At 44.9% G+C, this 240858-nt stretch overlaps 1 protein-coding gene across 2 annotated transcripts; it reads left to right on the forward strand.

The window, feature by feature from the left end:
• The first annotated feature begins 6679 nt into the window (after positions 1-6679).
• STK32C (serine/threonine kinase 32C) lies at positions 6680-223226 on the forward strand. Of its 2 annotated transcripts, XM_036737255.1 has the most exons (12): positions 6680-7046; positions 111364-111419; positions 191962-192113; positions 195371-195544; positions 199402-199439; positions 201040-201129; positions 201595-201698; positions 205741-205857; positions 208247-208372; positions 208564-208695; positions 220186-220253; positions 222195-223226. In XM_036737255.1, exons 1-12 carry the CDS (start codon positions 6947-6949, stop codon positions 222343-222345), a joined length of 1308 nt encoding a protein of 435 aa, XP_036593150.1. In that variant the 5' UTR covers positions 6680-6946; the 3' UTR covers positions 222346-223226. The 2 variants fall into 2 exon arrangements, with proteins under 2 accessions (XP_036593150.1, XP_036593151.1); XM_036737256.1 differs by lacking the exons at positions 205741-205857; positions 208247-208372; positions 208564-208695; positions 220186-220253; positions 222195-223226 and adding an exon at positions 203927-204557 and having other exon boundaries at positions 6881-7046.
• Positions 223227-240858: the final 17632 nt, after the last annotated feature.

A 240858-nucleotide genomic window follows, 5' to 3' on the forward strand; every position in this document is an offset into this window, starting at 1 on the left:
AGAAACAGTAGGCAATCTGATTTAAGTTATACATGTGCAATCATGTAAAACATTTCCATATTAGGCATTTTGTGCAAGAAGACTTGAAAATAAAAAAAAAGAAAGGAAGGGAGGAAGAGAAATAAAGAAAGAAAGAAAAAGAAAGAAAGAGAAAGAAAGAAAAAGAAAAATAGTATGCTTTCATCTGTATTCAGATAACATCAGTTCTTTCTCTGGAGTGGATGGCATTTTTCATGATGAGTCCTTTGAGATTGTCTTGGATCATTGTATTGCTGAGAATAGCTAAGTTATTCACAATTCATCATACAATATTACTGTTACTGTGTACAATGTTGCCCTGGTTCTGCTCACTTCACTCTGCATCAGTTCATGTAAGTCTTTCCAGGTAAGAAATTGTTTTGCTAACAGCATTTCTGATACAATAGTTTTTCAAATTTTACAATATAAGAAAAATTTAGAAATAGAATAACAATATACAAAATATTGTGTATTTAAAATATGAAACAAAACTTGTACCAGTCAGATGGCATCAATTCATTAGAATGCATTACCAAATTATCCCATATAAAAATCGTTAATCTTACCTTTGGTATTATATACTAATCACATCTAAAATCCACTTTAGAGTTATCAAGTAAAAAGTAATTCCATTCAATTAAAGAAACAATACCAGTCAAAATTTATATAGTGCTTACTATACTTTACTACTACGTATTACTATGCATACTATAATACTTAATCAAGTGTTAAGCACTTTATGATTGTTATATTATTTGATCCTCACAACAACCTGGGAGGTGGGTACCACTATTATTTTCCTCTTTATAGATCAGAAAGCTGATGCAAACAGAGATAAGATAACTTTCATAAGATCATACAGCTAATAAATTTCTGTGACCAGAATGTAACTCAGGTTTCCCTGCATTTTCCCCCAACACCTTTATTTGGGAACCTTATCTGACGTGAGAGGGGTTAACAGGGTCAGAGGGGGACAGTCTCTGAGCTGGGGTGAGAGTCAGAGAGGTTTCAGATTTAAACAATCTTTTCTTTTTTCATGGTCAAGGAAGGGTTAACAAGACATGGCTATTTAAATTTCAGATAAATTTTAAAAAACAAACTGTATACCTTTTTTCCCCTTCACTCTGGTATTGTTTTCAAACTAGCTATATTTCTTCATTACACTAAAACAATAGAGATATCAATCCTCAAGGGAAAATGATTTAAGTTCTGTTTACCCCAGAAACTTTCATAGAATTTCATTCTTATTTTTCCTTAAAACCAATTCTACAGAATGATACCCCAAAACTCATTAAGATATTTCAACATATGTTTTTAAGTGAAAATGATTACTATCCAAACCTCCAAAACCTACTAGGATGTTTTTCTTAGTTTTTGTTTTTTGTAAACTGTGATTATCTGATTTTATTTCTGTGATTCCACCAAAGCCAATGCTGAAATCACAGGAAAAAGAAAATATCTTGCAAGGTTTTTTTTTTCTTTTTAACCTGGTTGGTTGCTCGTTGTCATCTGTTCTCCAAGTGGGCCAAAATGACATCACCATGTTGGAGTCAAGGTACAGTCTGTGATTGATCAGACCAATACAAGATCAGAAGGCTTTACCACAGGTCAGGCACAAATAGTCCATATGAACTCTCATGGATTGGCCATGTTGTTCGAATACCAAAAGTATGTTTGCTAAAAAGACTATCTTTTTAACCCAATCTCCCACTGAAAGCCTAAAGTGTGAGTTAGTTCTGCTTACTGGGATAACTGCTTCACGTATGAAACTTTATTAATATTCCTCATCATTCTAGACTCTTTGGCTGTAGCCTTTTGACAGTTTTTTTCTGGTTGGTTTTCTTTTCCTTGAGGCTCAGGACAAAGGTAGTGAGAGGGAGAGAGAGAAGCAAGCAGGCTGACTACTTCGCCCCAGCAGTTTGCTGGATGAAAACCAGTTATGTGGCAGCTTCGGTTCTCTGGAATACAACCAAGGAACCAGAAGAAAGCCCAAAAGGCCACCCAACAACCTTAATGGGTGTCACAAAGCTCAGGCAGTAAAAATCAGGGTACTTTACGCAAGTTCACATTCAGAGTCTATTAACTTTTAATTTGCACAGAACTGTAACAACCTGAGGTATCTGATTTTCCTGTTCTGCAATTTGTTAAGATAGGAAAGATTGGGGCAATGGTGAGCCTTGCATGAAATAAGTTGAGTTGAAAAATGGAAATGAGAAGGGACAAGGGGTGGGGGTGGCATTGCTAGAGGCAGCACACAAATAGCAGGAATCCATCATCATGACTTCTGGGGAAAAATATCAAAAAACCCAAAACTCAACTCTAAACCACCTACTCCCTGAGGTGAACCAAAGCTAAACTTCCCAATCCCTGGGGTAATTCCAAATGTTCCCAGTCTCTGGGGCAAACTTAAAACTTCCTTGGAAAAGACCAATGCTGAATTCCCCTCTCTTGGGGAGACCCTCTCCTGGGGGCATCAAAATCCAAACCTAAATTTCCCCGATGCCTGGGGCAAACCTGAACTCTAAACCCCTCAATCCTTGGGGCAAACCAAAACTGGATGTAAATCTAAACTCCTCAATCCTTGGGGTGGGCCCCCAAATAACCCAAGCCTAAAGTTCCCCAATCCCCTAGGCCCTCTAGGTCCTCAAGTGCAGCCCTTTGACTGAATTCAAGCTTCACAGAACAAATCCCCTTAATAAAAGGTTTTGTTCTGTAAAACTTGGACTTAGTCAAAAGGCCACACCTGAGGATCTAGAAGGCCACATGTTGCCTCCCCCTGCCCTAGGGCAATTGCCAAGCCTTAAAGTAAAAAAAAAAATCAAAACAATACCCTAAACCTTACCCAAGTTCAGAAGACAATGTGTTCAAGAGTGGGAGTCCTAGCTCTGGGAGAATGTCTTCTGTGAAAAGTCCCTCGGTGAACAATTAATGAGAGATCTCCAGGGATTTTTTATGGAAGGCTGGGGTTCTAGTCCTGACTTCACCTAGTATGGCTCCCCCAAAACTGTGGCAGGTGAAAGGAAAACCAAGGTTTGAGATTTTGAGCATACGGATTTATTAAGCAATGCATGCCAATTACCCAACAGATCAGGACCAGACCTCCTCAGCCTAGGGACCTTGAATACAGAGGGAGACAGACTTTTATACATCAAAAACAATCAAATAAGGCCAAGTAATTAAAAAGAAACAATACAACATCAGGTAATCTGATTCCTAATCGGAGGAAAGATTGGGGACTTTCCGAGTTGGGAGGGGGAGAACAAACAAGTGAAATTCCTTGAAATCAGAAAAAGAGTTATCCTTCTCCCCACAAGTGTCTATAAACAATCAAAGGGACACGGGAACAATAATTGATTGATCAGTATGGGGTCAGTTTTCAGATGAGGCATATGGGCTGCTGGAGATGCACGACAGTGAGAAACTCCTTGCGTTAACCTTTGGATGTGAACATATTTTTGGTCAGCATAGCCTAGGTCCTTGGTTAAGGGTCTCTAAGCAGCACGGAGAGGGGGTCAAATTTCTCAGCCATGCAGGGCCAGGTTCAAACAATGCAAGAAGGTTTTCTCCCAATTCCCACGACTGAATAAAGTTGTCTTACAAGACAGAAATTGAACTAGACCCACAATTGAATAGAAAGGGAAATGAGCTAGCTCCAGAATTGAGTCGCAAGATGGAGTCAGTGTGGTTCACTCAATTCCTACAGTTAACCACTTGCTGTCCTAAACCTGTCAATTCCCTCAATTTCCTCCCTGCTTATAAGATTCTCTCTTTGATAATGAAGGTGCTGCATCTAGCAATTGAGTTTCTGAATGAGTCAAACTTTGCGTTCCTTTATGAAAGTGTCCTTTGAGTTCTATCAGGCTTCATTTTGCCCTCTGTTTCCTATCTTTGAGTTTGGGGAGAAATGTCTTTTTCTACTTTTAGTGACATGAATGTAACTGCTATAATGATGTTTTGAATTCTCAGTTCTCTCTATGGATAATGGGCTATGGGGGAGGAGTCATCCCATTAGAGTAGCTATTCCTAAAACACATTTACTTACATTCCACTGGGGAAAAATTGGGGGGAAGATACACAACAATCTGTTTTCAAATTTCTGAAACAACTTTGCCTAAGGAACCAAGGAAAATGAAACCAATTAGTTTTAAGCTGTATCCTTAGTAATTCTGCAATAGAGGGTAAAAATTGAAACTTAATTAAACTTCAGAGTGATGACACATTAGGCATCTTGTCAGACTCACTCCTGATTTGCCTAGCACTTACTCATTGCTGAAGGGAATTAGTGGTGGGGGAGGGTGAGTGGGAGACATTTTGCAACAAGCTCAAGGGAAGGAGAATTTTTATCTGAACTTATTGAGCCATTCATTCTGCTATTTATCCTTGGTTTCAGCCTTAGTATCTACACATACAATGTGCCTTTGAAAGATTTGCTGAGAAGGATCACCTACTGACTGATAAAGACACTTGGGCAGGTGAACAAGGACTAGTGACTTGTAGGTTCTGAGTCAAAACCAGCCTAATTGCTTTTTACGTGATTTTGCTTCTAAGGAAACATTCATCCACCACACATTTAACTAGTACTTACACAGTGTCAGGCCCTGCCCTAGGTACTAAGGATACAAAGGCAAAAATTAAACAATCCTTGCCCTCGAAGAGCTAATGAACAAGCAAGAAGAGACTTTCCAGAAGTGGTCCCTTCAAACTCTAATATTGTGTTCCTTCTTCTACTTTACCTTGGAGTGTCTAGATTGGAGTTCATAGGATTTTGAGCAGGAAGGGAAGGGCCTTAGGCACCGTCCAAATGCAACCCCCTAATTTTGCAGAGGAAGGAGTGAAGGTACAGGGAGGGATGGGGACTTGCAGAAAGTCACAAAGGCAGAGCACTTTTCTTTCTGAATGGACCGCTCTTTCTTGATTGCCTCTGCAGACTAATCTGGGTAGTCACTTTTGATTTCTGTCCAAATTCTATGCCCAAGACTTGGTCTTGGTGTGGCCCAGGTTCCACAACTCTGGTCTGTAAACAGTACAGATCACTAAAGGAATTTTGGCACTACTCCCCTCCCCACTTCCCCCCCCCCCCAGTCACCTTTCCTCCTAGCTACAGCTCTTCCCTGAGATGCTGATCTCCTCTGGGAATAACAGTGCAGTTCAGGCCCCCACGACTTCAGGAACAAATCATGGTAGAATGTCAGCTTGGACAAGGCAGGCAAGGCCTATTTGTTTTTGTCTTTGTCTCACCGTTGGGCCACTTAGTCCAAGTTGGCTGAATTGAGTGCCCTCCCTGCACACAGAAGTAACCTTTGACCAGCAAGGGTGCCTGGAATCATACAGGCACTGGGGTCAAACGTGAACCTTCTGGTAGAATGGGGGGCTAGGCAGGGCCTTGTGGCACTTGGGGAGGAGATCAGGAGCTAGGTCTTCCCCATGGGACCTAGCTGGCAGACTTGAAGGCCAGATCTTCATGCATTGGAAAATGCCTTTTCCTGACAAATGGGAGTACAGACTCCCCAACCAGGGAAAGACTTTAGTTTGTGAACTACTGAGCTCAGGATAGCATGATACCGGGCCTGAGCAGGGAGCTAAGGACTGGACCCGAATATCTGCGGAGGAGCCAGGACCACGTGTTCACAGTTCAGTCCTGGCTGGCCCAGCGGGGGCAGACCGATCTCTACCCTCCCCGCCCCTGACCACCTGCAAGGGCCAGTTGTCTATGTCCCCAGCCAGGGACCTCAGGGTTGGGATTCCTGTGTCCTCTGCACCTGGCCTCGGAGGGGCTCCAGGGTGAACGAGGCAAAGACATTGAGGACGGGCTGGGGTTTCAAGTTGCTCCCCTAAGGCCCAAGGAGCGGAGGGCCAACATTTCTTCCCACTTTCTAGTTCTATCCTCACCCTACCCCTCAAGTCTGGGCCGACCTGCGGCGTGCCCATTTAGACCCAGCTGTGTTTGGGGAACGTTCCGGGTGCAGGCGGTGTCTTTGGGCAGGTAGGCAGGAGCTGGGCTCAGATGCTTCGGTAGGAGTGGGAGGGGCCATTGCCTTGGGCTTTAAAAGTGAGGGTAAACTCTGCCACTTTCTTGTGTGACGTGGCATAATTCTCTGAATCTCACGTGGCTGCCTCAATTTCTCCCGATGTCAAATGGGGGAGGGGTTGAACCAGAAACTCTGCAAGAGCCTTTCCAGGCAAAACATTTCCAGATTGGGGAAGAATTTGTCCTGAGGAGGGGGAGAAAAGGGTGACCCTTGTTGGGGGGCGGGGTGCTTCCGCTGACTCTGCTTTCTCACACGGTCTCGTTGTGATTTTTTCCTTCCCAGCCCCTGGCCGAACTCTGTCGCTGGGGAAGGATGGCTAGGAGAAGAGAAGAGGGGGAGGGAGAAGAAAAAGGGGGAAGGGGGAGATAGAAAGAGGAGGGAAGGGGAGGAGATGGGGGCTGGGAGGAAGGGGAGAGGAGAGGAGGCGGACGGGGGTGGGGAGGGGAGAGGAGAAAGTGAGGAAGGGGCGGGGAGAGGGGAGGGGGCCAGGGCTGCACCCGCTCTCCCTAATGTCCCCTCCCTTCCAGAGCTAACAGATCAGGGTGCTGGGCGGGGCCACTCATCCTTCCCCTCCCTCCGCCCTGCCCCTACGCTCCGCCTGCCCGGGGCTCAGTCGGCTTGGCCCTGAGTGTGCCCGGCCGGAGCTGGGGCTGGCCAGGAGCATTGGAGCAGCCCCGAGCCCCTGTCCTGCTCCTGCTCGCCCCCGCGCTCACAATCACACACATTCGCGCGCGCGCGCGCGCACACACACACACACACACACACCACGCACGCTCATCTCCAGACTCGCTCAGGGGCAGCTCCCTCCGGGAGGGGCCAGGCGGCCGACTGTGCCCGCATCAGCCACAGGAGGGGAGGGCAGGCGGGCGGGCGGGGATGCCAGCTCGCCTTGGCCGCCAATGTTTCACTGGAGCAAGTGGAAAAAAAGGATGGGAGCGTCCGTCTCGTCCTCTGCGGGCGCCGCGGCCAAGAGGCCGGTGTTCGACGAGCGAGAGGATGGTGAGTGATCCCGGGCATCGGGCACCGGGGTAGCGGGCACTGGGCGGCGGCCGGCTGGCAGCGAGGCTCCCCGACACGTCTCCGGTATGGCTGGCCGGCTGACTGTCCCCGGCCGGGGCTGTCTGAGGCAGGGGCTTCAGCAGCGGCAGCGGAAGTGGCAGCTCTAACTTTCTTGGGCTGGGCATGTGAGAGGTCCGCTGGGGACAGAGGAAGGTATATACATTCAGCTCTTTTGTCCCCCTTCGAGTCCCAGGACCTGGGAGCACTTGGCGAAGTCTCTCTCTGTCTCTGTCTCTGTCTCTGTCTTTGTCTCTCTCTCTCTCTCTCTCTCTCTCTCTCTCTCTCTCTCTCTCTCACATATCTGTCTTTCTGTCTCTCTTTTCTCAGGCTACATCTCTCTAGCTCTCTTTTCCTCCCTCTTCTTTCTTCATCCTGCCCCCTCTGACACTCAAACCTCCTCTGCTTGAGGTAAACGGCACACAGGATGGGCCATCCTAGGTTATTTGGTAGGAGCTGACTTGCCTTGGAACTGCTGCCCTCCTCTGTCCTAGGCACACAGTCCCCACCCCCCACCCCCACCCTATTTGAGGAATTTGCTAGTGGACGCTTAGCCTTACAGACTAGTCTGTGTGGGCCAGTCCTTGAGATGTGTGGGTTCATTTAGCCCGGAGCTCTCAGAGGGGAATGAAAGCCAGGCAGTCAGCCATGGTCTGGTCTGGGTAGAAGGTCAGTTCTACTTCTCTGCCTTCACTCCATGCCTCCTGGGTCTGTATTTAGGACTGTGTATACTGCTGGCAGCATGCCTGTCATTTGTAGGCAGGGTGTCACTTTTGACGGATTGTCTGTGGAGGCAAAGCCCATTTCCAGAGCTGACTGGACTCCCTTGTCTGGGAATTCAAGGGGAGAAATCCTGTTGAGCTAGCAGTTGGGCTTTGTAAAGACAAATCTTCTTTCTCCCCATATGTGTGGAAGGAGCCTCACCACTCACCCCAGCCCTCCAGGCCAGTTTGAGCACTCTTTGGCAGATGCCTGTTGCCAAGTGAATGGACTTGGGCTCAGTTCTCATGTGTGCTTTCTCTCCCTCTTGAGTGTGAGGAGCATAAGTCAGCCTTGCCACCAGCCTGTGGAATGGCCTTGGCTTTCCCTTCCCAGATCTTTCCAACATGGTCAGGTTCCCAGGCTCATGAGCAGAGCTGAGAAGCTGGCTGTGTGTTCCACAGTGGGGCCAGGACCTGGCTCTAGTCTCTGTATCTGCATCTGCAGTGAGAGCCTGGGTACCACACGGCTGATCTGCCTCCATTTTCTGTCTTTGCCATTTAGATAAATAAATGAACTTTCATCACTGGCAGGCGAAGTGAATTCAGCATCATAGCAAGTCACATTGGCTGCATCTGCTTTTGCCAACCCATCCTCAACCTTTCCTGAAACTTCCCTGGGTCTGAATTGTATCCAATGCTAATAGTCAGCAACCATTTACTAAGTGCCTACTATGTGCCAGGCACTTTCCTAAGATTTGAGGTTAAGGCAAAAGACATCCCATGCTCACAAAGAGCTCACATTTGAATGGGGCATTCATCATGCAAACAACTAGGTACAAAGGAGAGATACACTGGATAAATCGGGGATACTCAGCAGAAGGGGGACCCTGGCATTAAAGAGTCTCTGAAAAGGCCTCTTTGAAGGTACTATTTTAGTGGGGAGTTGAAGGAAGCCAGGAAGCCCAAGGCTGGGAAGAATAGGTGCCTGAGGAGACTGGGTTGGATGCCAGGGCCAGGGGAGCCATGGTGCCTTCTGTTTCCCATCTAGGAATGTTCAAGTCCCACATTCCAAGCAGGGAGAGGAATCTAGCCCCTTCAGGCTCCCAGACTAGCACCTCAAACAGGACAATAGAAATTGCAGTTTAAATGAAAAGGGGTCGCATCATGCTTTTTTTTGGACATTTCTCAAAATAGTTAACATCCATAGTGTTCATGTGCAGGCGTCTGGAGGAGCTGGGCTGGGCTGTCCTCCTTCATCAGAGCCTCCTGTCAGTGGGAAAGAAGGCCAGCTCTTTGATTCTGATAAATAAGAAATTAAAGGAAATAAATCAAGGGCCAGCGCTACTTTTGGTAAAGTCCGGAATACACAGTGGGGTTTATTCCAAGCAAAAACATGAAGGTGACGTGCGGTTTGTGTTAGAGCCAAGGGGTCACACAGGAGGGGTGACTGCCCAATGTCCTAGTCAGGCAATCAGTCAGTTAATGAGCACATACTACATGCCAGGCACTGATTGAAGCTGGAAAGCATGTTAAGGATCACCTGTTGGAGGGCCCACCAAGAGGTCTTTATCCTAAAGGCCAGAAGTCTCTGATATGTCATCTCATACAGGCAGATTTTTGCTATAGGACCAACGATATCTGGTGTGTTTCCAAAGGATGACGGACAAGAAAGTGGGGTAGAGAAAGGGAGACCCATGGCAGGTTCTCTTGAAGGAGAATGAGATTAGGGTAAGAAGAGCTGGATGGGAATCCTGGCTCTGCCCGTCACTCAGGATGGGTGCACTTTGGGCAAACCATTCCTCTTGGGGCTGTCAGTCTCCAGAGATCCATGATGCCCGGAGGGCCAGTCACTGCACCCTTCCCCCCAGGAAGAAGAGGACAGAGACAAATGATTGATCTCTACTGAACAGGCAGGAAGCAGAGCTCGAGTTGGTTAGGGAAAGAGCTCCCAGAAACTCTTCCAAGTCCAGAACAGCAAAGCAGGTCTAGGCATTGATGGTGGTGAGAAGTGTTTACCTTTGCATATTAACCTCAGAGGCAGTTAACAGCCAGAATTAATTGACTTAACACAGAGACTATTTTCCACCGTTTATGAGCCAGAATTTTTCTCCCTATGCAGCAGTGTGTTATGTTCCAGAACATAGGAATTCATTAAGAAAACAAAAAGATGATGGAGCCATAGAGTAATGTTTGCTGCCGAATTTGTGAATTAACTTTTCGTTGCACTTTTCATCTTTGTTCAGTCATGTCTGACTCTTTGTGACCCTATTTGGGGTTTTCTTGGCAGAGATACTGGAATGTTTGCTATTGCCTTCTCCAGTTCATTTTACAGTTGAGGAAACTGAGAGGAGCAGATTCACACAGCTAATGAGTGTCTGAGGCTGGATTGGAACTTGGGAAGATGTGTCTTCCTGACTCCCGGTCCAGCCCTCTCTCCGCTGAGCCACTTAGCTGTCCACTTTTGTTCCCATTAGGCTGCAGATTTTCCAGCTCTCTGAATTCTGTATTAGGCCTGGGCTAGTGGGTGCTGAAATCACCAGGAAAAGTTAGGAACACTGCACATTGCAGGCCCTGCCTGCGCTCTGCCCTCCACAATCCAAACTCCACACTGCGCTCCTGGGCCTGGCAGCTGAGCGCAGGATGTTGGGGCTGAAATTCTCACAGCCACATGGTAACTAGAGAGCTTGGCCTGTATTATATAATGGGCTTGGAAAAAGGATAAGAAACAGAAATTGGTGATTGGTGAAACAGCTCCAGGCAGTCAAGCCTGGTAGCAGCGGCAATATTGGTCAGTCACCCACAGGTGCTTGTACAAAGTGCAGTCTTGACAAGTGGATTAAAGGCCATGGAGGGACAGAGATGCTGTAATGTGTGAGATCAATCAAACGAGCCTCCTTTGGAAACCTGTTAGAGAAGGGAGGGAAGGGTCTGTATATTCAATGAAGGACCCACCGGCCAGAGCTATTCTCCTCTATTTTCCATTAATAACGTTTAACTTGGTGTTGTGAATTCACCAGCTCTCCCTTATGACTATTTTCTTTTTCAATATTGCTTCTGAGGATATTTCAAGCAGTCCTACTGTTGTGCGGCTGTACTTGCCTTTACCGGTTCCAACTGGTTGCCATGGAGACCTCTGAGACCTTGTGACGATTTTCTTAAATAAAAAAGCCAATTAATGTTTCAAATTGAGTACATGAGATTTATAAAAAATGAGGAGGAAGGTAATTTAACCAAGCGCCAGGTGAATTTAGCTTGAAAAAAACTGAGTGTGAGCATTCACGGCTCTTGGTGTCCTTGGTGACCACAGCAGCCAAGTATGAGGGGACTGCCTTCCTTTGACCAACCGTGAGGCATGTTCCTCCAGGTCCAGCCTGGGTGCAGAGTCACCATGTGCTTCTTCAGTGGGGGCCCCAACAAACACCTCCTTCCCCTGAGATTCAAGGTCCCTGCCTCCTGTAAGCCAGCAGAGCTGCTGCTGTAATAAACTTTTGCATGAATATCCAGACAAATGCTGGTGGGATGTCAGATCTGGGCCATTGAGCGCCACCCCCTCCCACAGCTCTAGGGGTCTCTGGTCCTGAATCTTTGGTGTTCCCTGAGACCCAAGCGCAGAATGAGAAGAATTCAGCTCCTCAAGCATGGTTTTATTGATGGATTTTGATGTTATTGTCTAACTATTCCCCAATGTGCCCTCCTCTCTTCCCCCCTAATATCTTCATATTTTAAAAAGTGAAACAATTAAGTAAAATTATTGAATGGACCTGTTGCAAGTGACGAGGAGTTCCATGCCCACAGTTTGCTGCATCAGCCCTGTGGAGCCAGCCGGCCGTGGCCACTGGATGTGAACTCTGTTGTCTCAGGGTTGTTTCTTTTTTTAAAAGTTATTTCAGCTGCTGTGTGTCTTGTTCTTGGGGCTCTGCGTTCTTTACTCTGCACCTGCATATCCAAGTCTTCTTGAGTTTCTCCGAGTTTTTTTTGGAGTGGGGAAGGCAGGGCAATTGGGGTTAAGTGCCCAAGGTCACACAGCTAGTAAGTGTGTCAAGTGTTTGAGGCCAGATTTGAACTCAGGTCCTCCTGACTCCAGGGCCAGTGCTCTACCCACTGCACCACCTCGCTGCCCCTCTTTGAGTTTTTCAAAGTCATTATGTCTTGTGGCAGAATGATATTCCATTGTACTCCTATGCCATGCTTTGTTTAGCTGGTCTATGCTCATTTTCTTATACAATTCAAAATTTTTTTCCACACTATTGGGTTGGACCAATTAATTGTCCTGTGGACAGTGTATCACTATGCCCATCTTCTTGCAGACCCTCCAGCATCTGCTCTTTCTGTCTTTTTCAGTTTGCTGGATGTGAGGTAATGCTTCCGAGTAGATTGAGTTTATATTTCTCTTCTAATTAGTAGAAAAGCAGAGATACTCAACACATTCCTTGTATGCTATAACTCCTCACTGAAATGTTCAATACAGGAAACATGAGCAAAGGGTAAAAATCCATCTGGAGACCAAGAATATCAAAGAACAATCATAGAAATAATAAAATTTTGAAGAGAGTGAAAAGAATGAGACATGTAGGTATATCATTGTTTGGAGGAAAATTATCTACAGGTACATATTAATAAAACAGAGATTAATGAATTAAGCATGAAGTTTTTGAAAGTAGCCCCACGTTAGCCCCACACCATGCAGAAAAGAAGAAATTTTGAAAATCTAAGGAGAAATTGATAAACCTGAAAATAAATGCATTAAAGGATAAAACTAAGTTTTTTAAAGTAACTAACAAGTGATGATAAATGATTGTGAGTGTACCTAAAAAAGAAAAAGTAAACCCAAATTACCAAACTATCAGGAAAGTGAATTCACAATGAAAAAGAAGACAATGATCCAAAACCATCATATACAATTGTTAGCAAAACTGAGAATTTAAAGGCAATAGGTGGCTACCTGGAAAAATATAAAATGCATTAACAAAACAGAAAATAGAGAGAGCACAACTCAACCTCAGTGGCAGCCCAGAAAGTTCTGATTTCCTGGGCCTAGATTTTTGGGCGAGGCTTTCTTTGCTGTTGAGTTGTGCCCCACAGCTTCCTGGGACCCTCAAGTCTCTTCTAGAATTCCCATATTTGGAACCATCCATATTGGAAACCTTACCTCATGTAACATCATCACTGTGATATCAGAGGTAAGAAGAGAATCAGATGAATCTGAAAGAGACACCTCCTTGGCCCTGTTGTGCATCATGGGGCAAGCCAGTTCTGTGGGACAGCCTGGGTGTCTGACGCTGAAGGTCAGAGCAGCGACCAAGAACCGAGCATGTCTAGAGGGCCAGGGTTGGAAGGAATCTCTTATCAGGATTCCCCCTTCCCCCTTCTTCCAGCCCCAAAGATCATCTCATGAGGTTGTCATGCCCCCTTCCAGTGCTGAAATCTCTTCTGTGATCCCTGACAAAACTTCACCATTCAAATCACATTCAGAATTGATACCAGCACATTAGTAAGACCAAGTCATTCTTTAATAGTAAATTGGTTAGAGGATAAGAGTAGTTATCAAAAAAAGAAATGAAAACTGTCAACAAAAATATGCAAAAAAGATAAAATCACTAAGAATTACTTTATTGAGCCTCTGTGTGCCAGGCGCCGTGTCGGGTGCTGTGGATGTCAGACAAAAAGTGAAAAACAGCCCCTGTGCTCAAGGACTTTACATTTTGGGAGGGTACAACTTATGCACAGATGAATGAATATCAGATGAGAGAAAACTGGGGGAAGGGGGAGGATCAAGGACTCAGGATCATTGTTTTCTAGCTGGAAGGGACCATTGTGACCATGTAAGTCTCTCATTTTACCAACCCAGTCTGAGAGAAGTTAAGTGAATTAGTCAAGGCAGGCACCCGCACTGGTGGAATTTGAACTCAGGTCCAAGAACTCACCTAGCCAGACTTTCCACTGTCTCGCACTGCCTTCTGAAGGATGTAGCACCTGAGATGAGATGAGATAAAGGGAAGTGGAGACCTGAAAGGGGGCCGTGGGAGGGTGGGATGTGAGCTTCTGGTTGGGCTGGACTATGGAGCAGAACAAAGCATGATAAACCTGGAGAGAAAGTTGGGTGGGAGGCACGTTCAGGAAGGGCTCCAAGCACAAAGTGGAGCAGTTTGTATTTGACCTTGGGGGCCCCAAAGATTCTGGAGGGAGAGAGTGGCCTGGGCAGAACTGTGCTGCCCGAGCACCAGCAGAGCAGCCTCTGGCTGGGGAGCGGCCTCTGGCTGGGGAGCGGCCTCTGGGTGGGGAACAGCCAAGGTGACCACGGCAGTCCAGGGAAGAGCTTCTTTGGGCTGGGTGGGGCACATTTGGGCACACTCAATTTGAGTGGATATCCAGGCACCTCTTTGAAAAGGGATGTCAACAACATCTGGCTGAAAAAAGAGGATCACTATAGGTGTACCCGCTTCCTCCCCAGGGTGGTGGTGAGAGGGGCCAGGACCTATTTAAATGTGAAATGTTCGTTCCGTCAGATGAGCCAGTGTCTGCTTTTCTTTCCAAGCCCTGTGTATAGATAGACACAGTGTCTTTGGAAAATGTCACTGCATTTTCCTTGGTGCCCCTGTTAGGCAACAATCTGTGTCCTCTGAAGCCCTGGACATCACCTCCCCAGCTGTGCGGTGGAGGTCAGAAACTGTCTCCCAGCCCCTAGCGGTCTGAGGTGGAGGAGGGCCCCCTTCCCACCCGTATTCCTGAAAACGCATGGGAAAGAATGAACTTACTGACAGTCCACTTTTTTAGCATAGCACATTTCAGCTCCATCTTAGAGCTGTCCATCTGGATGTGCATTTTAGAATGCTAAAAATAAGCCTCTTTTTCTTAAAAAAAATTAGCCAACTATTTCAGAAATAATGTCAGAATTTGGCAGTAGCTTTGTCTCAGGTCTGAAGAAGAGAGTGGGGCATGTGGGGTATTGGCTAGAGTGCAGGACTTGGAGACCTGGGTTAAAATCCTTCCTGTCGCATTTACTGCTCTATTACCCTGTGCTGGTCAATCGATGTCTCTCAGCTTGTTTCTTCTTCTGTAATATGGGGATACCAATGTTGATAGTACCTTCCTTAGGACTTCTGAAATGTCCATCATTATTAATGAGTGATGCTTTGGGAGACCAGATTTTATCACAGCTCAGAGCCTGCAGAACAGGTGTGAGATCACACTTCCTGTTTTTCATACAACTTGGGCCAGAGAGGCCCACGGGTGGTGAAGGTTGTGAAGGAGCCCAGGCTGGTTAGAGCCCGGGTCATGTGACTCCCAAACCAGTGCTGATAAAAAGTTGGGAGAGTGATCAAAAACACAACAATGCTCTCCTGGTTGCCCTAAGTGCGCACAGCCACAGGGCTTCCCGGACGCTCTCCTCTGAACCTTGGCTCCTACCAGCCTCTCTGGGATCATCTTTGAGGTTTTCTGGAGTCTCCATGTCATCTCCCCACTGGACCTGCCCTTGAGGAGGCCCCAGGGACCATGTTCTTGCCTTTCTTTGTACCTTTTCATAAATGGTGTTTAATTTGACTCCATGTACATCTTCTTCGTGGCCCAGAGATGACCAAAGGATCTTGAAAATGTCCCCAGAAGAGCCCAGGCCCAGGAGTATCCTGAACCTGGGTGGACTGGCCAGCCCAGGTGAAGGAGGCAGGCTTGTTCCCAGAAGCTGACCTCAGATAAAGGATTCTGTCCCACAAAGATGCTCCTGAAAGCCATCTGCTCTGTCTGAAAGGGGGTTCAATCTTTACTGGTGGAGGCACTACCTGGCCTGATGACATCAACATCAGAGGTTTTCTCTGGGTCCCTGCCCCCTCCCTGCCGTCTCCCTGTGCCTCAGTTCCTCATTGCCCAAGGGAAACTTTTGGCCAGGATAGCCTAAGTTTCCTTCCAGCTTGAGAGCTTGCATCCCTCATGGTTTCATGACTGTTCCACAAGGGCTATTCTTTCTTCATGCCTGTTCCTACACTTCTTCCCTTTTGTCTGTCTTGTCTGACCATTCCTCCTCTCTCATTCTCATCTTCCCAGAGAGATCATTCACTCCCTGACAACAGAGATGGTCTGCTTACATCCCCAGAGACAGAAAAGCCCCGTAACCCAATCCATCGTATCAGGGGAGTTTCCCAAAAGTTAAGGCAACTTTGGGCATCTGACTGCTTGCCAGAAATTTTGGCTTCATCTCAGATCAGAACTGTCAGAGTGACCCCCAAGCTCCAACTCTCCTGATCTGCACAGATATGGTAGGGACTTTTTAAAGGCCTTTTGCTGCAGAATCCTCTTGGTGGGGGTGTGCTCTCTCCAAGGCAGGATGTTTTGGAGATCACATCCCACTCCCTTCTCAGGATTGCTATTTATTTACCTGTACCTAGGGAAAGAAAGGACAGAAAAGCCTTCCAGGGGCTCATGTCCCAGCTGCCAGGCACTCATGGCTCTCATCATTTTGGGGGAGAAGCAGGGGAGAGTGTGAGGGGAGAAGAATCCCCTGCCCTTCTTGTAGGAAGGAAGGAGAAGTGATGAAAAGTGCTGGGCACATCCCCAAAGAGGCAGAGCCAGTTTTCCACAGTTCTCCATCTTTTAAAAATTAATTTTTATTTTGCAAATGAAGATTTGCCTTCTCTCCTTCTCCATCCCTCCTTCCCCCAATTAAGAAAGCAAGAAAAATAAAACCTCTTTTATAAATGTGAGGTCAAGCAAACCATGCATTGGCTGTGTCCCAAAATAAAATGTCTCCAACTGCCCCAACTCCATCCGGCCTCTGTCAGGGGTTGGACAGCCTGTGTCGTCATGAGTTCTCTGGACTTCTGGTTCGTCGTTGTGTTGATCAAAATTCCTAAATCCCTGCTTGTGGCCCACAAAGCCAGTGAAGCTTCCTGGTGGGGTTGTTCTTCCTCTTACGCAGTCAGCCGGGGTCCCAGGGGCATGAGGGGTCACTGCATCACCCCCAGGTTCATTCATCTTCAGTCCCGAGGCTGGGCACGTGTCCAGGCCCATGGGCAGTGCCCCTTTGGGGCAGAGGTCTTGCCCCATAATATCATCAAGTGTATTGGGTGACTCACCTCTTTCTGCATGGCACTTGTGTTCATTAATGAAATGCTGATGCTATAATGGCATTTATATTTAGTATTTTATGGTTCATTATACACGTTATTTCTTTGGTTTGGAAAGGATATCAGGCCACCAAAAACTCTGAAAACCCGAGAAACTCCCCTCCACCACTGTCCTTACAAGCAGCTGTCCATCCTTTGCTTGGATCCCTCCAGCGACAGGGCTCCAACTACCTGTGGAGGCAGCCCAGGCTACTTCGGGTACGAAGTGTTTCCTCTCATCAAACTGAAATTTGCTTTCTTCCCCGTGTTCCTCCTGTGCCCCGGGGGTCCCTACACCCCTCCTAAATTGTCTCGTCTCCTTTGATTTTCCTCCATCTTTGCCGGATGCCCTCCAGCTTGTCAAGTTCTCCCCTAAAGGTAGTTTGCAGAGTGGCCACAGTCTTGCCCACATGTGCTGACCGGGGCAGAGTGCGGGGGAAGCCTTGGCTTTCTTAGTGCAGCCTAAGCTCTCATTCCCCTTCTTGCCTGCCACATCGCATTGTTGTTTCTTATTGAGCTTCTAGTCCACTCAGACCCCCGGATCTGTTTCCCCTGCCCTGCCCTCTTTGACTTGGGCAGTTGATTTCTTGAATGCAGCAGAAGACTTACATTTATCTCGTGTCATCTTGTTCTGTCTTCATCCACTGTTCTAACCTGCCAAGATTGTTATGATCTAAACATCTTCTGATGTGCTAGTGACCTCTGCTTGCTTCGGGTCACACACTCGTGATGCGCGTGCCATTTCTGCCTCTGTCTACATCACTGATTAAAATGTTCCAAGTGAAGGTTCCCAGAGCAGTCCGCTGGGGGCCTCCTGCTATGTTGGTGTGGCGATGTTGATGACTCTTTGAAGGCAGCCACCTTAACTGTTCTGAAAACACTTGAAGGAATTAGGTGCTGTACTCAATCAAGCAGTCAAAAAATCAGCATGTGTTTATTAAGCACCTGCTGGGTGCTCTGCCCTCCAGGAGCCTGCATTCTATCAGAAACATGGTCTGAACTCAGGAGACAACGCAAGAAGCACTTACACTTTCTGCCTGCTGGGGTCTGGCCACTCTGCTCCACACGTCTGTCTTGAAAGCTTGCTCTGTCTGCATGAGCCTTGCCAGGGATTGTGGTCAAGTTCACTGGCCTCTTGTTTGTAGACTCTCTCCCCTTTTACTGTTTTATTTTGGCTCTCCAGGATGGTCTTTGCCCGTGGCTTCTCTCTCACTTGCCACATTCTTCTACATGTCCCTGGCAGTGACTGCAATCATATCTTTCCCCCCAGACCCTGAAGACATCTGCCGGGAGACTTGAATCCACCCAGGGCATTCAGGTGCTCCTTAGTTGAGGGCTTAGCTCCTCTTAGCCAATTTTGTTCTGCTCTTTGGCTCACAGACGATTCTTGGCAGGGAAAACAGAAGTGACTGGAGCAGTTTTGCCTTTTCTCTGGCGTCTTTTATTAGCTTCTCCTGAACCCTTCTTCAGAACCCCTCTGTCCTCCATTGAGCTGAAGGAGCTTCCTCCTGTTGGAGATCCTCTGAGGTCCTCTACAGCCCGAGTTCCTTCTGAGCTCTCACAGGACCTAGCTGCGCCTTTGGGTGCTCCTGTTGCCTTCCCTTGTGCTTTCATCTCCGACAAGTTTCTGGACCCTCCGAGAGAGGTAAGGAGAGCATTTTTATTGCCATTTTGCTGATGAGTTAGCTAAAGCTAAAAGGATCCTTGTCTTGCCCCAGGCCAAATGGTTTTATGACCATGAATCCACCTTCGAGAAGTTTGGGGGGATTTCCTTTCTGTGGCCATACTTTGGAAGGATGCTTCTCGTAGAGGCACTTGGTGGTCCTCATTGCTCCGTGTATAAAGGGCTGCATTGTACAGAAGGGGGAAAATGCTGGGGTTGGAGTCAGGACTTTGTGGTCCAGGGCAAGGCTTCCTTGCTGGGAGCCTCGAAGTCTCCTTATGTGCCCCATGAGGGACAAGGACCTAGCGACCTCTAAATGCTTTTGTTACTATCCTAGGATTTGTCGAGCTCTGACTACTGCTATTGGGGGCTTCAGTTTCTCTTCTCCATTCCCACCCATCATCCCCATCGCTACCAAAAGAATCTTCCTGGAGCCCAAGGCTGATCACACCAGTCCCTCCTCAAAGACTTAGTGGCTCCCACTGTCCCCAGGATCAGTTATAACCTTCTAGCTTTCACTCATCTTTCCAGCCTCATTTCACTCTCCTCTTCATGAACCCCACCTTCCCACCAGAACAGTCTGCCTGATTTTGACATTCCATTGGCCACCTTCATACTTTTTTCCCTAGCCAACCTCTATACTCAGGATGCTCTCTATCATGTCTCCCTCTCATTTTCTCCTTTCTGGGGTCATACACTGCACCCATGCAGTCAGATGTCATACTCTTGTTATCTGGTCACCTCCTCTATGAAGGCTTCCTTGACCCCCCCAGGCATTAGTGCTCCCTGCCTACTTATCTATGCCTGTGTGGTAGAGTGTGAGCCCCTCAGAGCAAAGATTGTTTCATGTTTGCATTATGTCCCCAGCATATAGCACAGGGCCTGGCACAGAGGGGGCACCTAATACAATTTATTGATTTCATTGAATATGAATCCTGTGGTACTGAGGGGAGCTGCCATACTGATGAAATTATGGCTCTTTTGTTTTGTTTTTTCGTTTTTTGGCAAGGCAATTGGGGTTAAGTGACTTGCCCAAGGTCACACAGCTAGTAAGTGTGTCAAGTGTCTGAGGCTGGATTTGAACTCAGACCCTCCTGATTCCAGGGCCAGTGCTCTACTCACTGTGCCACCTCACTGCCCCAATCATGGCTCTTTTGAAACAAATTTAGAGGCAATGAGATGCGGCCGTGAGTAGAGGGCTGGACTTAGTCAAGAAGGCCAGAGTTCAAATCCTGCCTCAGACAACTGCTAGTTGTGTGACCCTGAATGAGTCACTTAACCTTCTTCAGCCTCAGTTTCCTTATTTGTAAAATTGAGATATTGGTCCCTTCCAGCTCCAAATCTATGATTTTAGCATCGAAATTCATTTCAGAGACACAAGTCTTTCTTTACACTGACATTTCTCCTCACCTTCCCACTCTGTGGCATCTTTACTACTGTCCCTTGCAAATGAAGTCATTTGCCTGCTGTGGTGTTTTCAATTGAAGCTGCCTGAGGAGAGTGGGAGGGGTAAATGCTGGACTTGGGCTGGGAAGGGAAGTGGCTAAAGATTTTGGCATTAAAGATACACATTTGAAAAAAGGTCGTACAAAAATGTACACCTTGGATACGCCCCCTGCCCCAGCTTCCCCCGCCCCCAACACATTGTACTGGTAGAAATAAAGAAAGAAGTTACTTCTGAAGTGACCAACAGGGCTACTGACCAGTGAGCTTTCCACTTTATTATCGTTGTTTCGGTCATGTCTGACTCCTCCTGACCCCATTTGGGGTTTTCTTGGCAGAGATACTGGAGTGGTTGGCCATTTCCTTCTCCAGCTCATTTTACGGATGAAGAAACTGAGGCAAACAGGGTGAAGTGACCTGCCCAGGGTCTCACAGTAAGTGTCTGAGGCCAGATTGGAGCTCACAAAGATAGGTTTCCCTGACTTCAGGCTTGGCGCTCTATCCGCTGCTTCGCCACCTAGCTGCTTTTCACAGACAAGCTCGAAGATTTTCCTGGAGCTGTCCAGCTGTGGATCGGCTGCCTTGGAGGAGATTGTGAGCTTTTTCTCCCTTGAGGTCTTCCAGCTATGGCCAGTTGGGCAGTTTGAGGGCCCAGAGTCTTGTTCAGATGTAGTTTGAACTGGATGGATGAAGGAATAAACAAGTGTTTGTTAAACTCTGTGTGCCTGCCAGGCACGAGGGGCTCAGCCCTGGGGGCACACGTAGGAGAGCAGACGGTCTCTGCCCTCCAGGAAAGCATCCTGTTGGGGGGGTGGGGAGGGAGCCTTGTGGGCTGGTGGCCCAAGAGAGGAGTTTTGGCTGGGAAGTGCCAGTGATGGTGAGAGGAGCCACAGGGCAGTTGATTTGATGTCATTGGTAGTGGCGATTTGATTATTGTTCTCAAATTAGGAGGTGGAAAGTGTGTGTGGGGGGTGGGGGTGGGGGCGGTGGGGGCAGGCTTCTGGATGGCTTCTGAGGTCCCTTCCAGTTCTGAGATCCTCGGAGTCTGTGATACTTTCTCCTTTCTCTCTCTCTCCAGTTTCTTTCTTTTCCTCTCCCTGCCCAACTTCACTGTCACCTAATCTCTGATAATGTGTTAACTGCTAATAGAGTATAGTGAGAATGGCTTCCCAGGGAATTCATGGTTGCATTTTACGTCTTCATTTGCATGGATTTCTCCTACTCTGTGTTCTCATCAAACAGACTGGTTTTCATCCTTACCCAGACTGCCATAAAATGCTACAGCAATGTCAACCAGAGAAACCCTGCACCCCCACCAGGAGAATGTAGGCCCCCTGGGGCAGGGCCTTCTGCATTATTGCGTTTTACCCCCATTGCCTAACACAGTGCTTGGCACACAGGAGGTGTTCAGTCAATATTCATTGGATTGAATTTACAACTGTCTGTCGTTTAGGTTTAGCCCCAAGGGATCCTGCTTCATAGGGTGATTGTTGCCACATTTTAAAAACGAGTTTCTTGGTCTTGGCAAAATTATCAAGGAACAAACAAATCACAGGAACTGAAGGGAAAACAATGACTACTCCCTTTTGTTTTTATACCACCCATATTTTACAATACGTCCCTTCCCCTTCCAGATAAAGTAGCAAAAGTGACCCAGAGGTCACTGACTTCCACCCTCCTGGACAAGGTTCCACACCTGTGGCCCTGAATTCTGCAAGGAAAGAGGTAGGAGGAGGCACCTTCTTATCCCTCTACCCTGGGCTTAACCCAGGCAAGCAGAAGAACTACTGTTATTTCCAAGATCGTGTCAGCGTTAGCGTTTGAGTTGGTTTCCCAGCCTTTTCTTCACTCAGCATCAGCTTCTCCAAGTCTCCCTGTGATTCTCCATGTCCTTCATGCTCATTACCTCTTACGGGGCAGTCATATTCTGTTACACTCAGGTGCCGCCACTTATTTAGCCATTCCTCAGCTGATTGGAATTGATTTGTTCCCCATGATTCTCTGCTATAAATGTTTTCACATCTATGTAACACTAGAAGCCAAAAGGAGGGGAGTAGGTTTGGCTTTCTTTTCGCCTTTGGATCCTTTGGGGAAGATGCCTAAGAGAAAGCCCAGGAAATTTCAAGACACAACTCTTGAATTTTTGAAGCAAAATGGGAATAAGCTGAGCTGATACATCAAGATATAGATTTTGGTGCATGAGGGAGAGAGCAGGTTTGTTGGGGATCCAGGAATGCCCACACGAGAAATGCTCACTTGCAACACAGTTGAGTTCTCACTGAGTGTGTACTTCATTAAATGGTTGGGTTCAACATAAACAGGTCTCGATCAAGGCAAGTGAAAAAGCATTTACCAAGTACCGACTATGTGGGAGGCACCGTACTGGGGACACAAAGGCAAAAAGCCGTGCCTGCTCCCAAGGTGCTCATGGTGTAATGATTGGATGGTATAAGGGCTTTGAGATTACTTTAACATCAGTCCTTTCCTGACAATGCCATATAGTTATGGATCATGGAATACTCAGCCCTCCAGGTATCACATTTTCAGGAGACCCAAAGTGGGATGGAGAGGGGCTTGGTGGGTGCAGCAGAATACTAAAGGTGGCTATCATGGAGAAGTGTTTTGGAAGGACTGGCAAACTCGAGACCACTCAGAGAAAGCAGCCAGGATCCCAGGAGAGCTTTGGGGGCCTGTGGTCACTCCACATGAAGATGACCACAACGATGATGATGTCCATTCTCCCTGCTTCAAGGCTTGCCCTCACCTTACGAATGGGGAACTTGTATAAAGGTTGCCCCTTTCTGCTTCTCCCCCTTCCCCCAGCCATTGGGCCCATATGCTTTATGTTTTATTAGTTGAAGAACGTAAGGGGAGGGAAAGAGAAGCTCAAGGAGAGAAACTGATGGTGCTGCACCTTAGACACAGTAGGTTCTAATGGTTTTAGTCTCTGATGTCTTGATTTTGCCTCCTAAGGCTACACTAATTAGCCGCAGGGCAAGCTGTGCCAGATCCCTGAGCCAAGAAGAGACTTGGACCAGGGGATATCCAAGTTCTCTCCACCCTTTGATCCCGTGACCTATCTGAGCTGCAGTGTCTTCAGCTGTAAAAAGGGGAGAGGAGTGTTTGCTTGACCACCTGTCAGACCCCTAAGAGAACTAAGGGATCAAATAAGAAGTGCTCTCCCCTTTTAAAGGTTGATGCATTAATCTCTATGCCTTCTTCACTTCCAAAAATCGCCGTCCCCATCCTGTACCCAGCGTGGCAGCCTGATAATGAAGCATTTAAAAAAAAAGGGAGTCAAGCTAACCAATCCATCACTGACTGAGAGCATGTGCAGTACTTCACACCCACAGACCCCGCCTTCCTTTGGGGCCAGCTTTGGTCATTGCACTGAGCAGTGTCGAGCTGGCTTTCTGTTCTTGTTGCTGTTTGTTTGCTCCTCTTTCCAGTTTTCATTCTAGTCCTAGTGTGCACTTCTTGAGGGAGGTGTCTGTTTCATTTTTGTCTCTGTACCTGTACCTGGCACATGGTAAGCACTTATGAATATTTGTCGATTGATTGATATTTTCGTCACTTTACCCTCTTAGCTTTTGTTTACACTTTTATATTTTCAGGGGTCTCACAGCTTGCATTCTGCATCTCCAGGGTTACTATGAGTGGATGCTTTGTAAACCTTCAGCTCAGGAGAATCTGCATGAATCATTGGGCTCGCCTTTAGGAGCCAGTGAGACGTTGTACGCAGAGGGCTCTGTAACCACAAGGACTCCAAGGAAGGGGATCTTCACTGGTGTCATTGTTCATAAAATGACTTAGTTTCAGACTTCTGCTCCCCCCTGGTCCAGGGAAGCCTGGGCTCCAGCCGAGAAGCCTCCTGTCAGGGACGGCACATTGGCGGGTGTAGACCGAGACTGAAGCCCAGGGATTCTCCTTCCTTTCACCCAGTTTTCAGCACCAGCTGGTGCCATGGCTGGGTGTGTGAAGATAAACCCCCAATCTTCCCAGACCTCTGGGAAACTATCGTCTACTTGGGATGGGATCTATAATGTAGATAAACATAAGTAAATGCAAGGTAGTATGGGGAGGGAGAGAGAGCACTAAGGCGTGGGGGAATCGAGCAATTGTTTGCAAAGAAGCTTGTACCTCAGCTATTCTAAGAGGTAGAAATGAAGGAGTGCATACTAGGCATAAGGGAGAGTCATGCAAAGGCGTGATGACTGGAGATTCTGAGTTTGGGGAACAGCTAGTATGGCTGGCTGGAAGGTGGAGCATGGGAAGAGTAATATGAAGGAAGACTGAAAAGGTTGGCAGGTGACAGGTTGAGAAAGGCTTTGAAAACCAAATAGAGTCTGAATGAATGACTGAAGAAACATCTATTAAATGCTTGCTAGAGCCTAGCATCTTACCAAGTGCTAAGGATATAAACATAAACGCAATACGATCCCTGTCCTCAAGGAGTGGACATTCTAATGGGGGAAGATCATGCAGAGGGAAGTGATGGGCAGGGCGCAACGTTAGCTAATCAATGGACCCTTTCCAAGAACGGTCATATTGATTTAATTCCTGTTCTCAGTTGGAAAGTATTGGAGGTGGGTGGGGATGGGATAGGGTGTCATGGTGTGGAGAGGATGGGGAATAGACTTCACCAGCTTGGATCTGGGGGAGATCTGGCCAAAGCTCCCCAGCCCTGGCGGTCAGAGCCTAGTCTTGGTGGACAAGGAAGCGGTTGTAGCATGAGCCACATGGAATCCCGTGGTAACAGGGAGCAGTCCAACGTTTCTGAGCAGAGGAATGATGTGATCCTACCTAGATGTTAGCAGGATGATGTTGGCAGCCATATGAAGAGTGGACTGGAGGCAAATGAGGAGACTCCTGCAATCCTCCAGAAGAATAATGATGAGGGGAGGAATGAGGGTGGTTATCATAAGACTAGAAAGAAAGGGATGGTTATGAGAAATGTTGTAAAGGCAGAGGCAGCAAGACTTGGCCTCTGATTGGATAAAGGAGGTGTTGGAGAGTGAAAAGCCAGGGAGGATGCTGAGGTTTTGAAAGGGGGTGACCAGAATGAGGGTTGTGCCTGACAGGAACAGAGATATTTGGAGGAGAGGTGTCCTTTGGGGGTGTGGCTAATAAGGTCTTTCGGGACATGTTGGATTCGAGAGACCAGTGGGACATCTGCTGGGGCAGGGGGCAGAATTTCCAAGAAGCGGTGGGTAGTACAGGGCTGGGGCTCAGGAGAGAGGCTAGGGCTGGAGGTATCATCTCCCCAGAGTTGATGATTCCACCCATGGGAGCTGATGAGGTCATCAAAGAGAGAGCCAAGAGAGAGAAAAGGGCTCAGGACAGAGCCTTGGGGGATCCTCAGGCCTGGGGGACAGGAGAATATGAAGGATGAGCTGGGCAGGCCAGTCTGCCAGGGAAGGGGAAAGGTGAACAAAGTCCCAGGACCCAGAGGAGGTGGCCAACATCATGAACAATCCCCATGAGGTCCAGTTGAATAAGGGCTTGTGAAAGATGTTGCAACATTCCATTCTGGGTGGGGCTCTGCCTTCCCCTGCATGCAGTGGGAGGGCACCAGTCAGTGGTCAGCTGGAATTCCAGTCAGGTGGTGTTGCCACCTGACCCATGATTAGTGTGTCAGCTATGATAAGGCAGAAACTAGACCTCTTTCCCTTTTCTTCCAAGTACACAAAGGTCACATAAAATAGAGTATTTCAAAGCTCCCAAATGGAAGATTCTTTCCCTCCACCTCTACCCCACCCCCACTTAATCATTAGCTTTCTGCCAAACAGGATTTTAGGAGGAAATCTTTCTTCTTCTGGTAGTTTTGAAGCTAGCCAATGTCACCCCCCAACCCCAGCTTCCTGGATCTTGTGGCCACAATGATGTCAGGCTGCCTATTGCCAAAGCTTGTCTCCCCGCACCCCCTTTTCATCCTTTTGATTATTTTTTCTAATAGAGACCTTTTCTTTTTTCTCTTCTAAGATCTCAGGTACAGAAAACATGATCTTTTCTCCCCTTCTCTCAGTAAAATACCCACAAAGCTCCTGAGCCTTTCATTAGCAGAGGCTGGGAATGTTCTCGAAGACCCAGAATATCCTGGGTACTCTGGAAATGGGGATCACAAAAATGGCCCCAAAATTGCTGGGGGTTTTTGTCAAGTAAATGTATTGAATTCCTTGAGGAGTGATTTAAATGATCAAGATTGGAATCAATTGAAATTCAATTAAATCCACCCTGAAGACTAGTGAGTGAGTCAAGGCAGATAATTATACTATAAGAGATAGCTAATTTTCATCCAATGCAAAAACAAAGAGCCCAGACTTTGTTCTCTCTCCTTCCACTAGCCCCCTTGCACTATACCTGCTGCCACACTCAGAGACCCCCAAGCCACCTCCCTCACATCACTCGCTGTCATGTTCTAGACCTGGATGTCACACTGTGGGGGGCCCTGGTGAAACTGGCTTTCTGCCTGGGCTTCAGTTTCAGGAACATTGAGCACATTCTCTCTCGCCAACCCAGCTGGACCTGAATTAAACCGCTTTTGGTGACATGCTTTCTGGCAATGTCAGGACTGTGGTCTTTGTTAGAAACATACATTGTCTAGGAATAAGCAAGACTCGGGAAGTCAGGAACGTTTTAGTCATAATTTACATTTATTCCCCCTGAATAAATGGGTACCTGAACAGAGTACAGGAGAAAGTACAAAGGACTCAGATGGACACCAGTCCTTTAATGGACCCTCACCTTGAATCTCCCACCAGCCTCTTCATTGGCCAGATACAACCCCCTGACTGGGTACCTCATGCCCTCCTCGAATGGCTCATTTAAGCATGCATACAAGCCTCTGACCTTTCACCTAACCAAACTGAGGCCTGGTTTCTGCTAAAGCTGGGGCGGGGGAGCGGGGTGGGGGAAGTACACCTTCAGTTCTGTGGAAACAAAACTCCTCCTCCCATTTCTCATATCATCAACCAACAACCATTTACTAAGGACCAGAAAAGAGCTGGCATTACATCCTGCACTCGAGACGCAGACAGTGAATGGAACTGTAAGAAACTATTGTCTCACCAAGAACTCCATGAACTCATTTGTGAAGCCAGGAAAAGATTTTATTTATAATCTTGCAAGAAAGAGTGGCTAACAAGTAGGCACACACTTGCAGTGCAAAAACATAGTCTTTTATTTTCCTGTCCCCAACACAAATCCCTCCCCTGGTTCCCCGTTGGTTGGGTACTGCAGAGTTTACAACCTATCTGAAGTGCCTAGACTGCTCCCCCCCATGTGGGTCTCTGCCCCTGTTTGCATTTCCCATTCCTCATATTTCAGTTCACTCTGCCATGTTTTTCTTTGGTAAAAGAGTGATAAATCTTAAATACTTTGTAGAACAATCCCAACTCAGGGTGTCTGCATCACTTAGATTTATGATCTCTATGTGTTTAACCATAGCATGAGGAAGGAATTTTTCTCAATTAATAAGAAAGTTGACAATGTGTTAATTGAAAATACAACCCAGGATATCTATATTTCCTTTACCATTTACACAAGAAGAGTCCCATTGTTCAAGGTTACCTTGGGTTAATGTGCCTCATCCTTGATGGAACTTCACCTGGCCTCGTAGTTGTTGACACAGGAAAAGGCATTCTTTGGGTTTACTCAGAGAACAAAGAAGGGGATGCTTGCTCTCAAGTGAGCTGTTAAGTAAGCGTCCATATCCCGATGAGTGAAATGCCTAATCAACATCCCCAACTGCTTTCTCTACAACCAATATATTTCCTGCGCTAGCCGTAAGTAATTAATAAGTGAGAGACTTTCTGACGTGTATAACTCCTTAGGTCTCACAAATCATGTATCACATGATTTCTGGGGAAACAAAAGTTCAATCATTCCTTACAAAAGATCCCTATTTGGGAGGGTCTTACAATAGAATGAGAGAGTTGGGGACATATAGAATTACATATAGAATAAATACAAGTATGCAAAGTCTTAAAATAGAAGGCAGCTTGGGAGGGAGGCTGTATGTAGAAGGTGGTATCTGATCTTCATCTGGATGTGAGAGGGATTCTGTGAGGTTGTGCTGGGGAGGGAAGGCATTCCAGGCATGGCGAACAGCAGTGCAAAGGTGTGGAGGTGAGAAATGGGAGCCTTGGATGTGAGGGCCATTCTCTGATGACATGCCATTCTATCAGTGAGGTGGCTCGGACCTCCGAGGAGCTAAATGAAGGGAGTTCAGAAGAGCAGATTGACCTAAAGCTTAGACAAGTGAAAGTATGTTAGTGAGGGGCATGTTCCACCTGAAAACTTTGGGATGCAAATTCAGCTCAATCCGACCAACTTTGACCAGTGGTAGCTGTGTGCTCAGCACTGAGCTCTGCTCTGTGGAAGCTGGGAAAGATGTCCTTGGGAAGACTCTGCGCATTGGCCATTTTAGCAAGGGCATCGCTAGAGAGGGTCCCAAAAAGGGTAGTTGGGAAGGGGAGGGGCCATAAGGAGAAATGGAAAGAACTGGGCTCATTTAGACTGGAGGAGAGAAGACTCAATAGCCACTTGTCAGCCATTGTTCAGAGTGCAGCGCCGAGGGTAGTATAGACTCGATATCCCCTCGTGGCAAAGACTGCCTTGGGAGCTGGTGGGCTCTCTCTCAGGAGAGGTCTTCAGAGACTCGCTGACTCGTAGTGGGTGTAGTGGAGAGCTGGCCAGAGAGAGACCTTGGAAGCCACCTCGTCTACCCCTTCATTCTATGCGGGAGGAGACTGAGGCCCAGATACAACAATCAGCAGAAAAGAGATACGACGGAGACACCAAGTATTTCAGAGGGGCAGCTGAGGAGGGCAGGGATCCAGTTAGAGAGACATAGTGTGTGCAAAAGGGTGGAGATGAGCTATGGAAAATCCCATCTAAGCTGGGTTGGCTGCTGTTGTTGAACACACGAGGGGAGCAATTATAATAAGGCTGGAAAAAGAGCCTGAAACCAGACTGTTTTGTTTCTTTTAAGTTAAATTAAATTTTATTTTCAGTTCCGAATTTTTTCCCTCCTACCTCCCCCACCACCCCCATTGAGAAATGAAGAAAAACAAAACCCTTTATTATAAACACATATAGTCAAGTAAAACAAATTACTCCATTAGCCATGTCCAACAAGAAAATACCCCAAACACATCATGTCTCAGTTTGCTTCCTGGGCAGATCAGCTTTCTACCTGGAGACAGGCAGCGTGTCTCTCTGCAATTGTCTTGGTCATTGCACTGATTCCCTAAGTTTTTCAGATCTGTTTGTCCTTATAGTATTGTTGTCATGGCATAAGTTGTTCTCCTGGTTCCTCTGCCTCAGTTCACACAAGTCTTCCAGATTTCTCTGATACCTTCCTCATAGCATACAGCACAATAGTATTCCATCACACTCGTATGCCATGACTTATGTATCCATTACCAGGTAATGGTCACCTTTAGTTCCAATTCTTTGCCACCATGGAAAGAGCTACTATGAATATTTTTGTATGTACATATCCTTTTCCTCATTCCTTCATCTCTTTGGGGATATGACTGAGTAGCAGGGCTTTGGGGTCAAAGGCTATGCATAGATGAATATTTGGAGGTAGAGCTTCAAATGTGTAGTGTCCAGACCAATTCCCAGCTCCACCACGGTGCATTCCTATAAGTGTTTTCTCACAACCATCCAGCATTTGCCATTTCCCCTTTTTGTCCAGTTTGCCCATTGGGTGAGTATGAAGCGGCACTTTGGGGGTCGCAATACTCACTTCTCTAATTATTGGAGATTCAGAGCATTTTGTCATATGGCTATGATCAGCTTGCATTTCTTCCTCTAAAAACTGCCACTTTGCCAAGATGGCGGCCAGAAAGCAGCGACCAGCATGAGCTCCCTGCCGAGTCCCTCCAAAAACCTATAAAAAATGGCTCTGAACCAATTCTGGAACTGCAGAACCCACAAAACAGCAGAGGGAAGCAGGGCTCCAGCTCAGGACAGCCTGGATGGTCTCTGGGTGAGGTCTATCCCACACGGAGCTGGGAGCTGGGAGCAGAGCGGAGCAAAGCCCAGCGTGAGCAGCGCGTTACCACCCTGAATCAGTGAGCTGCGGCAGTTACCAGACTTCTCAACCCACAAATACAAAAGACAACAGAGAAGGTTAGTGGGAAAAGCTGCGGGAGTGGAAGGAGTTCTCGGTTCGGCTTCCAGCCCCGGGGGCAGTGCTGGTGGGGCAGCTACAGCTGCTGTTGCTTCTGGCCCCTGGCCCACCTGGTAGGAGGAATTAAGTGGCAGATCAGAGCAGGAGTGCACAGGCTGCTGAAGATTTAAGCCCAGTCCAGGTTGGGGGTTCTTGGGGAAGGAGGAGTGCTGGTGTGGCAGAGCTGGCGCATCCCCCCCAAACGTGGAACATAGAACTCTTTAGTCTACAAGCAGTCATACCCCACTGAAAAATTCAAGGGTCAAGTTGGTTGGGAATATGGCCAGGCAGTGAAAACACACCCACATTCAGACTTTGCATTCTTTCTTTGGTGACAAAGAAGACCAAAACATACAGACAGAAGAAGTTAACAAAGTCAACAAGCCTACAACAGAAACCTCCAAGAAAAACATGAACTGGACCCAGGCCATGGAAGAGCTCAAAAAGGATTTGGAAAAGCAAGTTAGAGAAGTAGAGGAAAAATTGGGAAGAGAAATGAGAAGGATGTGAGAAAACCATGAAAAACAAGTCAATGACTTACTAAAGGAGACCCAAAAATATACTGAAAAATATACTGAGGAAAACAACGCCTTAAAAAATAGACTAACTCAAATGGCAAAACAGCTCCAAAAGCCAATGAGGGGAAGAATGCCTTGAAAGGCAGAATTAGCCAAATGGAAAAGGAGGTCCAATGCACCACTGAAGAAAATACTACTCTAAAAATTAGATTGGAGCAAGTGGAAGCTAGTGACTTGATGAGAAATCAAGATATTATAAAACAGAACCAAAGGAATGAAAAAATGGAAGATAATGTGAAATATCTCATTGGAAAAACCACTGACCTGGAAAATAGATCCAGGAGAGATAATTTTAAAATTATTGGACTACCTGAAAGCCATGATCAAAAAAAGAGCCTAGATATCATCTTTCAAGAAATTATCAAGGAGAACTGCCCTGATATTCTAGAGCCACAGGGCAAAATAGAAATTGAAAGAATCCATCAATCGCCTCCTCAAATAGATCCCAAAAAGAAATCTCCTAGGAATATTGTCACCAAATTCCAGTGCTCCCAGATCAAGGAGAAAATACTGCAAGCAGCCAGAAAGAAACAATTTGAGTATTGTGGAAACACAATCAGAATAACCCAAGATCTGGCAGCTTCTACCTTAAGAGATTGAAGGGCTTGGAACACGATATTCCGGAGGTCAATGGAGCTAGGATTAAAACCTAGAATCACCTACCCAGCAAAACTGAGTATCATGTTCCAAGGCAATATATGGATTTTCAATAAAATAGAGGACTTTCAAGCTTTCTCAGTGAAAAGACCAGAGCTGAATAGAAAATTTGACTTTCAAACACAAGAATCAAGAGAAGCATGAAAAGGTAATCAAGAAACAGAAATTACAAGGGACTTACTAAATTTGAACTGTTTTGTTTACATTCCTACATGGAAAGATGATGAGTATGATTCATGAGACCTCAGTATTAGGGTAGCTGAAGGGAATATGCATATATATATATGTGTATGTATATATATGTATATGTCTGTATCTATGTATGTATATATGTATGTGTATATATATAGAGAGAGCAGGCATAGGGTGAGTTGAAGATGAAGGGAAGATATCTAAAAGAAATAAAATAAAATTAAGGGATGAGAGAGGATTATATTGAGAGAGGGAGAAACGGAGAGATAGAATGGGGTAAATTATCTCGCATAAAAGTGGCAAGAAAAAGCAGTTCTGTAGGAAGAGAAGAGAAGGCAGGTGAGGGGGAGTGACTGAATCTTGCTCTCATCACATTTGACCTGAGGAGGGAATACCATACACACTCAATTGAGTATCTTACCCAACAAGAAAGAAGGAGTTAGAAGATAAAAAGGGGGGATGATCGAAGGGAGGGCAGATGGGGGAGGAGGTAATAAAAAACAAACACTTTTGAAAAATGACAGGGTCAAGGGAGAAAATTGGATAAAGGGGGATAGGTTAGGAAGGAGTAAAATATAGTGAGTCTTTCACAACATGAGTATTGTGGAAGGGTTTTACATAATGATGATGCATGTGGCCTATGTTGAATTGCTTGACTTCTTAGGGAGGGTGGGTGGGAAGGGAAGAGGGGAGAGAATTTGGAACTCAAAGTTTTAAAAACAGATGCTCAAAAACAAAAAAAAAAGTTTTTGCATGCAACTAGAAAATAAGATACAAAGGCAATGGGGTGTAGAAATTTATCTTGCCCTACAAGAAAGGAAGGGAAAAGGGGATGGGAGGGGAATGGGGTGACAGAAGGGAGGGCTGACTGGGGAACAGGGCAACCAGAATATATGCCATCTTGGAGTGGGGGGGAGGGTAGAAATGGGGAGAAAATTTGTAATTCAAAGTCTGGTGAAAATCAATGCTGAAAACTAAATATTTTAAATAAATTAAATTTTAAAAAAAAGGAAGAAAGGTCCCATTGTGCAAAAGCTTTCATAGCAAACAAAATCAGTGTAGCCAGAGTAAGAGAATCTGTTGAATGAGGGGAGGACAAGGAGGAATAATTTTTCTTTTTTTTTAATATTTTTTTTTATTTTTAGTTTACCACACACGGTTCTACATAATTTTGAGTTCCAGATTTTCTCCCCTCCCTCCCCCCTCCCTCCCCAAGACGGCATGGAAGCTCATATAACTATCATGTCTAACTTTGCATTGAATTAATTTATACACTAGTCAAGTTGTGGAGAATAATTATGACCAATGGAATGAGTCATGAGAAAGAAGAGATAGAACCAAAAAAAAAAAAAAAAACCCAAGAACAAAAACAAAAGGGAAGAAAAAAAGCGAGCGTGTAGTGTGCCTCAATCTGCATTCAAACTTCACAGTTCTTTCTCTGGATGAAGATAGCATTCTCCATCGTGAGTCCCCTGGAGTTGTCCTTGCACCCTGCGTTGCTGAGAAGAGCGAAGTCTGTTAGGGTTGGTCCTCACGGAATCCATATATCTGTGGTTGTGTACAATGTTCTCCTGTCTCTGCTCCACTCACTCAGCATTATGTCGTGTAGGTTTTTCCAGGTTGTTACGAAGTCCGTATCATCCCCATTTCTTATGGCACAATAGTGTTCCATTACCTTCATATACCACAGCTTGTTCAGCCATTCCCCAATTGATGAGCATCCCTTTGATTTCCAATTCTTGGCTACCACAAAGAGAGCCGCTATAAATATCCTTGTACATATGGGTCCCTTTCCCTCTTGTGTGATTTCTTTGGGATACAACCCTAGAAGTGGTATTGCTGGGTCAAAGGGTATGAACATTCCTATGGTCCTTTGGGCATAGTTCCAAATTACTCTCCAAAATGGCTGGATCATCTCACAACTCCACCAGCGATGTAACAGTGTTGCAATTTTCCCACATCTTTTCCAGCATTTATCATTTTCCTGTTTTGTTATTTTAGCCAATATTACAGGAGAGATGTGGTATCTGAGAGTTGTTTTGATTTGCATTTCTCTAATCAGTAGTGATCCAGAGCATTTTTTCATATGCCTATAGATAGCTTTAATTTCTTCCTCTGAAACTGCCTGTTCATATCATTTGACGATTTCTCAATTGGGGAATGGCTTGTATTCCTATATATTTGGCTCAGTTCCCTGTATATTTTAGAAATGAGGCCTTTATCAGAGATACTAGTTGCAAAGATTTTCTCCCAATTTTCTGCTTCCCTCCTAATTTTTGTTGCATTGGCTTTTTTTTTGTACAAAAACCTTTCAATTTAACGTAATCAAAATTATCTATTTTGCATTTTGCAATGCTCTCTATCTCTTTTTGGGTCATGAATTCTTTTCTTTTCCATAAATCTGATAAGTAAACTATTCCTTGCTCTCCCAAATTACTTATAGTATCAGCCTTTACTCCTAGATCATGAACCCATTTTGACTTTATTCTGGTATATGGTGTAAGATATTGGTCCATGCCCAGTTTCTGCCCTACCCTTTTCCAATTTTCCCAGCAGTTTTGTGAAATAGTGAATTCTTGGCCCAGAAGCTGGCCTCTTTGGGTTTATCAAAGAGTAGGTTGCTGTAGTTGTTGACTTCTCCATCTTGTGTCCCTATCCTATTCCACTGATCCACACCCCTGTTTCTTAGCCAGTACCAGGTAGTTTTAATGACTGCTGCTTTGTAGTACAGTTTAATATCTGGTATGGCTAGGCCACTTTCTCTAGCATTTCTTTTCATTAATCCCCTAGATATTTTAGACCTCTTGTTTTTCCAGATGAATTTTATTATTATTTTGTCCAGCTCAGTAAAATAGTTTTTTGGTAGTTCGATTGGTATGGCACTGAATAGATAGATTAATTTAGGTAAAATTGTCATTTTTTATTATATTAGCTTGGCCTAACTATGAGCAACTGATATTTTTCCATTTATTTAGATCTGACTTTATTCACGTGAAAAGTGTGTCATAGTTATGTTCATATAGGCCCTGGGTTTGTCTTGGCAAATAGACTCCCCAATATTTTATAGTGTCTACAGTAACTTTGAATGGAATTTCTCTTTATATCTCTTGCTGTTGGGTTTTGTCAGTAATGTACAGTAATGCTGAGGATTTATGTGGGTTTATTTTATATCCTGCAACTTTGCTAAAGTTGTTTATTATTTCAAGTAGTTTTTTACTTGATTCACTAGGATTCTCTAAATAAATCATCATATCATCTGCAAAAAGTGATAATTTAGTTTCTTCTTTTCCTATTCTAATTCCTTCAATTTCTTTTTCTTCTCTTATTGCTACAGCTAATGTTTCTAGTACCAAATTGAATAATAGGGGTGATAATGGACATCCTTGTTTCACCCCTGATCTTATTGGGAATGCATCTAGTTTATCCCCATTACAAATAATGCTTGTCGATAGTTTTAGGTAGATGCTATTTATAATTTTAAGGAAGGTTCCATTTATTCCTATGCTTTGTAGTATTTTTAATAGGAATGGGTGTTGTACTTTGTCAAAGGCTTTTTCTGCATCTATTGAGATGATCATATGGTTTCTGCTAGTTTTGTTGTTGATATGGTCAGTTATGCTAATAGTTTTCCTAATATTGAACCAGCCTGGCATTCCTGGAATAAATCCTACCTGATCATGTTGTATTATTCTCGTGATGAGTTGCTGCAGTCTTTTTGCTAATATTTTATTTAAAATTTTAGCATCAATATTCATTAGGGAAATTGGTCTATAATTTTCTTTCTCTGTTTTGACTCTACCTGGTTTGGGTATTAGTACCATATTTGTATCATAAAAAGAATTTGGTAGGACTCCTTCTTCACCTATTTTCCCAAATAGTCTACAAAGTATTGGAATTAGTTGTTCTTTAAATGTTTGATAGAATTCACATGTAAAACCATCTGGCCCTGGAGATTTTTTCCTAGGGAGTTCATTGATGGCATGCTCAATTTCTTTTTCTGAGATGGGGTTATTTAGAAATTTTACTTCTTTTTCTGTTAACCTGGGCAGTTTATGTTTTTGTAGATATTCATTCATATCTCTAAAGTTGTCAAATTTATGGGCACACAGTTGGGCAAAATAATTCCTAATTATTGTTTTGATTTCCTCTTCATTAGAGGTGAACTCACCCTTTTCATTTTTGATACTGGTAATTTGATTTTCTTTCTTTTTTTTTAATCAAATTGGCCAAAGGTTTATCAATTTTATTGGTTTTTTCATAAAACCAGCTCTTTGTTTTATTTATTAATTCAATAGTTTTCTTGGTTTGAATTTTATTAATCTCTCCTTTGATTTTCAGTATTTCTAATTTGGTATTTAATTGGGGGTTTTCAATTTGCTCTTTTTCTAGCTTTTTCAGCTGTATGCCCAGATCATTGATCTCCTTTTTCCCTATTTTATTCATGTAAGCATTTAGGGATATGAAACTTCCCCTAAGAACTGCTTTTGCTGCATCCCATAAGTTTTGGTATGTTGTTTCATTATTGTCATTCTCTTGAATGAAGTTATTAATTGTTTCTCTGATTTGTTCTTTGGCCCACTCATTCTTGAGAATTAGATTATTTAGTTTCCAATTAGTTTTTAGCTTATTTTTCCATGGTTCTTTATTAAAAATGATTCTTATTGCATCATGATCTGAAAAGGATGCTTTGACTACTTCTGCTTTTCTGCACTGGATTGTGAGGTTTTTATGCCCTAGTATATGGACAATTTTTGAGTATGTGCCATGTACCACTGAGAAGAAAGTGTATTCCTTTTTATCCCCATTCAGTTTTCTCCAGAGGTCTATCATATCTGCCTTTTCTAAAATTCTGTTTACCTCCTTAACTTTTTTCTTATTTATTTTGAGGTTAGATTTATCAAGTTCAGAAAGGGGGAGGTTGAGGTCTCCCAATATTATAGTTTTGCTGTCTATTTCTTCCTGTAACTGCCTTAACCTCTCCTCTAAGAATTTGCATGCCTTACCACTTGGTGCATATATGTTAAGCAATGATATTGCTTCATTGTTTATGGTGCCTTTTAGCAGGATATAATGTCCTTCCTTATCTCTTTTAATTAAATCTATCTTTACTTTTGCTTTGTCTGAGATTAGGATTGCTACACCTGCTTTTTTTACTTTAGCTGAGGCACAATATATTTTACTCCAGCCTTTTACCTTTACCCTACATGTATCCCTCTGTTTCAAATGCGTTTCTTGTAAACAGCATATTGTAGGATTATGGTTTGTAATCCATTCTGCTATCCGCTTCTGTTTTGTGAGAGCGTTCATCCCCTTCACGTTCAAAGTTATGATTTCTATCTGTGTCTTTTTCTCCATCCCAGTTCCCCCTGTTTATGCTTTTATTTATCCCTTTCCCCTTCTCCTCCTCAACACAATTTTGCTTTTGACTGCCGCCTTCCTCAGTTTGCCCTCCCTCTTTATTCCCCTCCCTTATCTTACCGTTTCCCACTTGCTACTTCTCCCCTCCCTTCTGACCACACACCTCTCTTTTTTTCCCCCCTTCCCCTCCTACTTCCCGTAGGACAAGTTAGATTTCTAAACTTATCGGGCTATGTTATTCCCTTCTTGAACTAGATCAGATGACAGTAAAGCTCAAATACTGCTCTTCTCCCTCCCTTCTTTCCCTCTACTATAATATGTTTTTGTGCCACTTCATTCGGTGTAATTTACCCTTTTCTACTACCTCCTTACCGCCTCTCTCATAGCCCTCCCTTATATCTCTTACTTATATTTTTTATCTTTACATCAGTTAATTTATACAGGCATTCACAACCTATGTATATCCCTTTCAATTGTCATAATAGCTGTACCATTCTCAAGACTGACATATATACGTATATATATAAAACATACATAAGATGATATAATCCCACATAAAGATGCAAAAAGATGCAAACCACCTGCCCTTATTGGTAAATAAGGTTTGTGGGGTTTTTCCCCTGGTTACCTTTTTATGTCTCTCTTGAGTTTTGTATTTGGAGATCAAATTTTCCATTGAGTTCTGGCCTTTTCACCAGGAAGGTCTGGAATTCCCTTATTTCATTGAATGTCCATCTCCTTGCCTGAAAAATTATGCTTAGTTTTGCTGGGTAGTTGATCCTTGGTTGTAGTCCCAGCTCCTTTGCCCTTCGGGATATCATATTCCAATTTCTCCTGTCTTTTAATGTGGAAGCTGAGAGATTCTGTGTGATCCTGACTGTAGTTCCACGATATGTGAATTTCTTCTTTTTGGCTGCTTGCAGTATTTTCTCCTTGAGTTTATAGTTCTGAAATTTGGCTATAATATTTCTTGGTGTTTTCAGTTTGGGATCTCTTTCAGGGGGTGATCGGTGAATTCTTTCAATGAGTATTTTGCCCTCAGGTTCTAGGACCTCTGGGCAGTTGTCTGTGATAATTTCTTCGAAGATACTGTCAAGGCTCCTTTTTTCATCGTGGATTTCTGGTAGACCAATAACTCTTAAATTGTCTCTCCTGGATCTATTTTTCAGGTCAGTTGTTTTCCCAATCAGGTATTTCACATTTTTTTCTATTTTTTCATTCTTAACTTTTTGCTTTACTACTTCTTGGTGCCTCATAGATTCATTAGCTTCCACTTGCTCAACTCTAATTTTTAATGAGTTGGTGTTTTCATTTTGCTTTTGAGTCTCCTTTTCCAATTGGTTACCTCTCAGGGTGTCATTTTCTCTCTCTAGATTCTGAATCTCCATAGCCATTTTGCCAATCTTACTCTTTAGGGACTTTTCCATTTTTCCATGTTTTCTTTTACCTCCCTAATTTGGTTTTTAAAATCCTCCTTTAGCTCTTCCAGAAATGCTTTTTGGGCTGGAGACCAGTTCACATTACCTTTTGAGGTATCAGGCGCGTCTATAGTGTCATTACTGTCCTCTTCCATATTGGTATTTTGATCCTGCCCATCTCCATAAAAAGAATCTATTGTCCTCGGTTTTTTGTGTTCTTCTTCATGTTTGTTGTTTTGCCTTTTCCTGGCTTTTCAACAAGTTTCTGTCTATGGGGCTCAGGACCTTCTGTCTCAGCTTTCTTATTCTGGGGATTGTGAGTCTAGAATTATAGCCTTCAGTTTCCTGAGGTGTGGGGGAGGGGTCTGGCTTCCTGGCTTCTCACTCCCTATGGGTGCTCTTCAGCAGTGTTGCTTTTCAGCAATGGTCTCAGCTGTTTGTTGTTTGAGCTGATGTCTGGCACTTCCCCTGGGGGAACAAGATTACATCTGGGTTCCTGGTGTTGACCCCTGCCGACTCTGCTCCTCTGGGACTAATGCACTTGTACTATTTGACCACTGAAGCCCCACTTCTTTCTCCTCTGTTCCAGAGTTCTTTTTTTTTTAATTTTTCCCGAGGAATTCTCTGGGTGAGGGGGGGAGGGATTAGAGCCATTTACCTGGCCATTATGTCTCCTGGAAGTTCGAGAATCCGAGTTTCTGGGCTGCAAGCATCAGGAGTTGGTGTTTCATGGCTGGTGGCATTGCGCTGCCTCTCCTCGATTCCACAGACTGCTGTCCTGTGTTGGGAGTCCTGGGGATCTCCGCCAGTTTCGGGCACCCAGCTTTCTCCCAGAATAATTTTTCAATATGAGTTTTCTCTCCAGAACATAGAAAGAATCAACACAGTGAATTAGATTAGACCAAGAGCCATCACAATCATCATGGTCAAGGGCAAGGGTTCAAAGTCAGTCTTTAAATGAAGAATCACAACTGTGAAGACCCCAGAACAGCAACTCACTAAGAGTATCTTGAGGAATTCAGGTTACTGTTTTCGGTCCTAAATTCATTGCCAGCTATTTAATGCCCTTCATGTCCAATTTAATGCCCTCTTCCCCAGATCCTAATGAGGTCATCTGTGCTAGGGAGAGCTGCCTGGGGGCATTTCCTGGGTCACACAGCCAGGACTTGAACCCCTGAATCCAAGACTGGCTATCTGCCCTGCCATGCTGCTTCTCAGTTGCAGCAGTAGCTGACACCTCTATGCCTCCTTGGAGCTGAAAAGCATGGAAAGAATCCTTTCATGGACTGTGGGTTTCCTCAGTTTAGAAGCTCCCTCCAGTGAGGCAGATTTCACCCCATTCCTGGCTGTTCATACCATGTAGCTCTTGTCCGTGGCCTTCCATACACTTGCTGCAGGCTCTTGGAGATGTGGAAAGACCACTTGAGCAAGAGGTAGCAGAACTGATTGTGAAGCTTTCCATGTGGCCATGGGCAAGCCAGGCCACCTCTCCAAGCCTCAGCTTCCTCATCTGTCACACAGGCATGATGATACCTATAAACTTAGGAAGTGAATTGACCAACACATTTACCAGTTACTGACAGAAACATGTTCAGTTCTATGCCATTGAATTCATTGTGTGTAATGAAGCCTGTCCTTTGAACTGGAGAAATCTTCAGATAAATAAGACATTGTCTTTATCCTCAAAGATCTTACAACTTAGTAGGAAAGATCTGATAAATAAGCATTACTTCTCCTTGCTCTAGTTCAGCCCAAACCAGGGACCTTGCTGGTCTTGAGCATGAGAAAGCTTCCCAACATTCTGCTATCAGAGCTGAGTTCTAGAAGACTTTCTCCATCCACTGAGAAGAGGCTGGAGTTCTCAGGACCAGTGGAGGGATGGACCTCACCTTGCCCAGGGCTGCACACTGGCTTTGTACTGCACAGGGTGGATTTGGGCAGTGGGGATGAGGGCACACCTGCCAAGAGACAGCCACTGAGAGAAGGGCTGCCTTTGGTGCTTGGCATCCTCCCTCCAGAGCTATTCCTGGAGCAGCCCCAGCTCTTTCGAAGCACTAGGGGACCGGCTGGGGTGTTACACAATCCTCACACTCCCCTCTGGCACCTGCTGCCTGCGCCCACAGAGCACCCCACCCCCCACCACCACTGCCACGGGGGCAGGCACAGAATGTGTCGAAGCAGCTGCTTTCCTGGCTGTGTTCTATGGGAAGGTCAGTGGGCAAGAGCAGCAAATGCCATTCCTTCAGGAGTCACACAGATAAAGTTCTCAGGAAGATTATTAATAGAAAAGTATTTTGGGGGAAGTTACAAAGAGGCAGATTTAGGCTTGATGTCAGGAAGAGAAAAAGGGCAGGTCCTATGACAAGGCTGAGGGATGGCAGATGAGCCGCTCCAAGCGAGGACTGCTTTCAGTGCTCTGGGTGGACTTCCCTGGGGCAAACCTATGGGAAGCCTCTGATGCAATCACACAGGTTGGGAAGCCAGGGGTGTGTGTGGGGGGGTGGTCCAATTTGCAGAACCTGGGAAGAGCAACAACAAAAACGACCAACACCAATCCCAAATCAATGGGATTATAGATTCCTTGGACTGTATGAGTCAGAAAACACTTCCTCACCATGAGAGCTCTCCCTGGGTGACTTGGGCAGGTAGTGACCTCCCCTTCACCAGAGGGCTCCAGGCAGAGGCTGGGTGGGGGTAGGGACCACTTGCCAGGAAGGTTGTAAAAGGTTTTTGGCCTCTGCTGCCCCTCCCAGCTCTGAGATTCTGTGATGCTGTGAAATAGAAATGTTGGCTTTTCTGGGCAGGGCTTAATAATTGAAAATATTGTAACAGATCATCTCCATGTTGTCAGTGCTCTGCCTCCTCCTACCTTTTCTCCCATGATTAGAATAGTAAGGAACCTCTGAACTTAGCTGGTTTTCTTTTACGAGGTTAAGAAAGTAAGTGCCCAATGCTGTTGAGGGCTACAGATCTGGGGGGAAGGGGGGCAAATATTTATTATGCGCTTCCTACATCTTTCCAGATATTCTCTCCTTTGCTCCTCATTTGGCCAGTTGGCAGATGCCAGGGCTCTGAGCTCAGATTCACCTCCTGGTGGGGGCTTCTTTGTTCTATTCAGTGCTGCCTCTAGCAACCCCACCCCTTGTCCCTTCTCAGTTCCATTTTTTGTTATTAAATGCTCATTGCATGCAAGGCTCACTGTCGCTGCAATCCTTCCTTCCCTAACAATTTGCAGTGCAGGAAATCAGGTACCTCAGGTCATCACAGTTCTGTGCAAATTAAAAGTTAATAGGTTCTGAATGTGAGCCTGAATAAAGTACCCCTGATTTTTACTGCCTGAGCTTTGTGACATCCATTAAGATTGTTGGGCAGCCTTTTGGGCTTTCCTCTGCTTCTTTGGTTGGATTCCAGAGAACCGAAGTTGCTGCATAACTGGTTTTCCGGCAGCAAAGTGCTGGTGAAGGAGTTGGCCTCCTTGCTTCTCTCTCTCCCTCTCACTACCGTTGTCCTGAGCTTCAAGGAGGAGGAGCCAGAGAATATCTCAATGTATGTGACCTCAGGGTTTGTGACTGTGAGACCCTGTGAGCTGGGGCCCTGGACAGAGAGCTGAGCCTGGAGTCGGGAAGATGGACTTCAAATCCGGCCTCTGGCCCTTCCTAGCTACGAGACCCTGCATAGGTCACTTCCCCTCTGTTTGCCTCAGCTTTCTTGACTGCAAAATGGGAATAAGAGGCCCTTCTTCCCAGGGCTGTTGAGGATCAAGTGAGATGTTTGCAAAGTGACATGTATATGTATATATAAATGCTAGGTGTTATTGCGGTTATTTATTGTTTTGTGTGGATCCAGGGGAGCTCCCTAGAGATCTCAGTTAGAACGAGCTCACAGAAATTCTAAGACAAGCGGTCTCAGAGGAGAGAAGTGGAGGGCAGGCAGGGTAATCAGTGTCCTCTGGGTTTGGAGGGGGAAGCACATATTTTAGGTTTCTACAGTGGAAGAGAATCATTTGAGGGAATTCATGGAGATGCAGAAAAACGTCCAATGATGACTGAGTGAGAGGAGAGAGGGAGCAGGAACATCTGAGGACAGGTTGCTCCCGTCCTATTTAATTTCTCCTCATTCTAGCTGGGGATAACAGTTAATTGATTAGGGCATGGACCACACAGTAGCTTGACTTGCATGAAATGACATTAACAAAGGAACAATGACTAAGAAAGACTGAGTCAGAGATAATGGATTGGAACTTCAAGTGATGAGACATTCGTTTGCAGTAAAATCATCTTTGTGGCCCTGAATTTTCAAACCTTTGCCTTGAAAGGGCTAAGCCTGGTTTAGCTGGATACAAAACCAATCACACTTTGTTCTGTGCATGGTTGGGAGCATTTCTGCTTAAACGTCATGCCCTACTCACTGCTGACTTCTCAGCATGACTGAGGGGGTGACACTCTTCTGAAAGGAAGATTTAAGGTTCGCTTTGGGGAGCTTAGACTGCTCTCCCTCCCCACCGCCACCCCAGCCTTTCTTTCCCCTTACTGAGAGTTGCCAAACAGCATGATCAGGCCAGAGGATTTTATGGTCAGCTCTCCAGAAAGTCTGAAACAATGTCACAGGATCTCTTTAATGTGGTGCTCTTGGATATTCCCAGGTACTCACTGGCCTATAGTGTGAGAACTTTCTTCTTTTTCTTTTTTTGAAAATCAGGACATTTGCCTTCCTCTGGCTCTATACCGCCTCTCCTTCCTCATAGTCTTTCAGAGGTTTCAATGGTGGCTCATAAATCATTTCCATGAGCTTTTTCAGCATCTGAGAATTTAGTTCACCTGGGGAAGAAGGTTTTGAATCCATTGCAGCCCTGGAGCTCCTGGATGAACACCAGGGGCACCAGCCTCTTTGCCTTCTCCCCTTACTATCTGCCAGAAGCTGGATGGGTGGCTTCATTACTCCCGTGGCTTGGAGGAGATGGGAGTCATCAACTTTGTTTCTTCCCATGAGATGGAGGACCACCAGGCCTTCCCTTCAGATCTGCCTCTGCACCTTGCAGACACCAGGGCTGTTGTCCAGGCTGCTGCTTAAGCTGAGGACCATCCCCTGCACCGTGGTGCCCTTCCACCAGCCCTGTGGCTACAGTGTCTCTTATGGGTTGTCTTCCTCAATAGGCAGGACCTACTGAAGAGCCAGAGATGCTTCAATTGTTCTGTTTTTATCTCCAGTGCTTACTTAGTGCAGTGCTGAAGACATAGTAAGATCTCAATAAATGCTTTTAGTTTAGTCATCCATTCTCTGGTGCTATTGAATTGTTGGTGCGTCTCTTTATAGCCACAGCTCAAGGGCTCCTGATGCTTTTTTTCTAAGTCAAACTCGATGACAAATCAACATGCATCCAATTCATCAGGAATGTATGAAGTACATTCTATGTGTCAGATACTGTGCTGGGCACTGGATATAGGACAGAAATGAAATTTTCCCTGTCCTCAAGGGGCTTGACTCTAATGGGAGAAAAAAAGAATGCACAAAGGAAAGCAAAAACAAGATTTATAGAAGTCAATATAAAATGGTTTTGGTTGTAACAGAGGGAGAGTGGACCAAGAAAGCCCTCATGGAAGAGTTGGTATTTGGGCAGGGAGAGGCAGGGAGGGAGGGAGGGAGAGAGAGAGAGAGAGAGAGAGAGAGAGAGAGAGAGAGAGAGAGAGAGAGAGAGAGAGAGAGAGAGAGAGAGAGAGGGAGGGAGGGAGGGAGGGAGGAAGGGAGAGAGAGGAGGGGGGGAGGGGGAGGGGGGAGGGAGAGGGCACACATGCATGTACATAATTCTGGTATTATGGTGAACAGCCTGTATGGAGGAGGATGGAAATGGAATGTTGTTGATGGGGGCCAGTGGGGGACCTGGCTGGTTGGTTGGGTGCATAAGAGGGCATAATGAGCATTTGTTCTAAAATAGTAGATTGGAGCTACACCATAAAAGGCTTTAAATGCCCAAAGAAGAGTCTGTGTTTGATCTGAGAGGCAGTAGGGAGCCACTGAAGCTTCTTGAGCCAGTGAGGGATATGGTCAGCTCTGTGCTTTTGCAATGTCAATGTAGAGACTGTATTGAGGATAGATTTGAAGGTGTGAGGCTTGAGGTAGGGAGAAGGATGGTGGCTGTTTGAGTGGAGGGATGTAGGTGAGTGTGAGAGATGTCATGGAGGTCAGATCCCTAAGGTTTGGTCACTGGTGGGATAGAGTTGGGTAGGGGAAGGAGAAGGGAGATCAGAGGATGCATCACTCTGAGGTTCAGACACTGAGGGATTGGAAGGATGATGGCAGTGTCTGAGGCAGAAATTAGAAATTAGGTAAATTAGAAAGGAGGTGAGTTTGGGGCAGACAATGAGAAATGTTTCAGGCATGCAGATTTTGGAAACTGTTTAATGGGCAGCGAAGGTGAGGGTGAAGCTTGGGAGAGAGAGGAGGGCTTGATATACACACCTGAGCGTCATCTACCCAAACATGGCAGTTGGACACTTGGGGACTTGTGAGACCACCATGGGAGAGAGGTCATAGAGAGAAGAAATGATGCCCAGGAGAGCCTTGGCATATACCCTGGCCAGGGGACCAAGTGTGGCAGTCTCAGGGACAGGGAGGAAGCATGAGGTAGCACCAGCAGTCCTGGGCAGGTTTCCCCAGCTGGGAGATAGAAATAAGAAAGTAAAGTCCATTCTGCCTGGACAGAGACCAGCCCCTTGTGCTTGGTGAAAGTCAGCAATAGGCGTTGTGGGCCCTGATGGAGAAAAGTCACCTCCCGAGACCTCCCTGATTCATCCAGTTGGTCAGTCATTCCCCAGTAACCAAGAAGCTGTCGTGAGTTGTGACAGAAGTCAACAGGGCAGGAGGATCTGGTTAACTGAGTGAAGCGATAACGTTAGCAACCAGAATCTACACAGCATGTCACATCTGATCCTCACAACAACCCTGGCTATTATTACCCCACGTTACAGATAAGGAAGGTGAGACCGAGAGACGCTGAGCATCCTGTTCAGGGTCACAGAGCCAGCAAACATCTGAAGCTGGATTCAAACTGAGGTGTTCCTGTCATCAGGTCTAGCTCTCAATCCGCTGCACTGCCCAGCTGACTTAATCTAAGCATAGGCTGTCTGCTAACTCGAGAAGTCTGCCTCATCACTGCGAGGGTCTATGTTGGTGATGGTATGGGAAGTCCCTCCACCAAAGCAGATTGCGAGTACTCTGTAACTGGTAAATTGCTGTGGGGTTCCTCCTCCCACTTCTGTGCCATTGCATACTCAGCTCCCCATATCTGACATTCCCTTCCTCTTCACTCCTGCCCCTTGCAATGGCTCATGGGCCATCTCCAGTCCTTTCCTGATCTGCTGTTGTTCGGGTTCTCTTACCTTGGATTTTCCTGTGTGTGTGTGTGTGTCCATGTGCGTGTACACACATGTGCACATAGGCTTATAAAAGATTTATACACACATATATGTGTGTCTATAGATAGAAAGATAGATGGATGGATGATAGCTAGATAGACAGACAGATAGATGTATAGTATGTTGGTGTGTTGTATGCCTCCAGGCGATTAGAAACTTCTTGAGGGCAGGGCTGTTTTTCAGTGTTCTCTATGCATCTCCAGGGCCTCACATAGTTCTCAGTACCCAGGGAGTGTTTACAAAATGCTTGTTGGATTGTTTGACTGGAAGGTGTTGGTAAGTGGGAGGAGAGGGGGGTTGCTCAGCATGAGTTTTGGGTGAAGGTTTTGGGTGAAGTGTCAGACACTACACATGAGTCAGGAAGACTGAAGTGTGAGAAAAGCTCATTGGACTTTACAACTAAGATTGTAAAGAGAGATTGTAGAATGGATTTGTTTTGTCATGAGGTGGGAAGCCAGGTGACGAGGAGTTGAAAACAGAGTTTGAGGTAAGGAATTGGAAGGTTTTTAGATTTTCTAGTTTGGATGTGAAAGTGAGGAGAGAGGGGGATATTAGCTTGAGGGGATGACAGGGTCAAGAAAAGGTTTTTGAAGGATGAGGAGATTGGGGCACATTTGTAGGCAGCAGGGAAGGAGCCAATGGTTAAAGAGAGTGAAGATAAGTGAAAGGGGCTGATTGAAGGGGCAACCTTCAGGAGATAAGTCAGTCAGTCAATAACCATTTATTAGGTGCCTTTATTAAAAACCATTAATTAATTATCCAATTATCAACACAATTATTTTATATAATTTGTTATATAATTATATTGAATTTATTATATAATTAATTTCATTGAGTCTATTAGTCAATTTCCTAATAACCATTTATTATTTGCCAAACACTGTGCTAAACACTAGAGATACAAGAGAAGGCACAAAACTCACAAGAGCTCTAAAGGAGCTCAAAATCTGATGAGAGAGACAAGGTGCAAATAACTACATAGAAACAAGACATATCCAATATACATGGGAAATAACTGGAGGAAGCCAAAGGGATCAAGTGGGCCAGGAAAGACTTCTTTTAGGAGGTATATTTTTATCTGAGACTTGAAGGAAGCCACACAGAAAGATGAGGAGGAGACGTGGGAGATACTAGTTTGAGAAAGAGTTGGGAGGCCAAGTCACTGGACCAAAGACTATGTGGGGGGTGTCAGGTGTAAGAAGATTGGAAAGGTGGAGGCCTGGGTTGCGAAGTTATTGAAACACTCACCAGAGATTTTGTATTTGATCACTGAGGTGTTAAGGAACCACTGGGATGTGTGTGTGTGTGTGTGTGTGTGCGCGCGCGCGCATGCACGTGACATGGTCAGGCAGCTGGGTGGAGAATGGACCGGAGTAGGGCAGGACCTGAGGCAGGCAGACTCTGCTCCGCATAGCCATTGTAATAGCAAGGTATGAGGTGATGAGGGTCTGCACCAGGATGGGGGCAGAGGAGAGAAGGGGGCATATTGGAGAGATGTTGAGAAAGGTAAAATTGACAGTTTGTGTATGGGGTATAAGAGAGTGAGGATGACCCCAGGTGACTGGGAAGTTAAGAAGAGGGGAGGATTTTTGGGAAAGATAATGAGTTCAATTTTGGGTATGTTGAGTTTAAGATGTCCATGGGCCATCGAATTTGAGATGTCCAATAGACAGAGATGTGAGACTAGAGGTCCAGGACTGGAGGTGAGAGGGAATGAGACAAAAGAGGAGAGAAGAGATAAGAGGTGAGGATTCAGGCTTGGTAAGGAGAGGGGTCACTAACATTACTAACCAGGCCTGAGGACTACAGAGAAGTGATTTGTCCAAGGTCACAGAAGTCACTTAGTTGAAGGGTTGGGATTTGGACCCAGGCCAAGTGACTTCTAGTCCCAATGGTCTTTCCATCTGTTCTCTGTCAATCTGACCAGATGGAGAAGGGAACAAATCCAGAAATCCTATGAGAGAACATCATTTGTAGGTCACCATTGATGAATGCTGGAATCTTGGAGCTGTCCTCTGTCCTGACTGAGCAGTGCATCCTGGGGACGCCACATTCAGGTCCTGGGTGACCCACCAGGGCTAGCCTCTGTTAACAGGGGACCAATAGGGAGATCCAGACCCTGAGCCATCCCTTGGGAGACTTACAATGGGAGTGGGGGCCGGGCTCTTCCAACATGTGGCTGAAGAGCCGTGGGCTACAAAGCCCAAGAATACCCAGAATGGTTCCAGAATTTGTCAAACATGAATATTTCTTGCAAAACAAACAACTCTGTGACTTATTAAAGTTTAAACATTGGATTTTTCAACAAAAAGTATATGCAAATTTCTTTCGCAAAAAGCACTGAAATAAAGCCATCCTCTTGCTGTGAACGAGGGTTTAAAATAGCACTTTGCCTCTCCTGTGATAAATGGCTTCTATTTATCCCACTTGAGAGTGTGAGCCACTTCTGCTAGAACAATGTTCCCCTTCCCCCCCAGCAGAGGAGGCTGGGCTGAGAGCTCATTCCCAGGCAGGAGGCTGATGGCCACTCGCCACCCACTTTGTTTTTGTCTGCAAGCAATAGCTGTGAAAGCCCCTGTCCTGCACCCCTACCCCTTCCATGTGGCATGTGAGGGGGCCAGGAGTCATCTGCTGTGGGGTAAGAGACCAAAGGCTGGCCAGATCTAGAAGCCTGAGGACTTCAAGGAGTCCTGGTTCAAACATTTCCCAGACTCCCCAGATGGGAAGGTGACTCAGAAGCAGCCTGGCCAACCAAAGACCCTCTTTACCAAACACCTGGTGAGTGGCTGAGTCCCTTTGGGTCCCTCCAATGATGGGGACCTTACTCATTCCCTTTGTCAATGGGAAAGTTTTCCCTACATTGGTTTGAAATCATGCTCTCTGAAGCTTCCCCCATGGCTCCCACTTTGGCCATGTGAAATAGTGCCAGCCCTTCAACCACTCCCCACGTGGAATGAGTGACTGATTTCATTCTTCTGGATGCCCTTCAGCTTATCAATGTCCTTCTTAAACCTTGGTGCCTAAAAATGAATGAGCACCCTAGGGGAGGTCAGACCAGTGCAGGAGACAGAGGGACCCTTGCCTGCCTTTTCTGGGATACTGTGCTTCTCCTACTGAAGCCTAAGATGCCATTAGTCTGCATTTACTAGCTTGAATCGTTTGATACTGTCTCTCTCTCTCCCCACCCAGTTTCCTCCTCTGTGAAATGGGGATGATTATGCTTCTGGCACTTGTCTTACTAGTTGTGGGGCTCACACTACAAAACACAAAATTCTTGCTTTGTTGGGTAACTGAGACCTTTGGCTGATCTTAAAGGGGCCGTTCAAGAAAAGTGCCAAGCTCCCACAGGCCAGAGCCCGGTCTGCCATCTGCTTGCTGTGAGACTACCCTAGCCTAGTGCAGTGGGAATGTTCCAACTGTTGTTTGGAGGCAAGAGATCTGGGCATGTGCTTGGCCTCTGCCACTGGCTGACTCTGCAGCCACAGGCAAGTCCCTTCTTTTCCATGGCCTTGATTTGCTCATCCACAAGGTCCCTTATCTAAGGTCCCTTAGTCCAGGCCTCTCACGACCTCTTTTTAAAAATCTTATTTATATTGAGGCTTTAAAAAAATGTCACATGCATTTCCAAATCTATCTTTTCCCTTCTCATCTACCTAGTAGTTCATCCCTAGTGATAAATATAAGAGAAAAAAATTGCAGCTTCATCTTCCGAATTCTTTCTCTTCCTTCAAGGCTCTGTCAGGGACCTCCTCCTCAATGAAGCCTTCCTTTGTACCAGGGGTGGGCAACCTGCAGCTCGGAGGCCACATGTGGCCTTCTAGGTCCTTGGGTACAGCCTTTTGACTGAGTTCAAGTTTTATAGAACAAATCCTTTTATTGAGCGGACTTGTTCTGTGAAGTTTGGATTCAGTCAAAGGGCTGCACTTGAGGGCCTAGAGGGCCATATGTGACCTTGATGCCACAGATTCCCCATCCCTGCCTTATACCCTCCACTCTCCCCCTACTCCTGCCTCCACCTGCAGATTTTCCTTGACCCTGGCATCTGAATCTCTGTTTTCTCCACACCCCTTCTCCCATTACCTTGTGCCTTACATCAGATATATTCATGCTGAGGTCATTCCTCTAGTAGACTGTATGCTCCTTGAGGGCAGGGCCTATGCCATACTTCATGACTACCCCCAGTATGTAAGGACGCCATCTTGCCCAAAGGAGTGCTCCACTGATCTCCGTCTGAGGAAGAAGGCCCCACCCCCTTCCCAAAGATGGCTTCTCAGTGTCAGGATTTGGTTCATTCTTCCTCTTTGCATCCCCAGTGCTCAACAACTCCTGGCACAGTGGGTGCTCCAGATGCTTTTAATTGATTCATTGCTTGATGTCTGGCTCTTGGGCCTAATGAAGAAGGAATGGAGCTGCTGCCCCTGACCACTATATCAAGGGACAATCCATAAAAATTACTGAACATTTATTAAGTGCTGATTATGTGCCAGGCAAGGGATCAGTAAAGTGGCCCCTTTAATCTTGGCAACATCTTTAATCCTTGTCATTTTCAACCTTATGACTTTCTTGTAAGATGACAAGAAATTAAGTTGGCTTGTGCACGGGAGCCAGGGTCCTTGTGAGCATATTGGTCTTCTAGAAATGAATCCACCTGGCCATGTGCATCTGGAGGTGTTGTTCTGCATGGGGACAGCCTAAAAATATCATTGCATTCTATCCCTGCTTCTGCTGTCCACCCTGCCTTGCTCCATTACCTGAGCCTGAGGGGCTTTGAGCAATGGTGCTTTGGAAGCAAATTGCCTCAGTGGGGGAGTGTACCCATTAATTCGGAGGCTGATTTCTGATGGAGGTCAATCAATGATATTTAAAGGAATGACAAACCTTCCCCTGGAGTTGAGTTAGAGTTCATGCACTGATGTGTGCAGTTAAGAAGACTGTGATGGCTATTGAGTGTGGGGCTCCTTTCAGAGGCAAAGAAGGGACTGATAACAATGTTTAGAATAGAAGTTAGTGAAAGCATATGCTTTGTAAAGCCTATGGTGCCATGGAGAGGTGGCATGTTTTTTATTGTTGGTATGTTGGGTAAAGCATTGGGACCTGAGGTTACAGAGGGCAGGAGGGAAGGAGGAGGTAGGCCTAGCAGGGGTGGAGAACCTCCTATGAAGTTTGGACTCAGTCAAAGAGCTGCACTTGAGGACCTAGAGGGCCACATGTGGCCTCGAGACTGCAGGTACCCCTCCCTTAGTCTAAAACCAGCTCTGGTAGGGTCACCATATTAGTGTTTCTGCTGTCCTGCCTAATAGCCATGGATGCACAGAATGAAGAGAAAGGATTGACTTAGAGGAATGGCTGGGAAGGGTGAATCCAGATGTGGGACATTGATACACTTTCAGGTGACGTCACTGAACTTACTTAAATGTTTTACTTTAAGTTACCAAGACCTCTCATGGAATGGTGTCATCTGTAAACATCAGTGATGTAAAAACAAACCACATCAGTAAAGCTCGTTGCACTATGGAGTCCTGTTTATTCACAGAATCGGCTTGACTCACCTATCTCACACACTCAGATCACAGTCATGATCCCACTAGGGAATGTCCAAGGGAAGCTCACAAATCTCCTGACTCATAGAAAGGTTCCGTCAAAAGGGTAGGCACATTCTTCTTCCTTCTTGCTATGAAGACTCTACCAGGAGCAAAGGAGAAGCTTTAGAACCTCTGCTCTAAACCAAGGCCTCTCCTGATTCCTCTGCACCCCCTCCCCCCAGCTGTGGCTGCTAGCGTAGGGTCCCCATCTCCCTCCCCAAATTAGCTGGTACCTACTGTGCATAGCTGTCTCTGCACATGCTTTTCCCCTAGCTAGATGATAAGCTCCTCGTGGACAGGGCCTTTACATCTTGTCTTGGCATCCTGAGCACCTGGCATACAGCCTGGTACATCATAGGCCACCCATGATTAATGTTTGCCTATTGACTGATTGTGAAGTCGTGGGCAAAAAGCTGAAGCCCTTAGGAGAACAGGGGGCACATTCCTCCTGAATGCTGGTTAAAGGCAGGTAGTTCTTTAGAGAAGGTCAAGTTTGAGGAGTGAAGGGTACCTGGGAACGGGGTTGGGGTTTCTGTATCACTCCTTCAGTGGCAGAACTCGAGACTCTTTACCACCTGCTTGATCAAACTGGACAGCACTTTCCTCCTGTGGTGCAGAACTGACCCCCTCCCCCTGCTTCACCTCCTAAGTTCTCTGTTTCTTTGAGGGCCCCACCGCTGTTCCCTCAGAGATGGAAAACGAATCCAGGGTCTCTTGGCTTTGCGGCCAGCTGTCTATCCACTAGACCGCACTGCCTCTTGTGCCTTCCACATGGTCGGTGTTTAATGTTGGTTGAACAGAACTTTGTGGTTTCTATTATCTTTACCGTATTGGCCAATCTGCTTTGGACACTTGTCCACAGCCTTGCTGGTGCCAAATGCAATCCTCCAGACACAGTCTAGCTAGGATGGAATAACATGGGACTGTCACCAGTCTATTCTGGCTAATCCACCTCTTTTTTCCAGACTAAGAACCCATCAGTTTTTCTTTCTCTTTTTTTTTTTTTGGTTGCCTTGGGATATTATTGACTCATCGACCTCACCTACCCAAAGCCCAGGTCCTTCTTCTCTTTCTCCCATAGTCTGGCCACACCATCTCCATCCAGTATCCTTAAAGTTGTTGGTTTTTTTTAACCCAAATTTAAGACTCTACATTTCTCTGTACTAAATTACATGGTATTAAACCCGATTCACTCTTTCAGCCTGCCGAGATCTTTCTTTACTATCCAAAGTGTTAGCGCTCCCCTCCCTTATGTCTTTCAGAAACATGATAAGTGGGACATCAACACTTTTAGCAAGTCATTCAAAGTATCTATGTGGAGCCAAGCAGAGATGCCTAGGGCTCTCCAGAGAAGGCTCCAGATGACGGAGAGCCTTTACTGGTCATTATCACCACAACTGGCATTTAAAAAATGCTTTAAGTTTACAAAGCAATGTCCACATCTTATCTCATTTAATCCTCACACAACCTCATGAGGTAGGTGTGGTTATTATCTTTGTTTTACAGTTGAGGAAACTGAGGCAGAGAGAAGTTAAGGGCCTTGCCCAGGGTCACACAACTAGTAAATATCTGAGGCTGGATTTGAATTCAGGTCTTCCTGACTCTTGGTCCCATGCTCCGTGCCCTGTGGCTCCTCCTGGCTGTCTCTTAATGACCACTCCTTGTGTCCAGCCATTTGGACAGTTGCAAATGCATCTGACTGTATCAGCTTCTAGCCCACGCTCTCTGGCTGGTCCATGTGGCAGAAGTGTTTTCATTGGTCCTGGAGGCAGTGTCCCTGAGTCTGAGCTGGGAGAAGGTGGGGCAGAAGCCGGGCAGAGTGTGGCTGGCTATTCCATGCACTGGAGGTCAGCAAGCTTTTTTGGAAACGCCTCCCCTGAGGCCCTAATGGCAAGGTTGATTGAGCAGCTCTCCAGCGTCACCGAGGTGGCCAGTGGGGCCAATTGTATGTTAGAGTTCTGAGAATAGACAAAAGTCAGGAAGCATCTATTAAGTGCTTACTGTATCTCAGGCTTTGTCAAATTGGCCCGATCGATCACCCTGCTTGTGAATAATGATGATTCGCTTGAGAGCAGCCTTTGGAGGCTCCTTGGCCATGTGCTGGAGCTGTCCAGTGCCTTCCAGGAGCCAGTTTTGAAAGGCCAGGATTGTGGGGACCTTCTCTGAGCACCTTGTGTTCAGTCCCAGACTAGGCAGGAAGGGCCCATCCATCAGTGCTAGTGACTTATCTCTGGGAGCAGATCTAGCTGGGAAAGGTGGGCTGCATGTGCATGTTTTGGGGAGGGTGGCAAGGAGGAGGAGGTGGAGCTATTTTTATTTCCTGTAGACAATGACTAATCTATCTGCTCCTGAAGCAAGGCAGAGAATCAGTGAGGAGATGGGCCACTTGGGGTAACACGGCAGAGGTCCCATTTACTCAACATGGACTAGACCCTGAAGAGATGTTTGTTGGACTGCATTGACTCTAGACTGTGGTCAAGTGGACCTTTGTGGAGGACATGGGGTGCATTGGAAAGAACACTGCTCCTAGAAGCAGAGGACCTGGGTTCCGATACCATTTCAGACATTTATTAGTCTTTCCCCATTAGATTGGGAGCTCATTGAAGGCAGGGACTCTATTTGCCTTTCTTTGTGTCCCCATTGCTTAGCCTTGTACACAGTAGGTGCTCAATAAATGCCTATTGACTAAAATTTGTATGTATACAACCTTGGGCAAGTCACTTCTTTCTGAACCTCAGTTTTCTCATTTGAGAAATGGGCATAATGATATACGAGGGACCTCCCCTCTCCCAGCATGGTTGTAAGTCAGAGGGGGGTGACGTGTAGGGGTACTTTGGCAGCGTTACAGCTCTATCCAGACACTACCTGGTATCTTCACCTGCGTGGCTGTGGGTGAGCCGATTCCCTTTGTGGGGCCTCAGTAAGTGAGATGGTTGGATGACAGGACTGATTTTCATGGTCTCATGATCCCAGTTCTCTGAGCCAAGTTCCCTGATCAGAACAGTGATACCAAGATTCAGTCATCCTTTCATCTCCATGCCTAGAATTGTTCCAGGCAACAAAAATCGAGTCTTTTTGCTGGTGAGAAGGGGAACTTACAAATGAATGGACCTGGGAGGTTCACCCAAGTCCCCGCCCAGGCCCCTGCCCAGAGAGGGACTCTGCTGGATGCAGGCAGTCCTACTTCAGCCCAGAGCCCAATTCGCCTTTATCTAGCTCCCGGCCCCTGCCAGACCTCCTCCACTTTCAGGTGGTCCAGAGACACCATCAGCAGGTAGGGTTTGGTGGTGACACTCCATGCCCAGGAGATGCTCTTGCCCAGCCCAGCCAGACCACTTTGAAATGAGCAGGCTGCCAGGCCTGAAGGAGGTGCCCGAACAGATCCCTGCTTCTGGCACCGACTGATACCTGCCCAATGACGAGCCTGAGGCCCCGGCCTATGCAGACGCCCCCGGCGCCCGGACAGGCTATCTTTAGACACACGTGTCTGCGGTTGCCTGTGGAGATGAATGAAGGCCGACTTCTAATTTTTCCTTGTCAGGCGCGTCAGAAGCTGATTTCAAAGGCATCGGGGCAGGGTGGTGAGAAGCTCGTTTTCAAGACATGGGGTTTATTTTATGTTTTCCCTCTGGGATCTCATTTCCCTGGCGCCTGAATCGCTTCCCAGTGGCAGAGCAGGGAGAGGGAAAGATGCTTTTGACAAGCCAGCCAGGAAAACTGGAGGCTGCGGGTCCTCCATGCCCAGCTGCCCTCCCTTGCAGTGTGAGACCCCGTGCATCCTTCAGGTGCCTGACTCAGTGTGGTCGACAAGCCCACCTATCCCTGCCCCCAACTGGCCGGGGCTCAGGCAGCACTCGCTGCTCTGCACTCTTGGGGACTTTGTCTCCGTCCCATCATCAAAATGGCACACTCATATAGTCATTCACAAAGACACAAAGACATGAAGCCCCTCCCCCTTTTAGAGAAATGTTCCTCAAGAGTTACTGCGCTTCCTCAGGGCATCTTCTGCTTCTAGGGGAGCTTCAGAGCTCCTGAGGCCAGCCTTCCCTGTCCGGTCTACGGGATTCGTTAGGGTTCGAGCCGGTGCTTGAGATATCAGACACCTCCATTTCCCAAGTCTCAGCCCTCCTTTGGGACGTCAGTAGGAAACCTGCTGGTCATCTCTGCTTCCCAAAGTTGTCAGGAAGGTCAGACTGCAGGATGGCGGACAAAGGCAGTTTGTCACCGTGGAATGACACCTGAGCACAGCCGTGATCATCACCCCCGCCCCGCCATCCGAGATCCTTCTTCCACCATTCTCTCTTCCCCACCTCCTCCTGCCCCACTTCGGCCTGGGTCTCAGAATGAAAACAGAAGGACTTTGGAGTTAGAGGCTTGAGGTCCTCCTCTGTGCCCTTGCACTGGCTCAGAAGCCACTTCCTCCCTCTGGGCCTCAGTTTCCTCCCCCGTAAAATGTGGGAGCGGGACTAGAAGACCTCCAAGTGGTGATCTGTCCCTGCTCTAAAGGCAGGATGCTTCTTGTCCTGAATTTAAAGGCATGCACTGGCATTTTCTATATCCAGGCTCTGCCCTGGATGTCACATAAAAGTCACAGTTGGGGTGCAGGCTTACCGTGGTCCAGCCTTTGCAAATGGCAGGGAGGAGATTCAGATTTAGGAAGCTGAGGCTTTTCAGGACTTTGTCAATGTATTTATAAATAGATCCTGGCTGGCTTCCCTGCCTGGGGCTGAAAACTTAGGCTCTCCTTTGTGATTGCAACTGGGGAACCACAGACAGAACCTCGTCCAGAGTAGGTGAGAGGACAGAGCAGGGGTTGAGGGAAGCAAACAAAGCTGAGTGCTGAACACAGTGGCTGTTGGGGGTGGGGTGGGGCTTCCCCTTCCCTCCCCAGGCTTCCCTCTTTTCAAATCGCTGAAAAGGACTATGGTGTCCTGGAAATGCCCCCACTCCATTTCTTGGACCCCAACTCAGGCAAGGAAAGATGTAAGGAGAGACAGTTTTTCTGGCCTTTCTTAGGGTAGTGGGAGGTGGGCATGCATTCAGGCCTTTCAGATGGCTGGAGCCTGGATGCTATGGGTTGGTGCCTCTTGTGGGAGAGGTTAGCACAGTAAGTGCTCCAAGGGGTGAGCAACATGACTACTGGCTATGGTGACCAGGGACAACCTCCTGGAGGAGGTGTTTCCAGGAAAATGATGTCCAAGGGGAAGATGTGGGGAAGGTGTGCCATGTGGACATACAAGTCAGTTACTTTATTTGTCAGAAAGTGATGGGAACAAAATCCCTCCACCATCAGACCCCTGGACCAAGGAGGGCATGCCACGGTCACTGAAAACCCCAACTCCTTCATTCCAGTTCTTGATGTTTGTAGTGATCTAGATCCTGGGCAGACAGCTCTGGCTTTCCGCAGGGTCTGGGAGCTTAGCATCAGGGCCCATGATCCCACAGGCCTGGAGATGAACTCATCTGCTCTGGGGACTCAAGCTTGCTGTCCTTTCCATGACCCCACTGGCCTTTCATTCTCTCTATCTATTTTTTCTTTTGTCTTTGGTCTTCATTTTCATCATTTCTTGGTGTCTCATGGAGTTGTCAGCCTCCATTTGGCCAATTCTAGTTTTTAAGCATCATTTTCTTCAGCAAGTTGTTAAGTCTCTTTTCCTATCTTTCTTCCCTAGCACTTGCCTCTTTACCCATTCTTTCCTCTGCTGCTCTCTATTGGTTTTAAAAATCACTTCCTAGTGCCTTTAATTCTCAGAATTCTGGTTGGGCTTGTGTCTGAGTGGCATTTTTCTTTGAGGCTTTACTTGCGGCTGTTTTCAAGTCATTCTCTCTGTGCTTATGTCTTGAACTTTCCTGTTACCAATGGTAGTAGATCTTAATAGACAAACTCATTTTCCTTCATGATCCTGGACTCTGTGCTGGGCTCTGTGCAGTCTGGGGAGGGGGTGATGTCTGGCCTGAGCTGTTGTCCTCTTATGTCCTTTTGCTGTGGTTACAGCTCTAGGTGGGGGCCTGCAAGCTTTCAGGGCTCTCAGACTAGCATGAGTTGGAGCAAGGTCTGTTTGCCATGCTGAGCCCTGCAAGTTCCAGACTATGGGCTTGGGTCTATTGACTTGTTACTGGTTGGGTGTTTCAGCGGCCCGCTACTGTACTGGACACAATCACTGTTGGCCTGCTGGAGGCTCTGGGGGTTCAGAGTGATGAATGAATAGTCAGCTCCCCCCTCCCCTTTGGTCTGGGAACAAAAGCCACTCTTTTCTTCCCAGAATTTGTGTTCCTAGGGTCGGTGCTCTTGACCAATTCTTTCTACCCTGGATGGGTGATCCAGCATGGGGGCATGGGTGCCAGAGTTGCTGGAGGGTACCCGATGCTGCATCCAGGGATCGCTTCAGGCTCCCCTGGGATCCCTTGGTCCCTGGGTGCTGCAATGTTCCTTGCCCACCAGGGCCACATGCTACAGTCAGACCTCTCTGTCTGTCTCCCTAAGGCACCCTGGGCTGGCTTGCTGTGACTCAGGAATGAGTCAGTAATGATTCACTGTGACTTCTTGGCATTGCCAATCAGAATTCAGTCTGGTGCATTCTCTGGATCTTTGTTGAGGAGTTGTGTGTGTGTGTAGGGGGAGGGTGTGTGTGTGGGAGCTAGATTAATGCTTACTCTCATTCCGCCATAGCCCTACCCATTCTGGTCCATTCTCTCTGCCTTTTGCCAGTGTGAGTCCTCTCTGCACTGAGGCAGCTCGCATCTCCTCGTTACCCTGAGCCTCTCCCAGTGAAGCCTGGCTGGCCTCTCACAAAACACACCCAGAGGATATCCCCAAAGTCAGAGATTTTCCAGCAGGTCTTAGCCTTCCAGTGGTCTGGGTGATGCAGAAGGATGGGCGGTGGGGTGGGGCTTGAATGGGGATCTTTTCAATGTCCTTCCTGTCAGATGATGCCCCCAGCTAGACCCAGGCCTCCAGAGCTGAATACCTCACCCTTTCCTTTCCTGCAGAACCCTCCCCAGCCCTCTCTGCCTCCTCTTCCTCAAGACCCGGCAGAAAACTCACCTTAATGAAGCCCAGTCTGAAGTGGTTCCTCGCTCCTGTGGACCCCCCTCCTCCACAATATCTCTCTGTCAGACCCCCTTCCTCCACGCTCACCTTGTCCTTATAATCTGACTCCAGACTGCCTTTTCAGGCTGCCAGATAAACTGGCCTGTGTACACATTTCCACCTCCATGCGTTTTACAGATGGTCCCTCATGCCTGCCATCCCCGCTCTTTCTCCTTCACTTCTTAAAAACCTATATGAGGAATTTCTTCATCCAGCTGTTTTTAAATGTCTCTTTGTATTGACTCCTCTGTGCACACGGCCTCCCCTGCTCCAAGAATGGAAGCTTCCTGAGGGCAAACTGCTTAGCTTTTGCACAGAGCCTGGCCCGTAGGCCGTAGGTGCTTCAAGCCTGCATCAGGCAGCCTCAGGAAGGAGAGGCAGAGGCAGGCTTTCTGCTTGTCCTTTTTGCTTAGAGGACAGGAGGGAGCTCCACGTGTCTCCATACCCAGAGTGGCTAAGGAGCAGTCATCATCAGAAGCCCACCGATGTCCTAAGCACAAAACGCTTTCCTCAGGACAGTCCAGTAAGGTGACATCATTCTCCTTTACAGATCAGTAAACTGAGACTCTGAGAGGGGAAATGTCTTTCCAAGGGTCACTTAGTTTGATATGTTTGAGGTGAGAGTCAAACTCTAGTTTTATAATTCTAAGCACAGTGGATAGAGCTCTACGCCTGGAGTCAGGAAGACCTGAATTCAAATTTAGCCTTAGATGCTTACTCTCTGTGTGACCCTGGGCAAGTCACCTAATCTCAGTTTGCCTCAGTTTCCTTGTCCGTCAAATGGGGGCAATAATAGTACCCACCCGCCAGAGTTGTTACAAAGACCAAAGGAGTTGGATGTAAAGTGCCCGACACAGCACTTGGCACAAATGAGCGCTTTGTCTGCGTTCATCCCAACACACGCCTCAGATCGAGGTTCACTTGTGCTTCTATCAGCAATGCAAGTGGAAGGAAGATGAAGGATTCTTCCCTCCATCTCCCCTCCCCTCCTTCCTGCCCCCTCCCCATGCCTCCCCTCCCCCCTCTGCCCTCCCTCTCTCCTTCCTTCCCCTCCCCTCTCTGCCCTCCCTCTCTCCTTCCTTCCCCTCCCCTCTCTGCCTTCCCTCTCTCCTTCCTTCCCCTCCCCCCTCTGCCCTCCCTCTCTCCTTCCTTCCCCTCCCCTCTCTGCCCTCCCTCTCTCCTTCCTTCCCCTCCCCCCTCTGCCCTCCCTCTCTCCTTCCTTCCCCTCCCCCCTCTGCCCTCCCTCTCTCCTTCCTTCCCCTCCCCCCTCTGCCTTCCCTCTCTCCTTCCTTCTCCTCCCCCCTCTGCCTTCCCTCTCTCCTTCCTTCTCCTCCCCCCTCTGCCTTCCCTCTCTCCTTCCTTCCCCTCCCCTCTCTGCCCTCCCTCTCTCCTTCCTTCCCCTCCCCTCTCTGCCCTCCCTCTCTCCTTCCTTCCCCTCCCCCCTCTGCCTTCCCTCTCTCCTTCCCTCCTATCTTTTCTCCCCTTCCCTTTGTTCCCTACTTCCCCTCTCCCCTTCCTTGTATCAGTAAGGCAAGATTCATAACCTCAGGATGACCACAAACACGCCGTGGTTTGGAATCACAAAGTATGAAAACCTCTCTAGGTAGAAGGCAGAGGAAGTATAACATTTATTTAGACACCAGAGGTTCAGATCCTAAGACCAGTAAGTCCAATTCAATATATCAGTAATTATATTCTACCTCGATGTAGCAACAAGGAACTTCTAATAAAGAACCAAGTCATCCTGTAACCTTTCCCCCTGCTGGGGCCTCCCCATAAACACTGACACATCCTGTCTGCTTGCCTGCATTCTCTCCCCGAGCAGTTCTCTGGTCTCCACAGCTCCTTGGTTTTCACTCTCCACTCCCCACTCTTTCTGCAGCTCTGTCGTCTTGGAGTTCTTACTTCTCCTCTGTGGGCTGGATTCTGAATTCTTGATTCTGACTTCTGTATTCTCAGTTCTTAATGGCTACCTTCTGGGTGTATATACTCTTTTTAGGGCTCAGGGCTTCATGGCCAATCCACAAAAGGTTGTGGGCCTGAGGCTTAGTATCTACTTAGCAAAAGGGTATGGGAAAGATCTTTAATCGGTGATTGGTATCACAAAGGTGTAGGCCTGCCTCTAATCAGGTCTCTTGTAACTGGCCCCACCTGAGGACTATTGAATGGATGGGGAAAGATTTTTAATCACATTATCACCACATCCCCCATCTCTTTCATTCTCCTATTCTCCTCCTTATCTCAGAATTTAACCTTGCCACAAGTACCCGTTTACTTCCCTCACTGGCTTCATCTATTGTTTGTCTTTTCTGTGCTGATTCCTTGCCTTGTTGGGAATTCTCCTCATGCCCGTGGGTGTCTCTTGACTTTCTTCTTCCCCTTGTTGGCTGAGTAATGGGCATTACAAAGGGTGTTGGTGTTTACATATTTACAAGGTGACTGTCCTCATCTTAATGAGTCGGTTAAAGCTCCTCTAATGGCTTCCATTCGCTGGTCATCTCCAGCAGCATGGTGACCAGCAAAGACATGGCACGGAGGTAGCCCCACTACCCCCTCCCACCCAAATCACCTTCTCTTTTGTGTGTAACTATAGACATAAGTGATGCTGCCTCCAGGTGCATGGTAGCTCCTGGAGGGGCACAGTTAGTGTGCTGCTGGGTTTGTTGATTGATTCATTGACTGACTCCCACCAGTACCTGAACTGTTCCAGGGCAAAGACCCAAGTTCCACAGTTCCAGTGGTTGATGGCTTCTGTAGGAAATCAGCATTGCTGACAAACTCCAAAGATCTCCCTGGGAAGCATGTGCTAGTTAGGCTTTGGCAGGGAGCTGAGACCTAATTAATTAATTAATGTCTCAATCCATTTGATTCAGACATCTTGTGCCATGGTTTAATGAGAACCCAGATACCCAGAATCTTTCTTGCTCTCTATTCTCTTAATTCTAGCAATTAAGAGTTTTGGGCATACCAACCACAGCATGAGTCCTCAGCAATCCTGGACTTTGTTTTCTAAAAATAGTTTTTTTTTAATGTCTTCTGTTTCTTATGTTGTCATAGTTATCCCAAGTATCCCTTTCCCTCACCCTCCATCCCCCAGAGAACTACCCCATATGACGAATAATGTTTTTAGAGAGGAAAAAAAAGTTAGCACAACTGATGGATACATTGACAAAGTCAGAAAGCATGAACAGTGTGTAACACCTGTGGCCCTCCTGTCTCCAGGAGGGCTGGGTTGGGGGTGTCTGCTCCTGTCTTCTCATTCAAGTCTTGCTGGAGTTTGGTAATTTTGTAACCTTCACTTTGAATTTTGTGGTGTGTGATTCTTTCCACTTATGTTGTTGTTGTTACTGTGTATATCATGTTCTTGGTTCTGCTGGCTTAACTCTGCATCAGGCCATGTAGGTCTTCCCGTGCTTCTCTGCATTCACCTCGCACATCACTTCTTGTAGGACAGTGATATTTCATTACATTCATATACCACTACCTGTTTAGCCATTCCCCAATTGAGGGATATCTGATTTTATATGGTTATAAAATTCTTCCGCTTTCCCCCTCCCAGTTAGTTAAATAGTTTCACCTTTCCTCTCCTCCCCTTCAGCTACTCCTCTTCATTAGTTTTAAAAATTTTATTTTTTGCACCTCTTTTCAAAAAGGATTTCTCTCACTCTCTTCATTATCCTTCCTCTATTTTTGTCTTCTCTAGACCTCCATTCTCTGATTTATATCTTTTATCATTATCTTGTGCCTTTTTTCTTTATATTCCTTGTGTGAAAATGACATCCAAGGTATCTGTTCTAGGATCTCTTTTATGGGTGGTTTGTAAAGCCTGCCCTGTGGATTCTGTTTTTCCATTGAGTCTCAATCCCAGAACAATGCCAGTAATTGCCAGTGTGAGAGGACACTTTCCCTCCCAAACCAGGACACTGATTATGAAGCCCAAAATTACAGACACCTTTTCCTACTTCTGCTTTCCCCCCGTTTGCCTCAAGATCCCCTCCCTGGGTCCATGCTCTTCCATCCTCCTCCCCAGGTGCCAGTTACTCCCAGAAGTTCCAACTCTTCCCCTCCTAAAGTAGAACTTTTAAAGCATTGAATTCCCCAGGCCACACCAAATGCAAGGTCCTCATCTCCCCTCATAGATAAATCTCTTGTCACTTATAGGAACATTCATTAATAGAAGCCCCTCCCACCACCAAAGCAAGGTCTCCTTCCTTTCCTTTCTTTTTTTTTAACCCTTCTTTCCTCTTCCTTACCCACTCCCCTGTAGGCTCTTGTCTTTCTGAGACCAGAGGGATCACTTCCCCTCATCGATAGCCCTAGGTTTGGCCCTGGCACACCCTACATTACTCTCTATACCCCTGCTCCCCTCCTTCCTATGATGTGCCCTCCTATGCTGTAAAACAAAACATTAATTCACCTATAGGGAGGGATTCATTAGATTTGGGCCATAATGCCCCTAACTGTTGCCTCCACAAGCCTCCCATCCTCATCCCTGTCTCCATCTGTGCAGTTAGAAAGAAGTTCCTTACTGTTCTCTCTGCTGTCTCTCTGTTGTTGCTGTCTTTGGCTGCTACATGTATTTGCTCCTGCATTTCTATTGTTTGGAATAATCTCTTTAGTTCTTGTTTTCTATCTAACCATGTTTCGAGCTCCTCTTTATTTTGAGCACCCATCTTGTGTGTGGTTAAGATCATCTTTGTAGGACAAGTCCCTCTGGACTGTATCTTGAGCTCTAATGTTCTTGGGAATCCATCCTTCCATTTTCTTCTCCTTCTAGTGGGTGCAGAATAGTCTTGTGTTATTCAAATATCTTTTCCATTATATTTGATGGATTTTTCCCTGATGGCTTACAAAAATTTAACCACTATGTGTCTTCCTGTTTGTGGCCTTTTTTTTTCTTTCTGGAGGTGATCTGTGAATTCTTTCAATTGGCATTTCATTTTCCGTATTCAAAAGTTCTGGGTATTTTTCTTCTATTATTCCCTTCATTGTGGTGTTAAGATCTTTTGTCTTGTGATGTTCTTCTGGGAGACCCATGATCCTTAGGCTGTCTCTACACATCTTGTCTTCAAAATCAGTATGTGTTGTTTGGGTCATGAGCATCTTTTCTTTTGATGTTCTTGTTTCTTGCTTCTTTTCTTCTAGATTGTCATTCACTTCTGTGTATCTGTGTTCCCAATCTATTGTTCTCTCCTCTGTTTCTTTGGTGAGACTTGCCAGTGCAGATTCCAGTTTTTCTGTTCTTCCTATTATTTTTGCTGTGCAGGCCATAAGTTCTCTCGTAATGCTCCCTTCTTTTTTTGAACCACCCAGGAATAGCATGTCGTGGTTCCATGTTCTCCTCACATTCTACACAGTCCACTGCCTCATTGAGTGATCATTTCTCTTTGTTTGCATTATTTATTCATAGGTGCCTGCACTCATTTACTGGATCTAGAGGCCATATTGCCTTCTGTTAGTGATTTTTTCCTGTTGATTTTTCCTTGTTTAAGCTTTTTGAGTTTTCTTTTTTTCTTGAATCTTTGGTAATTTCAGTCTCCCATATTCCATTATTATTCGTTTTCTGACTCTCTTCCCTCTGATAGTGGTTTCCTTGGGTACTGGATCTCAGAATCTTTCACTCCCGCACTGGGCAATTCATGGTTCAGCAGCCTAAGTCTCTGTACCAAATGACTTTTGGGTGGCCAGAACTGGCCCCAGCTGGATTCTGTGCTCTTTCTCTCAGGCTTGGTGGACTAGCTGTATAGTCCCCCCCCCATCTCCCCTCCCCACACAGTGTCCTGTCTTGTATGTCACTGACAGAGCAGATAGCTGCTGCCCTGCTGCTATGGGATCTGCTTCAGCACTGGCAGGATTGCTATGCTGATGCCACAGAGTTGTCTGCCACACCAGTAGAACTGCCAGGCTGCTACTATGGGGTTATCCACCCTGGCACTGGCTATTCAGAGACTTACAGTGCTGGTCCCATGGGGATACCCCTGCTCAGCTCCTGAGGGGCTGCTGCCTGCTGCTCTGGCTGTCTGGTGCTGCCCAATCCAATTTCTGTAGCCTGGAACCAGGGTCCACATGGCATTGGAAAGAGGTGAGGAGCCCTGGGGTGTGAGGTTGGGGTGGACTCAATAGCCTCTGAGTTTCCTTGTAGCTCTCAATCTATTATTTTATGATTCCATTCATCTGAAAGATGGCCATGATATTTGCTTTTCTCTTATTCAGCTAGAATTGTCATATTCTTCAAGTGATTTCAAAGTCGTCAGTACTAGACCAGCAGTTACATTTCTTTCAATACCCTCAGATGTAGTTCATCCAGGGCTGGAATCCTGACCTCACTGAAGGGGAACCCCAGATGCTCACTGGAACCACATTCTGATCCCTTTCTAGATTACCATGTCTGAACATTGTTTTTGACTTCCTGTTAACATTTGTTTCTTCTATCCTTCCTAATCCTAACCCTAACTCTTAATCTAACCCCAATTCCTCCTCAAAAGATTTTTCTTCTTGCAAATGCAGGACTAAGCAAAGTAAAAGTCAAGCAGTTTATTCTTCTTGTCATTGTCCATTTGTCTCTAACCCACCCACTCCAGGAGGGAGCCCTATCCCTTCTCTGCTCTCCCTCTTGCCCCCAGCACACCCAGACACCCTTTCTCTGGTTAATAGGTTTGTTGCATTCTGGAATTTATGGCTCCCATTGCTTCCTTCAGACACGTGCTATTGTCCATATACATTTTCACTTTCCTGCCCTTGCTTTCCTCTTTTCCATATTCCTTTTAAAAATATGAGTTGGTTGATGAGTTCCCAGTGTAGCCATGTTCGTCTCTTTAGGCAGCTTCCCCTTTTCCACTTCCCCAGAATCATTTTTCCTTGTGTCTTCAGGACTTCATTCTTAAGAATTTCCCAGATTTCTCACATTCGACTTTTCCTTCGCTATATTGAAATATTGGCTCCCACCTATATTTTCTTCAAATCCCATGAAGCTTGCTTTTCCAAATACAGGATGCACACCGGATAATGCCCAGTTTTCCTCTCCTCTCTTATTCACTTTATCATGGAATGGTTGCTTGTCCTTTATTTCATTCAAGCATTCTTTTCCTTCTTGATCACTGGAATCAGGTTGAGAATAGGAATCCTCCTCACTTCTTCCACATTTGGAAGGATGCAACTATCATTAAAGCAAAACCACAAATGCATCATTGGCTGGCTTGGCTTCGGTTGAAGAACTCCAAGAGTTGTCCAAAGATTTGACTCTCTCCATCGCTGAGATATCGTGTTTCTCTGCCAGGTTACCTACTGTATGGACTCATCCAGTTCTTCCTTCTATCTAATTCTACTCTGCAGTCTATTCCCACAAAATTTCTTCTACTCGTCTCTCCATTGATCCTCACTCAAATGACATCTAGCATATTTCTCTCTTGACTATCCCTAGATTTCCCCACATCAGTATACAGTCTTACTATATACTACATTATGTTCCCTTTTCAATGCCTGGATCCTTTTAAATTAGGTGTAACATTCTGGAACCACATTCCCGTCACTTTCTATCTCATGAGGCTCAGAGACAGAAGGACATCAAACTGGCCTCCTTGTCTTGGTGTCCAGATTGCATCTTGTTCATCACCCACCCTTTGTGCCACTGTAGCTCAATGCTCAAAGCCATAAGTTTTATCACTGACTTTTTTCTTGGATCCTGTCAAGCTGACATTTCAAGCCCTCCACAATCTGTTCTGAGGCTTATTTTGGGTTTTATTTTATATGACTCCTTTTCACATACTTTCTGTTCCATTCACACTGGCCCACTAGCTCTTCCCCACACATGACATTTAGTCTCCTGCCCTTGTACCTTTCAAAGGACATAGAACATATAAAGTTCTTTGCAACCCTTATGACACACACGCTGTATATGTGAGCTCTTGTTATCTTGTTCCTACCATTTTGAATGCTGTTCAGATAGCAATGGTCCTGGGACATGTGGTTGTCCTGGTGCTACTAGCTCAGATGCATGCTTGGGGAATTGAGCTGTCTGCCATCAATTCCTGGGGCCCTCTGCTCTCCTCTCTCATCCCTGCTTCTCTTACTGGGGCCAGGTTCGTTGGGCTCTGGGGGATGGTCTCCATCTCTGGCCTTTGAGATCAGGAGGGTACATTGTCTTTGCATTCTTAACCTTCATTTCAGACTCTGTGAGCTGGGCTAGGTGGTGGTCATCTGGAAATCTCAGCAGAACTGTGTAAGTTTTGCACTTTTGCCTTTTAAGCCTGAAGAAAAGAAAGGTTTTGCTTAGAGGTCCGTGCTTATAAATCTTGGTCTGGAAGAACAGAATATGGCCCAAGGACGTACTTCAAAATCTCATGGCTCCTTTTAAATGGCTGCAGAGGAGGCATGCTTGGAAGGTCATGACCTTGTCTTTTGGGAAAGTTTTGTCACCAATTCAGAATCACCTGTTTTGTTTTCCTTCTTGAGACCAATCTTAATGAAGTTTGTATCTCAAGTGTACATGTTTTTGGGCTCTAGTGACGTACTTGTGCATGCCCTTTGGTCAGGAAGTAAACACATTAAAGCCTCCCTGGCTTCCAGTAACAAGAAAACTATAGCAACCTCCTTTCCCTGCCAGCAGAATAAGTGAAGCCAGGATTAATATTTTACAAGCTGCCATAGGAAGGCTGATGGGGCTATTGAGGCCAGTTTAAAATACACAATCCTTTCATTAAAGTTAACTGCCTATTAGGACCTGGTGTCCCAGGAAGTTTATAGATGGTTAGCATTTAACTGCAAAACATGAAGGACATTCAGCTTCACAGAAAAGCATTGAAATGTGTTGTGAGGTTTGGCAAAACAATCAGTTAGGATCTATAGATAATGGGGAAAAGCCATTCCTTCTCCTCCACCTCCCTCCCACTTCCCAATCTCTGCCTGGTGAAACTTCACCCATCCTTCGAGGGTGAGCTCAAATGACCCTTCCTCTATGAAACTTGCACTGGTCTCTCCGTCTCCTCTCCTTTCCTCTCCTTTCCTCCCCTCCCTCCCTTCCCTCCCTTCCCCACTCCTCTCTCTCTCTCTCTCTCTCTCTCTCTCTCTCTCTCTCTCTCTCTCTCTCTCTGTCCCCCCTTATATATCTCTCTCCCTCTATTTATTTCTGAATTCATATTCTAGTTATATGCTTACCCATCTCTCTTTTTAATGGATTGGAAACTCTTTGAAGGCAGGGACCATGGATTATTTCTCTCCTTTGTTTCCCAAATGCCTGGCATTGCTATTAGGAAGTGCTTAATTAAATGTTTAAGCTGGTCTATAATGGGTCTCCTTGTTCCTAGTTTCTCCCTTCTCTACCTCATCCACAAGTATCTTCCCATCTCTGTGGGATGCTCCATGGTCCACACAACTGTCAAAGTGACCTCCCTTAGGCACAGATCTCACCTGTTACATATCTTTTCAAGATCTCCAGTGGATCCCTTTCTCATCAGATGAAATCATATTTGTAGAAGGACGTAACACAGTGCCTGGCACACAGTAGGCCTATATAAATGCTTATTCCCTCTGCCCCTGTTGCCTCCAGAATAAAATATAAATTCCCATTTGGCTTTGAAAGCCCTTCACAAGGTCACCTCAGTCCAGATTTCCAGTGTCATGGCTCTCCTTTTCCCACTCTATGGCCCAGCCAAATTGACTTCCTCTCTTTATCTCCCATAGGATACAGATTTTCCATGTCCAAGACTCAAACTCCGTCAAATCCCCACCCACTGCAGTGCCTTCATTCAGTTTTTTCTTTTCATTTTTCACATGGGAAATGCTCTTAGTGTACTTGGGCCTTTGCAAATCCTCCCCTTTGTTTTGTTTGGTTTGTTTGATTTCACATTCCAGCAGAGTGTGTAAGTCCACAGGGTGAGGAGGCATGGAAGCCCTTTTGTTTCATCATCTCCCAATCACCCCCATAACCCATTTCGCCAAGGCAAGCATTAACTTGAATTAAGGCACTGCTGCTCCCGGGCCCAGCACACTTGGGGGGCTCCCCTCCTTTTCCTGAGCTGCTGCTTTGGCCTCCATGTTCTTCATCTTTGATGTGACCAGACTGGGTTACTCCTGGGGCTGTAGAAGGTAGCAGGTCCTGATAGAAGGAGAATTCTCTTCCCAGAAGAATAAAGATTCATGGCCTGAAGATGTGGGTTCAGATTCTGGTTCTGTGAGCTGGGGGACTTCTCTAGACTTCAGTTTCCCTCTCTACAGTGAGATGATTGGGCTATTGGACTTCAAGTCTTTTCCACTTTTCAGCGCTATGATCCTATGACATCCTTAGCCCATCCTATGAGCCCATCCATCCTTAGGCAAGGCCTCCAGGAAGGGTCCTTTCTGATGCCTGTGTGGAGTGTTCAGCTGACCCTGGGTTCTTGCACACCAGGGTTGAGAGTAAAAGGTCTGGCAGGTTCTAGAAAGCTGAGGAGGAAGGGGCTGATTATAGGGTCAGGGGTGGTTCTGTACTCTGAGCATCCACTTTGCTAAATATGTGTGTTGGCAACCAAAAATGGGCTCCGTAGCACTTAGTCAACAAGTGCCCTTGACTAGTTTGGCTTTTTCCCCTGAACTGAATGCTGTTTGTATGTTGGACTGGAGTAAGCTTGTCGGCCCCTTCACCTTGCTTCCCTTGCTTAAGCAGATTGAAAGAACCTGTGCTTTCCCCGGCGTACCTTACACCCCCACAGAAGCCGGATGGTTAAAAACAGCTTCCATTGGAGCCAGAGGCTGCTATAGCTACAGCCACAGCCGAAGCTGAAGCTGAAGCAGGAGCTGCCAGTAGCAGAGCTGACCTACGGGAGGAAGCTGAACAAGGACTTGAGGCCAGTGGGTAATCTTTTTACCATAGAGGGGGAAGCATGATTTTGTTTTACACCATCATGCTTCATCCACAAAAGGGTGGTGACCAGCAATGATTTTTTTTAAATCACAGAAACTCATGAAGACAGGTTATGTGTGTGTTGTGATCTGTGTCCATGGGAGCAACATCATAGAGAAGAGGTCACATGCATTTCACTAAACACACACATATTTCTGATATAGATGCAGATCTTTATAAGAAGGAAAATTCTATTCAGAGCCGATGGATCATGCTCCAACTGCCTTTGTGTAATCTATTGTACATCCCACAAAGAAGCAGCACAGATAGGATTAAAAGTCCCAGTTCCTGATGCTTCTGCTTTTACATCTAGTCATTCAGTATTTTCTAATTATCAATCCTTCATCATTTTCTAATTGTCAGTCCTTTGTCATTTTCTAACTGTCAGTTCTTTGTTATGTTCTAATTGTTAGTCACTTTAGTCACCGAGATCCTTTTTTAACAAGGAGAAGTTTATAGGCTTTGCATGTTATCAGTCTTTAGAGGATGCATCACAAGCACAATGGTACTATTTGTGTATTTATTTCCAGTTTGCTTGACAGCCTTCCCTTTGATCACTTCCTGGAATGGTTTCCCCCAGTTAGCCAGGAGGGAGGTGCATCCTTGCTTTGGCTCAGGTCTGTGGACAAGGTTGGTGTCTGTTGATGTTGCTGTGACCAACATCCGCTGTGCGTCCATGTGAACAGTGGTGCTCGCTTACATGCTCTTTGGTGACTATGATTTAAGGTGCACATTGTCTCACAGGGATTCAAATCTTAAAACCAAAAGAATTTTCCTCTTGGTTTAAGTACACAATGAAATGTTTTGGAACCATCCGTTAGACTTGTGGCATTTCCCAGGGACTATAACAAATGCTGAATTTGTTATGACAAGAAACTCTTTTAAATCAATGGTGATTTTGACTCCATGTCCAGCGCCAGCTTCAGAGACAAGGTCTTTATATCAGGAGCCTCCGACCTTGAGGGGCTCCCAGGGCAGTGTTAGCTGACCTTTAACTGTCTTATACAAATTGTCATCCAGTCCTTTCTTGATGACCTTCTCAGATGGGGAAATCATTGTCTTAAAATGTTACCCACTCTCTTTTTTTCTGGCATTGAGCTGAAATCTATGTATGTGTGTGGTGTCTATACACAGCAACCTCTGCCTAGCAAAGGAAGCACCTTTTGTTAGATGGGAGCCACTCTGGAAGCTGTTCTGGCCCTGGGCCCCATATCCAGCTGATCCCACTTTTCTCAACAGACCTGCTCCCTAGGCAGGGCAAAGCTGGCTCGTGACAGATGGAAGCAGAGACAATTGGGATTTCAAGGCTGGACAGAATCAGTGCCCTTCAGAGTCTAGTGCTCAGAGGAGGCCTTGCCAGTCTCCATGTGAATGGAGTTTTCCATGTCTCAGGAAGGCAGCTCTCTGTTCCCAGAGGGTGAGGAGCACTCCACACTCATAGCTTTCCAGAAAATGAGAGCAGGCTTCTTCCAAGTTGCTTTCCAGAGAAGTCCTTCTCAGCAAATGTTGTTGGGTCAGAGACTGGGATTCTGATTTCACTGGAGCCCAGGCCTTAGGAATTAGAGCCTGGTCCAGCTCCTACAGCTGCCTCCAAGGCCCAAGCTGGGTTTGATGAACAGGGAGTATGATTGCCTTGATGGCGGGCATCATCCTCCCAGTTGGCTGATGTGACACAGAGGGAATGGGCTGGGGAGACAGAACCTCCCTTACTCCCTGTATTCACTTCAGGTCCCTAAAGAGCTCTCCAGTTTGGGAAGGAAGACACTTTTCACAGAGGCCATCAGATCTCAAGCAAGTCTCCCTATGTCTCTGCTCCTCTGGAAAAGGAGGGCTTTGGTCCTTTTTAGCTCAGACGGTAGATGGGGAGCTCCCTGGAAGCAGGCCCAGGGTAGGACACATCTCTGCATCCCTGGGCTCTAACAGCATGGTGCACAGAGGGTCAGCGGTGCGAAGGGCCTTGGGAGCAGATTGAGGACCGGCCTTGCCCAGAGTTCCCTAGGCAGGACATAGAAGCCCAGGATTGTAGCCCAGGCTCTCCTCCACCAATGGAACATTCTCTCCTAAGCTACATGGATTCCCCAGGACACTGCAGATACATGCTTATTGGATGTTGACTCACTGTTTGTATCCTCCACATCCTTGGGGCTTGGATGGAATGGAGGGTCCATGATATTCCATCTCCCCCTCCCCACTCCCAAGTGCTTGGCCTCTGGGTGGCAGTGTTCCTGCATGGGGCTTCATAGACAAGATGGCACCAGGGTCTAGGCCGAATGGCAGGGATCCCCAGTAGGTAGGCAGCAGTCTCTCCTTCCTGATCGAGCTGGAGGCTCTCCTCCCTGGACTGAGGAACAGGTTCTCAGATATACCTGTAACTCGTTCCTCTGATTGTCTAGGTCCAGCAGTTAGGACTCCTAGGTCTCAGTGTCCTGATTTGTTAAATGGGCACCGTAATTGCCCTGGCCTCACAGAGTCGTTGTGAGGGTCAAATGATTTAATAATAATGCCTTCCAAATGCATTATTGGTCTTAAAGTGGCCAGCAGATGTGACGTTAGAGACAACCAAGATGGCGGCCTTGAAGGAACAAGTCATTACACAATCACAAAATCTGAAAGCTCCAGCGGGTTGTGAGAAGGGGAGTGGGCCTTGTTTGCAGCAGCACTGTACGCAATCAGACATTTCCTTCTCCTGTGGGTTATGGCAAATAGAAGTTAAGTGACTTGCCCAGGGTCACATTGCTAATTAGCATCTGAAGCCAGATTTGAACTCAGGTCTTTTTGATTCCAGGCCCAGCTCTCTATCCACTGGAGCCATCTAGGTCCAGAGGGGTGTATAGGGTGTTCAGAGAGGACTAGCCCGTCTGGTGTGAGGGCCAGCCAAGCCCTCTTCAGGGCTGCTCATCCCCCTTTGGTGTCTACCTGGCACTGAACTCTCACCTGTGGCTCCAAGAAGCTGTAGTATGTGCAGTGGCTACACCCTGGCAAACTGTTTCAAAAGACAGGCTAAAGCAGGTTGAAGGCAACCGACAGGCCTCACATCCTAGAGAATGGCAACTCTAGATAGGTGAAGACTTCCCTGGGTGGAATGGGTGGATGAGAACCGTTTGTTTCAATGGCCATGATGGTGGCTGAAGCTGGCACTGAGGAGCACTTAGGGTTGGTCATGCATCAAAGATGCCAAGGTCATCCACTACATCCCTAGCCATTGCCAGTCATCCTGACTTTTGTCCTGCCCCTGGACTGTGATAACCAGAAGAGAGAGTGAGGCTGATGAGCTGTGCATCTCTGCCTCATGATAATCCAAGTCACACATGAGTCAAGACAGTGCTCCATGATGTCACCGGTCCTCTTGGAAAACAAAAGACAAACTACACAGTCAGAAACCCACATGTGTACACATGTACCACAGACCACAAGCCTCATCCCAATTACAGTGGCTAATGGAGCCTAGCCTTCCACCATCCAATCCAATAAACATTTATTAAGTACCTACTATGTTCCAGGCAGTTAGGTGGTACAGGGGATAGACTGCTGAGCCTAGAATCAGGAAAACTCATCTTCCTGAGTTCAAATCCAGCCTCAGACACTTACTGGCTGGGAAACCTTGGGCAGGTCACTTATCTGTGTTTACCTCAGTTTACTCATCTGTAAAATGAACCGGAGAAGGAGACAGCAAAAAGCTCCAGTATCTCTGCCAAGGAAACCCCAGTCACAGAGAGTTGGGCACAACTGAAAAAATGAGTGAATAACATGTTCCAGGCCCTGCACTAAGCCCAGAAAGATTTTCCTTGTCCTCGAGGAGTTTACCGCTTAATGGTGGGGGTGCAGGAGACAACACATAAAAGGAGGCAGGAAGGGGGGGGGCAGGATGCTAAGTGGTATGTGTTGTGGGGCGTCTCCTTCCATGTAGCTGGAACCAGACAGAGCAGCGGATACAAAGTGGAGGTAGCTGAGTCAAGAGGCCAGTGTCTCCCCTCTATAGAGGGAAGTTTGGGAGGAATTTAGTGTGCCAGCCTCCAGCCATCCAGATAGAGGGGAGAGGATTCTGAGCAAGATGGTGTCAAGGGCTGAGTGAGCCATGCCACTTGGTGGGGGGCTGTTACCTAGTCACTGGGGTGGGCATGTGATTAGGTCTTCCTGGACTGTGAGTTCTTGTGTACCAGATAATCAAGTAAAAATGCTTTTCCTGAAGATAATAGGCAGCCCACTTGGGGTCACACAGACATATGTTGGGTGCCCATCTGAATGCCTCGTCATAAAGGAGATTTAAAATTACATGAAATTTTGAACACAAAGTTATTTTAAGAACAGTCTATTGCTACATTTTGTTTTGACTCAAAAGACGCATGCCAACAAATGAGCTCCCCGCAAAGTACATCCTCCAGAACATCCTGATTGATGGAGTCCTGATAGAGCTGCCCCCAGTCCCAATATTCTAACTTCATTATAGGCCCCACTGTATGTACCTAGGCTCCTCCTCCCCTCCCACTGCCATCAATGTCCTAACTTACGCTTCACTGCTCACTAGAACAACAGTACGTCCCTGGACTCTTAGTCCCCACAGAAACAGCAGGTGTGTGCATGTGATGGGAACCTAGCCACTGCCTCTACCCAGCTACTGCCCCCAGACCAACTCCCACATATTTGAACAGGTGTGTTCTTGTCTTCAGTCACAATTACATTGTCCATCTAGCCCAAGACAGGACCACGATAGCTGGCCAACTGAAGGGCAGCATGACCAGAATGTTTAACCACTGAACCACAGAAGGGACTTCATTACCTAATCCCTTAACACACTCCTCCTGCCTTTTTGATATTAATCATATTCCCATATTCTATGTAATTTCTGTTACGTAATTGTGTCTTTGCCTTATAAAAGTCCATCTTGATTTCTCTGAAGTTGCTGGTTCCTCTTGGAACTTAGCCCACTTCATGAGGGGCGTCAGTCTCAGTAAATGCCTGTACTTGTATTAGAAGTGGTCTGGTTCTGAATTCTTTGAGATGGTTCCACTAGAACACATCATGAAACTACCACATTTTTTGGCCTTAGGTGGGCAGGGACTAAACCTCAAGACCAACCGAATGTGGCCATGCCACATGGCCAGTGTCACGGTGGAGGGGCCACATCACTTGCCACGTGCCTAGGGGCTACAGCTGCGGTCTGCTGGGCCCAACAGCCCAATGGTTGGTCATCACCCTTGGCCTGAGTTTTGTTGCTACACATTGCTGTCTGTTGTCATCAGTGTGATTGTCGTCCTGTGGGATTCATGGTCTTCCTTCACTTTGCATCTATGTCCCATCATATGCCATCTCCCTGCATCCTTTATGGGCGCTGCCTCACTCACACTGAGAACCTGAAAAGACCTTAGCCTAAAGGGGCCAGAGTCTCCCATTTCATCCTGGTGAATATCAGGACCCTAGCTGGCTCTGGAGGAGAAAGTGAGGCTGGTGACCTTGCACAGCCCTCTCTCACTCAAATCCAAGTCAGCTGTAAGTCCTGTCATCATCTCCCTGATGTTATGGTCCTCTTGGACAACAAAGGACAAACTACACACAAATGTATCCTTTATATTCATTACTCAGAATTTCTCCTGAATATGCCATGGTTTGTTTACCCATTCCACAAGGGATGGGGCCCACATTTTTTTCTCTATTTTTCTTATAGGCAGTCAGGGTTAAGTGACTTACCCAGGGTCATATAGCTAGTACTATCAAGTGTGTGAGGCTGGATTTGAACTCAGATCCTCCTGACTCCAGGGCCAGTGCTCTACCCACTGCACCACCTAGCACCCCTCATTCCCTGCTTTTTGCTGTTTCATAGCAGAAGTAGTGCTTGAGGTATAAACCCAGAGGGTCAAAGGACATGAAAAATGTAATAATACCCACACCCGGCACCTAGTAGGCACTTAATAGATTGTAATTAGATTAAGAAGCCATATCAAATATGACTTTAGAAAGATATGTAACTGGAAAAGTGGGCAGGGGGATTATCTGCTGAGACCGAGGGTTAGTTGCTGGGCAGCTGGCTCATGTGCCACTAGTATCCAGGGAGCATGGATGTCCAGAGTCAAGAATTCTCCAGGAGGCTCTAAACGTGTTGGATGGACCCTCAGAGCAGTGTTTAATGGCACCTGTGGACAAGAGTTTTACAGGAGGAGTTAGGTGGGGATGGGCTGCAATCTGTGCCTTGGACAGGAGTTGCCTACTTTGTTGACATCACAAGTGTTAAAATGTGTGTATGTTTGTGGACGCACGTATACACATGCCCAAGAGGAAGAGAAGAAGGAAATAAGCATTCATTAAGTGCCTTCTATGTGCCAAGCGCTACTCTGCTAAATGCTATATAGATCTCTCATTTGATCCTCAAAACAACCCCAGGAGGTGCTATTATCATTCCTGTTCTATCGATGAGGCAAAGAGTGGTGAAGCGACTTGCCCAGGGTCACGCAGCTGGTAAGCTCCTGAGGCCGGATTTGAACTCGGATCCTCCTGACTCCAGGCCTAGCTGTCTGTGCACTGTGGCACCGCCTAGCTTCCTCTGGAAGTAGTGGTGTCCTCTAGATCCTCTCCCTTGTGAATGGAGTCATTACTGGGCCTCCTCAATGAAGTCCATGATCACTGAAAAGAGATCAGTCTAACAATCCACACAAAAAAGCTAAGTGGATGAAAAATGGCTGTTGTGCAGCATATGATATGCAGCAGAAGGGGCGGTGCATGGCTGAGCACACCTGTGTGCCCAGAGAGGACAGAGGCTTCAGAGAAGACCTCAAGTTAGGTCCAAAATTCACTAGGAGAAAGGGAGGGGGCTGGTTGCCATTAGGGAGTCACGAGGTGCTTTGGGCAGTCCTAGATCCTCTCTGGCACAACCTTCTCCTCCTGCTGTTGCTGCTGACCATGGAGCAATTCCGTCTCCCAAGGCCAAGGTTTCAGGAGACAGTAGAGAGATGTGTGTTGGCAGGAGGTTGAAGCCTGTGTCCAGTTAGGACCTATGGGATGTCATTAAGGAAGCCTGTAACTGGTACCACTGGTGGGCCAATCTTGAGTGCCAGTGTAGACTGGAAATCAGGAGATGCTGGCTTAGAGTTTGCCTCCAGCATTAAGTAGAAAGAGACCTCAGAAGTCACCGAGATCATCAACCTCTTCATTTTTTCAGGTGAGGAAACTGAGGCCCAGTGAATGGCAGAGTTCTTGGCACATGGTAGGTGCCTAATTAATGCTGTTGATTGAGTTACACAAGTACTTAATATGGGAAGTAAGATTTAAGTCAAGGATCCCTGACTCTAGCTTTAGTGACTTTTTCACCCTATTGTGGCAAGACAAGGCAACAAGCATTTATTAAGTGTTTTCTGTATACTAGGCACCATATTAAGTGCTGGGGGTAAAAATATGGAAAAAAAGAAGTTAGCCTCTGCTCTCAAGGGGCTTACATTCCAATGCGTTAAGACAATGCACCAAGAAGGAGCGGAAAGGGGACGGGCAGGTGAAGGTGGCCACGTGGAGCGTGATGCTGGAAAGCCAGAAGTGCAGCAGGAGGAGAACGAAGGTTGGCCAGCCTGTGTCCCTGGCAGGAGCTCCCCAGTGGGAGGAGGGGGCCAGCAGGATGGAGTGGAGGTTCCAGGGGGTGGGCTGTAGCTGAGTCACAGTGTCGAAATCTGGAAGTCAGAAGGATAGCTGGGAGGGGACTGTGCACCCTGGAAACTGGGGCAAACCCCTTAACCTCATCTGTAAAATGGAAGAAAGGATACTTGTACTGCCCACCTCACAGGGCTCTTGTGAGAAAAGCCCTTCAGCATTCTTCAAGCATCCAGCCCACGGGAGCAAGCAGCAGCTGTGGTTTGTGTGGCTGTTGTTATAATTATTAGGATTGTTCATTCAGTGGTGAGACACAAGAAGGGCAGATGTTCATCCCAGGTGCTGCCCTTGCACCCAGAGAGGCCAAAAGATTTCCAGCGAGACCCATCATGGTGGGTGGCTTTCATGGGGACAGCTGATGAGAGGTCATGGGCACAAATTGTTCAGGATGAGGAGTGGGCAGGGTGTCCATCAAAGCCCTGAAGGAAGCAGGCATTTGTATGTACAGGCATGTAGAGAGACATCCCCCATCGGGTCAGCTGGGATCCTCCAGAATGTGCCAGCTCTGGTTGCCATAGTAACTCCTCCTGCATTCAGAAGCTCCTCTTCCCTTTCAGGTAAGTTGGGAACTGCCCCTGTAGGCTTTTGCAAAGCTTTCTAGGGCGATTGATGGGGGCTGCCAAAAAGTTTGGATGGTGGTTAGTGAACTAGGCTGGGGCTTATGGTGTGAGTGTGTGTGAGTACAGATATATGTGTATAATTATGTGTTTGTGTACATTGGAGCATGTTTGTGTGTGTGATTGAATGTATGTGAATGTATGTGTGAATATGTGTGGGTATGTGGGTACGTTGTTAGTATGTGCATTTTAGTGTGTGTTAATGTGTATGATTGTGTGTCTGTGGGTGTAAGTGTATAAGTGTGAACAAGGGTCTTCGAATATGTGTATTCAAGTGTACGTGGGTGTGATTATGTGTGTGGTGCAAATGTGCATGAGTACATGTGTGAGTGCATGTCTATATGTAATCGTGTGTATCTTTTTGGACCAATGATGCTAAGGGCTGGGTGGGTGGTGACAGAGTCACGTGCTTGTAGAAGGAATAGAGGGGAGGGGGTGGATACTGAAGGAGAAGGATTGGCAGAGGTTGGCCGTGGATGAGATGTGGGAATGGGGGAAGATGAGCAGCCCGGAGCTTTTGAACATGGGGGGCCACTGACAGAAATAGTGAAGTCAGGAGGAGCAGGAGTCTGAGAGGCCAGAGGGACATGAAAGTGGAAAACATGAAGCCATGAGGGATGGCTCTTGGGTGCAGGAAGGAGGCAAGAACCAGACATAGAGATTTGTGATTGATCTACTTTGAGGTGCTAGTGGAAGTCACAGGAGGAAGGGAGAGCCCCAGAAAAGACAAGAGGGTCGGGGAGAGGGCTCAGGGTGACAGTCATGAGAGGGCCCCCTGGGGGTGTGAGGAATTCTTGTTGTGGAAATCCCTCTATCAAGGCAGATTACCAACTCATCTGTAACTTCTGGGCTTTGAGGATTTCCAGGGGTGCCAAGGTGGTGGTGTGTCTTTTATAGGTCAGTGCTATGGAAGGGTCAGACTCAGGACTTTAACCTGTGTCTTCCTGCTGCTGAGGCCAGCCCTGGAGACATAATGCAACAGAGACACTATCAGCATATATAGGGGAACTAGAGACATACCAGACATGGTCCACATCCTGTATGAGCTGAACTGATGGTAACATGGACCACTGGGGGAGCTATGAACTCAGTAAGGTCCACACACATTTAGTCTCCCTGACTCTGAACTCCTGAAAAGAGTTGATATGAAGACTGCAGAAGAGATGAGTCACACAAGCAGTTGTTTCTGTGAGGAGGACTACGATGTAATCAGGACCCATATTTGCTCCCAATCCAGCGGCATAAGCTTGGAAAAGGGACCACATGAGCTTTCCTGACCCTAGGAGGGGAAAGAGGCAGAAGGAGAGGGATAGGGAGAGTGGAAGAGAGAGGGAAGAGAGGAGAGGAAGAGAAGGAGAGGGAGAGAGAGGGAGAAAGAGAGGTGGAAAAAGAGAGGGGAAGAAGGAGAGAGAGAGGAAGAGGGAGAGGGAGAGGGAGAGGCCAGAAAGGGAGAGGCCGGAGAGGCCAGAAGGGGAGAGGGAGACTTCTGGGCACCCCTTTTACTCTCCCACGGCCTTTCTTCTTGCCTCAGCTGCCCTCTATTTTAACGAGCCAACGACTGTGAAGAAGGGTGTGTGTGTGTGTGTGTGTGTGTGTGTGTGTGTGTGTGTGTGTGTGTGTGTGAGTGACCGTGTGCGCGCTCAGGCGCACTCAGAATTGCTTGGCCCGTGCCGCTTCTTTGAGGCTGTATAGAAAGCCTAACCAGGCTTCAAAGCCCGCATTCTCTGAAGACGGCCTATGGGCTCTCTGGTAAGAGCACACAGCCAACAGCCATGGGTGAAATCAGCTTGACAAGTGCTCACCGATAGCCCGCATCCCGCCACCTAGTGTGCTCCTCACGCGTGCAGTTCATACTGTCAGCATGAGTCACCCCATGCCCCCAGCCCGGATACGTGGTGGAGAAGAACATCCTCACCGATAGACACTGCGACAGACACTCTCTTAGGTCCAGAGCGGGGAGCGGAGGCTCCCTAAGGTCTTTGGATCGTTTTCGCGGAGAGACCCCAGATGTGGCTTCCGAGGCTCCACCCCTGTCACTCTCTGTCTTCGTGATCTTGCCCAAGCCAAGCTCCGGGGTCCCTACCTGGAAAGCCACGTGGGTGGCTTAGAGAACCTCAGAGGCTCTTTTTAGCTCTCCATCTGCATCCTAGGATCTGGTCTGGGCCTCCGGGAGAACGGGGGCCGGGCGGGGTATCTGGGGGTTCGCTGCCTTCGAAGCCTAGACCCGAGCAATACTTGGGCCTTAATCTTCCTTCCTGGCTGTCCCTCCCTCCCTCCCTCCCTCCCCCAGTCTAAAGCCTTGAGGTTTTACCGCTGAGCCGCCTCCCCCGCAATCCAGTCAAAGAAAAAGCCGAGATTCCTGGTTTCCAGATGGCCTGGTTTCCCCCCTTGTTTGTGCTCATTACACTGATGAGATTGTCTCTAGAATCACACCCCCCCGCTCCCCCCTTTGTATTATGTTGGCTTCTCGTTGCCCAGGAATGTCAACTCTGGGGATCTCACTTTCGGAGGCAGAGCCTTTGGGCTCAGCCCGGATTTCGGTCTCTCCCGCCCTTGGGAGAACATAATGGTAGATAGTCCTATTCTCCAGAAACACAGGGCCCAAGAATATCTCCTTTTGTTGGAGTGAAGTGACTGACGAGAGGAGGGCACCAGCGGGCCTCCTCGTCCCCGCAGCTGTGGCATCTGGTGCTGCAGCCCCGAGAGCCCGACAGAAGCCCCCTGGGAGGCAGACAACCCGACCAGCGATAGCACGAACCTCTCGCCTCCACGGTCCTGCAGCTAGAGAGCTTGGCTCAGTCCTTGTCCCCATTTTTAGATAATACGCTGAAACCCGGAGAAGGGCGGGGACGTATGCATGACTGCAGACACCCCAGGAAGTGAGAGGGAAGACTCGAACCCTGACTAGGCTTGGGGTCGGTTTCAAGCTCCCTTTTCAGCCTGCCAGCAGGAGGGCCTCTCCAGTCACTCACAGCTGTGTCAGTAACCCCAAAGCTGTGTGACGAGTGTGCAGGGCACCAGAGTCCTTGGCACGGGAGTTTGGGCTGTGGAATGGAAGGGGCTCCGTCGGACCTGGTCTGGAGGATGAGGGGATGGGTCACGCCCGAGGTCATCCCGAAGGGTCTTCCGACCCCACCACGCCCGAGGTCATCCCGAACAGTCCTCTGACCTTGCCACACCTAGGGTCGTCCGGAGCGGTCCTCTGACCCTGGCATGGCCCGAAGTCATATTGAGTGGTCCTCTGATCCCGCCAGGTCCAAGGTCAACCCAGCAGTCCTCCGACTCCCTACGTCCGAGGTCTTCTTGAGCAGTCCTCTGATGCTGCCACGCCCAGGGTCATCCCAAGCAGTCTTCCGACCCCGCCACACCCAAAGTCATCACGAGCAGTCCTCTGACCCCACCCTCTAGGGGTTTTCTCGGCTGGCCGGCGTCTTCAGGCCTCTTCAGTGTAGCTGTCAGATGCCTTTCTTCTCTAAGCTGCGTGAATGTCTTCTGCATGTGCCTGGGGAGGCTTTCTTGGCTGTATGGAGCAAAGGGAGCTGGGGGAGACCCAAAGACCTGGGTTCGGGACTCCGTGCTGCTTGGAATAGTATCCCTTCCTTTCCCATTGGTGGGGGCCATGGGGAGTTGATGAGGCAGCAGAGGCCAAAACACAGGGAGGGGCTGTGAAGCTGGAGGGAGGGGTGCTGGGAGGATCTCGTAGGATTTGGCAGAAAGGGAAAACAGTTGCATCTATTATTTATTGGCCCCTTTCAGTCCTTTATGTGTTTTCTGTTGGGAGGAATAAAGACGGACCTGTTCATGATATGCATCTTTTGTGCTCACATGTGGCCTTGGGACCCCTCTCCCCCTTTTAACTAATATAGGAACTATACTCTGAGACTTCCCAGTGGGAATTTGGGGTGGGAGGGAAGTCACTAAGGGAATGATTTTGGAAGAATCGTCAAGGTTTAATCTTGACTAAATGAGTCGGGAGCTTGGGGTACTAGCCATGGGTTACATGGAAAATGAGTTTTATTTACAAACCATGAGGAGAACAGAAGGGAAACTCTTTCCTTGGGAGAGAGCACGCTGTTCTTGTATCAGTTCCAACATGAAACCATGGCTGCTGTGATACATCACTGATTGGGGGCTGAGATTGACATTTAGGTTCTTAGAACCCACCCCAATGTCTTTCAGATGGAACTGACTGAAATCCTTTGGGCTCTCCCTTCCCAAGTGGTCAGGCATCCAGCTTTGGGGCCCATGGCATTATTGTAGCTTATCTTGGCGCCTCCATTTTACCCAATTTGAGCAGCCCAGTACGACTGACACTCACTCGGTTTTCAATACTGGTTGGCATTGGGAAGCATCAAGGATACCCCTGCAGGAGCCCTCAGCTTTCATTGAGTGCTGATTGATAGATGTCTCTCCAAATATTGTGCTCAGACTTTCTGGCTAAGGGAAGGTGAGATCTTAGGGCTGAAATCACAGGGATCTTCTGTTCGAGAAATGCCAGGCCACTGTCCACCAAAAAAGGGCCATGTGCCTCTCCCTGCCTCCAGTTGTGTTCTCTCTCCACCATCCAGCTTGAATGGGCCTAGAGGCTCTGAAATCAAACTTTGTCTTGTTGTGAGGCAAATCAGTGAAACCTCTTCTGCTAGCCTCCCATGGAGTCTCCCTAGGTGCCTGGCAGCCATGTGTTGTATCCAAGCATTCACTAAGAAGGGAAGATTAGGAGAGACTGGAAGGGGCCAGTCAGGGCAGCTTGCCTGAATGATTCAGCTGGGCTTTGCAGCTTCTTTTGTTCCATGTTGCTTTCCCCCTAATTATCCAATAAAGGTATGTTTTAGAGATGAAAGGGGGCTCTGGAGCCTTCAGGGAGTCCTTGTGTTCCACACAGAGGGGCTGGTAGAAGTAAGGCTGAGGTGCAGGGTGAAGACTGTCTGAAGACTTTACAGATGACAGTAAAGTCTGAGTGACCACTAACCCAACTCACCTGCTTCAAGCTGGAATCTCCACCCTCATAATTTCCTTCACCACTTACTTTGGGTGGCAATAAACCTTGAGGTGTGTCACCCACGGTGGTGCTCAGGGCGCCACAGGGGCATTTCAAACAACAACATTCATAACAGCTGGCTGGGTGGAGGTCAGAGGGGATGCTTTGGGCTTCAGCCTCTTTTGAAAATCGTTCAGCAACTTTTTGCTCTCTGTCTTTTCCTCAGAAAATTGGGTATACTGAACAAGCCTTTCCAGCTCTCCCTCTGATGACTGAAGACCAGGTGATCAGGGCATTGCCATCCCCTTGTACACTGCTGACACCCAAAGGCTTACTGTGCCCCATTCTGTGCTCACATGCACAGAGGACCCTGCTTTCCTCTTTGGGTGTCCTTCATTCCTGGGTGAAGCCCAGGAAACTGAGAGAGAATTAGAAGACACCCGAGTTCTCAGACAGCTTTATTTTTTTTCTCTCCCTGAACTCAGAATTGGAGTTTTGGATGACTTCACCTTGACACACATTGAACACCCTCAACAGCCTCAGAGGTAGCTGGCTGTTACCTGGACGGTTAGGGTTAGGGTCAGAGAACTGGGCAGTTTCTCATAATTAGCCTCAGGATGAAATGATTCCATTAACTTTGGGAGAAGTAAATGTTATCTCAGGGTGGGCAGCTTGTCCAGTGCTAACAAGAAACTATCGTTATCTCAGAGTTGGGGACTGAAAGCCCTACTCATTCTGGCAAAGAAAAATGAACAAAGCAGCAGACAAATCTTGCTTAAGTTTTAGTAAGTTGTAGGTGGCTGTACTTCCAAAAGATTAGTTTTTAAACTTTCCATTTTTATTTTCAATTCCAAATTTTCTCTCTCCCTCTAGCCCCTCTTCCACCCATTGAGAAGGCAAGAAATATGATACCCATCATACATATGAAAGCATACAAAACATTTCCATGTTAGCTATGTTGCGGGGGGAAAAAGTGAGAACAACAAATACAGAAAAAGATATGTTTGCATCTGCACTCAGAATCCATCAGCTCTCTTTCTGGAGGTGATAGCATTTTTCATCAAGGGTCCTTTGGAATTGCCTTGGATCATTGTCGAGCAGAGCAGCTAAGTCTTTCACAGTTGATCATTGTTCCAGTATTGCTGTTATCATGTATAATGTTCACCTTGTTCTGCTCCCTTCATTTTGCATCAGCTTACATTAATCTTCCCAGGTTTGTATGAAACCATGCCATTCATCATTTCTTGTAGCACAACAGTATTCTATCACAATTATATATCACAGTTCATTTGGTCTTTCCCCAATTGACACGCATGGCTTCAATTTCCAGTTCTTTGCCATTATAAAAAGAGCTACTTAAACATTTTTGTACATATAGGTTTTTTTTCTCTTATCTCTTTGAGATACAGATCTAATAGTCATATTGATGGGTCAAAGGGACTGCACAGTTTTATAGATCTTTGGACATAGTTTCAAGTTATTCTCCAGAATGGTTGGAGCAGTTCACAACTCCATCAACCATGCATTAGTGTCCCTGCTTTTCTACATCCTCTTCAGCATTTGTCATTTTCTTTTTCTATTATGTTAGCCAATTTGATGGATGCCAGGTGGTACCTTGGAGTTGTTTTAATTTGCTTTTGTTTATTAGTGATTTAGAGCATTTTTTTTCCTTATGACTATTGATGTCTTTGATTTTTTCTTCTGAAAACTGCTTGTTCATATCCTTTGATCATTTATCAATTGGGGAATGACTTATTTTTTTTTTTTTATAAATTTAGCTCAGTTCCCTGTATATTTGAGAAATTAGACCTTTATTACAGACATTTACTGTAAACTTCCCTTCACGCCCCCCCCCCCCCAGTTTCCTTCTTTCCTTTTAGTTTTGGCTGCATTGTTTTGTTTGTACAAAAACATTTTCATTTAATGTAATCAGAGTTATCCATTTTACCTCCTATGATCCTCTCTATTTCTTGTTTGGTCATAAATTTTTCCATTATTTATAAATCTGAGAGGTAATTTTTTAATCTGTTCCTCTAATTTGCTTATAATATCACTCTTTATGTCTAAATCATGGACCCATTTTGACTGTATCTTGGTATGCAGTGTAAGTTGTTGGCTTGTGTCTAATTTCTGCCAGGCTGCTTTCTCATTTTCCTAGCAGTTTTGTTGAATGGTAAGGTTTTTTTTTTACAATCCTATTAAACATATTTTTACATTAGTCGTGTTGTAAAGAAGAATTAGAACCAAGGGGAGGAACCATGAGAAAGAAACAAAACAACAGCCATAAAAAAGAGAGCAAATAGTTCGCTTTGATCTGCATTCAGACTCCAAAGTTCTTTCTCTGGATGTGGATGGCATTTTCCATCATGAGTCTTTTGGAATTGACCTAGATCATTGCATTGCTGAGAGGTGCTAATTCTATCAAAGTCAGTCATTGCACACTGTGGCTGTTACTGTGTACAATGTTCTCTTGTTTCTGCTTATTTCACTCAGCACCCGTTCGTATAAGTCTTTCCAGGTTTTTCTGAAGTCCGCCTGCTCATCATTTCTTATGGCACAATAGTATTCCATTACATTTATATACCACAACTTGTTCAGCCATTCCCCAATTAATGGGCATCCCCTTAATTTCCAATTCTTTGCCACCACAAAAAGAGCTGCTATAAATATTTTTGTACATGTGGATTCTTTCCCCATTTTTATGATTTCTTTGGGATACAGACCTTGTAGTGGTATTGCTCAGTCAAAGGGTATGCAGTTTTATGGCCCTTTGGGCATATTTCCAAATTGGTCTCCAGAATGGCTGGACAAGCTATCTATAGTCACATAAAAAAATGAACATTTTTATGTGACTATAGATAGCTTGTTCATATCTTTTGACCATTTATCAATTGGGGAATGACTTGTATTCTTATAAATTTGACTTACTTCTGTTTTTTAGAAATGAGGTCTTTATCAGAGACACTGGCTGTAAAATTGTTGCCCAGCTTTCTGCTTCCCTTCTAATCTTGGTGGCATTGGCTTTGTTTGTGCAAAAACTTTTCAATTTAACGTAATCGAAATCATCCATTTTGCAATTCATTATGTTTTTTATCTTGTTTGGTCATAATTCTTCCCTTTTCCATAAATCTGATGGGTAAACTATTCCCTGCTCTCTTAGTTTGCTTATAGTATCAGCCTTTATATCTAAATTGTATACCGATTTTGACTTTATCTTGGTATGCAGTGTAAGATTTTGGTCTATGCCTAGTTTCTGGCATACTATTTTCCAGTTTTCCCAGAAGTTTTTGACAAATAGTGAGTTCTTATCCAAGAAGCTGAAGTCTTTGGGTTTGTCAAACAGTAGATTACTATAGTCATTGGCTACTGCATCTTGTGTATCTAACCTATTCCGCTGATCCACCACTCTATTTCTTAGCTGGTACCAAGTAGTTTTGATGATTGCTGCTTTATAATAAAATTTAAGATCTGGTATGGCTAGGCCACCTTCCCTTCCATTTCATTTCATTAATTCCCATAATTGAGTAATGAGTTCTTGCCCCAATAACTGATATCTTCAGGTTTATCAGACACTAGGTTTCTATGGTCATTTACCACCATATATTATGTATCTAATTTATTCCACTGATCCACCCCTCTATTTCTTAGCCAATCCCAAATTGTTTTGATGCTTTACCACTCTGTAGTATAGTTTAAAATCTGGTATTGCTACTCTGCTTTCCTTTGCTTTTTTTCATTGATCCCCTTAATATTCTTGACCTTTTGTTCTTTCAGATGAATTTTGTTATTATTTTTTCTAGCTCTATAGAGTAATTCTTTGGTAGTTCGATTGGCATGGAACTGGATAAATGAATTTAGGTAGAATTGTCATTTTTATTATATTGGCTCAGCCTTCCCATGAACAATTAAAATTTCTCCAATTGTTTATATCTGTCTTTATTTGTGTGAAGAGTAATTTCATTTTTATAGTTCCTCTGTGTGTCTTGGCAGGTAGGCTCCCAAATATTTTATACTACCTGGGGCTATTTTAAATGTATTTTCTCTTTTTCTTTCTTCCTACTGGGTTTTGTTGGTAATATGTAGAAATGTTGATGGTTTCTGTGGGTTTATTTTATATCCTGTAACTTTGCCAAAGATGTTAATTATTTCAATTAGTTTTTTAGTTGATTACATATAGGGTTCTCTATGTATAGCACCATCCTATCATCTGCAAAAAATGATAATTTTGTTTCCTCATTGCCTATTCTAATTTGTTCAATTTTTTCTTGTTTTATTGCTATAGCTAGCATTTCTAATACAATATTGAATAATAGTGGTGATAATGGACATTCTTGCTTCACCCTTGATCTTATTAAGAAGGCATCTAGTTTATGTCTCTTACACATAATGCTTGATCTTGGTTTTAGATAGATACTATTTATCATTTTAAGAAAAGCTCCATTTATTCCTCTGCTTTCTAGCATTTTTAATAGGAATGGGTTTTGTATTTTGTCAAAAGCTTTTTCTGCATCTATTAATTTAATCATGTGATTTTTGTTGTTTTTATTGTTGATATGGTTAAATATGCTTATAGTTTTCTTAATATTGAACCAGCCCTGCATTCCTGGTACAAATCCAGCCTGGTCCTACTGTGTAATCTTTGTGATATATTTCTGTAATCTACTTACCAGCATTTTGTTTAACAGTTTTGCATCAATATTCATTAGATAAATTGATCTATAATTTTTTTCCTCTGTTTTTGCTCTTCCTAGTATAAGTATCAAAACCACATTTGTGTCATAGAAGGAATTTTGTAGGAGTCCTTCTTTGTCTATTTTTTTTTCCAAATAATTTATAAAGTACTAGAATTAACTGTATTTTAAATGCTTGGTAGAATTCGCCTATAAATCCATCTGGGTTCTAGCGGTTTTTTCTTGTGTGGGGCTCAGTGATGGCTTGTTCATGTTCTCAAAAGACTCTTCAATCTCAACATGCAAACCAAACTGATGGCAACATGATATACTGAAAGTGCAGGTTTCTTCTCCTTAGGAAAGAAGCCTCCCACAAGGGGATGGAGTCACCTTAGTAATTTCCAGAAGGAGTGTGGGGGAGAAAGGACAGGGAATTAGGAGGATGGGGGTTAGAGGCCCTAGTGAACTCCAAGATCAGTTGTCACATGAGCACTTGACCAATGACAGCCATCTCTGCTGCTCCTCTAAATAATGAGTCTTTGGAGGGTTTTTAATTTTTTTTTTTCAGACATGGTCCATAGTATTACATTTAATCCAATTGTGATATTGGATTGATATCATCCTTCAGAAACTGTTCCCATTTCTATCTTGGTGTTAATTTGATTAATGAATTAATGAATAACAAGAATGAGACAATGAATTTAAATGAATGGCATTCATTCATTCAGCAAATGTTTTTTAGATGCTTGCAACATGCAAATCTAGAGATATAAGTATGGTAAGAAATAATGGCTTCCCTCAAGGTTCTCATGGTCCAGTAAGACATATGCACAAATAGAGCACCACCTGCATGCACTATCTGTCTCCAAGGGGACAGCAGAAGCAGCCAGGGCTCCTTCCTACAGTGGCTTCTTTCTTTTGGGATGCTTTAGTGGGAGGGACCTCGAAGGCAGAAGCCTGGCATGGAACTTCTGGCTGGCTCAACCATGAACTCTCCATGTGACTTGGGGAAGACACTCAGCCTCTCTTGGTCTTGGTTTGCTCATCTGTAAAATGGATCATCTCTAAGTCCCCTTCCAGCACTGACCTTTTAGACAGTCCCTCCCAGACCCTTCACTGCGGTGATGAGTGGGGGCCGGTCCTCATGCCTCCCTGGGAAACTTCCCGCTTGCCCCAGAATTGTCTTTGTTGTTCCTCTTAGTGGTGACTGGAGCAGAGAGGGTTCTATTTTTAACCTCAGGCTCCTTCTCTTCTGCTCATCCCCCTTCATCTTTGCTATTTCCACGTGGAGATGTGAGGCCATGGCCACTTCTCTTTAAACCAAAGCCTTAGTGGGATCCAGCAATTCTGAGGAATCGACTGATCCTTGGTCCCTGGAGGCACAGACTGGCTGATGAAAGGCTTCCTTTAGGGGTCACTGATGACAGAAGGGCTCTTGTGGTACATGTTCTGAGTGCTGGCCCCGGGGGGAGGAAGTACTGGGCACAGAGCTTAGCCACAGGAAGGCACCCCTACAGTGTGTGGTACCCCTAAAGCTGACCTGGTGGTCTTGGGGTGGGAAAGAGGAGGGATACCAGGCATTAGGAAGCAGCAGTGGGGTATGATGGAAGAGTCAGGACCTCAAGGCCAGGTTAGGACACTCCTGTTAGACACTGGACATGTCGCTTCTACCTCCTGGGCCTGTTTCCTCATCCGTGAAATGACATAATCATTCTTGCACTTATGGGGGTGATAAGAGGAAACAGACTTGTAAAGGTCATAGCGGGGTAGGACCAGGAGTTGTCCATGTGTGTGAACCTGAATGGGGATACATATATGCACGAGCATCAATAAACACAGGCAGAGAGAAAAACTGTCCTCTTTAATGTGCTTGGCTGATTTCTTGGGCAATGTAGTGGCAGAGAGTTGGGAGTCTGGAGAGGCCTGGGTACCTTCCATTCTCACGGCCCTTCACTGCTCCAGTGAGCCCGATTGGTGAGCTTCTCCTGAGTTTCGATTGGCTGAGATAGGTGACCTCATGCATGGCAGCTTATCTACACTGAAGCTGTTGCAAGGGCATGTCTATATCCAAACGGGATGATTGGACAGTTGTGCCAGAAACAAGCAATGTCAATAATACCAGTGAAAGTTGGCATTTGATGAATTGGAAGGAGTGGATGGCGGATCCTTAAAGAAAAACCATTTCTCAGCGGCTGCTCGGTGGCTAGTTTCTGAGATAGAGTGAGCTCTGTGTTTGTGAGAAACATTGGTGAGATACCAGTACTTGCGATGTAGGTGCCCAGAGTTGGAGAACAAGATGGACCCGGTGCTCTAAGGCAAAACAGGAATGGCTATTAATTGGGCTGTCAGGTCCAGCTTATTAATAAATGGATCAGGCCAAGGATACAGCCCTGACGTGCGCAATGGAATGCCATGAAAGATGCAGGGTGTTCTATTTCAGGCCCTTGGCCCACGTGAAAACAGAATTAAAAATACCAGTGGGGAAGTGGCCCTTCCCACTCATTGTTCATCCCTTGGATTAAGACGACCTAGTTTTATTACAGCAAACACATTTTTGGTTGCCAGTTCTGTGAAATGAAAATCTTTCTCTTGAAGGATAAATATTTTAATAACTTGACTTTTAAAATATTTACCAATGACAGGAAGGCACTGCTCCTTGCCGGTCATGGAGTATTTAACTTCAAAGTTGAATTGACTGGAAACGTTTGCTGGGTCAGCTGAATTCCCAGCCCTCGGCCTTGGGCCCTTGTGCTCAGTACTCTTTGCTGGCCAAAGGGTCTGTGAACCACCTTCTGTAGTCCAAAGCTCTATTTCCAATAGCATTCCTACCGAAAAGAGGGAAAGTGACCCCCAAGTCTACACTGAAAATAAGAGCGCTCAAAATACAGAAAACCTTTCAAAGTTATATCCTTAACCAAAATCCAGGGATTTTCTGAGAACTTTACCCGCAAAACCTAACTCAGCTGTAGAGTGCAGCCTTGTACCATTCTGGGGCGAAGTGCCCCAGAAATCACTCCTGGGGAGCAGCAGGGGGAGGGGGCATGGGTACAGGAGCTAGCAATAAAGGAAGGACAGAGAACACCAAAGATGGGTCCAGTGAGCATGCATGAACTGCCTCTCAGTCACAAGGAGGTCATGGCTGGGTGGGGGCTCTGAAGCCTCCCCTCTCTGGAGCAGAGCTCAGGGATTGTTGAGAAGCACAAAGAAGAGGGAGCCTGCCTGTGGCCATCAGAGGTGCCTCCTGATCACATGTCCTCGACTGGCCTGGCCACCTCCTAGTCTAGTCATACCCATCACATCCTTTGTATTGCTTCTCACCTGCCATGGGTCACCATTGGTGACCTTGGTCACGAGGCCAGTCCTGTTTCCACCTGCCTCTCCATCAAGCAATAAAAAGTATTTCTTAATAGACAGAACACAAGGAGTCCAACAACCATGACAATGGTCACCAGCCTTGATTTCTTTTTGTTCCTGGGCCTGTTATTTACCAGAGTAGAAAGCTCCCAGGTGAGGACAGCCCCTCTGCTGGTGCTGATCTGTACATACTGCACAGCTTAGAGCCTTAAACAGTTATCGAGGGCAAGTGACTTACCTAGGGTCTCTGAGGCTGATTCTCAATTCACTACACCTTGACCACTTCAGACATTTTTAGAACATTTTAGTTTTTCAGGCACTTCACAGACATCCCATTTGAGTCTCACAGCAGGATTTCTTAACCTGGGGGTCTGTTGACTTAGATGGAAAACAAAGTACACCTTTATTTCAGTATAATTCATTTCCTTTGTAAAGCCATGTGTTTTATTTTATATATTTAACCCCATAATTCTGAGAGGAGGCTGAAAGGCAACACCAGCCTGACTGCCAGAGGAAGCTTAAGGTACTCTGGATTAGAAATATCATGGTTCCCATTTTGCAGAGGAAACAGGTGCAAAGAAGGTCAGAGACTTGCTTGGCTGTGGTTACACAGCTAGTTAAGTGTCAGAGGCGAGATTCAAACTCAGGTCTCCTGTGCCTCCACATCCTCTCACTCTTGTCCTCCGTCTGGATGTTGTCATGTGGAAAGAGGCTCTGTCTGGAGTCTGCACGCCCAGGTTTGAGGAGGCTGCTTCTTAACCCTTGCTTTCTGTGTGGCCTTGGGCAGTAACTTCCCTCTGGGGGCTTCTGCTTCCTCCTGTGTAAAGTGACATGGTCAGATGTGCTCGTGTCTAAGGCTCTGAAACCCACGATTCTGTAGCTACCATTGGAGCCTCACACCGTGGGAATCTGCTCAGATTGTCCTTGCCGTGGCCACTCACCCATGGGTCTTGTGAAACCAGAAGCAGAGCCTGTGATAGAAAGGCTGGAGACTCATGAGTGCCCCATTGTACTCATCCCTGAGTTGTGATGGATTTGTTGTAGCTTGTCTTCATTGGTTATAATGCCAAGAGGACATTGAGGTCTCCCGTCCCAGTTCAGAGGGCTTTCAGTGAGCTGTCCTCTCTGCATGGTGAGTCCTCTGGGGGCTGATCTCTGTTGTTGAAGTCCTGGCTTTGCCTGCCTAGTGCTGAATCCCATTGTCACCCAAATAGGGATCAGAGCTGGGAGGAACCTTCTAGAGGCAGGCTCCAGCTCCCGGGATCCGGTGTCTACCCTGTAGAAGATGCTGTATGGGTGGGAGCTGGCTCAGGACTCACATCCTTTTCTTTCTGGAGAAATGCCTTTCTTTCAAGTCTCCTCGGAGCACTGTGCTCTGCATCAAGCAAAGGCTTCCTGGCTGCAGCCCCCCCTCTTCTTTAGCTTGGGCACCCTTGGGGGCCAGGGTTCCAGGAACCCTTCAGTTTGGGGGAGGCAGCCCATGCTCCAAAATTCTTTTCCACAGGACTGCAGAATGTGGGTTGTAAGCAGTTAGCGGCTGGGCTTCTTCTGGAGTGAGGAAAGTGAAGGAACCGGAATCTCAGACTCTAGTGAGGATCCGTCTTCTTTTAGATCGTTTGTCAATTGTTGTGTGAGACCCCAGAGAGACCTTAGAGATCCCCTCCTCTACACCCCACTTTACAGAGGAGGAAAGCGGAGACCAGCCTGGGGCAGGGACTGACCCAGGGTCACGCAGGAAGGAGAGAGCAAAGCTTGTATTAGAACACAGGACTCCCGAGTCATCAGGGCACTTGTTTCTAAGTCGCTCTAGTCGCGCTAGAGCCATCCCGACCCTGCCGCAGGGAGGGGATCATATGGTGGTCGTGGCGCCGGAGCCGGGGTGGTGTGGTGAAAAGATCCTGAGGGCGCGGGGTCCCACCCTTAATGACTGCTGAGAAGCCGCGTCTCTGGGCAGGCGTCTCCAGGGCAGGACTGAGGCTGGCGGATGCCTTGGCTGCTCTTCCTAGTGGGGGCGGAATCATACCCATTTCCTGTATAGTTGTGCCCAGGGAAGACACTCTGTGTGTGTGTGTGTGTGTGTGTGTGTGTGTGTGTGTATGCCTGAGTGTAAGTGTACGTCAGTGTGTGCGTGTGTGTGTGTATGTATGTGTTTGAGTGTCTGTGTGTGTGCGCGTGCACACGTGCGCGCTGGGGACGGTGACAAGGGTAAAATCTCATTGGAGTTGTCTCACTGCCTTGAGTGGATGGGATGGCCCCATCTTCCCCCGGGATGAAGTAGCTGGACCCATCTTTGGTGTTCTCTGTCCTTCCTTTATTGCTAGCTCCTGTGCCCATGCCCCCTCCCCCTGCTGCTCCCCAGGAGTGATTTCTGGGGCACTTCGCTTTCCTCAGGGAGGGCTAATTGAGTATTGCGGACAAACTCCAGGCATCCTGATCCGGTTCTTCTTTCCTGGATTCTGCTGCCCCCCAGCCTTGTTTGGGGACTGCACCAAGGAGAGCGTGCGTGAATGGGTCTGGAGGTGAACAAATGGCAGGCTTTATGCACTTCTGAAGAAAAGAAAAGCTTAGTTCTCATTTTACGATGCTGGAGAGGTTCGGAATCAAATTTTAGTGGCCAAAATGTAGTAGGAAATTTCCCTTCCACCCATTGGTATGATGACCCCTCATGGGCCAGGGTGCGATCTGTCTTAGCTTCCACAGAGCTTGGCCAAAAGTCGAACTGCTCATGGCCAGGGAAGGAGACTCGAACCTCAGGTGTTCACAATGCCTCAGCTCTTCAGGGATTTTCTGGGTGAACAGATGTCTGTGTGTGCATCAGATAAAGGGGCCGTTAGAAGTTCAAATCAGTATTTCCCTGGGCTTGGGAGTGGAGCTGCAGAGGACCTAGAAGCAGGAAGGGACAGTTAAGGCAAGTGTATGACCAAGTGAGCGTCGAGTGGGCCAGTTGGAATGGAGTCACTACAAGTGGAAAGCTTCGCACTTGGGTTCAAAAAAGCAACAGCCAAAGTCCAACATAGGGCTGGAGAGACAGGCTGCATGGGAGTCTGTCTGGAAGATCCCCAGTCTGTTCAGCGGCTGCCAGCTCAGCCTGGGTCCAGAACATCTGTGTGCTTTTCAGCTGAGATGAGAGGCCAGGGTCTGAGAGAGAGAAGAAGCTCCTGCTTTTCTCTGCTGTGCTCACACCATTTGGCACCAAGGTGGCTCAGTGGGTGGAGTGCTGAACCTGGAGTCAGGAAGACCTGAGTTCAAGTCTGGCCTCAGATATTTCTTAGCTGGATGACCTTGAATAAGTCACTTCAACACCGCCTGCCTTGGTTTACTCATCTGTAAAACAGGGATGATAATAGGACCTCCCTCCCAGGGTTGTGGTGAGGAGCAAAGGAGATCATAATTGTAAAATGCTTGGTCCAGGGCCTGGCCCAGAGTGAGCGCTATGGAAAAGTTAGCTACTATTATTAACTTTTCTTAAATTGCCGTATCCAGAGTCCTGTGTTCATTTCTGAGCAACTGAAACTCTGTCCCAGTTTACTGACGATCTCTCATTTGTGTTGCCAGCTCTTAGCACATTCCTGGCACACTGGAGGTGCTTCACAAGTGTTTACTGGGCACCATATTTTATTGGATTATTATTTGGATTCAAATGTCTCAGCTTTAAATGGCTTATGTTTATTGTTGTCTTGAGTTTTACATCCCTTCTGTTTCCCATCTTTCTCTCCTCAGAGGCCCTCCTTTGGAACCAGAGTTAAAAAAGAAAGAGAAAAAAACTTTCAGCAAAAAGGACCAATTTTTCAACCGTGTTTGTCAGTACATGCACTATCCCCCCACCCCTGTCCCTCCTCTCTGGAATGAGCATCGGAATCTTTCTTTCCCCAACTCTGTCCAGGCCAGACTGGCTCATTATGGTCCACCGGGATCAGTGGAGATGGTGGCCTTCTGGCCTCGCTGCTCTATTTCCTCTGTATTTGTCATTTTTTTCAGTCTTATACTTGTCCACACATCATTTTGCCATTCCCCAATCAATGCATGTCTGTTGTACAAATATGCATCTACGTTATTTGTATCAGTATATATGTATTATTCCAAGTTGTTTTTCAGAGTTGTTAGAAGCTGGGATAATTGTGATGACATGGCCACCGTGTTTTAGGAAAAATATCAATGAGCAAGAGAGTGTTGGTCCTCAGGATGCAAACTCCATCTTGGACACTCTCCTCTGGACCCCATGTCCTCACACATTTTGTGCAAGGAACTGGGAGCATTTTGCCCAGGAAAGAAAAGCTTTGGCGATCATAGGATCCCAATTACTTCAAAATCATTATCTTTGTTAAGTAAAAACACCTGGATTGAGTCAGTCACTCGGAAGTAGGTGTGAACAAGATCAAAGGCATTTCAACCAGATATAATGGGAAGTCTGCCCTGATTGGCCACAAGGAGCTGGGATAGAAGCAGGGGCGTGGCCCAAACTGGAGAGGAAGGAGGGGGGACATCCGAGGCTGAGCTGAATAGAGTGGGAAGCTTAGGGCAAACTGGTGAAAGGCTTGGAGGAGCACCACTGCTCCATACTCCATGGCTGAGGGATGGTCCAAGAGGTGGTTGGCTCCTCCTTCCCCACCTTCTGCTCCTGGTTGTTGTTCAGTCATTTCAACCATGTCCGACTCTTCACGACCTCTTTTGGGCTTTCCTTGGCAAAGATACTGGAGCAGTTTGCCATTTCCTTCTCCAGCTCATTTTACAGTTGAAGAAACTTGGGAAGACAGGCTGAAGTGACTTGCCCAGGGTCACACAGCTAGTGTCTGGGGTTGAATTTGAACTCAGCTTTTCCAGACTTCAGGTCCTGTGTTTCATGTACTGAGCCACCTGGCTGCCTGTGCTCCTGGTGCCTGTCTATCACTGCACCCTGTAGTTCTTTCTGCTGCTTTTTTTTAAAACCCAAAATACATCCAATAGCTTGAATTTTATCTGAGCCATAAGGAGGCCTGGAGTTAGTTAGAGATAGTTATGAATGCATATTAAAGCAGAAGGCCAAACTGCTGCAGAAATATCAGGGATGTTCCTACCAAGGGTCTTGGACTGATTAGGATTGTACCCTGACCTTTTATATGAACTCCCCAAAGCAGCTATGGTGGGAGCTCCCGGGGAGGAGGGAGCCCCTGGGAAAGAGGGATTCTCCAGGGGGAAGGGAGCCCCCAGGGAAGAGGAAGCCTAGAGAGGAGGGAGCCCTGGGGAGGAGGAATCCTGGGGATGGGTGGGAGGGAGCCCCTGGGGAGGAGGGAGCCCCAGGGGAAAGTAGGTGCCTTTGGGCCATCCTGAAGCTTAAGGTGAGCTGGTTACTATAACAAGTGCTTTAAAGGATCAGAGATTTGGAGCTGATGGAAACCTCAGCTGCCTCCAGTCCATGCCAGGGATGGAGAAACCGCCTCTGAGAGAGTGACCAGTCCACATTCACACAGATAGTGCCTGAAGCAGAATTTGAACTCAGGTGGTCCTAACTTTAGGGCTGGCTCTGGCTGCCTCTATGTCACAGTTAAAATTGTCTTGTAAGTATTTGAAGGACTGTTACATGAGAGAGATATTGGATTTGTGCTGCTTGGACCCACATGGCAGAGCTAGGAGTGCTGAATGGATGGTTTCAGATAGAGGAAAAACTTTCCCTGATTATCAGCTGAGCTGTCCCAGGGTAGCCTGGTCACCTCAAGAGGTGGTGGGCTCCCCAATCTTAGAGGTCTTCAAGCAAAACCTGGTGACTCCATGTTAGCCATGTTATGAGTGGGGGGAGTGTCAGACTGCATGGTGTCTGTGAGCTCCACCCAGCTCTCCATTTCTGTGCTGTCATGACTCCTACTGGCACTACAGCCTACTAGACCACAGGATCCTCTTCAGGTTAATTGGGGTCTAGTTATTCCACTGCCCTCCCCCACCTCCTTCTCCACATTGAACTTGTAAAGCTGATGTCTTGGACCGCATTGTAAGATTTCATCTCAATATCCTTATTACATTCTATTCCAATCAATTCAGCCCAGATCTCTAGCATGTCAGGATCCAACTTTGTCATTCAGGATGCTCACTCTGCCTTCCAGCTTTGCACCACCTGCATGCTTAATAAGCACGCCATCAATGTCTCTCTCCAGGGCATTGGTATTGAACAGTTAGGGCCAGGCTTGGATGCCCAGCATCCAGGGATGCTGCCAAGCATGACGTAGTGAATGTTTCAGCAATGGAGGAGAATGATCTCAGGGACCCCATGGAGCCTCAGACTGGCCGGGACTTGCCCAAGGTCACAGACTGAACAGTAGCGGCTAGACGGTTTGATCTCCAGGATGGGACTTCTGAGGCTTTGGGAAGTTGGAGCCGTCTTGAGGCTGATCCCAGGTGGTGTCTCTCTCACCCCACCATGCTTTTCTAGCCAGGACACTGCATGAAGGCTCCAGGGATAAGCCCCTGCTTCCTCATGGAATTGTAGGCATTCACAATCAGTTAGAAATGGAAAAAGCCCGGAGTCCACAAAACCAGGCTACTCAGTATCACTTTGGCATTAAGAATAATGTTTGTTAACAGCTGATTTTCCATAGGGCTTTAAGGGTTGCTACGAGTGTTTTGAAGCTCTTTAATCAGTCAGAAAAGAAGTGTTTCCCAAGCCCTGGGGCTACAAGCACCCAGCACAAACAGTCCCTGCCCAGGAGGAGTCTGCATTTTAGTGGGGGACAGCATCGATATTTGGGCACATACAAGGTACAGCAGAAGAGACCAAGGGAGTCTTAGGGGGAAGGCACCAGCAGCTGTGGAACTCTGGGAGGGGCCTCCCGCAAAAGGTGGTGATCAGGCTGAGTCCTGAAGGAAGCTGGGCATTCTAGGAGGCAGAGGTGGGGAGGAAGAGCCTTCTGCAGGGGAGAGGGCAGAGATGTCTCCTTTAACCCAGGGTCTCCTCTGGGATCATTCGGAGTTATCCCGAATAGATCCTGTCTGTACATCATTGTCTGTATGTTGTCCCCCCAGGAGCTCCTTGAGAACAGGGGCAGCTTAGCATGCTGCCTTGGGCACAGTAGGCTCTTAATGAATGCTTTCTGATTGAAGATCTGGTCCATGCTGGGAGCAGCAGCCATTATTTCTTGTGGCTTAAGGAGATGTGCTCTTCACCTCTGTGGGCCATTTGTCAGCTGGCACCAAGCTGTGACAGCGGCTACTTTGGTCCATGGACTCCCACTGAGCCACTGAGAAAAGGAGATGGCCCATTTCCTACCTGCCGTGCGTATACAGACACAGAAATTTCTGAGAATTTCATGAACTGCTGCGGAGTCCAGGCAGGAGCCATCAAAGGGGAGAAAATGAGGCAGGACTCAGGAGGGCCGGTGTTGGACAAAATAAATGTTCGCTGCTGACTAAAAAAAGGAGGGCCATTCAGGGCTCCCAGCATGTTCCTTAGCAGAGAACCACCCCTCAGCCCACATTGAGAAGTGGCCACAGAGAGCCTGGGAGGGAAATGGAGAATCCATTCCTGGGCTGAAAAGCAGGTCAGAGTAAAAGATGGTCACCAGCTGGCTAATGACAGGGCAGAGAGGGGAGGTACCAGAGAGATAAAGGAGAGGAAGGCAGAATGATGGGAAGGGAAAAGCTGGGCACTGGGCTGAGGGCTCTGGCTAGTCTGTGCTGTCCACTCCTCAGCAGATCCCTTCTTGTCTCTCCTCTCTGAGGGACTCAGGGCCAGAAGAGGCCCAAGGTCTTTGAGTTGAGTCACAAAAGTCTTGCTTTCTGCCTTTGAAACATAATGCAGCCCCCCTCCCTCAAGCCCCAAAGATAAGATTGGCCAGAGGAAAGATGTGCTAATCACAAGTGAAAGGAAACAGCAGCTGGGAAAGCCGAGGTGGCCCCTAAGACCTCCTTGAGCCACTGATTGTCCATCCCTGTGTTCCTGTGGTCCACAACCTGCCCCCCCAAACTCAGCTCTTCTGACTACATGACTCGGACCTGCTCCCGAGCCTGACTCCAGCACCAGGATCCCATTCTCAGGCCCTCCACTGAAGACAGAAGCATTCTCAGCATCACTCCCAATCTAGGCACCCCAGAGGGTGCCCTACTGGAACCTGGCTTCCCTGCACTGAGAGTCTGAGCTCTGGAAGAAACTGGGCTCTCCTCTTTCTAAAAAAAAAAAAAGCCTCCAGGCTCCAGAGAGAGAGGCTGTGTGCCAACTGCCTGTTGGAGTGTGAAATGCAGCGCTTCTCTCAAAGACAAATAACCTATTTCTTTCTCGCTGTGAAAATAAGGAGGCAAGAGGACAGGGCTCACCATGGATGTCTGAGAATGGGGGGAGAAGATGAGGGAAGGGACACGCCCCCAGACCACAGACTCCTGGCTTCTCAGAGGCATCTGACAAAGCCCTGCTGATGAGGACTTACTCAGACTTTGCTTAAAGACCCCAAGCGAGGGGGCAGCCCACCCCCCACGGGGCAGGGCAAGCTCCAGAGCTCACTGCTAGCACATTCTTCCAGGTCTCAGTTGGCCTCTCCACAATCTCCCCATCATTGTTATGATGAGAAATGCTTAATGGCCAATTTGGAGTCTGTGGCTGAGGCCCTGAGTTAGAAGCAGTGCCGTGTCATGGGAAGGGGGTGGCTGGGCAGGCAAGAGACCTAGATTTGAATCCTGCCCCTGGATCCTACTAACCAGGAGACCCCAGGGTTGGTCAGTTTTGCCCTCTGAATCTCAGTTTACCCATGTGTAAAATAGTGGGAAATCATTCCCTATAGCTCCCAAAGATCCAAGGAGCTCTTAGGCCAACCTCAGAGCTTTGCAGAATTCCTGACACTACCATAATGAATCCTCTGATGCATGAGCCACAAGGGTCAGCATGAGAAAGCTGGCAAATAAGGAGATCCAAGGACAGCACACTGTCATTTCTGTCTCTGAATGGTGAAGCTCTCCACCATGCCAGAAACTCATCCACAGCCAAGGTCTCTGAAGGAAGAGAGAGTTCCAGAATTGTTCTGGTGACAGTTGGGGCTGCCAGGTACAGGCCCACATGGGAGTGAAGCAAAAGGCTGTGAGAATGTGTGACTATGCACACACACACACCCGAGAGACAGGCAAGGAGCCAGGAGTGCTACATGTGCTGTGCCCCACATGCGGCAAGGAGGCCAGCTTGATACCAGGAAAGATCCTCTTCTCAGTTAGAATCATTGCCCCATGGTCAGAAGAGGTCTTCTAGCAAAGGCATGTGATGAAACAGATTCCTCTTCAGGTCTGAGTTGGAATGGATATCTCAGGTGTCCCAATGCTGGGATTTTGTGACTAGTCAAAGTTGGCTATCATTTCATTCTAAGATAATAATACCTCATGTCTTATAATTACACAGGGAAACAATTCTTCCTCCTCAGATCACTGGTCCTGGTCTAGATGTAAACCTAGCTCATGAAGACTGTGGTGCAGCAGACTCCATCTCTTATAGAAGTTTCATCAATCAAAGACAATCAGAGTAATCAGGAAAAAGCTGTCAGAGCTATCATCTGGCTTCACCAACCCCCACCCTATCTCCTTAGCAAGAGAGAGGATGTGATCACCAAGGTCAGCACCACAATGGAATAGGACATTGTCAGAAAGACCTTACAGAGGAGGGTGGTAGAAGATGATGAACAGTGGTGCCTCGTGAAGCAATGATACATTGTGGAAGGAAACCCATCTGGAAAAGAAGCCTTGATTCAATTAAGCCAAAACATTCCACAAACATTTGGAAGTAGAAGTGGAGAAAGAAGAACAAACATGAAAAATGGAAAAGATCTGCTGCATTCTCTATGACAGTTCCTCATAGTGATGGTGGAACTACCACCTCAGTACCTGGTATGGTGCATTCAGAAATAGAAGTGTCACTAAAGAAAACAGAGACAGAAGGAGCAATTCAATCTGGCCAATTGTTTATGAAGGACAGCCATCATGAGCCCCTTGCAACTGATCAGAAAGGGGAAGGAGGAAGATACCAAAAGAAGGGAAAAAAACAAAGTCGATTTTTCCCACAACCGAAATAAAGGCAATAGAATTACGTCACTAACTACCCAGTGAGGAGCTTACTTTCTCATCTCTAGAAAATCTCTGGGGAGGAGCAATGCCTGGGTCTAGGCTAGGATACCATTGACCAAAAGTGAGAATGGAACAGAGAGGCTTCCACAAAGGGTCCTTGTGGAATAAATGCCTGTTGACTAATTCGATAGAAGACACACCTTTGTAGTCACAGTTAGCTGAAAGGTGGAGAGATTTGGGAGCTTGTTGTGTGTGTTGGCAATAAAGAAGCTTTGAGTCAATTGAGCATGTGTCCTTAGCAGCTGTCCTTCAACCAGGTGTCTCCCATTCCCAGATGGTGGTAACAGTCGATGTGACTTTGTTGGTGACTTGCTCATCATCAAACACAAGGACAGCTTAAAACAGGTGGAAATATGCCTGCCAAAAGTGTCTTCCCCTCTCGTTAGAAAAGGCATAGCACTATGGTGTGATGGAAAGAGCTCTGGACTTGGGCTCATAGGACCTGGGTTCAAATCTCTGTTCTTCCACTTGCCCATATGACCTTGTGCAAATAATTTTACCCCTCTAGTCTCCATTTCTTCTTCCTCTCATGTGAAACAAGAGGTTGGAGTCGCTGACCCTTAAGATCCCTCCTAACTCTTAGTCTATGCCCTTTGTCCATGGTGGGATCCAAAGGAAAAAAAGTACTTGATTCAGTTGAGGATTTCCCCTGTAGATGGTGGGGTCCTCTGAATGCTTTTGTCTACATATGACTTTGTGCTGATGCCACCAAGCCTGGGAATACTACAATACCTCCTCAATGGTCCTCACAGCCACTCACAAGAGTTTGGCCTAACCACCCACATGGGGAAAACAAAGTGGATGACAAATGCTTTTTGTCCAGGCTATCTATAATATGCTGTTCAATGGATAGTCCCTAGAAATGGTTCTTCAGCGTGTGTGTGTGTGTGTGTGTGTGTGTGTGTGTGTGTATGTGTGTGTGTGTGTATACATAAATATATACTATGTATACCACATACACACACACACACACACACACTTACACTCACACACGTGGTCAAGTACTTCAGAAGTATTAATGAACTGGGCCCAGGAGTTAGTAGGAGGAAAAGAATGGCCTGAATTTTGGAAGGCAGCATTTTAGGTAACCTAAAGATGCTCCAGGGAACAAAAACTCATCTCTTTAAACCAGGGTCCTCTTGGTAACAACACTGAGGTTGCAAATCACAGAGGACTAGTCTCTGAAAAACCCAACTTGTAGGTGACCCAAGGACACCAGGTAGATGTGCCCAGCTGCAGCATGAGAAATGGTGTAAAATGGATCATCCAGAGGATGCTGAGCACTGGGAAAGGGATGGGTCCCATCGTCAAGGGAACACGGGCCAAAGAACTGCCCATAGCCAATGCTGGTGTTGGCTGGTCAGGGCAAGACTGGTAGGAGCCAAAGAGGAGGGTTAGGAGGAGGAGAAGCTATGCAGGAGTGGGGATCTGCACTGTCAAAGGGGTTGTCCATGTCCAAGAGATGCTGCATCCGTGGCAACAGTGGAACGATCGAATTGACGTTAAACCTCCCTGCCCTACGTTTTGAGTGGAGCGTCGTCAGCACGTGAGAGGATGGTGCTGTAGCCCCGCCAGACTTACTGAGCTGTGTGCACCCCCAACTCTAAGTCTCAGCTTCCTCATCCGTAAAATGGGATGATAAAACCACAGCACCTGCATTCCAGGATGATTATTGTGGGGACCGGGCGAGGTTTGTTATGTGACTAAAATGATGATGAAGACTCCCAGAGCTTTAACATTCTAAAAAAGCATATATGTGTTGTTGCTACAATCTGGCTGGCAGCTTCTGTGGGGGTATAAGATCCACCCACAGCCAGCACCCAGAAAGCTGCCAGGTTCTTTCGATCTGCTTAATTAAGGAAAGCAAGGTGAAGGGGTTGACAAGCTTACTTTTAATTCAGCATTCAAATATCATTCAGTTAGTTCAGGGGAAAAAACCAGCACGCTGAACTTCAAAACAAAATGCAAACAAATTACAAACACCAACAGACTTTGTCTGATTCCAGTCCCAACAGATAGTTACCAGAGTTCAACAAAGTTTCAACATCCGGGTTTACAAGCTGGAGGGCTCCTTAGCTACAGCTGCCTGGAGTCTCCTCATCAACACCATCTCCAGAACCCCACGCAAATGGCTCTGTCCTCCCTTCTTATAGGGCTTCAGACAAAATCAAACATCATCTGAATCACCAGAGCTCAGGCTCTGGTGATTGGTTCTTGAGTTGGCCCCTCCCCTTAGTACCCTGGGAGGTTCACATCCACATGGATTACGTTAACACCTAATGGGGTTTGGGCCTGGGGCTTAGCACCTAGTAAAGCTCACTGAGATAAATTAAGTCACTCAAAGAAAACAAAGGCCATTCTGGTTACATGTGTGTACATATGTACATATGTGTCTATATATGTATGCATGCATGTATGCACGTGCATGCATATGTGTATGTGTATATATGTGCATGCACGTGTGTAAGAGTATATGTGCATATATGTGCATGCATGCATATGTATCTGTGCGTGTGTGTATATGCATGTGTATGCATGCATGTGTATGTATGTACATATGTGTCTATATGTATGCATGCACGTATGTACATGCATGCATATGTGTGTATATGTGCATGCACGTGTGTAAGAGTATATGTGTGTGTATATGTGCATGCATGCATATGTATCTGTGCATGTGTATATGTGCATGTGCATGTACTTATGCATGTGTGTATGTGTGTGCATGTGTGTATGTCTATATATGTGGGTAAGAGTATGTATATGGGCATGTATGTATGTGTATCTGTGCATGTGTGTATAATGTGTATGTGTGTATGCATACATATATGTGTGTAAGAGTATGCATGGATATGTGTATGTATGTCTATGTGCATATATGTGTAGGTATCTGTATATATGTGTAAGTATGTATATGTATGTATGTATGTGTGTAAGAGTGTGTGTACATTGTGTATGTATGTACATGTGTGTATTTTTTTCTTTGAAAGTACTTTGTGTCAGTACAATGCCACCAGAACACACTCCCTTGTTGTTATTATTATTTTCAGCTAAAGCCTCGCAGAATTTTTGTATTTCTGCCTGGCTTCGCGTCCCAAATGTTGATGGTCACATTCTTATGTTCTCTCCACAAGCACACAGTCTCCTTAGGTCTTCCCAGGATGGGGTGATGTCACCAGAATCAGTTTGGGGAGAGAGTGCAAACTAATCCTTGGTATTTGGCTTCTGTTTGGCCTTGTGACAAAGGCAGAACATTTCTAGGAAAAAATGGCAAAATTCGGGTTTGGCTTCATGTATCCCTGGCCTGTATTCCTTATGTTCATTGACCTCATTCATCTTACATATTATTTTGTGACGTTCCCTTCCTTTATACAATTTTTGAAACATGATGGAATTTCAGAAATAGCTGCCACCAGTTTCTTAGCCTGCAAAAAAGATTTCCTGTCATAGTCAATTTTCAGCAAACTTTCTCATGAATCTTAGAGCTGGGAAGGCTGGGAAATGGGCACCAGTAGCTCAAAGTGTATTATTTGTCCCATGGAACATGTTGTCAGGGTCCCATGCCCTCTGGCTACCAGGCTTCTGGGCCTCTGGCGCCACCATACCTGAGAACAGAGGGAGGACTGAGGAGGCACCTGTCTCTGAACTGGTGCCATAGGCTGATCCATGTCAGCACTGAGGTGTATGCTGTGCCCAGGACTGCCAGCTGCAGAGTGATCCCACTGTGCCAGCACCAGGTCCCTCAGGTCACACAGGATACAGGGTAAGCCATCTATGTAAAAAGGTTTCCCAAGACTTGGCCTGCCTGGAAACCCAGAGGTCCTGCTGATTCTCTTTCCTGCCTTAACCCTTAGCTCATGTGCGATGCTAAAAAGCCAAGCTAATCTCCACCAAGAAATTGGGTTCTCCAGCTCTTCCGAAGAGCCTAAGACCACCTGGGAGGGAGAGAGGAACAGCAGCTGCTTCCTCCCGTCCCCAGGTCTCAGCTGCCGGGCCCCCATGATTACAGTCAACCCATTTCCACTCCTTATTGAAATTCACGGATAGGCAGGGTGGTGGGTGGGTAGAGATCCAGTCAAGGGTTCACATAGTCTTCTGCTCAGTCCTTTCAACAATCATATCAGGTTGTCATGATGGTCGCTGTTATTCCTATTTCATGGGTGAAGAAATGGAATCCAAGAGAATTAAGTGACTCAGGTCACTTAGTGACCTAGGTCACTACTAAGTGCTGGCATTGGGATCCAAACCCAGGGCTCTCCTGACCTCAGGTCCAGACCTCTACAATTGTCTCTCTTTTAGACTTTGGGCCTATATGGTGATGGGATTCTCAATCACAGAATCATGGAATTGGTGTGAGGTCCTTGAAATCACACAGCAGATGGGAAGAATGAGCCAGAAGACACCAATGGTGAATTGGGCGCAGCCCATCCCTCTTTGGGAGTGATTTGGGAGGCAGCAGAGAAAGTGATTCCTTATTTGGAAAACTTTGCCTCCCTTGGAGGGGGGGGGCGCCCCCATCCCTTCTCTCCTCCACAATCTACATGACTAAGGCGGAGGTGGGATGAGCTATTTATTAGACAATACAAATAAAAATCCCCACATCTCTCAGGGGAAGATGCTGCTGGCACAGGGAGCAGTCCCTCCTCCCAATCCAGAAAGGGCCAAGCGCCCTTTCTGGGGTTGGCCACATGAGGAACCTGGAGGTTTTTGACCTTGCCTTTAGTCAACCAACCAGTTTATCACCAAGCATTTATGGAGCATCTACTGTGTGCCAGTGGTTCTCCTAGGGCCCAAGGACACAGAGACAGAAGGGTGTCTTCCTCTGTCCTCAGAGAACTTATATTCTAATAGAATTCTTGTCAAGTGGATAGGCTGTGTTGTCCTCTCACTGGAGCAGGAATGCACAGAGAGCCTTCTCAGATGCAGAACATGGTCCTTCAGTGGCCAGTGATCAGAAGAAAGCCCTCAGGATGCTCTCAGTGGGTGTGCCTCCTCCCTTCTTGGGAGCCTCATGTCAGTCCAGCTTCTGCCACATCCCAGTCTCAGCTGGACACTGCCCGTCTGCCTCCTCTCCCCCTCCATTGCTGTGCCCAGAAGACCACTGGGGCTGGGAAGAGGGACAACCTTCACAACCTTTGATCTCCACTACAACTTCTGCATGCAGCTCCTTTGTGGAAGAGTTCTCTCCCTCCATATCCCGCCCCCCCCCCCCCCCCCCCCCCGGCCCAAACCCACCTTGGCCTGTAGCTGGCAAAGGGACTTGATCTGGTTGCAGTCTAACTTTTAAAAATGGTGATCCTTAAATATTCAGGTTGCATATTTATTTATAATTATACATTTTCTTTTAAAAATCATAAGCTTCCTCTTTTAAAGATGAATGTATATCAATTATCCAAGACAATTCTAAAGGACTTATGATAAAAAAAATGCTCTCCATCTCCAGAGGGGGAACCGGTGAACTCTGAATGCAAAGTGTCACTGAAGTAGAATTTTCTCACTTTATTTTTCTTGGTGTGTATATGTGTGTGTGTGTGTGTGTGTGTGTGTGTGTGTGTGTTTGTGATATAACTAATATGCAAATATGTCTTGCGTGATTTCGCAAGTAGAATTAATAGCATATAGTTTGCCTTCTTAGTGGATTGGAGAGGAATGGGAGGGAGGGAATTTAGAAGGATGACAAAAATGAATTCCCTATAATAGAATGAGTCTATATGACATTAAGCACAACAGCATCAGCAATGCCTGGCTGTCTGCGTTCCCTCCAGAGCCTCTTTCTGCTCTCTTCTGTGCATCTTAACTCTCTAGGAAGACGATGTTCTCTTCTTCCTTTTCTTGGCCTCATTAGCCAAGGTCTTCCTCGTTCATCAGTTTTGAGCTTCTTGTGGTGTGAGGAATGGCTTCCATCTCCTTTCCACCAAAGTCCCAGCCGGCCTTGCCATGCAGGCAAATGCTCCCCGAGTCTGTCCATCTTTTGGGTTTATAAAACACCACCTACTGGCTTCGTTGCCTGTAGCTGCACTTCATGCCCGGGGAGGCTGTGCCAATGAATTCCTCTTCTATTTGCTGACCACATTAATCAGTGGCATTAAGGATTACTGCTTTATAGTGCAAACTGATGACTAGGAATACAGTTCCTCCTTTTCCCCCCTACTTTGAGGTTCTAGGTCTTTTGTTCTTCCAAACCAATTCTAACCCCCTTTATTAATCATCTCTTTGGCAATTTGAATGCATATAGCACCAAATGTATAAATTAATTAAGAGAGTAGTGGTTTTTTAAAAATGTAAACTGGGTTTCAGCCAAGCCTGGAACACTTCCTGAGGCTCTCCCAGCTGGTGGGGAGAAGCTCTCCTTCACAGCTCCACCCAAAGCTTTCTCTCCACAAATTGGGAGTCTCACGAGAAGGGCTCCACGCTTGGCTGAAAGCTGAGGCCCAGCTGTGTGCAACAACTGTCTTCTTGTTTGAATCGTATCCATAGATGTCCTGAGTGTGCCTTGGTACATTGCTCTCCAGCTATTTTGTAGATATATTGAATTTTGTAGTTAGACTGGACATAGACTCCTGGGACACACTCAGTTGGAGCTGGAGAGAAGCTCATAGGAGAGAGGAAGGGCTTGCAATCTCTTCGAGGTCCTCTCTCTCAGGCCTCCAAAGTCTCCACATTCTCATGCATTGTGAATTTGACCTCTTACTTTTTCTCCTGGAGGGTGAAGGCCTGGGATCTCCTGGCATTTGTGGCCAGGCTTTCTGTGACCTCCCACCCCCTTCCCTAATATCCCAGTCAGGAGGGACTCCTCCATGGGTGAACTGACTAGAGAAAAGACATACAGAATATGTGGGCCAGATCAGAAAAGCTGTCTTCTCCTCAGGAGACGCTACCTCAGAAACAGAAGGATTCCTAAAGTAGACCATGGACATGGGTGGCCAGCATGGGCCAGAGATGGCCAAAATTGGCAGAAGAGCTAACCAGGAGGGGCTGGCCATCCAGAGGTCCAGGAAAGTCAGTGAGGAAGAAGCATGTTAACATCAACCACAGAGAGGCCAGAATCTTGAATGTCAGGCAAAGGGATGAGAGGATCAGAGTCTGAGGAACACAGGTGCAATAGCTCTGGGCTCAAGAGGTCAGATGTCCAGGGGAAGGGGGTCTGAATCATGGGCTTGGGGCATAGCCCCCTATATTGATCTTATAGGGCCCCCTCGACAGCCTCTGTGCAGGCTAGAGACCTCAGATGCATTGGACATAGGGAGTAAGGGGGCTTCTGAGAAATAAACTCTATAAATAAGATTATAGAAAAAAAAGGACATCAACATTCTGAAAACAACAAACAACTCTTTCTCTTTGTTCGTCCAGCTTAAGCTTGTCAGCTTAAAAATGCCTCTGCAACATGGGAGAGGCAAGCCATCTGCAAACCTCATGGAGAGCACCCTAAAAGAGTGACCTGGTTAGCTGCTTTATCACCAGAACTGTGACAGTTAGGGAAGCTGTCATTTCAAAGGATGTGTTGACATGGTTCTCTTGGAAAAAAATAAATCGAAATAATGAATTCCAGTTTTCATGCTGACCTGGTAAAATTTCCCTTAGAGGTTGTCCAAGGGCTGGGGAGGGTCAGAAGTGGAATTAGAGCCACCTGCTTTTCCACCCGGTAAAACAGTTCCATTGCTTTGTCCTGTTCCATGTCATTTATAATTGGTGTGATCTTTTCAGATCTTTTCTTGGCCCCACCCTGGCTCTTCTCCTGGAATTCCAAGACAATGTTGTAGTAGTAGTTGTAGTAGTTGGTGACCTGTTTGAGTGCTGGAACAGACGATTTGAGTGGTGGGTCAAACTAAGTGCTACGAACCAGCTAGTGTTGTCTCCTAACCCAATAACATCTAGCACTGGGTTAAGCATCCTCAGTAAACTGAGGCCATTCTCACTTGTTAGGAGGCCCCTTTATCAGTCTTGAAAAGGAGTCAATGTCTATGTTTGCTATTTTTTCTTTTTTACAATCTCATGCTTTGTTAAGGGGTCATTAAACTTTTTTTGTATAATGGATCCCTTTGGCCATCTCTGGTGAAAGTTGTGGACACCTCAGAATCATGTTTGTGAATACACAAACTAAAATACGTAGAATTACAAACAAAACCAATTAGATTGAAATCCATCCATCTATCCATCCGTCCATCCATCTGTCTCTCTCTATCTATCTAGTGCATGCGAATATGAATATATAAAAAAGTGTACTGACCCCAGATTAAGGACCCCCTGTATGTTGTTTAGGAAGCTGAGGCCTTTGACATCTCAACTCCATTATTTATTAATGCTCATCAATTAGTGAACATACATTTGAATTTTTTACCACTGTATATCTTGGGGTAAGGGCGTTATTTTCACACATCGGCCGCTATAAGAAAATGTGAAGTATGAATGACAGAGTTGATAAACAATTATCTTTCTGAAGATATCTAGAAACTGTGTGGCCTAAGGATTTGCAAATAGTTCTCCTTGCTATGAATATCTGCCATCTTTTTAAAAACACACAGCAGAACACAAAACAGAGGATATCATAGGAGACCAGGGGTCTTCATTTCATACCACTTGCTTTTTTTTTTTAAAGCCTATAATAAATTCCACACATAACTTTTACAACTGTCCCACTGGTTTGTGCTTCCTTTCAAACTTCTTTCTGTTCTCTTCTGTGCATTAAAAAAGTTTCAATAGCCCTCTTTTTTCCCCATAATTATTTCATTTCAAAGTTCCAACTCAGCTATGGTCTTTTCACCAGAAAAGCTTGAAAGTCCTCCATCCCACTAAAGTCCATTATTCCACTAAAGATCCATTTCCCCCATGTGGGGTTATTTTCGGGGGCAGTTGGTGGTGTAGTGAATAGAGTACTGGGCCTGGAGTCAGGAAAACTCACCTTCCTGAGGTGCCTGGCCTCAGGCACTTATTAGTTGTGAGACCCTGGGTAAATCTTGTCTCCCTGTTCACCTCAGTTTCCTCATCTGTAAAGGAACTGGAGAAGGAAATGGCGAACCACTCCATTAACCTTGCCAAGAAAATCCCAAATGAGGTCGTGAAGAGTCAGGCACCACAGCAGCAAAGGGTTCACAGATGGAATTGTCAGCTTTGCAAAGGAGATTATTTTTGGTTCTGAGCCCATATCTTTTGCCTTTTGTGATACTGTCTTTCCAAGCTCCCTTCTTCATAGTAGTCTTGAGTGATCTTGACTTTGTTTCCTTGGTACTTGAACTCCTTTATGGATAGATGGAGCAGTTTTTCGTAGAGTTTTTGCTACAACGTTCCTAAGACCTTTCCTTTTATTATTATAGTCCATACCAATAAGAACAGTTAGCATTTCTATATCACTTTAAGGTTTGCAAAGTGCTTTACATGTATCATCTGATTTGAGCTTTATATAACTCTATGAGATAGGTTGGGTTATTATTACCTGTTTGCAGATGGGTAAGCTGAGGCCAAAATTAAGTGACTTGCTAGTTAATGCCTGAGCTTGGTCACACAGCTAGTCAGTGCCTGAGGCAGGATTAGAATTTAGGTCTTCCTGACTCCAAGTCCCATCCTCTATCCATTGTACCACCCAGCTACCCCATTTAGGGCATCTTTCAGTATGTGATTGGTAGGTTCCTTTTATCTTGACTGCTATCTGGTTCTAATAAATCTGGGCAGTGTTCATTTATGGTTTTTTGACATACGGTGTCTAGATTTTTTAATAATGTTTTTTCGGGGAATCTAATCATTTTTAAATTATCTCTCCTTGACCTCTTTTCCAGATAGTTGTTTTCTTTATGGTACATATATTTTCTTCCATTTTTTCAGTCCTTTGATTTTGTTCTAATATCTGTTTCTGTTTCATGGAATCATTGATTTGCCTTGGGTCTAGTCTAATTTTCAGGGAGTCCATTACCTGGGTAAGGTTTAGCACTTTCTAAGCTAATTTTCTTTTCTCAAGTCTTTCCCTGTACCTTTTATTTCATTTATTATTTCTTGTTTCATTTCTTCTAAGTTTTCATGTAGCCCTTGTGGAAAATCCTTTTAATTTGTTTTTTTTAAAATTTGTTCTCCACTTTTAGCTTGGATTTTGGAGCATCTCTATATTCACCCTATTTGTTTTTTGTACTGGTTGATGTCTTCTCCAGTTTATTCATTGCTCCAGCCTTAGTGCCTGAACTCGGGCTTCACCAGGGTCAGTCTACTGTACTTTTGGATGGGAAGGTTAATTCTATTTGGTTTCTCCTTGGCTTATCTGGGTTCCTGTGTTGACTTCCACCTCCTGGGGTTAGGGAGCCTTGGATCTTAGAGTCTGAGCCCTTTGGGTCTTCTAGATCTTCTCTGGCATCTCTGGGAAGAGTGCTAGGCACCTGGACGTGGGGTGTTTTTGCTGGAGTAGGTATCTGGAAGCCAGGTTGTCTGTCTCCATTTAAGCCACTAACTTGTCTGGAAGTCTTCTAATTTAGTCTTGAATCGGTCTTCTGCCTAGACAAAAACAGACTGTCAGAATTTTGGCTGGACTCATGCATTGGGATAGAACATCTTTGAGTGTATCAGCCCTTTGTCAGCAAAAGTGCTTTGGGGCTTAGAGTTGTTGATGGGGAAAAAAAGAAGTAGATGGCTGGTTCAAGCATTTTGATTCTTTAGTAAGAAGATAGTCAATATTTGGAGGGTTCTTTAAATCTGACAAAATGCCTTTGCTTTTGTTTTTTAGTGAACTTTGACCACTTCCAGATCCTCCGAGCAATCGGCAAGGGGAGCTTTGGGAAGGTAAGACAGCTGGCTCCCTTGGAGTGGAGTCAGTGGGCTCCAGCGGTAATGAGAGTCTATCCTGGGGACCCCTTTTCTTTTTAACCAACCAAGATGTCCTGAATGATTTTTTCTCTGCCATAGCAAAGCCCATAAGATGGTCTTGTTAGAATGGATTTCTCATGACTGCCTTCTATCCATTTACTATATTTCTGTGTCCCCTAAAACATCATTCAAGGGTACATAATATTGGTACTGTGGATGGGAGAAGGACCTCTCATTACTACTGATGAATATTTCATGAATCCCACCCCCCACCCCCACCCCGCCCCGACTCCATTCAGGGCATCTAGACAAGAGTGCAAATCCTCTGGGCAGCAGAAGCCCATGATGGCTCCAGTAGACCTGGAGCAGGTTAGAACAGAGAAGAGTCCAGACCTGCCTGTGGCTGGTGGGAGAGCCAGCAGATTCATCTCAGGGTTCTGGTGAACAGGATTACCGATCCTCCCCGTCTGTCCAAACAGTGTATACGACCCTGCTAATTCTCGGAGCTAGGTTACATTGGGCAGAGCAGAGCTCTCTCTATAACAGACCAACATTGCCCTGCTCAGCAGCCACATTGAAATGAGGTCATCACTCCCCTGGTAACTGTATCAATGCTGGAAGTCTGGAGCTTCAGACCAGACCTCTGTGGGCCGTGGGGGAGAGGAGAGTTGTCTTCTGTGGTCAAGGGGCAGTGCTTGTAGGCTGGGGTGGGGGGAGGGGTGGTCAGAACTGTTGTGTTCACTGAGCCGATGGTTAAACAGCCCAGATTGGCTGCCCGAGGTCCCAGGGTGTGCTGCCTATGAAAGGCAGGGAAAAGCACACAGATGCTTACCGATTATCTGCTTCTTCACGCCTAAAGAATCCCCTCTGACGATTTGCTTGGTTTCCCTGTTAGAGTTTGGGATGGGAACTGCTTCTTGGGGTTTGTGGTTGTTCTCTGTTGGCCAAAGCCACTACCTTCTTGAGGCCTCAGTGTCTGCAGACTAGGGCTAATTATAGCTCAGAAAGGTCTTAATAAGCTCCCAGGAACATTAAGAATAGTTCTGGGTAAAGCATCTTGGCTGTTCCATTGTAAATTAATCACTTCCTCGTGGATGTGATTTCTTTCCAGTATGCTTTTAAAATGTTCCATCATCCATCATCTCCTTGAGGTCTCTGATCAGGTAGGTGGCTTTGACACAATCTTTCCTTAGGCAGCTAGGTGGTATGGTGGGTACAGCGTGTGACTTAGAGCCAGGAAGACATGAGTTTGAATCCTGCCTCAGACATTTACCAGATGTGTGACCCTGAGCAAATCACTTCACCTCTCCCTGCCTCAGTATCCCGATCTGTAAAATGGGGATAATAAAAGCACCTACTGACTTCCCGGGGTTGTGGTGAGGATCCAAAGAGTCAACACATGTAAAGGGCCTGGAGAACTTCAAAGTGCTGTGTATAAGCTCTCGCTGTTGTTAGTAAGAGATAATGATGATGAGATCTTGGACCAACATGCAAGTTGGCGTGATTGCTTCTTTGACATTGCCTGGACAGCAAAACTCAGAGAACGTGAGGCCCTTTTAGGAAAAGGAACTGGATCTGTGATTTCATTGGTCTAAAGAGCTCCCAGTGACAAAGTGCCTCTACCAAATGCCTCTCTTCACTGAGAGAATCAGAGATGCCTGAAGCAGAGACAGAAGGCATTTGCCCAGGGTCACATAGCCCGGATGGGTCTGGGGTAGGACAGGAGGGACTTGACCCTGGCCTTCCACACTGTAAGGGGGCCTCTCCATCCTTTTGACCAAGCTGTGTCTCAAGGCTCTTTTCTGCGGCACAATATCCAAAGCCCTTCAATGCTGTTAATTATTCTCATTTCATTGTATTGAAAATGATGCTGTGTTGCATCATTGAAAGATTGGGGGCAATTAGACCTCAGGAAGCCTTTCTGCAGGAATTCATTAGGAGGAAGAATCTATTTTTGTACCAAGTACTGTCAGGCTGGTATTTCCATCATCTCCCTGAACACGAAGCAACATAACTAGCTGGACTTGTATAGTTCCCATAATTCTGAGATGATGAGCAAAATGGAAAAGACGGCTTGGAGGGAAATGAGTATTTCTCAGAGCCAGTCAAGGCTAAGTCAGACTTGCTGGGGTCCTGCTCCCCATCCTGATGTTCCCCAACAGAGGAAATGACATCATGGTATCTCACCATTAGTTAGCGCAATGACTTAGGGAGGGAGGAAGGCCAGGTCAAGGCGATCTGGGGAGAAGCTAAGCCATGGAGGCTCATCTCATACAGAGAGATGGCAGGATATGGAGGACAGAGAGCTAGCCTTGGGTGCAAGAAAGACTTGGAGAAGAATCTGACTGATGACTCTTAGCTCTATGGGCAAGAGGAAGCTCCCCTTAACCTCTCTGTGCCTCAGTTTCTGCATCTAACCACCATCTAAATACTTGTAGCAGCTATCTCATGGTATCGTTGTTGGAACCAAATGAGATAAGGTAAGGACAGCAATTTGCCTAACTTAAAATGCTATTGAGATGTCAGCTGGGATTATTTCTGTTTAAAAACATCTGGCTGCCATTGCAGAAGCTCATCTGTAGCCTTACACTTCAAGCTCATTTCTTCCTAGTTAAAGCTGAGGGTGAAGGCTGTGGCCACACCTGTCACACCCCAACTAGGCTGAAGCTGTAGGCCCTGGTCCACAGAGAACCCGGAAGCCTCCATGTCATGGAGTACCACGGGTGCCACCAAGCCCAGACACCATTTTGCTCAATTCAGCTGAACTATTTAATGGTTATTACCTAGCACCTGGACTATTGGGGGCAATTTCTAACTTGGTAAAGTACTCACACATGTGAAGAGTGATTCTATATAATGAAAATAGAACCACAAAGAATCCTCGAAGGGTGGCACCAATTTATTGACTGGATGACCATGGATGCCTTTGTCAGGCTTGACGGCTCATCCTCAACCAACACGTTTCTCAACTTCTAGTAGATGAAGTAAGAAGAACGAAAATAAATGGAAAATCCTTATTTAGCACTGGCTAAGTGCCAAGCACTGTGCTGAGGACTTGGTGGGGTGGGCAGTGACCAGATCAAAGACAGTGTCAGTCCTCAAAGAGCTCAGATTTTTTTTTAATTGAATGTAAAATTTTTAATAGTCAAGTATCTATCCTTTCTCCCTCCCATGTCCCCTCCCCATACACTTGAAGAGCAAAAGGAAAACAAAGTCCCTGCAACAAACGTTCATGGTCATCAGGCATCTCTCTCTGCATATCCAACCCGTTGTGCCTGTCAGCAGGTGGGTGACACCACTGGTCTGCTAGAATCACGGCTGATCCTTGCCTTGACCCGGGTCCTTAAGGCTTCCAACCTGGTCATTTCTACAATGTTGTGGTTTGGTATGACTTGTTCTCCTGGCTCTGCCTCCTTTATGCTCTATCAGGTCAGCATAAGGTTCAAGCCCTGCCCCTTTCTCCTGTGTAGAGACTTCTGCTTCCACGCTTCCACCCTCCAATAAGTTCTGACCTCCTTACATTTCCTTCCCTAGTGTACCTTTCCTTTCCTTTCTTCGTCATTTGCTTAGAGGCAGCTTGCTGGGCCTGGAGTGGGGAGGACCCGAGGCAAAATCTGACCTCAGATACTTACTAGCTGTGTGACCTTGGGCAAGTTACTTAACCACTCCTAGCCTCAGTTTCTCCATCTGTAAAATAGCGATAATAATAGCACCCATATCACAGGGTTGCTGCAAGGATTAAATAAGTGACTTTTGCCACGTTAGATATGTTTTCCCATTTATTTGTATCGCTAACCTTAAAGTCCTATCTAAACGCTAGCAATTCTTATGTTCCTCTTTTAAGATCATTATGTCATAATCAAGTGACTCCCAGACCCTTATTTTATTTTACTCTCTCTATGATCCCCATTGACATTGAGTTTCTCAGGGGATGCCTGTATGATTCCCTCCTCCCCATTAGAAGGAAAGCATTTTTTCCCATGAAGTCTTTTCTAACTATTAGCATGTAGTTACCTTGTTTGTACCATGTTTGTATCTCAAAGTTTCTACTTAGTCCTGACATTTTATCAAGAACGCTTGGAAGTCCTCTATTTCATTAAAGTTTTCTATTCATCCCCTCAGCCTCTTACGTTCAATTTTACTGGACAAGTCATTCTTGGTGGTAAGCCTATAACTTTTGCCTTTGGGAGTATCATTCCAAACTCTCTGCTGTAGTAATCGAAGCTAAGTCTTGTATGATCCTGACTGGATCTCCTCAGGACTTGAACTCTTTTTTTCTGGCTGCTTGTAGTCTTTTCTCTTTGTCCTGAGAGCTGTGTGATGTGGCCAAATTCTTCATTTTGTTGTTTCTTTGGGGAGGTGATGGAAGATTCTTTCTGTTTTCACTTTGCCCTCTAGTTCTAAGAGATGCAGGCAAGCTTTTTTTTTTTGATGATTTTTTGAAATACTATATCCAGACTTTTTTTTTTTGCTCATGGCTTTCAGGTCATTTTGTTGTTGGTGTTCAATCGTTTCAGACTCTTCATGACTCCATTTGGGGTTTTCTTGGCAGAGATGCTGGAGTAGTGTGACATTTCCTTCTCAAGCTCATTTTATAGATCAGGAAATTGAGACAAATGACTTGCCCAGGGTCACACAGCTAATAAGAATCAGGTCTTCTTGACTCCAGGTCTGGCACTCTATTCACTGTCACCTAGATGCCTCCAATCACCTAGCAATTCTTACATTCTTTCATCTTGATCTTTAAAAAATATGAAATACCTTACATTTCCTTCTATTGTTCTCTGTCTTCTGACTTTATTTGAATATTCTTATTGTCTCATGAAGTCATTAGCTTGTTTCATCATTCCAATTTTCAGAGTCTATTACTTGGGTAGCTAGGTGGCTCCACAGGACACAGAGCACTGGGCCTGGAGTTAGTCAGACACTTACCAACTGTGTGACCCTGGCCAAGTCACTTCACCCTGTTTGCCACAGTTTCCTCATCTGTGAAATGAGCTAGAGAAGGAAATGGCAAACCGCTCCAGTATCTCTGCCCAGAAAACCCCAAATGGGGTCATGAAGAGTTGTATGCCACTGAAGTGACTGAACAACAGCCACAACAAATTACTTGGGTAAGGTTTTGTACCTCTTATGCTAAGCTGTAAATTACCTTTCCAAGTCTCCATGGCTTTGACATTCCCCTATTCTTTCTTCTCCTACTCCTTTAATTTATAATATTACTTTAATTCTTATATTCTTTCTTTTAGTAATTCTGATTGATATTAGAGTCTGACTTGTATTTTTCTTTGAGGCTTTGCTTGTTGGAGTTTTGGCATTATTCTTCTCTCCTGTGTTCCTATGCTTGGCCTCCTGAGAGTTTTCTCCCCTTTTTTGTTTAGTCATTCTTCTGATGGTATACTTTGGGCATCCTGGTGTTGCTGGCCTCAGCAGGGCCTCTAAAGGCTGAGTCTGCAATCCTGGGCAGGGGTCTGAGTCTGAGACTAGCTCTGGGCATCCTGTGCTGCTAGCCTTTCATGGGGCCCTGTGGGCTAACTATGTATTCTTGGCCCTTCTGGGAAACCTTTTGTGGCTGACCTGGACTGGGGGCTCAGTCCTTGGTCAGCTCAGGGTCTCCTTGTGCTTTGGGGACAACTCAGATCTCTAATTACTGAGTCTATGATGCTGACCCACTTCTTTTGCCCTGGTCGCATCGCAGACCATAGTGGGAATCGAAGGGTCCTGGCCTACAAATAAACACAAAGCTGCTCCTTCTGTCTCGTCAATCGGGGACATTAGTAAAAGCTCCATCCTGAATCTTATAGCCCTGGTTGGAGCCAAGAGAACAAGGGTTGTAATTCTGCCCCAATCCGTTACTCCTGGAAGACAGCTTTGTGTTTGTTGTTAATTAGGATATTGCCTGATGATGACTAAGCAGACATTTTACTGACAACACATAAGGAACATAACATAAATCCTTCTATGTGAAAAGGATGGGGGAGGGAGAAGCTGCTTGCCCCTGCATTTCCCCCCCACCCAAGTTGGGTAGCATAATCAGACAGAGAAGGAAGAAAAAACAGCTGGGATGCTCTAAGGTGCACAGAAAGGAGTCTGTAGTAAAACTTGGGACCTCCAGGATATCTACACAGATAACCCACATGTAAGCAGCAACCAAGACTGATCCGCAGCCCTAATGTAAGCAGGTAACATTTACTAAGAATTTTGATGGAGGAAATCCATGACTGGACTTTGGTTCTGGAAGGACAGACCATATACTAAAGAAACCCAATGGTATTAGGGGTGGGGGAAAGAGGAGTCCTAGTGGATATTAAGCTGGTACACTCATGAGGAAGTCTGAGAACTAGGGGGAGGGGAAGCATGAGGGAAAAATTTGGGTGAAGGTTAGCGGAGGGAGAAGCAGGAGTAATTTTGAGATTGGAGTAGATTGTAGGCCACCTGCATGGGAAGAGGAAATAGAGGGAGAGTTTGGGAAATATCACGTGCCTGGGCCAGAGGCACAAATAGCGTCTGGACATCTGTGGGATCTCTCTCTGTGCCAAGAACAGAGCAGCAAATAGCTTCCTGACTTGCCTTGGGGATAATTTCATCCTTCACAAGGTGGAGGGAACAAGGGAGATTCTATTCTGGATCTCAGCCTCACTAACAGGGACGGCCTGACAGCTGGGTTGGAAATAATTGGAGCCCAGGAGGAAATGACCCCGTATCCCTTTGAGATGAGAGTTGATGCCGGAGGAAAGGAGGTCTGGGCACAGTGTGACAGGCACCCTAGATTTGGGGGAAGAAGCTTTCAAATGGTGTGAAGGAAATACAAATGAGATCCCAGGGTTTACAATGAACATCTTCCCAGGAGGAATGAGAAATGCATAGAATAAATCCTGAGCACAAAAGCAAACAAGTCCCACAAAGAGGAAAAATGGGAATTCTCTGAAGAGACTCATGCCGATGCACAGAAGACTCATCAACCAACTTAGTTTTAAAAGAAACGTGTACAAGATGGACACAACCAGGGAACAGAGAATGAATTGAAGAGCATGGCGGTCCTATTAAAAATCACAGCTCGAGACTGAGAGCTGAGAGTGAGCCAAGGCTGTTCAGTGAAGCTGGGACCAAAAGAGGTCCGGATTTTTAAAAAATTAGATTGGGAGGGAAAGGAGGAGCAAAGAAGGGAGAGGCCTTCTGCCTGAGGTGGACAATGACAGCCGAGAGAAGGCAGAGCGGCTCAGCTGCAGTTTGGCTTCTATTTTCTCTGCCAAGGAGAGGGGGCTTTGCACTAGAAATGCCAGAACAGAACTGACTAACAGGGAAGTGGTGCCCGAGGTGAGTAAGGTAACAGGGAGCAAAGGAAGCACCCCGATGACCCTGAAGAATCCAAGTCACCTGGCTAGGATGAGCTGTCTTCACAGTAACCAAATGGCTGTGGAGATGTCATTGACAACCGCCACTCTGTGATACTTCAAAGAGCATGGAAAATGGGTGAGGGCTAATGTTCCAGTTTTACCGAAAGGAGGACAGAGTATTCAAACTGTGGGTCAAAGGGCAGCTAGGTGGTAAAGTGGATAATATGCCTGGCCTGAAGTCAGGGAGACCTGAGTTCAAATCCAGCCTCAGACACTTACTAACTGGGTGACCCTGGCTGAGTCACTTAACCACTGCCTGCCTCAGTTTCTTTATCTGTAAAATGAGAAGCGTCATAGCACCTACCTCCTATGGTTTGAGGGCCAAGTGAGATAATAATTGTTAAGTACTTGGCAAACAGTCAGTACCATTGAGTGTTAGTTCTTCTTCTTCTTCTTCCTAGAACAGATTAAAGAAATGGTTTATTTATATCTAGAGAGGGAAATGGAGACTACAAAGTATTCACAGAGGGGCTATGTTAGGAACAGGGCTCGCCATATTAACTTCATTTTCTTTTTTTAGAAAACAGCATTCTAAACTAGCAGATGGAGGGAATGCTGCGGACATATAGTTTATCTGGATTTTTAGCAAACTTTTTGATAAGTAATCGAACGCTCTTCATGTGAAGATGAAGAAAAGCTGTGGATTTGACAAGAAGATGTGTAACAAGGACCACCCTGGCCCTGGCTGCCTGAGAACCAAGTGTGTAACATTTTACCGTTTGACCTGATCTGTTCTCCAGGACCCTGAATGGGCTTGAGGGTGTTTAGTGTCTGACACTGGCTCAAATCCCCACAGATTATTTTCCTCCAACTTTAGGGGTCCAGACAACCTCATTTAACCATGTAACAGTGAGATTAGTTTATACAAACATTCCCCCTTTCCAACACCTGGAGGGTATAACACCCCCCCCATTCTCTTGTTCTCTGGGGACAGGAGGGGAATTAGGTTCACAGCTTAACTCAGTTTCTCAATAACATTAGTCTTACTAAACTCTGACCCAAAGCTCCATACTGACTTGGGTCCCAGGACCCTCTCTTCTTACAACTTCCCTCCAGAGTACATGGACTGGAATCTTGGGCTCCAAGGTCACTGTGGCACAAGCTCCCAGGTCAGGGACTCTGCTTCCTGCTCCTAGAACTCACGAGGACAAAGACTAAACCCTGAAATTCATTTCTCAAAGCCACAGGGCCTTAGGGGAAGAGGAAGGTGGCCCTTCTCTGTCCAGCTTCCAATGCTGACAGTAAACACAACCATAACTCCTGAATACTTCCGGAAGGACAGAGTGAGACTGTCCCATTCAGGTAGTTTTGAAGTCTCAGATGTTCTCTCTACATAGCCAAAGGAAGAATCGCTCTTACCTACATGGGGGCACACCAAGAATGCCTTCTTCCACATGCCAGGTTCCCAGTGTCTCTGATGTGGGCACCTCTGCAGTGATCTGAGCATGTGTCAAAGCCCTGTCAGGGATAATTAGATGGGTAAATCATGATTGGAAGACAGGCCTCAAAGAGTGGCTGTTAATGGTTCAATGTCAGTGAAGCAGGAGGAGTATAGTCAGTGAGGTAATGAGTAAGAAGTCAGTAATGTCAGGGAAGCAGTGCAGTACAGCACACAGAATTATGCTTTCCTCTGCTGCTGAGCTTTTTTTCAGCATGGGTAAAATATTCATCAAATTTGCTGGTGACCCCAACCTGGGAAGACAAGCCAACCCAGTGGAAGATCAAGGCAGGATTGCAAAGAATTTTGATAGGCTAGAAGACCGAACAAAATCAAATATGGTAAATTTCAATAGAGATTAATGTCTTTGCACTAGGTAAAAAAATCAACTTCACAAGTACCAGATGGAGAGAGTGGTTGGAGAGCAGTTGTTCTGAGAAGGATCTCGGGGTCTGGGGGGATGACAGGGTCAATATGCGGCAGCGACTTGATTGGCAGCCAAAAGAGCTGATAGGCTCCCAGGCTGTATCAAGAGGCAATAGTTTCCAGGAATAGGTGTAAGCCATTTCCACTGTACTCCACTCTCATCCAATGGGCATCTTGATGAACTTAAGTATACAGAGGAGAAAGCCCAAGATGATGAAGGGACTTGAGACTACACCATATGGAGGCTATTTGAAGAAATGGGGATTTTAACCAAGCCTCAAGGGTTACATGGGAGCTGCGTTCAGCCATGTAAAAGCTACTTACATGCAAGTGGCATTTGCCTTGTTCTGTGTGGCTACAGAGGAGCCACATAGCCAGAAGTCACCGGTGGGACTTAGCCAAGAGGCGAATGAGGCTGAACATAAGACGATATTGTCCGGCTTCAGGCAGAGGATGGATGACCACTTTGTGTTGCACTGGGTTTACTTTTGTGCATGTGGAAGCAGCTGGTGTCACAGTGGATGGAGCACTGAGCTAGAGTCAGGAAGATCTGAGTTCAAATTGAGCTTTAGACTCTAGCTGTGTGACCCTAGGCCTCACTTAACCTTGCTCGGCTTCAGGTTTCCTCTTCTTGACAATGAGCGTAATAACTGCAACTCCTCAGATTGTTGTGAAGAGCCAATGGGTCATATTCATAAAGCACTTAGCCCAGTGCCTGGTATATAGTAGGTGTTTAATAAATGCTCATGCACGTGTTGGGATAGATGGCCACTGAAGCTCCTTCTACCTCTAAACTTCTGTGACTCTGTGACTCCATGTTTATCCAAGGTGGCTGGGGGACGTATGACAACGATGACCGTAGTGAAGACTGCCATGATAACCGTGAAGAAAACTGTAATTTGGTGCAGGGCATTGGTTATAACCCAGACCTGAGGTGATTCATCAAGGTGTATCAGGGCTGGAAGTGAACAAGAGTGTTGTGTGAATTTAACCTGGACTATTTTTTCAAGTTCCAGACACCACATTTTTGGCGAGGCATGAAATAGCAGTTTCCAAAGAATGGAAGATGAATATCCCACAAAAGGCAACAGAGAGGTGCATTGTGGGTGTAAGCAGGCCATGACTTACAAGAAAGGAGGAACTTTAAAGAAGAATGAAGAATACCATCAGGCAATATATGATGGAAAGAGAACATGGGATGGCTGTGTGCCGATAAGGGGTGACACGTGGAGAGCTGGAGTATTCCACTGGTCGTCTTGTGATATTCAGAGAAAGTGAGTCTGGCCTCCAGTACATTTAGTAGACGCCCTTTCATGGGAGGACATGCGAGCTGTGCAGGATAGACAGGCTGCAACCTGTGGAGGAAACATCAGAATTGAGATCATGGTTCCTGTAACTCTGAATATCGCTAATCTGGAAAAGGTCCAGGGGAAGATGCCCAGGATTGTGAAAGGCCATGCGATCCGACCACACAAAGGTGTATGGAAGCAACGTTTCATCTGAGCGAAGAGTAGGCTTAGGTAGTCCAGAATGCTTGTCTTCAGGTATTTGAAGGGCCTTCAAGAGAAGAAGAGCCAGACTTGTCTTTGACCCAGAGTGTAGCAATGGCAGAAACAGGGAGCCATTTTAGAATCTGGAAGCACAAGGCTACGAGCAGCGAGAACTATCTCGAAATAGACTGGGTAGTGTCAGGTACTGAGTTCCCTGCCCCTTTCCCCAGAGTTCTTCAAGAAATGTGTAGAAGAGTGTTCATTGAAGTCATTATAAATGAGACTCTTATTAACGTATGTACTGCACAGGATGGCCTCTGAAGTTTCTCCTCCTTCTGAGTGATTTTGTGATTTCAAACACCCTTGAGTCTGATCCCTCAATTTGATAAAGGAGGTCACTGAAGCTTTCAAGATAGAAAGGTCTCTTCCAAGGTTACTCACTGGAATAGATGTGGAATAGAACTGGTGTTAGGAAATGGAGTGGAGGGTGCCTTGCCCATGTCCTCATTCCATACCTGGAGCCTTTCTGACTCTTCTTCTGACTGTTCTGACTCTTACTGAGTCTTTCTACCCAAGCTGACCTGGTCAACCAATGAGCTACTGTTGAGAAGCAGTTTGCTTTGCATGTCACTGCAGCCCCATTCTAGGTCCCCTTCTCTGCCTCTTGGCACACATACAATTTCTTGCTCCTTTCTCTCTGTCCCCACCACCTGAGCTACTCAAGGGCCTCACTGTGGTGTCTTCTCAAGCTTAGCCTCCCCAAAAGACCAGCATTCTCTGTACCATTCTCTCTTTCCCCTCCCATAATGTGACAATCTACATTTCTAGAATTTAAAAAGCATATGGAATGCTTTCCTTACAACCATTCCATGAGATAGTGAACATATAGGAATTAATACTGGCATTTGGTAGGTGAGTAAAAGGAGGATCAGGAAGGTCCATCCTCTTGCCCACCATCCCACCCACAGCAAATCATAGAGCTGGCTCTCAGTCCAAAATTACCTGTCCCCAAGTCCAGTGCTTTGTCTACTATACGGCAACTTTAACCAGCTCCTGGGTCTGTTCATTTGGGGTCTTACTGGGTTACAGACTGGCTAGCCAGACAAATAAACTCAAGATGAAATGGTGATGAAACTCTTTATCCTCAAAGGCAGGAACATCTGCTAACCAAATCTCAACTTCCCCAGGAACTGAGCCCTGGGAGAACCGTGTCCTGAGCAGCAGCAGGGGAGCTCGTTGCATCTCTGTAGCATCTGCTTTCCTGGGGAGGGGAAGTCAGGTCCCTATGCCCTGGTCCTTATCCTTCCAGAGCCAAACTAATATCAAAAGATGCATGCGTGATTCTCCCCCGATTTGGATATTTCGCTCTCCCTGTTTCAATCTATCCACATAGTCAAATAACATGTTTTATGCTTGCATCTGACAAGTATCATTTTTACTCAAAATGGGCCACCTTTCAACTGCCTAGAAAAGAGCCTATTTTTTTGCCCGGCACCCAAGTACCCCCCATCTAGTGTCACCCTATTTTTCCAAACTTATTTCATATCATTCCCTTCACTGCCCTTTATGCACCAGCCCAACTGGCCCCTGCTCTCTGATGACAACACATGTACCGATGTGTCTCTGCTCACAGTTTCCTATGCATGAAATGCCCTCCTTTCAACTCTTTGTGTGTTGAGTTCTTACCTAACTATTAAAAATAAACTCAAATGCCATCTCTTCCAGAAAGCCCCCTCCCCTCAATGTATGGAAAGTAAAATTATTTATCATAGGACTTCATCTTACCCTTCTGCCAGATGGGGCGCTCCCCGAGGTCAGGGACCAAGCTTTATCTGAACTCCCTGTGTCCAGCACAGGGTTCTATGTACTGTGGGTACTTAAGTATTTTGAAGGTTACTTTATTATTGTTTTTGGCAGGTGCCTCCTATTTTTTCATATAGGAGTGAGTGATCGAGGTAATTTCAGGCATCAGAGGAGGCAGCTGGGGTTGTGTGCAGTATTGTGGGTGATAACAAGTTTCAGAGACTGATCCACATAGAGGGAAGTTTTGTGCATGATGCCATCTCTCATGAGAGACATTTTCTTAATGTTAGCATAGCTCTTTGCAGATGCAAAAATGCTCTATACATGCTGTTGCTGCTGCTGCTGCTGTCCTTTCAAGGAGGACACTGAGGAGCTGGAGATTTCCAGAAGAGGGCGGCCAGGATGGCGAGAGGACTTCAAACTAGGTCATCTGATGATCCATTGAAGGAATTGGGATGTTCAGCATGAACAAGAAACAATAAGGTGAATGTGATCGCTTCACTGAAGAATTTGAAGGGTTGTCACATGGAAGAGGGCTTAACTTTACTCTCATGGACCCCAGAGTACAGACCTAGGAGGAATGGGAGAAAGCTGAAGGGTGGTGTGCTGAGGAGGCCAGGATAAAGAAGTCATGTCAATAGAAAGAAGACTTTTTTTTAAGAATTAGAAGTGTTCATCTATGTGTCCAGCTGCCTCTGAAGGTTGTGAGCTCCTAGTCACTTGGCCTTCAACAGAGGCTCTGTGACCACCTGTCAGAGATATCATGGAAGACTAGGTCTCTATTAAGGTAATTTCATATTAAGGTTCTACAAATCTAATTGAGGAAAGTGATGGACACTGAGCCGAAATGAAGGTGTTGTGCACAGGAGAGAGTGCCTTTAGAGAAGGACTTCTTTACCTTTTTGTATCCTGGACCCTTTGGCAGGCTGGAGTAATTTATAGACCTCTCCTAAGAATTTTTAAAAAATGTAATTGAAGAAAATGCTAAATTTCAGCTAGAGATGAGTGAGAATAAAGGTGAATTTTTCCCAAGTTCATGAAGCTTCTTAAGTCTATGCATGGACTACCTTAAGAAGCCCTGCTTTGGCTCCTTCTAGCCCCAGCCCCAGACATCTCAGCCTTGTTTCTACCTTAACCACATTGTTCAGCTGCAATCATTCTGTTCCACTCAAAATATCTCTTATTTCTTTGGTGTGCAGCCTCACCACCAACCTTCATCCTCCTTCTGACAGGAATGACTGAGAAGCTAGGCTGCATGGGTTATTTTGGCATTTTGTATTAATAGGCAAATTTCAGGTGATGGGAACCTTTGAACTTGGCCTGATCATGTCAGAAAAGAGACAGCAGTCCATCACTAGCTCAAATTCTAGATCTTTACAGGGCTCACAGCACACTGGCAGAGCCTCCAAGAATTTGGGTCAGCTATAGCCATGCTCTACATACTGGGGTAGCCAGAGGACCACTTGTCCACTTCAACTTTAACTACAATATAGATCCATATTGAAATTTAGGCTATCGAGAGGAGCCGTTTGAATACCTTTGAAACTTTTCCAGGAGAGTTTTATAGCTAGTTTTATAGTTTTTATAGCTGGCAAAGTCTGCTTGCTCTAATAGTCACTAACCTTTGAACAGCCTAAACTTTGGCTGGAAAAAGGAAGCCTGACTATGATATGGGAAGGGAAAGAGCCCAGGACCTCTCCACAGTTCTGACCTCCATCTTCTGTTATTGTTTATCCTTCATACTCAAAGAGGACCAATGACATCACGATGTTGGGGTCAAAGTATAGTGCGTCCAACTGTGGCTGATGGGTCCAATTCAAGTTTGGAAGGCTCTAACACAGGTCAGGTACAAATCGTCCTTTGCAACATTTGGGATGGAGATGTCTCTAGATTTGCACATTTCATTTTTCCTTTGTGCTACTGAGAATTTGCTTTCTTCATGCTTTCTCTGATATGGGCACACCATCCTGGGTGGTCCTGTGCCAGTGTCTCCCATGACTTATAATCAATGCTAAAGTTCTTCATAGAGACCTTGATTGTCCTTGCGCCTCTTCTTCTGACCTCCATGTGAATGCCTGCCTTATAATTCCAAGTCAAGTAATTCTAGGCTCTATCCTGATCTCTAATTAGGTGGCAGAAGTCTCATCTCACCCTTGTGCCGCACCCTCAGCATCCACTATAGTGCTTTAAAAATAGTAGGTAATTAATGAGTATTTCTTGTTGTATTACACTTAGTGTATGAAATCTATAGCAGCCTGAAAATTTTCCTGGCTAAGAACTTAGTCATAGTCTAGGGATAAGTTCTAAGAGATCACTCCCTGTGACCTTTCAGTGACTTTTCATGTGGAAACCATTGCATTCATTGTGATAATGAAAGCAATCTCTCATATTTCTCTCATTGCAAAAAATAAGGTTTTCTCCCTCTGATATCCTGTATAAATTTCCTTCATTGCAACTACACCCATCACTATTGGTTATGCCCTTTAGGGAACAGAGAACAAGTCTATTCTCTCTCCCAAACGGTCAATGCTAGAAGAATATCATGCATTCACTGATTTTTAATCTCTTTGAGCTAAACATCTCCAGTCTTTCTATGGTATGGACTTAAGGTTCAGAAATATATATCGAGGGAAAAAAGATGAATTCTGGAAAATGTGTTTGAGTGAAAGTCTGGGGTTGTGATACTGCCCGGAGTTTCTGGATTCTGTTTAGAGTTCAGTTGGACTTCCATTAGAGAATAAGGCTTGGACAAAAGGAGATCTCAAAGACCTTGTTTCCTCAGTGCCCTGAAAAGCTAAAAGAAAAATGAGCTAAGAGAGAGAGAGAATATATGATGGCATCAAGAGTTTGCCAGCGGGCTAACGTTGTTTATCACCAACAACGCAGTTAAACTGTGTTTCCAGCCAAATGGTGTTCCTGTTTAACTGATGGCTGTTGGTAGCAAATGCAAGTCATAATTTTGAACCTGATAAAGTGACAAATTGTAATCGGTTTCTATCTTTAATTCTCAAAAAATAATCATTAAAGTTTAAAAAGCTATTTTAATGTGATAAGTGACAGAATGGCATAGTATATAATATATTTTATATTTATATTTGTGAACCCTAAAACACCTTACAAATGAGCATTACAGATGAATGGTCCTGCTTTGAGAGCACGAAAGCAAAATTTTCTCTCTCAGTCTCTGTCTCTGTCTATCTCTCTGTCTCTCTTTGTCTCTGTCTCTCTATCTCTGTCTCTGTCTCTATCTTCTTCATCCTCTTGCTCCTCTTCCTCTTTGTCTCTGTCTTTGTTTCTCTCACTCTCTATGTCCATTTCTCACTCTCTATCTCTATCTCTCACTATCTCTTTGTTTATTTGCCTTCCGCCCCACCCCACCCCTCACCTCAACTCTCCCTCTTAGCTGAAGTTCAGAGATTTCATGATATCAGAATCTTAGGGAATGAATCATTGAATAGTTACAGGAATTGTCTCTGGGAAATTCCAAGATGAGCACATAGAGTGTCTGAGCTAGATGGGAGCTTTACCTTAATGGGTCCAACCCTCTCAGATTACAGAGGAGAAAATGTTAGCTTGAAAGGGGCTAAGAAACTACTATGGCTCAGTGAAAAATGGCTCCTTTGGAATGACTTTGCCCCCATCTTCATTCCCTGAGCATACAAACTGTTAACCCTGGCAGAGGATGAAATGTGAGCTTCTGACAAGGTCATCGATGGCCACAAAGCCTGCTGGGTAATGTGGGATCTGGCCTGTTTTTAATACAGGAAATTAAATTCTCCTCAAATGAACAAATGGTCAGTGTAATCAAAAGTGTCAGTGATGTTAACCCAGGCCACGAGCCTTTTCCTCAGCCGGCTCATTATAACTGGAGTGATGCCTGGGATGAATTTAACTCCTTCTTAGCTCGTGAGGCTGCCTGTGAACACCCACAGTCCACAGGGATATGTCACCATTCTGCACCGTGTCCCCTCTTCTGGGCCTGGGACTGTCTTTGAGAGCACTGACTGATGGAATGCAAAGGGCTTCCAAGTGAAAGTCAGCCAGGCACTGGTGGCCATCACTCCTCACCCCCAAATTGTTCATTTACTTCATAGCATGTTGGTTATTTTGCCCTAATTTCTGGTCATAGCTCTTTCATAAACAGCCGTGAGTTGAGCTTTGGGAATGGGAGAAAGTCAGGTATTTTAATTACTTGGATGCCAAAGGGTCTCTCCTAACCCAAGTGCTGTCCTTTCTTACTAATACAACAAAGACCATTACATTTTTGATGAATGATGAAACATATTGTCTCCTGGAAGAGGGGAGCTGGGTGATCACGTTTTCTGTCATCATGGAAAGGCCTTCTCCTGGTGACGACCTCTTGGTCCAGGTTTTGCTAAAGGTTCTTTGGTCTGGAACCCTAAAGTGAACCTATTTGTGCCCCAAACCTCATGCCAGCTCCCATTGTGCTCATGAGGTCTTTTGCTCCCTCAGTGTCTCTCACACGCTGTCTACAGACCTGCCCCACCCTCTGCTTCATGCTGGACTCTCGGATTAACTTTTTGTCCCAAAGGTGACTTTGGGAGCTGAGCCATACATAAATGTGACAGCTATGGAGCTTCCTGGGTCTGTGTTTTCTCTTCCCAAACTTGCCCCTCTTCTGGAATCCCCTTTACCTGACCCTGCCACTTCTACAAGTGTGACGATCTGTGGGTAAAAATGTACCCACCCAAGAGCCCCTCTGGAGGGGTGGGTTCAGTTCTGAAGGAAAGATAAATAAACTGGAGAGAATCTCCAGCAGGGTAAAGAGGATGCAGAAGGTCTTGAGAAATGGTTAAACGTGGCTTGAGAAATGGTTAAAGGAACTGGGGCTGATTACCTGGGAGAAAGTTTATGGGGAGGTGAGAACTTCATTTAAATATTTAAAAGGCCTCCTATAGGAGAAAGGAGGATCAAATTCGTTGTCTGCCTCGAGGACAGAGGCCAGAGCCTTCGGGATTAGCCTCGATTTCAGGACCTTCCAGCACTTAAGAGCTATTCAAAGGTGGGACCGGCTTCCTTGGAAAGTAGAGAGCTCTCTCTCCTTAGAAGGCTTTTCCCAGAGGCTGGATGACGCCCGTCAGGTATATCATAGCAAGGGTGCTTTGGTGCATAGGGGGTGGATGAGTTACCTCTCCTTCTCAATTGTAAAATCCAGTGATTCTGTGAAATCTCTTCCCTCTCCTGGACCTAATTTTCCTGCTCTCTAAAATGAGTGAACTCAGTGATCTCAGGGGATGAGGCCACCAGCACTGACCTTCCACCTTCAGGAGGCGTGAACGGGTTTCACTCTCAACGAAACCACTATGACTCATCCTCGGCCTCCTGAGGTAACTCATTTCTTATGAGACCGAGGCCTGACGTGGGAGACGGAAAGGGAGAGGAGGAGAATGACACCTCTGGCCTGAGAACTAGGTCTGACATGGTGCCTTCTCCTGGCTCTTTTTTGAGGACAATTCTGGTCACTATAATTTCCCAGCATTCAGTTTCACCTGTTTTGAATTGATCTTATTTTCATCATGGTTCGTACTGTTTGCCTGTCTCTCCTTATTTCATTTGACATTCATTCACACAAGTCTTCTCATGTTTCTCTTTATTCATCATCTTCACCATTTCCTACAGCACAATATTTCATTACTTTCATGTGATGCAATTTGTTGAACTGTATCTACTTCAATGGTGTCTGCACAAAAGATTTGAATCACCAAAAGAAGTCTTACTGGATCTCAAAAACTTCTCTAAGAAAAATTGACTGCTTTGGGGATGGGGGCAGGGAGCTTTGATAGGGACCATTCGCCTGATACCAATGAAGATTTGGGTATTTCCATTGCCTCAGTGGAAGTGCCACACGTGGGAAACTGTCACATGTGTCCTGTCATGGTAGATATTGGATCCTTACTCTCCCTTCCTATTTCTCTCTGCCCCTCCCTCTTCCTGACCCTTGGCCTCATTTCCCTCTTCTCCTTCCCCATACCCCTCCCCGCCAGAAGCTATGGCATCACCTCTGTTGCCCCTAGAAGCCTAGATGGTGGTTCTGGCATGTAGAGTTAAACGAGCTGCTTGATTTTAGGTTACTGAACTTCTAGATCATGGAATGTGAGAGTAGGAAGAGACCTTAGAAATCACTTAGCCTAATCCTTTGTTTCACAGAGGATGAAATAGGCCCATCTGCTCCCAATCCCTTGAAGCCTGTAGCTTTAGCTCACTGTTCCAGTACAAGTCTAATCCACAAACTAAATGCCCAATAAGATGCCTGGAATGGCAGATCAACCGTTTTTGTGAGAGGCAACTTTTCATGCCCTGAGGTCATGAGATTGTAGGTGTGAGTGTATGTAGGAGGAGTGAAGAGGAGCATAGGTAAAGTCTCTTCTTCTCTGCCGGGAGCCCCAGCAAACCAAGAAGAGGAGGGAGACTGGGAGACTGACCAGGGAGAGCTTCAAAATCAACTGGTCAGTTGGGACCTGCTAGTTGAGTGTCCATCCCCACATCCCCAAGGCTTAAGTGAGATTTGGTTCAGGTTTTTGCTGGGAAGAATTAAATCAAAAGTTTCTCAGTATGTGTCTCTATATTTCTTATGTTTTATTGTGTTTTTTTTTAAATGTCCTCCAGCAGATTCTTGCTCTTGAGGTAGACATCCGTGGGGTTGACCATGGCCAATCAGATTTGTTGTCCAACTCCTCCACTGAATTGGTGGCCAAATGGGATGGAGGAACTACTAGCCCTACCTTCAGTGCCTCAGCACTTGAGTGGGCCAACTCCCATCTTAGCAGTGAAGGCATGCCTTCTCCCAGGTCAGATTGCAGCTCATCCATGTCTTCTCATCTTGTGCTATTCTTGTCCATGTTGGTCCTACAGAAAGGATTCACTCACGGTGCTGAAAGATACCATTATATCATTCCAATAACACCATAGGCTGTTGGTCCATCCCTGTGTCTTTTTGGGAACCTTTCTTCTTGCTACCCTCCTCCCTCAGCTCCTCTCCATATGTGTCCCAGATCTCCTTTATGTACCGGTGACATCCTTCAACTGCTGCATGTCCTCCGTGCATCTGGAGCCAGCACTCTGAATTCTGATTCACAGGCACCCAGCATCACTGGGAGATCATTAGGGCCAGAAGTGTGAGTCTCATCTCTCCTCTCCTGGACATGAGCAGCTTCTGTCTCACAGTCTTTGTCCTGATTTTTCAGGGTGACCTTATCCAGCAAATCTTCTACTGTGTGTCCCAGGTCTGCACCCTAATACCTTTGCAGGGCTGGAAATGTCCCTACCATCAGCAGGGCGGGCTTCCTCCTTTAATGTCAGCTCTGTGGTGGGGCTGGCCATGGGCAGCTGCCCTGCTTTGAATCTAACAATGGGGTTTCACATCAAGGAGGTCAGAGTCTTGAGGGGGTTCCTAGGCTAGACAGTAGGGAGACCACAGGTCAAAGCTCTAAGGTGAGTAATTGAAAAGAGCATGGACTGGGAAGGTGTTGGGGAAATAGATGGAGGAGGTGGCAGAGAATTTGTGAGTGAATGAATCCTGAATGTTTGGGACCAGAAGGGAAAGCAGAGATCCATCCAGTTCAGCTCCATCATTCTGAAGCAGTGGAATGCAGGCCTCATAATTGTTTATGAAATGTCCACTGTGCACTGAGCACTGTGTGGGAATCTTCAGCTGTCACCTTTTCCAAAACTGCTGCTGCTGTCCTTAACTGCAGTGTGGGAAAGGCCATGAGTGGGCACAAGTCTGCTCTGTGCCCACAAGAATCTTCTCTATCACATGCCCAACAAGTGATCACCCAGTCTTCTCAAAGACCTTCACTGGGGGGAGATGCCAGCACCCCTGAAGCAGCCCCTTCTACTTTAGGAAGGAAGAAAGATGGAAGGAAGGAAGAATTCTGTATCACCTACTGTGTGCCGGACACCATGCTAAGCACTTCATAAATATTCTTATTTGACCCTCACAACAGTCCTGGGACGTAGGTACTGTTATCATACCATATCAATTTTACAACTGGGGAAACTGAGTCAGGCAGACGTTAAGTGACTTGCCCTGGGTCACCAATGTAGTAAGTGTCTGAGGCTGGATTTGGACTCAGAGCTTGTGGCTCCAGAGTCAGTGCTCTATCCATGGCCCACCTTGGGATCCATAGTCTATAACTTGGGGAGAATTCTCAGTGTCAGGATGATTGTCTCACATCAAGCCTCAAGATTCTACCCCCTCCCCCCACTTAGTTCTGTCTTTGGATGCCACAAAGAGTAAGTCGACTCCCTCTCCCACATGACAGGACCATCGACTAATTGAAGACATTCCTCATGTGTTCTTTGACGCTTCTCTTTTCCAGCCAAACATTTCCTGTCCCTCAAGCCAAATCCATGAAATGTAAACTCCAGACCCTTTCCCAGCCTGGTCTCCCACCTCAGGATCCTCTTCAAACTCATCAATGTCCTTCCATAACTGTGATACCAAAAGTAAAGAGAATACTGCACACAGAGTGTGACCGGGCCACGGGATGGTCGCACCTCCTTATTTCTGGAAGCCTTGCTCTCTAGAGAGGCAATGTGTTTACAGGCACAGAGACAACATTTTAGCAGGAAAGTCTGGGTGTCATTCATGTCTCTGACACTTGCTAGCTCTACCTAAGCGAGTCACTTAACTGGTCCATGCATTGGGTAACACTAAACCTCTAAGTCATAGATTGCCCATCTGCAAAGACAGAATGAGGCTCCCTACTAGGTGGTCCCCAAATGGATGAAAGCACAGGTTTGCCCACAGTACTAGGAACATAGTACTTGCTTAATAAACATTTTTTTTACCCCAATTACCCTGCCAAAAAACCCAAACAAATAATAAACATTTCTTGAATTAAATGGTGCTTGGCACTCATCCTCTCCTCACTATTCTCCAGGGGAGCACCTGCAACGGGCCCTCATTCTTGCCCACCAGACGATGACCATTTTCTTTTCAGAGGTCTCCCCACCCCTTCTCTGCTCCTAATCTATCCTTCGTGCCACTGCCAGAGCAGTCTTCCTTATACAGACATCTGCTTTTGCCCTCTTCAGTGGCTCTCTGCCACCTACAGAGTCAAGTTCATCCTGACATTCAAAGTCCCCTGGCATTTCCCCTTCTGATACTGAGCCTTTGGCCATTCCTAGATCTTCTACGCTGGCAGTTTTTGGCCCCTGGTATGTTTCCCCTTGCCAGGCTTTTGCTGATACCTTTCCCCATGCCTGGGATTCCTTTCCTTGACTGTATTTTTGCCCATCCTCCCAATCCTCTGTGCCCTTCCCTGCAGAGAGCCTTCCCCCAGGATCACAGATCCTCTTAGACACACACAGTAATAATCCCCAGTGTTTCTGGAATGCTGTGAGATGATTGATGCAACTTACAGACATTGTCCCATTTGGGACTTTCAAAAAGCCTCGGAAATACTGCTGGGATCATTATGCCCATTTTACATGTGAGGAAACTGAGGTTCAGAAGAGTTAAGTGAATTGGTCACATCTCAGAGGCAGGATTTGAACCCAGGTCTTCTGACTCCAGGCTCAGTGCTTCTCATTCTGCAGTATTGCTGATGTGATGGCCATGCCCTTGAGGCTCAGCAGGACTTTGCTTGTGCCAGGCTGATGCCCTGTCTCATTTTGTATGATACACATTTGCATACGTATCATATGTAGTCCTATACATACAGTCCCGCCCTGGGATGTTCCACTCCCAGCTATGTGGCAGGAGGTAACTGGATTTGCTGACCCCCTGAAGCCCCAGTGCCACTGGTCTCAGAGGCTCTGGTTGTAGGGACTGGCATCTGGAGCCAAAAAAGGAGGAATCATCAGCTTTTTGTTTTTAGAAGCACCTTTGGGAGTAAAAGGTCTGTTTGGGGGTAACAACTTACCCTTGGCCCGCAGATGGAAGATCCTGATCCTCCCTGCCCACCTCAGGGTCCTGAGCCTGGGGAGGTAGCCATCAGAAACCCCAGAGGCCCTACGTTGGAGAAACTTAACGATTTCGGGGGTAAGGCAGCATGCACCCAGAGAAGTCTGATGCAAGGCAGAGGAAGGAGGGAGAGGACTCTTTGATCCTCCACTTTTCAGCTTTACTTTTGGGTTATCTCCTGCAGTGGACTGCGAGCTGCTTGAAGGCAAGGATTGTCTCTTTGTATTCCTACTGCTTCTCAAAGTGACTGGAACACAGCAGGCACCTAATCATTGTTGACTGACATGCAGCAATAGGCTAATAGCGGTCCATCAGAGTTCTGGAGGGCTTACAGGCTTAATAGTCTAATCCCATAAGCATTTATTAAACACCTCGGGTGTTTTCTGCACTGTGCTAAATGCTGGGGCTACAAAGACAACCCCCAAGGCTGCTCCTGCTCTCGGTGAGGTCAGCTCAGTGCCCGGCACGTGTAGTTCGCTCTTAATAAATGTATTATCTACCTGGTGATCTCTTTGTCAGTTTATTTGTCAGCTGTCTGTCTTCTGCTGAGGGCACACATCATGTCCCTCCGGTATTTAAGGAGGGAGAGAAAGCTAAAGACTAGAAGAATTAACAAAGATTTCTTGTGGGAAGTGGCATCTGAGCTGAGCCTTGCAAGAAGTAAGAGAAAATGAGGAGGAAGGGCCCTTTAGACATGGAGGATGTCCCATGCAAAGGCGAGGAGGTGGGAGATGAAAGAGGAGAAGGAAATAAGCATTTCTATGGAGTCTACTGTGTGCCAGGCACCATTCTGAGTATCTTTTACAAATATTATCCTGTCTGATCCTCATGACAACCCTGAGAGGCAGCTGCAATTATTCCCTCCATTTCACAGTTGAGAAAGCTGAGGCAAACAGAAATTAAGTGACTTCCCCAGGAGCACACAGGTAGTAAGTGAGTGAGGCTGGATTTGAACTCAAGTCTTCCATACCCCAGGCCCAGTGCTCTAACCCCTGCACCACCAGCTGCTAAGATGGGAAAGCGGTAGGTAAATATGCAATAGCCTGAAAAGAACAAGAACTCTCTAGTATCTAAGTGACTCTGTCTTATTCTTCAAAGGCAGCAGCGCTCTTCTCTGCTAATGCCCAGCGGCTTGGAAAGTGCTGAGGAAGAGTGCAGCAGCCATTTGTGCCAGCTTATTGGGTGTCACTCAGCAGCAGCCGCTCAGGATCCGTGGAACTGCGGTCCCTGACAAACCCTGGCACCGTTTTTCTAAGATTACATTAATTTAATTCAGTTCACACTTATATAGTGCCTGCTATGTGCAGAGCCTGATTCTAGGCCCTGGGAGAGAAACAGAACTTAGATTAGGGGGCTCCCTGTCTTCATGCATGAAGTCAAGTTGGGAGACAACACCCGCCTGTCCTTACGCGCAAATAATAACTCACCAACTATCTTCGAGATACGTCGTGCTTTCCCTTCCTTTTCTCCATTTGGGAAAACTGAAACATGGAAGGATTAAATTAAATACCTGAAGAAATGTTAATTGTTCATGGGTAGGCCGAGCCAACATAATAAAAATGACAATTCTAACTGAGTTAATTTACTTATTCAGTGCCAGACCAATCAATCTACCAAAGAATCATTTTATAAAGCTAGAAAAAAATAACAAAATTCATCTGGAAGAACAAAAGGTTAAGAATATCAAGGGACCCAATGAAAAGAAATCTTTTAAGGAAGGCGACTTAGAAGTACCAGATTTCAAAGTATATGATAAAGTTGTAATCATGAAAATGAGGCAGCTCAGTGGCTCAGTAGATAGAGCTCTGGGCCTGGAGTCAGTCAGGAAGATTCATTTTCCCGCCTTCAAATCTGACCTCAGACACTTAGCTATGTGACACTAGGCAAATCACTAAACTTTGTTTGCCTCAGTTCCACATCTGTAAAATGAGCTGGAGAAGGAAAAGGCAAGCCACTCCAGGCACATGTAGTGAACCCTTAATAAATGTATTATCACCTATTGATCTCTTTATAAATCTGAATTGTGAAGAATCAGACACAACTGAAATGACTGAACAATAATCTAGTGTTTGATAAACTCAACGACCCAAACTTTTGGGATAAGAATTCACCATTTGACGAAAATTGAGGGTAAAACTGGACAGCATTTTGGGAGAAACTGGGGATAGACCAATATCTCGCACTATATTCAGAGATAAGGTCAAAATGGTACATAATTTAGACATAAAGGGCGATATCGTAAACAAATTAAGGGAGCATGGAAAGTTTTACCTGTCAGATTTATGAATAAGGGAAGAATTTATGGCCAAATAAGAGATAGAGAGCATTACAGGATATTAAATGGATAATTTTGGTTACATGAAATTTAAAAAATTTGCAGAAACAAAACAAATGCAGCCAACATTAGAAGAAAAGCAGTAAGCTGGGGAATTTTTTTCACAGTAAATTTCTCTGATACAGACTTTATTTCTCAAGTACATAAGAAATGGAGTCAAATTTACAAGAATGAAAGACATTTTTCAGTTTACAAATGGTCAAATTATATGAATAGGCAATTTTCAGGAGAAGAAATCAAAGCTATCTATAGTCACATAAAATGCTCTAAATCGTTACTGATTAGAGAAATAAAAATTAAAACAATTCTGAGATTCCACCTTACACCCATAGATTGACTAACATGATAGAAAAGGAAAATGACAAATGCTGGAGGGGATGTGGAAAAATGGGGGCATGAACACACTTTTGGCAGAGTTGGGCTAAGACCCAGTTCCATCCTGGTACGGCTGTATGATTTTGGGTAAGTCATCTTAGGAGGTCTGTGTGCCAAATGAAGGGATTAAACCCTGAGATTGCTTTGAGTTCTAGCTCTCAGGCTTCTTGGCCTGGTACCCTGAACACAGTAGGTATGTGATAAAGGTTTGTTGAGCTGGAAAAACTTCTAGCTCTGAACTCAGGGGATCCACGTTTGAATCCTAGCTCTACCACTTATCCTCAGTGTGGCTTTGGGCAGGGAAAGCCTTGTTCTGGGCCTCCTCTGTTAAAGCAAGGGACGGCCTCTGCGGTTACTTCTGTCTCTCAGGATGAGGATTTCTATGAATTTGATTCCATGTTGCTCAGATACATTTTCACTGATAAATGTGACACTGCGCTTCTGAGATGAGGGATTTGCCTGACTGGGTGGGGACAGGAGAGGCCAGTGACCAGGGAGGCCTTGTCAGAAACTGATACCTCCTCCTTTGTCCCTCAGTAGCTGGCTTTGGGTTCTGTCTTTGCAGCCACAAGAGAAACAAAAGGAGTTCATCTCTTCTTTCCCTTCTGAATGAACTTTTGAATCAAGGCAGGGTGAAGGTAGGAAAACAGGTGGAGAAAGGCTTCCCTGCAGACTGCAGATGTCGTCTTTCAACAGCTCCTTGGGAAGGCTTTTTTTTCCTTCCCTAATTATACAGATTGTAACAGTCTGTCCCAGGTGGGCAGGCAAGGCTGGCATCAGAGCTAACTCTGGCATCCCCTTTGGCAGAAGCTGTCTTACTCAGCTGAAGGAGCAGCATGATGATGAGAGCTGGCCATAGAACTGGCCCTTTGCTAGAGAACTCAGGCTAAGGGGAGTTCAGTTTCAGCATAAAAAATCCATTTCTTCATTGAGTTTCCTCAGCAAATAATCTCTATCAAGTGATGGGGAAACTAGTCAAGGGTGGGTAAGAGAGCCCTGGCCTGGAGTCTGGCCACCTGGATTCCAGGTCCAGGTCTTGGTGCTAAATTGTTTCTTGACCAGCTGATTCCAGCCCCTTTCTGAGCTTGGATTGAGGAGGTGAGATACAATGAGAACCAAGGGACCTCAGCAACACCTTAGTTTAATTCACCCAAGAAGAAGCATCCCCTCTCAGCATCCCTAACTTTAATTTTTTTTCATTTCCCCCCAAAGGACAAAATGTATTTTTCTTCCTCCACCCTCTCCCTTCCTGCCATAAGAAAAAAAAGGAAAAAGAAAACCATTGTAACCAATCTGCAGAGTCAGACAAAACACACTTCCCACTTTGGCTGGGCTCAAGAAGGTATTTCTGATTCTGCATCTTGGGTCCATGGCCTCTCTGGACAGAGGTGTGCAGCCAGCTTTGCCAGGGTCCTGGGCAATGATGGATAGGCTGCCCACAATGATGTGGCTCAGAGACCCTATAGCTCTCCAAGGTGGTTGGCTCAGAAATGTTAGCACAGCCTAAGCAGTTCTTCTGCTTCTCTTCCCTTCCCTCTGCATCAGTTCATACTTCTTCCTGGGTTTCCTTCTTATTATTTCTCTCAGCACAAGAGCATCTCATTACATAAGACAATTCCTTTTTGACTGCTTGTAGTGGTGCTGACTAAAATGTTTCCCATGTCATGGAAAAAAGCCTCTCGTGTAAGTACGCCTGTACCAATCATAGGTCTCAGGTGAATTAGGGTCCTTCCAGTGCCCGCTGTGCCCCTCTGGTTCTGCTTTGCTTTGGGAGAGGGTAGAAGTGCTGCTTCTTGGTGGATGCCTCATGCCTCCAACTATGACTCATTTCCTACCCCACCTTTTCCCCTGTTGGCTTTCTGGTACTGCTGTTGCATTCAGGGACCCTCCAGTGAAAGCTTTCCCTGGCTGGGCATTATGGCAAGCTCTGAGCCTTCCCCAACCCTTTCCCTGATTAAAATTCATCTGCCCACATTCTTCGCATCCTGTCTCACCTTATCAGTTCATTCTTGCTGAGGTGTCAGTGGTCCTTAATGGCCTACCCCATAACTCAGTTGCACTTTAATAGGGACTTCTAAGGCCTTCACCCAAAGAGTCATGGTGGGGGGTGAGAATCCCAGTAACTGTGTGCATTTGTATTTGAGAAGGGTGTGGCATGAGTAGTGATGATGGAGGGCCTTTTCTCCTCTAGCCTCCATCCATACAGGCTCATCTTGATGATACAAAAGAGAAGAGGAAGAGCCCTGGGGGCCCTAAGGCCAGGCAGCCTTCTCTAAGTGCACTATCCTAAGACAGTGACCATATGAAAGAGCCCCTTAGGCAGGTGTTAACTTCCATTGATGTTGAAACGGCAGCTCAGAGACCACATATGTCTTCTTGCCAGGCTTCCCCAAATCCATTCAACTCCCACCTTCTCAAGCAGAGAGCTCCCTGGAAAACACAGGACCTTGTGGACTTCCTAAGTTTTGGAAAGGGACACAAAATGCTACCAAAATGTGGAGTTTTGAGGGGGCCCCAAAGGCAATGCTAGGCTCAGCACTTGCTTGGCAGCCACTCCCACCTGGCCTATTTTTCCTTCTGTTACTGACCCAATTACACATTTTGTCATGCCCAAGGCAGACCCTCCAGCAGCACAGATCACTCCAAGTTGAGGCAGCTTTTATATATAGATAGAAATTTGGTTTTCACAGTTGGTTGTTGTCCTTCATTCTTGAAGAGGACAAAATGACATCACTATGCTAGAGTCAAGTTTCTGTGTGTCCAACTGTGTCTGATCAGACCAATATGAGCTCGGAATGCTCTACCACAGATAAATAGTCCCATGTGAGCATTTGGGGTGGGTTCTCTAAATTTGCACATCCTGTGTTTCCTTTGAGCAGTTTCAATTCTGCTTCTTCTCTGTACCTCCTCTGATGTGAGTATGCCATGCTGGGCAGTCCTATGCCAGGGTCTCCCATGTCTCACAATCAATTTCAAAGTTCTTCAGAGAGACCTCGAGAGTTTCCTTGTATCACTTCTTCTGACCTCTATGTGAGAGCTTGCCCTGTGTGAATTCTCCATAAAATGGTCTTTTTGGCATAGATTTTACATTCAAACAATGTGGCCAGCCCATCAGAGTTGTGCTCTCTGAAGCAGAGTTTGAATGCTTGCCAGTTTAGTTCGAGTAAGGACCTCAGTGTCTGGTACCTTATCCTGCCAGGTGACCTTCAGAATCTTCCTAAGACAATTCAAATGGAAGTGATTCAGTTTCCTGGCATGGTGCTTGTAGACTATCTAGGTTTCACAGGCATACAGCAATGCAGTCAGCACAATGGCTCTGTAGACCTTCAGTTGATTAGTCAGTCTAATATTTCTTCTCTCCCATACTTTCTTTTGGAGTCTCTCAAACACTGAGCTGGCTCTGGCAATGCATGCATCAACCTCACTGTCAATGTGCACATCCCTGGAAGGTACACTGCCAAAGTGATTGAGCTTATCCACAGCATTCAAAACTTGTCCACTCGCTGTAGCTGATGGTTCCACATATGGATGATGTGGTGGTGGCTGACGGAGCACCTGCATTTTCTTGGTGTTCATTGTTCGGCCAAACCTGAGTTTTACTTGTGGGCTGCTAGGAGTGAATATAGGCGACTTTCCTCTTTTGTTCTGTATGGTCATGGAGAGAGAACCTAGAAAAAAGCCTTTTTTTGTGACCCACCCTTTCCTGGAGGGTCCCTGGCCTGCATCATACCAAGCCCTCTCTGGCTCTTCCACATCCACCACAAAAAATGGCTGTTGGTGAGAGAGCGTCTGAGATTACCAGCTCAGACGGATGGAAAGAAATCCTGAATTCACCGTGTTTCAGACATTTCCCATCTTTCTCTCACCTTCCTGATGAGGTGAATTGGATGCCCAGAGTTAACTAAGAGCCTCAAGGGGTGCCATTAGTGGGAAATTTCCTTATCTTTTTAAACACGCCTTAGCTCTGACATCATCCAGACACACCTTCTTCAGCACAGAAATTCTTTGAGAGGAAGGAGGTTGGATTGGGTCATTGGGACAGAAGTACCAAATTACACTTTAGTTGCCTTCTTTGACACACCAACCTGATCATGATACAACCATACCATTGTTAGTCATCAGCCTACATGGGACTTCCTCAGTGAATAAGCCCCAGAGAACTCTTTGGAATGACAGCAAGGTTTATCTCCAACTTCTCAGCATCAGCAGGGTTTGGGCATTGGAAGCCCCTGGCACCAGCCCACTAAGGCATGTCCTCCTTGTTTTCAGGGCTGGAGCAGAGCATCACATAGTGCTAACAGGGCAGTGACTTCCTTTTCAATGCTGCTACTGGCTCAGGATTACTTAGCTGGTTGAGTCATGCTAGGCTTAAGGACCTCTTGGGAGGGGAGGTGTACAGTGGGATTCCATCTGGCTTAGAGAGTCTCACTTTAATCAGAAGATGTTCTGGAGATCTGGGCTGAAGAAACAATGACAAGCAGTTCTCACGGGGTATTCACTGGGGCTTTCCCAGTCCTGAATGTTGCTTGGGTCTCAGAGCTGCCAAGGAGCATTTTTTTTATGACTTAATTTGATTTAATTTGTCATACTTTCAGGAAAATCCCACCAGATAACACGTACATTTGCAGATGTGTAACTAAAGGAGACATGTGGACTCAGTCCAAAGGGAGCTACAAAGGTATATTTTTAATTCAGATGCCACTTTTCTCAGAGAAAGCTGGGCATTTGCTCGTTGCCAGTATGACTGAACTTCTCAAGCAGACTTGGGAATTACGACTTACTCAGTCTGGACTTGAAGTTACTCTGGTGCTTACCACCCATGTCACCTTAGCCAAGGCCTTTCCCCTCTTCAGGTCTCTGTTTTCACATCTATTAAATGGGGGAGTTGGTGATTTCTTCAGTCCTTTCCTTTATCATTTTCTAAATTCTAATATGAGGCAAATAGGCGATTCAAGGGATTGAGAGTTAGACTATTAATCAGGAAGACCTGAGTTCAAATGTGGCCTCTGACACCAGCAGTGTGGCCTTGGGCAAGTAATTTAGCATCTGTCTGCCTCAGTTGCTTCATCTGTATGATACGGATCATAACAGCACCTACTTGACTATAATGATAGTATTAGCACATAGTAGGTGCTATATAAATGCTTGTTCCTTTCTCTTCTCTTCTGCCTCACAGAGTTGTTGTGAGGATCAAGTCAACAAACATTTATTAAACATTTACTTTGTGCCAGACACTGTGCTAAGTGCTGGGGATACAAAGAAAGGCAAAAACAAACAAAAATTCCAGTCCAGTCAGAAGGTAGTCTAATGAAGTGGACAGCGTGAAAAAAAACCCTCTCCTACGTACAAGTATATTATATCCAGAATAAATTGAGAATAGTCAACTGAGGGAAGGCACTAGAATTAAGGGGAATCTGGAAAGGCTTCTTGTGGACAGTGGGATTTTAGCTGGGGCTCGAAGGAAGTCAGGGAAGCCAGAAGACAGAGATAAGGAAGGATAACATTCTAAACATGGTGACAGCCATGGAGTCAGGAATAGGGTGTCTTGTGCGAGGAACACAAGGAGGCCAGAGTCAGTGAATCACAAAGTACGAGCAGAGGTGGAGCGAAGTTAGAAGAGTGAAAAGGAAGGAAGGGGCCAGGTTGTCAGATGAGATAGGATGTGTCACGTAACATACAAACCTTAAAGTGCCAGTCATTAATATTGTTATCATCCTCATCATCGTCGTCAGTTGTCGTTGTCGGTGCTGTTGTGGCTATGATCCTAGGATCACATTTTTCCAGAGCAGGGAAAAGTGGAGAATTGATGGCTAGCAAAGCAACGGTTTCCCTTGCTCCACTGCTAGTGTTTCTGTGGTTGGGACACGTGAGCTCTCCAGTAATCATTGCTCACTCTCTTTATGCGACTGATTCCTCGTTTTTTCTTTCTTTCTGATAATCCATTTCTTTTTTTAAATTAATTTTTCAATCAACAAATATCTGCCCTCTCTCCTTCCCACATCCTGCCCCAATTTTACTATTGAAAAAGTAAGAAAAACAAGTAAGAAAAACTGCTGTCACAAACATGTGTATTCAAGCAAAACAAATTCCCACATTGTCTGTGTCCAAAATATGTGTCTCAATTTACTTTCTGAGTTCATCATGGAGTCCACCATGGATTCATCGCTGGCCCTTGTATTGGTCAGATTTACCAAGTCTTTTGAAACTGTCTTTATGCAATCGCTCAATTGCATAGAATGTATAAATTGCTTTGTTGATTCTGCTCACACCACTCTGCATCAGTTCATACAATTCTTCCCAGGTTTCTTTGACATCATATCCTTTATCATTTCTTATGGGACGCCATATACCACATCTTGTTCAGCCATTCCTTAGTTGATGGGTACTCACTGAATGCCCGATAAAAGAGCCATTCTATTTTTGTGCATGTGGGTCCGTTTCCTCTTTCTTTGATCTCTTTGTGGTACATACCTAATAGTGGCATTGCTGCGTCAATGGGCATGCACACTTTAATAGCTTTTGGGCATAGTTCTAAAGTGCTTTGTAGAATGCTTGGTCAGCTCAGGGAACTACAATAGTGCATTCAGAGACCTCTTTTCCCATAGCTCCTCTAACATTAATAATTTTTCATTTTTTGGTCAACTTTGCCCACCTGAGGGACGTGAGATGGAATTTCAGAGTTATTTTATGTGCATTTTCCTAATTATTAGTGATTTAAAGCATTTTATGTGACTATCAATAGCTTTCTTCATCTGAAAATTGCCTTTTCAATGGGTGACTGGCTCTTATTCTTATAAATTTGACTGTTTCCTACATATCTTAGAAGTGAGATCTTTACCAGAAAGATGTGCTGCGAAGATCATTTACTCCAGTTTCCTGCTTCTTTTCCAATTTTTGCTGCATTTGATTTGTTTGTGCAAAACCTTTTTAATTTCATGTAATCAGAATTATCCATTTTACCTTCTGTGATCTCTCTTCTTTCTTTCATCCCTTCCATCATCATGAACTCTTCCTTTATCCATCAATCTGACAGCTAATTTCTTTCTTGTTCTTCTAATTTGTTTATGGTATTACCAAGCAGTTGGTGGTACAGTGGATAGAGAGCGGGGCTGGGAGTCAGGAAGACATGAGTTCAAATCTAGCTTCTGAGGCTTACTAGCTGTGTGAACTTAGGCAAATCACTTATTCTCTGTTTGGCTCAGTTTCCTCACTCTAAAATGGGGAAAATATTTGCAACTACTTTTCAGTGTTGTTGTGAGGATCAAATGAGAAAATATTTATAAAAAGCAGAGCACAGTGCCCAGCACATGGCAGCAGCTTCCCTTCCACCTTTTTGTCTAAGTGTAAGTGGACCATTTGGTACTTAGCTTGGTATTTGGTATAAGGTGTTAGGCTAATCCTAATTTCCACAAGACTGCTTTTGAGGGTTCCCAACACTTTTTGTTGAACAGTGAGTTACTCCAATGACTGAAGCATTTGGCCACCATTTATTTGCTACCATATGTTGTGCGCCCAATCTGTTTCATTGATGGACCTCTCTATTTTTAAGAGGAATGAAATCATTTTAATTATTACTTCTTTGGGGTATAGTTGAGATTGGATACTCTTAGGCTTCCCTTCTTTCCACTTTTAAAAATGATTTCCCTTGAGATTTTTAAAATGAATTTATTTTAAACTTAAATACTGAAACTTAAATACACAATAAGAAAAGAAAAAGAAACATAAGCTTAAATACTAAAACTTAAATACAAAATAAGAAAAGAAAAAAAAGCATTGCCATGTCCACAGTAAAATGTAAGAGAGGATTCAAAATATGCAGCAATAAATTTCCATTTCAAGAAAGCCTATATAATAAACACTACACATTGTGTTCGGAGCTGTCCATCTTTTCTTTGCTTCCTTGTAAGTTTTCTTTTGTTCTCTCCTGTGCACTTTTTACTTTGTTCTTCCCTCCCTTCCCCCCACCCCCAAGAAGGCTACAATTAAGCACGGATACACACACATAGACCTACATAATACTTAGATATCTATAATCATATTCATATATAGACATATACAGTCACATGCATCTATGTAAGACCACACTATGCTTGTTTGTCCTCTTTTTTCTCGGGGTGGATAACGTCTTCTTTCATAGGTCCAAGTCTTTCCATATTTTTAAAGCCACCAGCTCACCATTTCCTACACCACAGCAATATTCCAACTTTATAGTCCCTTAAGATTTTTGATCTTTTGTGCTTGCAGATGAAATTTGTTTTTAAGCTACACAAAGTAATGCATTGGTAGTTTGATTGGTATGCCACTGAATAAGTAAAGAAATTTAGGCATCATTTTCAGTTTGTATTATATTTGCTCAGCCTATCCACAATTAATTAATTATTGGTCCTATCATTTAGGCTTGCCTTTACTTGCATAAAGAGTGTTTGATAATTATATTCATACAGTTTCTGGGTGTGTCTTGGCAGTTAGCCTTCCAAATACCTGACACTTTCTGGTGTTCTTTTAGATGGAATTTCCCTTTTTATGTTTTTCCTACTGGACTCTTTTGGTAACATACAGAAATGCTGTTGATTTATGTGAGTTTATTTATCCTGCAATGTTGCCAAAGTTGGTATCAATTTGATTCATCTTTTAATTAACTTTCTGACGTCCTCTAAGTGAACTATCTTACCCGTAAAAGGTGATAATTTGGCTTCCTCTTTGTTAATGCTTATTCCCCCAGTGTCTTTTTCTTGTGTTGTTGCTATACTTAATAATTATGGCACTATATTGAATATTAATGGTGATAATGAACAATCTTGCTTTGCTCTTACTCTTATTAAAAAGGTCTCTAATTTATTGCTGATCTCTTAGGCCTCCTTCTTTTCCACTTTTAAAATGATTTCCCTTAAGATTTTTGGTCCTCCAGATGTAATTTGTTATTATTTTTTTCAGACTCTGTAAAGTAATGCTCTCTCTTGGTTTTAAAAGGTTCTATTTGTCATATTAAGGAAAGATGAATTTACTCCTATGCTTTCTGTTATTTTTAATAGGAATGGGTATAGTATCTTGTCAAGAGCTTATTCTGCATTTATTGAAATGACTATATAGTTTTTTCCCTTTATTATTAATATGGTCAACTATGTTTGTAGTTTTCCTGATTTTGAGCTAGCCCTGCATTCTTGGTATAAATTGGACTTAATCATACTATGTGATATTTGTAATAGATTACTGTAGTCTACGTAACATTTAAGACAAAATTTATTTAAAATGTTTGCCTTGATAGTCATTAAGGATATTGGCCTATAGCTTTCTTACTCTATATTGATTCTCCCTAATTCAGGTATTTTGACCATATTTGTATCATGAAAAAAAAATTAGGACCCTTTCTTTTATTCTTTTTTTAAACAGTTTTTATAGTATAGGAATTAATTTTTCTTTATATGTGTGATGGAATTCACCTATAAATCCATCTGTACCTTGAGATTATTTTTTCCTTCAAGAATTCACTTATGATGCACAATATATTATACTGAGATTGGGCTATATAAATTCTCTCTTGTTCTGTAAATCTGAGGTTTCAGCATTTTCCTAAATATTCATCCATTTCATTCAGATTTTCAGTTTTATTGAAATATAATTACATAAAAGAGTTTCTGCTAATTTCTTTCCTTTCTTCTTCATTGGTTGTGCATTCCTCTTTTGCACTGTGGGTATAGGTAATTAGACATTCTTTTTTAAAAAATCAAGTTTGTTGTTGTTTAGTCATTTTCAGTTGTGTCTGATTCTTCCTGACTTTTTTTGGTTTTTTCTTGGCAAAGATAATGAAGTAGTTTGCCATTTCCTTCTCTGGTTCATTTTGCAGATGAAGAAACTGAGGCAAACAGGGTTATATGACTAGTCCAGGATCACACCGCTAGTGAGTGCCTGAGGCTGGATTGGAACTCAGATCTTCCTCACTCCATGCCTGGAGCTTTATTCACTGTGCCACTTAGCTGTCAAAAACGATCTATTTATTTATTTATTTGTTTTTTTAAAAAGCTCCTGGTTTCATTTATTAATTCAATGGGTTTTGCTTTCAATTTTGTTAATTTCTTTTGATTTTCAGCATTTCTATTTTTTCGGTTAAATTAGAGGAGTTTTTAGCTTGTTAGTTTTCTAGGTTTTTTGTTGTTGTTGTGTTGCCAATTAATTTATTTGCTCTTTCTGTCTTCTAATATGAAAGCATTTAGAATAACAAAATTTTCCCTAAGGACTCTTTTGGCAGAACTCCAAATTTTTAGTATTTTTTTCTTATTGTCATTATCTTTAATGAAATTTTTACTTGTTTATTTTGTTCTTTGGCCCACCCATTCTTTAGGAATAAGTTATTTAGCCTCCATTTCCTTTTTTTCCCCAGTGGTGCTTTATTGAATATATGTTTTATTGCACTATGGTCTTGTGTTGGCAATCAAATGGGCTCTTAGCACTCAGTTCAACCAAGTGCCCTTGAAGAGTTTGGCCTTTGTTTCCTTGATTAGATTGGGAGTCCTTGGGGACCTCCTTGCCACAGGGGAGGGCCTAGTTTGCATGGGTTTGAGTGGCATGTTTGGGACATCAGAGGCTTTTGGCCACATGGGTTTAAGTTGCCTCTTTGTGACGATTTCAGGTCACGTGGGTGAGTTGCATGTGTGACTCACCCTTGACCCTGAAAAAGATATAAAACCAGGGGTTGGCTTTCTCTTTTTTGGAGCTCTGACTCATAGCTGTGGTGGTGCGTGTGACTCTGGGCCAGCCCTTGTTATGAGCTCCTGGGCTGAACTTAGATGTTGGCAACTATGAATTATATTTGGTCTGTCTGTTGATGTTGGTAATTTGTTTGTATTTGCTCCAAAGTTCAGGGTGCTGGTTTTTTCCCCTGAACTAAGTGAATGGTATTTGTATGCTGGATTAAAGTGAACTTGTCAACCCCTTAACATTGCTTTCCTTAATAAAGCAGATCAAAAGAACCTGTGCTGGCAGCATTCTTATCGTTGGGCTTGTATTGGTTTTTCACCCCCACAACAGCTGCTAGCTGGATTGTTGAAATGAGTCTATAAAAATGTATTTTGTATTCTGTTTTTCTGCATTTGTGATGTTTTTGTGCCCCAATACAAACTTGGTTTTTGTAAGGGTGCCATGCATAGGGGAGGGAAGGAACATGTATTTATTGAATACCAGGCACTCTGCTAAGTGTTTCCAAATATTCTCTCATTTGATCCTCACAACAGTCTTATGAGGTTGGGACTATTGTTAGCCACCATTTTGGAGTGAAGGAAACTGAGGCAGACAGAAGGTGGCTTACCCATTGTCATACAGCCAATAAGTTCTCATGGTGGATTTGAACTCAGGGCTTCCTGATTCCAGACCCAGTGCTCTTATCTACAATGCCACCTATCTGACTGCACAACTGAAAAAAATGTGTATACTATTTTGTATTCCCATTCAGTAATCTCTAGAGATCTACTATATCTAAGTTATCTAAAATTTTATTTGGGTCATTAGTATTTCTTTCTTTCTTTCTTCCTTTCTTAATTTTAGACTTTTATTGTATTGAGCTGAGGAATGGGAGGGTTGTTCCACAATGTTCATGATGTTCTTTTCTGAACATCTAAAGTACAACTTGCAAATTTTTTATTGCTGCACTGTAACAATAATTAGAATACAGAATTTCTTACTAATTGACTCCTACAAATGAAAACACTTAAAATGCATTCCTTCAAAGATAATTTAGTATATATTTATAGGTCCATTTATGCTGAAGAATTGAAGTATATGAATTTTATGGAATCATTATGGAAAATTCCTTGGTCATCTGGAGATAGGGCTAATACTAAAATATTAAGAAAAAATCCAAACATCCTCATTTTTGCAAATATACCCATATCAGCTTTTACATGTTATATAAAGAAATCTATAAGGCTTCCTATAAGGTCATATATACAAAGTTTTTAGTCCTTCAAAAGTACTTGATCCCTACAGCTAATTTATAATTAATATTTTCTTAAAACCAAAATAAGCTGCTAGAAACTCGTATAAACAAAAACTTCCCACAGACTGAGGACAGTCAATAATTAATTCAATTATTCAGGAAATTATAGTTCTTCCTTAAGGTGTACAGGTTCAACCCTGTCAATACCAGACCTAATCCTTTTATATTCATTGATATGCAGTTTCATTGAATTTCTTTGGCTAAGCATAACATATGAAAATAGTCTTTACACAGATAAAAATTAGAAATATTTCTAAAATAGAAGCTTTTTTTTTTTTAAAAAGTAACTGATCATGTTGCATGAGCTAATCCTCCAAACAGGTTCCTATCGGATCAAATCTTTTCACCTCGTGTCTTTTTGCGTGCACTTAACTGAACTGAGTCTATTGGGTGTAATCTTAAGAGCTCACCAAAATATGTCCTGCTCCAATTTGACATGTAAACCACTCTGCTGTACAAAGAAACACGATATAAAAGAAAGCACGGATGAGATATTCTGGAAGTACAACAGGATTGTCTATTGAAGTGGTCTATTTATTGTTCATTCATTCAGCCGTATCCTACTCTTGGTGACCCCATAGACCATACTGTCCATGGGGTTTTCTTAGCAAAGATACCAGAGTGGTTTGCCATTTCCTTCTCCAGATTGGTCTACAGGATTCTTGTGATCAGTCCTCAAGTCATCAAATGCTTTAATGTGCCACATGGCAAAGAAAATGAGTGTGGCAGTGAGCAGTAGCACCAGCATGTAACAGAAGGCAGCAGAAATAAATGTCATGGCTTGTCATGCTGCTCTTGATTCTTGTGTTTGAAAGTCAGATTCTCTACTCAGCTCTGGTCTATTCACTGAGAAAGCCTGAAAGTCCTCTATTTTATTGAAAATCCTTATTTTATTTTGCCTTGGGGCATGATACTCAGTTTTGCTGGGTAGGTGATTCTTGGTTTTAATCCTAGCTCCATTGACCTCCGGAATATCATATTCCAAGCCCTTTGATCTCTTAATGTAGAAGCTGCTAGATCTTGGGTTATTCTGATTGTGTTTCCACAATACTCAAATTGTTTCTTTCTGGTTGCTTGCAGTATTTTCTCCTTGATCTGGGAGCTCTGGAATTTGGCAACAATATTCCTAGGTTATTTCTTTTTGGGATCTATTTGAGGAGGCGATCGATGGATTCTTTCAATTTCTACTTTACCCTGTGGCTCTAGAATATCAGGGCAGTTCTCCTTGATAATTTCTTGAAAGATGATATCTAGGCTCTTTTTTTGATCATGGCTTTCAGGTAGTGCAATAATTTTTAAATTATCTCTCCTGGATCTATTTTCCAGGTCAGTGGTTTTTCCAATGAGATATTTCACATTGTCTTCCACTTTTTCATTCCTTTGGTTCTGTTTTATAATATCTTGATTTCTCATAAAGTCACTAGCTCCCACTTGCTCCATTCTAATTTTTAAGGTAGTATTTTCTTCAGTGGTCTTTTGGACCTCCTTTTCCATTTGGCTAATTCTGCCTTTCAAGGCATTCTCCTCATTGGCTTTTTGGAGCTCTTTTGCCATTTGAGTTAGTCTATTTTTTAAGGTGTTGTTTTCTTCAGTATAGTTTTCAGTATTTTTTGGGGTCTCCTTTAGCAAGTCATTGACTTGATTTTCATGGTTTTCTCACATCCTTCTCATTTCTCTTCCCAATTTTTCCTCTACTTCTCTAACTTGCCTTTCCAAATCCTTTTTGAGCTCTTCCATGGCCTGGGACCAGTTCATGTTTTTCTTGGAGGTTTTTGTTGTAGGCTCTCTCACTTTGTTGACTTCTTCTGGCTGTATGTTTTGGTCTTCTTTGTCATCAAAGAAAGATTTCAAAGTCTGAGACTGAATCTGGGTGCGTTTTCACTGCCTGGCCATGTTCCCAGCCAACTTACTTGACCCTTGAGTTTTTCAGCGGGGTGTGACTGCTTGTAGAGTAAAGAGTACTATGTTTCAAGCTTGGGGGGATGCGCTGTTGATTTCAGAGCTTGTACAGCCAGCTCTGCCACACCAACACTCCTCCTTCCCCAGGAACTGCCAACCTGGACCTGACTCAGATCTTCAACAGGCTCTTCACTCCTGCTCTGATCAGCCACTTAATTCCTCCCACCAGGTGTGCCTGGGGCCAGGAAGCAACTGCAGCTGTAGTTCTGTAGCTGCCCCACCTCCATGGTCCTGGGGTGGTGGCTGAACCCCAAACTCTATCCCTCTGTCCCCAGCAGCTTTTCCCACTGACCTTCTCTGTTGTCTGGTGTTTGTGGGTTGAGAAGTCTGGTAACTGCTTCAGCTCACTGATTCAGGGTGCTAGGGCCTGTTCTCCCTGGCTCCTAGTCTGGTTGGTCCTTGTGCAGCCCACGCTTGGCTCTGCTCCCCTCCACTCCCAGCTGTGTGTGATAGACCTTACCCAGTGACCCTCCAGGCTGTCCTAGGCTGAAGCCCTGCTTCCCTCTGCTGTTCTGTGGGTTCTGCAGCTCTAGAATTTGTTCAGAGCCATTTTTATAGGTTTTTGGAGGGACCTGGGCGGGGAGCTCTCACAAGTCTCTGCTTTCCCGATCATTAATATTTAAAAGGGAAAAATTGCTCCTCCCCACTATTATAGATTTACTGTCTATTTCTATAATTCACTTAACTTTTCCTTTAAGTGTTTAGATATTATGCCATTATGTACGCATATGTTTAATTCTTATATCAATCATCATCTATGGCATTTTCAGCCAAATGTACTTTCCTCATTGAGCTTTTTTTAAAATTAAGTCTGTTGTTGATGTTGCTTTGTCCGTGATCATGATTGCTGCTCCTTGCCTTTTTTACTTCAGCTGAAGCATGATAGATTTTACTCCAGCCCCTTATTTTTACTCTGTGTGCATCTTCTCTTATAAATGAATTCCTTTTAACCGATCAATGTTAGTTTCTGCTTTCTAATCCATTCTACTATTCTCTTTTGTTTTATGAATGAGTTCATCTCACTAACAGTCAGAGTAATCATTATTAATTGTATATGTCCTTCCATTCTACTTTTATATGGTTTTCTAGCTATTTTCCCATACTCTCTTCATTGTGGGGTTTGTCCTTTGTTCTTGAAGAGGACCATTACATCAGAAAGATGCTGACATGACTTGAAGTTGAGTTGGATTTTAGAGAGGGAGGGATGTGCAAGGTCACCAGCTTCACTTTCTCTTCCAAAGCCATCTGAGTCCAGTGGCCAGCTAGAATTCAGGACAACTGGAGATGGCCCAGCAGCCTCTTCATAAAGAAGAGAGTGCTCAGCACTAATACTTTGAGTTTCATCCAATCTGCTTCTGCTGTCTTGCCCTTCTTCTCTTTCCTTTTCCTCATACCCAATTACATGTTCTTGTATTTTTCCTGTTTTGTTTTAAACCACTCTTTGTGACTCACCCTCCTTAACTCATCTTAAGACCTTCCTTCTCCATTCTCCCTCTCATTCTTCCTTTATGCTCTTCTTCCTCTCACGTCTACTTGGTAAGTAAAATATATTTTTGTGCCCAGCTGGTGTGAATAATCTTTTCTCTTTCGATTATTTCATTTGAGATTGAGGTTAAAGTGTTACCTGCTTCTCACCTTCCTTCTTGGTTGTGAAGGCTTTTACTTGTGTTCTTTACTTCACCTCAATTACATGAGATAATTTTTCTTATCTTTACTTTCCACCTCACCATGGCATTCCTTTCCCTCACCCTTTCCATTCTGATTTTAAGATCATCAAAGCACAAAACCATTCCTTAGAAGACTCCTTCTATAATTCCTCTGATAATGGGGTACTGAGTGGATACAAGTATCTTTCCATATTAGAATGTAAACAGTTTATCTCTTAGTTCTTATGATCACTTGCTCGTGTTTACCTTTTGTGTTTCTCTCGATTTCTGTTTCTGTATTTCAAAGCTTCTATGCAGCTTTTCATCAGATATGTTGGAGAGTTCTCTATTTATTTGAAGGCCTTTCCCTCCACTGTAGGATTATACTCAGTTTGGTTAGGCACATTGTTCATGGTTGTAAGCTTATAGCTTTGGTCTTCTGAAATGTCAGATTCCAAACCCTGCACTTCTTTGTAGGCGTGACTGATAAATCTTGTGTCATCCTGACTGTGGCTCCTCAGTCCTTTCATTTTTTCTGTTTGCTTGTAGTGTGTTTTTTCCTTTCACTTGGGGGTTATAGAGTTTGGCTTTAATAGTCTTGGGAGTTTTCAGTTTTGAGTTTCAGGAGGTGACTGGAGAATTCTATGTCCATTTTGCCCTCTAGTTTTAAGAGATATGGGAAGTTTTCTTTTGTGATTTCTTGAAATAGGATGTGTCAACTTGGTTTTGGTCATGGCTTTCAATTAGGTCAATTAATCTGTTTTCCAGGTCAGGTTTTTTTTCTTTTTGCTAGGAAATACACTACATTTTCCTCTACTTCTCAGTCTTTTGGCTTTTACAAATGTTTCCTGCTGTTTTGTAGAGTCATCACCTTTTATTTTTCCATTCTCATTTTCTGGGATTTTCCTTCTTAGGTAATGTTTTGTGCTTCTTGTTCCAAGCTGTTAATTCTCTTTCTAATTATTTCTTCAATAGTTCTCATTTGTTTCCCCAGTTTTCTGCTAGCACTCTTACTTGATTTTTAAAATCCTTTTAAAAACTTTAAAAAAATCTTCTTGCTTCATTTCTTCCAAAAATTCTAGTTAAACTTGTACCAAAGTTGTGGGATTTTTTTAAAAGGCTTTGCTTGTAGATATTGTGGAGTATTCTCTTCTGGGATTTTCTGTTGAGCTTCTTTGTCACAATAGTGCTTTAGAGTGGGATTCTTTTTGTGTTTGCTCATTCTTTCAGGCTACTTCCTTACTCTAGACTTTGTCTTAGGGCTAGGCTCTATGTGCCTCTGGAGGAAATGTCTGGGCTGAGCTTGGAGACTTATAGGTCCATGTACTGCTTTCCAGGAGGGAGGTGGTATCATGTGTTCAATTGTTCCAGCATCTCAGGGACAGATCAAGATGGCAACCCACAAACTCTCAGTGGTACCAAAGTGATATACTTTAATATGAAGTCTAATTTCTGCCTTCTTTGTCTGAGCTCTGCAAATTCCTGACCTGGTTTGGGATCTGAGCAACACACCTGTGGGCTTCCCCAGGGTACAAATCCAGTAAGACTCTTGGACTCAATCACTATCAGTCATCTGGAAAGTTTTGCTGGTGATAGGACTGTAGGCTCCCTTTTGACCTAGGATTTCGGTACAATTCAAACTAAGTTGAAAGCTAGAACTGAGACCCCATTCTGCTTATAGGGTCTAAGTCATACAGCTGATGCTTGCTTTTGAACTTACCTGTTCCTTAGCCCAGTCCTCAAACTAGGGCCTGCAACCATTATAGATTTTGGAACACCACCCTTATACTCAGATCTTTTAGTTAGCACCTGTAACTTCATTCTGAATAGGATTGGGTAAAACCTGAATAATTGAAGTAATATTTATTGCTCATGGGTAGCTAAAGCCAATATAATTAAAATGACAATTTTACCTAACTAATCTATTTATGTAAAGCCATCCCAATTAGATTACAAAAAAATTACTGAGTCAGAAAAAATAATAACAAAGTTCATTTAGAAGAACACAAGATCAGGAACTTCAAAGAAACTGGGCAGGGGGAAAAGATGTAAAGGAAGCAGATTTAGTAGTAATAGATCTTAAACCATATTATGAGGTGAGAGCATTGTTGACGTGTAAAATGGATAATTTTGATTATTTTAAATTAACATTTTCTTGTATAAACAAAACCTATGCAGCCAGGAATAGAAGGAATGTAGAACACTGGGGAAAACTTTCATAGACAATCTTTCAGATAGAATGTGATTGGGTTGGAATATTGCCATGGTAAAAGGAAATGATGAGTTGGTTAATTTAGAAAAACGTGAAAAGACTTGGACTTACGAAAGAAGATGCTGTCCACCTTTAGAGAGACAGAAGACACATAGTATGGTCTTACATAGATGTGTTTGAGTGTATATGTGTGTGTTTATAGATATCGATGTGTGTGTATCTATATCTATGTGTATATATCCATACTTAATTGTAGCTTTATTTGGTGGGGAGGGGAACAATAAAGTAAAAAGTGCACAGCAGAGAACAAAAGAAAACCTAGAAGGAAGCAAAGAAAAGCTGGACAGCTTTGAAAAGAATGTGTAGTATTTATTATATGTACTCTATATATTCTGTATGTCCTTGAAATGGAAATTGATTGCTTTATGTTGGACTTCCTCTTACGTTCTGCTGTCTACATGGCGATGGTTGTTTTTTTTTTCTTTTCTTATTTTGGACTTAAGTTTAAACTTTTTGAAAATGTTTAAAAATTGGGGTCCTTCGTATGGGTTTGGGGCCCATCTTCACCTTAACACACAGGCTCAGTATTCTTTCAGGTGTACTGGAATGCTCCACATGGCGTATCATTCTTGGCTAAACCCTATCTCCGTTCAACATAGACCTATCCGTCTCCTTATATAAATTGGACTGGAAGAATTACTTAATGTTATGTTTTTCTTGGATCTTCCAATCAGTACTTGGTCTAGTTCTGTTCAGTAGTATCCAACTCTTTGTAACATCATCAGGGGTTTTCTTAGCAGATACTGCACTGGTTTGCCATTTCCTTCTCCAGATCATTGTACAGATGAGGAAAATGAAACACACAGGGTTAAGTGACTTGCCCAGGGTCACATCGATACTAAGTGTCTGAGGCCAGATTTGAACTCAGGAAGATGAATCTTCCTGACTCCAGGGTTAGCACCTAGCTACTGCCCTTGGTATAGTACATTTTCTAAATCTTTGTGGAGGAGTTGTGCTGGGAATCTAGCCTGGCTAAGCTGCCATCATGGTACTGCTTCCTAATAGCCCATTTCTCTGATGTGTATGTATCACCACAACTTAGCACAGCACCTGGCACATGGTAAGCACTCAATAAATGCCTGTTAAATTGATTTGACTTGACTCTAATGATATCTTTTGTTCTGATTTTCTTGCACACTTTTAAAAGTGCCATGGGCTCCTGCTGGGCACATCCACCACATCCCTCCTCACTTTTATCAATCACCTAATGTGTGCCAGGCAAACAAGTGCTGGGATCCGAATACAAAGAATGAAACAATCCTTCCTCACAAAGAACTTCCATTCTAAGAATTCACATGTGTTTTGTCATTATCACTGTTGGAAGATCACTGTTGGAAGCCAGTGAATAAGACAAACACATGTAAGTTGATTGATTAATAGGATACAGAGGCGGTTGCAGTTTGTCCTTCATTCTTGAAGAGGACCATGATGTCAGGGAGATGATGACATGACTGGCAACTGACTTTGGTTTGAGTGAAGGATGGCTGATGATTCAGAGGCAGAAGGGGCTTAACAACCCTCTTTTTCAACCTCTTTATTTTACTAAAGAGGAATATGGCTATTTAAAGGCCATTCAGCTTTTTAGAGGCAGACTTGGGAGGAGAACCTAGGGGTTCCTGACTCTAAATCCAGACTTGTGATCTCATTGGTGAAGGGCACCCTCAGCAGGGAAACCCGTGCAGACCAGCCCCTGCTTTGCAAGTGACAGTCTTGGAGAGTTGCCTGGGACTCTGAGAAATGATTTTCCTAGGGTCACATAGCCCTGGCAGGGCTCGGACTCAACTCTTCTTGACTCTGTGGTTGGCTCTGTACCCATTACCCTATGCTGCATCTCATATTAAAATTAATCATTATACACAACTTGTAGTTTGGGGCTTTCTGTATGCCTGTTTTAGTTTTTTTTTTGTCTGGATATTTGGTTTTCTTGGTGGTTACTAAGTTTAGAAGAAAATGAATAAAAGAAAGAGGATCCCACCCACATTCATAGTAGCATGGCATGGCATGGCATGACGTTGGGTGGCATGGTGCTCTGAAACTTTGCCAACATTCCAAGAAGGAGCATCCTTGTCCTTCATACAAACCAGCATATGTCAGTGACAGCTAGCAAGCAGACAATCCTACTTCACCAGAAGAGACTGTTAAAATGACTAGTGCATCGTTCTGCCCCCAGGACAGCTACTGGAAGAGGATGGGGACTTGACCAGCCTCGGGAAGCTTTTAATGTTGACCCAGCTGTGCAGATGCACAGGCTGACCTTGAGCTTCCTCTCCTTTCCCCAGGTTGGAAGCTGATATTGCTGAGATATGGGTTCACGTTCTTTTGCAGCCATGTGGAAGCTAATTATGGGGATGATGAGATCTTAGCTTGAACATGTGCCAGTATCAGGGCTGGGACATGAAGTAGAGGCTCTGGGGCAGTTGTGGCAGCTATGGCAAGGCCTGGTCCCACAGACAGAGCTATAACTTCTCTGCCAGAGGCTTTCTGAGTCACTTCTCTTTATAAACACATTAGAACAAAAGCCCTCATCCTGGGTAATGTGAATGAACCTCCTCTCTCTTTAGGCAAGCTTCTTGTTCCACCCTATGGGAATTCTGAGAAATCCTATAGTGAGAATCTCCTAATGATTTCCCCACAGGATCCTCCCTGTAGGAGCCTAAGAATTGAACCTGGGCACAAGCTTTGGGGTCATCTGGAGAAAGGAAGACCATAGGATTCAAGCTCTCGAGTTGGAAGGGTTTTAGAGTCTGAGACCAACACCCTCATTCTACAGAGCCTGAAGAGGTCAGGTGACTTGTTCAGCATCTTCTAGTTGCAAACTCTAGATTGGAACCCTGGCCATCTGACTTCAGAGCCAGTGTTCTTTGTGCTACATCAGCACTGCTGCCCTATATATCAGAGCTAGCTCCCTAGTTTTCTCCTAATCCAACACTCTTTCCATGATAACCACATTGCCTCCTCTTCCAGTACGCATGGTGCAGGGCTGGATCCAAAGACAGTGGTGCCCACCATTACAGCAGATGCTGGATGTCCACTTGGTGTGCTGTGGAGAGGGAAGATACCCAACTTGACTGTCATTGATACGGGTCATCCATCCGATGCTGCATATCACGGCCTCTCCACGTCTGTCTATCCTGTGGGGTTTGGTCAGCCCAACTTGCAAACACTCCTCAGGAGCCCCGTAGCATGCTGGGGTTTTGGGCTGCTAAGCACAGATCCTGGTAGCACACATGAGCTGGTGGCTTTCACTCTCTGTCTATGGCAGTGCCCCCTTCCTTTCAAGTCACAAATCCCCTGTCACTTTTAGGTGACTCTAGACAGTTCTTCCTTGATCTGATGTTGTAGCCTTACTACATCGAGGACCTTCTCCCTTGTCTCCTGACTTTCAACATTAATTCTTTCAAAATGTTTTTTTTTTCATTTTTTCAACTAATCAAGAAGAAAAACCTGTTTTCTCTCTCCCACTCCACATTGGAAAAAAGGAGATACAAAATCCTGGTGACTAATATGCACAGTCAGGTAAAACATATGCCCACATTGCCCATGCCCCAAAAATATATGGAGTCTACATCCTGCATCCAGTAGGGAAGGTGGGCAGAATTCCTTGTCATGAGTCCTCTGGAGTCATTAGTGGTTATTGGGTTGATCAGAATTCTGAAGTTTTCAAAGTTGTTCATTTTGCAAAGGTTATTATTATATAAATTGTTCTCCTGTTTCTGGTCATTTCACTCTGCTTCAGTTTAGAGATGCCTTCCCGTGGACTAGAGGTCAAGAAAGGTCTGAAGTCTCTGAATTTGGGATGTGATGAGGCTTTAGCTTCAGTCCCCCAAACTTCCTCCCCAAACCCGTCTTTAGCCTCATTTCCTTTTCTCTCATACTTTATCTACCATCTCGTTCATAGCTGCTAGCCTTGAGTAACAGAGAATGAAAGGATGGTTATTTTCATTATATAGATGAGAAAACTAAGGTTCCAAGGAGGCTCTTGTCTTGACCACAATCACATGGTTAGTGATTGTCAGAGTCATGCCGTTACTCCAGCTCTTTTCTTACCCCTCGCCTACTGTTCTCTCCACTGCTCCTCTGGAGGCACAGGAGATGATGGTGCTACACAGGCAATGAGGAGAGACCTACAGTTCAGGGCACTCAGGATTGGATGGATCAATCATGCACTTGCTGTCCAGGTTCTTGTTCATGGGAAGTCGGGCTGTACTTTGTTTCCAGAATCAAGGGTAAGGATAATTGGCATCTGGTCGGATGGCAGGTGGCTGTGCTATGCAGGCACCAACTTCTGTCGATTCCAGCACTGGTGTCCCAGCCATATAGATGTACATAAAGTGCAACAAATTGTATCCTCAGCATTGTGTAATGGAAAGAATTCTTGATTTGGAATCGGGAGGGAAGACCTGGGTTCAAATCGCTTTAATACTTATTAATTGTGAGAGCCTGATCACTTCTTCTCTGTGCCTTGGTTTTTACTCATCTGTCTATTAAACGGTAATAATAATGCCTATGTTACCTCTTGCAAAGGGTAGTTGTGAAGATCAGGTTAAAATACTACAAAACATTAAATACTATTTTTGTGGCAATTCTTATTTTTAAATCAGTCTGTTTTTTTATTTTCTTACATAAAATCACCTCTGGGTTCCCTTCCAGCTTCACCATTTGATGACCCCATAAGATAATGAAGAGCGCATTATGGTTTCCCACCCACTCCCTCCTCCCTTACATTTTCTGTGGGACATTGTCCTTCAGAGCTCTTCAGGGAAGAAGTTTGGAAGCCAGGGAGTGAAGCACGACCACCCCCTGCCCCCCACCCAGGCTATGGGTTAGCTCCCGGGAGCTGTCCATAGTGCTTCGACAGACCTACACAGTCAAAGGCATGAAGCAAGTCAAAGGGGAAGGGTGACAACATAATGGACGTCCATAGCTCACTTTCAGGTTTGTAGAGTACTTGACATATATCAGCTCAGTTGAACCTTCCAACACCTTGTGAGGGAGTTCCTGCAAAGATAATTATATTCATCTTACATTAGAGAAAACTGAGGATCAGAGCGTTTAAGGGGATAGAGATAGGCACTGGAATTATGATTTTATAGTAGTAGGGGACTCCCTGTGAGGAACTTCTATCACTGCAAGTTAGAATTCTCTCTTCAATAACTGTCCCTTTGAGAGTCACAAAGAGACCTGAGAAGTTAACTGATATGGGTCAGAAGCAGAGTTTGAACCCAGTGCCTCCTGGACCAGCTCTCAATCCACTAAGCTACATTGCTTCTTTAAATAATAAGACAAAATTTAATAGAGATAATGCATAGGGTTGGAAGGGGCTGTGGAACCATCTAGACCAGCCATATGTGAAGAAGAACAACCTCTACAGCCAATAGTCCCTCAGGACCTGCTTGAAGATCTCTAGTGTGGGGAAAAAACCACCCCCTGAGGAAGCCCATTCCTCTCTGGGATGGCTCTCACTGTGAGGGGTTTTCCCTGATATCGCAGAATCACGGAATTGGAGAGTTGGAAAGGATCTCAGGGACTTTGTAGTGTCTAACCCAAACCTCTGCAATTTCCATCAGTGCCATGTGAGTGATGGAGCAGTGGGCTTCAAATCAGACAAGATTAAATGTAAACTCACACTTTGGAGTCTTCAAAAAATTAGCTTCACAAATATAAGACGGGGCAGCCATGATCAAACAGCAATTTGTCTGGAAAAGATCTAGGGGGTTTAATGGACCACAATCTCAGTGTAAGTCAACCATGTGATATGGCAACCCAAAAACCTGCCTCGACATTAGATGCACTAAGCAGGGCATGGTTCTAGGGAGAAGGGCAAAGTGGTAGTTCTTCTGAACTCAGCCCTTATCAGACCACATTTCAAGCATTGTGTGAACTTCTGGGTACCACAGTTTCAAAAAGATACTGATAAGCTCTAGAGAGTGTTCATGGGGGAAACAAGTAGGTGCTGAAGGACCTTGAGTTTGGATTGGGGACATCTTCAAGGGATGTAATTGCTGTCTGTGAATATTTGAAAAACTGAGGTGTAGAAGGGAGAGGAGTTGATTTGCTCTTTTAGTTCCAGAGAGCAGCATCAGGAGCCACGGGTAGGGAGTGGGGCAGGAGCGTTGCAAGGAGGCAAGTATGACTTAAGGAATGAGGTAGAACATGGCGTTTCACTTTCCAGTGTGACGTTGGAGCAGGGTGACTGGGAAGAGCTGCCTGTTCCATGATCCTGTCTCAGGCCGGTGCACCTTGAACCTGCCTCCCTTAGGCCAAGGCAGGGAGCTGGCCTCCATGATCCCTCAGGGCCTTTAGCAGCTCTCTTAATGTGCTGAGTGGGGAAGGAACTTTCTTCCTTTCCCCCAGAAGAAAAACCTTGGGCTCTGGGAGCCCCTGCTGGTCACAGCTCCAGAGAACAGGCAACATCAGCAGGGGAGGGTGGTTAAAATTGAAAGGAAAATGACTACATCTTCCATTTGTTTTCTTGTTCCTCTTTTTCAACTTGTCCAGAACTCTGGGGCTTCCCCCATGAAGTGCCAAAGGAGTCCTGTATCCTTGGTGCTCGACAGAGGCTTCTGATTAGAAGTCCCAGCTTGGGTGGAGCTGCCTGCCTTCTCTGACCCACATTCCTGGTCTGTGATACCAGCCCGCCCCCACTCGCCCATCATGGCATTGATTCTAGCCCATAGGTGGTCAGGACCCCTTTGGGTATCTCTAAGCCAAAGGAGAGTTGGAACTTGCCTTCTGAGTGGCATGGTCCTCTGCTCCATTTGCTGTGCACTTGGTGTCTACCCCTCCTGCCCAGTAAGTGGTACTTCTGGCCCCCAAAGTCTCCCATCCATTAAACTCTCCAGCTCACAGATCCAGACAGTTATTGTTTGTACGTGGAATCAATGATCAAAGACCCCTTTCCTTAATTCCAGTTCTGAAATGAAAAAACATCAGGCCTTTATGGTTTGAAAAGGCTTGGGCATGGCTCCAGCTGGAATCTCCAGTCTTTCCCCACACTCAGCCCCACTTGCTCATCTGGGAAAAAAAAAATATCTGCCTTCCATCTCTAGCTGAAGCCAGGGCTGCAATGTTCCAGAGGGCAGACAGGAACCTTTCTAGCTTTGGTAGGCAGGCACTCAGGACTCAGCCTCTCTGTGGTGCCAGTGGGCAGGAGGGCACTACATTCCCTAGGCCATGACTTTACAAAGCTTTTCCACATTGCAAAATTGGTGCTGGGCAAAAGTCAGCTCCTGAACTGAGCAGAGAGTTACTAGCTCTTTCTACTTTGGCCCTAGGAAAGGTGGGCCAGGGCTGCATTCCAGGGTCTGTTTGACCCTCCTTTGGCCAGGGCAGGGTTTGAGCGGTGACTGTGAGCTCAGATCAGGCAGGTGGTTCTAGAATGATGCTGATGGTTTTATCACAAGCCTCCCCAGTGGGCCATTGTGGCACAATGCCCCAGCTGGAGTTTGGTGGCCTAAGGAAGAAGTAGGTTTAAAGACTGCTGAGATGGCGAAGGTAGGTCTCCTGTTGCTAAGGTACTTGACTTGATAAGTTGTGTTTTAGGCATATCATGAAATGGGCTCACTAGAGGTCATTCTTCCTGGAGTCAAGGAGACTTGAGTTCAAATCCGGCCTGAGACACTTACAGCTGTGTGGCCCTAGCCAGGTCACTTAACTTCCACCTGCCTCAGTTTCCTCAACCATAAAGTAGGACTAATAATAGCACCTACTGACCTCCCAAGGGTTGTTGGGAGGATCAAATGGCCCAGTATTTGTGAAGTGACTAGAATACTATCTGGCACACAGTAGGTGATTAATAAATGCTTGTTTCTTTCCTTCCTAAAAGGTATACAATTAGGACCCCCATTATTGGTTTTGCTATTTCCCTGTGACTCTAATTTTTCCCTTAAGTATTTTAACGCCATGCCATTTGGTGCACACATATTAAGTATTTATATTGATTCATTAACTTCAGTGGCTTTAAATATAATGCTGTTTCCTCTTCTGTTGCTTTTAATCATGTTTGATTTTCCTGCTCCCTTGTCTGGAATCATGATCACTACCATTGCTTTTTGAGTTCACATCACATAGTAGACTTTGCTCCAGCGACTTCTTGTAACACTCTGTGAATCTTTCCATTTCAAGGGTTTCTTGTAAACATGTTATCACATCTGCTTTAATCCCTTGTTATCCTCTTGTGGGGATTCTATATTTCTCCTCATTATATCCCTTTCTAGTTTCCTCTCTCCTCCTTGTGAAAAAGAAAAACACAAAAGAGGATTGTGCTTAACAGTAGCGCTCTATAATCACCATAGTCCAATGTAGGTCCCCAACCTGTCTTCTTTTCCTCTTAACCCACCCTGAATCACAGCCGTTTACTTTTTGTTTCTTTCTTCTTAATACACTTAGGAGCAGAGATTGGAGTTTATTTTTCTTCTAACTCATCTTTCCCTCTTAAACCCACTCTTTCTTGTCCCCACCTATTTTCCTGTTAAGTTTCATGTACTTTTCATTAAACTCAATATCTTAAAGTATGTCTGTATTCAATCTTTCTTTATTTCAGTTTTCATGAGATTCATGTGATACCCTTTTTTCCCAACCTCTTCCTCCATGTTTATATGCCCTTCATTTAATATACTTCATCTATGTTTTATGGTTTCATTCCCTTCCTTCTCCTTTCTACTTATTTTATTTTCTTCCCTTTTCTTCCTTCTCTTAAGACCACCCAAATAGAAAAAATCTCCCCACCCTCTGTCTTACTTATTCCTCCTCCTCCTCTTCCTCCCCCCTCCTCCTCCTCTTTTTCCTCCTCCTCCTCTTCCTCCTCCTCCTCTTCCTCTTCCACCTCTTCCTCCTCCACCTCTTCCTCCTCCTCTTCCTCCTCCTCCTCCTTCTCTTCCTCCTCCTTCTTCTCCTCCCCCTCCTCTTCTTCCTCTTCTTTTTCTCTTCTTCCTCCTCCACCTTCTCTTCCTCCTCCTCCTTTTTCTTCTCTTCCTCCTCCACCTCTTCCTCCTCCTCTTCTTCCCCTACCTCCTCCTCTTCCTCCTCCTCCTCCTCTTCCTCCTCCTCCTCCTCTCCCTCTTCCTCCTCTCCCTCTTCCTCCTCCTCTTCCTCCTCCTCCTCTTCCTCCTCTTCCTCTTCCTCCTCCTCTTCCTCCTCCTCTTCTTCCTCCTCCTCCTCCTCCTCCTTCTTCTATTATTGTTGTTGTTATTAATAGCTAACATTAATAGAATGCTTCCTGTGTGCCAGGCACTGTGCTAAGTGTTATACAAATAGTATGTCATTTGATCTTCACAGCAATCCTGGGAGATAGGTGCTATTATTCTAATTTTACAGATGAGGAAACCGAGGCAAACAAAATTTAAGTGACTTGCTCAGAGTCGTAAAGGTAGTAAGCCCAGATTTGAGCTCGGATCTCTTTGACTCCAGGCCCAGTGCTCTATGCATTGTGGCACCACAGTGGTAACTTTTTATCTTATTAGAATGTAGGCACGTTGTCATTGCATACCTCTTTCCAAACGCTCAAATGTATTCATCTTTCTGGTTTTCTTATGACTCCTGTATTTGTATTTTAAAGCCTCTGCTCAGCTCTGGTCTTTTTTATTAGAAATGCTTGGAAGTTTGTTATACCATTAAAGGTCTATTTTCTACCCTGTAAGATCATACTTAGCTTTTCGGGGTAAATTATTCTTTATTTATCTTTTGCCTTTTGGAATATTATATTCCAAGGTTTTCTGTCCTTTATAGGGTTGATGGCTAAGTCTTGTGTAATCCCACTTTTTGCAAAAGGCCTTCACTTATGTTGGATGTGGTGGCACTCACCAGTAGTCCCTGCCACTGTGGAAGCTAAACTTGGTGGATTGATTGAGTTTGGGACTTCTGAGGTACAGAATGCATTAAAACAGGTTGGTGATCACCTTAAATCTGACACCGATATAACAAGTCTCCAAGAGCAGAAAGCCAACAGGCTGACTAAGGTGGGTCAAACTGGTCGGGTCAGAAAAATTATTGCTATTGGACCCGTGAATGGCTGCTGAACTTCCAGACTGATTGAGATAAAGAGACTGAATCCCAGTACCTACCTGTCTATGGATTCATGCATACATACACATGAAAGAATCCATCTCTCACCTTCACCTCTGCTGCTAGAGCATTTCCTATGAGATGACCTTCCATTTGCACTGTAAATATCTTATATATAAATACACAGTAATTTACTTGAATGCTATCTCTCCCATTAGAATGTGAGCTCCTTGAGGGCAGCAACTGTACTTTTATTTTTTTTCTTTTTTGGTATCCCTAACAGTTAGCACTGCACTTGGCAGGTAACAAGTACTTAATATACACAAATTGGCATTCTGACAATGGTACCTGCCTGGGGGTCCTCCTTAGTCCTTGAACTCTTTCTTTCTAGTTGTGCACATTTTTTTCTTTGACTTAGTAGGTTTGGGTTTTGACTGTAGTGTTCCTAGGAGATTTTGTTTTGGAATTTCCTTCAGAAATGACTGGTAGATTCTTAATATTTTGACTTTTCCCTCCAGTTCTAAGATAACTGGACAATTTTCATTTAATATTTATTCAAATCTTGTATCCAGAATTTTGGGTGGGGTGTCATGATTTTCAGGTAGTCTGATGATTTTTAGTCTTCTACTTGTCTTTTCCCCACATCTACTGTTTTGACAATATTTACCTTATATTTTGCATTTCTTAAAAATTTTGACTTTGTTGTTATATTTCTTGTCGTCTCATAGAATTGTTGCTTTCTATTTGGTCTGTTCTAACTTTCAGGGGCTCTATTTCTTGGCTAAGGTTTTGCCATCTTTTATTCTAAGCTGCTAGTTCTCCAAGTCTTGCCTTCTAGCTGCCATTTCTTTCAACATCGTATTTTGTACCTCTTGCTTCATTTCTTCTAGGTACTCTGGCAGTCCTTGTCACCAAGCCATTTTCTCTTAGATTCTACTTGGACTTCTTGGGGTATCATGTTCCTCTACTGGGTTTAGATCTTAGGCTTCTTTCAGTGCCTAGTATTTCTGCACTTGGTTTGTTATTTTCTTCAATTGTAACATCAGATATGATTCTTGCTATCTTTTTTTCTTTGTTTTTTGAAATCTACAAGCTCACAGTCAAGAGGTGGCTCTATAGTCAAAATTATGAGCAGGCAGCTCTTCAGAGAAGAACTCAAATCTATCAACAGGCATGTAAGAACACTAAGAATAAGAGAAATACAAAATAAATAACTGTGAAGGTTGTTCTCACCCCCAGTAGCTTGGCAAAAATGAAAAATTATGGGGTGGAGCCAAGATGGTGGCTGGAAAACAGGGATTTGCTTAAACTCTCCCCCAAATCCCTCCAAACACCTGCAAAATGACTCTGAATAAATTCTAGAGCTACAGAATGCACAAAATAACAGAGGGAAGCAGGTCTCCAGCCTGGATGGTCACTGGGAAGGGTCTATTGCATGGTGCTGGGAGCAGAGAGCAGCCCAACGTGGGCTGCACCAGGACGGACAAGGCACTGAGGAGATCACATGGAGCAGGCCATAGGGCCATGAATCACTGAGCTGTAGCAGTTACCAGACTTAACCCACAAATGCCAAAGACAATGAAGCAGGTCAGTGGGAAAACTGCTGGATCAGGGAGAGAAGTACACAGTCCAGCCTCAGCCCTGGGGGCAGTGGAGGTGGTGCAGTAGCAGCAGCAGCAGGAAGCTCTGGTGGCAGCTTCCAGAGCTCCAGCTGCAGCTGCTTCTAGGGTCCCTGGCCCACATGGTGGGAGAAATCGAGCAGCAGATCAGAGCGGGAGTGCAGAGAGCACTGCTGGTTCAGAGGCAGGGTTCTCTTGCTTTGCCCTGTTTGGATCTGGTTCATGGTCCTGGTTGGCGGTTCTCGGGGAGGAGGAGCACTGGTGTGGCAGAGCTTGTGGTGGTTTGGAAGTAGCTCTGAAAACAGCAGCTCAATGCCACTGAAGCTTGGGACAAAGCACTTGCCATTCTGAAGGCAGTCATACCCTGACAAAAACCTCGAGGGTCAAGTAGTTGGCTGGGAAGATGAGCAAGCAGCAAAAGATTCAGACTATTGAATCTATTTTGGTGACAAGGAATATCAAAACATACAGCCAGAAGAAATCAACAAAGTCAAAGAGCCTACATCAAAAGCCTCCAAGAAAAATATGAATTGGTCTCAAGTCATGGAGGAGCTCAAAAAGGATTTGGAAAGGCAAGTAAGAGAAGTAAAGGGAAAATCGGGAAGAGAAATGAGAGTGATGCAAGGAAATCTTGAAAAAGAAGTCAATGATTTGCTAAGAGAGACCCCCAAAATAATGAAGAAAATAACACCTTAAAAATACACTAACCCAAATGGCAAAAGAGCTCCAAAAAGCCAGTGAGGAGAAGAATGCTTTAAAAGGCAGAATTAGCCAAATGGAAAAGGACATCTAAAAGACCACCGGAGAAAATACTACCTTAAAAATTAGAATGGAGCAAGTGGAAGCTAGTGACTTTATGAAAAATCAAGAAATCATGGAACAGAACCAAAAGAATGAAAAAATGAAAGACAATGTGAAATATCTCATTGGAAAAACCACTGACCTGGAGAATAGATGCAGGAGAGATAACTTAAAAATAACTGGGCTACCTGAAAGCCATGATCAAAAAAAGAGCCTAGACATCATCTTTCAAGAAATTATCAAGGAAAACTGCCTGATATTCTAGAGCCAGAGGGTAAAATTAGAAATTGAAATAATCCACCAATTGCCTCTTGAAAAAGATCCCAAAAAGAAAACTCCTAGGAATATTATAGCCAAATTTCAGAGTTCCCAGTTCAAGGAGAAAATATTGCAAGCAGCCAGAAAGAAACAATTCAAGTGTTGTGGAAACACAATCAGGATAAGACAAGATCTAGCAGCTTCTACATTAAGGGATCAAAGGGCTTGGGATATGATATTCTGGAGGTTAAAGGAACTAGAATTAAAAGCAAGAATCACCTGCCCAGCAAAACTGAGCATAATACTCTAGGACTGGATTTTCAATAAAATAGAGGACTTCAAGCATTCTTGAAGAAAAGACCAGAGCTGAATAGAGAATCTGACTTTCAAATACAAGAATCAAGAGAAGCATGAAAAGGTAAAGAAGAAAGAGAAATCATAAGTGATTTACTAAAGTTGAACTGTTTTGTTTACATTCCTACATGGAAAGATGATATTTGTAAGTCATGAAACCTTTCTAAGTATTAGGGTAGTTGAAGGGAATGTATATAGACAAAGAGCACAGGGTGAGTTGAAAAATAAATAAATACAACTAAGGGATGAGAGAGAAATATATTGGGAGAAGGAGAAAGGGAGAGATAGAATGGGGTAAATTATCTCACATAAAAGTGGCAAGAAAAAGCAGTTCTATTGGAAGGGAAGAGGGGGCAGGTGAAAGGGAATGAGTGAATCTTTCTCTCATCAGATTTGACTTAAGGAGGGAATAACGTACACACTCAATTGGGTATCTTACCCCTACAGGAAAGTAGGGGGGAAGAGGATAAGAGAGGGAGGATGATAGAAGGGAGGGCAGAGTGAGGGAGGAGGTGATCGAAAGCAAACACTTTTGAAATTGAAATTGAAAAGGGATGGGGTCAAGGGAAAAAATTTGAATAAAGGGGGACAGGATAGGATGGAGGGAAATATAGTTAGTCTTTCACAAAATAATGATACGTGTGTGTCCTATGTTGAATTTCTTGGCTTCTCAAGGAGGGTGGGTGGGGAGGGAAGAAGGGAGAAAATTTGGAACTCAAAGTTCTAAAAACAAATGCTGAAAAAAGTCATTTTTACATGCAACTGGGAAATAAGATATACAAGCAATGTGGTATAGAAATCTATCTTGCCCTACGTGAAAGTAAGGGGAAAGGGAATAAGGGGGGGAGTGGGGAGACAGAAGGGAGGGCAGACTGGGGAAAGGTACAATCAGAATATATGCCATCTTGGGGTAGGGGTAGGATAGAAATGGGGAAAAATTTGTAACTCAAAATCTTGTGGAAATCAATGTTGAAAACTAAAAAATATTAAATAAAGAAATAAATACAAAAACAAACAAAAAACAAAAAAACGAAAAATTACAAATGATGAAGGGACTGTAAGAGGACAAACATATTGTTGCTGAGCTGCAAATTGTGTCGTCCATTCTAGAAAACTGTTGGGAACTATAATCCCACAGTCACGAAAATATTCATTCCTTTGGACCCAGTGATACCACAGAAAGGGACAGTCATATGATGGTTTAGCCGTAGCTGGAGAAAGGCCCAGGGTAGAACTGGGAACCAAAGCGCTGAGTGGCTATTCAGGAGATCTGCTAGCAGTGAAGTCAACACACTGTGCTCAAGATTCCCCTGGGGCATTAGCACGTTCTCCTTCCACTCTCCAGGCTATTTCCCCAACCTCTACCTCTATTGTTTCTTCTAATCCTCCTGCTTCTTTTTCTCTCTATTAAGTCAGAGAGTCAAGCTGTAGGCACCTGCTCCCAGTTTTCTTGAATCACTGGTCCTCTTGGACTTGGACAAAGCAAAAAATGGATTTGAGAATAGGGACTGTTTTTGCCTTTCTTTGTATCCCAAACAGTAAAGGCTTGAGATATAGTAGGTACTCATTGAAGGCTTGTTATTTTGAGCAAGAATTTTGATACAATAACCCCATCAGACACTGTCGTACACAGTATTCTGTCCTAGTGGCCTCCTGCCTCTCTACCATTAGTTCAGGGGTGTTTTTCCATTATTCTCAAGGAAAATTGGCTTTTTCCCCCTTCGTTGGCTTTTTAAATTATTCAGAGTTTGACTTCCTTCTAATACTTGTTTTTTTATATTACTTTAAATTTAAAAAGTATTGATTAAGAGCCTATGTGCTAGACACTGGTAAGCACTGGGTTATAAAGATATAAAAAAATCAGTTAGTTCCTGCCCTCATAGTTTTAACATTCTATTGGGAAGGAAAATCTATGCACAAATACATACATGTGTGTTTATGTATAACTTTACCAGTGTTAATGGTGGGCAGCTATTATTCTTCACCATGGATTCACTAACTGATCCTAAGTAAGTTACTTCCCTGTGCCTGAGACTCTGTGTATAAAACAAGAATAATAACATTTTAAAGCTGTTTGTATCACCGTAGAGTCAGGATGAGATAATAACACTCACCAACAGAGCAGTTTTAAAGATTTAGGTTTCCTATCCCAGGTTATCTTTCCCAAAGTAAATAGAGGTGTTAGGTGTTAGTTCAGTCTACTGGATCACCAACCTGGAGAAGCCCATAGGTGTGTTGCTCAGATCCAAACCCTGGGCATGAACTCGCAAAGCTCATACCCTGGATCAGACCACCTTGGCAGCATCAAAAGCTTGCAGGTCCCCAATCTAAGCTGTCCCTGAGATACTGGAAATCACTACACTCAACTACCCCTCATCCCCCACCCAAGAAAAAAAGTAACAACAGAATCAGACCAGACATTCCCTAAACAAGTATGTGGAGCCTGAACCTAACATAAATCTGAAGCCAGGAAGTAGGCTAAAAATGAGAAAACAAACAAACAAACAAAAAGAATGTCACTCTAAAAAGCTATTATGGTGACAGAGAGGCTCAAAACACAAATTAGAAGAAAATAATTCCAAAACAGCTACAAGTGAAGCCTTAAAGAAAAGCATAGCTGAGGGACAAGTTCAACTAGAATTCTTAGAAGAGGAGAAGCATTTTTAAGAGCTAAAATGTTTTGAAACATACCTGTGGGCTTTTCCAGGTTGCAGATCCAGCAGACTACTGCTGGACTCAGCCCCTCTCAGCCAGCTGGGAAGTTCTGCTGGTTTAGTGGAAGGCCTGCAGGTTCCTCTTTGTTCTATAATTACTGCCTTGGTCATTCCATTGCAGGTTTCAGCTTGGGCTAGAGGCTGGACCTGAGATTTCACTTGGCTCCTGGGCCCAAACCACACAACTGCTGGCTTCTGAATTTGCTCCTTGCTCAGGCTTCAACTAGAACCTGAAGCTCATTTTTACCCAAGTGTAGCCAGAATGGACTTTGTTTTCTTTGAATGACTCAGCTCGCCTTGTTGAGCTTCCTTGGATGCTGGGGCTTGCTCTTCTGGGGCAGGACCAGAGCTTCCTGTGTGATGAGTCGTGGCACTGGCTGAGGGGAGGTGTGTTAACGTGGTCTACGCTGGGGGAGGGGCCAAGTCAAGAACCAATCGGCCCTGGTCGTTCAGGCGGCGCTTGATGATGTCAAAAACTCTATAAGAGGGGAGAGGACGGCTTGAAGATCCTCCTTTCCTTTTCTGGTTGGAGCCAGAGACGCCTACAGCCGAAGCTGAGCTGCCGGTAGCAGAGCTGACTAGAGGCTAGTGGGTAATCTTCTTACCGTAGAGGGGAAGCATGTATACGATTTTGCCTTATACCATCTCGCTTCTCTGTGGCCTCCTATTTACCCTTGTGAGGCGGACTTATTGGGCCTGGAAGCTTTTGATGAAAATATCAAAATGGGGACGCTGGTTTGTGGGATTGTTACTGTGGAGTGTAAATACATGCTTTAGTTCTCCTGCCTTCTGCCTAGAGAATTCCTTATATCCTGCGGTTCCGGACCTTTTAGGCACATATGAGATTCTCTTTGAAATCATAAATTCTGCCTTCCTAATATACCAAGACTCCACCCCTATGTGCAGGTCCTCTCCATGATCCCACCCCCTTCCTCTGGATCTGAACCCTGGATTTGAACAGTGAGCAACAGAGCTCCTGGTTCCCCCTATTCCTGCATCTTGCAGAAGGTTAGGCCCTTCTAGACTGCATCCAGGATCTCTCCTTGCCTAACGCCTGGTGTTTTCTTGCATTGGAATGCTCTAGGAGGACTCCTAGCCAGTTTCCCATCCCCAACATATATAGGCCTCTATATCTTCCTTTGGTAATCTGGGTTGGAAAAGTGAATCACTGTCTAGATCTCTGTGGTGGAGCTATAGGAAGATGTGGGGCTGGCAGAGCAGAGTTCAATGTAAGTCTTGCTTTTCTACTATCTTCCCTCTATGTAACTGTAGGCCCTTTGCCTGCTGCCATCTTGGTTCTGCTGGTTTGACTCCGCATCAGCTCCCTTGTACTTTGTTGTGCACCAGCTCTTAGGAATCTTCCTATCTGTCTTCTTGGTTCCCTCACATCTATCACTCTTACTGTCTAATAGTTGACCCTTTCATTAATTTTTCAGCTGTTTATCCCACAATCAGTGGACACTCATGTTGTTTTCAGTTCTTTGCTACAGACAAGACTGTTGCCATGACCATTTTAGGATATATTGGACTATGGTTTCTTTAAATTCCTTGGAGTATATGTTCAATGGTGAGATTACATTTCTTGCATAATTTCCAACAAGAAAAAGAACTTGGGGCCCCTCTCCAGCTCTACCAATGACAATGCACCATGCCTGTTGTTTGTTAAATATGTCCCTAAATACAGGCAGCTCCCTTTTTTGTCATCTTTGCCAGTTTCCATGTTGTGGGGTAAATTTTCTGAGATGTTTTACTGTGTATTTCATTTATCATGGGTTATTGGGAGCATGTTTTCATATAGCCATCTCTAGTTTGCAATTCTTCCTTTGAAAACTACACAGATATGTATATTTTACACACAGACACACACACACATATATACATATGTACATTTATTTTCTAACCCCAATTTTAATTGTGAACCCCCAATACCCAAAACCAGAGTTTGTTCTAAGAAAGAGACAAGTAGGCTCAGTACACATTTTTATTTCTTTCAAGCTGGCTTGCCATGCATTGCATGGGAGTTCAGTCCAAAACTGGGTCCCCCTAAGAGCGTCAGTTCAGAATTGGCTCTCTTTGGGATTTGGGGGTACAGGGTTATATACCCTTCAAAGAGTAGATGTTCCCAAGGGGTGCCAATCAACTCTGATTGGTCGACACACTGGGAGGTGAGCTATATTAAAATTAGGTCTTGACTGCATGTCTTAGGTCACTCAATACCTTTTCAACAGGGAGTGATATCACCGGCCATCATTCTATCTTCAGAGGAAATACTTGTTCCATCAGACCAGACAACCATCATGCCAGACCAGTCCCAGTCTCAGGCTGTCTAGGCAGAAGGATCTGTGTCCACCAAAACCTGAGCAGATTAAATCAGTTCAGGCCTGGGTTGGAGTTTGACCAGGATAAAAAGATTCAATACAGTCTCATCATCAGTAATGTCCTTCTAAGGGAAAGACTAAATTTGTAAGGACGAGGGGTTTCGGGGGAAACTGAGTTTCCAAGATACTGATTACTAAGATTTAAAATAATTTTTCACCGCACACACACATTTCCTTACGACATATCTACCAGTGACTGGCTCTTGGTAATAGTGGGGTGTGTATGTATGGTGTGTGTGAGTGTGTGAGATGTATATGTGTGGTGTATGTGAGTATGTATGGGTGTGCATAATGTGTGCTGTGTGTGGTATGGTGTGTGTCATCCTCTCTTTGATACACTCCTTCTCCACTCAACTTCACTTGAATTGGCAGATTGGGTGCCCAGAGGGTGTCCACTACCCTGAGTTCATGAGTGGAGGGGGTATGTATACTTAAATCTATAACTCTCAAGCCCCAACCAGTATGCTCCTCTTTAACAATGGGCCAGTAGCTCCAATTAGCTCTTAGAAGAAGCCTATAGCCCTTAGCCAATCTCCTTGAATCCTATCTCCTCAGCAGTCTGGTTTTATAGCACACATGTGCTCTTCCATTCTCCTTGCTTGCTTTTTATTTTGTTTCATCGTATTTCCCTCCACATTTTTGGATTCCATTTCTGTCATTCTCTCTCTTTTCCTTCATAAAATGTGCTGTCAAGGAGAGTATCTGCCTTTAGTTAGACATTCAGTAAGCTCTGCTTAGACTTGCAGATTTCTTTCGAGAGTCCTGATGCCCATCCCTATTCCTTTGCTCCTTCCATGGAATTCTTTGATTGCTTTGCCAGATTTGATGTGGTACCTTCACTTTCCTCAAGGGATTTGGCTTCATCCTCTTCTGTTGGGAACTATTGAGATTGCTCTTTTCTCCCAATGTCAGTTCATTCCTTCTCCTCAGTCTGTCATTTGTGGGATCCAGAGATGGAGAGCACTTTGGAAGAAGAGAAGCTTATATATCTCTAGCCCTCCCAGGGTTGCAGAGCCTTTGGAATCCATGATCTCATAGCAGTTTCACAATAGCTTGAGGATTAGGTCCTATAGATGTCAGTGTATTGAGATTTTGTGGATGTAGAAACAGAGGGGGCTAATGGCCATAGTCACCTAACCACGAATTTAAGATTATAGGATCACAAATTTAGAGCTAGAAGGGACTATAGAGACCATATCATTCCCCTCATTTAGCAGGTGAAGAAACAAGATCCAGAGAGGTTAAGTCACTTTCCCAGGGATACACAGCTAGCAAGCCTAAGAGTCGGAGTTCGAACCCAGGTTTCTCATGACACCAACATCATTTCCCTTCCCTTGGTACCTCTAGTTCAAATGTCTATTTTTACAGAGGTGGGAAGAGGGGCCCAGAGAAGGCAATAGTCTTTTCCAAAGGCACACATAGTCAGTTATACAACCAGAATGTGAACCATGGTCTTTTGGCTCCCAGTCCAAAGGACTGAGCTAGAGTGAGAATTATCTGAGCATAAGGAAAGGATGTAACCCTTCAACGAAACCCTTCAAGGGTTTCCCTTTTCTTGTCCCACAGGCATTTAGAAGTGGTTTGCACTCAGTGTCTTGTGCTGTTCATGCCTTCTTTGTTGTCAGAAACCCTGCAATGGCTGTACCTGCCTGAGCCAAAGAGCTCTTCCCAGCCCTGGTGGAAGGGACATCAGCAGAGACAGAACAATGTTGTAAATGAACCCTTCTAAAAGAATGTATTTGTACAAAAATATTTACAGCAGCTCTTTTTTGTGGCGGCTAAAAATTGGAAATTGAGGGGATGCCCATCAATTGGGGAATGGCTGAACAAGTTGTGGTATAGGAATGTAATGGAATACTACTGTGCTGTAAGAAATGATGAGCAGGCAGACTTCAGAGAAACCTGGAAAGACTTACTCAAACTGATACAACCAGGAGAACATTGTACATAGTGATAGAAATATTGTATAATGAGGAACTTTGAATGACTTAGCTGTTCTCAGCAATACAATGACTCAAGACAATTCTGAAGCACTCATGATGAAAATGCAGTCTGCTTCCAGAGAAAGACTGACATTGTCTGAATATGGAATGAACAGACTCTTTTTCACTTTCTTTCCTTTTTTGGTTTGAGTTTTCTTGCACAAAATGACAAATATGGAAATGTTTATATGATTACACATGTATAACTTATATCAGATTGTTTACCATCTTAGGGATAGGGGAGAGGAAAGAGGGAAGGATAGAATTTGAAACTCAAAACTTAAAAAAAAAAACAATGAATGCTAACATTATTTTCACATGGAATTAGGGGAAAATAATTTTTTTTAAAAAAAGAAATCTACCTTTCTAAAGATGGGGCTTTGGAGTCCACCAGGCTGACACTATCCGAACCCTAGGCAGAGAAGGAGCTGTAGCCAGAGAGAGAAGGTATTTCCTAACCTGGACACAGTTGGTCCCTCTTCCAGCCCTCTTGCCTCTTTTCCCTTGGGCAGGTGTAAGACCAGTGATGACTAGCAAGAAGAGAGAAAATGAAGAAGGAGGCCCACCTCCTGACCTTTCAGCCCTTCCAGTATGTTGTATGGAGCAGGGGTAGCCTTGTCCTATTTGGCTCAAGAGTACACAAAGAGGAGCAATGGGCAGGGGTTTCAAAGAGGCTCATTCAGATGTGATATAAGGGAAGGTGAACCAAAGCCCAAGAAACTTCCTTCTGAGGCTTCCCCTTCCTTGGAGGTCATCGAGCAGAGGCTGGAAGGCCACATGTCAGGTATGTTGGGTGTCCAGACAGAAGTAGAAGCAGATGGCTAGAAAGGACCCCTTCCACTTCTGAAGTTCAGTGAATCTATGACATTGTCAGGTGGTAGCTGTGTGGAAGAGAGCTTGTAAGACAGAGAGAATGAAGCAGGGAGGCCTTGGAGGAGGCTATTGCAGTAATCCAGATGGGTGGTGATGTCCAGGGTGGTGGTCATGGGCGTAAAGAGAAGGGGAAGAGATGAGAGGAGGCTGTAGAGTATTGACAGACTTGGTAACTGCTTGGATGGGGGAGGGAAGTGAGAGGGACAATCCTAAAGTTACACACGTTATAGGGGCCTAGGGTGGAAGTAGGAGCTAAAAAGAGCAGATATACATCAGTTTAAGGTTAATATGGCACAGACTCTCACCACTCTCACCTCATCTTGACTCACTGTGGCAGGCCTGGTCCCCAGAAGGTGCTAGTATCCTCTCAGGGTTCTAGGTTAACCTTGTATTGTGGGGTTTTCTAATACTATGCTCTCCATTGATTATCCAGTTGGCATAAATTAGATGCCAGTGAATTAGCTTTTAGTTAGATATATTTACTAAGGTAGCACAGTAAGAACGGTTTTTATAACACATTCCCCTCAAAAATCTGGAGCACCTTCTCCCACACATGCATACAGAGTCTGGAGGAAAGTAGGCTCAAGCTTCTCATTGTGTGGGCTATGGAATGTCCTTTAGATAGAGGTTTAAGTACTTACTTTGTGGCATCATTTGTTTTCATCCAATAGCTGCAATGGGCAGCCAGGAGGTGCCATAGTGCACAGAGTGCCAGGCCTGGTGTCAGGAAGACTCATCTTCCTGAGTTCAAATCCAGCCTCAGACACCTAATAGCTATGTGACCCTGGTCGCTAAACAATATTTACCTCAGTTTCCTCATTTGTAAAATGAGCTGGAGAAGGAAGTGGCCAAGCAGTCCAGTACCTCTGCCAAGAAAACCTCACGGGGGTGGGTGTCACAAAGAGTCACAAGACTGGAAAAGACTGAATGACAACAATGGCTGAAAGTATCTCACTCATGGAATGATTGGTTGCACAGAATTTATGCCTCTGATGACTGAATCACTTTGTTCTCGCCCACTTTGTATTGCCAATTCATTGATTCAAGTCCTGGCCTTCTGTAACTCTTGAGGTGGGGGTGAGCATGGACCTTTCTAATCATCAGAACTATCCACCAGTGGAGCGGGCTGCCTTGGGAGCTGGGGTAGGACTCCCCTTACCTAGTGTCTTCAGACACAGGCTGGAGGACTACTCACCAGGAACATTGTGGAGAAGATCTTCAGTTAGGTCCACACAGGACGAGATGCATCTGAGGTCTCTTCCAGCACTCAGGATCTGTGATGGTATGATTTCCAATCCAATCCGATAAACATTCATTAAACATTTCCTCTGTGCTAGGCCCTGTGCTAAGTGCTGAGGAGACAATTAAAAGGCAGTTCATGCCCTCAAGGAGCTTACAATCCAAGGGGTGGGGGATGAGGAGACTCACAAAAGAGGCAAGAAGCAGAGGCAGGGACACTGGGGTACCCAGTATGGAGTATCTTGGTCCATGGAGCCAAAACCAGGCAGGGCATCGACACAAGATGGAGAGAGCTGAGAGTCCAGGTTCTGGCCTCTATAAAGGAAGGCATTGGGAGGTGCTTGGTAACCACTCTCCAGCCCCCAGTCAGAGGCTGAGGGAGGTGCTGTCAGTCAAGGCTTGAGCCAGCAGCCTGGTAGGGAGGTGAGAAGTGAGGGGCTTAACTTCTTGTTTGAGTGGCTGAAACCAGGCACAACAGCAAAGGGGAGCAGGGTAGAGTGGTTTCATGGGCATTCCTGCTTTTAGCCCTTCACAAATAAACCACAAAAGTCATCAGAATATTTGAAAACAGACAATTTCTGTGTACACATGGGTCACTTTCAGGGGTCCCGTTTTGTCACAATGTGTCATCAGAAAAGAACGTAAAGAAAATAAAGATAAAGAAACCAACAAAACTAGGGTCCAGCCCATCAAAAACCCAAACCCATTTTGGAGATGTCTGATTAAGGACTTATTATGAGGAACCGTGGCTTTGAGGGTTTGGTGACTTTTCTGCAGGACAGAGAAGAAACATCTATTTTCCAGTGGAAAATATCTATTTTCCTTTCCATCTCTGCATATAGAGCTCCCTAAAATCTTTGATCCCCAAGGGTCATCTCAGGAGGAAAGTGGGTGCACCCCAGGTTCCTTGGGGCTTCTCTCCACATCACCTCATTGAAGATTTAGTCATTGAAATTCAGCTTGTGGCTCACAAGCCATCAGCAGCTGGCAAAAATGAATGATAATGAGCTAATTTCAGTAGTAATAGCCTCATTGCCATTCAGCTGCTGCAACTTCCAGGCTTTTGGCTCTCCAGGAGAGAAAAGGGAAAGGTTCCATCTTGTTTTTCCTTCTTCCCTTTCATGAGTTTAGCCCAGCTTGCTCTGGAGGCTCCGGGACCTGTAACCTTCGGGGCTTCTTTCCGCCATGATGTGCTGTTGAGATCAGTGGAGGCAAGCAGTGTGTTGTGGTGGGCTTTACATCTGGATTTGAAGCCTGGCTTCACCATTGTCAGTGTGTGACCTCATGTAAGTCCTTCCCTCTTTCTATGCCTGAATTTTTTCTCTGTACAAAGAGAAGGGCTGCCTTCAGGGGTGGGGAACCTGCGGCCTCAGGGCCACATGTGGCCCTCTAGGTTCTCAAGTGCAACCCCTTGACTGAATTCAAACTTCACAGAACAAATCCTTTGAAGTTTGGATTCAGTCAAAGGCCAAACCCTGGGCCTAGACAATCATCAAGATCCTCCATTTCAAGATCGATACTCTTTAGTTAGGGATGTATCCTTTTCTTTCTTTAAAATTCTTCCTTGTTGCATTCTGGGATCTCGGGAATACTTCATGGCCTGAATTTGAGGCAGCTTTTTTTCCAGAAGGTCTCTGAACCTGAACCTGATGTGTCTACAAACCTGAGGATTCTCCATCTCCCGAATGCCTTCCAGGCTGGGCTGGAGCCTGGGCCCACACACACACACACACACACACACACACACACACCCTCAGGACTTAAACTTGCTTGCAGTCCCTGAGAAAATGAAGCTTACAAGTGATGGAAACATTTTTCTAAAGACAACCAGGTGTGGGAAGGACTTGGTGTTCTTGAAGAACAGGTTTGTTCAGTCCATCAGTCCGTGTGTAATCATTTACTTGTATTCTAAATAAATTGAGAGGGGGACAAGCACTAACTAGAGATCTTCTTCAGGAAGGGTTGGGAGGAGCAATCAGGCAGATTGTCAGCTGGCTGCCTTGATGCCTGAGAATTTCTACCCAAATTGGCCCGTTGAGTCCCCAGAGGGCAGTGACTACTACTCTTAGATAAAATGGTAAAGATAGTTAATACGAAAATATTCCCCTGAAGACTTAGTTCACGCCTTCCTACAAATACGGCCTCGATGGGAGGAGTAAGCTTAAACTTAGGCTTACCACAATTGTAGTTATACACACATTTAAGAAATATGTATGACAAGGTGTAACTCCCAGCACCTGCCCTGGAAGTCTTTCTCTCTGTGTACAGGCTTCAAGCAGAACTCTTGCTGATGTTCTTCATCCTCCAACGACACTATGAAGGTGACGTCTTGACTTGCACATGAAGTGAATACAGGTGGGGCAGGGCTGTTGTTAGCCTCACCGCCTCCTCCAGAATCATCCATTGACCCTGCTTTCATCTCTGCAGAGGAGCAGGGGCAGGTGTGTTTCCCCAATTTCTTCTCTGGGGCCAAGGTTGCTCACTTTGATTTGGTAGCCTTCAGTTTGCATTGCTTGGGTCATTGTTCTTGGAAGTTTCCTTGTTGCAATCATGGTTGTCTATTCTTTCCCTGCCTCTGCTGAAGCAGGCAGGTGGCTCAGTGGATAGAGTGCTGGGCCTGGAGTCAGGAAGACTTGCCACAAACACTTAGTGGCTGTGTGACCCTGGGCAAGTCACTTTACCCTGCTTGCCTCAGTTTCCTTATCTGTAGAATGAGCTGGAGAAGGAAATGGCAGACCCCTCCAGTATCTTTGCCAAGAAAACCTCAAATAATGTCAGCAAGAGAAGGACATGACTTCAAAAGCAACCTCTGCTTATTCCATTTCTCAGGAATTCATGTGTTTTCTTGGTGTTCACCAAGTTCAGTCATTGTTTCTTTATTTTTATTCCATTCTGTTAGTGGAACACAATCTGCTTAGCCATTCCCCAACTAGTGGGCATCTACTTTGTTTCCAGTTCTTCTACCTGATAAAAAGTTCTGCTATGAATGTTTTAATGTATATGGAGCCATTAATTCTGTTTTTATGCCCTTCTGTTAAATTCCTAACAATAGAATTTGTCAAAAAGAGTGGAAATGTTAGTCAAAGCATTTGTATAATTTCTTTTTTTTAATATTCTTTTTTTAAATTTTTTTTATTTATTTAACATATTTAGTTTTCAGCGTTGATTTTCACAAGAGTTTGAATTACAAATTTTCTCCCCATTTCTCCCCTCCCCCCACTCCAAGATGGCATATACTCTGGTTGCCCTGTTCCCCAGTCAGCCCTCCCCTCTGTCACCCCACTCCCCTCCCATCCCCTTTTCCCTTCCTTTCTTGTAGGGCAAGATAAATTTCTATGCCCCATTGCCTGTGTATCTTATTTTCTAGTTGCATGAAAAAAACTTTTTTTTTTGTTTTTGAATATCAGTTTTTAAAACTTTGAGTTCCAAATTCTCTCCCCTCTTCCCTTCCCACCCACCCTCCCTAAGAAGTCAAGCAATTCAACGTAGGCCACATGCATATCATTATGTATAACCCTTCCACAATACTCATGTTGTGAGACTAGCTATATTTTGCTACTTCCTAACCTATCCCCCTTTATTGAATTTTCTCCCTTGACCCTGTCCCTTTTTGAAAGTGTTTGTTTTTGATTACCTCCTCCCCCATCTGCCCTCCCTTCTATCATCCCCCCTCTTTTATCTTCTTCCTCCTCCTTTCCTGTGGGGTAAGATACCCAATTGAGTATGTATGGTATTCCTTCCTCAGGTCAAATCTGATGAGAGCAGGATTCACTCATTCCCCCTCACCTGCCTTCTCTTCTCTTCCTACAGACCTGCTTTTTCTTGCCACTTTTATGGGAGATAATTTACCCCATTCTATCTATCCCTTTCTCCCTCTCTCAATATATTCCTCTCTCATCCCTTAATTTGATTTTATCTCTTTTATATATCATCCCTTCATCTTCAGCTCACCCTGTGCCTGCTCTCTCTCTCTCTCTATACATATATACATACATGTATACATACACACACACACACACACACACACACACACACACACACACACATATATATATATGTGCATATTCCCTTCAGCTACCCTAATACTGAGGTCTCATGAATCATACACATCATCTTTCCATGTAGGAATGTGAACAAAACAGTTCAACTTTAGTAAGTCCCTTGAAATTTCTTTTTCTTGTTCTTTTTCTTGTTCTTACCTTTTCATGCTTCTCTTGATTCTTGTGTTTGACAGTCAAATTTTCTATTCAGTTCTGGTCTTTTCACTGAGAAAGCTTGAAAGTCCTCTATTTTATTGAAAATCCATATTTTGCCTTGGAGCATGATACTCAGTTTTGCTGGGTAGGTGATTCTAGGTTTTAATCCTAGCTCCATTGACCTCTGGAATATCATATTCCAAGCCCTTCGATCTCTACATCTTCGATGTAGAGGCTGCCAGATCTTGGGTTATTCTGACTGGGTTTCCACAATACTCAAATTGTTTCTTTCTGGCTGCTTGCAGTATTTTCTCCTTGATCTGGGATCTCTGGAATTTGGCGACAATATTCCTGGGAGATTTCTTTTTGGGATCTATTTGAGGAGGTGATCGATGGATTCTTTCAATTTCTATTTTGCCCTGTGGCTCTAGAATATCAGAGCAGTTCTCCTTGATCATTTCTTGAAAGATGATATCTAGGCTCTTTTTTTGATCATGGCTTTCAACTAGTCCTATAATTTTTAAATTATCTCTCCTGGATCTATTTTCCAGGTCAGTAGTTTTTCCAATGAGATATTTGACATTGTCTTCCATTTTTTCATTCCTTTGGTTCTGTTTTATAATATCTTGATTTCTCATAAAGTCACTAGCTTCCACTTGCTCCAATCTCATTTTTAAGGTAGTATTTTCTTCAGTGGTCTTTTGGACCTCCTTTTCCATTTGGCTAATTCTGCCTTTCAAGGCATTCTTCTCCTCATTGGCTTTTTGGAGCTCTTTTGCCATTTGAGTTAGTCTGTTTTTTAAGGTGTTGTTTTCTTCAGTGTATTTTTCAGTATTTTTTTGGGTCTCCTTTAGCAAGTCATTGACTTGTTTTTCATGGTTTTCTCGCATCCTTCTCATTTCTCTTCCCAATTTTTCCTCTACTTCTCTAACCTGCTTTTCCAAATCCTTTTTGAGCTCTTCCATGGCCTGGGACCAGTTCATGTTTTTCTTGGAGGCTTTTGGTGTAGGCTTTTGCACTTTATTGACTTCTTCTGTCTGTATGTTTTGGTCTTCTTTGTCAGCAAAGAAAGAATGCAAAGTCTGAGACTGAATCTCGGTGTGTTTTCACTGCCTGGCCATATTCCCAGCCAACTAACTTGACCTTTGAGTTTTTCAGTGGGGTACAACTGCTTGTAGACTAGAGAGTTCTATGTTCCACGTTTGGGGGGGAGGTGCCAGCTCTGCCACACCAGCACTGCTCCTTCCCCAAGAACCCCCAACCCGGACTGGGCTTAGATCTTCAGCAGGCTGTGCACTCCTGCTCTGATCTGCCACTTAATTCCTCCCACCAGGTGGGCCTGGGGCCGGAAGGGACAACAGCTGTAGCTGCCCCACCTCCGCTGCCCCCGGGGCTGGAAGCCGAACCGTGAACTCCTTCCACTCCCGCAGCTTTTCCCACTAACCTTCTCAGCAGTCTTTGGTGTTTGTGGGTTGAGAAGTCTGGTAACTGCCGCAGCTCACTGATTCAGGGCACTAGGGCATGCTCTGCCCGGTTGCTGGTCTGGTTGGTCCATGCCGCTCAGGCTGGGCTCTGCTCCACTCCGTTCCCAGCTCCCAGCTCCCAGCTCCGTGTGGGATAGGCCTCACCCAGAGACCATCCAGGCTGTCCTGGGCTGGAGCCCTGCTTCCCTCTGCTATTTTGTGGGTTCTGCCATTCTAGAATTGGTTCAGAGCCATTTTTTATAGGTTTTTGGAGGGACTCGGTATGGAGCTCACTCTAGTCCCTGCTTACCAGCTGCCATCTTGGCTCCAGTTGTATAATTTCAAATTACATACCAAAAAGTTTATACCAATTCATGTTTCCACCAGCAATGCATTACTGTGCCTATTTTTCCATAACCCCACCAACATTGACTATTCCCATTTTGTGTCATCTTCAACAATTACTGGATAGAACTTTGATTCTTTTAACTCCTTTCACAGTTTCCAGTGTATGTGTGTGTGTGTGTGTGTGTGTGTGTGTGTGTGTGCGCGTGCGTATGTATAGATTTTCTCTTTGAATACTGTAGCAATGGTTCTGTTCCTTGAACTGACTCATCATGTTTTCATTTGTTTGTTTTCCCCCCAGTACTCTGGGGCTCAGAGGGTACTTACTACAGGTGACACTATGAAAGTCTTTTGACCAAATCGAGACAAAGTCGACGGTGAATTTAATCCCAATGGTATATGTATAAGCAAGAGCTAATGCTAGGACAAGAAGTGAGAGCTTCCATTATTGGGATGCCTCATGTATGCCTGAGTTGTTTTGGTCACTTAAGCTACTAAAGAGTTTAGCCTTGTCCATTAGCGAATCCTGCCTGATAGAGATGCTCTGGCTTTGTTGCTTCTTATGAATAAATTATCTCAGCCAGGGGAAAGAATAAGAATCTTCTGGTCCCACTTTCTTCCTCAGACTTTCCTCTGCACTTTCTCTGAACTTTTGCCAAACCAGACCACTTACCTTTCCCTGGATGTGATGCCACTTGCCATCCCCTCCCTGGATATCTCTGCTGTCGAAATCCTGTCGAAATCCTGTCCGTTCTTCATGGCTTATCTTTAATACTGTTTTTTAACATTAATTTTTTAAAATAAAATCTTGAATTCCCAATTTTCTCCCTCCCCCCAGATGGTAAGCAATTTGATTTAGGTTATATATATATGCAATCAGGTAAAACATATTTCCATATTAGTCACACTGTGAAAGAAGAAATAGAACAAAAGGAAAAAACGCACAAAAATAAAGTGAAAACAGCGTGCTTGACCTGCATTCAAACTCCATGTGAATGGCATTTTCCATCATGAGTCTTTTGAAATTGCCTTAGATCGTTGTATTGCTGAGAAGAGCTAAGTCAGTCATACTCGATCATCCCACAATGTTGTCGTTACCATGTACAATATTCTCGTGGTTCTGCTCACTTCAGTCAGTATCAGTTCATGTTAAATCTTTCCAGGTTTTTTCTGAAATCTACAAGCTCATCGTTTCTTATAACACAATCAGATTCCACATACAGTATTCACATACCACAACTTGTTCACCCATTCCCCAACTTATGGGCATCTCTCAATTTCCAATTCTTTGCCACAACAAAAAAGGCTGTTATAAATATTTTTGTACATGTAGGTCCTTTTCTCTTTTTATGACCTCTTTGGGATACAGACCTAGAAGTGGTATTGCTGGATCAAAGCATACGCATAGCCATTTGAGTATAGTTCCAAATTGCTCTCCTGAATGGCTGGATCATTTCACAACTCCACCAACAGTGCATTAGTGTCCCAATTTTCCCACATCCTCGCCAACATTTATCGTTTTCCTTTTCTATCATGTTAGCCAATCTGATAGGTGTGAGGTGATACCTCAAAGTTGTTTTAATTTGCATTTCTCTAATCAATAGTGATTTAGAGAATTTTTTCATATGATTATATATAGCTTTAATTTCTTCCTCTGAAAACTACCTGTTCATATCTTTTGACCATTTATCAATACCATTTACTCCTGCTTTTTTTTACTTCAGCTGAAGCATAATATATTCTGCTTCAGTCTTTTCCCTTTACTCTGTGCATATTTTTCTGCTTCAAATGTGTTTCTTGTAAACAAAAAGAACTATAGGTTTCCAGTTTTTGATCCACTTTGATATCTGTTTCTATTTTATGGGAGAGTTCATCCCATTCACATTCACAATTATGATTACTATGTATTTCCTCCATCCTCTTTTCCTCTGTTGATACTTTTCTCTCTCTTTCTTTTCATGCCCCTCCTCACCAGTGTTTTGCTTCTGATCACCACCTCCCTAAATCTGCCCTCCCTTTTATCAGTGTCTCGTTTTCTTGTTCCCTTCCCCTCCTACTTCCCTATAGGGTAAGATAGATTTCTATACCCACCTGAGTGTGTATGTTATTCCTTCTTTGAGCCAAATCTGGTGAGAGCAAGGTTCAAACAATACTCACCTCCCCCTCTCTTCTTTCCCTCCACTGTAATACATTTTCATGCCTCTACATGTGACACAATTTACCCCATTCTGCCTCTCCCTTTCTTTTTCTTCCCCAGTGCAATCCTCTTTTCACACCTTAATTTTTTTATACCATCTCATCAAAGTCAATTTATATCTGCACCTTCTGCCTACGTATGCTCCTTCTAACTCTACTAGAGACACAGTTCTTAAGACTTACAAGTATAATCTTACCACATGAGGATGTAAATATTTTAACCTTATTGAATAACTTGTGTTTTTTCTTTACTGTTTACCTTTTTATGCTTCTCTTGAGTCTTATTTGAAAACTGAATTTTCTGTTCAGCTCTGGTCTTTTCATCAGTAATGTTTGAAAGTCCCCCATTTCATTAAATGTCCATTTTCCCCTGGAAAGATTATGCTCAGTTTTGCTGGGTAGTTGATTCTTGGTTGTAATCCAAGCTCCTTTGCTTTCTAGAATATCATATTCCAAGCCTTCCTGATCCTTTAATGTAGAAGTTGCTAAATCCTGTGTAATCCTGACTGTGACTCCTCAATATTTGAATTGTTTCCTTCTGGCTGCTTGAAGTATTTTCTCTTTGACCTGAGAGTTCTGGAATTTGGCTGTAATATTCCTGAGAGTTTTCATTTTAGGATCTCTTTCAGGAGGTGATCAGTACATTCTTTCAATGACTATCTTGCCCTCTGATTCTAGGGTGTCAGGGCAGTTTTCCTTGATGATTTCTTGAAAGATGCTGTCCAGGCTCAATTTTTTATCATGGCTTTCAGGTAGCCCAATAATTCTTAAATTATCTGTCCTGCATCTATTTTCCAGGTCAATTGCTTTTCTAATAAAATATTTTACATTTTCTTGTTTTTTTCTTCTTTTAATTTTGTTTGGTTGATTCTCATAGAGCCATTGGCTTCCACTTGCCTGATTCTAATTTTTAAAGAATTATTTTCTTCACTTAGCTTGTATACCTCCTTTTTCATTTGGCCAATTCTATTTTTAAGGAGTTGTTTTCTTCAGTGCATTTATGTACAACTTTTCCCATTTTTTGTGTTTCCTTTACCAAACTGTTGACTCTTTTTTCATAATCCTCTTGCATAATTCTCATTTCTTTTCACAATTTTTCTTCTTCCTCTCATTTGATTTCTAAAATCTTTTTTGAGCTCTTCCAAGATGACTTTTGGGGGCTGAGAAAAATTCCTATTTCTCTTTGAGGCTTTGTATGTAGGGTTTTCGACATTGTTGTCCTCTTCTGAGTTTGTGTTTTGATCTTCCCTGTTGCCATAGTAGCTTTCTGTGGTCAGGGCTTTTTTTGTTTTTCACTTATTACAGCCTATTTCATAACTTTTAAAGTTGAGCTCTGCTCCTGGGGCACAGGGCTCACTGTCTCGTGTTTGTTGCACTGGGTACAGGGGCTCAGTTACTGGCTTGCTGCATGCAGTCACTCCTGCACCGGGCCATGCTTGCCTTTTACCCAACTGAGACAGACCTTTCCTACAGTCTTTGTAAGTTACACTGGACTGGAAAATTATTTCATCCCATCCTTTTGTGGATTCCATCACTTAAGAATTCATTTGGGGGCTTGATTTAAAATTGTTTCAAGGGAAATTGGGGAGAGCTCAAGCATCTTCCTGTCTTCTCTCTGTCATTTTGGCTCTGCCTCCAATGCTGCCTTCTTCATGAACCCTGCCTCGTTCCACCATGTGGAAGTCATTTCTTTGACTCCTCAGTTCTCAGAGCACTGCATATGCAGGTATGTATATGTATACATGCACACACATGCAATATACATATACATGCACATTCACATATATCCACATCATATACATTCATATCATTTTTATTCCCACACTTGACTCCGGGCCCTTTTGAGTGTGTCTTATTTGATTTATGGCTTTTTTTCTTTTTAGTATGTCTTTATTTGAGGCAGCAAGGTGGTGCAGTGGATAGAGCAGGTAAGCACTTCTTGAAATGAGGAAGATGAGTTCAAATCCAGTCACAGACATTTACTAGTGGCGTGGCCCTGGGCAACTCACTTAACCTCTCTCTGCCTCGGTTCTCTAATCTGTAAAATGAGGATAAAATAATACCCACTTCCCAGAGATGTTGTGAGGTTAAAATGAGCCAACAATTGTAAAGTACTTTGCAAACCTTAAGGTGCTATGTATAAATTCTCACTATTATGATGATTCGTTCACTTCTAAACTCGTTGTTAGCAGAGATCTTGGGCTGTCTTTCGCCATTCATGTCCTCTTTTGCTAGTTTTTGTAACTGTAGTTCAGATAGAAGCATTCTGGGACACATCTCTCTGCACCTGTTATTCTTTTACGGCATAGCCTGTGTACTATTGTACGGGTGAATTAAATCACTGCTTTTCCTAATTGAATAACAGCACTGGCAGGTGAGCTTCTTGTAGGCTTGCCGACTCATCTATGGCATAATGCCATGATGATGGGGAGGATAGAGACCTTATCCTGTCCTCACATTTTCTTTTGCTCACTTTCTATATTTTGAATTTTTAAAAAATCTTTGTAGCTTAGAGGTTATGAGAGGTTGGCACGGTGATAGCCATTACAAATGTTCTTCCTGCATTTTCATGGATCAACGCTATGGTGAGGACAGTCATGGGCAATGATTTGTTGGTGATAATGATAGTGCATTACAGTTTATTTTTGGATTCTCAAAATTATTTTGAGGCTTGCGTTTGTAGAATAGGAATTTGTCATCTTAGTTTATGAAAAATAAATTCCGTTTGCATTTCCATAGCTACCCTGTAACATCCTGGTAGGTATTGGCTGTTGTTCAGTCATTTCAGTCATGTCTGATTCTCTGTGGTCTCATTTGGGGTTTTCTTGGCAAAGATAGTGGAGTGATTTGCTGTTTCTTTCTGCAGCTCATTTTACAGATCAGGAAGCTGAGGCAAACAGGGTGAAGTGACTTGCCCAGGGTCACACAGATTTGAACTCACAAAGATGGGTCTTCCTGACTCCAGGCCCAATGCTCTCTCCACTGTTTCACCTAGTTGCCCTTGCTAGGTATTTGGAAGGTGCTAAATTTTTGCAACTTGTGGTAATGTGTTATACAGTTTCTTTCATAACTTACATTGACAAATAAATCTGACCTCTTTAAGAATAATCCTAATATTAATTTCTGGGGGCAATGATCCGGTCCTGAATAATTGTGTTTGCCTCAGTTTCCTCATCTGTGAAATGAGCTGGAGAAGGAAATGGCAAACTACTCCAGTATCTTTGCCAAGAAAACCCCAAATGGGACCACAGAGAATCAGACATGACTGAAACGACCAAACGACAATGAATACCTGGCAAGATGTGACCTGGTAGCTAGGGTTATGCACGAGGAATTCGTTATTTTTCATAAACTAAGATGAGAAATCCCTCTCTCACCTCTCTGGTTCTGTAAACAAATACACATCACTCAGCCATTTTTGGACACGCCTTTCTCACAGGGCTTTTTCTTCAGTTAATTCGGGTGTTGCCCATAGAGGATTCCACTCGTGGATCTCAGCTATTTTGTGGACTCCCTCTAGGGGCAAAGCACTTTCAGGCACACTTGGAAAATAAAGTCTCTCGTCAGGGTTTTATCATTGCCTCATGACATTTCTGTATGTCTTTATCCTGCTTATCACATGCACTGAGAACATTTATCGGTCCTCTTCCTTTCTTTGGATGAGGCAATGTCTGTCTTTGTAAAGCTGCTTTTCACCAACAGGACCCGTGTTTCATTGCTATTTTACAGTTTTATTTTGTTATAGTTTTCCCTTTGTTCTCCAACAACAACAACAGTTTTTATTCAAATTGTTCCAAAGTCCATTTTTATCCACATTTGCAGTTCCAGAGCTGTACATTAGGAGTGGTATTGCAACAAGAGTTAACTGCTCTAAATGTGTTTGTCCATTGATCTTTGGCTTCAGGATGCCAGCAAATCTCTTAACATGCTTAGCCACAGTTTTCTTCTTGAGAACTTTTTGCTTGATGTATCTTGCCCACAAGAAACCAGGTATTTTTAAGTGTAACAGAATGCTAGAAACAATGTCTGCTGGTGGAGGGAAATCCTCACCATTACCCCAATCAAGCTCCCTGGGAGGTGTCTAGATCCAACGATCACTATAGCCAGAGTATGAGTGGCAGACTAGCACCTCCCATTCCTAAAGAGGGAGAGTTGGGAAGCCATGGGAAAAGAGGAGGGCAGCTTTGGGAGGGCACAAATGTCAACATGAAATCAATGAGCAGATGGGATTTGGGCAAGGACAGAAGTGTCGAGTGGCTGCCATGAAAAATAATGAGTGCCCACCTCCACCAGAAGTAGCTGGACTGGAGCCATAGAGAGGACCATGAGTAGATGTTAGAGCTGGCACAGTCCCGCTCCCCTTGTCCCTTCCTGGGAATGGGGTGCCTGCTCCCCCAATCCCCATTTCTGAAGAAGGTGCTTGCTGCCTATTTCTCTGGATTCTAAAATCATTTCCCCCTAAGATACAGGTGGTTAACCTCTGTCTTACTAACCTATGGGTTTCATTATATAGATGTAACAGAGAAAATAAAATACAGCAGATACCTGGGCAATAGGAAGACACAGCCAGACCACCCCACCCCAACCCCATCCCCCTCCCCCCATACACATGCGCACACAGAATTAAATTCTCTCATTTAGGAGAGATGATAATGGATGCGATGTCTGGCAGAACCATAAGGGGCTTTAATTGTCTCTTCAAAATGTCACGTTTTATAATAATTGTTCTCGAGGTTGTTATGCTCAAGCCATATTTCCAATTGAAAACAATCCTTTGGGAACATTGAGTCCTCTGGCAGTCTTACTCTACTTGGCTCTATTTTATAAGGACAGTGATTATTAACATGCCTAAGAAGAGCTCGCCCTCACACAGGGCTAGCCTCACCCCATTTATAGCACAGAATATGTAAATATTGCCATCCCCACCTAAAGTGGAGTCTAGGATGCACAGTGGATATACCTCTGGGCTTGTAGTCAGGAAGACCTGAGTTCACCTGTGGCCTCAGACACTTAGCTGTGTGACCCTGGACAAGTCACTTAACTTCTGTCTGCCTCAGTTTCTTCATCTGTAAAATGGAGATAGTAACACCTACTTCCCAGAATTATTCTGAGGGTCAAATGATGTATTTGTAACAGTGCCTGGTACATGGTAGGCACTTAAAAATAAATGTTTGCTTCCCTTCTTTCCTTCCCACTTTTTAGACGAGGAAACAGGCCCTCAGTGACACCCCATTGTCATACAGCTATCATGCATTGGAGCCAAGACCTGAGGTCTTCTACCTGCAAACTGAATCCTGTGACAACTGCACCTTTCTCTTTATATTCTCTTTGATGGTTAGTGGAGGTCCCTCTGGACATAGCCCATCCTTATTGTCCAATGAATTACTGATTGATTGATTAAGATCTCTAGAATGCTTCCTGCCAGACCACAGCAAGGAGTTCTCTGCTCCGTCATTGTGACATTTCTCCACTTTGCCTTTTACCCCCATGAATCATGTGCCTTCTCATTTCTAAGGCAGTCCTAGCACTCCTTGACTTCAGAGAAGCCTTTGTCTGTGGATGGGTCTCTCTGCTGCATATACCCCCACAGAGGGAAGCCTGGCATCTCAACCCTTTGCCAGCTGATTCCCCCCTGAGTTTCAAGGCTTCCGATCTCCAGCTGCCAAAACATGGAGGGCTCTGAAATTGTCAATCCTGAAGCCTAGGAAGTGAAAAGGATAATTCCTAGCCCCCACCCTGTCCCCCCCCCACCCCAGAGCCCTGAGTTCCTCAGCAAATGTGAATAAAGAGATGATTTGGTTTTTAATGGATGCAATTACATTTTATAAAACATATTTATTTTAATTACCCTAGGCTTTTGCATTTGATCATTTCCTCTATTCTGATGCCCTATTTCTGAATTTATATGCTCACGAAATCAAGAAGCCTGGGAAATCCAGACACAGGAAAATAGATATTGAAATGGGGCTGCCCCAAGAGCTCATCTTGGCTAAGGGGCTTCTGGCTCTGGAGACCCTACAGCGATCCCTCTACAGAAGCCCAGAACGTCAGAGCCAGAAGGGACCTCACTGAGCACTGAGGGGTCTGATGGCCAGGGGCCAGCCAGCTGCCTGCTAGAGACCCTGTCTGCCACCTCCTGCCCTACATCAGAGGCTCCATTGGCCCGGGAGACACTTGTGTGTTGATGTGAAAGCTCTAAGAATGTCCTCCATGGAGGTTTCTAGATAGCCAAGGAGTAAGGCACTTAGGCAAGCTGTATCCAGGTACCCAAGCTAGGATCAAAGCCCTGCCAGCCTGACCTGGCCCATCAGGAAAGGGAAGACAAGGCAGGTGATTGACTATTGCAAGCCCAGGAGACACTGATTGTGGGATTCTGTGTCCCGCTACGCCACATACAGCAAGCTACAGGAGAGAGGACCTGAGCTCTGGGTTCGAATCCCACCTGTGCTGATGCTTATGTATGACCATATGTCACCTCATCTTCCTGGGACTCGATTTCCATATTTGTTAAATGAAGGAGTCGGACTAGGTGGCCTCTAAAGTCCTTCTAGTTGAAGTCTTCCTATCCCTTTGAAAGTATTTTTTGTACAGTGCAGTGATGTGTGTCTGAAAACTGAATTTTTGTAATTTGGAGTCATTTTTTCCACAAAGGCATGAGATCAGCTCCAGGGTGCTTTATCCTGAACTTTGGATTGATTTACTGCTGAACAAGATACCTGACATTTTAACGTGAGGGTCCTCTTTCTCTTTTTAACTAAGACTCTTTGACAAATTATTACTGAGCCCCATGGAGCACAGGAAGGAAATGGCCCTCCTCATCTCTAGGCAAAGTTGGGCTTGGTCCGGAAGTCAGAGGGACGGCATGGCAGCAAGCTGGTATCAGCCACATGCTTGCTACGTGACCTTGGCTCAGCCACATCCCTTCCCTCATCCATCTACCAAATGGGGGGGGAGGCTGGGGTCTCTGCTCCCTGAGCTCCCTTCTTCCTGTGGCTGCTTTGTCTGGGCCTCTTTCTCTCATTCCCTTTTGCTTCTAGGTGTGCATCGTCCAGAAGCGAGACACAGAGAAGATGTACGCCATGAAGTACATGAACAAACAGCAGTGTGTGGAGAGGGACGAGGTCCGTAATGTGTTCCGGGAGCTGGAGATCCTGCAGGACATTGAGCATGTTTTCTTGGTGAATCTCTGGTGAATATCTCTTCTTGGTGTTGAGATCGCTCCATGAGAGTTTGTGAGAAGTGTTTGTCAGTGATAGTCAGGAGGGTTTTCTCTAGAGTGGTGAGAGAAAAAGGGCACTTTCCATGATTCTGTGAAGTCGGCCCTAGGGTTGTTGCTAACCAGAATTTTCAATGAATTCACAGAGCTGGAAGAAACCTCAGGGATCACGTAATCACATACACACACACACACACACACTCACACACATATACACACACGCGCACACACACACACATACACACACATGCACACACATTCTCACGCACACGTACACACATACACTCATATACATACACACGCTCACACACTTACTCATACACACACACTCACACATACACATGTACATGTGCGCGCACACACACACACACACACACACACACACACACACACTCACACACACACACTTTAATTGCCATTTGGCTCCACCTGCCATCCCTCATAGTCATAGAGATGGCCACTACTCCTCTAGATATGGAGGCTTACCCATTAGAATGTTCTTTGAGGGCGAGACTATCTTGCTTTTTGTATGTGTATCCCCTCCCCCCATTTCTTAATACAGTTTGGCACAAAGTAAGGGCTTCATAAATGCCTTTTAATGTATTCACTTATTCATTGATGTAGTCCATCCTCCCTTAAGTGACAAGTGAAGAAACTGAGGCACAGAAAATGACAGTGACTTCCTCATCAAAGTCATACAGTTAATTGAGGGCAGATTTGGGCTTTAAGAATATCCCTTTCTCAATTTTGTCATTCAGTTTGGAGGATGCACTGGAGAGGAGGAAGACTGGAAACCCAAGTAGGAGACTGTTACCTACCTTCCTAGTATTGTCCATGAGAAAGATGAGAAGGTGGTGGCAGGGGAATGAAGCCTGGAGGGTGTGGCATGGTAGGTGGCATGAGATGTTATAGGCATAAAGTAGGGAAGACATAGCAGCTGACTGGATGTGTGGCATGGGCCAAAATGGAAACACTGGGGATGACACCAAGGCTGTCGACTAGAATGACAAGACTAATGGTGTCTTCTCCAGTACATGGGAGGTTAGGAGGAAGAGTGGGTTTAGAAGGAAAGATGAAGGTTCTGATGTAAACATGTTGAGTTTCAGATGTCTACAGGAACTCAGTCCTAATGCACGTCAGCAGTGAGACAAGAAATAGCTATAGGAATCTGGTAACCAATGAGATCCAAAGTGACATAGCGTCGAAAAGAAGTAGATGAGCATCAAGAATGGATCCTTGTGGGAGCCCAAGCTTAGTGGGCATGACTTAGATAAGTATCCCGCAAAGGAAAGTGAGTGAGAATTGTTAGACAGGTAGGAAGAGAACCAAGAGTGAGGGGGGGTTACAAACTCCAGAATAGGAGAGGGTGAGCAAGAGTTTCAAATGTCAAATGGAGGTCACTCAACAACCAGCATGTATTTCAAATGTCAAATGGAGGTCACTCAACAACCAGCATCTAAGAAGGATGAAGCCTGAGAAAAAGCTATTGGATTTAACAATAAAGAGATCACTGGTGACTTCTTGAAGACAATTTCAATTTATGGGTGGAGACAGAAGCCAGCATACAAGGAGCTGAACAGTGAGTGGGACCTGAGGAAGTGAGATAATCAGTGTAGATAGCTTTTGGTAGGTGCTTGGCAGACTCTAGCCCATCCTCTACTTTTACAAGCATTGTTGGGTTGCCTTCACATAAATGTTCAGTCCTAAGGCATTCTTTGTTAAGATGAGCATAGGGGACATTGGACTTGACGAGAATTCTCTGTGCTTTGTGACTAAATTCTTTGACTGTCTGATGCCAGGCATGTTTTCAGCAGGAAGGAATGCCCTTATCCTCAAGGAACCCTACTGTGTGCTTGCTGTTCCAAGCATGTATAGTGCCATCTTTGCTGCACATGACTCATTAAAGATGCTGAGATGTCATCTTACTGGGTGATCAGATTGTACTCATGGCTCATTATAGCATATGTATATTGATTCTGACTAGAAGGCTTGGTATTGGGGAGCTCAGTGTGGGGGTAAGGTGCCTGTCAGAGTAAGTAGCCAGACCAATGAACTCACTATGCTCACTATGACTCAATACTCTGTGTGGAGAAGGGCCTCAACCTAGGGGTTTGACTTAGTGGGAAAGTAGGTTGTAGAAGTCCTGACACAGTGATGGAAGACTCAACCTCCCTCTTCATGCACCATGTCTGCCCTAAACAATCACCCTTTGCAATGATCTATTGATTGGCCCCCACTCAGACTCTCAGCAAGAGAAATTTGGTTAATGTGGTAGAGTTCATTGTGATATAATTGTGTCTAAATGGGATCACCCTTCCCACAGCCCTGGCTGGAGTACATACCCTAGAAGGCTGTGCCTGAGCCCTAGCTGCTTTGTGGTGAAGCTCAATGTAGCAAATGATGGGTGGGGTGATGGAGGGTCAGGTCAAGACTTCCACTGGTGGGATGTGTTAGATGAGAACAATTTGTTCCAATGTCCATGAATGCAGCTGAAGCAGGCTCTGTGGAGCATGTAGAGCTTGGTTAGACAGTAAAGATGCCAGTGTCATCCATTGCATCTCAAGCCATCAGCAGTCATCTTGACTTTGTCCCGCCACTGAACTGTGGCAACTCTGGAAGAGAGACTGAGGCCAATGACTTCATGCAACTCTGCCATAAATCCAATTTATGCAGGAATCAAATATTTGAAATAGGGTCATGTGGAAGGGAGATTAGCCGTGTCCTGCTTGTCTCTGGAGGGCAGAACCAGGAATCATGGGAAAGCAGCAAAGAGGCTGCATTAGGTTTAATGCCCACAAAATCTTATTAACACCAACAGCCACCTGGAAGTGGCCTGGGTTGTAAGGAAAGGTGATGATCTCCCTCTCCATGGAGGTCTTCAATCAGAGACTGGGTGATGACTGGTTGAGTACATCCTAAGGAGTACTCATTTCTCTATGGGTTTAGTTGGACTGCTGAGGTACCTGTGGACTCCAACATTCCATAATTCTGTAATTCTATGACATGGCCATCTAACTAAACATCAGCCAGGCTTGGACTGCCTTAGGAGTGAGAGGCCTTCCTATTGACATGTTCAGTTTTTATATGCTCAGGAGTCCCCAAAGGAGAGCAGTCTTCTCAATTACCATGCCTAGGCAGCATTGCTGTGACCCAAGCATGTATCATGGAAATGTGAGCCTCTGTCCATGCTGATAGGCCCTGCTGGCCTTGTCCTCCCTTTCTCTGCCCAGGTACTCATTTCAGGATGAAGAAGACATGTTTATGGTGGTGGATTTACTCTTAGGAGGGGACTTACGCTATCACCTGCAGCAGAATGTGCAGTTCACAGAGGAGACAGTCAAACTCTATATCTGTGAGATGGCTCTCGCTCTTGACTACCTGAGAACCCAGCACATCATTCACAGGTAAATGGTCCCCATACAAGTCTGGTTGTCACAGATGGCGTTTGTCTAATGTATTGTGGGCTACCTGGCAGGGTACGTGCATCAGTCCGATCAGAGCCAGCCCTGGGAGTAAAGCATAGACACAATAAGTGTGCCTGGATTCACTTCAATTCTATTCAATTCAAGACATATTAGTTAGATTGGCAAGTGGAGCCTGGTAGACAGAGATGCAGCCTCAGAGTCAGTCTACAAGCTTTGCCTCCAATACTTCCTCGGTGACCCTGGGCACCTCTCAATGGTCCAAGTGATTGATTCCCTAGGACTGTAATCTACATGAAACAAAGGTGTTTCCTCACTAGAACTCCTCTACATTGATGAAGTCACAAGTGTGGACTTCGGCAAGAGGTATTTACTAATCCAGGATCTGTTCTGGGTGGGGGGATACAAAGACTGCAGCAGTGTCTGTCCTCAAGGAGTTTGCTTTCTTCTGGGAAGATGCAGCACGTACACAGATTTAAAAACCCCACAGAATAAACTTAAAGGATTTCTTTGGAGGGGGAGAGCCTTAAAAAGTAGAGGAATAAGAAAGCCTTTATGTCAGAAGGGTCACCTGAGCTAAGCAAAGTGGTTGAGGCAAAGAGGTGAACATTCCAAGAATTGGGGACAACCTGTACAAAAGCAGCTAGGTGGCGCCGTAGTTCACAGAACACTGAGCCTGGAGTCAGGAAAAACTGAGTCCAAATCCAGTGTCAGACACTTATTAGCTGTGTGACCCTGAGCAAGTCGCTTCATCTTGTTTGCCTCAGTTTCCTCATCTGTAAAATGAGCTGCAGAAGGAAATGGCAAACCATTCCAGCATCTTTGCCAAGAAAATCCCAAGTGGGGTCATGATGAGTCAGACACGACTGAACCACAAAAAGGCACAAAGGCATTGAGATGGGGGATGGGATTTTGTGTTTGGTGAACAGCAAGTCATCTGGTTTGGTTTGAATGTAGAGTGCAGGGAAGGCACATCATATGTGAAATGAGTCTGGAGAGGTGGGTGTTTCAACAATCCAGCTAGCAGCTGCTGGGGGGTGCAAGATCCACCAACAACCAGCACCCAGAAAGCTGCCAACACGCTGCAAAAGCACAGGTTCTTTTGATCTGCTCAACTAAGGAAAGCTACGTTAATGGGTTGACAAGCTTACTTTAATTCAGCCTACAAATATCATTCACTTAGTTCAGGGGAAAAAGCCAGCACCCTGAACTTCAGAACAAATACAAACAAAGTGCAAACATCAACAGACAGACCTTGTCTGATTCAAATCCCAATACGTAGTTACCAGAGCTCAACAAAGTCTCAGCATCCAGGTTTATGAGCTGGAGGGCTCCTTAGCTACAGCTGCCCGGAGTCTTTGCATCAGCACCATCACGAGTGAGAGCCCTAAACAAATTACAAACAGACAGAACCAATACAATTCATAGTTACCAACATCTAGGTTCAGCCCGGGAGCTCAGAACAAGGGCTGGCCCAGAGTCACATGTGCCACCACTACTGTGGGAAAGAGAGCTCCAAAGAAGAGAAGGCCAACCCCTGGTTTTATATCTTTTTCAGGGTCAGGGGTGAGTCACACATGCGACTCACCCACGTGACCTAAAATCATCAGAAAGAGGCGACTTAAACCCACATGGTCTAAGAGCCTCTGATGTCCCAAAACTATCACTCAAACTCATGTGTAAACTAGGCCCTTCCCTGAGTTACCCCCACCTTGGGCCCCACCTTAGTTACCAATCCACACCCACATAGGTTTTACACCTAATAGGGGTTTGGGCCTGGGGCTTAGCACCTAGTAAGACTCAATGAAATACACTGAATTACTCAAAGGAAACAAACCAAACTTTCCAAGAGCACTTGTTGAACTAAGTGCTAAGAGCCCATTTTGCTTACCAGCACAGTGGGTGGCAGATGTGGTGACAAGGGCTTTAGATGGCAAGCTGAACAATGTGTATTTCTCCTAGAGGCAAGAGGGATCCAGTGAAGCTTCTTGAGAGGAGAACCACAGGGTTACTTCAGTTCACTTCTGCAACCGGGTGGAGGACGGATCACAGAGAGGGGAGACAAGGAGAAGGGGGTCTGATGAATATTCAATTGTAATCATTGAGGCAAGAGCTGATAAAAGCTCAAGCTGGGGTAGAGGCAGTGTAAGCGAGGCAATGGGGATGAATATGAAGTATGTTGGAGAGACAAGACTTGTCAGGTGATTAGATACATAGCATGAGGGATAGTGAAAAGTCAAGGATAGCTCTGAGGGAAGATTCCAAACCTGAGTGACCGGGAGGATCTTGGTGCCCTCAGCACCAGCACGGATATTTGGGGAAAGAGGAAGAATTGGCCATGTTGCATTGGAGACTTTAATGAGTATGCCAGAACTGGGCCCCCAGTGGTAATTAACAGCTGAGTGTGGACCTGGTTCTGCCACATGAAGTGTAGATTTCTATGGACCCAGGATAGATATCATGTTCCAGGGGGAAAATTAGCCATGATCCAGATGAGTTGTCTGTCCACAAGCAGCTACAGTCAGCCATCCTGAGCTACGTGGGAATTATCCTTAGCCAATTGCTTTAATCCTGGGCTGGTTTCCTGCCATCACTCACCACTCATCACTGAGCCCATCTGCTAGATACACACAGAATCCAAACTATTTTTATATTAGCTCAGAGCAAATGTAATTAGGAATAAAATGACAGCATTAAGGCCATTCTCTTATGCCTCGTCATGGGCTCTTGGAGGCTGAACCAGCAGACACCATGTCATGCCAGGCCCTGCCAAGCCCCAGGTGGGCTCTAAGTCTGGCATCTATGGCTTGGTAGGACTCAGTGCATGGTGGCTCATCCTAGGGAGATGGAGACCACAGGGTAAGGACTTGGGATCTGTTGGCAGGGGGCGGCATACAAACCAGTGTGAGACCAGGGATCTTTTGAAGCAAAGCTCTATCTCCTTCCCTCAAGTTTACAAATCACAAAATAGATTCCATTGCTTTAAGAGACCTCTGCTTCATTAGTATGGATGCTCCCTTAGTCTCTCCAGCTTGTGAGTTGCTGTGGCTACAACTTCCTGATGATTCTGGGAAGGTGATGAGCTATCCATTGCCTCATTGGATTGGGACCTGAATGGTATCTTAGATGTCATCTGCCTCATCCTCTTCCTCATTGGGGAGATGAGGTAAATGACGTGTCTGTCACTTGGAGCTGGAATTCTTAGACCACAGGCACATGGAACTTTCCTCCTAGGCCTGGAGGTCAAACTTTCCCAGCTTGGCAAGGCCTGTAAGAGATAAGCTCCACTGGACAAGACTCTGAAAGGCCAGGGCCATCTGCATGCCTTGAGGGGGCTTCCAGGAGCGATCTTAGAGGAAGGCCTTAATGCATCAGATATCCCAGTGTCCACATCTTCTACCTGGTGAGGCTGGAATCAACCTGGGGGCTCAGGAAATAGGAGGAATTGGCAAGAAAAGCCAGGTGTGGGCCTTCTCTGGGCTACGGCTCTGCTCAGGGCACAAGCGGCTGAGCTGAGGTGATAGCAGGTATCATAGACCCTCTAAGGTACATCCCACCACAGCCATCTGTGGAGTGTCACCTCCTGCCACTGCCCCACTTTGTGCCTGGATAGATCAAGCAGATGCTAGAAGTGGGGGTGGCAGCTCAAGAAACTAGCCCAGGGAAGGTCCCAGGAAGCCCAGGAAAGGGAGCCTTTGGAGATCTTGTCTAGTACAGAGACAAGAAGGGGACCCAATGGTCCCCTAAGCACCTGACTGGGACCCAAAGAGCATCAGCTGCAGTCAGTGAATAAGGCAACAGTTCTCCTCTGCCTCATGCATTGTCTTCTCCTTCCGTAGAGATGTGAAGCCAGACAACATTCTCCTGGATGAACAAGGTGAGCAAACCAGCCTGGCCACAGGACTGCGGGTGGGGGGGACCCTCTGGGAAGCCCCGGGGGAGCCTGAGAGCCCACACTGAGGTGACTGGCTCCAGGCAGCTGCCATTTCCACAGCAGTTGGAGTTTCCAACACATTCGCAGGAGTGTTTCAGGGAGAATTGCCAGGGAGAGTTTGCCAACAGGAGGCTTGTCATGGTGCATCCTCCTTTGTGGAAGGTGGCTAACTTGCTCCCTTAGACTGACCTTGGTCAGTGTGCTTCTGTCCAGAGGACAGAGCTGTGACTTAGAAACTCCTATTCTGGCACTGATTTTGCCACTGGCTGGTCATTTGTGTGGCCCCAGGCAAGTCATTTGAGTTTTCTGGTCCTCAGTCTAAGTAAGAACAAAAAGACTGGCCCAGTGATTTGCCTCAGATCTCCACTAGGCATGAGTTTTACTCACCAAAGGCCATGGGGCCCTTCCCCCTCCCTGAGAAGCGTTTTCTTCGGGGAATCTAGGCATTGGGAATGTCCAGGGGCACCCACCTGAATTAGGAAACAATACAGTGACTGGGTCACCCCATCATTATGAGGCCTAACCCTTTATTCCAATATGTGGCCTTTAAGACACATAATTGGCTGCATACTAACAGTAACTGACATTTATAAGGCACCTAGTATGTACCAGGCACCACGCTAAGCCCTTGACAAATGTTATTTCATGTGAGCCTCATGACAGCCCTCAGAGGGAGGTGCCTTTATTAGCTCCATTCTACAGCTGAGTAAACTGAGGCAAATGGCAGTGACTTGCCCAGGTCACACAGCTATCAAGTTTCTGAGGCCAGATTTGAACTTCGGTCTTTCTGACTCAAGGCCTGACAGTCTATCCACTGCACCATGTAGCTGCCTGTGATACCCACCCAGTTTTGCCTGGCTGATGATCCCTTTCCCTCCTAACCCTATGAGGCACAGTCCTCTCTGGGTGAGTGTTCTATCTGTCAATTATTCAACAAGCATTTTTTAGTGACTTACTACATGCTAGTCACTGTGCCACATACTGGGGATACAAAGCAAGGCAAAAGCACGGTCTGCTGTCAAAGGAGTCATATTCCAAGGGGGGAAATCGGTGGGTACGAGCTCTATGCCAAGAAAATGTAAGAGAGTCTCGGGGGTGGGTTCTAGTGGGGGAAGGGCTGGGGGAGGAGGCTGGGGAAGGTCCTGGGGAAGCTGAGATTTGATCTGAGTCTTGAAGGAAACCCGGGAAGCTTTCCCTTTTCATTCTGTCATTAGGGATGGCTTCCTGGCAGGAGGAAGGAGGGTAGATACATTGATGTTAGAATATATATTTATACATTTTATATATTTCATATATTTTTATATATATTATATATAATATGTGGGTCATGTTATAAAAAAGAATAACATTTCATTTAAAAAAGCAGCTTCCCAAGCCGTGAGGCAGGTGCACAGTGGCCTCCTGTTTGAGGGGTGGGGGAGGCTCTCTATGGCCGCCATGCACAGACTGAGAGCTAGATTTTGCAGTTACTTGGACTATTGGTTTTTCCTTACATTCTCCAAGATGTTTAGCTTCAACCTGAAAGATTTCTTTTGCCTTGAAGGACATGCTCATTTGAGTGACTTTAACATTGCAACAATTATCCGGGATGGTGAACGAGCAACGGCGTTAGCGGGAACCAAGCCGTACATGGGTGAGGAACCAGACTTGGCTTGGGTCAGGTGACAGCTTCCCAATGGGGCTTTGAAATGGGCACATTAGAGAAGGGAGCTGTGTCCATTAGGATGAGGAAATAGCAGGCTGGGGGCAGAGCCATTCAAATGAGGTGAAATGCCTTGGGAAGAGCTTTGTTGCTTCCCCAAATCTGATCTGGAATTGTTCTTCAGTGGGGAAAACAAACAGAACCATAGAACCATAGATGTAGAGACAGAAAAAACCTCAGAGGCATTTAGTCCAACCCTCTCATTTTATAGAGGAGACAGCTGAGGACTAGGGTCCTGATGTGACTTGTCCAGGGTCACACAGCATTACATGATAAAAGGACAAAAATTCATGACCCTTGACCCAAATATGTAGCAGAATTCAGATAGTAAATTGTTTAGGCAGTAAATGAAAATGATGACAATTAAACCATTGCCTTCTCTTTTGCGGGGGGAAGCTCCAGAGATCTTCCATTCCTTTGTCAACAGAGGGACTGGCTACTCCTTCGAAGTGGACTGGTGGTCAATGGGCGTCATGGCCTATGAGCTGCTCCGTGGCTGGGTATGGCTTTCATTGTTTGGCGTGCGTGTGGCATCTGATGTCAGCCACTCATTTGTGTCTGATAGAATCACAGAGCATCAGGGAGGGGCCTTGAGGGTCATTTAGTCCAACGTCCAGCTCCTTGGGTACTATGGAACCAGAAGGCCACAGAGGGAATAATGGGCTGAGATCAGAAACCCAGTTTTCTTTTAATTGATTTTTTTAAATACAACTTTCATTTTAGTTTGCTTTATAAAAAAATTAACAAGTATTCATTTTCTCCACCCCCCCCTCCCAAATTGGGAAAGATACACACACACACACACACACACACACACACACACACACACACACACGCGCACACACACACACACACACGCACAGGCCCTTGTAATAAAGAAATATAGACAAGAAAACCAACTCCCATGTTGGCCAAGGCTAAAAATGAATGTCTTATTCTGCAGCCTGAGTCTATCACCTTTTTGTAAAGAGAAGAAGGAGTAGCTTGTCTTTTCATTGGTCCAGTCCTGGTTTTCTTATTCTAAATCCATTGTTCTTTTTTTTTTAACTCAACAAATCTTTCTTAGCCACTTATTACATATAAAGCACTTTACTTGGTGGTGTGGATATAAGGACAGAAATGAAGCCATAGCCCTGCTTTCAGGCAGCTTCCATTTGAGCCACATTCTTTTCACTGTGGCTGAAGACTTTCTTTAGAACAGTGCTCACGCATAGCTCATCTGAGCCCCAGAACGCTAGGGGTGCTCTGGGACTGCCAGCGAAGTATCAAATCTGGCCCCAAATGGAGACTCAGATGGACTTAACACGGTCTTCCTAAGTGGGTGAGATTCCCTTGCTCCAGGCTTAGCAGACTTTCCTGGACCAGTAGCACTAGCCTCATCTCTTGTGGGGCCAGATGGGACCAATCCATGAGCCTATATTTCTCTTACCATATTTTGTCCTAGGTTAGTCTTCAAGGCCCCTGATTCAGCAGATTGGGGGCTCAGGGAGACCCAGCCTCTTCTTCATCAGATTCCTGGACACACCAGGAAGGAAATTGGTTAATTAAGATTCTTCCCCCCAGTTACTTTAGCTTAACCTAGCTTAGGCAACCCCCAATCCTCCCAGCTCTCTTCCCTTCACCCTCAGCACTCCTCTATCCTTCATTCTCTTAGTTATTCATCCTGCCTTCCTGTCACTTCTGGACTTCTATTAATTGATTCATGGTCCTTATTTTTTTCTTTTTTAGTCTCTGAATTCCTCATCAAATTGAAGCTTCCAGGTACCCTTTTTGGGTTCACTCTTCTAAGTGGTTTCCATGTCTTTGGCTAAATATCTTGACACCTATCCCCCTTTTTATGTTGTGCCTCACTCTTAGAAATACCAATTCCTGCAGGTGACAGAGAATGTAGGAGTACTGCTCCATAGTAGGAATTTTCCTGTGTCCCTGATTGTGTAGTTCATTACTAGTCTTTGCCCTCTCCATGATCACTGTTCCCCATTTTCTGTGATATCTCCTCTCTGGGTCCATGCCCTCCTACTCTTTTGGAGGTCAGTCTACCCAGCAGCTCTGATTTCCCTTCTTGAGAAGGATGAATGATTTCTCCAAGGACCAAATCCCTGCAGATTACACACATTATAAGGTCCTTATTTACATTTATAGAATATTTCTCTTCCCACGTGGGAGTGTCTTTCAGCGGGATGCTTTCTCATCACTGAAACAAGATTTCTCTCTATCTTTCCCCCTTTTCAATCCCTCCCCTTGTCTCCTCACCATTCTCCTGTAGGTCTTCTTCTAAGAAACTGTAATAGTCATTTTCCCTTCATTGTTATTCTTTGACTTGATTAGGGTTTATCATATATTCCTCTCTTTCTTTCTCTTCTCTTCTTCCCTTTTATGCCCTCTCTCACTCTTCAATTTAATTAAATACATGCACACAGACACACAAACACACACACACACACACACACACACAACCCAAAATGAAACATTGATTCACCAGTAGGTGAGCTATTGTGAGGTTTAGTTCATGATGTATGAGGCCTGTTTCCCCAGCATCACTTCCTTTATTTGACTCCCACTTTGACCTTTATCACATTGGGTACCTTTAGAAAGAAATCATTCAATGGTTTCTTTCTTTTTATTTTGTTGATGTTGTCAGTAGTTGCTATGTTTACTTTTCTTGTATTTCTATTGCCTGGAGTGTATGAAAAGCAAATAATTTCTTCATGTCTGCTTTTCTTTGTAGGAATACTTTGAACACCTCTTTTAATTGAATATCCATATTTTTTCATTAATGGTAAGACTCAGGTTTACAGGGTATGTCATCTTGGGTTGCATCTTGAGTTCCTTTGCTCTTCAGAACACATCATTCCATTCCCTTCTGTGGTTTCTGGTGAGTGCAGAATAGTCTTATGTAATTTCAATTTCCTTTCCTTTGTATTTGAAATCTTTCTCCTGCTCATTAGACTGTGAGCTCCATGAGAGTGAGGACTGCTTTTTTTTTGCTTTTGTGTGTATCTCTAGCATTGTCCATGACACTTATTAGGCACTGAATGAATACTAGTTGACTGACTAGCCTCTTGCAGAATTTGTTATCATTGGAATTGTCAAATTTACCACTTTGTTTCTTGGAGTTTATAGCACAGGGTTTTTCCCCTGAATATCCTCTATGAATTCTTTTGATTGGCACATTGTCTTCTGTATTCAGTAGTTCTGGGAAGTTTTCTTGTATTATTGCTTGCATTTTAGTGTTCAGATTTTTTGACTTGTCATGTTCTCCTGGGAGACCTACAATCCTTAAATTGTATCCCTGCATTTTGTCTTTAAAATCATCAATATATTTTACTTGTTTGGAAATTATATTTTCTTTTTGATGATATTGGTTTTTGCTTCTCTTATTCTAGCTTGTCATTCATTTCTGTGTATTTGCATCTCCAATTAGTGATTCTCTTTTTTGTTTCTTTGATGAGGTTTGTCACCATGGATTCAAGTTTTTCTATTCCACCAATTATTTCAGTTATATAGGCCATAAATCATGCTTTCACAATCCCTATTTCTTTTGTAAATTATTTGGGAACATTTTGTGGTCCCACATTCTCTTGGAAACATAGAGTCATTTGCTGTCTCAGATATGGATTCTTTTTTCTTTGTCTTGCAATATTTATTCATAGATGTATAGACATAGATGTTTAGCTCATTTGGAGGCCATATTCCCTTCTGTTATTAATGCCTTCTCTACTTATTAATTTACTTGTGCTCAAGGTCTTTAACTGAATTTTCTTGATCTTGAGATCTTTGGTAATCTCAGTCTTTTTTTTCTCTGTATTCCCCTATTATTCACTTTCTGACTCCTTTCTCTTTGATTATATTTTCCCTGGGCATGGAACCTCAGAACTCTCTCAGCCTACTCCCACACTGGACAATTTATATTTCATGAACCTCAGTCTCTGCCCCAAGTGACTTTTTGGGGGGTTCAGAACCAGCCCAGTTGAATTCCAGTCTCTTTTCCCTCAGACTTAGTGAAGTGTAACATATGTGCAACCTGCCTCAGCTCCCCTGTTCTTCAGTTCTCTAACTGACCTTGTTCACAGCACAGAATATTGCCACACTGCAATCCAAGCTAGAGAAAGCTTCTGACTTTTGTTTTTCCTCAGTATGGGGGTGGGTGGGTGGGAGAAGAAAGTGGGGGGATGCACAGAGTTAAGTTTTGTTGCTGGCATGTGTGTTGGCTTGCTTGTTCAGCCTTGCCAGGGTATAGTGGCTGGTGGGGGAAGGGGTGCTTCATGGGTGACTTAGGTCTTAGGGATTAGCCTCTTCTGCTGTTAATTTTTTTAACCATGTGAGGACTCTTGTTGTCTTCATGCATAGATATAGCTGAAATTTCTTTATCACTTGTACATAATTCCTATTTTGAAGAGGTTTGAGAGGTGATGAGGATGAGAGAAAGTATCTAGTCCGTCATCTTGGTGGTCACATCACTGGGAAGGAAACTGACACAAAACAGATATTCCTTCCTGCCATGCTGGCAGGTGATGGATTTCCATTCCCTCTGCTTTCCAGAGACCCTATGACATCCATTCAAGCAACCCAGTGGAGTCCCTGGTACAGTTATTCAGCACTGTGAGCGTCCAGTATGTCCCAACGTGGTCCCAAGGGATGGTCAGACTCCTGAGAAAGGTAAACTCCCACTTCCCCTGCCCCTGCAATCCTCCCAGAGCAGCCTACAGCAGTCAGATGCCCGGTCGAGCCCTTGATGTACTGTGCACAGCAGCCAGCCTAGCATGGAATTAGGACTAGTTATATATGGTCTTATAAAAAAAAAAGTTACTACAGTTTTAATTGCTCCAGTAGATCACCTGACTAGCAATTTACATCATTAATGAGACATGAGTTTTCTCTGTAAAGATCTATGCAGAGTTCTTTGGTTTAGAGAAAGTGATTCAGTTCCGGCCTGTTAGCAGAGGAGTGATGCAGAACCTCATCCCCACAGCCATAGGTGGCAGAGATATCACAGGGTCACCAAGGCCCAGTTGACTGGGCCTCCTACGGGCCACACGGCTTCCTAGCCCAGCCATGGACACCTGAGCCCAACTTGGTTGGCTAGGGAAACTGCTGTGAAAATGAGCAAGGCCCGCAGAGCCCTGGCACAGAGGAAGAAGCATTGTGAACTGAGTCAGACCTGGGGGTCTTAACCATTTGTGTGTCATGGGCCTCTCTGGCAATCTGGTGAAGCCTATGGATTCCAACTCTGAATAAAGTTTTTAAATGAAAAAAAAAATACACACAAAACCCATTACATTGAGGTAAAAATGTAACTTTTTTCCCCCATCCGAGTTTCCAGATCCCCTGAAATCTATCCAAAGATCCCTTGGGAATCCATAGACCTCAGGATAAGAGACCTTAAATAGAGGAAGTGACATTTAAAATGTAAACAGAAAGGTAGGTATACAAGTCCAAACTCTCACAGTATATTGAAGAAGTATACATATCTATAAATATGTATATGTATACATATATAGCATGTATGCACACACACATACATACATACATGAGAGAGCATAGTGTAGTACATAGACATCTGCTCTTGGAGCCAGGAAGACCTAGGGTCAAGTGTTCCCTATGACACACCCTAGCTGTGTGATCCTGGGCAAATCGCTGACATTCTCTAAAGTGAAGGCTGCAGAGAAGGGTACGGCCTCCCCTGGCACTCCCCATCTGGGAGTTCCTGATACCACTGAAATCAGAGGTCTGGGACCTCTCTCTAGACTATTTTTTCTAAGTGTAAGCTGTGTATACTTAGTCTTCACTATGTATGCCCACATCTGTATATGTGTGCGTTTGTGAGTGTGTGAAAATAGACACATGCTCATGGATGTGTTTATACAAACTGGGACAAGAGAGTGGAAAGGTCTTGGAAGTAAGTTAGTGTTGGACAAACAATGCATAGCTGTTCAGCTGTCAATATGGTGAGAGGGAGGGAATTCCCATACAGCTCAGCCGCCACCTATTGGCAAGGGAATACCCACTTCTGTGCTTCCAGAGGATGGGCTCTTTAAAGGATTTCAATCATGGACAATGGGTGAATGTTGGCTGTTGTTCTCCCATCTCCCGCAATGTCACAGTATCCTAGGTTTAGAGCTAGAGGGGCCAGCAGAGCTCATTCAATCCAAGCCTCTTGTCTTGTCAGTGGTGAAGCCAAGGCCATGAAAGGTCTGGTGCCTCACCCAAGATCACCCAAGCAGGAAGTATGAGAGCCAGGATTCTGCCCAAGGCCCAGGCTGCTCTTCAATGCCCTTTCCGTGGACTCTCAGTCCCCTGCAGAGTGTCGGGCACATCGCGGCCACTGAATCAATGCCATGGATACATGACTTACTGGCTGGTTCCTGGTGACCTCAGCCCTATCTCACAAGTACTTGACACCTGAGCAGTAGGATACAGATGTATTCAGGTGCTCCACTGGCACATTCCCAGGCTGCCGAGCTGCCAAAGTGGTCCCTGCTGGAACCCAGGGTTGGACAGCCCTTCTTCAGTTCTTCTATTTGGGAGCCAATATCATTGCAATGATGGCCCACCTCTATTGGGTTTCTAGAGCAGACTAAACTTGGCTGAGTGTGATAGACTCTGGAGGGGGCTGTAAAGAAGACACCCCAGAGAGGTGGGCAGAGGTTTCTAGTCCATAGTGACTGGTGGACCTTGGAAAACTGCCTGGAAGAAGGGGCTGGTCTGGAGCAGGTGGCTTTGGCCTCAGTGATCCTAAGAGATGGCTTTAGCCCTGCAGATGCCTCTCAGAGCTTGGGAACTCCAGGAGATGCACACACCAAAAGGTCAGAGGCCAAGGTCAAGGAGTCAGGAGCCTTGGAGTCCTCTGACCTCCCCAGAATCTCTGGGTTTGCTCACACACTTGTGGCTTGGTTAAATATGGGAATGGAGGTGTGTCCTGTGGCACCAAGGGCTGAGAGCCCAGGGAAGTAAGTTCCTGACAGCCCCCTGTCCTCAACATGGGGCCGTTGCTTAGCCTGTAGTCTGTGGTTGTGCTGGTCTCACCTCATGATGCTTCTCTTTTCAGCTCCTCACCGTGAGCCCTGAGCACCGCTTTTCCAGCCTGACAGATATCCAGGCCTCTCCTTACCTGGCTGATATCATGTGGGATGAGCTGAGCCAGAAGAAGGTGGAGCCTGGCTTTGTCCCAAATGTAAGGTCCCTGATGGTACACTTGCTTCCTTCAGGTGGCCCTTGAGCAAAGCTCAGACGGGCTTCTGGAGCCTGCCCCAAGCCAGAAGCCCAGCAAGCTGCCTGGGGAGGGGAGAGAAAGGGGATGCCTGCTGGGAAGGGCTCCCATGGGGCTCACTGGCAGTAGCTTTTCCCTTGGCACTCTTTCCACAGAAAGGACGCCTGCATTGCGACCCCACCTTTGAGCTGGAGGAGATGATCCTAGAGTCCAGGCCCCTCCACAAGAAGAAGAAGAGGTTGGCCAAGAACAAGTCTCGAGACAACAGCAAAGACAGCTCCCAGTCGGTGAGTGCCTCTGGATCCCAGCCCCCGAAGGGGAGAAAGGCCCTCGGTGGGAGGAGAGTGCCCAAGACTTGGGGTCAGCTCCTCCCAGGACCATGGGGCTAGAGCTCCAAGGGCTGTAGAGGCCATCTGGTGCAACCCCAATCATGTTACAGATGGAGAGACTGAGAGCCAGGGAAGGAAACCACTGAGATAGTCAGAGGGGGACTTGGGCCAGCTCCTCGACCTCCAGTGCCAGCCCATTTTCTCTCTGGTCGTGTCGAGGATCCAGACAGGAATCAGAGAAGCCCGATCAATGTGTCCATTTTCTGGTCTGTCTGGGTGATCCTTTCCACAGTTCAGCCTTAGGTCAGACAGGTGCTGCCTCCTCTTTCTAATGTATCCAGACCCCCTCCATTTGGATGGCTTCTTGAATGGCAGCTGCCACACTCTGGCTTCTTGGAGGGTCCTTCGGTCCCCCCTGGAGCATGGGATTTTTCTTTTTTTGCCCCTGGAATGCTTTTGGTGAAACCTAAAGTAAATCTCAAGGCTTTTCCAGAGGTCTTAGGGCAATTTCTAACTTATATTGAGCAAGCCCTTCCAGCTCTGTATCCTTGGCCAGGGCAGAGGGGTGGTAGGGAGAGTCAGGGCTAAGGTCAACAGAGCAGGGTCTGTCCTCTCCATGAGCAGCAAAGGAAGGCACAAAGGCAAGTGCTGAGTGCCCTAAGGAAGAAGCTCCCCAGTGCCAAGGCATGCTGCGCACACATCACACACCCTTTATACCAATGATTCATACCTAATACTGGTTCTAGTTAAGGGAATGAATGAGGATGTTGGTGGATGGGCTCAGAGCAGTAACTGAGAAGGCTCGAGAAAACAGCACGTTATGAATGATGCTCTGAGAATGTAGCTGCCAGAGTCATAATTTGCCCAACAATGTCTGAGAGGCTTTGAGCAGCTCCAGTGCCCTGGAATCTGATGTGCCTTCCATCTGTCTGGAGGTCAGTCACTGGGTGCCACCTGGCCCTTCTCCTCAGTGTGAAAAGGAGAACCTTTAGCTCTCTGGAAGGGGTATAAAGCCTCATACAGCAGGTGGGAAGGCATCATGTCAAGGAGTGGACCCCTCCCAGAATTCTGGTGGATTCTACGTTATGAGCAGCAGTCTCTTTTCCTCCCTTGTCCTCAGTTTCTCCATCTGCTGAGTGATAAGATAGAACTAATAAGGGCCCTTCTAATTCTGCATTCTAGGCTCTCCCCATGTTTCAACAATCCGGATAGCAGCTGTTGTGGGGTTGAAAGACCAACACAAGCCCAACAACAAGCACGCTACCACCATGCTGCAAAAGCCCAGGTTCTTTTGATCTGCTTTACTAAGGAAAGCAACGTTAAGGGGTTGACAAGCTTACTTTAATTCAGCATGCAAATACCATTCACTTAGTTCAGGGGAAAAAGCCAGCACCCTGAACTTCGGAACAAATAACAAATTACAAACATTGACAGACGGACCTTATCTGATGCAAATCCCAATACATAGTTACCAGAGTTTAACAAAGTCCCAACATCTGGGTTACAAGCTGGAGGGCTCTTAGCTACAGCTGCCCAGAGTCTCCATGCCACCAAGAGTGAGAGCCCCATGCAAATGGCTCTGTCTTCTCCTCTTATACCATTTCAGACGTCATCAAACGTCATCTGAATGACCAGAACTTAGGCTCCTATGATTGGCTCTTGAATTAGCACCTCCCCTCAGTACCCTGGGAGCTTCATACCCACATAGGTTTAATACCTAATAGGGGTTTGGGCCTGGGGCTAAGCACCCAGTAAGACTCAATGAAATACACTGAATTAATCAAAGGAAACAAAAGCCAAACTCTGCAATGGCACTTGGTTGAACTGAGTGCTAAGAGCCCATTTTGCTTACTAACACACCCCGTGACCTCTTATGGCCCTAAAATGCACACTCTTGGCTAAGGACTGTCTCCCTGACATTTGCCCTCCCCAGCCTAGATGACTAGTTCACTATGTTGGATAGCAATCACCCCCTTTCCCCAAAGAGCAATTGCTGATGACTGGATTTCAGTGGAGTCTAGTGAGTCTCCAAGTTTGGCCCCTGCTGCTTGGTACCTTGATCAATAACTGGTAGAAAGAAAAGGCATTGAGGAGACAAAGCTGAACCACAGACTCAAGATCCAAAAGCTGTTGGAAGGGATTGGGCCGAATCTAATGTAGAGAATATTCATCTGGATGCTTGGATTAAAAAACCAGCTTCACTTACAAGGCGCAAACCTTCAGAGACAGTCCAAGCCATCTGGCTTGCCTCAGCTTTTTCTCCTCGTGGCCTCCAGGTGGTCTGGCCTGGACATCATCCTCCCACTCCCCAGCAGGGCAAAAGCCCTGACTTATCCACCTGATTCCAAGTACCCATCAGTCCACAAGAAGAGCAGATGCAGCTGCCTGAATCCCAGAGGCCCTCAGTGCCTGAGCTGCTACCCAAGCAGTAGGGCCAGCTCTACCATCCACGAGGATTTTCTTCATCTTCCTCAGACTTTGTAGCAAGCTTCTCTGCTTCTTCTCCAGCTGCTCTGATTGAGCCTTCTCAATGTCCTTTCCTGATGCTCACCCATCTGCTAAGCATGGGTGGCTCCCAGAGTTGAGCACCGGACCCTCTTCCCCTCTGTTCTCTCCTTGCCCCACCCCCACCCAGGATTCAATGATCATCTTTTCACAGGTGACTGTGAAATCTAGAGAAAGGCAGTGTGGCCCAGTAGGAAAAGCTTGCTCATGGCGGAAGAGTAGAAAATGGCCAGATGATGGGAAGACTGTGTAGTCTCAGGGAGTGACCTACCAACTGCTTCACCCTGCCGTGCCCCACCCCTGTTCTGCACCATGCTGGGCAGCATCTGGAGGCAGACAGACAAAAACTGCACAAGGTTTGTAGGAGTCACAGGAACCAGGTTCAAATCCTGACTCTGCCACTTACTATCTTTGTGACTGAAACAGTAAGGCAATAAACACAACATCAACAATAATCGTGAATATGCCTATGTAGTTCTGTATCACAAAGTATGAGAGACTCTCCATAAAAAAGGTAAAAGAAGTATAACATGTATTCAGATACCAGAAAACCATGTCCCATAACCAAATAAATGTTCAGCTCCCACAGCCAGTCAGCTCACTTTATCATAACAGCAAGGAACTTAAAACACCATATCACAGGCTGGAGCCTTGCCATCCCAAAACCTCTCTGACCCCTTGCAGGGATCCTCCCTAAAACAAACTCACAGTACAGCTAAGTCAGTCTATTCAGCTCTAACGATCACGAGGGTGGCCATTAACAGCCACCAGCAGCGCTAACATCTTTTTCTCTCTCTCAGCATTTCCTGTGACATAATTTCCTTTTCCTGTCAGGGAGCTCCTCCCACCATGTAGCTCAGGCTTCCTGTGATGTAAGCAGGTATATTAGGAAGGCAGAATTTATGATTTCAAAGAGAATCTCATATGTGCCTAAAAGGTCCGGAACCACAGGATATAAGGAATTCTCTAGGCAGAAGGCAGGAGAACTAAAGCATGTATTTACACTCCACAGTAACAAGCCCACAAACCAGCATCACCATTTTGATATTTTCATCAAAAGCTTCCAGGCCCAATAAGTCCGCCTTATAAGGGTAACCAGGAGGCCGCAGAGAAGCGAGATGGTATAAGGCAAAATCGTATACATGCTTCCCCTCTACAGTAAGAAATTACCCATTAGCCTCTAGTCAGCTCTGCTACCGGCAGCTCAGCTTCGGCTGTAGGCGTCTCTGGCTCCAACCGGAAAAGGAAAGGAGGATCTTCAAGCTGTCCTCTCCCCTCTTATAGAGTTTTTGACATCATCAAGCGCCGCCTGAACGACCAGGGCCGATTGGTTCTTGACTTGGCCCCTCCCCCAGCGTAGACCACGTTAACACACCTCCCCTCAGCCAGCGCCACGACTCATCACACAGGAAGCTCTGGTCCTGTCCCGGAAGAGCAAGCCCCAGCGTCCAGGGAAGCTCAACGAGGCGAGCTGAGTCATTCAAAGAAAACAAAGTCCATTCTGGCTACAGCAGGTCGCATGGCTTATTAATGGGTGGGAAAGATCTTCAAATCAAAATTGCTAATACATTCGGCCCCAAGATCTTTCATATCCATTACATAGGGCAATGGGAATTCTGGGATAACTGGTGTCAACAGAACTTCACACAACAATATAACAGGGATAACACAAGATAAGCATATAAAACAATGTCATCATTCCCCCCTTGAACGAATGGGGCTCAAAGTCTTGGGGTAAGGGGCAAAGGTCTCATCCTCCAAAGCTTCTTCCTGCTGAAACTGGATGTAGAGCTGTCCCTGCCCCCAAAGATAAAGAATCCTATTCAAGAGGTCAGTTCTTAAGCAAGCTGGCATCTGGAACTCAGTTGATGCCAGGTTCAGAGAAGACACATCACAGTCATGGACAGGTCCAGGGATGACACATCACAGTAGTGGACAGGTCCAGAGGTAACGTCTGAACACATCAAAGGGTGACATCTGGCTTAAGCAATCAGGTGTCTGCAGGTGGATAGTACTAAGCCTGAAAGAAACAAATCTCACGAACAAATTTAAGAGACAAAAGCCAAAAAGAAACTAAGAGACTACCATAGCCTCATTCATGATAGAATACATGAGTCAAAGGTACAGTTTCATAACCCTTCTCTCCTGGATAAACCACTGTTACAGTTTTGTCTTTACCATGTGCTGTAATTTCTGCAGCCTTTGGAACATCATCCGGCTTCTGTTTTCCCCATACTTTAGCTCCCAATTTTATTTCTATAAGTAGAAGCAATTCCTTCCTTTCCTCCAATAGTTACTTTGGAGGGAAGGTCAGTTTTCACAAGAGATATTGTTTCACAAGGAATAATAATCAATTGAACTATTCTATCATTTTTACACAACTGTATAGGTTCTTCACCAAAATTCTGGAGTGTCACAATAATTTCCTCTTGATAACTAGAATCTATGACTCCAGCCAATACAAGTATTCCTTGAGCTGCTAATCCTGGTTTAAGTAATATCCATCCAAAAATGATTCTTAGGGATTCTCATACATATCCCAGTAGAGATTTTTCTTATCTCTTTTCTATCCAACCAAAAGTTCTCTAAACAACGTAAATCATATCCTGCCGAACCAGGTATTCCTGGATACGGTGGTGGGACATCTTCCCTCACAGTCTGATACTCAATATTTTGGATCTTATGTGTCTGATGTTTTCTAATTTGCAGATTCAGATTCATCATTCTGGCTAGAGGTGTACTTCCTCCTGATGGTCTATTATTCAAATTACATGAAGCAGTGAACAAATTATTCTTCCAATGTTGATACAAATTATTAGAACTTAACTTTCTTAACTGTTCTTTCAACAATCCATTCATTCTTTCTATCAATCCAGATGCTTGTGGATAATATGGAATATGATTTATCCACTCTATATTGTTCAATACACAATATCTCTTCATCTCATTACCTTCGCAATGTGACCCATTGTCACTTTGAATCCTCATTGGGGTTCCATGATATAGACTTATAATATCTAGAGTTTTACAGGTGTTTTTCTGGGTTGCATTCTTATAAGGACAAGGCACTAGTACACCTGAATAGGTGTCAAAGCATCCTTTCTCTTGACATAGCGGTCCAATATAATCTATCTGCCAAATCTGAGCTGGTACTTTTCCCCTTGCTATCTCTCCAGGTACTACCTGAGGAACAGTTTGTTCCTTTTCCAGTTGACATATATGACATTCCTCTGTTACTTGCTTTAACAATGAATAAGAGATACTAATACCTTGGTCTTGTACCCATGGTGTATGATTTGTACCCCTAAATGGCCGGCTGTATGGTGGACCCATTTTGTTAGTAATGGATCATCAGTTGGTGCCAGAGTAGGGACAATATGCTCAGTAGCAATCTTTGCTAGTCGATCAGTATGTGCATTGAACTCACATTCTGGTGTAGTGAGGGGCATGTGAGCATCTACATGAAAAACTGAGAAATTAGTAACCAAAGACATGTCACATATATCTTCCCAAAGTTCTTTGCCCCAAACTTGTTTACCATGAATTTCCCAGTTTTGGTTTTTCCACATTGGCATCCATGTAGCTAATCTATTAGCTGCTGCCCACCAATCAGTGAATATGTGACACTGTTTTAGTAGCTTGATGTATCACCATAAGTTTAGCATATTGACTACTTCTACGTATCCCAGTACTTTCCAAAGTTCTCTTAGTATATGGGTTATAGGCTACTGTTTTCCACTGTCTTTTATGTACCAAATATTTTGCTGTCCATCAGTAAATCATGCATGTTTCTTCTATTCTTCCATCAGTCCATCATATCCATCATTTTGTTTTACCAAGTATTGTACCAACTGTTGCCTTGGTTCAGAGGGTTTGTTATTTCCATCAATGTCGATGCTTGCAATAGATTCATGCAGAGCAGAAACTCCACTTTTGCCTGTTTTCAATCTACTCTGAATATGCCATTTCCATTTAATTATCTTTGCTTGTTGCATATGTCCAATTCTGTGAGGTGCTGGGGTACTCATTACCCAAGTCATAATCGGGATTCCAGGCCTTAATATCACTTCATGGCCCAGAGTCAGTTGTTCAGTCTCTCCCAAAGCCCAATCTGCAGCTAACAACTGCTTTTCAAAAGGTGTATGTTGTAATCCAGATGAAGATAATTTCCTTGACCAAAATCCTAAGGGTACATTTCAGCTTTGTTGTTTCTGCCATAAACTCCAATTCACATAGGCATCCTGTACAGTCACTTATAATTCCACTGGTCCACTTTGCATAGGCCATAAATCCAAAGCAGCTTTAGCTTTTTCAAAAACTTTACTCTGTTCCAGTCCCCAATCAAATTCATATTTTTTCCTGGTAACTTTATATTAGGGTTTCAAAATTTGTCCGAGATGTGGAATGTGGCATTGCCAATATCCAAACAGTCATATGAACTTTTGTGCCTCCTTCTTATTGGTGGGGATAGGAAAATATTGAATCTTCTGTCGAGCTTGTGGGAGAATTTCTCTCGATCCTTTATTCAATTGTATACCCAAAAATTTTACATTTTGAGCTGGTCCTTGAATCTTTTCAGGGTTAATTTCCCAACCTTTGATTTTCATGTGCTCAATTAAAAGCATCAAACTCTTCTCCACCTCTTTTACATTTCCCCCTGTATCAAAATATCATCTATCTAGTGGGTAAGCTGTACACCAGGTAACTTCAATTCATCCAAATGTTCAGCCACAATCCTATGACAAATAGTTGGGCTGTGCAGATATCCTGGTAGCAAGCTTGTAAAAGTATATTGTCAGCCCTGCCACATAAAAGCAAACTGGTTCCATTGCTTGGACTTTATTGGGATCATCAAGACAGCATTGGCCAAAACAATAACTGCATACCAAGTCCCGTCCTATTTCTGGATCCTTTCTATTAAGGTAACAGTATCTGGAATAGCAGCATACAAGGGAGGAGTCACTTTATTCAATTGTCTATGGTCCACTGTCATTCTCCACGTTCCATCTCACTTTTGTACTGGCCGCACAGGATTATTCCATTGAGTGGTTTTAGGTACTAACATTCCTGCTTCAACATATTCCTTTGTAGTATTGGCAATTTCATCTTGGTCACCTGGCACACGATACTGCTTCAAAGTAATTACTGTAGAAGGTTCAGATAAAGTGATTGGCTCCATCTTTACTTTTCCCACCAAAACTGTATTAATTCCTATCTTCCTTACTACAAATTGATATCTCCCCTCAGGCAAATTCAAAGTCATGCCTTACAATATATCTATTCCAATGATGTATTCAGGAATGGGTACAGTGACCACGGTATATTCTTTCTTAGCCAATTGTCCAATTTTCATCATCAATTTGACTTGTTTGGCTGATATTTCAGCCCCTCTTAGTCCTGTGATGGTAATAGGAGTACCATGCTTCAATTTGTCAGGGTTTCCATAAATCAAGCTGGCCTCTGCCCCAGTGTCTGTTGTAGTATTTGATCCATTCTTCCAATATATAGTCAGATTAATATGCCAAAAGCCAACAAATTAGTTGTTTGGTTAGTTCTTTGTGAATGATAATCCCTAAAAGCTTGCTATACAAAAGAGTTCTGACCAATACTTATGAATCTCATACAATCCACAGAGTCTACAGACACTCCTGCAGCCCCTTCATCACTGATTCTCACCATCCAAGATATTAATGATGCTCCCATTCCCTGGGTGAACCTAGTCAAGATATCTGAGATTTCCTGCTGTGTAAAATCCTGTAAAACCAGCCTCAATTGGGTATTATCACCTTCTGTTATCTGCCTTCTCAGCTCTATTAGTGGGTGGGAAAGATCTTCAAATCAAAATTGCTAATACAGTGACCCTGTGTGGGGTTCTTGCCTGAGCCTCGGCTTCTTGGTCTTTGAATGACTCTGGATTTGCTCTGAAATCCATTTGTGTATATGATCTGTGTGCCAAGGTGCAGCACTCTATACTGGGCAGAGTAGAAGGGCAGAGACAGATGCATTGAAATGCCCAGGGAATGCCCTTTCAGATTGATGTAAACAAAGCACGCCATAGTTTGGAGGGGGTCTAAGACTTGAGGAGCTCAACAGCACATGAAGAGGCTAGTGATACATTGATTTCATCCCAGGGCACAGATTGCTTCAAGACCTTTGTCCCAGCAGCTCAACAGAATAAAACCCAACAGGAATCTGGGAAGTGTAACTGGCTGACCACCTCAAGGAAACAGAGAGTTCCTCAGGAAGGGAGCTTGCTCTGAACCAGGAAGAGCCATCAGACCAAAGAGGCATGAGAGGCTAGGCCTCTCGGACCCCTTGCCTTGAAGTGACAGATCTTAGAGCCAAGGCTTTGAGGCAGGCAACAAGGAGAGATTTCGGGCAATTCTACCCTGAGGCTCATTGCCCTCGCTGAAAAGAGCTCTATAAATCTCCGTCCGAAAAGCATGCTGTCAGATCCAGCCAAGCCAGAGGCTGGAAGTGAAGAAGACAATGTTACCCACTAAAAGGTACATCTAATCAGCTGACCCATCCAGCAGAACTATCTCTGGTCCTTGTGAAGGTCCCAAAGGTCTCAGCTTGGGCAACAGCATCCCATCAGCAAAGCAGCTTGTTTGGTCCATCCCAGCTCCAGCTATGTTCAGTGGCTGAGGAACCCTCCTGGTCCATCCCAGAAGTGACAGAGCATGGGAAGAAGCCAGCCTGGCAGCCAAATGGCCTACTTGTGCCAGCCCAACAGTAATCTAACCTGCATAGCAGAGCCACTGTGTCCCGTCAAGGCCAGCAGTGGAGCGACTCCTCTATCACCAACCCCCAGCCCCTCATTAACTTCACATCGATTCTCCAGAGGAAGATGCAACATCAAGGCTCTATTCTTGCTGAGCTCCTGTCGCCATATGCATTCTCTACACATGTGCTTCACTAACATCGGTCATTTATGTTGTGACCTTCTTTCAATCCCCGTCCCCCAGAATCAGGGTTTCTCTCTGGGGAAGTACAATCCAAGTGTTGAAGGAAATGCTTTGTAATTATTGCTTTTGCAGCCCCATTTGAATAGACTTTGGGGGGTAATAATTAACATTTATGTGACACTCTAAGTTTGCAAGCACCGGACAAATATTGTCTGATTTTATCCTCACAATAATCCTGGAAGGTCGATGCTATTACTATCCCCATTTTACAGGTGAGTGCACTGAGGCAGGCAGAGTCCAGATAAGAACAACTGAGTTTCCTGGCTGATAGTTAAGGGGAAGCCCCCCAGTGAGAGCTCAATGTTAGAATAGTATAGTCCTTCCCATGGTTAGCCGTTGAACCAAAGGAGCAGCTACCTTTCAGGGAGCCCAATCTGTCAGTGCCAAGATGAGGTGGGGGATTGAGCCCAGGGGGGCTGCTCCATGTGTCCATTTATCCTGGTGCTCCTGCCCCCAAGACAGTGGGGGTCTTTGAGGGCAGAAGCCCTGTTCTCTGGGTCTCGGTAGCCATCTCATGGATCCTAGTGCCCAGGGCATAGGAGGTGTTCGATACATACTTGTTGAGTTGAACTGAGTTGAATTTCCCCCTAAATCTGTTCCTCTACTGAATTTCCATATTTCTGCCAGGGGCATGCCACTGTCCTTCCAGCTTCCCAGGTTTAAAATCTCAGTGTCATGCATCGTCCTGCCTTTTCCTTCCATCTCCACATCCAATCCATGTTCCTGAGCTTGTAATCAAGTGAGATGGGGGATAAAAGGGACTTTTAACCCTGAGTGCCCAGGAAGGTGTTACTGGAATTCATCTGCCTCTCTATTCGGAATAGGGATGGCAAGGAAGCCTTGATTCCTCACAGAACAGGATGGATATAGAAAGAAGTGGAAATACAGTGGAAAGAGAACCATGGTTAGAGTTCAAGGAATTTGAGTCCAACTTCTAGCTCTGCTTCTTGTTTTTGTTTTGCTTTGTTTTATTTTTTGTCAGGGCAATTGAGGTTAAGTGACTTGCCCAAGGTCACACAGCTAGTACATGTGTCAAGTGTTTGAGGCCAGATTTGAACTCAGGTCCTCCTGACTCCAGGGCCAGTGTTCCACTCATGGTGCCACCTAGCTGCCCCCCAGCTCTACTTCTTATAGCATGTGAGACCTTGGTAAAGTCATTTTACCTCAGTGACCTCATCTCACATCTCATCAGTTGTCAAGCCTTGCCTTCATATCTCTCCAGCGCAGCCCCCTCTCTTCACCTGCCATCATCTTGTTCTCCGCACCTGCCACCATCCCATTCTTTTCACTCACACAGCCACTAGCCTTCTCACTCCTCACTTGGACTAGTGTGGGCATCTCCTAGTTGGTGTCCTGATCTCAAGGCTTTCCCCTGCACACAGTCCTATGCTTTGTTTAAAAACATTCAGCTCTTCAAATACGAGATGAGGGGTATGTCTAGCAGCCACTTCACAGGAGCACTGTGAGGACCAAAGGAGATTCCTGGTGGGTCACCAAGTCCTAGAGATCTCAGGCCACTATTGTTTCTTGGAAGGTTCCTGAGAATGTCGAGGATGGTGCCCCAGTGGTCTGCAATTCAAATGATGGATCCAAAGCCCAGGAAGACTTGGGAACTGGTTTGGGGTGGCAGAACAGATCTAGCTGGGGACCAAGGGGTGGCCCTATCCAGGCCAGCCCTTTCCTCTTCTGCTCCTTCCTACAGCCTCATAATAATCACTGCTCCCTCTGCTTCTATGGAGCATTAAGGGTTGGAAGGTACTTTCCTCACAAAGCCCCTGCCCAAAGTAGGCAAAGCCAACATCATTCCCATTCTTTCAGATGAGAAAACAGACTTGGAGTGGGGGTGGGTGACTTGCTCAAGGAGATGTGGCAGGGCCATTGTGTGCTGATCAGCACCAGCAATGGAATAAGTGGGCCTTGGCACTCAGCCCTCTCCATGGACTAGCTGACTCCCTTGTATGTTTTTTTCAACCAGGAAAATGACTATCTTCAAGAGTGTCTTGAGGCCATCCAGCAAGACTTTGTGATTTTTAACAGAGAAAAGTAAGTGCCAATAGGGAGTCTGGGATGATGGGGCAAGGGTTTTCTTGGCTGCTTGGTGTTTGATATTCTATGGATGAGGTCTCAGGAAGCATAGATCCTCATCTCTCCAATGGCCAAAGGAGAGACTCACAGAGAAGAATGATGAGCAGCCCCAAAAGGTGAAAGGTCAGAGTAGGAAGAGGGGGCTTCTGGCTCCATGCCCAGGTTCCATGATACCATCGTTGTCTCCATGGCAGTCAGGAAGGGCATGACCATCTTGTGTCAACTGTAAAGAACTAGAGAAGAGCTCTGGGCATGGAGCCAGAGAAGGGAGCTGGGTGTGGGGCTGGAGAAGGGTGCCGGGCATGGAGGAGCTAGAGAAGGACACTGGGTGCAGGCTGGAGAAGGGCCCTGGGAGTGGGGCTGGAGAAGGTTGCCAGGCGCCAAAAAGCTAGATAAGGATGCCGGTGGGCTGAAGAGCTCCGGGCGTGGAGCCGGAGAAGGGGGCTAGGCTTGGGGCTGGAGAAGGGTGCTTGGCACAGAGAAGCTAGAGAAGGGCACCGGATGTGGAGCTGGAGAAAGGCACTAGGTGCCAAAGAGCTAGAGGAGGATGCCAGGCACAGGGCCGGAGATGGGTGCCAGCCATGGAGCAGAGCCCTCCTCTAGGAAGTAGTGCCCTGCTTGGGGTGTTGGCCTGGGTGACCTGCCAGTGCTTGTGCTGACTCCTGAGAATCAGAAGAGAGCTGCAGAGGAGAGAGCCCAGCCTTGTCAGGCCTCTGCCATCTGGTCAGACCACCAGTGGGAAAGGATTTTGCCTCTTCTCCACTGACTGACTTGGGGCCACTGTAGATGATCTGCTCTTTATTAGATGCTTGCCCAGCATTTTCATCAATCTCATAGGCATTTACAGGTGTTTCCCCTGCTTCAGGTATCTGTACAAGGCACTGGGGATACTGAGACTAAAAGCAGTTGGTTTCTGCCCTCCAGAGGCTTACATTTGACAGGAATTGCAAAGAGCCCTGACTCCCCTCCTATGAGAGGATGCAGCTGGCAATGCAGTGGCCTAGCTCCTGGTGGTGAGAGCTGCTTCAATGGCTCCCTCTCTGATGGCCATAGCCCAGGCCAGGGGACCTATGAGGACACTCACTTCAGCCTCTGATACGAACTGTGGGCAGGAAAGACAGGAGCTTCCTGGAACTTGTTGGAAAGTGCTGGGCCCACCCAGCGTTAAGATCGGATTTTTCCTGAAGCTCCAACATGAGCCTGGACTCTACCTGGACAGGAAAGCTTTCTCTAAGCATTTGAAGGCTTTCATTTAGGAAGAGCAGGTTTGTTCTGTGTGTGTCCGCAGAAAGAAAAACATGGAGCAGTGGGAGAGGTGGTCCCCAAATATCAGATGTGGTTTTAATGGCCTATGAACAAGTCCTGTTCCAATGTGGAAAAGGCTGCCTTGGCAGAGGGTGGCTTCCCTTTCCCTGGGAGTCTTTAAACAGAGACTCAGTGGTCACTTATTGGGTTTGCTGCAGTGATGATTCCTGTTCATGCATGGGTCACATTGGACATCTCTGAGTCCTAATGAGGTCAGCGATGATACAACTCATCTTGGTATCTGTCTCATGTCTTGAGGACTTGGTCTGGCCATCTCATATCTCTGTGTCTGTGACTTACATCATGCAGAGAATACTGACATCACTTAGTTGACAAGGTTTGTCCAAGGTGGTGTTTGTTGTGGTGTGTGACAAAGTCTGAGCACACAAGGGCTGGAGAAGCTCCTGCATTCTGGTTGTGCATTTATCTTAGGTCCTTTCCTTCAGAAGACATGAAAGGCTTTTTGCCGCCCTCCTTCCCAGGAGGTCTCTCTCAAGCAACCCAATGCCAGCTTTTATTTTCCTGGTCATGACCACTGTCTGCCTTGTCTCAGGATGGCCCCACTTACATGCCTGTATCTCTCTTCCTTTGCAGGCTGAAGAGGAGCCAGGACCCAGATGCCCTAGATGAAGGCATGTCTGCTGCAGAGGCCCCAGATGAGGCTGAACTGGATACAGACACAGACCTAGAGGGCTCCCATTTCCACATGTGTAGCTCTGTGTGCCCCTCAGCAGGAAGCAGCTAGGTCTTCTGCTGGGAGGGCTAAAGAGCCCGAGTCCTCTGGCCTCTGGAATATAGGATTCTCAGGTTGCAAGGGTAAATTGCTGTCTAGAGACAGTGCCCAGAGTGCTGGTGTGGGGAAAGGTGACTTCTGCGCCTTCTAGGTTAGCTAGAGCCGAATTTGGAATGGCAATTTTAGCTAAATGAATTAAAGGGTGTTTCTGAACACTAGCAACTCACACCAGTGGTGAGTTGCCTGCTCTGAAGGGTGGTTCTTACTGTGCCACACCTGAAGTGGGCCCAAGAGAGCATGCCTCTGCTGCAGGGGCACTGGATCATGAGCCCTTCAACAATATGTCCCTGGACAGATCCCATTTTCTTAACTTGGTGGCATTCTGAAGGGCCTGGTTCTATGCTTTCTCAATGAAAGCAGATTCACCTGCATGCACTCGGCCTCCTTCGGGGCTGTCCCACTTGGTGAGAAGGACTTGTGTTGAGTTGTTCTCTCTCCTTGCTAAGAAGTGCCAGGGGATGTCCAGAGAGCCTGTCCTAACTTCTCCTTAGGGTGGGCAGAAGGGTCCAATCGGTGCCAGCTGTACATACTGCCTTTTCCACTCTTTTGGAAGCCTTTTCTAGACAGGACTGGTGACCAGTCCTCTTCCTTTCCCCATATTCCAGCCACGAGCTGCCCAGGACACTTGGACTTGTGCTGCTTCTCACTTGGCTGGTGCATCACCCATGGCCTGGCTGGGGAAGCTGCCCAGCAGATGTTGTCTGGGAGGGGTGGATGGGGGAGAGAGCAGGGAGAGCAAGGAGCTGCCCACTCTCTGTGGCTCCCAGCTCTGGCCAGGCCATTGGTTCTACTGCTGTATAGTTTTCACCTTCGTTAAATTAAATGAGGAATAACCCAGGTCTGGTTGTTTCTGTTTTCAAACATTCTCCAGTGATTCTGAGTTGTGATGGTGAGGGATGAGAGCAGAAGCTTGGCAAGATAGCCTTGGTCCCTGCTCTTTTACCACATACACCCCATCTGGACACCCCTCTCCCCAGGCTGTGGGGTGTCCTGCTGTTCTGTGCTCCAAGGAGGAGCATTCTGAATATGCTAATGTGGGGAGAGTTTGAAGAAGCCCCAGCCCAGAGTGGACCTCAAGTCTTTGGGTTGTGCATCCCTGGGAGATGAGGAAGTTGCATTCAGTCAAGCAACATTTATTAAGCACCTACTATGTGCCAGGTGCTGTGCTAAGAACTGAGGACACAAAAAGAAGCCATAGACAGTCCCTGCCCTGGAGAAGCTCACCATCAGGTGTAGACAATGAAAAGGGGTCTTCAGTGACTCAGAGTGCTAGGAGACGCAGTCTTCCTACATGGTAGCCAGACTCGCATGCTGCTGACAAATGAACTCTCATCTTCCTTCCCTCTGAGTTCTTCATCTAGAATACAATGAATTCCAAACACTAGAACTTGGAAGCATCATGGACATGATGTCTTCTAGCTACCTTATTTAGCCAAGGAAAGAAACTAAGGCCTTGAGAGGAAAAGGGACTTGCCCAAGATCAAACAGTCAATAAATTAGGGAATAGGGCTAGAAACACAGTAATGGGATAACATTTAGAAGAGAACTTGGAGGCCTCAAGTCTAACCCCTGCCCTACCAAGAATCCCTCCATATTGTCAACAGGAGGTCAGCTGACTTTCCCTGAGTGTTCTTTTGAGCTCAGATCTCCCCTTTCAAAGTCCCCTCCTCACTCACACAGAAACCATCCAGAAATAGGGGCAAGAAAACCTCAATGTGTTATATCTGAGGGGAGGTCTTTTATTTCCCCAGTAAAATCTTCCAATAGAGCCAGTTGTGCTCAGGAGAATTTGCCAAGTTGAACCTTCCTGAGCCCAACTTCTCTCTCCCATTGACTTTCTCTTCAAGAAGAGTGTTTTCAATCAGAAAGATGAAACAAAGCTGCCCATTCCCAGAAGAGCTCCACTGAGTCCAGTCAAGAGATTATCCCTGCATTGAGGGAAAGAAGCCTGCTTCTCTGCCTGGTATGCCATGGAAATTAAATCTATGTAGCTCCATCCATCCATGTATCCACCCATCTATTTACATGTCTCTATTATACCCTTCTATCCATTGTGTCAATTCCTACCTTTTGACCAAACTATTTCTATTTATATCTGTCTTCTGCTTACCTCTCCAGCTTTCTAGTTATCCAGGCATTTATCTTTTATTTGTTGTTCAGTTTTGTCTGACTCTTTGTGACCCCATGGACTATGGCATGCTAGGCTCTTTCATTCTCCACTATCTCTCAAGGTTTGTCCAAATTCATGTTCAATTTTTTGCACGACACTATCTATCATCTCATCCTCTGCCATTCCCTTTTCCTTTTGCCTTCAATCTTTCCCCAAATCAGGGTCTTTTTCAGTGAGTTCCATCTTCTCATTATGTGGTCAAAGTATCTAAGCTTCAGCTTCAGTATTTGATTTTTTGGTGAATAGCTTGAATTGAGTTAAGCATTGACTGATTTGACATCCTTGTTGTCCAAAGTACTCTCAAAAGTCTTCTGCATAATTCAAAAGCATCAGCTTTCCTTGTAGTTTAATTCTTACAGCCATACATTGCTACTGGAACAAAACCATAGCTTTGACTATATAGATGCTATCTACAGGGATCTTTGAGCCCAAGAATATAAAATCTGACATGGCTTCCATTTCTTCTCCCTCTATTTGCCCGGAAGTGATGAGATCAGTTGCCAAGATTTTTTTTTCTAGGTTAAGCTTCAAGCCAGTTTTTACACTGTCCTCTTTCACCCTCATCAAGAGGCTTCTTAATTCCTCTTCACTTTCTGCCATCAGAGTGGCATCATCTGCATATCTGAGATTAATTCTGGCTTTTAAGTCATCCAGCCTGGCATTTCACATGATGTACTCTGCATATAAGTTAAATAAATATGGTGACAATATTCAGCCATGTTTACTCCTACCCCAATCTGAAACCAATCAGTTGTTCCATGTTCACTTCTAACTGTTGGTTCTTGGCCCCTATTCAGGTTCCTCAGGAGATAAGTGAGAAGATCTGATGCTCCCATCTCTTTGAGGACTTGCCACATTTTGTTGTGAGCCACATAGTCAAAGGCCTCAGTGTAGTCAGTGAAGCAGAAGTAGATGTTTTTCTGGAACTCCCTTGCTTCCTCCATAATCCAGTGAATGTTGGCAATTTGGTCTCTAGTTCCTCTGCCTCTCCGAAAAACAGCCTGCTTTTCTGGGAATTCTCAATTCACATGTTGCTAAAGCTTCAATTGCAGCATCTTAAGCATAACCTGGCTGGCATGTGAAGTGAGCCCAATTGTCTAGTAATTTGAACATTCCTTGACATTGCCCTTTTTTTAGGATTGGGACATAAACTCATCCTTTCCAATCCACTGGCCACTATTGAGTTTTCCAAATTTTCTGGCATGCTGAGTACAACACTTTAACAGCATCATCTTTCAGGGTTTTAAATAGCTCACTGGATTCTGTCACTTCCATTAGCCTTGTTAGCAATGCTTCCTAAAGCCTGCTTGACTTCGTTTTCTAGGCTGTCTGGTTCTGGATCAGTAATCACACCATGGTAGTTATTAGGGATGTTAAGATCATTCTGGGATAGTTCTGTGCATTCTTGCCACCTCTTCTTAATCTCTTCTGCTGCTATTAAATCTCTAGCATTTTTGTCTTTTATTGTGCTCCTCTTTGCATGAAATGCTCCCTTGATATCTCTAATTTTCTTGAGATATTTTGTCTTTCCTATTCTATTATTTCCTTCTATTTTTTGCATTGCTCATTTAAGAAAACTTTCTTCTCTCCTTGCTCTTCTCTGGAATTCTGCTTTCAGTTGGGTATAGCTTTCCCTTTTTCCTTTACTTTTCACTTTCTTCTCTCCTTGGCTATCTGTAAAGCCCCATCAGTCATTTTGCTTTCTTGCTCTTCTTTTTCTTTGGAACATTTTTCATTGCTGCCTCCTATACAATATTGCAAGTATTTGTTCATACTTCTTCAGAAACCCTATCTGCCAGGTCTAATTCCTCAAATCTATCCATTGTCTCCACTTCATATTCCTAAGCGATGTTATTTAAGTCATACCTCTGTGGTCTGATGGTTTTCCCTACTTTCTTCTATTTAAGACTGAATTTTGCAAGAAGAAGTTCATGATCTGAGCCACAGTCAGCTCCAGGGCTTGTTTTAACTGAGTGTATAGAGCGTCTCCACCTTTGCCTGCAAAGTATATAATTAATCTGATTTCTCTACTGACCATCCTGAGAGTAGCCTCATAGCCACATATGTGCAGACTCATAGTGTGTACATCCTCTCATCTGGACTGTGAGAGCAAGCTCCTGATTTTGGCTCAAATACCATTTTTGCCAGCTAATTCATAGCAATCCACGGGATCCACACTGGGAAGGGACCACAGGGATCACCAAATATCAGCCATTTGTTATACAGAGGAAAAAATGGAGGCAGCCCAGAGAAGGCATGCGATTGTCAGATTCAGGATCTGAGCCCAGGACTTGTGCTGTCTTGGGAGGTCAGGACAAAGGGAGCAAGCTGGATATGAGTGAGATAAAATCTACATCTTGACTGATGTGGTCAAAAAGGTGCCCATTCCTTGGTAAAAAAAATACCTTAGTCAAATTGATTTCCACCCTCTTTCTAATATCCTTCCTTCTTTCCTTCCACACAATCTGGACCATACATTTCCTTCCCCTGCCCAGGAAGCTATTGTTATCCCCACAGTTATAACTTTCCTCCCCAGAAATCGTATTGTATCTATTTTGTATTTCTCTTCCTATGTTGATGGTGTTTATTTCTACTCAAATGTGAAGTCCTTGATGCCGGGACAGGGACTGACTTTTTCCACCTTTGTATCCCCAAAATCTATCCCAATTTATCTCCTTCTAGACAGCTATGAACAATACACAAACTTCCATGTTTGCCCTTTATAGCCCTTATAATTTGTCTGCCTCTCCAGGCTTACTAAATATTAGTTTCATCATTCACAGACTCTGGGCTCCAGCCAACATCTCAAAGACGGTGGAGTCAAGGTGACAGAGACATAGAATTTTTGCCTTAGCTCCTCCCCCACTACTTACAAAGTGTGCCAGACCAAATTCGGATTGGAAAAGTCAGGAAAAAGTCACAGTGAGTCATTTTTCCAGCCCAGGCAAGGTTAAAAAGATGGGCAGAGAGGTCTGTGAGGACTGGCTCAGGGGCTAGCCAGGAGTAGTGATGACAGCAGTGGAGGGGGACATCCCAGCACCTAGGGATAGTAAGGAGACCCCTGTATTAACTAGCACAGAGAGCAGGAATAGGTGCTATCTGGCAATTTAGTTTCCCATTACTCAGTCCCTAGTCACAGTCCTAGGATGGGAAAGAGGGCACAGTCATTAGGGAGGAAGGGTCCTACCTAAGTAAGGGGCAAGGAACAGGTTCCAGAACCATAGCTCTGAGTTAAGTTAAGCCTAAGAGCAGGGGAGGGGGAGAGGGGTGAAATTAGTTCTAACCATTAGCCCTGCCCTGAACCCATAGCAAAATAATCTATCCAGGAGACCAAAACCAAGGTGGAGTCACAAGTTAAGTCCCTCTGAACCTTCCAGAAAGCTGTGACTGAGTCCAGCAGGAGTCTAAAAAACTCAACTACAGACAAGCTAGGAGACCCAAAGGCAGGTCATGAACTTGCAGACCAGGAGGATAGTGAACAAAGCTCTCCTTGGGTCATATGATCTTGAGAGCACCTTGTAAAAGCCCACATGAGCTATGAAAGTAGCAGAAGGACACAAAAGGCAGAAGCTCAGGACAGACGTCATCCCCACTCCCACAGGTAAGCAGCGCCTACCTCTAACATAAAGTCCAAAGTCAAGAAATAGGCTTGAGAAATGAGTAAACAATGAAAAAATCTGACAATAAAAAGCTACTATAGTGATGGGAAAGCTTAAGGCACAAACTCAGAAGAAACAATGACTTGAAAACATCTACAAAGAAAGCTTCAAAGAAAAACTTCAGATTAGACACAAGCCTAGCAAGAGTTCCTAAAAGAGCTGAAGGAAGTGAGTTTTTAAAAAAGTTAAGAATTATTTTAAATCCAATAAACATTTATTAAGCACCTACTATGTGCCAGACAATAAGCTAAGTGCTGAGGATACAATTAATAAAAAGAAGGACAGTCCCTGTCCTCAAGGAGCTCATAATCTAAGGGGAGAGATAATATACAAAAGAAGGTAGGAAAGAAGGATATGGGGGGATACCAGGAGGTACGTGGCATGGGGGGCTTTGTTCCATGACATTGCAATCAGGTGGGTAAGCCAATGCAGAGTGGAGTGAGCAAAAAGTTCTGCCCTCTATGAAAAAGACTTAGAAGCTTGGCACTCCACTCTGCAGCTCTCCAAATAGAGGAGAGAGAAAGCTGAGGGAGGTGCAGTCAACCAAGGCTAAAGTTAGCAGCGTTGTGGTGTATTTCAAAGTGATGAGCTTGTCCTGGGAGGGGCATCTTGCTTGGTAGAGTTGAAACCAGGGAGAGCAGCAGGTGCAGAGTGGAATGAACAAAAGTTCAGTTTCTTCCCTCTATAAAGGAAGGCATCGGGATGAGTTGAGTACTCCCGTTTGATTTTGAAAACCACATAAGGGTAGTGGAGGAAAACTTGAGAAAAGAAATGAGGATAATACAAAAAAATCGTGAAAAGAAAGTTAACAGCTTGGTAAGAGAGGCAAAAAATACTGAAGAAAACAGCTCCTTAAAAATGAGAATTGTCCAAGTGGAAGCTAATGATTTCATGAAACATCAAGAAACAATAGAACAGTCAAATGATTGAAAAAATAGAAGGAAATGTGAAACGATTCTTAAGAAAAGCAACTGACTTAGAATATAGATTGAGGAAAAATAATTTAAGTTAGTGGACTACCTGAAAGCCATGAATAAAAAAGAGCCTAGACCTCGTATTTCAAGAAATTATAAAGAAAAACTGTCCAGATAACTTAAAACTGGAAGGCAAGGTAGAAATTGAAAAGAAAATTCACTGATCACCTCCTGAAATACATATCTTTCACTTCCATGCTTTTGTCCAGGCTGCCCATCCCCCTTGATGTCCCTTACTGCTCCATATATGGCAGTTCCTCTCTATGCCTTTTCACAGGCTGGCTATCTTCTGTGTCTGGGATGTATTTGTGGCCCCCTCACCTCATGGTTTCCTTCAAATCACATTTCTGGTGACATCTTCTGATTCTCACAGTTACAATTTCTTTCTCCAGAAATTATATGGTATCTATTTTGTATTTAGCTTTGTGTTTGTCCCTACTTAAATGTAAGCTCCTTGAGGCCAGAGAAGGGCTGACTTTTTCCATCTTTGTATCCCCAAAATCTTTCCCAATACCGGGGGTACATAATGATATCCAATATGCATTGAATCAAATTGATATCTACGGCTGTGTGAGTTTGTATAGCAAACACAGTGTGATTTAGTAGATATCAGGAGAGGGAATAATTTGAATGAACTGTGAATCACACGCAATGTTCCTGGTATGGTGACAATAGCCAAGGACATGGCTCTTAGTCTTACTTGTCTCTCACATTTTTAAACTAGGGTACAGCTTCCCCAAGTCCATAGTTTTGTGTATCTTTCACTTTTTAAATGAAATGGTCACAAATAAAAGCTTACTTTAGGAGGGAGAGGAGCATCCAGAATAGGCCACCAAATGGATGGGGTCAAAAAGGCAATGTTGGGGTATGGGTGCCAAGGCCACAACAGCCCAAGATCCTACCCATACTTGGCGGGAATCTCCACTCTAACAAACCATCTAACCTATACTTGAAGACCTCCAAAGAGGAGAGCCCACCAGCTCTCAAGGGATCCAATTCCACTTTTGGACAGTTCTAATTGTTAGGAAGAGAAGTATGGCAAAAAGATAAGAGTGGGATATAGAACTGAGGAAAATCTTCACAATAAATTTCTCTGATAAAGATCGAATACCCAAGCTATGTATGTAGCTTCAGATATCATTAGGCTCAGGGTCCTGAGACACCTTCTTCCACTAAGGGGACCAAGCTCTAGGTTCAAGAAGGGACTGGGGTTAACCCTGGGGGAACCTACTCATTAAAGAGAAAGGCTAAGCCTTTCTCATTGTCTCTGGCTCTTTAAACTCTCACCCAAGAGCCACAGGGAAAATCACTTAACAGGCTTAGGCTTGGCTTATACTAGTGTCACCCCCCCAAAAAAAATCACAGTGTCATCCTGGTACGGTAGTTATTTCCCCTATACCAAAGAAATTCGAACACACACAAGACAAAGACTTAAAACCATAGTTTTAACCCTAACTCCTAATATACTCTCCCAGGAGGTTAATACTTAACCCAGCTCAGTTCTTGGTTTATTGATCAAATGGTGTGGATGAAAACACCTTACTAGTCTAGCTTGAGATTGGATGTTACTACACTAACCCCTTTTTCTTACCTTCTTTTCAGAATTTCCTTCAAAAACACTCACCTTTGGTTCTTGCAGATGAATTTTGGAGTTGTTTTTGTCTAGTTCTATGAAGTAAGCCCTTGGTAGTTTGGTTGGTACGGCACTTACAGTAACTAAGGTCACATCGTCATGTAAATTATATCAGCTCAGCCTAATTGTGAAGATTTATTTCTTAAATTCTTTAAATTTTCCTTTGTTTCTTTAAATAGTTCCCTTTTTGTTCTCATGTCTTTAAGTAGTTGTATTCACATAAGTCTGGCATATATTTTGAAAGGTGGTTTCTCAGATTTTTGAAAATATTAATTTTGAATGAACTTTTTCTATGTCTTCCGATTGGATTTCATTAGTTTTATATGGAAATGTTGATGAGTTTTGTGAGTTTAACAAAAGGAATCTGCTACTTGAGTGAAATGAATGTTTGAATATTTTTTAGACTTGATTCTTTAGGGTCCTTTAAGTGAATAATGATATTGATCTGCAAATGGAGATAATTCCATTTCTGTTTGCAGATGGTTAGCCATGCCATTTCTTTGTTGGTTTATTCTGGAGCTACACCAAACCAGAGGGGGTGAGAATGGATAGCATCCCTTGGCTCCTAATCTTTTTGAAAGGGCCCCCTAGGGACCTTTTTCTGCATTCCAGGTAAGGAGGCTTTCAAGTCATCGGAGTCATCATCTCATGAAGTCCTTATTATCTGGTGCTTTGGAGTAGTTTTTTAAATCATAAATGAGTATTGCTTTATCAAACACTTTTTCTTTGCCCATTGATATAATCATGTCGTGTTCATTATTTTTGTTATGTCTATGGTCTATTCTTTTTATAGCCAGTGAATGTCTAGCTCTGGGGTTTAAATTTGTTTGAGGCATGGGGGTGAGGTGGATGTGGGTAGAAGAATGTGCAGTTAGGACTGGGAGGAAACGTGGCTTTCTCTGAAGCAGTCAGGAGGTGGGAGGGAAGAGAGCAGAGTTAGTTTGTTAACCATAGGGAGAGAATCTGAGCAGATCAAGAACCTTATCTGGTATGGCAGCACTTTGTGGTCTCAGAGGGGAAGAGCTGCCATTCAGTGGTCACACAGTTGGGCTGTGATGGGTCTCCCATTGATAGTAGTGGAATGGTGTAGCTTTTGGGGGCCTCTGATGAGTGATCCCAGCACCCTCCTTCTCTGTCACCCCCTTCCCCTGGGCCATCTAAAATTCTTGCTGTATAATTAAAAGAAAATAAAATTCCCTCTCATTTTTTACTTCTTCCTCTCATGCTCTTTCCATCCTCCCCCTTACTGAGGCCTTCCTCATCCCCCTTAGTCCATCCTCTGCATCCCTGGTGATTCTTTCACTCTCTGTGTGCTCCCGTTCCTTCAACTCATTGGTCCTGGTAGGAAAGTCAAAGTCCTCCTTGCCTCAGAATCACCACTTCCCAGACTCTCCTCTGCTGACATCACTCAGAAACTTCTCCTTTGAGGTTCACTTGATCCAAATCGATGACTCCAGCTGGATCCTGATAGCCATAGCCTACCATTCCCCCAGTCAGTCTCTCTCCTTTCTCCATGCATTCAGAATCTGAATCAAAGTCTCTCTCTCCATTCCTCCTCCTCCTGCTCTTAAGGGACTTCAACACGCATATTGATGTTCCCTTAACCACCCCAATCCCTGCTTGCTGTGTCAGGGAAGGGGAAAGAGGGAGGGAGAGAATTTGGAACTAAAAAAAATGTTAAAAAATATTTTTAAATGTAATTGGGAAAAATAAATTATTTAAAGAAATAAAAAAAAAACTAATTGAATGTTCCAGAGAGACAGCTCAAAATTAACAAAACAAAATAAAACCTAAAACAAAACCCAAAAGATTCTTATCTCTCAGCTGCTCAATATACTCAACCCCCATGACCTATCTTTCCTCTCTGCCTCAGCTCCACACAGGGAGCTCATCAACACCTACAGGTATTCCATTTCCATGATTCCAACTCTGAAATTCCTTTACCTGATTCTAACCCTCTATCATACTCTCCCCATCCTCGGTCACCACTTGGGCTTGTCCTCTCATATTCCCTTCACTCTTTCCTCTGGCCCCAGACTGGCCACAACCTGGGGAGGCTGGTTGATTCTTTATAGTGTTTGGGTGATGTGGGAGCTGTGAAGTGACAAAGCACCAGCAGACCTTACTGCCTCCCCTGCTGTTGGGCCCATAATCTTCCCCACTATCCCATCTGCCAAGCCACTGATCAATTGATAGACCTGAGCACCTCAGGCCTTTCCAGCTTTTTAAAAACAATGTGTAGTCTTCCTCAATTAGAGGGCCTTGAAGGCAAGGACTGTCTCTGCTTTTCCATTTACATACCCAACACTTAGCACAGCGCTTGGAACTTAGGAAGCATTTAGTAAATGCTTTCTTATTCCTTCGTTCATTCCATCAACTCTGCTTAATCCTCACTTTTCTTAAACCTTCAGCTCTCAACCTTTTCCCAGGCCATCACCATCACTATCTAGTTGCTTCCTTGACCCCTTAGTGAAACAGCTCAACTCCACACTGTTTTCCCAAATCCCTTGCTTCCTTGTCCTATCACCCCTCAAATCTGGCCAAACTTCAGTCCTGGATCATTCCCACCATTGGCCTTCTCCATTCCTACCTGTGTGCTGCCAGATGGAGCATTCATCCTCACCTGCCATACACTTGGCTTGCCAATTCACTTTACTGAGACAAGAAATAAGTTCACTGGGTGCTCTCTCCTCTCCCCTTCTCTTCTCCCAACTCCCTCATACCATGATCTGACTTCTTCCTTCTGTATCCTCCCTTCTGGACCAAGCCCATCTCCTTTCCATATGCCCTACATTCCATACTTTCCATCCATTTCAGCATTTCACTCCCACTATTCTCTCATCTTATATCTTCATCTTTTTAAATCTACTGGTCTCTTCCCCATTGCCCCAACAACTTCCCTGCAAGTCTCCCCACCCTGAAAAACATACTAGAGCCCGCTGTCCTGTAAGCCTTTGTCTTCCATTTCTTAGCCAGATTCCTTGAGAATACTCACTATAAGCTCCCTAAGAAAAAACACCCAGGACCAGATGGATTCGTAAGTGAATTCTACCAAACATGTAAGGAGCGATTAATCTGAACATTATATAAAGTATTTGGAAAAAATAGGTAAAGAAGTCTTACCAATTTTATTTTATGACACAAATATAGTTTTGGTTTCTAAATCAGGGAGAGCAAAAACAGAGAAAGAAAATATAAACCAATTTCTTTAATGAATTTTAATGCAAAATTTTTAAATAAAATGCCAGCACAGAGATTACAGCAATTTATCACAAAGATCATACACTATGCATGACCAGGTGGGATTTGTTCCAGAAATGAAGAGCTGATTCAATATTAAGGAACTATCAAAATAATTGACCATATCAATAATAAAAACAACAAAAATCATGTGATTATATCTATCAATAGACTCTGATAAAGGTTTTGACAAAATACAACACCCATTTCTATTAAAAACACTAGAAAGCATAGGGATCAATGGAGCCTTTTTTAAAATAATAAGTAGTATCTATCTAAAACCAAGAGCAAGTGTTACCTGTAATGGGGATAAGCTAAAGCCTTCCAAATACAACCAGGAATGAAGCAAGGATACCCATTATCACCACTATTACTCAATATTATATTAGAAATATTAGCTGTAACAATAAGAGGAGAATGAGAAATTGAAGGAATGGGCATTGAGGAAACAAAACCATCACTCTTTGCAGATGATATGATGATATACTTAAAGAACTTTACAGAATTAGCTAAAATACTGGTTTAAACAACTACCAACTTCAGCAAAGTTGCAGGTTATAAAATGAATCCACATAAATATCAGCATTTCTACAAACTACCGATAAAACCCAGCAGCAAGAGATAGAAAGAGAAATTCCATTTAAAATAATTGTAGATAATATAAATTACTTGGGAATCTACCTGCCAAGACAAACCCAGGAACTATATGAACACAATTATATGACAGTTTTCACACATGTAAAGACAGATCTAAACAATTGGAGAAATATCAAATGCTCATGGGTGGGCTGAGCCAATATAAAAAAATGACAATTCTACCTAAAATGACAGTTCTACCTACTTTTTCAGTGCCATACCAATCAAATTACCAAAGAATTATTTTATAAAGTTAGAAAAAATAGCAAGAAAAATAGCAACAAAATTGATCTAGAAAAACAAAAGGTTAAGAATTTCAAGGGAATCAATGAAAAATGTTAAGGCAGCCTAGAACATTCTAAATTTCAAAATATATTACAAAGTGGTAATCATCAAGACAATCTGGTACTGGCTAAGAAACAGAGTGGTGGATCAGTGAAATAGAGTAGATACATAATAGACAGTGGTAAATAACCCTAGGAATCTAGTGTTTGCTAAACCCAAAGATCCAAGATTTGGGGGTAAGAAATCAACATTTGATGAAAATTGCTGGGAAGACTGGAAAACCGTTGGACAAAAACTAAGCATAAATGAACATCTCACACTGTATACCAAGATAAAATCAAGATGGATAAAAAAGAGAAAATGCTCACTATACTTTTGCCTTACCCTTCTCTATCATCAGTCTCTTCTAAGCATAGTACAATATGGTGCTGACTTTAACCTCCAAGGTCACCAATGATCTTTTATTTGCTAAATCTGGTGGTCTTTTCCCAATCCTCATCCTTCTTGACTTCTCTGCAGCATTCAGTACTCCACCACCCAATTTGATACTCTCATTTCTTTGGGCTTCCATGGCATTGCTCTCTCTGTTGGTTCTCCTTTTCCCTGTCTGACCACTCCTTTTCAATGTCCATTGCTGCCTTATCATGTTCCCAAACTATGGCCTTGTCTCAAGGATCTACCCTGGGCCTTTTTCTCTTCTCTCTCCACACTCTCTTCAGGACCTCAGTCAGGGGTTTACCTCTTATCTTTATGCAAATCACTCACAGATCTATATATCCAGCCCCAATCTCTCCATTCAGCTCCAGTCAGGTATCACCAAATACCTGATGAAATTAGATGTGCCATAGACATCTTAAAGTCAAAATGTCCAAAACAGAAGTATTATCCTTCCTACCCTCCCCAGCCCTCCTTCTCTTCTCACCTTCCCTATTTCTGCCAAATTCTACTGCCACCTCATCACCAGCCTCCTCAGGTAAGCAGAGGTACCAAGCATTCCTCTGCTTGCTCCCGTTGTGCCTTCTCTCTCCTTCTGGGATGCGTTGTATCCCTTGAGGGAAGATGGCAAGGGGTCAGGCTGGGGGTCTTCCATATGCTCCAAAGCAACAGCTCCAATCTGTGCCAGCCCAAGGCAAGTTCTACTGCTTTCTGACAACCCAAATTCCCAAATTCTGGTTCAAAAGAAGCAACCTACCATTTGACTTCAAGGCTTCCTTCTCCTGCTGCACCTGTGTGCCCTTTGATGGAAGAAGAAGAGGAAAGTTGCTGGGAAATGGGATTTCTTTCTCTTGCTGTGTGTACTCCACTTCCATGTCCTTCTGTGCCCTTTTCCTGCCTAATTTTCACTTTTGGGGTGAAAGAAGGAGAGAAGCAGAGCCCTCCATATGACCACGTGCCTCCTGTCTCGTACTGCATACGTACATTAGACTCCAGTCTGACCTCTATCTTCCTTTGGGAAGAGGAATGGCACCTTCACCCAATGTTGAAAATCCTCACACCTAGTCATGCTCTTCAAATTCCAGTGATCCTGAACCCTCTAGGTCATCATCCAAGCTCCAGCCCCACTGCCCACCACTGACTTCATTATTATCCTTCCCCTCAACCCTCCTACCCTAAAGTTCCAGTCAAACACTAGCCTTCTCTTCCACTGCCCTCTCTGGAATGCTTGTTCCATAGGTGACAAACTTTCCTTTATCCAAAATCTATTCCTCTTCCCTTTCCATCTACCAGCTCTTCCTGAAAGCTGGCTCTCCCCAGATGATGTATCTTTCTGGCCACCCTTTCCAGTGCTGACTATACCCTTACTTGTTCTTCTCAGCTCAATGGTTGAGGAGAGGGAACTGTAATATCCCTTGCTTTACATTGACACTTCTAGATTCTTCCTCTACTTCTCCTACTTCCATCACTCAGTAACCTCTCCTTCAAAGTTCATGGTATTTATATTTACTTCCCAAGCAAAATCCTGACAGCTGTTATTTACAGATGCCCAGATCAGTCTCCTTCCTTCCCCAACGAATTCAGTAGATGGCTTACAATTTTCTCTCCTTCTCAACTCCTGCCCTCATACTAGGAGACTTCAGCACACATATTGATTCTAAAACACCCTAACCACTCAATTTCTCAACCTGCACACTTCCCATAGATATCACAAAGATAATGACATTCTTGATATCACCTTCAAGCACAAATGTACCACTTCTGTGTTCAAGAATTCTGCCATCTCCTTATCTACTCACAATCTATTGGCTGTTTGCCTTTCCATAACAAACCTTACTCTTTGCACTGTGACCTTCAATCCCTTGACCTTTCAGTTTCTCCCAGGCCATCTCTGCTGTACTCATCATCCTCTCCTTTTTCCCCCATCTGGACCCCTTGGTGAACAATTCAACTCTCCACTGTCTTTCACTCTTGAATTCCTATCTCCCTTTTCACATTGATGATTACTCCCTGCCAAGCCTGTCTTGGATCATTCCAACTATTGGCTGTCTTTACTCCTCTATGCATGCTACTGACCAAAGGTGGGAAGAGTCATGAAACCCTTCTGACTGGGCCCACTACAAATTCGTGTTACACAACATCAATTGGGCCTTCTCCACTATTAGGCAATCCTCCTGTACCTCCTTATCAACACGTTATCCCACTCTCCACAGTGACTCCTCCAAAGTGACTCCTCCAAAGCTTTTCATCCCTCCATGACTCCCTCTCCCTTCCACCCTCTCCGCTGAGAATCTTGCTTCATATTTTACAGAAAAAGTCAAATCCATTAATCATGAGCTCTCTCTTCTCCTCTCAATCAGTCAATAAACATTTACTAAGCACCTAATACATGCCCTCAGGCACTGTGCTAAGCCCACAGATCTATCCATCTGTCATCTACCTATTGTCATCATCATCATCACCATTATCTGCTCTCTATGTACTTTATCTATCCATATATCATCTATCTCTGTCTCTCTCCATCTAGCTTTATCTACCTTTTGTCTCTACATTGGTCTAACTATCCATATATCATTTTTCTATGCATTTATTTACCATCTGTCTTTCATCTCTTTCTATCAACCATTTATCTCCCTATACCTGTCTCTAGCTAGTTATCTCTTTGTCTCTATCTAACTCTACCCATTTATCTTCTATGTGTCTATCATCTATCTATCTATCTGTCTGTCTATCTACCTACCTACCTACCTACCTACTTCTTTCTTACCTGCCTACTTCTCTATTCTCCTCACTTATCTCTGTACATGTTTCTCACCTAGCTAGACTGTAAACTTTTCAAGGGCAGGGACAGTTTCATTTTGGTCCTTGTATTACTAAAATCATGCCTAGTACCTACTAGGCACTTAATCAACAAACAATTATTAAATGCCTACTAAGTGCCAGGTGCGGCATTGGATCCTGGTGATAAAAATACAAGGAAAGCCCTAGTCCTTACTCTCATTGAGAGAGACAACATGAATATTTATAATGTCATTGGAAATATGCTTGTGTGTGGGGGGTGTGTGGTGTGTGTGTGGTATATATATGTGTGGTATTGTTTTTGGTGTGGGATGTATGTGATATCTGCCCCACCATATCCCCCAAACCATAGCTGGCATGCTTATGGCCAAGACCTTTCCAAACCAGCTGGGGCACCCCCATCCTGGATGGCAACAATGCAAATTTGCTCTTTGAGGTCACTCCCATTCACCCTTTTCTCCCTTATTTTCATCTTCCCAGTCTTCCCCCTTGTGCTCATGAGTTTTCCTTTTCATGTGCTCATAGGTTTCTCTTTTGACTGTTGTTACCCAGGTCCTTCCCTTCCATGGGACCTATTTCTCTGAGTTCGTTCTATCCTCTGGTCCCGAGTGTTGAGATGCCCATCACCACCACATGTTCACTAACCATTGTTATCCCTTCAGGAACATTATGCAGACACTCCCATAAGGAAGGATTTGGGGGAAGTGTTGGGTGGGAGAAGTCTGGTACAAACCCCTAATTTTATAGTCTTTTTTCTTTAAACCTTGGTGGTTAGGATCATATGTCATGGATATTTGTGTCAGAACCCAGGCAGAGACAGGTGTCAGGGGCAGGGGCAGGGGGAGGTTGAGATGGGTGTGGGGGGGTCCTTTAAGAGTCTTGGCAGTTTAGAACAAGGCCCCCCCTCCCTGGGCAGGGCAGGAACATTCTGAGGGGGGCTGTTGAGGGTGACAGTTGGAAAGGGGTGACATGAGGGAGAGGACCAGAGGAAGGTCAGAGAGGATGGGGTAGCAGGTCTGGGCTGGGGGCAAACTGTAATCAAGATGTAGAGCTCAGTACTTGGCCTCCTTGCACACTGTTAGGCTGTCAAAGCAAAGTGCAGACAAACTCCAGCAAAAAGCCTTCCCAATTGGAGAAGCCCCTACCTCAATCTTGACTATAGCAATTAGGGGCTGCTTTGAATGGGAATGCCACTTGCTATAAAAGGCTATGCTAGGCCACTCATTTTTATTCAAGGTCTTCCTTTTTTGTGTTAACTGGCCTTTGGACTTCTTTTCTATCCCGCTCCATTTGGGGACTCTTACACAGATGCTTTTTACAATCCTTTCCAGCTCTGAATCTGTGCTCCTATGATAGTTTTTTTTCTATACTAAGACTTCCAGAAGGAGAAAGATGGTGACCAAGCTTTGGCCCAGGCCCTCATCATCAGATGGTGGTCAGACCACAGAAAAAGAATGATTTTTAGGGCCAGGGAGGGTGGAGGACAAGGTGGTAAAGGGCTACTGGGATCCCTGGGTCTGCTTTTATATTCCCCACCTGAAGGGCAGACAGTAGGGACAGAGGCTGGCTTATAGTTGGCACTTAATAAACGCTTGTTGAATTGTATGTTCTGCTGGGAGATCTCTAGTTAGCCCTGCTTACACCCTGTGAACCAGAACTGTCTTGCATGGGTAAGACATGGCCCAAAGTGGGGAGGATGGAAAGCTTTGGGTTGATAAAACCACTGTCCATAGGCGTATAGGTCTCCAAGGAAGGTCTTTTCTTGAGCTGGTGGTATGGACCCTAGAGTGCATTATTTCCTCTGCAGTTAGGTGGGTTGCCATGCTCTCAACCTATGCTGAAAGTCTGAGGAAGAGTCCCATAAACCTTGAATTCCTGGGCTGCTAGTGCTGTTCAGTCATGCCAAAGCTGCTGGCTTGCTTTGACTCGTCTTCTCCAGCTCTCATGACCCCCACCCCCACCCCCGTGGCCTGGGGGTGACCCTGGGTTCTTGCCAGCTTTGCCAGTGGAGCCATGAGCTAAAGCAGGTCCTACCAGGCCTGAAAGGCTTCAAGTACAGGCCCCACAGTGGGCTGGGTGTTTCTTGTCCAAGGCCCAGCCTAGCTAAGTGTAGAGGGACTCATCACCAAAGATCTGGCCATCAGGCAGTGACCGTTTTCCAGCCAAGATATTTAGCAAAGGCTGCCCAAGAAGGCAGGGTGGGCATGGATCAGCATTGACCCCACTCTCACCACCCAACCCAGCATAGAGGTGAAGCCATTGGCCTCTCTTGCCACCTATTCCATTCAAGTTGGCTCTCTAAAGAGAAAGTCCACAGCCCTGCAAGGAATAAGTCTACCCTGTGTCGGGTCTTATACCCACCCTGTGGCCCCCCTGTTTAAGGAGGACCACCTTCCAAGCTTTCTAAAGAACTCACTGGAATTGAGTAGGCGGGGGGGGGGGCGAGGGGAGCCTTAAAGTCCAAGACTGAGTCTCCTGTGTCTTTGGACAGGGCAGTTCATCTACCCTAGGAAGTTACGGTCAAAGCCTCCACATTCCACTATGCTACAGCAAGCAATGATGACCTAGAAAAACAGGGAGAAAATGATGCCCATTTTCCTCTCCTTACATTTATGCCCAGAAGACCCAGTGGTA

The sequence above is a fragment of the Trichosurus vulpecula genome, chromosome 8 (genome assembly GCF_011100635.1).
Source record: "Trichosurus vulpecula isolate mTriVul1 chromosome 8, mTriVul1.pri, whole genome shotgun sequence".
NCBI lineage: Eukaryota > Metazoa > Chordata > Mammalia > Diprotodontia > Phalangeridae > Trichosurus > Trichosurus vulpecula.

Bases quoted from the DNA above. Each gene is read 5' to 3' on its own strand.
- STK32C (XM_036737255.1), top strand. From the start codon at position 6,947: ATGTTTCACTGGAGCAAGTGGAAAAAAAGGATGGGAGCGTCCGTCTCG. The intron at 199,440-201,039 runs GTGAGCAAACCA...TTTGCCTTGAAG, and splicing joins CATTCTCCTGGATGAACAAG to GACATGCTCATTTGAGTGAC. The intron at 201,130-201,594 runs GTGAGGAACCAG...TGCGGGGGGAAG, and splicing joins GGGAACCAAGCCGTACATGG to CTCCAGAGATCTTCCATTCC.